Raw genomic sequence first — 208022 nt, forward strand, 5'->3', positions numbered from 1 at the left:
CGTGATATTAGAGGTTTAGCCCTCTCGTCAATATCTCGCTCTTTACGCTAAAGTTCAAATTTTGTTCCAGTTCATTAAGAATGACCCTTGAACCACAAAGGCCGTTTACTTACAATAAATAGCTCTTTTGAAATTGCTAAAAATCCTTTAGCGTAAACAACGAGGCACTGACGAGGGGAAGAACCCCCACATATACGTAATAATTTCTGTTCGTTTTAAGGTTTAGTGTCACTCCTTACTTTCAGTTGAAAAAAAAATAGGGCAAAGTTTATAACTTGCAGCCCTTCCCCGGGGACGCGGGGGGATTAAGTAGTCTTCAAGACTTGGTCATTAGATATTTCGACTATGCTTCGTTACCACAAACTGTTTGATTAGGCCGTAGAAACTTAGAAGGGAGTTCATTCGTTCAGATATTAGAATTTCTTAGTTCCAAAATGTGTACAAAGATCAAAAATATGCTCTCTAGTTGGGTGTAATTTGTGTGGCATCAGAGGTAAATACCCTAAATTACAGAATTAGTCCAATTTTCACAGATACACTTCAACCGAATATGGTAGACATTTTACGAGCAAGAACAGTTCAGTGAATTCAGCGCAAGAACGAGTTTTGTCCAAATTTGTTGCAAAAAAAGCGAAGCTTTGACCTGGTGAAAAGCCCAACCAAGCCCAGACTGTGAAATTGTGATCCAAAGTAACAAAAACACTCTGATTTCTGAATCAGTGCAAAATTAATGGAAGACCTGCAGCAGTGCAAAAACTAGCTAAACTCTAATTTGGGCTTAAGCCCACCACGCCCTCAAACCATCGCAACGTTGTTTTTGCATAAGGCCAGTCAAGCTACAACTTGTTTGATCCAAATTTTACAAGTGTTTTCCATCTGTATAATTGGAAGACTAAAGTAGGCTCACGACCTCTCTTCTTTCACTTTTTGCACCAGTAAGATGTCAGTACTATAACACATTGTTTTAGCCAAAGTTATATAAGTATTTTCTACCTATACTATTGGGGGTACAATGAATACATGGCCACTAGAAACTTACCTCCACTTTTCCCAGTACTGACAGTTTAGAAAAGGAAAGCAGTTTTTTCCTTCCGATCGGTTTGAAGTTTATGAATTAAATAGATCGGGCCAGTGAGACACAAGAAAAATAATTTTCAGAAGTTTACGCTTCTATTTACCTTTGTAAAAATATTTATTAAATCTACTTGAAACTTGGGGCTAGATCCTGGGGGCCAAAGGATAAAGATAACAATTTTTTTAAGTTGGACGCCAATTTTGAACCCAATATGTTCGTATGTAGCCAGATCTCTTTGAAATTAACTGGGCAAATAGCTACAGCCCAAACAATTTATTCATTTATTTTCAAATTGATAATTTTTTCGTTTAGACCCTGGTGTGCTTCGAATTTTCAAATTACGGATATTACGCAAACTAGGAACCTTTGAAGCTTGCTAGAACATTGGTTATTGGGGATAACGTTCCAAAATTTATCGGAGAAATTCCTCTTGAAAATATGTAATAGCTTAAAAAAAATATGTAATACGTAAGTGCTTAAAGAATTTCAAACAAGTTTCATCAGTTTCGATTCTTTTTTTTACCACTTCCCAGAAAACACCAACCAAGCTATCTGTCTTAGGAAATTCCAGGAAAATCGATCATATCCCCAAAAAAATTATCACAAGAAAATCAATTGAAACTTTGAGTATGCCTTTTTCTGTAGACTTTAGCTAAGTCCTAATTCGTATCTAACATACCATAGTCTATTACCCTCTGACACGGCGACTTCGCCCTCTTGCATCTTAGCCCAGATCTCTCCCTCGATGAGCCATGGTGTCTGTCTGATAGAAACGTGTTATAATTCAGGGTATAAAAAGGAAGTTGGCACCTCATCCCCCTACCAAGTGCCAATACGACAATTTCTTGATTGATCCCTTTGCATCAATCATGTTTTTGCCTAGCCACATTTTACTGAACATCAGGCTAAGAACTTAATCATATAACAAAATGATAACATATTATGCATTCAGCTTGACAAATTTTGCAGTTGGCATGCGTAGAATATTTTATTCAAAGAAAATATCCTAAAAATAAAATTTATTTCATGATAAGACATAAGCCTATTTTCATATTAAGGCGTGCCACTCTATACTATTTAAGTACATTAAACATAAAGCCATTGAAAAAAAATGTTTCAAAAATTTGAAATAAAAATTATATCATCTGGAAATGGGACCCAAAAAGGGGCTAAATATTTTTTTAATCGTCTTGGAACTTATATCCCTGATATCTTGAGCCACAAAGGTCTCAAAGGCTGTAAAAAGTTAAAGAAAAACACTCTTTCAGAAATTGAGCCAAAAAAGTCCAATGTTTTTGTTAATAAAGGCAACCTCTTCCCTTGAATTGAACCCTAAAAGAGGGTAACATATTTTTATCGGTTTGAGAATTATACCTGTAAATGTTCAGATCCCAAAGGACAAATTGTGAATGAAAATTAGGTAGGGAGCATGGGCTACTAAAAGCCGATGTTTTCTTTTCAGCCTTAACTTTAGGGATCATTCTTTGGGCTAGAGAAGCTTCAAATTTTGTTCGAAGAGATAAGGGTGCTGGGGACTGACAGAGGGCAAGAATACTTCTTATGTTTTGTCAGACCAAATCTTAAATCCTAGAAACCCTTGACCATAAAAACACTAATGTAAAAAAAAGAATCCGTGTTGAGGTCGATGGTCCTCGTAAAAACGGGCTGAAAAGGCCAAAACCTTTCAGATTGGTCAGAGTGGATCAATTGTTCCTGATTTTTTCAGATTGGCTGGAAACTTATTTTCTTAGGTTCTTGGGCCAATAATACCACACAAGAAAAAATTGAAAATGGTATACTGGTTTGCCCAAAAATAAGGCCCAGGAAAGATTTAAATGCTTTTTTTCCTGAAAAGCTGGAACTTTTCATCCAGAAATTCCAGGACAACCAAGGCCCCTATCAACCAAAAAATTTTAGACCTTTGGCATGTGACGCCCAAAAACAGGTGCAAGAAGAATTCTTTTCTCTGGTTCTTGGGCCAAGAGGATCCCAACAAACAAAAAAAAATTTATTTGAAACATATTGACATATAAAAGAAAAATCCCTTAAAGTTCTAGAAATTTTTGGTTTATCTGTGGAAATAATGTAACAAAAGTATTTCTAGAGTATGTTTTGTTTTCAGTAGTGACAATAAAACAGTCTAGCCTTTAAAATGTTTTTGGGGCGTTAGTCCTACTCTTATTTACGGTTATCTATGTTCATTTCACGATTAATTATAATAGTTATTTTGATTTGGCTTTTATTTAGGTTTTATCTATTTGCCCATGTTAATTTCTGTACGTTTGAAGTTCGACTTATTACACTTATCTGCGCATTTTAGGTTTTAAGATTCTTTTTCACTCTTCTCTAAAAACCTTTTTGAATATCATGTTTTTAATTGATAACTGTAAAGGTCTCTAAGTTCTTGCTAGTGACAGCTAAAATCTGGTGGTAGACCACTAACTCAGTTACTCATTCTATACAACTTTGCTTTCCAATACTAGTAATAGTCTATGTCGTCAGGTTCTCCTAAGGAAGCTTATTATTTGACTCCTTATATATCTGAAAATCAATACTGAACAACCACAAAACCAAAATTGGATGTAGCAGAAAAAAAATATTTATCGGGCTTTCTGCACGCAAATCAAGCATTATTCTTTTCTTATGACTTCTAAATAAGTGATCCGCCCCTACAAAACGTAACAAGAACTATTATAACAATCACACTTTATGATTCCAGATTGTTGATGATCATGATGGAGAAAAGTGGCTTCATTTAACTTCGAAAGAGCAACTGAGAATTTTCGGTAATCAGGTAGTGGCTCTTATAAAGATGACAAAAATGCATGCCTTATATCTATCAGAGCTACCAGAGTTATACTGCCAAGTATATGGGTTTAGTCTCCGTCCTGAGTCGTACGACGTTACCTCCGTTGAAGAAGTTTGTGACCTTATTTCAAATATTGTCAAGGTTAGGATCAATAAGCTTTTAATTTATATTTTTGCGGGGTCAAAAAAATAATCTAACTTAAAATTTGAGTCACGCCCGGACAGCCACACTCTATCTAATTTTATCCCCTGAATATGGTTTTGTGAATTGTATTACTATGATTTGAGGGTTTGATATCGAAGTTGATCAAGTCAATAAACGTGAATTTCGGGGTATAAACTGTAAAATTACGTACCATATTCAATCGATTACTTCAAAGTTTAATCGTATAAGACAAGTAAACAGTTACAAGACCGACTTTTACCAGTAACTTCTTTAGACCGAGGAATTAGTTCTATAACAAAAAATAAAAGGATATTTCATATCTTGAGAAAGACGGTTGCAAACCTCTGGGGAATCAAATAAAATGTCAAAAACAACATCGACCGAACATTTTAGTGTACGGTAAGGATATAGAATGCGGGTAAATGCCATATAAACCTTTAAAGGTTCTTTTTAACTATCCCTCTATTTTTCAGCTTCCTCTTTTAAGGATGGAAGTGTTCTCTTGGATGATATTTTTGTTCTTTTTCTTTTGTGTGTGTCTATTTATTTTCGTTTTATTTTTAGCCGGTCGGATTTGTCTGGCTTTTAGATGACTGAACTTATTTATCATTATTTTCTGTTCTTCTTCCCCCCCCCCTAAGTGTTTATAACAATGATATATTAAAAGCCGCACAGATTAAATATTCATCTGTGTTTTAGTGTCAAATCACTGCTCATGTAGTTTTTAGAATCGTAACAGATCCCCCTCCATCGAATAAAAGACGATTAATACCACAGATTCGTATGTTCTTTCTTTAAATAGAATATTTTGATGTCAAAAACTGAGAATTAAGTAAATAGCTTTTTTCCTCGGCATGAATAAACTCCTTGCCACTCCACATTGAAGCTAATGTAAACGCATACATCTAAATGCAATCCTAGATATTTCCTTTGCTTCTTGATTGTTAAAATACAATCAAACAAGCATTTTTTTAGTTTTCTCTGTTGTTCTGTAATTTCTTTTTTGTCAGAAGCTAAACGACTAATAAGGGTTTCTTTCAGTGGGTCTTGTTAGAAATAATTTTTGTCATTCAAACATACAGCTTAAGATCAAATAAGCGAAATCTTAATATGTGCACTGGTTAGACATGAAAACTTAAATTAAAGTTCTAGAAATGTTTTTTTCTAAAACTGTTAATGACTATTGTTAGAAGCTTTTATTTGTCCTAATTATTAAGGTTGATTTTTGTAAGTTTAATCAGTTCTATAATCCCAGGTTGTTTGTACGCCTGCCGGGAAGGCTCTGACCATGATAGATAAAAGCCATTTAGGAAACATGAAATTGGCAGTCCGAAAAATTTTGAGCAATAAAGATGATAGCAGCATGAGCTTCGATGATTTGGTAGATGAACTAAAGCAAGTGTCAGGTGAAACTGTGTCTCTAAAGACCCTTACTGAAGGGATGGATGGTTTGCTAGAGGTAATAAGTTCGATTGATAGTTTACATAATATTTAAAATAAAAAGAAATTTGGGTAAGTAGCCAAATATGAAAATTTAAAACATATTACCAAGTAGTTTAGCTGTCATTCTCTAATGATCGTTAGAATAAATATGTAATTTAACTGATGAATCTCAATTGTTCTTACTCTGAAAACAAATATAGATCAACTTGATCAAAAAAGACATTATACAGCGTATTGATTCAACTATTCTTCCATTAAATAAATATTAAACAATAATATGTTTCTTTGACATAGGGTTGAAACCCAAGATTCTGGGTTTCAATCCTGAGCCATGTATTCCAAAATTGTAAATGTCTTTCTAAAATAACTCCTAGGTGTTGCGGATCTTTTGACGCTAGATGAATATGCAATGCACAGTGTTTGCCAACTGCCAACTGATTGATGCAAGTTGTTTTTAAGTGCAAAATTTGAGTTTTTGACCTTACAGGATGGGAAGACACCATTATGTCATGTTTGCAGAGACGGGAAAGTTCAGCGTATCAAATCAGACAAAATATTAGATCCATTGTACATCCATTGTATAAGAGGAGCTGCAAGAGTAGCGGGTTAGCGGGTGGCCATAGTCGCTTTCATCTTTATGTACACACCCAGTCAAACAAGATATAGCAGTAGAGCAGTATGCAATCATCAATATTAGATAAAGCCTCACTATTATGGATGTAACTGTAATTAAGGTTCTTTTGCACGATTCGATAATTATTTGGGAGGGAATAAAAGACTGGATCAGTATATCTGGACTGGTTAAGCACATCACAGTTGAAATCAAACAGTTCGTGGTAACGTACTGTAGTAAGGAGCAACCCGGCTCAATTGGTTTAGTAACCAAAACTCTAAAAAATGGAATTTTGATACCAATAGCTACATCAGAAGAATAACATTTTAATGCTGATTCTAAATATATAAGTTTCATCAAGTTTAGTCTTACCCATCAAAAGTTACGAGCCTGAGAAAATTTGCCTTATTTTAGAAAACTGGGGGAAACGCCCCCTAAAAGTTATAGAATCTTAACGAAAATCACACCATCAGATTCTACGTATCAGACAACCCTATTGTAGAAGTTGCATTCTCCTCCCTACAAAAATGTGGAATATTGTATTTTTTGCCAGAAGGCAGATCACGGATGCGTGTTTATTTGTTTGTTAGTTTTTTTTGTTTTTTGTTGGTTTTTTTTTCCAGAGGTGATCGTATCGACCCGGTGGTCCTAGAATGTTACGAGGGGGCTCATTCTAATGGATATGAAAATTTCTAGTGCCCTTTTTAAGTGACCAAAAAAATTGGAGGGCACTTAGGCCCCCTCCCACACTAATTATTTTCCCAAAGTCAACGGATTAAAATTCTGAGATAGCCATTTTATTCAGCGTAGTAAAAAAAACCTTAGAACTATGTCTTTGGGGACCACTTACTCTCCCACAGTCCCCTAGGGAGGGGCTACAAGTTACAAACTTTGACCAATGCTTACATAAAGAAATGGTTATTGGGAAGTGTACAGACGTTTTCAGGGGGATTTTTTGGTTGGGGGCGGGGTTGAGAAGAGGGGGATATGTTGGTGGAACTTTCCATCGAGGAACTTGTCATGGGGGAAGAAAATTTCTATGAAGGGACCGCAGGATTTTCTAGCATTATAAAAAAAAACAATGAAAAAATAAATATGAAAAAGTTTTTTCAACTGGATGTAAGGAGCAGCATTAAAACTTAAAACGAACAGAAATTATTACACATATGAGGGGCTCACCTCTTCCAAATACTTCGCTCTTTACGCTAAAGTATTTTTAGTAGTTTCAACTATTTATTCTACGGCTTTTGTGATTCAGGGGTCATTCTTAATGAATTGAGTGTAAAGAACGAGGTACTGAAGAGGGGGTGACCCCCCTCATAATAATAAAAACATGAGAATACAAAAGTTCGTTACGTAAGCTAATTTATAAGTTACGTATATCTTTTACTAATAATAACATTCGTAAACAATTAAAAGTTCTAGTTGCCTTTTTAAGTAACCAAAAAATAGGAGGGCAACTAGGCTTCCTCTCCCACTTCTTTTTTTCTCAGAATCATTCGATCAAGACTATGAGAAAGCCATTTAGCCAAAACAAAAAAAAATATGCAAATTTCGTTTTAATTATTCCTCTGCGGAAAGCCAAAATCAAAACATGTATTGATTCAAAAACGTTCAGAATTTAAATTTAAAAAAAAAACAAGTTTTTTTAACTGAAAGTAAGGAGCGACATTAAAATTTAAAACGAACAGAAATTACTTCGTATATGAAAGGGGCTGCTTCCTCATCAACCTCCCGTTCTTTACGCTAAAATTTTTACTGTTTTAAAAAGTATAGCTGAGAGAAAGAGTCTGCAATCCAATGCAAGAGTTCTGCAATGAGCATCAGGCCAAGCAATTGATTCAATTTATAAACTTAGACATTTGCTAGACTAATAAAAAAAAGTTAACTTAATGTTAGTTGAGCAACAAGTTGACTGAAATTGCAAAGGGGAATAAAAGTCCAAAGCCTACAAGGGCCTCCCATCTGCCTCGAATGCTATGCAAGTGAACTTGTAATTACAAACTAAGACAGTTGGGCTGACAAAAAATTCATTGGGTCCAACCCGCAGAGCATTTGAGAGTCTGATTCCATCTGTAAAAGTCACTTTTGCAGCCATCGAATTTCCTATGCGTTTCGTATCAGTTACACCGTCGCAGCCCCTAAACATGTCAAGATCAAAGCTCTCCTGTATATTTTCCAGTATACCGTGATATTTTTGCTCTCTTAACTTGACGTGGCACTTCTTTAGACCGCCAGGGATTGCGTCACAAAAATCTTTCGCAGCCGTTTTGTCAATGCAAACTAGCAGCTTATAGCCAGTGGGCTTGAAACTCTGCACAGCTTTGCGCCTGCAAACTTGGTCAATTGCTTGCTTGCGTTTAGCGAAGTCATTCAAGAGAGACGAAAAATTTGAAATAACAACTGTGATAGGATTTTGTTAAGGATGGGGACCATGTTTCGGTAGAGATGGAAAATTCAGATCATAGGATGTAACTTTTGCACATGTAGTCTTTAGTGTAGTTTCCATTAAAGTTAGTTTAGAGCCAAATTTCGAGTAAGCTGCTGCAGAAATTACGGGTGTTTCCATCAGAGCACCAAAAGTGGGAGGTCCACTTGTTCATTTTTGCAAAAATTCAAGCAAATCATTTATATGCCTAAGTGAGGCCAGCTCACCTTTTCACCCCCTTGACGTTTGGTTAAGATAGACTAAAGATCAGAGTTACTTCCTTGCGCTCTTTGTAACATTCTCATAAAAAAACGACATGAATAGCAATAGAATAATTATCAATTCCTGGCCGGAGATTCACTTGTAAAAAGTTTAGCACGGGTGAATAAACATAACTAGCAGACTGGATTATGGAATCTGATTCGTTGAATTTTCTTCCACATTTCGTAAGCAAATCCAAACTCATAATCTCAAATCGGACCAGTAACACGCAAATAATCCTTACCATAGAAGCAAGCGATAATATTATTGTCCGAATTGTATTCACTGCACGGGAGCTAAATGGACCACCATAATAATCGCTGGCTTTATAAATTCCACTGCAGATAGAATCTATGGGAAGTGCATATACTCAATCGCCCATCCCCAGGAGTTTAAGGATTTAAAAATCTAGCCGGTGCTGTGGCACTTGATATCTACTATCGCTCCCTTCTGCACAGTATATCTCCGACGATACAAGAAAAACGGCTTGGCAGACCTAAGTTGAATAATAATGAATTATTCAAAATATAAATAAACGTCCTAAAACTATGTCAGTAGACCACAAAACTTTTAATCTATATCAAAAAGCGAGATCTCTAAAGGATCTCTTAATTAACTCTGGTCACCGAATTAATTCAAGAACATACCGAATTTTAAAATTTAATAAATCCAATCTAGATAGATGTTTTCTTCCTTGAACTCCGAGTCAATACTGTCAACAAGTAAAATGACATCATTTTTATGCAATCCTAAAAAGGGCTTATGCCAGTTTTGCCTCTCACCCGGACTATCTGTTTTGGCTTTTTCTACAATAAGCCGTGACTTGATGCCCGCAACTACTTGATTTTAATCAGAATTGATTTTTACTACTTGATTTTAATGAATTAAATGACCACCCCAGATTTTCCAGGGGACCCAAGCTTCCACCACAAAGAGCCCTTTGCCGCCCATAATATTCCATTATGTCCAACATAATCCATTCTGTCCAATTGATTTGAAATTACTGCAACCCTATTAACCAAAGAACGTAATTACTTGACGACCCTTGGGGTAATTTCGCTTTTTGCTATTAATTATTGTAAACTTTGAAAGTAGGTAAGATACATAATAAAATTCTCGAGTTCTGTCAAATGCCCATTTCTTAGATGATTACGCGACACGAAGTGAGTCGCGGGGGGGGGCAAAATGGAGTTCATGCCCACCCCAAGATTTGGTCCAAATGGCGCCTCTGATTTCACTTATTGATAGATAAGTCTATCATCATCCATTCATCCATAAAGCCAAACCTATGTAAAAGTTCCCCTCCCTGACTCTAGTTTCGTCAGTTTTCAGCTCTACTGAAGAATGCTAAATCTTCTGGCCTCTTATCTCGAATATCCGAAACTGTCTTATAAACAGGTATTACCTATTTCCTACACGCATGAGGGAAAAGTGTTGACATACTTATATATGGAGAAACTAGCGTTTTATTGACGACTCGACCATACAAAGACTAATTACGAACTGAATTTGGAATCAATGAAACAGTACAAGGTATGAAAAACAGATTATAAAGGATAATGTTCTTACTGGCAACGTTAAAAAAAAGTGACCCCCCAAAGTGGTTTAATCTATTCCACTAATGTTGTCACCGGTATTTCGCTGAAGACACCTAGAACAACCAATCTGTTTCCATGTTTAAAAGGTGGACTTCACAGTCGCAATCGGTGGTACTCATCTCCGTTTCTTGGCCCTTCAGCCTTGAAGTGCAATGGCCGTTTGATCATCACAGCTTAAATTTATGAAATTTATTGCAGGTTTCAGTTGAGCAAAATACAGCGCGCTTGGCACCTATTGAGCTATTTCGTCATAACCTTGTCAAACTATTAAAAGATCGTGGTGGTCAAATGTCAATGTCTGGTTTTGACAAAGCTTATTTGAAGATGTTCAATGTACCCTGTCGTCCTGCTGTTTATGGATTTGTGTCTGTTGCTGGCCTTGTTTCATCATTGTCAGAGATAGTATTTGTCAAAGGAAGTGGACAGAAAAAAGCAATTTTTCTCAAGGAAGAAGGTTTGTGACGTAGAACCAAAAAAAATTAAATAACATGATTAATGATTGTAGTGAATTTCTTTCAAGAAAATTGCTACGGCCATCTAGGGTTCCAACTCATAGTTCTGGGTAGCATGGATAGATTTTATCAGTACATTGGTTATTTTAAAGAATCTTAAACCAATATCACAAGAAAGTTTGCTTTGACATAGTAAGTCCACAAAATGGAAAACGCCATGTTTGTTTCAAAATAGACTTGTATTATTCACCAAAACTTTTTGAACTCGATAGAGATTAAATCGGTATCATAAATACCATGCACAATTGGACTTTAATTCTATGATTATAACCCGGAATCTAATATGACAGATTAATTTGACCAACTGAGCCTAAGTACTATGCCTGATTTGTAAATAGTAGCACGTTTTTTAATGAACTCTTAAAAATTATCAAACAGTTCGTGGTAACGAACTGTAGTAAGGAGCGACCCTGCTCAATAGTAACCGAAACTCTAAAAAATGGAATTTTGATATATCAATAGCTATATCAATAGAATCGCATTTTAGTGCTGATTTTAAATATAAGTTTAATCATGTTTAATCTTACCCATCAAAAGTTACGAGCCTGCGAAAATCACACCATCAGATTCAGCGTATCAGAGAACCTTATTGTAGAAGTTTCAAGCTCCTATCTACAAAAATGCGGAATTTCGCATTTTTTGCCAGAAGACACATCACGGATGCGTATCTGTTTTTGTTTTTTTCTTGTTTTTTTGTTTTTTGTTTTTTTCCCAGGGGTGATCTTATCGACTGAGTAGTCCTAGAATGTTGCGAGAGGGCTCATTCTAACGGAAATTAAAAGTTCTAGTGCCCTTTTTAAGTAACCAAAAAAATTGGAGGGCACCTAGGCCCCCTCGCCCGCTCATTTTTTCCCCAAAGTCACCAGATCAAAATTCTGAGATAGCCACTTTATTCACCATAGTCGAAAAACCTAATAACTATGTCTTTAGGGACGACTTACTCCCCCGCAGTAAAGAGCGAGGTATCGACGAGGGTTGAACCCCCTCATATACGCAATAAAAACATACGAATATAGAAGTTCGTTACGTAAGTTAATTAGTAAGTTACGTATATTTTTTACCAATGAAAATGTTTTTAAAAAATTAAAAGTTCTAGTTGCTTTTTTAAGTAATCAAAAACTTGGAGAGCAACTAAGCCTCCTCCTTCGCTTCTTTTTTCTCAAAATCTTCCGATTAATTGCAATTAATTAATATGCAAATTTCGTTTTAATTATTCATGTGCGGAGAGCCAAGATCAAAACATGCATTAACTCAAAAACGTCCAGAAATTAAATAAAAAAACAAGTTTTTGTAACGGTAAGTAAGGAGCGACATTAAAACTTAAAACGAACAGAAATTACTCCGTATATATAAGGGGCTTTTCCTTCTCAACGCCCCGCTCTTTATGCTAAGGTTTCTTACTGTTTTAAAAAGTAGAGTAAGAGAAAGGGTCAAACTTTAGCGCAAAGAGCGAGGCATTTAGGAGGAAAAGCCCCTTTCATATACGGAGTAATTTCTGTTCGTTTTAAGTTTTAATAGCATTCAGAGCCAGTTGTTTTTAGATTGGGTCTCATCATTTTCTTACTATCATCAAAATACAATTTTTTACAATAAAATTTTTCTTTCAATGAAAAATGAAAAGGTTTATTTTTTATTCCTAGATTTGTGGGGCTAGGCACTTTTAAAAATCAGATTAGCTGGTAGTCTTTTACAATGCTTCATCTCGATGTTTTAGATGACTGTTGAATATTTTTGTAAAAGAGCTGATAGACAAATTTTTAGAGATAATACTCCCGGGAAGATCGTTTTAAACCGAAGTGCAAGGTCGAATGAAGCTGATTTTCAAGTACTCTTGTAAGAATATGGTTCTAAACCGAAGTGCAAGGTCGAATGAAGCTGATCTTCAAGTACTCTTGTAATAAGCCGGCATTATACCCTCCGGAAAATTCCCCCCAGAAAAGTCCTCCCAGGTAAATTTACCCCTGTGGAAAATTTCCCCCTGAAAATTCCCTCGGAAAGTCACTCCTTAGAAATTTTCCCAACCCCTCCAACGGAAGATTTCCCCCACTCCCAAAATTAAGCAGCCACAGAGAAAGTACAAAGCCGGTATTTCAAAATATCGATCAGATGTCCTAAGGGGTAACAAAAGGGCCAAATACTAAAAACAGTTTTTGGACAGGGGCTGGTTCACCTCCAAGCACTTTTGACATATAAAAAAGGAATAGAACTCTCAATTTCCGATCTTAGGTACCTCCTCTAAAGTTTCAACGACTTTGAGAGCGAGGTTGGGGATGAGGAAGGGGTCACCCCCTCCTATACGGTATAAATTCTTCTAATTTTTGGGGATTAATGTAATTCTTTGCTTTCGTAATAACAGCGTAGAAAAGAAATATTGCCAGAAATTAAGAGGGGTTAAGTATCAATTTCTGCACCCACCTCCTTTCTTAGAACTAATTATGTATTTGCCTGGAGGTTCTCTGAGAGTTAGGATGTTTTGACATGGAAACACGCCTTTTGAGGCATCAGCCCTCTCCTTAACAAAAATGTAATCAGAAAACCATACTGTAGAGGTCTAAAGCTATCTTCTAAAATTTTTTTTGTATTTGTTTACCAAAGAAAAATCACGAATGTGTGATCACTTTCCTGATATAAAAAACAGACTAGACTTTAAAAGTAGTTCCAATATATAGGGTTGGTTGGTTTTCCAATAGCTTGCAATTTAATAAAAAAGGGACTAGAACTCTCAATTTCTGATCAGTTTTTGACCACACTTCCCCGAAAAACCTTATATTTTAACAACGGGAACCTTGCATATCTCACAGTCCTTGCCCCGGAAGATGGAAGGGGAGTTTTCGAACCTGGAAGTATGGATATTTGACCTTTGGGATATTGTGAACAGAATTATATTATCAACATTTTCATTGAATACGTTTGGCGAAAAACAGCGTGGGTGGTGGCTTGTTGCCCTCCAATCACTTTTGACTCTTAAAAAGGGCACCAGAACTTTTAATTTGCAATCGAATGAGCACCCTTCGAAGTTTCTGTGGACATTCCTTCCATATGAATTGCCTCTGGGAAAAAAAATAAATTAGACGCTTATGACTATTTACCATAGGCAACGCTATAGCATTGCCTTTGACTTAAACAGGTTGATAGAACTTTCAGATCTTCTTATAATGAACATGCAAAATTATCCAGGGGGATATTGGGGTTAGTTTTCCACGTAGGAAGGGGAGGATTTTCCGAGGAGGGATTTTCTTTGGAGGAAATTTTCTGGGGGGAGAGCTTAGATCTGTCCTAAGCGTCTCATCATTAAGATGGTTAGCTCAAGCTGTGTGCCACCATATCTGTCTTGTCGGTTGGACAGTGTGGGGGGGGGACAATACAAAAAAATTCTAAAGACAGAGTTGAATATATGTACTTGAAGAAAACAGCCTTCGACGCTACATCAAACCTTTCACTGATAGGCTTGAAAGAGTCGTGGGGAATGATTAAACCTGCGTTATTTTTATACTTACATGACATATACATTACTGTTCTATGTTAATATATATTCATTATGCATTAAAAAAGAAACACATTGCAGATATTGCAACGATAGTGAGAACTAGAACAATCTGAATATTAATTTAATTTCAATCATTGTTTCATTCATCGAAAAAACTTTATACTCATTCATTGAATATTCATTTATTAATTCATTGAATATGTCGCTATTCATTCATTTAATATTCAATTTATGAATATGTGGAACCAGATTAAATTTTCCTAAAAATGGCAGGCTCTTTTGTTCTTAAGCATTTCCATTTGATTTTACAACTGCTTGGAATATATATTCAGGCAAAACACAGGGGTGTAAAAAAGATGAACAAAAATATCCTCTTGCTCCCATTCGACAAAAGCAATTTTTTTATCTCTAGCCGAACGCAAATCAAAAGAAAAAAAGAATATAAGAATATAGACACAAATAAAATTTGCTGGTTAGTGTTATATATCAACCAACCTATCACTTTATTCATGCTAAAAAATAAATTTACCTTCACAAACACAAAGCTTTTATTTGAGCCAGAAGCATGATGGTGTTGTTTTTTCCCTCCTTGTCAAGCTTAACTTCTCTCTAAACAGTTTTTGATGCTCTTTGGGGCCCACAGTGAGCCATGTTTGGCCTCTGAGTTGGATAATACTAAATTATGCAGTGTATTTCGTAGGTATGGGGCGGAACAAAACTATATGATTTTATTTCTAGCGGAAAATGTATATTCCAAAAATCCAGTCTTAAGTTCTCCCAAAGAGAAACCAGGCTGTAACTCTACTCTTACCACTGGTAATGGCTCCCTTTTCCGGAATTTGAAAGACAAAAATGAAAAGGGCAGGAATGGTAAACATTTGGATGGCTTCTTTCAAAAGTTTCAGAACCACATCCGAGATCCGAATCCCGCTAATAGTTGCAGTGGTAACAAAGAGGTAAGTGCATTAATAGATTCACGAATTGATTGTATTATTATTCTGACTAAAAACCAAGTTAACTAAGGTGAGCAAGTACTCATTCAAAAGTAATCTTACACTTCTGAAAATTAAAAAAATGGAAATCTTTTTATCAAAGGGGGATATGGATTCGACAAGGTTATCTTACTAGCTAGTGTAAGTATGTACGATATTCCTTATTATGTATTCTACTATACCCTATGCCCAATATTTTAAACCTTAGCGACGGGCATTGCCAAATATGACAGTAATGAATAAAATCTAGGAGCTCAAAGCTTCAGTGATTAGATTTGCAAGGTTTCGAAACCCTTTTTTCTAAATTTGAGTTTCGTAGCCCTTATCAGTACAAGATCAAGCCCTTCTCTTTTTCTTTCTTGTTGGAAACTCCCCAATTGACTGGGTTAAAGATTAACTTAAGACCTGAGCAAGGATTCCTTCGAAAGTGACTCATAATTTTACGAGGTACTGTTTAAACGAATTTTTATTGTGGCAAGAGATGGCGCTACTATGGTCCAAACTAATTACTGCAGGAGGAGATTCAGCTAAAAGATAACGTATTTGATTATTTTAATTAACTTGTCACAAAGACCTTATGTGTGAACTTTCATATCTTTGGTTCCTTGACATATATTAATAAAACCTCTCATTTTCATCGAATCTAACTGTATGCTTATTTAGCTTGATTGTGACTGCTTGTTGCACCAAAGTAACAAAAGCGAGTCAGTGTTTATTTTGAAACTAAATATTGGTTTCTATCAATTTATATAAAATAAAGCTTTTCTAACAGAAGTAAAGAGTGAAGACGAAACCTTAAACGAATAAAAATTATTACTTTGTGACGATATTGACGATATGAATATATTTCCCTCACTATGCAGGATTAAGCAAAACTAGATCGTTGCGAAAACACAAAAACCTACGCATACGGAGTGAAAATACTGAAAACCCAAAGTACTTCTGTTTCTGCTGTAGAAAAAATCCTAAATTCCTTTGTGTTTTGAGTAAAGCTATAGTTTTTAATTATTTTTAAAACATAGGATAATATATTAAGTCGAATTATTACACTGGTTTTATAGATGTATGTGGTATAGGCTATTAAACAATAATTAAATTTGTTTTAAGTTTCGGTTTCGGTCTCAACTCCTATCAGAAAACTTGATTCTTTAAATCAATTTTTTATCGTTTTTATTTTTAGATATACATGTATTTAACTTGAATAATAAATTTGGATATCACTATTCGTGATAGCTTAAGAGAAATATGAGTGAACAATATGAAACAAGTTTCTTTATTATGTCTGAACTGCATGTAGGAGAAGAACCCTCTTCCACCGTCCAATAGTTATCTGACAATTTTAGATACCAATTATCTATTGGCTCTTGGAAAAATAAATATTAACTAACAAGAATTATTAGCTAACAGTCCTCAAAACTACTTATTTCGTATTACCTTCGATTTTTTATTCATAAGCCGTGTTTTCCAAATTGTGGTAAAGGTTAAAGGTATATTGAAGATAACATGTTTATTCTTCAAAAACGAAAGAGAAAGAATTACAAAAACTTGGAAAAACAAGAAAACATTTTAGCAGAATTTTACAATAACAAAATATCATTTTTTAGAATTTTTAAACAACAAAAACCTTTAGCAAGATTTTCAAAAAAACAAAATTCGTATAGAATAATTTTTAAACATGAAAAGGTCTTTAGCAGTCTTTCCGAAAAAGTTCTTTTAGCAGAAATTTAAAAACTCAAAAAACATGAAAGTATTTTTAGAACGCCAAATTTGTGTGTTAAAACCACAGCATAGAAACAGGGAACACACGAAGAGAATTCAAGAAACGTGTGATACACAAACCTGCGCAGGCAAAAATGACTTTCTTAGGTCAATTGGTGACAGAGTGACGTCTCATAGCCTTCCTGTCCCTGTACAGCGCCATGTTGGCCCCACTAGTATTGCACAATGCTCTGCCCCCCCCCCCCCCTCTGGTGCCACATAGCACTGTGGCAGACCCCTGCCACCGCCTGACACCGTGACGGTCCTTGGTTCATCAGTGCACTACACCCCTATGGGAAGCTACAATGTCAATCTGGCACCGAATGTGCACAATCGTCAATTTTTGTGCATGAATTTATCTTTTGAAAATTGTTTCGTGTTTTTTGAAAAGTTTTTCAAAATCCTGCTAAAAGAATTTTCTTAATTTGAAAATTTTGCCGAAGGTTTTAATCTGGTTTAAAAATACTTCTCAGCTTGTTTTGTTTATTTAAAAATTCTGCTAAAGTGTTTTCTTGTTTTTACAAGCTTTTGTCACTTTTTCTCTCGTTTGTTTGAAACGTTTAACCTCAACACGCCTTTAAGCTTTACCAGAATAGGGAAAACGCAACTCGTTCAAAAAATTGGCTGGTAGAATGGAAATGGGTATTTTTTTGCTAAAACTGTAAGGTTTAGATTGGCGTAATTATCCCGTCAGAAATATAGACATAGGGGGAAAATATAGACATAAGAGGTTGGCATATTCTAGAAATAGGAGGGAAAAAATGTCTTGTAATATTCTAACACAAACAAGATCTGAGTCTGATAAAGATAAAGTTAGAAAGAATAAAAAAGCGGAGTAAAGGGCTAGAGAAGCCTATAAAGAAACAGACAAAGAAAATAAACGTAGAGACGCAGCAGAAAGAGGAAAAAAGGCTCATATGAATGCTTTTGAAAGAGATCAACTGCAAAATCTCTGGTCTCCGCATGTATGGAGGCCAACTAACCTAAGAAACATTAGAGCTAGATTAAATATTCGTTCTAAGATATTTAGATAAAAATAGCACAATTCAACGGAACTAGTAAGGCAGAAGTAATTGTTTTCAAAGAACTTATAGAGACCAATAAAAAGCAATTACAAATATATGAAGAAATCGTTAATGAAAACGAGAAAGAGCTGTCGGAAATTGTTGAAATGATTCAGAGTCATATTTACTTTTTAAGAAAATATAAGGAGGACAGAAAGATTGTTCTTAAACATCAGCAGATTATTGAATATCTATATAATGAAATGGATCGGGTTCATACCTCTAGTGAATAGGAAAACACTACTTACGAGGCGTTTACAACAGCACACAGAGAAAATTTACAATCCTACGAAAATTTTAAAGAAAAAGGTTGACAAATTTCAGATGGAAAGTATCGGCAAGGTTCTTTTATCAATTAAGAAAAGTTCTGGACCGCGAAAAGAATGCACCTCCAAATTATACAGAATAATTGAGGAAAATGTAGAGAAGGAAAGACAGGCCCGTAGGGAGGCTGATAAAAGAAATATTACCTGGATGTTGTAAAAACAATTGACAGACCAATGAAAACTCGTTGGGGAAATTCGCTAAGTAACGTTTTATTACAAGTTACTTATAAGCCGTTGGATAGCCATAATAATTTGTCAATGAATCAATCGTGAGAAAATAAAAATTACCCGACATTAAATGCTAAGACGGAAAAACATGCAACTTCGTTAACAAGGACGAAGGGCGAACCGGTCATAAAACAAATCTGGAGGCTGAGCCTTCTTGCCTGAAAAACGAAATACGCGATATTCAAGCTTGCAATGCTAATAATCTTGTAAAATGTGATTCCTCGGAGCCTTTTTCAAAAAATTGCCATAATAGAGAGGACGAAATAACCTTTAAAAGAAAAAATTGGGCTATAGCCCATACTAAAGGAAATGTTGACAAGTTTGTGAAATCGCATAAAATAGAAGGAAAATTAAACAGAAAATGGATCGAAATGGTAATTGACTCAGGGATTGAGCAAACTTCTGTGCGAACAGACCTAATTAAAAAGACAGAAATAAACCATAGGGATATGATTAGAACGGTATGAAAATGGAGATAAGCAGCAACACCCGTCTGCTTCGGTTAGAATAGGAATTGCAAGAAGGACGGTACAGTCCAGATAAAAATGATAAAAGTAAATATTCTTGCAGTGGATCTTTTAGTAGGAGGAGACTTTGGTATCAGAAATCTCCTATCCTTAAAAGCAACTTCTTTAAAGGTGGGAAATATAAAAGTGGCTAAGCCCCATAATAATGAAAATAAGACGCGCGAAATTGATTCTTCGGGAAAATTTTCAGAAAGTAGTAAACTTAAAAACACATGTAACGAATGCGAGACACCAATAAGTACATACCAAATACCAAACGGAAACACTCATTATGCGAGAAATAAATGAGAAGAAATTTATTGTACGTGCTTTTCCTTGTAAAGTTTGAGAAATTTTTATGAAAATCACTTAATGAAGAATTATTTATAACTACGACAAAAGAAAAGAAAACAAAAAGGAAGAAAATGAATATTAAAAGCAATTACAATAAAGAGATGCGGTCAAAGATAATGGACACTGGAGTCCAGTTTAAATTTAATGATGATTTAATTTGTGCAATTGAAAAATTTAATGTGTGGATTCAGCCTGCAGTGGCTAAAAATAAAAAATTCAATGAATTACAAAATTACGACAAGACAAAAAGGGGGGACAAAAAGGTCCAAGACCCAACGGGAAAATTACAAAACAGCAGTAAAACGAAAAAGCTTAGGAGGGAGGAGAAGGTCCATGACCCATTAAGAAAAACTACAGATATTCATAAAATAAAGTTGAATGGACTACAACGAGTTGCAGAAAGATTGGGAGATATGAATTTCAGATTGGATTGGAAAAGCTTGGGAAGGAATCTGAGATTAGTCCTATCAACTCTAAGGGAGATTTGGTCTCTTTTGTGGGGGGAGCCCCTTGGGGGAGCCATGAATGATAAACGGTTCACTCAACGGGCAACTGATTGGCCAGTTGTGGCTCTGTTACAGATATTTTGCCTCTCTGATCTGGAGTTCTTGGGGGATACCCTCTCCCACTCATTTCATATTTCACCCAAACATTTGTCCAGTAACCCTATTCACAGTTTTAAGTCTTCATGGGATCGACAATTATTTCCTGCAAACCTTATGCAGTGACGTATCCAAATTTCATTATCAGTTGGTATCAACGTTCACTCTTCATTTGATTATCCCAGGGGAGGGGACCCAGAATGAACTGATTAATGATTCGCTCAAACTTTTAGCTGTTTTCCCTGTACCCCTATCTTTTTCAAAGTCCTTTGTATTTTCGGTTACGGATTATTTTAAATTATGCCAAGGGGCAATTCGCGTTTTAATTGAGATCTGGTGTTGTTTCCATCGATGGAGATTAAGAGGCGAGGTTTTACGCTTCTCTCAAATGTAAATTTGTTGGAGTGAGAAAATTTTTATTTAATCATGCTAAGTACGACTATTGTCTGCTAATCTTGTGAACTCCGATTTTCAAAACCTTATGCGGATGCCCCCATACGAGCTAGACCAAGGTGGTTCGGCAGCAAAGACGTGAGGATGGCGGCAAATTCAGAACCAAGCGGTGGAAGCAGCAGCACAGACGGTGAAGAAAGAAGGCAGATGGATTTTGTAAAGCTGAAGTTCAGTGTATAGTTTTTAAGGGTGGACCAGCGTGGCTCGTGGGTAGTCATTTACCTTAAGGGGGGACATACTGGGGTTTTACCCCTGTTTCTTTTCTTTTTCAGATAAATGACCTGTTTTCGTGTCCTTAATCATGTTGGTTTAGATTTGCCTATAGTATAATATCGAATGATAAGTTAAAGTCTCGTTTTCAGTTTTCTAGTTTTATGGTTACTACTGAGCCGGGTCGCTCCAACAGCTTCGTTATCACGAACTGTTTGGTAATTACTACCAATTTAATAGTATTGCGGTGTACTATGTATGTTTCTGCTTAATATAACAATAAATTACCATTCTCATACTTTATTTACACAAGTGAAATTGTCATCTTCAATATAAATGAAAGCGATTCCATATCTATCAATTCAACTAATGGTAGTACTCTAATAATATTTGTTTGCGAAAAGCCATACATTTCACCTTTGTAAAATTACTTTGTAAGAAAACAAGCACCAAGAGTATTTGACACGATTGACTTGTCTTTTTCCTCTTTTTCTCTCGTGGTTCCCCTAACATAGTTCACCAATTCCTTGTCTCAGTTCCTACTTATCTTTTCTAGGTAATACAAGCAGTCCAATCTTATCCACCTCCAGTAGCCACTTACAACGTCATTCCTCATCGAATGACCCAACAATTTACTCAGCAGCAACAAGTTGCTGCTTATCCTTTATCCGTTCAATTTGGGCTCAATTTTCAGTTAGGAATGCACACTCCTGCAGCATTGCCACACACTTTTATCAACGGCCAGCAGCCAAATATGATTGTTGTAAGTAACTTTACCCCATCTCTTTTGCTTTGTTCAAAACTAGTTAAGCTTAAGTCGTCACCATAATTGAATGATGAAGATATTTAGCTATTAATGGCCAAACAGATATAAAAAGAAATGTTCTTCTAATGAATAAATTTTTGTATGAATTTTTTGGCAGCATTGTACTTCTTGACGGAAAACTGCGATAAGCCAGTGAAGAGATATGTTGCATTGAAAATAAACTAAACTACTATTTTAATGGTATTTTAACATAGCCTATGTAAAAAACTTGGCTACATCTCAGCGCGATCAAGAATACTTTTTTTTACTAATGGATACTTCCTTTTGAGCAATTTTGTGAGTATAACAACAAAGATATCATGGCAGTAAGTTAGCTACACTGACTAATCCCCGAAGCCGCACCGAAAGTCGGCGGCCCGCCGCCGAAAATAACTCAACGGGCCGCCGCCGAAAACATCTCGGCGCGCCGCCGTGAGGTTCGGCGGCGGCGGTCCGCCGATGAATAACTGTCGCCGATTTTTATTTAGTCACATACAGCTTATCCAAGTGAGTACAGCTGTAACTACGGACGTTCTATTGTCTGTGTCATCTGTGGGCGATTTTCAGCGATTTTACGCTGAATTTAGCGATTAGTCACTGCCAAACGTTCAATGTTAGCTCTACATCGCGTGAACAAGCTCATTTTTATACGTGATAATTACAAGGTAGTCAAAGCTTTCAAAGGAATAATTTAAGCTTTTACACTCAGCTACAATGGATCTTTTTTTCTATCTTTGTTATTATTATATACATTCAGCATTAAAGGGTATTTGGTATTTGAACACGGATTCAAAACTCTCAATCTTATGAATAGTCCTTCACTCATATTTTCTAGTCTACCGCTTGCTGAGTTAAGCGTAAATCTCACGATCTAGAAACCTCCGCTAGTTTTTGCAAAGTCATGTCGTAAGGCGAATATTGTAGATCTAAGTAGCCTATGTATAAACACTGCCTAAACACTCGGACATGATATTATATAACTAGGTAACGATGAAAGAAAGATAATTCAGGACTTATAAATGTTTTGAAAAACGCTAAGAATTTCTATAAAGATAGTATTAAAAATTCCAAAGAAAATTAAAAAAGTTACTGAAAAATGCGTTAAAAATTGCGAAAACGCCGAAAAATAGGCGGCGCAACGCCCTTTCGGCACCCCGCCGACATAAATTCTCTACGCCGCCACCGAATTTCGATTCAGTGCGGCTTCGGGGACTAACACTGACACGTTCGAAGGGATTGGAGCAAAAATACCATACACCCTTGTATATGCAATAGTATTAGCGGTATTTAAAAATTTCTTTGAGAAACCTATTCTTGCAAAGAGGATTCTAGATAAGATAAAACAAGGTTTACAAGGTGGTTTTTTTTTTCATTTTCAAATAATGCCAATAAAGTCTCAAACTTTACCGACATTGAATAATCACTGTGAGCCTGTTTTTTTTAATGCCATGATTTTATTTATCTTAAGTTATGCTGGTGCTTGTTTTACTGTGGTGTGCTGTGTGATACTTTGTATTAAACTGTGCTAAATGATTATTATACGGGGGATGCGAGGGGAAAGTGATAAAAAAAATCATAGCTATAAAACAGTAGAAGAATGTACAGAAAATAGCTAATGGGTTCATGCAAAATGCCTGACCCATCTTCAGCCCCATTGAGTTGAAATGGTAAAAAAGTGAATGTAATAAGAATAAAATAAATTCTAATGTCAAAGTCAGACGAAAAGAATGATAGAATTTGCCCCTTATTTATAAAGTATGTTCCCTAAATCGTCTTTAGTTTCCATTGATATCGAGGTCATCTGAGAGCATGTGGGTAGTAAGCGGAAAGTATGTTTGGTTGATGGTTTTTAGTACCAACTATAAAATATCACCGCCGCAGTATTTGAAAAAGACGTAGGTTTAAGTTTTCTTATGACGGAAATGAATAATTCCACGTAATAGGTAATCTTGAAAACCCCACATAATCACAATCCAGTTATCTTGATTATGTCAATGGAAATTATCTTATTTTCAGATACTTTCCCTTTCCAAGGGCATTCGAGACAGTTTTGCGGTAAATGGTTGTGAACACGGCTGCCACTTCTAGTGATTTATCACTATTTTTAGTAGTTTTTATGTTCTACAGACAAAAAAAATCACTAAATTAGCATATAAATAGCTGGATTATTGAAGAAAATCGATAAAACAACCAAAAAATCACAAACATCTAGTAATTTTTTCTCGCTGGATGGCAACCCTGGTTGTGTCAGCGTTAAGATAGGGCTAGCCGCAAATGCATTATATTACTGAAGCTAAAAGAATTACAAGTGTGTGTATCTCTGAATGTTAGGCTATCTTGCCTTTTATCTGTGTTTTCTTTTTATATAACTAAACTCACTCTAACTTTGTTCAATTTCATCAACAGTGCTTTGATGAAACTCTTTTTCACTGATAGTTCTTTATTCTTTTTCATCTTCGAATGACAGCTTGAAACACCGAATGCCGATAAGAATTAAGTGTGTTTTGAATTAGCTAGAGTGTATCTAGAGAAGCTCTCATAGAAGGAAACTTTGCTTTTACTGTTCGTCGCTATAAACCTGAAAAGCTCACGTAAAACTTCTTGCAGGATTAATGAAAAAACAAGTCCAATACAATTCGAATATTAAAAAACATTGGCCCAAGGACAATTCCTTTTCAATATCTTACCGTAAAAAAAAGAAGTGAAGACGGTTATCTACTGCTTCTTGACTTATGCAGCATTTCTGATAGACGTAGACCTTATAGCCCCAGTATGTTGTTCTAAGAAAGAGGCTTTATCTATTTTATTTAAAATTTTTACAGGTTCCAAACTATACACAAATTTACCCCAATTCTGAGCAAGCCGACTTCCAAGTCCATGAAACTAACTCGGAAGCTTGTTCATACCAATTTCCAGCCGCTCTGAACTATAACGTTGTAAGTCAATAGTTTTGAAGATAGTCGTTGTAAGTTAATTTGAAGTTACTAAAGTGTGAAGGATCCATTTAGAAATTAAGAATCTGTTATAAAATTTTGTTATAGTTGATATGTTTTTTTCTTAAATATATGCATGCAACCACAACTCTCAATAGTTTACTCCCAGGCATATGAAGGTAAATGGAGGATAAGGTGATTAAACAAATCTCTCAATATTTCGGAAAAAGCATATGCTTCATTTATAGGGCTTCAAACTCAAAACTTTCGTACAATTTTTTTTACCCTATGGCGGTTAATAAACAAAAATGTATTTTTCTGTTATTATTTTCACAAGAAAAACTACATTTCAATTTTCCTTCTCTCTCTCTCTCTCTCTCTCTCTCTCTCTCTCTCTCTCTCTCTCTCTCTCTCTCTCTCTCTCTCTCTCTCTCTCTCTCTCTCTCTCTCTCTCTCTCTCTCTCTCTCTCTCTCTCTCTCTCTCTCTCTCTCTCTCTCTCTATCTCTCTCTCTCTCTCTCTCTCTCTGGACACAACAAATGATAGCCAACGGAGCATATACAGCAAAGGCTGTATAAGAGCAACACTGCCAGTAGATAGAAGCCACTCCAGAGTCTGTTTCACAAAAGACCAGAAATCAAGCTAGGAGAGATAGTACCAAAAACTATGTTAATTTTACAATCTCTTGGAGATTATGCCTTTAGTAGGCACCGTTGGCTATTTTAACTAATGCATTCACGAGTTCGATTATCTTTAATCAAATAAACAAGTTACATGTATTTATTTACAAAAATTTCGGCAGCTTTTGACCTCATCGATATGAATATCAGAATTTTCTGCTTGTATGATGATGCAACTCTTCAGCAATGACTTCTATTGGCGATGGCTACTTGTCTCATATCGAGTAGCTCTTCGAATATATTCTTATACAAGTAATTTTTGATTAGAGTAGTTGTTGTAATTCCAATTTTAGATGTTTAGTTAGTAGTAACATGGGTCATTCAATGGGTCTGACATATGAACATAATAAAAATTTAGAGATGGAATTAATTTTACTTCCCATATCAATAGATCAGAGGGACCTCTCGCGGAAATCAGTTAAATTTGTATAAGAAATTATTTTCTTTTGGCTTCTTCCTCCTCTACCCATTCCCTTTGCAAAAACCCAAAGGCACCTTCTCCCTTAAAATTAATAACACTTAAATTTACTAATTTATTTAGATAGAGGGCCAAAGGAAAAGCAGGTTGTCACTAAATGGGGCGGGAGGAGGTCTGAAAAATGTATTTCAGGAAACTGCAATTTCTTGGGAGCGTGTAAAAGTTTTCCAGAACAGTTTTCCAATTGAGGAGAAATATGCGTTCCTATATGGGCCTCAGGTGAGTTGGTGCTGTAGTGAGTTGTCGGTACTATTAGCCGTGTTATTTAAACGGGGATTCTTAAGAACAACATTTTACATTAAACGGGTGTTTCTTTTTGTTCAGGAGCAATGATGCCACCCAGCAACATTATGTCCTCTAGACCATGGGGCTGTATAACAGCTTTTGATAACTTTGAATTTATTAGTTTAGATGCCTTTTGATACTGCATCTTCCTACAGAGACCAAATTGAGCCTCGATCGCAAAAACGACAATTTGAAAAATCGTTATGGTTTTTGGACAAACAGCTATTTTCTTGATCTTGATAGTTCTAATCTATTTGTTTTGATTTTAAATTTCTCAGTTAGTACAAACTTCAATTGGGACTTCTTCCAAATATGAAGATAATTTTCATTCCCTTAACCTTCTTTTTCTCTTCGCGTCAAGTTTAAGTTGACCTTTACTAAAAGCTTATCAAAGTGCATTACACAAGATTATTTCATTTTTATCACACCTTTCAAAGATGTTTTGGCTAAAAATTTAACTGTTTTTCATGTATTAAAAACCATTCAAACACAGAAAATACATTTTAAATAGATAATTCATTCTGTAGGTACTCTGACGCAAAAAAGGTACCTGTCCGAAAATAAAAGTTATTTACATGAGAGTACGATCTAAAACTAGTGTACAGAGCCAAAGTTTCTAAAGAGTAGGAATGGTTCATGTATAGGGTAGTTTCTGCGTCTTTAATGATTTGATGTTGCTCCTTATTTTAATTTGAGTTACTATTTTTTTTTTCTGTTATACAATTAGGTTCACAATATTTTGCACGTTAAAGTAAAAAAAAGGACTAAAATCATAGCAATCCAGTGAAAAATTTGACAGCTACTTTTTTACGCAAAGTTAAAAAAAAAGACTAAACTATAGAAATCCAGTAAGAAATGTAACAGTTATTTTGCCAGATCTGACACAAATATAATAGCTAGACGAATTGACGTCATTGCGATGGACTAAATAATTTCTCATAATTTTTGTTTGTTAGTAAAAATAGACTAAATAACAATTATGGCACTGAATCCAATATAGAATCCAAAAACTGCTTTAAGAACTTTTTACCTTGTGCGCGCCAACAGGCAAAAAACGCTACTGAATTTCTATCTTTTCAAAAGCTTTTATCACTAATCTAGTTGTTCCCTAGCAACAGCATTTAGGAGGGCTTGGCTACTTTTTCATGTTTGTTTTCGTTTATTCTCCCATGAAGCTTGTCCCGCTAACAGAAGAATTTCACCTTTTTGGCTTTACAGCAAATTTTTACTATAACAGGACTATTAAGTCGTAATGTTTTCTTTAGGCAGCTTAAGCGTGTATACCTCCGAATGAAAGTTGTTGTTTTTTTTTATAGAAAAGGTAATGCATTCTTAGCTCTAGTTTTGAATTTCTAAACCATGGACACTTAACGGAGACAATTTGCTTACCAAAGAGATAAAGTAGCAAATAAAAAAGACCTTTGAGTAACTCCAAAGTTGAAATATTCTAATATGCCTAGAAAATCTCTAAGACTTAAAAAGCCCCGGAAAACACTTAAAATAAGTGTTTACTCTACCAGGCAAGCCAATTAGGGGGAAGGGGGGTAATAGCCCCCCCCCCTGTTAGACATTGAAAAATACCTTCTTATTTCTGTTTCATAGCTATTTTCTATTTTAGTTACCGTGTATACTATATTAAAACAGCGAGACTGGCTAACTGGTTATTTTTATTTATCACATCTGTGCTTCGTGTTTTCACAGCCATTGTATAGAACCGCACTCCTAAAACTCCAAAAAATGGTATCAGATTAAAACACAATGTACACCATTAGAACAGCCTCCTCTGAAAACCTTATTAAGGAAACTTACAGTCCCTTGGGTTCAACAGCAAAAATTCCATTGGCTTGGAAAACAGGGTAGGTGGCTGCAACTACGATATTCTACACCCAAAGTGCCTTTTTTCTGTTTCTCCTTCTTCGCAGCTAGCGGGGCACTGAAACATCATAGAGAGCTGTTTAATGGCCCATTTTAAAGGAAATTGCCACATATAGTGTCTTTTGTAATTAAGAATAAATAATTTTTGGAAATAACTTCAATCGCTGTTTCAGCAGCTGCAACCTAGTAAATCACAAAAAATCTTTACCCTCCCGCCTGCATTTTCGTGAATCGGAGCCACTTTGCTCTACCGTATTATTGTAAGTTCATACCTTTGGGATTTTTTTATGAAATGTCGTAATTTTGAACTTGAAAACCAAATGTCAACGCTGCAATCATAATATCAAATACATTTTGTCATAAATTTGCACAAAGCTACGAGTATCATATCCTTGACCAAATAATCTTTGTTGCATGCGAGTAATCGTCTATTTGTGAGAACAGAGTTAAACAAAGACGGTGGTCTTAAGCTTGAAAAACATTGTGTCTTTTGAAACCTTTAGCTCACTGCTTCTGAAATTAAAGAAAACTCAATTTCGTTCTAGCTGAAATAGCTTCTGGAAATTCATAAAAGGAAAACAGTTGACCGACTTTATGGGCAACCTTATGCCTGCCATAAGAGCTCCTCATTACAACTAATTTTAATTTAATTTATGCTACAGAGCTACCTATAAATATTATCAAAACTTTCACGAGACTATAAAGAAAATAGAAAAAATCAGGAGACTGAAGTTTTCCCTTAAAACATTATAATGTAAAACTCTATGCCTTTCTTAGAAATTCGTTGAGTTAGGAGCTTGAAACTCTCAGGAATGAAATTACAAGCTATATTACGTTTCAAGAAGGTGCTATTCAATATATAGAAGATTCCATAACTGACACAAAGACGAAATGAACATACTAGGCCACTTTGTTCCTTTTTTATGCCCTTTGTAATTATAGCCTACTAATCAATTCCCTCATAAAGGAACCCTCCCCTCCTGATTATCATACATACAGTTTTGATAATGTATTTATCTGCCATGTCAAGTCATTCAGCATACCTCCTGAAACCAGTTATCTATCCCTTCACTGAGCAATTTATCCCTACATGTGAATGAGTGCATAATTTATGTTATTTGAATTGATTTCAAAAAGTATATAAAAATAATAATGGAATGGAACATGGTAATCTGATTAATAAATCATCCTGCATTATCATAAAGTAAGAATTTTCATTGTTTTAGTGTTTTATTTGGGTTTTTATATTGCTTAGGCTATATCTAGGGCCATTAAGGAGGGATGCATGTTGGGGAAATTCCCCAAACTTTGGGAATAGTGAAAGCTGCAGGGCCTAGTGGGCCTGTTGGTATATTCTTGACTGGTTTCACTACAAGTTTTATTTTCCTAAAAGAGCATTACTTTACCTTCACTCCTGATGTGTCAATATATATCCCTAAATTATATGTACTCCATATTTTCATAAGCTTGATTCTTTTTTCAAATTTGTATAAAGGTAAAAAAGCAGCAGGAAAATTCATGGAGTGTATATAAATTGAGCTATTTATTTGTACATATATTGTGCATTTTAAAATATTTAAAAGTAGTTGTCAGAACATTTTAGTGTTTCCTTCTGAGGGGACCTACCACCATTGGTGCCTGCAGAAAATTTTCCAGGCAGGGTCAGACATCAGAATAGCAGTGGTGAGTCTATGATAGGGGAAATTATTGGAGGATACATCTTTTTATAAACAAATTTCTTTTCAAATACATTTAGAAAAAAATCTCAAACAAAACGAATGACTAATTTTACATACAAAATGAGATAAAACTGAGCAAAATTTTGAATGGCAACTGGCAAAGAGATCAATCAATTTAGTTTTTGAAATATTTTATTACTCTGCACAACTAGATATTTATGTTAATCCTTTATGTCCCAAACCCAGCATATAAGAAAATCAGACTAAAGAAAATTATAAAGATTTATAGGAACTTAAAAACAGCTTCCAAGGGGATATTTTAGGTTCTGATTTTATTCCTGGAAGTTCCATTTACATATCCTATACCAACAGCTTTCCAAGATCTCAAAAACCCCTAAAATTGGGTTTAAAATTCTAGTGACCCATACCCAAGACTCACTTTTCCTGTATAGATGCAACAAAATAATGACACAGTTAAAGATACAACTGTAATTCAAAATAATTTTTTATTCCAAAATAAACTAACAGTGTTGGCAAAAAGTAATACAATTAAACTACATATTTGATGTAGGCTATGCTTATGTGAATTGCTGAAAACTCATCAGCTCAAGGTTCTATTTCTCCCAGAGCTGGTTTAAAGCTTTGATGCTTCTAGGCCCAAGCGTCTTTGCTGCTCCATTTTTGTAGGATTTTTGGGGAAATCCTCAAAACTTCACAAATAGTGAAAGCCACAGGGCCTAGTGGGCCTATTGGTAAATCCTTGAATGGTTTCACTGCAATTTTTATTTTATTTTTAATGTTGTAATAAATACAAAATAAAATATCTGTAATATAATTTGTTTTTGTAGAGCACTAAATATGCAATTTAGGTGTCTTGAACAGTTTTGGAAAGATCTAACAAAATTAAACTAAATTCCCATGATTTTTTTGAATAGAATATCACTAATAAGTTCTTTTGGTTAGGGGGAGGCTATGGAGGGAGGGCCAGAGGTCAGCTCCCATGATTTTTGGAATAAAATATTATCAATAAGTTGTTTTTTTTGGGGGGGGGGGGAGGGGATGGGCCAAGGAGGGAGGGGCAGGGGTTAGCTCTCATGATTTATTGTTGATAATTTTTTGGGATTGGGAGGGAGTTTATTGGTCCATGGAGGACCAGAGGTCAGCTGTTGCCCCCAGGGCTAGTTGCCCTCTGGTCCCTTTTGACTCTTAAAAAGGGAACTAAAACTTTAAATTTCCAATAGGATGTGCCCCAGCGATGTTATACATCATTCCTTCCATAAAAACCTTATGTGCCCCAGGGCATAATTGCAACACTTTCCCCTGGTTTCTGGGTGGCTGTATACACCCCAAATTTTTTATTACATGATCTTTGGTCTATTTTGGACAAAATGAAAATCTAAAAAATTTGACTGAACACATTTGAGGAAAAGATGGTTGGTGGGGGGAGGGAGGCTAGTTGCCATCAGATTACTTCTGACTCTCAAAAAGGAAACTAGAAGTTTAAATTTCTAGTCATTTGAGTCCCCTCCAAAGTTTACCTCTTTTTTAAAATTTTATATGTCTCTAAGCATAATTTATAATCCTTCCCTTGGGCTCTTGGGGGGGGGGGCAGGGTATATTGTCCCTGAATTCTTTGTTATCTGATTGTTGGGCTATTTAAGAATGGCTATCTCAACAATTTGATTGAATGCCTTTGGAAAAAAGAGGGTGTGTGTGTGAGGGGGGAGGGAGGGCAGATGCCCTTTGTTCACTTTTGACTCTTAGAAAGGTAACAACAACTTCCAATTTCCAATCAAATGAGCCACCTCTGAAGTTTATACAACAAACTCTTACATAAAAACCTTATTTGCCCCAGTGCATAACTTACAACACTTGCCCCAGGGTTTTTGGGGAGGGCTGGGTTATCACTGGAGTTTCCATTATATGATTTTTGGTCAATTTTGACCATAATGGCTACATAAAGAATACAATCATATTTGGGAAAAAGAGGGTTGGTGATCCAGGGTGGGGGGGGGGGGGGTAGCTGCCATCAGATCACTTTTGACTCTTAAAAAGGGAACTATAAGTTTCAATTTCTAATCATTTGTGTCCCCTCTGAGGTTTATACGACCACCTCTTCCAGAAAACCTTATATATTCCTGGGGCAAAAGTTTCAACCCTTGGTTCCCCTGCACTCTGTATGTTGACCCCAAAGTTTTTGTTATTTGATCCAACAGAAATCTATCGGTTGCATTTAAGGACAGGAAGATTTCCTTGGGGGGGGGGTAGAAGCCCTCTGTTCATTTTTGAATCTTAAAAAGGTAACCAGAACTTTCAATTTCAAGTCAAATGAGCTACCTCTGAACTTTATACCACTGCCTCTTACATAAAAACCTTATATTCCCCTTTAGCATAACTTAAAACACTTGCCATTGGGCTCTGGGGCGTTGTGTCGACCATGGAGTTTTTCTTATCTGATTTTGAACTATTTTCAATAAAATGACCCTCTCAAAATTTTTATTTTATGGGCTTAGGGAAAAAAGGGCAGGGGCTTGTTGACCTCCAATCTCTTTTGACTCTTAAAAAGTGAGCTAGAACTTTCAATTTCCAATCAAATGTACCACTTCTGAAGATTTTTGAGCAGCTTTACGAGAAGCTATATGAGCAGCTTTTCCATAAAACCTTATATGCCCCCAGAGTATAACTTACAATGCATGCCGTGCTGGGGGTTGAGTCCACCCTGGAGTTTTTGTTGTCTTATACTTGAACTAAAATTAAGTTTTTTATTGGATGTATTTGGGCAAAAAAGGGCATGGAGGCGATTTTCCCTTTGATCATTTTTTACTCCCAAAATGGCACTATAACTTCTGATTTCCAATCAAATAAGCCCTCTCCAAAGTTTATACAACCATCTTTCCATATGAAGCTCCTCTGGAAAGAAAAGAATTGGAGCCTTATGGCCTTGGGGCTGATGAGGGGAGGTTAGTTGCCATCAGATTACTTTTGACTCTTAAAAAGGGAACTGGAAGCTTCAATTTCTAGTCATTTGAGTCCCTTCCAAGGCTTATACGACCAATTCTTCCATAAAAACCTTATATGTGCCCAAGGCATAAGTTACAACCCTCTCTGCGCTCTTGGGGGGGGGGGGGGATATGTTGACCATGAAGTTTTGTTATCTGATCATTTGACTATTTCAAACAAACTGATAATTTAGAAATTTTGACTGGATGCGTTTGGGGGAAAGAGGGTGTGCGTGGGGGGGGGGTAGATGCCCTCTGATCCTATTTGACTCATAGAAAGGTAGCTAGAACTTTGAATTTCCAATCAAATGTGCTACCTCTGAAGTCTATATGACCTTCCCTTACATAAAAGCCTTATATACCCCAAGGCATAACTTTAAACATTTGCCCCCCCCCTGGATTTGGAGGTTCGTGTCGACCCCAGAGTTTTTGTTATCTGATGTTTTAAGTATTTTTAACAAAATGGCTATCTCAGAATTTTTATAGGATTGGTTAGGGAAAAAGAGCGTTGGGGGGGGGGGCTAGTTGCCCTTCAATCTCTTTTGACTCTTTAAAAGTGAACTAGAACTTTCAGTTTTGCAATCAAATGAGCCTTTTCTGAAGTTTATACGAGCATCCCTTCTATAAGAACTATATGTGCCCCCAGGGCATAACTTACAATGCCTGCCCAGCATCCCTTCTATAAGAACCATATATGCCCCCGGGCATAACTTACAATGCCAACCCCCAAGCCCTGAGGGGTTGTGTCGACCCTGGAGCTTTTGTTGTATGATCTTTGAACTATTTTTAACAAAATAACTATCTCAAACTTTTAATGGATGGACTTGGGAAAAAAGGCGGGGGGGGGGGCTAGTTGCCATCTGATCACTTTTAACTCTGAAAAAGGGCACTAGAATTTCCGATTTTCAATTGAATGAGACCGCTCTGAATTATATACGACGACCCATTCCATGTTAAGTGCCTCTGGGAAAAATTGAAGAAATTATAATAAAATACTGGAGCCATGTGGCCTTTACTATAGGCAACGCCATAGTGTTGCCTCTGATTGGAATGATATGGGCTGACTTCCTAAACAGAACATGTTAATAGAATAAGGGTAATATTAGATCTAATATTAGGTTCATCATTTTGTGCTCTTTCTAACCATTATAGTTTCCTTTCTTACAATGCATCCTCCCTCTGACGGTCCCAAATACAACCATAGTTAATATATTTTGTTCTTTTTCTTCCTCATTTGATGCATTGTATGTTTTTCTTAAAAGGTAGTTGCATTCCTATTCCTGGCCCATGAAAAGCATTTAGCACAGCCCAAGTGATTGCATTAGTAATTAATACACTAAATAGAAACATTGTTTTAAAATGTCCTAAAATGAAGATAACAATGCAAGGGAACATGATCATGTGATTAACATGCTACATTTGATATTATAAAGAAAGAATTGCGTGAAGTTCTAGTGTATGACCACTTCTAAAAGAAACATGTTAATGAAATAAAAGTAGTACCATTACTTTCCTTATTTTATGCTCTTTCGAAATATAATGTCACTTTTCTGACAATTCTTCTCCCTTAATGGTCCTAGATATAGCTCTAAATAGTTTTTTTTTCTTTTGTTCTTTTTTATCTTGTTATGCATCATATATCTTTGTTAAATGGGTATCTGGGTTCTTGGGTGGTAAAAAGCTTTTGCTAACTAATTGATTGGTTGGCAGGAGCGGATCCAGGGGGGGGGGGCTTAGCCCCTCAAGATTTTTCTGGTGCCATCATTCGCATTCCCTTCTTTTTTCTTTTTTTACTCCTTTTCTAAGTATACTTGTCAATTTGATCAATTATTTATAGGTGATTTACCCAATTAACAACAAAACGCAAAGCTTTTCTATGAATGTAAAGAGCAAAGTTGAAACTTAAACTGAACGAAAATTATTTTTCTTCAGCCAGTTCAGAATATCTGCAAAACTGGCATAAAAATCTTTGATTGCTGCACAAATTTTTCTTCGAACATGGAACTTTCCCCTATTTCAAGCTTTTCATAAACATGGTAACACAGTTATAGCTATTTGTTTATTCACAATGACATATTGAAAATTAGCCTTTTAGCTTAAAGTTCAAAATGGATAAAAGTAAAAAATTTGGACAGGAGCATAGAATGGCTAAGAGACGAAGACTGATGGCTGAATGTACAAGGGGATCAAAGAATATTTTCTGACATTTTGGCAAAATACCCGGAAATCGAAAAGTAGGTTTTGACTAATAATAAGCCCCCTCCACTCTAAAAAAAACCTTAATTTTGGTTTTGTGATTAATTAAATAGCAAATGGTCCAATAGGGCGTTTGTGTGAATAAATATATCTATCTGTTTACTTTAACTATATGGCTAATTGGGTTGAGATTAGATGAATGAAAGAATTAAAAGCAATTTAGGCCAGGAACAGATACATGAGATTCGAAGGGGGGTGACCCTCCTCCTAAGACACTTCTGGCCCACCTCGAGTCACATTGGCGCCCTTGGTTCAGCAGCCCCCTTATGCAAGATTTTGCTCTTGATCTGTTAGAGATTCAGACATGAAACTGTTCACACGATCAGTTTACGAATCATTTAGTCATAAAATTATAAGATAAACCTCGTTTTCATGAAAAATTAATCATATAATTTAACTTCCCTGCTAGATCTTCATCTTCAGAATGTGTTTTCTTTTTTCCTTTTTTTTGGTAGATTTATGTTATTCTCTTTCTTGTGAGCCTGTCGATTTAAGGTATGGTGTCTGGGCTTCAGTGATGGGGATATGACTAGGCAACTTACAACATTAATTTATGTTAAAGAGTAATTTTTTGAACTGTCCCTGTCTACTCCCCATTCAAAAAATTTTTATTTAGTTTTTTGACTAATGAAATAGCGAATGCCTCAATAGGGGTTTTGTGTGATAAATCTTTCAATCTATTTATTTGAATTAAATAAAAAAAACGAGTTTTTTAAAATGAAAGTAAGGAGCGACATTAAAACTTAAAACGAACAGAAATTACTCCGTATATGAAAGGGGCTTTTCCTCTTCAACACCCTGCTCTTTACGCTAAAGTTTGACTCTTTCTCTTAAAGGGTTTGAACCTTTCATATACGGAGTAATTTCTGTTCGTTTTAAGTTTTAATGTCGCTCCTTACTTTCATTTAAAAAACTTGTTTTTTATTTAATTTCTGGACGTTTTTTAATTAATGCATGCTTTGATCTTGGCTCTCCGCACATAAATAATTAAAACGAAATTTGCATATTAATTTTTTTTTGCTAAATGGCTTTCTCATAGTTTTAATCGGAAGATTTTGGGAAAAAAGGAGCGAGGGAGGAAGCCTAGTTGCCCTCCAATTTTTTGATTGAGAACTTTTAATTCTTTTACAAACATTTTCATTAGTAAAAAATATACGTAATTTACGAATTAACTTACGTAACGAACTTCTATATTCGTATGTTTTTATATGAGGGGGTTCACCCCTCGTCGATACCTCGCGCTTTACACTAAAGCTTAAATTTTGTCCCAATTCCATAAGAATGACCCTTGAATTACAAAGATCGTAGAATAAATAGTTGAAATTATTAAAAATACTTTAGCGTAAAGAGCGAGGTATTACGAGGAGGTAAACCCCTCATATGTGTAATAATTTCCGCTCGTCTTAAGTTTTAATGCTGCTCCTCACTTTCAGTAGAAAAAAACTTTTCATATTTATTTTTTCATTTTTTTTAAATAATGCTAGAAAATCCTGTGCCCGCTTCATTGAAAGTCTCTTCCCCCATGAGAAGTTTTTTCATGAAAAGATCCTCCTACGCAGCCCCCCACCTCAACTCTCCCCCCAAACCAAACAAATCCCCCTGAAAACGTCCATACACTTCCCAGTAACCATTACTACATGTAAACACAGGTCAAAGTTTGTAACTTGCAACCCCTCCCACGGGGACTGCGGGGGAGCAAGTCGTCCCCAAAAACATCGTTCTTAAGTTTTTCGACTATGGTGAATAAAAAGGCTATCTCAGAATTTCGATCTGGTGACTTTGGGGAAAAATGAGTGTGGGAGGGGGCCTAGGTGCCCTCCAATTTTTTTGGTCACTTAAAAAGGGCACTAGAACTTTTAATTTCTGTTAGATTGAGCCCTCTTGCGACATTCTAGGACCACTTGGTCGATACGATTACCCCTGGGGGACAAAAACAACAAAAAAACAAACAAATAAACACGCATCCGTGATTTGTCTTCTGGCAAAAAATGCGAAACTCCACATTTTTGTAGATAGGAGCTTGAAACTTCTACAATAAGATTCTCTGATAAGCTGAATCTGATGGTGTGATTTTCATTAAGATTGTATGATTTTTAGGGGGTGTTTTCCCTTTTTTTTAAATGAGGCAAATTTTCTCAGGCTCGTAACTTTTGATAGGTAAGACTAATCTTGATGAAAGTTATATATTTAAAATCAGCAGTAAAATGAGATTTTTTTGATGTTACTATTGGTATCAAAATTCCATTTTTTAGAGTTTCGGTTATTATTGAGCCTGGTCGCTCCTTACTACAGTTTGTTACCACGAACTGTTTGACTATATAGCTAATTTGGTTGAAAATAGATGAATGAAATAGTTAAAAGCAATTTAGGCCAGGAACAGATCCATGAGGTTGGGGGAGGGGTGACCCTTCCCCCAAGATATTTCTGGCGCCCTTATTCTGTTCTTTTTTAATCTTTTTTAAAATAAACTTTTTAATTTGGTGCCCACCTCGACTCACATTGGCGCCCTTGGTTCAGCAGCCCCCTTACCCAAGATTTTGCTCTTGATCTGTTAGAAATTTGGACATGAAACTGCTCGCACGATCAGTTTACGAATCATTTCGTCATAAAATTATAAGATAAACCTCGTTTTCAGGAAAAATCAATCGTATAATTAAACTTGCTTGCTAGATCTTCATCTTCATATTGTGTTTTCTTTTTTTGGCAGATTTTTTTATTCTCTTTCTTAAGAGCCCATCGATTTGGGGTAAGGTTTACGGGAGTCATTGATAGGGGTATGATAAGGGTGGGTCACGGGAGGGGAGACACATTATAAAGGGGGTTTTGGAAAATGTTTTGGACATTTGAGTTTGCCGAGTGGGATTTGGGAGAACTAATTCACATTCCCTATCTTATTCAGCTGCCTTACTGTAGTAAGATGCAGGGTAGAATACTACCTTCCTAGGACGAAGTCCTAGGGGAATGTCGTCTATGTTATCCGAACATAATGAGGAAGTTAGAAACTACCCAGATTGATAAGGTCGACGTAGGCTGGCTGATTCACAGGTATCAATTATCTCAAGCTCCATCGTCCCTGCAAGACAAATTGGAAGACTATTGAATTTTATTATTGCCCTTGTCTCCCTCCCTTGTCAAGTACCAATATCCAACATTCCCTTTCCCGTCACTTTCTTTTTTTTGGCATTGAAATTGTTCCAAACGCTTTGTTGACGTTTGGTCCATCACTTCCAAGCGTGATGGCAGCTGGTTCTGCTCAATGGCTGACATAATCTTCCTACACAGATCATCACTTGTAGTGTGGCCCATAAAACTTGTGCATAAAAGTCTACTCTGGAATTCGTTTCCATATGAGGGCCAATATCGAACACGCATCTGTAACTCTTTCATACCAGCGTTGCTGGTTGTCTTGTCATATTCTAGTACAAGATATGATTGAATGTCCTTCACAAGCATTTGCTTACAGTAAGAATGCAGTGCATCGGTGATAAGATACATGAGTTTCTTCGCACATAGGGGCATTTCGTCAGAGATCTTACCGGAAAACATCGATGGTCTGAAGAGTTAGCAGACATGGAACTCTGTACTGTCTGAAGTACCCATATTAACTCAGCTTTATAAGCGGCATCACGCTTACAACACATGTTTGTACCAATTAACGGTTTATCCTTGGTTGTTTCATCAACTCGAGATTGTCTATTCAGTTGAAGCTATAGTGGATGTAGTTAAGCAGTAACTGCGGCTTTGTGTTCTGCAGATCGCGCATGTTGGTTTACCCCTGAGCAACCCCAGCTGTGCAACCAAAATCTTTCAAGCAGAGTTTGCAAAAGAACGAGTACTGATCGTTCCCAGTCTTACACCATTCGCCAATCTTTCTACCGCTGCAGTCCGTCTTAGCAAGCCATGAACTATTAAACTTGGTAGGCCCCATACTTAATTAACAAGCATCACCTGCTAAATAGCATCCCAAGATTAAAAGACCATACAAAGAAAAATTATGGATATGTCCAAAACTAGGCCGTATTCGCATCAGCCTTTTAAATAGCGTTCAGGCAGGAAACCCATAAGTCGCAAGAATTCCAGTCTCATTAAGCAGATACTGCCAGCCTGTATACTGATCTTTGCTCATTTCGGACCGGCCCAACATGACAAAAAACAAAACACAGGCCACTAAGTCAACACAACAGCATAGTCCAGACAGAAGCCGCTTACTAAGCCCAATGCAAAACATTAGTTAAGTTCAAACAGCTCAACAGTTGTAATTAATTATCGATCTACACCGAAAGACAGCACAGTCTACAACAGAGTCAAAAGCAAACAGAAAAGCACATCTTGGCTTACTTAAAGAGAAGTGAAAATTGCAAATCATGAGCAATGTTCTAAGTAATCTTCAGTCGAAAATATAGGAATAATAGGATTGCCTTCCTAAGAATATATATATATATATATATATATATATATATATATATATATATATATATATATATATATATATATATATATATATATATATATATATATATATATATATATATATATATATATATATATATATATATATATATATATATATATATATATATATATATATATATATATATATATATATATATTATATATATCCAAAGAGAAGAGAAAGCTCTTCTCTTTGGAGAAAAGAGAAGAGCTATCCGAGAAGGAGAAAGGAGCTTTTGAAGAGGACAACAAGTGGAAGTTACAGGAGGTCCACGACAAAAAAAAAGAAATAGAAGACCTGGAAAGCGAAAAGAAAAACTTAGAGCATCAGAGAAAAGAGAACAGTAGCAGATACTCTACTTCAAGAAGTGACCGATAGAATGAAGAAGGCTGCCGGGTCCAAGAGTTCCATACACATTGCCCTAGCTGTTTCTTTGCTCGAAGGAGCTGTGAAGTCCAGAACAAGTGAAAGAGAGCAGATGGTAGAATCTGCGAGAACGGAGCAGTCTCTTGCAAAGAGAAAAACTGACCTCATATCGAAATTGATGCCCAAGAAGCAGCAAGATTGATTCCAGGTATTTTACCCGTATCAGTCAATCATTGGCACAGTATGTGTATCTGATTAAAAAAAAAAAAAAAAAAAAAAAATGCAGAAACTCGGGAAATGACGAATTTACGTGACCAGGCATCCAACGCCATCTAACACTGATCTCATCCCGAAGACTTCCGAATCCTATATTTGGCCTCGGGAAATCCTATATAAATAGGACAGAGCCTATAATTTGAAACGAACAGACCTGTCAAAACCTTGATATATATATACATATATATGTATAAATATACATATATATATATATATATATATATATATATATATATATATATATATATATATATATATATATATATACATAATATATATATATATATATATATATATATATATATATATATATATATATATATATATATATATATATATATATATATATATATATATATATATATATATTATGTATATATATATATTATGTATATATATATATATATATATATATATATATATATATATATATATATATATATATATATATATATATATATATACATAATATATATATATACATAATATATATATATATATATATATATATATATATATATATATATATATATATATATATATATATATATATATATATATATATATTCATATATGTATATTTATGTGTTTTTTTGCGTGAGCAGGGCCGCCAAAAGGAGGCAGATCCCAAATGGAGTTGGAAGAAATGTAACAGGGAATCCAAATGAAATTACAGCTTCATGGGAGGGGGAAAAGAAAAAACTTTGAGTTGATTGGATGAACAAAGGGTATTTGTGGATGTGTTGGCATCAGGTGGTTTAGTGCTGCAATAAGTTGTTAGTCACAGTAGTAAAGGTTGTAGTGCTAATTAATTTTATCAGATTTATTTGAAGTTTAAGAAGTAGGATGCAAAAATCTGAGCTTTTGTCATTTGGAAACTTATTAAGATCTTTATCTATGAGCTTTAGTTTTGTTTCCATCTTCTTCTCCAAAACTTGTCTAACAGTAAATTATTTTTATAGTCAACCGTGAGCTGATGCCAACAGCACCTTGGAAAGCTGCTTCTACGCTTATAGTTGCTGCAAGGAATTTAGCCCTTAACAGAAGCATAAATGAATCATTTGACTACAAATTGTTGTTGCTCAAAAGAAGTGCAAAAAGTGGATTTATGGCAAAAGCATTTGTATTTCCTGGTGGGATTTGGGATCCACATGACAGTGATTTGAAATATGAAGCTGTGATCGGTTCTGATTATCCGGAATACGAAGCTGATGCACTGCCAGAGTTGTACAAATCTAGAGAAGTTAACAAGTTGATACCAGAGATATATTTTAAAATTACTGCCATCCGTGAAACCTTTGAAGAAACAGGAGTTTTGATCTGCCAAAAGACAGAGAAAGCAATTGATCCATGTTCATTGAAAATTTGGCGCCGTGAAGTTTTTGAAAACGCCAGTAAGTTTCTCAATTTATGCTTGGAGCATAGTATACTGCCTGATGTGAAAAATTTGCATGAATGGTCATGCTGGTTGACACCTGTGGATGTTGGTCCTCGTCGATTTGACACTATGTTTTATATCTGCTGTCTAGAGGAAATTCCATTAGCAACTGTTGATGATTCTGAAATAAGTGAATTTAGGGTAAACAGGTTTCTTGCTTATTTGAAATTTTGCACAGTTAGATTGTAAAACCATTTGGTAGGAACTCCCAAGTCTTCCCTAAAAATTCTCAGGAAACATCTCGGCCATTCTTAAAAGTGATTAGTATAATATTAATAATTGGGATCTTCAGTAGCAATCCACATTAATGTATCAAGAGGAACATTTGGTGCTACTTTCCTGGAAAATTTTGGTATGACGTTAATGACTGTCTTCTAAAAAACATTCAGTCACCTCTTTGTAAGGAGTTTCTTGTGCCACAGTTGGTCATCACATCAAGACAAACGCCTAGAGAGATAGCTCACTTAAATTCTGATAGCTTTCATATTTCATATACTATATCATATACTATATAATAGCTTTCATATACTATATTAATCTCTTGCTATTTTCCATAATTAGATTATAAATGTTGATTTTGTTGTATTATAAGTATCCTATTTAAATTAGTGTTCTTTTGTGCTTGCTCATCAAGGACAGTAATATTTGATAATCTACACTCGCACACGAAGTGGTGCTAGATCCGTTTAGTAGGCCCACCATAGCAATGAAATTTCATGTAATTGCTTAGGATCAGGTTTATATGCTGAAACGATAGTGTGTCTATGACACTCTTCTCAAAATGTATTAGAAAGTGAAATTCTCCTCTATGATATTGGTGCACACTGTTTCATTTCTAGAAAGGGAGTCAAAGCACAAAAAACCGTATTTTTTATCCATTATTCAAAAATTCCAAAAACAGTTCCTCAGACCAATCCCCTCTCTTGTCCTCTATGCAAGTATGTTCTAGTGAACGTTTATCCACTGATTGTATGTGCTGAGGCACACTTATTTCAAAGGACATGAGGGACTATCTATGATCGGAACAAATAACGCTTGGGTACGACTAGCTTAAAGGCTAGCTTGTGTAATTTTAGCTAGAATATGCGAAAAAAACCCTGCTACATTATAATGATATTGAATATCGTCTTCGCAATCTTTCTAATGTATATCTTAGAATAAAAGTAGTTCACGCCGAAGACTTAGTACCCTTTGTTCTTCTCTCCTGTAAAATTTAGAAACGGAGATGCTCCATTTTGTTTTGGGCACAACAATGTATTATCGTCTAAATAGTAGCCTATAGTCTAAGCGGGAAATATTCGATTTCAAACTGCTTGAATTTTAATACCTTAGGCCCCTACAATTAGTGTGTCACTACCAACTACTTTGCATACTAATGACGCATTTATTTCAAAGTGGCTGAGTTCTGAAGAAGCCCTTAAGCTACATATCAAAAACTTAGTACCCTTTATTTGGCTCTCCTGTAAAATTTTGAAATCGTCAGATGACCCGTTTTTTGAGGCACAACAATGTATTATCATCTAAATATTATAATCTCAGGGGGAAATGTTTTATTTTAAACTGCTTGAATTGATAGTACCTTGAGCACCTACAATTAGTATGACACTAATGATTACCTTACATGCTAATAAAACATTTATTTCAAAGTGGCTCAGTCCTGAAGAAGCCCTCAAGCTACATATCTCCCGTGAAATTTGGCTGGCACCTCCCCAAGTCTATGAACTTTCTCGTCTATGTGCATTCAAGTCTTTCGATGGATTGAAGGAATTTGCAGAGAAAAGAGCCAAACTTGGTGTTAATAGATGGATGCCTGTCAGGATGAATGCCACAGACGGCATTATATCTACTTTACCAGGTTAGCTTCATACTTTAATAAAAATCAGTTACACTCATTTTATATTGTGCTATTGAGATATCCAGTATTAAAAGAGAACAGGTATAGGGTAGTAGAACTGCTAAAAGGGGTAGAGTAGAATAAGATCAGTTAAGAAACTAGAAAGAAAACTGTGAGAAGTAGAAGTGAAAAGTCGGCTGGTAGTTGCAGAGATCTATTTACTCTCCATAAACGGTAGGAAAAACATCCAGTGATTGAAGATACAAAAGAGGCTTCACTATGTCGACTAAAGAACTATCTAACTTAATTTGCAATGTTTTATGTCCAAAGTTAAGCCTTGCTATTCAGCTTCATACCCTAGTTTTTTTAAGATGTTCTTATTCAAATCTGGAATGAAAAACTATTCCTGTACTAAGCTTCAAATTGAATATTAATTTTGATTAAACCTGTCTAAAAATTGAGCATGTATTTCAGTAATGGTATCTAAAATAGAGGATGGTGTATTGCTAAACTTGACCACCTAAAGCGGCATTCCCCCCCCCCCCCCGTTTTATGACATTGACTTATTCTTTCCACATATGTCTAATGTAACTCACAAATATGTCTTTGACTTGCCTCGCTTTTGATGTCCATTTGTAACTTGAGATAAATCTTTGTAGATATTAAACTATGTATTCTGTCTATTACAATCTTGTCTGTTTTCTCATCAAAAACTGAAACTAGTTACGTTAGTCTTAAGGCGCTTGTTTGCAATATAGAAACAATTTTTGTCATAATGAACTCCTATATCTAGCAAAATATAGTATTTAATGGTTTCGTACGAATCAAGATTGATTGTTACCAGTATGTTGAATATTTGCTATTCCTCTTTTGTTCTTTCCGTAATAATAACTTAATTATATTTAGCAACAAATATCATTCAAAAATACCAAACATAAATTTTTAAATTAATAAATGATATACCGTTAATTATCGGTCTGTTACACCGCCTTATCGTCCATTTCTCCTAATTAGGTTCATTATCTAGTGTTTGTGTGTCTTTTGATGATTTTTGTGTCTTTGATTATTTTGTGTTTTTTGATGATTTTTGTGCCCTTTGATGATTTCTTTCTTCTTTCTTTTTATTGCCCCGCTTTTGTAAAATAGTGGGTAAAAAACTAATTACTATTATTAGTCAACATCTTATTAAAGATACACCAAGAAAATGATTTATAAAGCATCTCGAAGCTAAAAGTTTAACGACCCCTTGTCTTTTTTCTATTTTTTTTTTGTCTCATATGTCTTTGTGGTCTTCACAATAAAAAATTTTTATGCTAGTATTTCTTAGACCACATTGTCTTTCCATTTGTAATTAAAACAAACTATAAATGTGTTAGTTATGGCAGTGAATAAGTTTTACCTGTTATTGTATTTTCATTTTAGTTATTTTATATTTTATTTCTTGGATAATGAATCCTAATCTTCTCAACATGCATTACAGGGGGGCTAAGAGCTCTTGATTCCCCAATCACTCGAGATTTTCTAGATTTTACTTATACACTTAATATTAAAAAAATAGTCACCGAGATTTGAACACGAAAACTATTGCACATTTGAAAGTAAAGCCCATGTAGCCTACGATGTTTAAGGTAGAATAATACTCTAAGAAATTTCATTATAATTTGAGAAAACCGCTGTGTTCATCTACTGTGTTTTAGTTTTGTTTGTTTCAATTTGAAGTATTGACAACATTCTTTTTTGGAAGAATCTTTAGATTTTCTTCAGAGATCCATTTCAAGATAGATAAACGTTACATGAAACAAAACATTTACTATTACTCCTGCTACTAACAACTTACCACAGCAGCAAGCCGCCTGAGGCCCACACAGCTACGCACGATCCCTCTCCTACTAATCTATCCAAAGCCTCTCTCTTTACACTCCCAGGAAGTTCTCATTTCCCTTAAATCTTTCATTATGACATCCTATGACCTCAACCATGGATGACCTGCTTTCTGTTTAGCCTAGTCGGTTGGCCGAAAAGGACAATCTTCGGCAATCTGTTATCCTTCATCCGCAGAACGTGCCCAAGCCATCTCAACCTTTTTCCCATTATAGCCCTAGAATTCGGAATTGAACCACACTTTTCGTACAGCCTGCTGTTTGAAATACGGAGAGTGAACCGGGTACCCAAAATGATCCGTAAGCAATTTCTATGGAAAACATCTAGCAAACCTTTGTCCTTTTTTTGGGGCGCCCATGCTTCAGAACTATATTTAACCACTGCCATCATTGTAGACTCAAAGAGCCTTGGCTATTTTGCTTTCCATTTGATCAATGTTTTCGTTACCCAATGTTACTTTTTCCTTTTCACTTATTCCTAGTCTTAGCGACTTAGTGTTATTCAACTTATTCTAGCACCCTGAACCCGCAAAACCTCTAAAAGCTCATTCATTTTGATCATACTAGGATGCTTCAATCATCAGCTTAATGCAAATCCAGGGAACCTTTTTTTCCCATTTAATTCCATGTTCTCCCATTGCCCTTCCTGTGCTTTTTAAGGCAAAGTCCATCAAAATGATCCATATAAAGGGGGATAGAACTCAATCCTGCTTAACTCCTGATTCAGTACGAAGCCAGCTGCTAACCTCATTTCCTACTTGTCTGGTATGCCATACAAGAATAAGACCTTTTGTAAAGCTCTTCTACCAACAGAGTTGAACGCTTGCTTATAATCTATAAAACTGAGGACTAAAGGTGTTTTTTTACTCAGGCACTTCTCAATTGTTAATCTGAGAGTAAAATTTTGGTCGACCCATCCTCTTCTTTTCCTAAAACCACACTGTTCTTCTCTTAAAACTTTGTCTACAGCATCTCTCAGTCTAAAAAGCATCATATTACTAAGTAACTTGCCACCTATAGTGACCAGATTAATCCCTCTAGAATTACCACACTCACTCAAATCACCTTTCTTATACAGTGGTCTAATTAGGGTTTTCCTAAAATCGCTAGCTACTTCCCCTTTTCAAAAATCATATTCATAATCCTCATAAACTTATTTATAACCTCAGAGCCACCATATTTAAGACACTCATTTATCACTCTATCAACACCTGAGGCCTTAATTATTTTTTAATATTTGTAGTACTTTCTTCATTTCTTGATAATTCTCTCCTGTGTACATCACAATTTGTCACATGTTAAGGCCACCTTTGATTATCGTCCGTCGATTCAATAATCCCATTATAGAACGTGGCATATCCCCAAGAACTCCATGCTGAGAACTCAAAAACGTCCCACATAACCTGATAACATCAGGTAGAACATCATGAACTATCTGTCTTAAACAATCAGTCGACAAACATAGACCCTCTGTGTTAAGATAAAATACTAAAAATTGCCCCCTCATTTGGTAACCTTATTGAATCTGAAACATACTTACTATTAACTGAAGGGGATAAATTCAGCTGATTTTTATCATATTGACCTATTGAATTATTAGCTTCTGCAAAGAACCTGTTGTATGAAAGAAATAAAAAAGAATTGAAAGAAGTGTATCCTCTTTAGTAGAAACAGGAGAACAATAGCTCGTGCCTCCTCCAAAAAATACCTTTTCTGAGGTCCTTTTACCCTCCTACCCCTGAAACAACACATCTTGACAATTTTAATTTGTTCCCTCAGCTGTGAGACCAAATCGGTTATGCTTAACCAACTACGTCAAAATTTATCACATTTTTAATGGGAAACTGACTGCTACTGACTATGCTATTCTGTAATTAGGTGTAGTTGTCTGCCTTAAAATCTTCAGATTTAAAAAATGAGAAAAAAATGTATAGAATTTGTGGGTATTGAAAACCAGCTAGCTCTGATTGCAAAAGCACTCCAAAAAAAACCGTTGCCTGTTTTGTAGCTTAGCTTGATTGTTTTCAGAAATATCATTTGCTGGGTGTTATAGATACTTATCTATTATATAAAGTAAGTTACTAAAAAATCTTAGTGACTATTTTGCAGCTCGTTAGACGCCTACCCAGGGATAATATATCCTCAGAGGTAGAATTAGGAAATGTATCATTACTTGTAACAGCGGTGAACTATGCCTGTAATATGAACATCTTTTTAACTTTTATAGTTATAACAGTCAATGAAGCTATTGTTACTATTGCCCATGACTTAAAGTATAGAGAGAGAAAAGAAACGTAGAAATTATCGGACTTACCAGAAGAACAAAAAGTGTACATAATTGGAAGAATCGGAAGGACTAATTAGAAATAAAAATACTGCTAAGATGGCTATGTATAATACGACTAGGACCTACATGGGCAGGATATTAAATGGAAAGAACAAAGCCACAAGACTGCATAAGTTCAGATGGTGAATAAGAATTATTGTTCGAACCTTTAAGTTATATAAAGTTAAAGCTACGAAGCGTGCACATTTGTTTCTTGATAAGGCTATTAAAAAAATGTTTTTTCTTAAGAACGAAATTCTAGGAAAACTGTGAGGGAGAAGGGAAAAACCTTTAAAATAAAGAAGCACTACCAAGTGGTTGTTCATTAGGGTCTATGGAAATAATTTAAGTATATAATAATTAACTGCATCACTTTCGTGACTTAGCAAAAGAGCAAACAAAAGGCACCACAAGTTACACCTATTACAAATACCTATTACCTATTACAAATTACACCTATTCAAGACATTAGCAGCCTAACTTTGTTTTGTTTCTTCGACTCCAATTGCATTATATCTTATTTTAGTGGTCAGGTTTCCCCATTTGAGATTCACGCCAAGGTCAATTTACCATAGTCTTGGCAATTAGATTTAGCATTAGCAAGCAAAGCAAGTCGTCGCTTGATTAGTGTCTCTAAAAACAGGACATCAGAACCTTTGAATACTTTTCTGATAATATTTGGGTCCAAGATTTGGGAGAACCACAATAAGAGCTCTTCGTGTATAACCCCGCTTGCTTATTCTCTTTGATTGTATTAAATCACTTTTTAGCACAGGAAAGCCAGGAAAATTGTTATGTCTTAATGAGTTTCATGTGTCTCATTCTGAGCAGCTGAAAGTGGAATAATCTGGTTTCTAATTGATTGGTGGTCCTTATGGTCATTGATGTTACGAGATGGTCAATATCAAAACTAAGTTTCCATAGATGTCTTGCTTTATATAATCCATTTTTCCTTTAGAAACATAATCAACTTTGTACTTTGGAATTCATAGTTTCAAATAGGCCTCTAGCAAAACTAATCTGACTCCAAACAGAATCTACCGTGGTATTTTTGGCTTTTGGTTTAAGAGCCTCCTCACTAACAGCATCAGTTAAAAGTTTTTGCTTTTGCTCAATAGAACTTACCTGGGAGATTAAACATCGTCTGTTCGGGGATGGATTCATATCTAATGCACTGCAAGATGTTATCTGGCCTTAGTTCATGATGTATAAGAGATTTCAACCGGCCCTTAGTGTCCTCCTGTCATAATTCTGACAAAAAGAGGAGGTAAGCTGGCAATTAAATGGCTGGCCAAACACCAGCAACTTTGGGAATGTAGTTAAAATTCGAAGTGACTTACCTAGCATGGCTCCAATTACGCCCAGGACTAGGGATAAAATACGGTCAGGCTTTGAGACCGGGGGAAAAAACAGCTTCTAACTGCCAAGTATCTTAAAAGATATAGCATTTGTCAAATCAATGTTTTTTAAGCGTATATCACTTTTTTTTCACGCCTGTTTTTAAAGTATGGACAACCATCATATTTTTCTCTTATATGTTTTATGCTGTTTTTTTTTATCTTTTAGGAGACTACCTTTATCCTGAAAATCCAGATTTTCTTGGTGAAAAAGAGGTGATAGACTTGGAAAAGTCATTGAAGGAGCTAAAGGAACTTAGTAATTTGAATCGATTTGAATACCAAGATTTTTTTAATGCCTCTTTAATAATTCGGAATATTCAAGACCCTTGTGGTCATCCTACTCCAGTTTCTTTTGACTCTTTGATAAAATCTTCCTTGTGAAGGATGATAGAAAAGGAAACTGGGAATAGGAAAGTAGTAGAAAAGGAAACTGAGGAGAAGAAAAATGAAAATGATAGAAAGGAAAGAATTCTTCCATTGAGTGTAATCTAGTATAATTACATTAAGGGTGAATACCAGTATCTTTGTTTATTTTATTTTACTTTTATTTTAATTTAACATGTTGTCTTTTTTCAAATATATAGTTTTTTTAATGTAATTTAGGTTCAATGAAGCTCTAAGCTTATGAAGACAAGAAAACTTTTGCATCCAGTTATCGTTTTTTGATGAAAAATTGTTGATATGTGCTATTTCTGATAATCGTTATTCTGTATTGCACATGAATCGTTGAAATAAGGAAATTTTACAGAGCAGGTTAGCAGGAGTTACCTGATCTCATCATAGGAACTCAAAACATTGTGCAACATATCGTAAAACTAGATATGTGCATAATTTATGTAGATTCAGTCGTATCTGTTCTTATGCAAAATTTCAAAAATGTACATCTCGTATTTATTCCTTTAAGAAGGTTGGACAGCCAAGAGAGTCAGATACTTGTAAATCCAGTCTTTGCTATGAGGATATTACCACAACTGATTTAAGCATACATTGCCTAAATTTTGCTGAGGACGAGTAAAAGAAATATTTGTTTATATATTTGCCTCTGTATTCACTCAAGCTAAAAATTTTCCATTCTAGTGTTTTGTCATAACTGTTATGAAATTCGAAGGCATCAGGCGAACTTTACTATAAGACTAACTCGCTGTAACCGGAATTTATCAAAATAAAGATCATTATGAAAGTAATTCATCTAAAATGATTATTTTGAATCTGTTCAGCTTATACTAGATATGTTTTAGTGCAGTTTTATTGAAGGTTCACTTTTTTTTTATCACGTATTATAACTGGACTCTTATAGCAGGCTGTCTCATGGCATTATGAGATTTCGTAATTATTTGAGCCTGGTATGACTCGATTTTAAGTAAAGGCTAAGCCTAAGACCTTGTACTACTGGAAATGATATTAAAATTAAATATAGAAAGTTAAGATGATATAGGTTTCCCGCGGGCAGAATTCTACTGTTCTTCCCTAGCCCTCTTCCAAGGTCTATCTTTGTATAATATGTATTCCGTCCACATGGTAAGACGCATGGAGGTTGCTGAAAGTAGTAATATTTGGTTTGTGTATCTTTCTAAGATCTTTCGCTTACACGCATTTGTTGAAAGAGAAGGGTAAGCATTCTTAAAATGGAATAAAACCGAGAATTTGTGTAGATACACCAGATCCCCTTTTCAATGACTGGCTCACTTATTGTCTTCCTTGAATATATTCAAGGACAATTCGATGGAACTGAAACGATGGTATCAAGAAAAAGTATGTTTGGAATAGCTTAGAGGAAGGGTGTCCAACCTTTTGGGTTGGACACAATTGGATAGAATCCTCTACAATTATCTAATTTGTATTTGGAATCTGTACCAAGGAAATATTGAAGGAACGGTTCAGGTGTGGTGATTCGAAAGGGGCTAGATACTACTTTCTGTCTGACTAAACTTTATTGTCCTGCTTCTAAACAGTAACACAACTGATATACCCATTTTTCAGATCTTTTGCTTTCCTGTAAAATGGGTTCAGTTTCAAACCAAACGTTTTATTTATGGCAGGGAACTAACTCCTTTCGTAATTGGTAACACTATACCAAGTTGTTCATGTTAATCCCTCTTTTTTCATCATTTTCAGCGGCTATTAGGACACTAGGTATAGGTCCTAGTAGTTTAAGGCATTAGGATGTTTAGAATAAAATGATACAGGGGTGAGGCAAAAAGAGTGGATCAGATTATTATAACGAATTAAATTAAGCCAGCCATTTAGAATGAACCTAAAGCTGCATCATATATGGATTAAGATGGCATGGTACATATTTGAATTTGGATAGTGAGATTAGTGTTGTAAAGTTACCCTACCAGCCTTGCATGTTTATCTGGCCGTATTCAGCCACTTTCCTCATATCATATACATGCTATTATTCATTTATTTATAAAAGTACCGAATTCATTTATGAAAGAGATTTGTAACACTTTGATTAACTAAGCACTGGATCATGAGAGTGGAATATTCAGTCACTTTCTCAGTCCTTAAGACTGCCTTCAAGAGGATTTGCTTGCAAATCTTATTTTTCTCCTTCAGACTTAAATTCTGATTTACTTGACCGTATCCATCCTGAAGCCTCCTTCCCTAAATAAAAGTCCTGGAAACTGCCCTGAGGATTGTATATTAATTTCTACCTCCACCCTTCCATCTTCTCTAGAACTAATTTCGCATTGATCTGAAGATTTTTCAAAACAACTGCAGAAACCCAAGGACCATTAAACTAGAATAAGAATTTCTTTTAGACACTGTAGTCGGTAACAACTCATTCGGTAGGAATTCATTCAAAAGTAGGGTAAATCTTAAAAAGGGGCACTGGAACTTTCGATTTCTAATTGACTGAGCCCCCTCCAAAGGTCCTCCCTTCCACATGAAGTGCCTCTGGGAAAAAAATGAACAAATATTAATGCAATGAACCCTTATCGGTCTTTACTATAGATAATGCAATATGATTACCCCTGGCTTAAACAGAAGAATAAAAATGTCAGTTATCCTTCTAATGAAAATCTTGGAATTATTCAAGGGTAAAATAGGTTGAACTTTCCGCGGAGGGGGGAATATTCTGAGGGGGGAGGGTAAACACCGGCTCCCTGGGAAAAGAGGGCACGAATTCAATATTTTTCTCTGATGTGAAATTTAAAATAAAATGGGGATATTGATTCTGATTTGGTCCTCCCCATTGTCGAAAATGCAGGTCATGTAGTTCTTTTTGATGAGGGAACTTGAATATTTGAACCTAATGGCTTCCCATGTTATTTTAGGAAAACAATTAAAATAAAAATTTAAATATTTATACATATATATATATATATATATATATATATATATATATATATATATATATATATATATATATATATATATATATATATATATATATATATATGTATGTATATATGTGTGTGTATATATGTATATGTGTATATGTATATATATATATATATATATATATATATATATATATATATATATATATATATGCTCTTCAATAGGTGCTCATTTCTCCCCAAACTATGGTTATATCCAGGACTTTTGTTCAGAGAGAGGGGGTTGCCAAAAAAATGTTACAAAACTCTTAAAAGTGACCTATAAGCATTTTTAGAGGATCGGACTAAAATGTCGGGGAAACGTCAAGCTCGGTATCCTCCCCACCATGGATACGGTCTTGCGCCAAACTAAGATGTAATAATTCCCACCTCCTTCAATTGGTGTCTCAATTGCAGTTTTGAAACCTTGTATTTAAGAGTTAGCAACAGTGAAGCCTATGTGCTCTTGAGAAGGGAACACTTTAACAAAAGATTCGTACCATTCACCTCCCCAACCAACATCATTTCCAAATATAATGGTCTCCGTGAAAATGTGCCCCCTCCCCTAATTGGGCCATATAGCCTGCAACCTTTGTTTATGTACAAAATTACACGAAAAAACAATAATGGTAAAATTATTCTTGCTATATAGTTTACATAAAGTTTCTATTAGCATATTTTCATATTTCCTTTCATTCTTATTCACGCTTTTAAATCATTTTTACAATTTCACTATGATATTGGTTCGGTTAAGGATGAAATGCTTGTTCAGATTTAAAACAACAGATAAACTAAATTCGAATTAATCATCAAGATAAGCTTAGAACCAACTGGAATTTATAGAATTTAAGACTTATTCTTCCGCTCTCCTAAAATACATCAAAAACGTCCCCTTACCCCAAGCCGCTAGCCCCAACACTTCATTAAAAAGGTCGGAGAAAGCATATAGCCTCTGTAGATCATCCTTTTTATGTCCAGTGGAGTAGCAGTGGGCATTTGGCAGGCCGATTTTGAAAGCTTTTGATTGATTCCATTTAGAAAAAGGTATATATTACCACTAGAGATTTAATATTTGGGGCTTTTTTTCCTCCCCATTCAATTCTGTGGTCTTCCATTGCTTTTCCTGTGCTCCCCAATCTATAATTAAAACGTGTAGCTTCCAGGTAATGCCGTTTTGACATGTTGTGACTTTTTTTAAATGATGAAAAACTCAAGAGTCTAAAATGATGAAGTTGGATTTTTCTCAAAGATATAGGTTAAAACTATCAAATATTTGTATAAAACGAAAAGCCTTTGAGAATAACCACTATAATTAGCAGAATGTATCTTTTTTGGATCTTTTTAGATAGTATTGCAGTCGAGTTTTCTCTAAGTATCTTTAAAGTAATATTTGAAGTAATTAATGAGCATAATTTAAAAAACAGTATCCTTTTTTCCATGTTTTTTTCATTTTAGATCTATAATTATTTTATGCTGACAAAAAGATGCGTTGACAAGCGCTGAAAATCTCGGTTGAGGATAATCAATGCAAAATTTTATCCTGCATGAAATTTTGAGCACGCATTCATTACTTCGAAACTGGGTGCATGGCCTATGGAGTCCATTTAAAAAAAAAACTGTAACGAGGAAGTTTGCCCAGTACAATCTATTTAACTCTATATAATTTATATATCTAAATTTGTATATAACCTATATATGGGTGCATAGCCAATGGAGTCCGCTAAAAATAACTATACCGTGGAAGTTTCCTCAGTATAATTTATTTAATCTATATATCTAAGTCCATATATAATCTATATGTGGGTGAATAGCCAATGGAGTCCACTACAAATAACGATTACGAGGAAGTTTGCCCAGTATAATCTATATCACTATATAATCTGTATACCTAAATCTGTATATAACCTATATATGGGTGCGTAGCCAATTGAGTCCACTAAAAATAACTATAACGAGGAAGTTTGCCCAGTACAATTTATATAACTATATTATCTATATGCCTAAATCTGTATATAATCTATATATGGGTGCATAACCAATGGAGTCCACTAAAAATAACAATTGCGAGGAAGTTTGCCCAGTATAATCTATATCACTATATAATCTGTATACCTAAATCTGTATATAACCTATATATGGGTGCGTAGCCAATGGAGTCCACTAAAAATAACTGTAACGAGGAAGTTTGCCCAGTACAATTTATATAACTATATTATCTATATGCCTAAATCTGTATATAATCTATATATGGGTGCATAGCCAATGGAGTCCACTAAAAATAACTATAACGAGGAAGTTTGCCCAGTACAATTTATATAACTATATTATCTTTATACCTAAATCTGTATATAATCTATATATGGGTGCATAGCCAGTGGAGTCCACTAAAAATAACTATACCGTGTAAGTTTCCTCAGTATAATTTATCTGATTTTATATAATCTATATATCTAAATCCATATATAATCTATAATGAGTGCATAGCCAATGAAGTTCACTAAAAACCACTTTAACGTGGAAGTTTCCTCAGTATAATTAATATAATTTTGTGTAATCTATATATCTAAATCCATATATAATCTATGTATGGGTGTAATGGCCAATGGAGTCCATTAAAAATACCTATAACATGGAAGTTTCCCCAGTATAATCTATATAATTTTATATAATCTATGTATCTAAATCCATACATAATCAATATATGGGTGCAGAGCCAATGGAGTCCACTGAAAAATAACTATAATACGGAAGTTTCTCCAATGTAATAGCCAATCTATCTATATGTATATGTGTATATGTATATATGTCACTATGTATATTAACTAGGGGAAGTTTATACAGATGTTATTTGACAGAAGCAAATGTTAAAATGTTCCGTGCGAACAAGTTTTGGGCTTTTCCTTTCGGTTCATCAATGAAAAATTCCATGCGTGCGAATCTGGCATAAAACGAATTAAAAAAAACGCTTACCAGAATTTCAACCAAATTAAAAAAGTCGTCTACGGATTTACAAACGAAATTCGCTGAAATTTAGTGAAATTTCTATAGACAAGTGAAAACACTGCTTTTAAGTTCAAAATTACCGCCAAATTGTATTGTTAGAAGATAGCCTATCAGTTTAGAGTTTCACAGTCAAAAGTGAAATATGCCTGCTTTTCCAAGAGACTATGAATCAGAAAGAAGTAAGACAAATCGAAAGTCAATTTGGTAAAATTCTAGTTAATTGACTTCTTGCTATCTCGGAAAGGGTTTAGGTTAGGAAAAGGAAACTTTCAGGGATGGGTCTACAGGCTAAAGTATGTCCTGGGAAGGTATTTTAAAGTACCCATCTCCACTCCTTCTCCCTCTAGAGGGGCCTAAAATTTGCCTAGCCTACATGACAGGTCTAGCCTATACCTATTAAAATTTTGACAAAACAACATTTTACCTTAATTTTCAGTTACTAGTTGCTTTTTCTCTCCCTTTAGTTCTGAAAATGTGATTCCTGTTATTTTAGTAGAATTTTGAGCCATATCAATGTTTTTTTTTCAAAATTTAGGAAATTAGGAAATGATTGTCCAATTAAATGGGCATCAAGTGCAAGGTTATATTTTACCCCTTTGATTGCCAGTTGTTACTGTCTTCCACTTATGCTACACCTCTCATGCATGTCACTCCACAGTGCCATACTAGAGTCAACCTGTTGAGGTTCTAAGTCAACCTGTCTATTTGCATATCTATCTTTAAAACCTTATAAAATGGGATTGAGCAAAGTTATGAAGCTGAAAACAATTTTGTTGTACTTCAATTAGGCAGAAGATCTATTTTGCAAGGTTTCACTTTTATAACACATATTTTCAAATGTCAGGGCCCTCTAGAGGGAGAAGGAGTGGGGGTAGGTACTTCAAGATACCTCCCCAGGACATACTTTAGCCAGTAGACCCATCCCTGAAAGTTTCATTTTCCTAACCTACCCTTTCTGAGATAGCAAGAAGTCAATTAACTAGAATTTTACCATTAATGTACCTCATTAGACTGGCTCAGGCCCAAAAAGTAGGCTAGGACTGTATTAGGCTAGTTTGCTAAATTCAAAAGCCTGAATTACTGCAGGTCAACTTAGTTCTTGTAATTATGATTATCTTAAATTGCAGCTTGGAGCAATCTAAGGATTTCCTCCTTGTGGGTTCTGCTTCCCAAACATTTCCACTCAACATCACTCCATTCAGCATCCAATCTTGATTTGAAAGTGTCAAGACAAGTTGCAGAGACAGCATATTCTGGCAGTCTATTCCAAATCCTGGTGATTGTTTGAAAAGAACTAATTTCTCTGGCAGAGTCTGCATGGCATCATAGACAGTTTCTTTGAGTGAAATCTGGTAGAAAAGGTGTCAGCAAACAAGAATAAATCAGTGACAATGTTTTTCAAAATAAGTTTGAAGGTGGATATGACATCCCCATGTTTGCACTTATATTTCAGGCTTAGTAGTTTGAGGCAACAAAGACATTCACAATAGAGGACTGTTTGGGCTTTGCTAATCAATTTTGATGCTTGCCTTTGGACTGCTTCTAGGGTGAATTTGTCTTTCTTTTTAAAAAAAGGGATGCAACTGTCATGCCAACTTTAAGTTAGGTCAAACAAGAGCTTTATATAGAATTGTCATGACTCCTGGAGGGCAGCTCCTGATAGTTCTCTTTATTGTTTCTAGGGTCTGGTTAGCTGATGAAATAGCAATAGCAGCATGAGAATCAAATTTAAGTTTCTCATCAACCTAGACACCCAGAATTTTTATCCTTGTTAACAGCCTCAAGCAGTAGGTCATTGAGAGTATACTCAAAATGTAAGTTATTTTTTCCAAAATGAAGGACAAAGCATTTAGATGTGTTGAAGCACACCAGCACACCATTATTGACTAGAAATGAATTGGAATAAATTGGATGTGAATATTCTGACCTGTTCAGTCCTTTCAGCAAGAAATGCCTTAATCCAGCCAACAACTTGGTTGTTTATTTCTACAGCATGTAACTTGACAATCATTCTTCTGTAGCAGACCCTATCAAAGGCTTTGACTAGGTCAAAGAGGGTAACATCAACCAGGAATTCCCTTGTCTATTAGATTTGTAACAAGATTGTAAGACTGTAGTAAATTTGTGTCAGCAGATCTAACCATGTTGAGAATGGTGAAGGATGCCATTCTTTTCAAGATGTTTAATAACAGTGTCATTAACTATTCCTTCAATCACTTTGACAACAGAAGAGGTAATACTGATTGGCCTGTAATTTGCAGCAGAATTTCTTTTTCCCTTTTTGAAAACAGGATTTACATATGCTTTTTCCAATCCATTGGAAGTTGTGCAGCTTTGATTGATTTTTGAAGGTTACAGCTAACGGGGCAGCTAGGATATCTTTAGTATGTTTGAGACACCAAAGATGAAAATTTTCAAGACCCTTAGGTTTGTTAACATTAGTTGAAGCAAGTTTCTTATTCACCATACATTCAGTTACTTTGATATCTGGTATAGCAGTAGTGATAGGGTAAGAAGAGACTGCAGGGCGTGGGACATCCTGACCATCAAGGAATAGTGAGTAAAATTGTTTGTTCAAGACTTCTGCTTTACTTTTAGGTGTATATATCAGATGTCCATTTTCCCACAAATCTAGAACTGAATGTCTGCTGGTTTTTTAATTAATGCATGCCTCCAAAAGAGTTTGGGATTTACCTTGATTTATTGAGCTAGTTTATTTTTATAATTTGATTTTAATTTTTTAATATTATTTGTAACAAGATTTCTGGCTACCTGGTATCTTTTGAAGTTTCAGGAGTTCCTATGTTTATGATATTTTTTCAATGCTTTGGATTTTTTTTGGATGAGATTACAAATAAAAGGAGTTAGATATGGTAGTGTTTTAGGCTGTCTAATTATCCTGATGCTAGTATGCCTCAATTCAGCACCAAGTAATAAAGTTTTGAAGATATTCCAAGAAGTCTCAAGATTGTTATATGTGGCAAAGCTCCAGTTAATACATGCTAAATCTCTATATACAGCTTTGTAATCAATAAGTGAGTGATGTTTATAAGTAGTTTGTTTGCTGTGAATATTAATTGTAGAGAGAATTGTAACATGGTTGCTTTTTCCAAGGGGACAGGGCAGATAATCATTGCTTATCAATATCTCTGGACTAGAAACAATAACTAGGTCAAGAAGGGATGGATTCTGACCACTACAAACTCTTGTAGGCTCAATTCACAGTTTGTATAGATAATTGTTTGATAGACAAGATGCAAAGGGAGAACATGTTTTTGATGACCCATATCCATCAATCCATAAAATTTCTGGCAGGTTAAAGTCACCAGCTATAATTGTCTCAAAAGATTTGATTTTTAAGATATCAGATACCATTTTCAAAAGGGTGTTTTTGCTAATAATCTGGCTTGGGGGACTAGGGCCATCATATGCACATCCAAAGCATATTATATTATTGTCAATAGTTATAGTTAACCACACTGTTTCAATCCAAGGTCTATAATTTAAAAGTTTTTGGGAATACTAACACCCATCTGCAGCTCCCTCCTAACAAAAATAGCCACTTCTCTCCTACAAAATTCTCATTGGTATAAGTATAGTGGTTATCTACTTTGAATTAGCATCATAATAAAATAAAAGTAGCTTAGTAGGCTATGGTAAAATTTTAGTTTAAGGGCTTTTTGCTTACTTGGTAAGTAGCTGGTAATTGGTAGAAATATAGAAATTATGGCTCTCCAGAGGAGAAACGATAGAACAAAACAGGTGCACATGGTAAATGTGTAGCTAGGAACATAATTTAGCCAGGATTAAAATGAATAGCATAGATCACTTTGTGCATTTTTGTGTACTGGAAGAAATTAAATTTTGAGCCCTTACTTCAAGGGCTCAAAACAGCCCATGGTAACCAAAAGTTTATAGATACATTTCTATAAAAACTGACTAGTGAGAAAAATTGCCATTTGCAGCCTAGCTGATTTAGGAATGGTTGTTAGTGTTTTCATTTGTCTTAATAGTAAAATGCTTTTATGAAAACAAATTTACTGAAATTTAAGCTTCAGATTTGATCTTAAGTGGTTTAAAGTAGACACCATTGCAAAATGTCAATTTCTGATAGATTACTGCATACAGGCTGGTCAGGGGCAAACCCAGCAATAAATTTTGGGGGAGATGGATAATTTAGCTGAGGGATAGTTGTACAGATTAAAAAGAATTATGCTAATTACGTTTTTAAAATATAAGGTGTATTCATTATTGAGACAACACTGTAAGCATGCAATTATAAAATAAAATCAAGCCACCTTTTTTGTTGTGGGCTAGTTTATAAGAAACGTCTTTTACATTGACCAGAACATCTCTGTGTATAGATAATAAGGCCAATCCATTAAGCCATTCCTGACCTGAGGTATTCCTGGCATAAGATTTCGCTCTTTTGAGGGAGAGACAAAGAATGCTTGCATGTAGCTGTAGTGATGGGGATCACTGCACCAATCTTAAAAATTCAGTGTAGAGTCAGGAAAACATTCTTAAGCATGTTATGAAATATTTTGGTGTCACATTTCCTGACTGTATCCACATTCTCCTCCACAAAGCTAACTCAGCTTACAGGCTTCCCCTATAGCTGTCTACATCAGGATACCAAAAATTAGTCAGATTATCCAATCTATCCTTTGATTTTTATTTGTTTAGGGAATACAGTGCTGAGGAAATAGGTATTGCTGTGACTGCAGTAGCTTTCTGTGACTAAGGAATTTACGGCTAAGTTTGAGGAGTGACTTGCACAGTGAGCATAGACTGCATGGGGAAAACATTCACAGACTATAGCAGCACAGCCTTGAAACTGGCCACTCATAGATGAAGCTCCATCATAACCTTGCCCCCTAATGTATTTTAAGTTGATTTCCATTTCATCTAAGGTTTGTATCAACCAACTAAGGTCTGCTATCAACCAACAGTTTCTTTTCCAAAAATTCAGTGATTGTTGATTTCCATTTTGACAAGATGGATAGTTCATTAACAAACAGGGGTGTAGTGTTCTATATAAACAGTGAAAAAGTACACAAGTGATTTAAATGAAGTTCAACAATCTTAGTAGCCCAAGGCTATAACAGCATGTAGCTTACTTGGCAGCAGCCTGCCTTTGCTCCCAACTGCTTTTTTATAAAACAAATATTATTGTGTGGAGATCATCACACTTTACCTACTTTCTGTGCATACATTACTGTATATCAATTGGATTAAACCCTATAGTGAATTTGTTTAGTTTTAAAGACAGTTTGGTTTAAAATTTTATTTATAAAAATAATAAAAAATTCAATTTTTGTCCTCATTACAATAAGATTTTACAGCACACATTATCCTTTCATATTAGTCAAGATTTATAAGAATGTATATGTTTTCCAAATTTTGGGTGGGGAGATGTATCCCCATTATCAAGAGTAGAGAATGGATCGATTGTAAAAACGGTAGTGCCCTCAATCTGACAAGAAACTTCTCGAGGAGGGGATGTAATTACATGCTGAAGGTAGGGAGAAGCTGGAATCAACCTCTGAAAAAGGGGGGGGGGCAACGGTGATTTAAGGTCCTTTAGGATACTAAGCATCCTAGCTCTTGATTTTAGGGAACAGGGGGTGGGAGGTGAAGATAAAACAGGCGAGTTTAAAGAATTTACCTGTGTGGTTGAAATTTTCTTAGGGGAGCAGTCAGGACAACACCAGCTCTCACTCCAATTAGCTATATCAATTTTGGTACACTTTTCTGCTCCTGCACGGAATGAGCGATTGCGTCTTCCACATTTCACAGAGTTCGAAAAGACTCTCAGCCTACATTCGGAACCAAAAATTCTTTATCTAACCATCTTTTTTTTAGGGGTTAACGTCCCAAAAGAAAAACTTGGTTCACCAGGTAACAACCAAGATGGACAGATATACCCCCTATCATTCAAGAATACCTAAGTATGATAGAAATATAATAATTCAGAAACAAATTTGGCCTATATATGCATATTAGGGGGGGGGGGAATAAAGTGCAGCGGGTCTGCATGTAAGATGTGTTAGCTACAATAATTTTACATATTATGAAGTACGAATTGTTTTCTGACTTCAAACTGTCCAAATACTATACCCTCCCCTTCCTAATGTGCGAATATATAGACCAAGCTATATGTTTCCCATATATTCTGTCACTTCTCTTTGTCTTTTTTCCCACTAAGCTGAAACAAACTAGCATAATTTTTTATGAACGAATTTTGAAACAAATTATTGAACGAATTATGAACGAATATGAAAAAAATTAGCATAATTTTTTTTTTTTGTGTTTGTGCTGTTGCATTGGTGATTTCTCTTTTCATGATATATATATATATATATATATATATATATATATATATATATATATATATATATATATATATATATATATATATATATATATATATATATATATATATATATATATATATATATATATATATATATAATATATATATATATATATATACATAGCAAGCATATAACAGAAACTGCACTTTTGTTACGTTTGAGATTTTTCATGGGAGGCTTAAGTCTGATAAACCCTCATCATTGGCTATACAACTAACTTTTATCTATGCAATAAGCTGTAGTATTTCCATTAACGCTAACGTGACTGTTGTTATGGTGTTATGGGAGCATTTTCAATTCTGGTTTGAAAATATTTCTTTTTTAGGTCAATTCAAGAAATTCTTTGAGGAATTCTATACTGAAGATAAGAATGGTCAAAAAAGTTTTCCATACTGTGAAGCAATTCGTAAGATTGCACACAGAGAAAAGGTATGATATAGCTTAATTTTTTCAGCTTGAAGAGCTTGGTAAAAGTCAAATTATTTATGTCTGTACAGCATGTGTGTGTGTAGGCTTGTTAACTTTTTACATAAAAACTAAATTACTGTATATTTATACAAAAACTTATCTTACCTCTTCTGTATATTTATTTATAATTTTAGAGGCTTTAGTTTCAAATATGTTGATCCAGAATGTGTCTCCATTTTAAACCCCATTTCTGATTTAGCTGGAATAGCTTACTCCGTGAATTTTCGTTTCAGCTTTGCTTTATAAAAAGGGGGTAATAACAAAATCAAACAGGGTAATATACCTATTACTTGGCAGCTACCATCTCTCTCTGGTATATTATCTCATCTTACTACACCATTCTTTTCACCATTGACAACCAGTAAATTGACATGAGTTATTGGTAGTGTTGCCAGGCATTCAATGGTTGTTTGCAGTGGGTCAAAGAGAACATTTACTTTGGAGCAATTAAAAAAGGTTGATAACATTTTTTATATAGAACCGTAATTTTTGCAAATATTCAATACAGGCATCATTCAACCGCATACCTTCCTTGAATTATAGTAGACTAAGCCCAACAATCTTTTTTTTAAAGATACGTTTTTTTTTCGATGGCAGTAACTAGTACATTACTTATTGTAATAAAAAACAAATAAAAGTTCAAATAGGAATAAGCCCCTAAATAGGGAATTATCCCTATTTGAACGTAGTTTGTTTGTCATAGAAAGCCAATGTGGTCTCTAAAAAAAACCCTACTTAGTATAGTAAAACAACTTAAAAGATTTTTTAATATTATTCTGTGTGTAGAAATTTTAGAAAAATTGTATTTTTTTAGTATAGTTTTACATTTTCTTATTTTATGCTTTGAAACAATTTTCTCAGTTTTTATCATCCTCAATACTATCCGTCCCTACCATTAATCACAGTTGTAACTATAACTTATTAAAATAATGTTTTTGTCAAAATCAACAACTTTTCATAAGGTTTTTGACGGAAGTTTTGAATCACTTCTTTTGTATTTTTTTTTTTAGTTTTCCCAATTTGATATTTAAATCTAGCCAGCACATGTAAACAATAATCTATCCAGATAGAGCAACTACATGATGAAGTTTAAACAAAAATAACACAAATCATAGCACAAAATAAAATTCAAATGGGAACAAAAAAATGACTTGGATTGCTTCTACGGTGACAAATATATAAAAGTTTGATTAAAATCCAAAAATAGAATTTCCCTTGATTTGTGCTGAAAATAGTTATTGAAAATAGTTGAGTATACAAAAAAATTATTGTGAAGTTTAGTGGCCCCTTATAATAATCTGAAAAGCTAGTATCTCATTTTAACGAAGCTAAGACAATTTAAAATGCTCTTCTTTATCGATACATATAGGTGCGACCCTTAGGGGGGAAGAAGGACGAAGATATTTTTTCTACAGGAGGAGGCCAAGCTTAGAAAAAAGCAGCTGTGGGACAATTCTTTTCAGTTTTTCTAATTATGAACCTGAATAGATAAAATACTAAATTGTAAAAGAACGCTGTAGATTTTCTGAACGTGTAGCTGCAAAATATAATGTAACAATTACTAAAGTGGAGTGGTCACCTCTTATGTTGATCTATTTCTTCCATTTTGGGTGATCTTGTGTTTTAATCCTCTTTATTACCATCAGCTGTAAAAGAGCCTTTCAAGATTATGCCGCATACCTTCCAGAAGCCTTTACCAATTGAAAAAGACGAAACAGCTAAAGCACAAGAAAAAAAATCATACAAAAAAAACGAAAGGACATGCATCTGAAGAATGATTGTTGCTGTCGTGGAAAAGTCCTAAATACCCCTAAAATGACAAAATCAAACAGATGAGCTGCTGGTGACCCCACTAAAAGTTTCTAGTAGGATTTTTTAAGAGATCATTAAGCTAAATTTTAATTATATGTTAGAAGCAAATTTTCATTACTTAGTCTCATTATATTAATACCCAAACAGCCTTAATTGAGCCTTGAAATTTTATGATTGTTTGAAGGAGTCAATATGCAGAACCCCACCTATAGGTGTCAAGTTCCAAAGTGAAAGGGGTTTTAGGCATCCTCATTGCCTCTCAATAACCATTTTTCAATTAGGTTTGTTTGACCACTCAACCAGACAAAATGATGAAAGGAAATTTCCAATCACTAAGACAGTTGATGATCACAGCTTTTACCAAAGGCAATCTATAAGTATAAAAATCAGCTTCTGTTGTAGTGGAGGGTCAAGTATCAGGATCAATGAAAAAATTTAACTTAGCTCATGAATATACTTAAAAACATGGAGTTCCAGCCATGTTGTGATGTTGTTGCTCGATAAAAAAAAATAGACTTGGTCCACTTAAATGTTGAACTTTTTATATTGATTTTTCTTAATTGTCTCATTGAAAAGGGAAGACCCTGCTCAACGTTAAAACTCATCTTTGAATTCCCATAGGTCGCTCTGGAAGTGGACCTTGAGGATGTAAAGAAGTATGATGAAGAATTAGAAGAACGCATCATTAACAATACAGTAAGATACGTGGCGCTAGCTTCTGATGTAGTGGAAGAGCTTATCCCATTACTAAGGGAACACGAAGTAGGTTGAAACATTGCTATTTCGTCAACTCAGAAAACAAGAGTTTATTGTTTTACAATTGTAGAGTTTGGACACGCTCCAAAGCACGGTGTAGCTAATGCTAGAATTCTGCATGTCTGAGGAAACCTTTCATTCTATGTCTAAGACTACGTTTCCTTTGGTTTTAGTGTTCATTGGCGATTCTCTCGAGTTCCTTAATTTTGCTTAAATTTACGTTGAATTCTTAATAGGGTTGGTACAAACTTCTTTTTTCTAAATGTAAGCAAAACTAAGAACTAACTGTAAGCAGCATTAAGGAACTCAAGACTTTGAATAAACTCAGTTGATGAACTTTTTAAGCCAGTGGACTGGTAACATTCAGTCATCCAGAAGTTTTTACATTTTTTTCTGTATAAATATAGTTTGTGTTAAATACTTTAGTATTTCTGCTGATGATGAAGACAGATGTCTGAAATATTCAGAACTTTTGTATTTGTTTTTTCACTGTCTAATAAAGGACATATCGCTATTGAAACTCTTGTTCGTCTCGTCAAAGAAAGGATGTCTGTTTTTTTTTTTTCAATAACTACTTGTAAGCTCAGAGGGAAACTGAAAAGTAGAGTAATTAATTATCTACCCTGTTTCTTTTAATGTAGAGTTTTATTTGGAACTTACGCCCAAATCTGCATGAAATGTTGTTGAAAGTTTTATTGTTGAGGCCAGCATTAAAATTTTGAACTCTAGTATTCAAAAAGTTTCTTTCAGTTTTGCTATAGAGTAGAATAGAATATTTTTTTCATGATCTGGAAACAGAGTGAAAAACTTTTTTATACAAAACCCTAGCTAGTGAAGAATCATTTTTTCTTCTTTTTATCAGTGCTTTATTGTAAAACCTCTGAAAACAGCTAAGCTGATGAAGTGGCAACATGGATATTTAGGGTTTTCACAGAAAAATCTATTAGAATTGTACTTTTCTGCATGGGCATTTCAGGTGGTATCTAAAGGGAGTAAGTTCGATGGTGTAAAAAACCTTATCGCCTATTCCTCCTGAGACACTTAGAGTATCAAAAAGGAATCACCTATTAATCTTCGTATTTCTTTTTATGACAACATTTTTCCATTGGAACTGGACTGTGGCGTGGAAGTTTTTCAAATTGGTTCTGGTAGGTATGTCTGAGCTTATTACTGGTCTACTTCTATGACGGGACCGTTGTGGATGTCGTTGCAGTGCTGCATTAGGGACCCTGCAGTCATCCATTCTTAGAACATGGGCGAAGCTTATTTTGTTGAATGAATGTTGAAAAAAACTATCTAAGTGTTATTTTTTCTTTTATAAAAGTCTAGTTTTAAACCCTCAGAATCCGAGGGAATTGGCAGATAGCCAGAATCAGTTCATTTAAAGTATTCAAACTAATTCTAGTAAAAATTTGGTTTTTAGCATCGTCATTTTGAGTGATACTGCCATGAATTAGTTGCCTTTTTTTCTAAAATAGATGCTTTAGGTAAAATTCTTTTGCTGAATATAAAATGTACTTAATTTTCCCTTCATGCCTACTTTTGCACAATAATTTTAAAATTTTTATTTTTGGAAAAATTTCTTCTTTTTCAAATTTTATTCTGATACGTCAAGAGATTTTGCCTCTCGCAACACTTTATGCGTAATTTAGAAGTGTAACTATGTGCTTATACCTTCTATTTTTTTCCCTTAAATTTTTTTGTCCTAACTCTTAAAGTAAAAAAAAGAAACGCTTCGAAAAATTATTCTGCAGGACTACGAGCATTTAATCAATTCAATGAAGGTTTTTGGATTTGTATACAAAACTACATTCAAATATTCGTTGTTTTCTAGACGACTTGTTTTTCTTGTCCCCCCCTTATTATATACCAGGTAAAAGTTACTGAAAATTACAAAAGGTAAACTAAACTAAGACATACATTCATTTGAGTAGTTTTTACACTGAATTTGAAATTAGTATCGGAATTTTTCCATCGCCTTCAGTTTTGTTTGATGTTTTTCCCAAGATACCCAAAGTTCAACTAAAGCTTTTTAAAATTGTTGCCTTAAAAATCATAGGCGCTAACAGGAAATTAGTTGCATTGTTGGATTTAGCACGTAGAAGTGTATTCATTACAATGAACCTTTATACTTATTACATTATTTCCTATCATCAAAATATCCAAATTTCGAGAAAAAACTTCTATAAAAGTCTACAACAACCAAAGCAATGGAAGAATTCTATTAATGTAATGAACTCGAATTTTAACACAAAAACCTACGGCGGAAGAAACGGGAATTTTCTTTGTGCGAAAATCTATGTTGCTCAGTGTATTCTCTGAAATGTACATTGGTGAAGTAGCCTTTCATACACCAACGTACATTGGTGAAGTAGGGAGAAGCAGCCTTTGGCTAAGTCAGGAGTTGCGTTGCTACCTGAGCCGAACTTCCATTATGGGTCTACAGCCAAAATTAGCGTTAGAGAAAGAGATTTCAGGTTCAAAAATCCAGACCCTCCATACCTATCAGACTTGAGAAATTCCGCGAAGACAGTTGTCGTTACCTTTGAACTTTGGAGCCAGACATTGATTCGATTTTGACATATGTTTTCAGCTTTACAAGCAGTGTAGAAGTTGAGATTGTAGCTAGGAAATAGCTCCTAAATCCCTAATTTTGGCTGTAGATCAATTACTGATGGTTTCATCCACGTAGCACAACAGCTTTACAAAATCGTAGAAAGAGAATTTTTACACTTTTTTATGGTTTTCTTTTATGTTTACTTAATATGATTCTTATTGTTATACCAATAGTTATCTTCTGTCAAATGTCTAAGAGAGAAAAAAACTGCTTTCAGTGAGCTGAAAGCTCAAATATATAAAAAATAAACGACAGTAAATTACATAATAAGTAAAATAAAAATAAATTTATTTTACTTATAAATTTTACTTTTATAAATAAAAAGATTTAAAAGTACTTCATCATTTGTTTGGTTAGATTAAAATTTGGCACTTGGGACATGTGTTCCTTAATATAATTTTTTTTTTATCCCTGTATAGCAATACAGGCCTTAATCCAATTTGTTGTTGATTTGTTATTAGTGTCAATTTTTCTTTTTCTGTTGAGTTCTCATAATATTTTCAGCCCACTGTACGGGATGCATTAGACGTCTTTATTGAACATCGATTAAAAGCACAAGCCGTAAATATCTATCGACGAGCTGAGCGACTTAGTCAAAGTGATCCTGCGCAGGCTCAAAACTTTGTCGATTCCCAGCGAGCTCAACAGCAATTTCCTAAAGAGCTTACAAGACGTTTGTAAGTCGTTTTTCCTTTATTCCCTCACCATGTTGTTCTTTTTCTTGTATCCTGTCTCTTTTTCTCTCAATTACGTTTGTATTTATTATACGCCTCCTGATTTTATTTTGTGCCTCTTTGGGGCCGATTATTTTGAAGTTAGGATTTGGGATCAAATGATCCTTCTTTATTTGACTCTTCGAGTTCCCTCTTTCTTCTTAAATTGTTCAGTATTTCTTCGGAAAAAAGGGAAAGAATCAAATCAGCAAAGTACTTCTCATGGGAAATTTTAACCTTGATAAAAGTTACGTGTTTTGAATTATTAGAAAAAGAAAAAAAATTTTTGGTATGTATTTTTATACAGTTCTCAATTATTAAATGATGCTTGCTATGGAACAAGAGTAGCTGCTCTCCTAGAGTGTGCTTCAGAATCACAAGGGCTACTTATCCAGTTTGACACAACTTTCTGATAGGTAAACTGCCATTAACACTTAGTCAGCCACGTTCTAGTTGAAACGATTTGGGTAATAAGAATAGTAATAGCCACCGCTTGCGCTGCCTTGTATGGAATGGGGGAAATATTAAATGATGTCTGTTGTCCTTGTTGTCCTGCATTTTGCAGAATTCGAGTGTAAGTAGTTCAAGCATTTTATCTACGGTGTTTCAACTGACCAACCCTTTTAATCTTTGAAGGGATTATTGAGTGTAACGGTGAAGTTAATTACTACTAATGTGATTGGCAGCTATAACTTTATTTGGAACATATATTCAAGTGTCTGGTAACATAGTTTAATTCCAATTTAACTGACAAACAGTATATGATAAAAATGAAATCTCATGAGCCCCCAAAACATTAAAACGTCCATTATTTAAGACTCTTTAAGTCGAACTGCAGGGATGTAGTAGCCATTGCTTTCGTCCTTTCTCAACGCCATCACTTGCATAAGAAGACCTCAACTTCTTATTGACTTAGAAGTTTCTACTGGATGTTACAACCACAAATGCCACATACCTCAAAAGCAGTTTTATCCAAATCAATGAAGTTTTTATTAACTCTGTTTAATAATTTTCCAATAAATTATTCGTATTTTGGCTCCTTAACTTTTAGCTTGTTATCTGCATCAGAAACACTGGGGATAATCTTGCTAGACGGTCAAATAACTTTAGCACGCTGAGACATTTTGTCGGTGGTTTGGGCCATGATTGTGTTGATGCAATCCCATTTTCAGGTGCAAAGATTGCACATTTCACTTTTGTCACTGTATTTGACTGGGTAACTTTTAGTCCTAAAATTCGAGTTCCTAGGTAAATGTAAAAGCTAAATGTAAAAGCTCTTGTAATTTTGTTCTCCACTTTCTTATCTACTGGATGGACGTTCTTTGTCAGCTGTCCCTGTACCTGCTCATGACTAGATTATAAACCCAATAGTTGCAGCTTGAATCCTCGTTTTTCGTACAATAGAAAATATCAGTGTGCTGAAACCTTTTATATTTTGTCTAAGAATATATCTTTGGAGTATATTATTTTCTCGGCTATTCCCCTCTATTGAAATGTAGTACTAATATCTTCACTATTATAGCTAACATAAGATATACTTGATTGGAGTTATAGTTAGCCACTTCGAATGCTATATTATGATTTAAAAAAATACTGTTCATTTCATTCAATGGAATCACATAGAAAAGGTTTCAATGACATGACACCCGGGTTCTACCATAGACATAACGTCTCCTAGTTGTATTTTCAATCCTAAATGTTGTGTGGTGCTAGTTCTAAAAGAAGCAGTTCAACCTTATTGTGGGGACATTGCTCGAAAGAATTTTTCTCTATTAAAGTGAAGAATCAAAGAATTTTACAATTAATTGATTTTCTTGGCATAACATCTTTCAAGAAGTTACGTTTGAAAAGAAATGCTCCTTGGCGATTTGAACTGGATGAGACAACACTTTTAGATAAGAATATTTATAGGTAGGAGAGATCGTGGAATTTACAAAAGCTAGCATTGACCTCACATCGAACTTGTATGTTATAGGTTCTTAAAAGATTGAAATGTTGTTTATATGGCTGTTCCTACACCTTTTTTGTTTCATGTTGAGAGAACCTGGGATGAGGAGCTTGTACAAAGAATTGAAATTGTTTAATTCTCAATTTTTCAAATGCGTTTGCGGGTGTGCGTGTGTCGTTCTGTGGATTTTCTTTTGCAGGAAGGAATCTCGATTGATCAGGAGTAAGAATTAAGAATGTAGTAGTATTAATATCAAAGTTAATCAAAATTCTTGATGGCCAAATAAAAATTGAGAAGAATTATTTGCATAGGTAGTATGTGATTCTCCCGTGGAAATGATTCAAAAATGAAGCTTTTGATCTAAATTTTCTTTAGTTATGTTTGATTTGGTACAAATAAAAAATAGGTTTAAAAAATTCCTTATTGATGGAACTGGTCGCTGTTGATTGCCAAACAACTCAAAAGTCATTTTTCAGTTTTTGCCGCTCTCGTTTCGAATTTTCATTCTGTAACTTGGTGCCTTTTGAATCATTGCTACCTAGATATCAAGGATGAAGACTTGAAACAGGGTTTGATAGCGAAAAAATAGTGAATGGGCACTAATATCGGGCTCCTGTGAGATATTAGCATCGACAATATTTCACTCCAGAAATTGATACAGGTCCGTAGCAGGAGAGGGGATGCGTCGGACGACATTTTTTGGTAGATAAGATAAGCAAAGGTAAATAATAAGGCAGTGGATTTTACAGTCCGTACCGGCGGTGGTGTTTTCCGTTTTTTGGCTCTTCAGCCGGGATGTGCAATTCTTCGTTTGGGGCCATTGCAATGAGGGCTCATTGAAAACACAAAACAAGAGCATTTTTCGGACATAATGATGGACTATTTCGGAGCAGGAGGGAACTATTTGAACTAGCTTAAGTGATTTGTTTTTAAAATGATATTTAATTTTCAGTGAGGTATACTTCAAGACGGCATTAACGTTGGAGTCACTTTCTGTGAGACAAGTGAAAGCAAATTCCATTGGAAAGCTTGTAACTATTCGTGGTATCGTGATCAGGGCAATCGAGGTTAGGCCACTCGTACGTATCGCCACCTATATTTGTCAACAGTGCAGTGAAGAACATTATCAAAGCGTAAGTAACATCTAGCTTATGTACACATGTTATTGTTCCAGAAAGTTTTTTCTTTTGTCAAACAGTTTAATTTTTTCAAACACATAAACAAGACAAGACAATTGGGGTTTTCAAAATAACATTCAGTCTTGTCTCAAGTCCCTGAAGGAACTGGACCTCCGTTGTCAAAGACCATTGAAGTAATGGGGCGACTGACTCATGGGTGCATAGTTGCGTGACAGGGCATGTGACTTATGGATAAAATCTCAGAGGTTCTCATAAAATCTCAGCGAGTCCGAATAGGTTTGATTTATATATATATTTTACCATGAATGTCTGGAAGCTGGTTAATGTTGACATTCTCCGGTGAATGTCCAAAATTTCTTTTTCTCTGCTTAGATTCAATTAGCTTTGCGAGTCAGCTTTTTCTAAGCTATCACGGTAAAAGTTGGGTTAGGTTAGGTTAAATTTGGTTATAAATATCAGAAATGGGGTAAAAAACCTAAGGTAATCCATCCTATTCTGACCTGACCTGTCATCATCAAACCTTGCATTAAATTTAAAAGGTTGACTGGCGACGCTGACTAAATCCAAGGAGAGAAAAAAAGGTATTCCGGATATTCACCGGTGAATATCGACATTTATGAATTTCGAACGTTATCGGTAACATATATTTAAATCAAATGTCATGGATCATCAGATAGGTAAACTTCTACATAAATAAAAAAAACGTTTTGTGAATATAAGTTTACATCACTGAAAATGAAAATATAAATTTACATATTTGTAAGTTTTTATTCTATTAATTTTTCTAAAATCGTTTGAAAATCTAATTTCCTTGCCTCATCCTTTTCAGTCGACATAATTGCTAAACTATTTAATCTACCCTAATTCATTGTGGATATCATATTTTTATGGCACTTGGTATCTACCAAGTGACATATAGCGATTGCAAATTCTGTCGGTCTGTCTGTCCCGGTTTTGCTCCTTTAGGCACTTCCAGGTAAGCTAGGACGGTGAAATTTGGCAGGCGTATCAGGAACCAGACCAGACTAAATTAAAAATTGTCGTTTCCCCGATTCGACCATCTGGGGAGGGGGTTAGTGGGGGGACATTTAAGTTGGAAAAATTAGAAAAACAGAGGTGTTTTTAACTTGTGGGATCCTAATGTGGGATTTAACCGATCGGATCTTATTGAATTTGATGTTTGGAAGGATATCGTGTCTCAGAGCTCTTTTGTGACATCTTGACCGGATCCGGTGACATTGGGGGGAGCTGAGGGAGGGGACCTAAAATCTTGGAAAACGCTTATAGTGGAGGGATCGGGATGAAACTCGGTGGGAAAAATAAGCGCAAATCCTAGATACGTGATTGACATAACTGGAACGGAACCGCTCTTTTTGGAGGAGTAGGGGGGGGAAGGGTTAATTCTAAAAAATTAGAAAAAATCAGGTATTTTTATCTTACGAAGGAGTGATCGGATCTTAATGAAATTTGATATTTGGAAGGATATCGTGTCTCAAAGCTCTTATATGAAATCCTGACCGGATCCGGTGACATTGGCGGGAGTTGGAGGGGGGAACCTAAAATCTTGGAAAACGCTTAGAGGGGAGGGATCGGGATGAAACTTGGTGGGAAAAATAAGCACAAGTCCTAGATACGTCATTGACATAACCAGACTGGATCCGCTCTCTTTGAAGGAGTTAGAGAGTGGGGTTCTGTGCTTTGGTGAGTTTGGTGCTTTTGGACGTGCTAGGACGATGAAAATTGGTAGGCGTGTCAGGGAGCTGCACAAATTGACTTGATAAAGTCTTCTTCCCCGATTCGACCATCTGAGAGGCTGAAGGGAGAGGAGAAATTAGAAAAATTGAGGTATTTTTAACTTACGAGTGGGCGATTATTTAGAAGGACCTCGTTACTCAGAGCTCTTATTTTAAATCCCGAACGGCATTACGATTTTTTAAAGCAATCTATTGATTCTTAGAATTTTGCTAGAGCTCATATCATATGAGCTCTTGGGTCTTCCGACCTCGTCACTAGTGCCATATGAGCTCTTAGCTCTTGTTTTTTATTAGTTTTAGCCTGAAAAACGATCTCTCTCCTTAAGCAATGCTTACTGGAAGCGCCAAGAATATTCGGAGAGCAATAAACAAGTTTGAAAATGCCGTTGCTTTACATTATCTGATAGAAACTTTGAAATTTTAAACAGATTTTGAAAATATTCTTAAAATTCAAATAATATTTTTCTGTCTTAACTATCTGTTATCGTTAAAAATGATTTGCTTTCAATTTTGATTTTTTTTTCATTTTGATGGTAAAGCGGGGTCCTTTCAAAACAATAATCCTCTGGTAGCACAGTGGGTTGATGTTCTGCCTGGAAATATAGGGCCCGGGGTTCAATCCAGCTGCGGTAAGGTTAAGTGACAAGCTTGCTACCTGTCTGTGTAAAAAAGACCCAACAACTGAAACGTCGATTTGACGACTCATGTGCCATAAATGGCTCTAGATTATTTTTATCAGTATTTTTAATTGCAATTTAACAACGCATCATATGTAAATGGTTACTGTAGTACAGTGATTAGGAGCTTCTTCCACAGATGGAGGATTGGTGTTCGAATTGCTTGGTAGTAACGACTTACCAGCAATTTAAAATATTTCTTTGTAGCATTTTTTTTTGTACAGTTTGTTCAGCAGTTCTTGGCGTTTTTCTTTCTTTTTTCCTTTTACCATGCTTTTCTGGCACCATTGTCTGCGATCATAAGAAAGTTAAGCTACTCTAAGGACAGGTCCCTGATAACCTATGGATCTGCTGTAACTGTTACTTTCGTTAGACCTGAATTTGTAAAAATATGTGCGAATTGTTTTTTTGTTGTTGTTAATCAAACTAGCAACAATAATAAATGGTTTAATGTCAATGTTTACTTTTGCTGGAAACATTTGCTTTTAGTTATTTAACGGCATACAAATTTGATTCATAGTGCTCTTAGTTTAGTATCATTTTTTTATTCTTAGTATTTTTTTACAATTCCAAGTTCGTGTTAACTTAGTGCCCTTTGGAGGAAAGGGATGGAGCTTGATTATTCAAACAACTGAAGCTTTGGCTGAAGAGTCTTGCCTGAAGAGTGCATAGGAAGAAAAATTATAAGAACTGCCGTAAAAGCTTGAAATTTCTTGGAGAAGGGGAGGGGGTATTTTTTTGGAAGAGGGGCTTGGGTTCTATATCCATCTTTTAAATAGTTATCCGTTGGTTGGCTATCTCAGAATTTCAATCACTGGCATTTTGGCATTATTTGGCCAAAGGTGATGTTTTGTGGCATATTGTGGCAATCACCCCTGGGAAAAATAAAAAAGAAAAGAAAATCTATCGTGACACACAAATTATAGCAAATGTTTTTAATAAGGCTGCACAACAAGTCATGCTATCCATGCTTCTCTGTGATTTTTCTTGGTTTTCAAGATGGGGAGCTTTAACCCTTCTGCCAAGGGTTCTCTGCTTATTTTTATTTTTTTACTTTTGGTGGAAACCAGAGAGTGAACTATTCTGCCAAGCACTTAGATCCTTTTCTTGCATTAGGATTATTTTTGGGTCGTATTGATGCTTTGCGGCGCAAAATGGTCGAAACGGTACTCTGCTGTGGCGCGATGTATTTCTTAACATGAGAAAGGTACTAGATATTTGCACCTTAGTTTTTATTCAAATGGTCCCTTTTTGAATATTCTGTGAAATCACTCCTGAAAAAAAAAATTACGAAATAAAACAAGTCAAAAAAGGAGACACGTCGGCGCTACCCATTCAAAAGTGTATTTTCTGTCGCGTTTATGTCTCTTCTTGGAATTTAGTCAAAATTATCTTCTAAATTACAAATTTCTGTTCATTGGTTGCAACTGCTGCTGCAACTACGATCTCTATTTATCTAAATAGTTTGTTTCCTTAAAAAAGGTTTCATATTGAGTGATTAAAATGTTTTTCCAGGGTCACATTTGATATTAATTCCTTGGTTTTAGAGTAGAGCTTTTGAAATTTATAGAGCTGAGTCAATCAAGTGTTTTAATGTCAAATCATGGTAAAATTTAAAAAGCGTACATGTTAGCTTTTCTTTAGAAAGACTTTGGCCAATGATAACTTTTATGATTTATTTAAGGTGACTGGTTCCAGTTTCAATCCACTTACACAATGTAGTGGAGAAGAATGTAAACTGAACAAGAGAGGAGGCCGACTAGCAATGCTAACAAGAGGGTCCAAGTTTATCAAATTTCAAGAAGTCAGAGTGCAAGAACACGTAAGTAAATATTGACGGACAGATGTATAATAGTTTTAAGGGAATATTTTAAACTTTAGGTAATTTTTACTGGTTTATATTAGAAGGCGAGGGAAAAATATCTAACAGAAAATAAAAATGAGAAAAAAAGAGTAAAATCTTTTTAGTTGAAGTAAACATGAAAAGGAAGGAACTGGTTCCATGTTTTTGATGTACCAAACATTTACCATTGTATCAACAGTATTTAGATGCTAAAAAATTGTTCACCAATTGCCAATTTGGATTTAGCGAATTTACAAATCTCATCTGTAAACAGAACTGATGCTTTATCCGCAGTTGCGGTCCGAGTAGACAACAAGAATCTGGGAAATCCTGAGTTTTTTTTCAAATGTTGTTTTAAAAAAATGGTCGGCTTACGTAAGAAATAGTCCAGCAACTGCGGATTTTAGTAAACTTTTTTAACTATTACTATTAACTATTTTTAGTTAATAGTAAGTTAAAAGTAAGTTAATAATTTAGTTAATAGTAGTAGTTTTAGTTAATAGTATAAAATAGTAAACTATTTTTTAGTAAACTGCAGAGTGTCTTAGAACTCAACACTAAATCGAGACCAGTGTAGTTCTGGTTGAGAATGTGGAATACAACCTTACAAGAGCACGTATATTATACTTCCTGCGACTAGCAGTGATTTTAGAATATCGAAATTGAGTGATTTTTTTTTAGCTTCACGTTATTAAACTGAATTTGCAACAGTAATGCCTTACGAAATAAATGACGGAACAAAGGGTATGGAGAAACGGCGTCATACCAGGGGAGTATGACGCCCTGTTTTGGCCTATCTGGCCTATATTGGCCTATCTTGATAAATAGTAAGAACTCGCATCTATCAACATTTAGAGAAAGACGAATCTTAGAAAAAAGACGAGAAAAATTTTCCCTTTTTTTCATATAGTAGTAGAAGATCATCTGGATAAGCCAAATAAGAGACGTACGTAAGCCCAATAAGCAATGTTGATCAAATTTAATCTAAAATACCGGAAACACATGTTTCAAATTTACTAGTTGACAAAATTCCCCCCTGCCTCATCTTGCGACAAAGTTGGACGTAAAGATGCCCCAGTTAATCAATTCTGGAGAAAATTCTCATTTCACAAACGAAGAAGGAAAATTCATGGAAATTTACACTTTTTTAAAGGGAAATAAAAATACTTCACTGTGGGCCACACTGACTTGTCAAGTTTCCAGTAAATTATGTAAAGCGTTTATTCATTGATTCATACAGGAAAATTGCGGCAACGGGCAATTTTCGTGAATTGCATCAGTGAGCAGTTTTGATTTGCGTTATGTACGCATAGAATTGATTCTTCCGTGGTTGTTGCTGTTGTTTTTGAACAAAAATTTAAACACCAATGTCATTTAATATTTCGTAAAATAAATTATCAGAAAATCTTTTCAATTTATCCAATGAACGATGAATATCTTGTTCGCTAAATGGTTTGACAAAGTGACTGAAATCACTTAAGTTTACTAACAAACCACCTCAGCGAGGAAATATTGTTTTAGTTTGAATGCAAAGTAATAATACAACTTGAACGAGTAGACTTTTTAGAAGCTATTTCTTTTTTCATATTAACTAAATCATTCATGAGGCCAAGTGGCTACAAAAACTTGCAGCCTGATAAGCCAATAGTTAATCGTTTTCTTTACACCGGGTTTTCATTAATGGGACCCCCCATAATAGAGAACCCCGTGTTTAATTAGAATTACCGTCGTTAAAATATTTTTTCCAAAAGTGACCATACACTAGCCGTGGGTTCACATAGAAAAAGCTATCGAGATAAGTAATATTTGAAAAATTCTGTCCTCATAAAATTTCTATGTCCTCTAATTTCTTTTTCTCGACGCTCATCTCTTCCATGATTGCTGCTGTTTATTTAAAGAATATAAACGGTAATTGGCTCTCGCTGCTGTGCAGAAAAAACTGATGGAAAAATTTCCTAGCTTCCTAACAAAAAATAGAATTTCGCAAGCCCAGTCAAATTGCTTGTAACAATCAAGGTAGAGGGGAAGTCCTACCTGTCTTACAAATTTAGGATTTCGAATTAGAAATTTAAAGAAGGCCTAAAATCACGGGTAGTTTTGATCGCAGATATTGCAGAGGCTGTCTGAATATCGCCAGGGAAGCTACAGCCGACAGACTGAATTGGTACCGATTATGACAGTTCGTTGTCCGGCTCTTATCAGAAGTAAGTAAGCCCTGCCTGTCCTTGAAGATTGTCTAAAGGCTTCTTTTCCCTTAAATTGTGACTGCTTTTTTTATTGCACTGAAAATCCTCGATGTATTAGGTCTTGTATGCAGTTGGGCTTGATGCTTTCTATCCATCTCCTTCAAGGGAAAGGATGATGACTGCGACTTTCTATTGCTCTAATGCAGAGTTTTACACGTTCATATGCTGGCTTTCTAACAATATTAGCTACTGAAAATTTTAAGTTCTTTGCTGGGGATTTTCTTGTCTATGTTGGAATTTGGACCTCAACTTCTTTTCGAATTTTAACGAGACTAGCGAAGAGCTGTAAACTTGGCAGATAAGCTGTTTGATAAGAGCACGTTTATTGGTAGATTTGTTCTAGAACATTTAGTAACACCAAATGGTAACACAGTAAAATTTTGCTACTATTAGACGCTTTTGTTATTTTAATATTTTATTGTTACTGTTATTTCTATTTAGTTATTTCAGTATAGAACTTTCAGTATAGAACTAGTTAATTAGTTGTGGTAGGCTCTAGATACAACTCAATTAAAAACAAAACCTTCTTTTAGAGTGACCAAGTTCCTGTTGGACATGTACCAAGAACTATGTCTGTTTTTTGCTACGGCGAAAACACTCGTTTAGCAGCTCCTGGAGATCATGTGAGCATCACAGGTATCTTTCTGCCTCAGGCCAAGTCAGGAAGAATGGCGCATGCGGCTGGACTTCTTAGCGATACATTCCTAGAGGCACATGTAAGTAGTTAAAAATATAGATCACGACTAAGTCATAACATGGGCTGACTATGACTATAGAAAATGCTCACCTAAATAGTAGAGCCTCAATGCCCCCTTTTTTGTAAAGATAATATTGGGAAATTATGTTGAGGTATTGAACATTGATCTCTAATACAGGATCAAGGAATTGCTTGCGAATGGTTAAGATTTTGATTTTCAGTTTAAGTAAACGTGCCCTTTTGCCTGCACGTTGCCCATTCGATGTCACATGCATTGAAAGCCCACTTAGAATGTCACCGACAGTGCTTACTTACTATACGAAGAGTTCAGCATTAAAGTGCGACAGTCCAGAAATACAATTTTCGAGATAATTTTTGACGTTTTGACTAATTTTGCAATTCTGGACTTTCTCTTATAATTGTGTAACATCATTAAAGAATTGTTGTACTGATTTGCCATTATACTTGGGAGCAATTTTCCATAAAAGTTGAGAAAAGCAAAGCTTGGTTGTTGCTTCTAAATATTCTGGAAGAAGGCAAATATATATTGCATGGTAAATATTTACACAAGATTTTGGGCGTCGTATCCAACTTAAAGAGTTATCTTAGGAAAGATTCCAGGGATGGGTCCATCGGTGGAAGGCCGTAGACATTATAGAAAAAATATTGCATATTATTGTATGAGTTCTGTAAGTTCACATTTTTCGGACGGGCAGGTCTTCCGATACCAGATATCTGTATTTGATATTACTTTAAGATGTTCGTCATGGTATAGTCAAAATTCTATTTTGGAAATGGGCGAGTTAGCCATTTGGAAGGCTGAGGGGGCATGGATTGACAAAGGTCTTTTGCAGCCTTAATATGGAAATGATTGCGGTCTCTAAGAAGACAAAATATAACTCTTAAGCTTCCAGATAAATAAAAAAAGTAGATGAAAAGACAAGGTTTCTCGTAAAACCTTGTAATATTGCCGTCACCAGTTTTGATAAAATGGGAATGTTCAATAATGCACCCCATTTTGAAAATAAATTATCCAACGTGTTTTGAAATCAAAGAAAATCTCCTTTTTTTCTTTTACTACGGTAAGACCTTCGAAAAGAAGCCTATTTATTGTTGAGTAAAATAACTGATGACCCAAATCTAGAGATTATTTTATTTGGGAAGTCAGCTATTGATAACCGTATTTTGGTCACAGTAATTCAGAAGACTATATTATACAAAATAAAGCATACAGGGGAGCAAAAAAAAAAGATACTGAAAACATTTTTAGGGTTTTCTGCTTTTATTAAAGACCAATCATCGGCACAACGAAGGGTTTTTTAAGACATCCACGGTACGGCAGATGGAATCAAAAGTTAAATTTTTCAAGTATTTTTTGAGCAAGGAGAGACGATTACGGTACATTTTGGCATAAGAAAATATTCTAAACATACTGGGAACCAACTAACAGAATAAAGTTGATCCGTCTAATCAATCAGTTTGAAGGCATGAACTGCGAATCTGATTTTTAAGCAAAAAACTAGATAAAGTCCCCTGAACTACCGAAGCCCATTTGGAGAGTCGTATTTACTTCATTGTTATCTGCGTTCTATTGAATCAGGTTAATTTTTAAGGGACTCATAACGCCATGCCCCTTTTAGACCAATAGGTCGATCTTTCCTGTAAAGTGTATTTCTTTCTTTTATTGGTGGTCGTTGAATACAGCTTCGAGTCTTTTTTTTTTTAGACAAATAGGCGTATGAGTACCTTTTTATCCTAACAGATTTAGGGAACAGATACTATTAGGTGAATAGATGGTATGTTCAACTCTCCTGGGTTTTATTCCAATTCGATTATGTCTACCTCAGCCCCCCCTCTTTCCCCCTCTAACCGATATGTGGATAAGTGGGAGTCATTAGCCCCAATATTCATGAGGAAAAGCTTCAATTCTGTTAGCTCACATGCTACATTGTATGCTTGTATGTAATATATTACGGAAATATTTTTGATTATTCAGTTACACTTAAAGATTTTTTTTTTTCATTTGACCCATATAAAAATGTTTCAATGAAAAGCTCGAAATTGATCCAGTGTGTTCTTGTTGCGGTTTATACTGTGCAAGTATGTTCTTAGTCGCATAGATTATTTTTTATTGTCTATCATAGTCACACGTAGATATGTCATAGAGAAATAGAGAGAAGGAAATAAATCAAAGCTGTCTGAGCATCAAAAATTCTTCAATGCTAATTATTTTCATTTATTTACTTCGTTCTTCTTTAACTTAGCATATCGTGCGACTTAACAAATCAGAATCAGAGGAGATGGGCGATACAGAACTCACTGATGAAGAGTTGGCACAAATCACAGAAGAAGATTTCTATGGAAAATTGGCTTCAAGTATTGCTCCTGAGATTTATGGTCACGAAGATATTAAAAAAGCTCTACTCCTCATGCTTGTTGGTGGTGTTGATCAAAATCCCAATGGAATGAAAATTAGAGGTAAGACTCCTACCTTACCGAATCCCATATAAAATATTAGTCGATTCCGGCTCTTTGGCTTCTCAAAAACAAATATCCGAGATCTTGGTGGACTTGGTGTACTTGAATTGCTAATGACAAGTACACTGAATTATTTACCCTCCGTTATCACACACCTATCAGAAGTCGTTCCTTTGAAGAATGATCATGAAGAAATTATGAAAAACTACTCCTCATGCTTGTTTGTGCTTTGGTATGCTTGTTTGTGCTTTATTGCGTGATATCTAAAACATTAATTTTTCTCCCACTCTTTGGCTCCTCATAACATCCAATTTTATTTTTTTAGGTGTGCTTCTGTAACGTATAACATTGCTAACAGTTTGCTAATAACTGTTTTCGTAGATGCTTGAAAAAAAAAAAAAAACAATGCATGAATGATCTCAGCCTCCGAAATTTGTTGCCAACAGTTTATCTAAGATTTGAAATGGAGCCTTAAAAAAGTAAGCAAAGAATAAAAAAAAAACTTGAAACTGTTCAAAATAAACTTTAAAACTAATAACGAGATTGTAAATCACCAAAGCAGTCCTGCGCTATTTGTTAAACTAAATTAAGTTCAGTTTCATCTTCGAATTTTATAAATTTTACGCTCATAATTTTATGCTATAAACGTTTCTTATTAACGATCAATAATTTCGTTTGGTTGATGATACTCATTTTATTTAAGAATTAACGATGCTTCTTGACTACTATGGCAGTGCATTCCTGCAGCGTGATTCGATCTCTGGGTATGATACTCATGCATTGAGAATACTTCTTGACTACAAAAGTTCTTGCGTCAGAACATATAACCATTACCACATGGTGATTTGAACTTGCATCCTCTAGATCTGTTAAGAGTATCGTAACCACCGTGCTACAGTAACTGTGAAAGCAGTAATGTGTTTTGTTGCTGGGTGATTTTGAAAATGTATTCTAAATTGCTGCAAAAATCCTTGTTCTTTCAGAAATGTTGTAGCGCCAACATTTTTTCTTCATTTATTCATTCTTTCATTTATTGATACTAAGAAAAAATATATATGCACCAAGGTAAGACAGAAAGTATATTCCTAAAAAGTGTTTCTGCCAGGGATTAAGAAAGAGAGTTATGTTATAGCTATATTATTATTAAGTTTCTTTTGATCCTTAAAAAAAACAAAATAAATAAAGATTCAAAATCCGATGGGTTGTGGATGCGGAATAGTTTCAGAATGTTAAATTATTTCTCAATTTTTTGTTTATACTAAGAGTCAAAGAAATGTTGGTTATATTTCCTGGTACAGAATAATAAAGAATTTTTCCCACAGAGTTTTGACATCTTTATAGATTGAATATCACTATGCAAGAGATAACTGTAAAACACTGGCTTCTCTGTCGCTAAACTCCTCACGCATAGCACCTCTAGCAATAATGAAATTGTTCTTGGTAAATTTGGGAAGAATAAGTTTTTGTTAAAAGTTTCTGTCTGTTAGGCGCTAACTCTAAAACTAAAATCATGGAATTGAGATGGGAAACTATCAATTTTTTCAAGGGAAATATTTTTCAACAGGTTAGTTGAAATATTTCAAAGAAGTTGTTCCCCCCCCCCTGACACGTAAAGTTGTGGCAGAAATCGGATTAAATATGAATGAAACCGTAAGAGGAATTGCTTTTTCGTGAAAACGCTGCCTTGCAAACCTAAGTTTAGATTTTCTTGTTCACATTGAATCACTGCCTGCTTTGGGGTTATTTAAGATTATTCTTTGCTAAAAGCAAGGGTATAGGAAACGGATTCTCCAGTGCCTTCTTCATAATTATGAAGGAGCTGTTCCAAGGAGCCATAATATGGTTAAATATTTTTTTTTCTTCGTGGCAGGTTTGTTACTGCTTGTATTTTTTAGAGTTAAATAAAATTGAAAGGGCAGGGGGCTACCTATCCTACTAGAGGACTACCCAGTATGAACTAAAAATTCTTGATTTACTATTTAAATTAATTTTAATCTAGCGAATTTTAATCTCCTTTTCTAGCGATTTATAATGGTGGCCCTGCGACCCGACCATCGAGAAGAATACTTCAAGTAACAACTTAGTACGACTCCTCCTTCTCTTTTTGAAAGCGATGGCTTAATGAGAAAAGCAAATCAAGCCAGAAAAGCGATCTTTCACGTTTGTGAGATTGAGTCTCAGTCACCATAAAGACCTGCATCTGTGTGTAGCATCGTCTTGGACGGTGGTTCTCTTCTACATCGAGCTCCATGGAAGCTAGGGTCAACCTTTAAGGCCATCTTTGCTTCACACGTCCACTATGTACAAGCAAGGTATGCTATTGTTATTGTTGTGTTTGATGGCTATGAATGTGGTCCAGCAATCAAAGATGCTACCCCTTTACGTCGAGCAAGAATGGTTGGTCGCCAGGTCTTTCACCGAAGAGATGACCTTCTGCATGAAAAAGGAGCAGTTTCTTTCGTGCCAAGCAAACAAAGCACGTTTCCTTAAGCTGCTTGGGAATCATTTGGAAGCCATCGGTTTGCAAGTTTTTCACTCGGAAGGAGACGCTGACGTTCTGATTGCAGAAAAAGCAGTCGAAGCTGCTCATGTTACAGACACCATCGTGGTTGCTGATGATGCTGACATTTTGGATCTTCTGATCAGTCGGTCAGACTTGTGTTCCAGGCTTTTATATTTCTCACCTGAAGCTAAGTTTGGTGGTACCAGTTAAGCTTGGAACATTAGTGAGATAAAACAAAAGCTTGGAACAAATGTCAGCCATCTGATGCTGTTCTGTCACGCCTTGCTAGGTTGTGACACAACCTCTCACCTTGATGGAATGGGAAAGGGCAGAGCCGTTCAACTGCTACTAATCGACAAGAGTTTCAGGGACAGCACTGCTATATTTGGTGACAAATTCGCATCGCTTGACGATACTGTGGCAGCGCGGGTCTTGTTGGGACTGTATGGTTACCCTGATATTTCAAACCTTGACACTGCTAGAAAGCTAATCTTCCGCAGAATAAGTGAGCACTGCCACCCCTTTCGTGCATCCACAAGAGCTGCCACCGACTCAGGCAGCAGTGATGTACCGCTCGCTACGAGTCTACTGTCAAGTTTAAGTTTGGCTCGGGAGCCCAGTAGACCCTTTAAGCTTGGGATGGGAACTGCAGGATAACGAAGTTTTTGCGCCAATAAAAACAGATCTCCCTGCCGCTCCGTCTCAGCTGCTGAAAATTATTAAATGCTCTTGTGGTATTGACGGTTGTGATAGTGAAAAGTGTACGTGTAAGAAAAAAGGACTTGAGTGTACTGTAGCCTGCCGTACCTATATGGGAGTTCGTGCAACGATTCTAAGTTTCAAGACGAACTTGGTGAAGAAGAATAAAAGTTCACTGTGATGATGCCAAATTTAGTTCCCACATTTAGATGAAGTGTAATTTTTACACATTTGATTAATAAGATTAAAGCTTTTTCTCAACGCACCAACGCACCTTGTTCTGAAAGGTCTAGGGCACTGAGGTGTTTTATCGCTCCTGATTATTCGTCTTGTACTTTTGAACCTATTTGTGTACATTACCAAATCGACCCTGACAGACGGTAGTAGTAGTTTTCTCAAAATTCACAGTTTGTTTTCTTAAAAAAACGACATATTTTTTGCTAATAAATAGTTTTCTTTTGGTCATGCGACGAAATGAACACCAGACATGAATTCAGAGTCAAAAGTTGACCATAAAAGATGTGTGAAAACACTTAGTTTACGTTTTTTTTCTCAGTTTTTTAGCAAATAAATAATAAAAACGCAAAAAAGAATTCTCCTCGAGCTAGAGGTTAAGATTTTTTTGCATGTTGTTAAGCGTCTTTTTCTTGTTCAGAGGGTCAAGAGACCATTTCTGTATCAATTTTTTCCCTGTCAAAACTTATTTTTCTCCTACTATTTCTCTCTCCCTCTATGTCTATCTCTTCTATATCTCTCGCTCTTATTCACTGCAATACACCTGTTAATGCTGACAAAAATCTTCCAAATACTTTGATTATATAAACTAATCTGGGAGGCACGTCGTAGGAAAAGATAAAGCGATATTTGGATTTAAAAAGCGAAATGAATATGAACATCGGCACCAGTATCTAGGTTACTTTGTCTGGTTCGTTCCAAGTGAAAATTTCTGTCAAAGTGACCGAAGACTTGAAAGCTTAATTATAATATTGCTAAGACAGATAGTCCTTGTGAGAGGCAAATGCGGCGTAGCGTTTTCAGAGTTGTATAAAAAATGATTATTTTCAGTTACCTATTATGTTTTTTTTATAGGTAACATTAACATATGTTTGATGGGAGATCCAGGAGTGGCTAAATCTCAACTTCTTCACTTTATGAACAGGCTTGCACCAAGAAGTAAGTTTTCTCGGTCTTTTTAAATTATCCAGTTCGATCCTTGAATTCTATTTTCTGAAGAATGTCGTTTCAAGTATTAATGACTTCTTTGCAGAAATGTCTCCTCCCTTATCGATGGTACCTCAGAGGTTAATCTTTGTCCACCCAACCAGAAAATTTTTAAGAACCTAGTTAACAAGGTGGAACAAACACTAAACTTTTACACCAAGTTAATAATGACTGATGCTATTTGCAACCCACCATATACTCAGGCGGCAACGGCCTGCTGCTAATTATGTGCTGTTGACTTTATGTAGTATAAATATTGAACAAAGCTTCTTACCGTTCTTACCTCATACAAATAATTTCCTTATGCAAAATTAAGCTTTGAAAGCATGTTTTATGGAAGTCCAGTATTGCAAGATTTTTCATTAGCAAATATATGGAACTTCTTTATTGGTAAGAATAGTATTGAATAAACCCATGATAAATATTTAGTGTTTGTTTTTTACGTGACAATTTTTGCTTAAAATAATTCTAGATAACTTCTTGAATTCGCTGCCTCTCTTAATTTTCATTAGAGATTCCTTTCTGTAAATCGCTTGTTTGTTTTTTTTTACTTCATAATGATGGTGTTTTTATTGGAAGTACAAAACATCAGCAAAAAATCTATTTTTAATAAAAAGACGAGTGTAAATTCTGTGAAGACCGGATTCCTACTTTGTTGTATGCTGAAAATTTATGTTAAACAAATTTTCTTAGTCACTTACACTTTAACCCACATTTTGTCCACCATATTTTTGTTTTATTGGAAAAACATACTGTTATATTTCTTTGTGGAATTTGAAATATTTGTGACATTAAGCGCAATTTGTGTCTTTCAATTTGACTAATAATTTCACAATTTCAAAAAGAGCACCCCCCCCCCTGTAGTATTTATACGGCCTAGCTGAATATGTTAAAAATTAGACCTTCTGAAATTTTGTAGAATTTTTGAAATGATTATTTGCTTCGTCTTTGTTGATTAATAAGTGGATGATGTTGATACAGCAAATATATGAAACACGAGAAAACGAAAAATTATCATTGGACAACTCCATTATCTCAAATAAAGCAAAAATGGGCTGGTAAAACGTTGATTGATTACAGTGGAAGTGACTCAGAAAATCCACTCGATATATTTTTTCGGAATATTATAAAGCTAAATTAAATCAAAAAGGTTCAAAAAAAAGAAGAGTGTTACCAGAAATTTCAGTCTAAAACAATAGTAAATATGGAATAGTTTTGGCCATATCAAGATTGCTTGCAGTCTTTTATAATCATGTTTATTAATATTCAAATCTTATTTATATTAGATCTTATTATATTAGACTAGTTTATATGAAATATGATCAGGTAATATGAATAAAAATGATTTCAAATTAAGTATATATATATATATATATATATATATATATATATATATATATACTAATTCAGTTTTATTATTATAGGTCAGTATTCATCTGGTCGAGGCTCATCTGGTGTTGGTTTAACAGCTGCTGTTCTTAAAGACACTATTACTGGGGAGATGACTTTGGAAGGTGGAGCTTTAGTACTCGCCGACCAAGGTATCTGCTGCATTGATGAATTTGATAAAATGTCAGAAAGCGATCGTACTGCCATCCATGAAGTGATGGAACAGCAAACTATTTCTATTGCAAAGGTAATTTAACCTAGGGCTTAAGTATACCTTATTTTCTGACTGTTGTTCTAAATTTTTGTAATTGGATAGATTGCTTAGGATCTACTCTTATCAGCTCTTGCTCATCGACATGGATCTGTTCCATGGGTCACCGGGACTCGGTTTTCGTGGTTTGGAAGGCTTGTTGAAGTAGTTTGCGCTCAAGCCTCATGCTATAAAGCAGTGGCACAATTAGCATAGTTGCCGCCCGGATCGAATTTAGAAATCGCAATCCTCTATACAAGTTCAACGAACAACCTACGCCCCTCACCCCACGCTTCTGATCCAACTTCGAAATTATGTTTTATTGCTGAAAAGGAGAAAAATAGAATATTATATCAATTGACGAGAATGATAATAACAGTAACACTGGTTCATTGAAAATACGTTCATTGTTCATTGCTGATTTGTTCAGAAATAAATAAAACGACTAAAATTTTCTTTAAATATATGTTCTTTCATTTTGATGGGACGTAGACAATAACATGCGAAAATTACTACTAGGGGGTGACCCCGAGAAATCTTTAAAGTTCATTTTTAAGTCTGTATCCGGTAGATTTGAAGGCCTTAGGAAGGAGAACTTGCTCTTCAGATCTTGCAGCTGTCCAAACTTGCACTTGCTTTATATTAACTCTCTGTCAAAAGATTGGATGATTGCCAATTTGATTTGACGATTCTTCTCAGCTTCATTTATGAAATTGCCAGTTACTCATTACTTAATTGTAGTTTACTTTTTTTCCTGCTTTGGCTCAATTTGTACATCAAGCCTTTCACACAGATTTTGAAGACCTAAGTTCTCACTGGTAATATTTTCTCAATTTCTCTTGAAATTTACTTGTACGGTACTTTCAGAATTGTAGAATCTTGGTACCTCGTTCTTTTGATGCGTCCTTATTTGGATATCCTCCTAGTTTGGACTTGTTGTTTTTAATTCTTAAACAGTCAATGGAAATGCAGTTAAAAAACTTGGGGGATCATTAAGAGGAATGGCTTGCTGGAGACAATTTGTTTTAATAAATCTACAAGAGTTCTAGCATGACTTTTACATTAAATAATATATTTCTGGTTGCCAACTGACATAAGTTAGCTTTTTTCGGTCTTCATATACGCATATATTTAGAGACTCAAGGGGGATGGGACTATGCCCCTCCCCTTCTACCCTTTGCTGGCACCACTGGTTTTGATCTTATTATTAAAAAGAGCGGTTTGGCGATTGTTTGAAAAGTGTTCTTTCTAGTTCTCTGTTGTATTGTTATGAATTCTCATTAAAAAGGACGTGATGACTGGTATTGTTTTTATCTCACAGTGGCTCAAACGTATCACATGTTTCTCAAGTTTTTAGGGGCTTGTTCTGCTTGTTCTAGTTAAGTGCTGCCTCTGGAGGGCCACATCTTCCTTCCCGTTTTAGTTCCACCATTGCAGTAACTCATTGCTTCTATGCTACCTTGACCCTTCCTTTAATGTACAACTTTGTAAAAAATTAACCCAACAAAATCCTGGTTGCCCTCCCCCCTATTTTATAAAAATTTCCTGGTATTGTCCTGAACATTGATGCATTTAATAAAGGGTTGAAAATGTTTAACACAGTACGTCTTTCTTTCTGTAAATTCAATGTTTTCATCACCCTCAGTTTTTCCTAAATAAGTAGGCGTACCACCGACCCTGGGTAAGCTATTCAAAGCATCAGAATCCATATAGCCTGGTAGTAATTTATTGTCATGATTTTTTAATGGCATATTGAGGAAGAATTATGTATAGATATTAATACCTGAGCTTGCTGATGCCAGATTAATCTAAGAGCTGGCTGTGCTAAAATTGTTCCTAATTGTTGTGGGTATTCCCATAAGGATTTTGCTACCGATCTATTCTTTTTTTATGAGACTTTCGCCTATTATTTAATATTTGAAGCATTCTAAATAAACGAGTTGTATTTTCGTTATTGCAAGGATTTATTGTTTTGCCTAGGTAGTATAAAAACCGAAGGATTATTCATAAATTTTCTGCTACTAAAAATTGAGTTCAACGTTAAAAAGAGAGGCTTATTTGTGGTTGGGTGTAGTTCCGTCGTAAAGATTTTCCATTTATTTTCTCCTTCTTCTTCTGTTAGGCGCGAATTAAGCTTTTCTGTCGATACTATTTGGCCCTCTTCGTTTTGTCTCTTTCTATGAGACGTGTTGAAATATTACAGGTGGCTGCTAGTTGTCGGTCTTGAGATGACTTGGTTTTTGATTATACGTCTTACAGTGGCTCTTTTGATTCCAGTAACTGGATAAACTGGTGTATTTTGAGCTCAGTAGTCTTTGGGCAGGTTAGGTCAGCCAGCCTATTAACTGATGATTGAATTTTGTGGTGTTTGAAGCACTTTTAACAGTTTACTTTGAAGAATAGGCCGACGCATATTATTACGTATTCGTTGTGTATCTTTTCATTGTGTTTGAAGAATAGGCCGACGCATTATTACGTATTCGTTGTGTATATTTTTCTTTTCATTGTGTATTCCACTTCTTCTGTCAATATGTGGGTTCTGAGTAAATAGCTGAATCTTTTGATTCGAAACAATTATCTAAGGTTACGTCCTTATCCCACCCCAATCTAATGTGAGGCGTCAAGCTTTCCTTTTCTACTTTATCGGTATGTTTAGTAAAATCATTCTTGTGATTCGGTATCTGTGTTTTTATCCCATTGAAGACAGTTGTACTTAATATATGACGCGGAATTACGTCGTCCATTGAGTTTTGTTTAGTGCTTCTGTTTTGTTTGACTGGAAGCGAAGCTAATGCAAGTTGTTTTGCTTGTTTTTTCAGTTACTGACAAGCTTACCTTTTCTGATAAATAAGACAAAAAATATAAATATTCTAAACTTCCTTTGATAGCGTTTTGTCGGATTATTCGCTCTCAACCACACTTTGCACTCTTGGCTTAATGGTTCGAATCAGAAGATCAGTATCTGCGCCATGCAGACCACTGGTTAAGAAACGAAAAAGTTTGATAGCATACCAAAATTTGCAAACTTGTTTAAAATATTTCTGATTATTGCCACCACGTGAAAAATGTGGCTGCACAATATGGAAATTAAAAAATTGTAATGAAATGAGAATGAAAATTCTCAGAATGAAATGAAAAACAAAAAATATCAGAGAACCATTGAGAATGAAACATTCTCTTTCAGAGAATGGAAACATTTGTAATTAAAGAATTTAATTAAGCATTATGCGGATAATTTAGACCTGTTAAGTTTGATCGCTTAGAATTGGGGCAATGTGACAAATGTTTTTCTTCCCTTTTTTTTGTGTATTTCTATGTTATACTATCTAAAGTCATATGGGCGCTGGCAAAAAGGAGGGGGTAATTTGGCATGGTAATCTTGAATAAACGTGAATGCATCTTCAAATCTTATTCCTGCCTTGATTAGAAGCTGGTGCAGACTATCACACTATTTCATTCTTGGACGATCACTTGGTCATTTACACCCAGTGGCCGTGGGGCTGAAATCTTAGGCGATGCGACACAGTTTTTTTGTCTTTCAGAGTAGATGCACACATGCTCTGCTGGTTGCAGGGAAAATAGAATCTGCTCCGTATGTGTCAGGATGTTGGTGTTGAGAACTTTGCTGATGTATTTTGCTTCTGGGCAAGTGCTGCTATTGAGTTTATACTGCAGTTAAACCCCTAACCCCTGCCAGAGTATAATTTTCTATTACAGCCTAACACATCCTTATTATTTTGTGCAATTCTAATTTTATACTTCTAGGAACTGTCTTTAAATGGCATATTTTCTGTGTTTGATGTCTAAGGTGTTTGGCGTAAATACTGTCTATAATTAACAAACTTATTGATTGATCTATAAATCTTTATAAAGGTAATTAGAATTTTTGTTTGCAAGTATAATCTAGTTGTTCTTGAATTCGTGTTTTTTTAATTCTTTTATTTACTTTTTCTGTGAACTGAGGCAAAGATAAAAGAACCATTTTTGCATAATAGAGACATGTATTTTTGTGAGACATGGTGTATGTGTCTATATTTTTAAAACTAATAAATTTTGTTCATGTTAACCAAGCTCTAACTTCTTTTTAAAAATCAATATAGTTTCAAAAACAAATGAATATATACTTTCAGATAATGTCTTACTAGATTCAAAGAAATAGCATACCCAAAGACCCTGCTAAAGAGCAAATTTTCATAAATTATCACTAATTCTATTCTGAATTTTTGTTTCTGCTGAATAACACCGCAGTGTCTAGGGGGCTAGAAGTATCTAATTGTCATTGAGTCCGCGCAAAAGCGCCAAAGTACTCTCTTTCTCTCATCAATTTTTTATACTACTTTTTTCACTGGTTAACATCTTGATGTTTTTAGGCTGGCATTTTGGCAACGCTTAATGCTCGTACATCAATATTGGCTGCAGCCAATCCTGCTTATGGTCGGTACAACCCAAACAGGTCATTGGAGCATAATATTCAACTTCCAGCCGCCCTTTTGTCACGTTTTGACATTCTTTGGCTTATTGCTGATAGAGTAGACAGAGATAATGATTTGAGGTAAGAAACGCGAGCGTTTTCTTACAGCTATTTTTCTAGTTTAATTTTCAACTTTTTCACTAGTTGTTATTAGCCTATAGGTCACATGGTTATGATAAAATGGTTTATTTTATGCGACCAAATTTTATGCGTCACATTTCCCTGAACTGATCTAGGAGTAATTTAATCTCTTGTACTAGGCGTAAAAGATACATCTAAAGGTAATTTAATATTTTAATAGTGAGGCATCAGTTATTTGAGATATTCTTCGATAAAAAACTATTACCAAAAAAGTACTTAAAATTCATAAAACAGCAAAATCTAAACGCTTTAACGTGCGTTTAATAGGTAACGACGTATGTTAACTGCGTTGAAGAATGCTTGGAGTACTGCAGCGGTAAAATGATGATAATCTTTTTATCGGGAATGTTGGCCCAAAGGCCTATCAACCCTGTTAAGCCGTCGTTTTAAAGTTCAAGTCTACGCTTTGTATACACTTCATTTTGTTTAACGAGAAATTTTTTTTTAACGAAAATTTCCCTGATTTTTTTTTTTTGTTTAATAACCGTGAAGATAAGTAGCCTGAAATGATATTTTTAATATTTATCGATCATTTAGTCTGTCATTTTTTGGATTAAATGGCCTCGTTTTTGATCATTGATCAAAACTACTGATTTCTAAAAAACGACTTTATCAAGTCAAATTGTGCAGCTCCCTGACACGCCTATCAATTTTCATCGTCCTAGCACTCCCAGAAGCACCAAACTCGCCAAATCACTGAATTCCTCCCCCCAACTCCCCCAAAGAGAGCGAATCCAGTACGATTCTGTCAATCACGTATCAAGGACATTTGTTTGTTCTATCCACCTAGCTTCATCCCGATTCCTACACTCCAAGTGTTTTTCCAAGATTTCCCCCTCCAACTCCCCCCAGTGTCAAACGATCTGGTCGGGATTTGAAATAAGAGCTCTGAGACATGAATCCTTTTTAAAAATCAAATTTCATTAAGATCCGATCATCTATTTGCAAGATAAAAATACCCCAATTTTCACGTTTTCCAAGAATTCCGGTTTCCCCCTCCAACTCCCCCCAACGTCACAGGATCTGGTTGGAATTTAAAATAAGAACTTTAAAGCACAAGATCCTTCTAAATATTAAATTTCATTAAGATATGGTCACTCTTTCGTAAGTTACAAATACCTCAATTTTCAAAATTACCCCCCCCCCCCCTCCAATTCCACCAAAGAGAGCAGATCCGGTCCGGATATGTCTGTCACGTATCTTAGACAGGTTTTTATTCTTCCCATCCAGTTTCATCCTGATCTCACCGCTCTAAGTATTTTCTAAGATTTCCGGCCCCCCCCCAATTACGCTTGATCCGGTTGAGATTTAAAATATGAGATCTGAGTTACAAGGTCCTTCTAAATATGAAGTTTAATGAAGATCCGATCACTCCTTCGTAAGTTAAAAATACGTCATTTTTTCTTATTTTTCAGAATTAACCCCCCCCCCAATAGATCGGATCCGTTCCAATTATGTAAATCATGTCTGTAAGACTTCTGCTTATTTTTCCCACCAAGTTTCATCCCGATCCCTCCAATCTAAGCGTTTTCCATGATTTCAGGTTCCCCCACCCCAAACTTCCCCCAATGTCACCTGATCCAGTCAGGATTTAAAATAAGAGCTTTGAGACATGATATCCTTCTAAATATCAAATTTCATTGAGATCCGATAACCTGTTCGTAAGTTAAAAATACCTCATTTTTTCTAATTTTTCAGAATTAACCCCTCCCCCAACTACCCCAAAGAGAGCGGATCCGTTCCGGTTATGTCAATCATGTATCTAGCACTCGTGATTATTTTTTCCACCAAGTTTCATCCTGATCCCTCCACTCTACGTTTTTTTCAAGTTTTAGGTTTCCACCTCCCAACTCCCCCCCCCCCAATGTCACCAGATCTGGTCGGGTTTAAAATAAGAGCTCTGAGCCACGATATCCTTCTAAATATCAAATTTCATTGAGATCCGATCACCTGTTCGTAAGTTAAAAATACCTCATTTTTTCTAATTTTTCAGAAATAACCCCCCCCCCCAACTATCCCAAAGAGAGCGGATCCGTTCCGTTTATGTCAATCATGTATCTAGCACTTGTGTTTATTTTTCCCATCAAGTTTCATCCCGATCCTTCCACTCTAAGTGTTTTCCAAGTTTTAGGTTTCCCCCTCCCAACTCCCCCCCCCCCCATTTCACCAAATCCGGTCAGGATTTAAAATAAGAGCTCTAAGACACGATATCCTTCTAAACATCAAATTTCATTGAGATCCGATCACCCGTTCGTAAGTTAAAAATACCTCATTTTTTCTAATTTTTCAGAATTACCCCCCCCCCCCCCAACTACCCCAAAGAGAGCGGATCCGTTCCGATTATGTCAATCATGTATCTGGGACTTGTGCTTAATTTTCCCATCAAGTTTCATCCCGATCCCTCCACTCTAAGTGTTTTGCAAGATTTTAGGTTTCCCCCCTCCAACTCCCCCCAATGTCATCAGATCCGGTCGGGATTTAAAATAAGAGCTCTGAGACACAATATCATTCCATACATCAAATTTCATTAAGATCCCATCACCCATTCATAAGTAAAAATACTTCATTTTTTCTATTTTTTCCGAATTAACCGGCCCCCCACTCCCCCCCAGATGGTCAAATTGGGAGAACGACTATTTCTAATTTAAGCTGGTCCCGTCCCTGATATGCCTGCCAAATTTCGTCGTCCTAGCTTACCTGGAAGTGCCTAAAGTAGCAAAACCGGGACCGACAGACAGACAGACAGACCGACAGACCGACAGAATTGGTGATTACTATATCGTCAGTTGGTTAATACCAAGTGCCATAAAAAATAAAAAACTAAAAAAAATTAAAAAAACTAAAAAAACAAAAAAAAAACAAAAAAAAACTAAAAATAACTAAAAAACTAAAAAAAAATAAAAAAAAACAAAAAAAATTAAAAAAACTAAAAAAAATTAAAAAAACTAAAAAAAACTAAAAAAAACTAAAAAAAAACTAAAAAAAAAAAAAAAAAAAAAAAAAAGAAAAAAAGAAAAAAGATTAATTAAAAAATAAGGGATTACAAGAATTCAAAAACCTTAAAAAACTAGGCAACTAGGCCCCGTCCCACACCCCTTTTTTCTCAAAATCCTCTGATAAAAATTTTGAGATAGCTGTAGAAAAGCTGTAATGTTTTTTAGGAAAGCATGGAAGTCACGCAAAGTCCAAATGGTATTTTTTCGTTATGATGAGCTTTTACGTTTTGCTTCTTGATTTGAACTCATTTGTTGAAGATATTCCATTTTATAATCTTGTATTTCTAAAAAAATATATTTCCGTTTCTTTTTTGTATTGCATTGACTTCCATAGAGGAAGAGTTTAAACTAAGCCTTTTATTTTTTGAATTCGCAGTTAGCTCTCCTACAAAGCAAATAATTATCCAAAGTTATTACTCCAAACAGATATATCCAGTTTGTCACACATTCTTTTTTGTTTTAGCATTATCTCATAATATTTTGCCTAATATTCTGGTGACATAAGATATTGATCATCTTTAAACCAGACAGAAATTATGTTTAAGTATTTAAAATAAATAGAAAGGGCTTCTTCAACAAAGTAGTTAGCACCGTTGCGATTGTCTCTGTCGATGTTTTCAAGGATCTTGCTTCTGATTTATAAAAAAAAACTAAAAAAAAAATAATTCTAAAAAAACTACTGATTTCTAAAAAAAAAAAAAAAAAAAAAAAAAAAAAAAAAAAAAAAAAAAAAAAAAAAAAAAAAAAAAAAAAAAAAAAAAAAAAACTAAAAAAAAGAAAAAACTAAAAAAGATAAAAAATTAAAAAAAATTAATTAAGAAACAAGGGATTACAAGAATTCAAAAACCTTAAAAAAGGAAACCAAAACTGAAGCTTTAGTAGATATCATTGTTAGAAATTGGAGTTGCCTTAATAATCAAATATCTTTGAAAAAACTGCAATAGAATACAAGGGACAATGAGAATCCATATATAGAAGCCTGCCGCGTGCCGCGTTGGGGCCCGGCGGCGAAGCTGCCGGGACCCAGCTAGTAAACAAATAAATAAAAACACCCACGTTTCCAGCAAAACGGTCTCATTACAAAAATGTACAATTGACACTAGATTGGAAAAAGTAGCTTTTGTTCTCAGTCGAAGTAAATTATTTTGATAATGTTAAAAACTTTTTACTAGAGGTTTGCAGCCCGGAAAACAATGAAAATCGTATTTATGTATGGTTTTAGATGATATGTCTCTTTTATTCATTCTTATCCTTTCAATTACGTATAAGTTTATACTAGACAAGAGCTTCTGCCATGGTTTTGTTGTAAGGCAGCTTGCAAAAAAAATGTGCATAAATCTAGGGTTATGCACAATAAGCCTAGTGCAAAGTTTTGGTAACAAACTAGAAAGAATATTTAATTCTAGATCGGCAGAATGGTTACAAAAATATAATGTTTTTAAGGAGGAATAGGCAGGGCTCCTAGAACGTTTATCGGGCTATAAATAGGGACCTAGTCCTTCAGACACTTGTAAAAAACATGTACAAAGAGGAAAATTAGGTTGTATGTAGCATTTTTAGATTTAGAAAAGCTTTAGATAGGATCTATAGGAGGTTTTTATGCTTAAAATTCATGAAGGTTGGCCTACCAAGGCTTTTCATAAGGATTATACCTGATGTGTATCTCTGAACTAAAACCGACGTACTTTCTAGTTGCACTAGAAATATAGGAACTATTGCGATTGAATTTATATGTGCTAGTTTTTTGAGTTGCACAAACTGAGAAGCAATAATTTTTGTTCATTTTGAATTTCAATGTCTCTCTTTATTTTCGTTAGAAGTTTGTTTTATGTCAATATGCAGAAGAGAGGCATATAACTTATGCTAAATGAATGATTTTGCTTAAAGACGGCTTGCGACTCCAAGAATAAAAACTCCTAGTGCCATAAACAGGGAAGGTTTACCCAGCAGAGCTGCGAAAATTCAAAGCATTTTTAATTTTAATTTATTCTAATAAGGATTTCAATGGAAGGTCTAGATTTGCTTGAATCAACCCTGAAATAATCGAGAGCAAAAAGATTCTTGTATTTTTAAACAATTATCTATTGATTACAGAATAATTATGGCTTGACTAAAATTAATAATTAAAATAATTAACTACAGTTAATTATTTTTTTCCAATACACACTAATATACCTCGCTTTCGACAAAAGGAGGCACTTTTGTCTCTGGACTCAAATAAAGCAAGAGTAAAAACTGATTTAAAAATAAGAAAAAAAAACTTATTATTATATTTAGGGTACGGTTGGGGTGGGGGGTGGGAGAGATAGAATGACTTTTAGTGGATGCATATTCCCAATGCATTGTGTGTAACCGGGTATCGATATTTTAATTTGTCGATTAAGATAAGACAGTACGTCGATTAAGACAGGTTTAGTTACGCTCGCTTCAAGAAATGCGTCTTTTCTTCATCTTTTTTTACTTCGGTAGTTCCGTATTCCGATGCTCTGTCATCCTAGCCGAGTGGTTAGCGCTCCGAAATTGAAACCATGAGGTCGGAGGTTCGAGCCTTGGTTTCGCTTATTATTTGGTTTGGGCCGGGGGTCAATGGTGTGACTGTAAGCTCAGCCGGAGTCGACCCAGCTCTAAATGAATACCTGTAGAAATTTGGGGAGAAACACGGGAAGCGTCGGATGATTTGCCAACAACCACACATTGCACTACCGGCCGAAGTCTTTACCTTACCACGGAATTATGTTAAATATAAAACACAAGTGAATAGCTGCATTAGTTGCCAATAAGAGGGTTATATATCAACAAAATAATTAAGTTATTTGTCAATTCGTTTCATTATTTATTGTCAGTTGTTTCTCTATTGTTTAGAAGTATTTCGTTTAATTTTAACATAGTCTACTCTCGTGGTTTGTTCTTGGAGTAGCAATTGTATATTTTGGCCTGACCTTTTTAAGTGGATATGGTTTATTTTCTTTCTTTTTGAACACTGGGGATGCTTGCTGTATACAAGCGGAATATTCGTGCGATGGCTCTGTGTTTTTTTTTTCCGCTAGCCATAGACCAGTTGTTTTATAGGATTAGAAGTTTACCTAGGATTTAAGACCTAAGAAAGGGTTTAAAAGATTTGGGAATACCCTAGGAGGTGGCCAAAGCAAAGTTTCAAATCGAGTGGAATGACAGAGGAATGTTTGTTAATGCGTCACATTCAGGTGGCTTGATCTACCATATATGATATCATTTATGCGTTATATTTTGTCAAATTTTTATTTATTTTAAGTAGTTGGTTTTGTTACTTACAAACAGCACGTAGATATAGCGATTTTTTGTCAAAATATCTCTTAAACCTCTCTCTCTGATGCTTCAAAGCCCCATTAGTGGCAAAACAATATACATATATATATATATATATATATATATATATATATATATATATATATATATATATATATATATATATATATATATATATATATATATATATATATATATATATATATATATATATATATATATATATATATATATATATATATATATATATATATATATATATATATATATATATATATATATATATATATATATATATATATATATATATATATATATATATATATATATATATATATATATATATATATATATATATATATATATATATATATATATATATATATATATATATATATATATATATATATATATATATATATATATATATATATATATATATATATATATATATATATATATATATATATCACTGTCTCTCATGATATAAAGTGATTTTCCTTGTTGGTTAAAATGGGTAACTGCAATTCTCCTAAATGGGTTCTCTGCTATTGTGATTCCAATGGCGCATCCTTCACCGGTCTGACAACATTTTTATAGGGTTTTAGGCTATTTTTGAAATTTCTGTAAATTTGTTTTCGCCATGTACGTTATCTTTAAGATACGAGTAAATTGAAATTATAGTTACCTTTCCTGGGTCAGGTTTAAATAGTGGTTCTTCCTCATATTTCTTTTTGAAATGTGTTTTCCAATGTTGGTTACTATGGGCTAGGGTTCATTCTTTACTAGGTGGTCCGTGAGGGGCAAGCATGATGTCACAACTGCGTTTAAGATCTTCTAGAAAATTAATTCTCGCTTTTTATTTGCTCTATGCATGGGTCTGGAATGTCAGCAAAATTAACTAGGATAATACTAGTTTGTTCCTTTTCAATCATTCATCTAAATGAACAAAAAACCATGAACAGCTCTATTGTGTCAACATGAGTGTTTTAGCTTTCATATACGCCACTTGACGCACCTGTGTTATGCGATCTTTAACGAGAAATTATCGCTTACTATGACAGAACCCTGGATCAATAAAGGCAGCCCAGAAAAAACTACCCTTTTATACCATGTCTGGTTTTTTAAAAGTAAAAAAAAAAAAAAAAAATTGTAGAAACCGACTAAACCAAGAAAGGGAGATTGGAAAAAATATCTTTAGTTTGAACTTGTGAAGGTTGAAACTTTGAATCGAGTCTACTCTGTTTTTTCTTTTTTAGGCTAGCTCGCCACATTACATATGTTCATCAGCATAACAAAGAGCCACCTTCACGTTTCTTGCCTCTTGACATGAAAATCGTTCGTCGTTACATCGCTCTTGCCAAACGTCGTATGCCATACGTTCCCCGTAGCCTCGGAGAATACATTGTCAGTGCTTATGTTCAAATGCGAAATGATGCGCGGAATTCGAAAGATACAACCTTTACTTCGGCACGCACATTATTAGGCTTATTGCGGCTGTCCACTGCATTGGCTCGACTGCGATTGGGTGATGTAGTTGATAAAATGGACGTTGACGAAGCAATGAGGTTGATCGACATGTCGAAAGCATCGCTACAAGCGCCGACTCATAAGGCTGACAGGGGAAGATTGGCATTGGATGCGATGTATAAGCTAATCCTCGATGCGGCGGCCGGTAAAAGCTCTCTTAGATTGAATGAGGCTAAGGAGCTGTGTGTTAAGAAAGGATTTAAAATGGATGAGTTTGAAAAGTGCCTTAGAGAGTATGAAGAGCTGAATTTATGGATCGTTAGTGATGACAGATCCAAAATTACTTTCGTCAAGTAGAGTACCTTTTTATTTTCTTTTTATATTTTGCGTCATTTTCCTTTTATCAATAAACAACTGGTAATTTAAGTGCTTCTTCAATTTGAATTTGCGAGAAAGAAGTATAGATACACTTGAATCCTGAAAAGCGAGATGATTAATTACTTTCTAGGCTTTGAGACTTTCCAATTTTGAAATTATTTTTCGATTCGCTAGTCCATAGATGTAAAATTTTTATTTAGTCGAGCATGCTAAATGGCGTAGCTCAACTTTGTCTCTTCTAAGATTTGTCTTTGGTGTAGAATCCACAATGCTGAAGAATCAATTTGAGCCATACATTTTCAGGAGAGCCAAGTAACTGAAATTATCCCTACTCTGTTTGGCTGTTAATAATTACAAGTTGAATGACCAGCGATGCGGTTTGTAGAGGGAATTCTTCATGAGTCAACCCCTGGAAAGCCAAAGATATCCGATAATGTTTTCTTTGTCTTTGTGTCTTAATTCATAAATTTATGCATTTCTGAAATCAATTTTTTTCTAAAATTCTTATTGTGGTCTTTAAAGCATCCTGTTTTGCTACTTTTTTTTGAATGAATCTAGATTATAAGCAAAAAAAAAAGATAAAAGGGTTTCTAAGAAAATCTGTTATTGAAATAGGCAACAGGTGCAAAGGCTATCCTAAGAAACAGTCTAGACAAAGCATGGAGAAAAAACTCTTTTTTTTTCTTTTTATCGACAAATATGAAAAAAAAAAGCATGATGAAAAAAAAAGAAATCATGCATTAATAAAAAGGAGAGTGCTTAATTATCTCGAGAACTAAATGAGATTCTAAAAAATGGATAGGACGAACCCGGTGTGTTTGGTTTAAGTAGAAATATCAGCTTTACAAATAGTCATCAAAGGTGTTTCGAATTACTTTATCCGAATCGGTGTTATTGCCCAGTAAATTCAGAAGATAATTTAAAGTTACCAGTAGATAAAGCATTTTTAGAAAGGTGTATTAAATTTTAATCATGATTTTGATTAAATTTTCTGGAAGCTGAGACGGTCAAGTTTCATGAAAAAAAAAAACGGGAAAACAACATAGGGTTAGACTGCAAATCCCGAGGTTCTGAACTAGGGTAAACACTAAAGGTAAAAGTTCCTCGTCATCGTGATTTTATAGAAAATCCTGAAGAAATTTTCAGCTTCACGCCAATGACAATGCTACGAAAACAAGAAAAAAAAAACGTATAAAAAAAGTACACTTTGAATTCATTGAAAAGAAAACAAAAAATAAGCTAAAAGACAACAGCTAATCGATCAGCCTCTATTAGATCTTCAACTAGTTCATCTGGTTTCGTTCCAAGTCTTTTGGATACTTCAAATCTTTCTTGATGTGAGAGATAGAGGAATTTAGTTATTAAATCACCATCCAAAACTCCTCTGGCTGGGCCGCTAACCGACTTATGCCGTGGCTTATAAGTCCTAAAAAGAATAACACAATTATTGTTTTTAGTGTCAATGATACGTCCTTTTCAAAGGAATTTTCACTGAGACGTAGCCTATATTGTGTAATTCATCACTGGAAGAAACTCAAATAATTTTCAATATAACTAGGTTGGTTTAATTTTTTCAAGCTTTTATGCAGTTGTCCTCGTCCAAAAAGTTCATAAGTGAAGGCAGAGGAATTCCAGTTCGATTATAACCCCGACCTCGCTTTAGTTTTATTTTTCCCTGTGGTAGCCACGATAAGAAGACACTAGAATATCACTTTTAGCTGAAAAAAACTTGCTTTTTTTAATCAGTATAAAATGCCATCTCTTTTGCTGTATTAATTATTATCAAAATAGTTTTTTTCCAGAATTTCGGTTGCTATTGGATTAAGCTGCTCCTTACTCACAGTTGGTTAGTACGAAATGTTTGAAACTTGAAAATAATGTCAGTATATTTTACTTTGTCTTGAAGGTCACCATCAATGTCAAATACACATATCGGAACTTGTATTTGGTGCTGCGAGTATAAGAGAAATTCCAGAACGGTTATAACTCCACCCTCTCTTCATTTTAATTTTTCGGGGAGATAGCATATCACTCCCTGTTCTCTATTTTTGACATTATTTATTCCAATGATTTCAAACTTAATACTTTATGGACTTCACTGGGTGAAACCTCAAAAACTAGCAAATTGCTCCCTGTTCTCTATTTTTTACCTTACTTTTATTTATTTACCTTATACTTTGGAAAAAGAAGAAGAAGAAATGGCAAACCAGATTTGAAGATTTGGCGAGGTTAGCAATGTATAGCCAGGCAAAAAGACCATGAATAAAAGGATCGGAATGATTTTTTGATACTCCAATCCTGCTGGAACTTTAATAAGACACCAAATTTCGATGTTACCCCAGTGTTACTGATTTTTAATTCTTATTTATGGCATAGGCACCAAAACACGTGTGCAAGGGACAAGAAAAGATTAAATCTATTAAAGATCTAGAAACATTTTAGTCTTACGTGTTTCAATAATGTTAGTACAGCCGCATTTTCTTGCATTTAAGGCATTAGGGAGCAGGAGATGGATCCTAAATGTGATTATTTAAATTCAATAATCTCATTAATTGTTATAATTTTTAGTTGCTATTATCGAATCTGTGACCGAATATCAGTCGAGAGACTTAGAAAATGCTTCAAAATATTTTAAATTTCAAAACCTTCAAATCTAAAATTTTAAAACATTTCAGTAAAGGATAGTTTTGATAATAGCATAACTATCCATCTATCTATGAAATCAAGTGTTGGTGTTTATCTGTGTACACTGCGAAAAAAAGCTCAAATAATTAAGCTAGAAACGTCAGGTTTTTCAGAAGCATCTTGGAACCAATTAGATGGTTGTTTTAATCTTATATTTAGATTAGTTTTAAACTATAGAAATCCCCGGCAAATTCGCTCGCAAAGCCTTGGCTTTAATAGCGTTATGTAACGGCCGAAGACCCGAGGATAGCGAGGGTCAAAGATAGAGACACCGACCGAATTATACATAAGGCGACAAAAAGCTCGCGAAGCGGTCTTTTAGTCAGAAAAGTGCCGATGAAAATGTAAGTTAAGATAGGAAAAATGCAGATAAGGTAGGAGATGAGATTAGTATCTGGTTTCGTATTGAATCAGGGGCTAAGCAGGGTCGTGTTCTATCTCCGTTTATATGGATCATTTTGATGGACTTAATGTCTTAAGGAGCGCAAAAAAGACAATGGGAGGACAAGGAATCAAATGGGGAAGAGAAAATTTCCAGTACTTAAATTATCCTGATGATTTGAGCATCCTAGATGAAAGTGTGAGCAAAATGAATGAATGAACTTTTAGAGGTTTTGTGAGTTCAGGGTGCTAGAATAGGTTTGAAAAATTAATTTTAAGAAGACAAAGTCGCAAAGGCTAGGAATAAGTGAAGATGAAACGAAGACATTGAGTAACAAAAATATCGATCAAGAGGACGAACAGCTTTACCTACCTTGGTAATATTATTATAAAGACGATGGGAGCAGTGAAGATGTTAAAAGTAGAAAAATGAAAAAAGTTTGGAAGAATGGGAAGATAAGTCTGCGACCCTAGATTAGAATATTGGAAGCTAGAGTGGTCAAATATGGTTCTGAAGCATGTGTGCTCCGAAAACCGGAGAAAGATTTGCTAGATATTTTCCAGTGAAATTATCTACGGATTATTTTGGGTAGCCGGCTGACTGGCCGTATATCAAACAGTAGGTTGTAAGAAAAGTGTGGTTCAGTCCCGCATTCTACGGCTATAATGAGAGAAGGTTGAGATGGCTAGAGAATGTTCTATGGATGAAAGATGACAGATTGCCTAAGATTGTCCTTTCCGAACAAACGTCTAGGGCTAAACGGAAAGCAGGTTGTCCACGGCTAGGGTGTGAGGATGTAAAGAAAGATTTAAGGGAAATGGGAACTTCCTGAGAGGGTGTAAAGAGGGAGGTTTTAAATAGGTTAGGATGAAGGAGGAGCGTGCGTAGTGGTGTTGGTCTCAGATGGCTTGGTGTTGGGTTGCTAGTAGTAGTAGTATAAAACCTGAAAAGCACAAGCTAAATAATGCCAACAAAAGTTGTGTGCAGGTACAACTTTAAAATTCATTTCTTAGTGTGGGGCTTATTTGCACATACAGAAAAGTTGATGTCTTCTTGCTTACTTTTCATGATACTATTTGAGCATAATGTAGTAAGGCTCAAAACTTGTATTGAGAAAGTAAATTAAAATAGAACAAAGAAACTAGCATTTCGAAATTGGGATTTTCAACAATATTTCCGAAAACATCTCTTTTATATAGGATTATTTATGCTTCGTTTTATTGAGGAAATAAGATAGATTCTACATGTGTTCGGCGTTGTTTCATTTCTAAACAGTTTCCTTGAAGCTAGGGAACTTTATTTCTACAAATTGTAGCTGATTACAATAAAAAAAAAATTCAAAAATAAACAAAATTGCTGAGTTTTATTCTTGAATAACTAATCTAGGCTCTAGTTCTTAGAAGACTAGTCATATGTATCAGCGTTGAAAATGATATCTAGCTTGCAAAAAAATAAGTTCTAAGATGTCAAGAAAAACTAACAGAAGATGACAATCTTAGAAGTTATGTGTAGCCTTACGAAAAAGATCAGTCATAAATAATTGTATCCCATCTTATTCGGTTATCATAGCATTATAAAATTAAAATGGAAGAGGTATCAAAATACTTTAGAAAACGCAAAATAGTCAGAATTTTAGATTTCTTGTGCCAATTTTTCTAGAATTAGTCCTCGAAAATCTTGCTGATTTTGTGAAGACAGCAAATAATTGTTTTACTGTTATACTTTGCTTTGTGTTATCATAATGCGATTTTGTCAAAAGCGAAATTTTAAACAAATTGGCACATGATTATTAAAATCTTTTGTCCCCGTATGTTAATTGGCTGAAAACTAGAAAAAAACTTAATACGTAATAATGTTTTAGATATATATGAAACTAGTCTAAATATATTTGTAATTCATAGTAAAATGAAATATTTATAAGTAAATGAATATAGTTTCATCAATCAGCATCGGCGCTCTATATCAATTTAATAACACGGGCTATGTCACATTAATAATTTCGTCTCGGCAAAAATTATTTTATGACACTCCATATGGAGGTCACTTTCATTAAATATTGGGTTCCCAGGTTTTTCTAATTTCTTAAGACGTATATAGATTTGCAAGTTTCAAATTAACCAATTTAAAGAATCAGATTTCAATTTTAATGTCTTTGGTACTTTAAGATGAGCGATTCATACGAATTCAAATTACGATTCATAAGAAATTCAAATTATCGATATAGAAAGAAAAAAAACATCAAACAAGTACGGCTAGCATGAAGGTTCATCGTCAAATTTTGCAGAATAGAGCTTTATAAATTGTGTTTTATAAATAAATACAGAAATTCATAGAAATTAAGTAAAAACATTACAATGTATATCCTTGATTATTCCTAGAAAATGACGATAACCAGTCTTCTAAGAAACACAGGAAAACTGAAGCTCGGCAAGAAGCGATTTCTACTTCAAATCATAACTTGAGCAAAACTCATAAGAAAAAAATTATAAATTCAAAATAAGGTGTTTATTAACAAATATTTTACGCTGTATAATACCGGTCATCGATGTGATTAGATTTTGCACCAGCATTTTACCTTATATTTTATGAATAAACACCAAAATTTTGAGAAATTTAAGAGAAAATACATCTTTTGGATTCTATAATAACAATTATGCAATAAATTCGGTATTATAGTAAAGGAGAAAGTTCACGAAATTTGGGAGGAGGTGACTTCTTTCTGTACCTTAAATTTTGATTGTATACAATTTATGTTACAGAGCAATAATCTTAATGCATAATTGGCAAGTTTCAGAAACACCAAGACAACCTGGTGAGGTTAAACACCGGTTAGCTGAAGGCAATGCGTCTCCGGAATACTTTTACATTACAAGTGCAGTTGGTTTCCAAACATCACAAGAGAGTAACTGATTTATCTCATGGCTGGGGATCGAGATGAAACTTTCAAAAGTCGTTCTTTTTTGGAGGGAGAGTTGGGATAAAGGGGCTTTTTATATAGGGTTTAAGAGAATGGACAAACTATCTTTCATGAAAGGGTGTACACTATGGTTTTTCTTTTCTATGCCTATAGGCATACGCTACCTGTGGCTAGTGTCTAAATAAATCAATGCTATTATAAACTGAATATCAACTGAACAGAATATCAACTGAATAGAAACTGAATATCAGTTTCTATTAGTTTCTGTGCTATTAGAAACTAAATAAACCAATTCTATTAGAAACTGAAAGATACCTGAATGCTCTATGGTTGAGACCACCATGTGGAGGGATCGTTACAGTTAAAATGTTTTGCAACATTTGTAATCTTCGGAAAGTCTTCTCAGCCAATGGGAGTACATACCCAATAGAACCATCCAGAGTTGCTGAAAAATAAGGTATATCGATTCATTTGAAAAGCTCGTCCTAAAGGAAAAACTACATACGACTTACAAAATCCACAACAGAAACGAAAACTTACCAAGCAATGAAGCAAATCCAATAAGAAACATATATGGGATAAAAGAGTAACAACAAACAAAAAGAAACATATTAGCGAATGGAGAGTAGGAGGCAGAGAGAGAAAGAGAGCAACAAAAGAACTAATATATGTACTTTATTGATTCGAAGGTCATGAATATACAGTTACTACAGAACCGGAGCAAATATGGATAAAGATAATGGGTACAAGGGCAAATTCATTCTTTACTATTATACTTTAAAAATAATAATTTATTTCAACTCTCTTTATATGCATGAAATGCACTTGAAGGAGTACAAGAATACATAAATATAAAACAAAATAGAATCAATAAACATCAAAAAACTCACAACAAAAAATAACATCACAGCTACTTAGGCAACACAATTGAGCTATACAGTTTAAGTGGAAAGTCGACAATATTATCTCGACTCTCACGGAACCTCTCTACAAGCTGGTCCATTTTTGAAGAAATATCAAAACACCATCTCTACTCGAAACGTACCCGCTGCGAGTTCAAAGCAGCAACTGCAGAAGATGTTTGCGAAAACGGGAGAAAAGAGATCTAATTTTCTTCCTCTCAGATATTGTGAAAAAACGCCACAAAGGGACCAAGAAGAAGACATGTTGGGCGAAAAATGTTTTAAAGTCTTCGCAAGGTTATTTTGTGAAACTGACATTTAGCTCGAACAAGCAGCCCGTACGATTTCTAAATTAACGCCCAGCAGCATCAAAGGTGTCGAAAAAAAATTAATGCATTGTACTTGGAAATCACCTCTAAACAATCTGTATTTCATTAGCATATACCTTTTTTGTAACAAGAGAATATATATTTTATAAATTGTATCAGCGAATATGGTTTCACAACGAATAAAGAATTATGATTGAATGGGGAATACTTTGTAGTACCTTATTCCTAGAAATTTCCATAGGAAAAAAACTTATTTGAAAACCTGTCTAAATAGAAAATATATTAAATATATAAAATTAACTAGATATACCTCATGGTTTCACTATTTTCAGTAGAATTTGTAGTCTTTTATTAAAAAGACAGAAGCCTGTCTTGCAAGCGCATAGTTTCTTGATTCCTAGCGTTTGAATTTGTTTACTCCCAAATTTTCAAGTATCTTTCGGACAGATTATATAGCGGAGAGGATTGTCTCTTTTCTATAATCAATAATTCAAGTAATTGCATAATTTGATTACGAATTCATGTTTTACTTGTGCTTAAATTTGAAGCCTTTATTTATGTATACAATTTTACCAGTTAATTTTTCTTCTTTTAACCGAAAAAGAAGCGAATCAAAGACAGCTTATTTCTTATAACGGATGACATGAGATCTAAGTGCTGAAGTGCATCCCCCTCCTTTCCCTTAAAAAAAAATGCCCAGATCATACGGATAAATTGCATAATTCTAGATTCCTATTGTTTATGCATGTTCTTATACCGAATTTTATAAGAATCTTTGGGACAGATTACATCGGAGAAGAATACCCTACTTTATAACTATTTTTCAGGTAACTACGCGATTCCATTTGAAACTAGTCTCACTTGTCCTTAAACTCGAAGCTACTAATCATTTAAACAGTTTTTGAGCAATTTTTTCACTCTAAACCGGTTCAGAGGCGAGTCAAATATCCACCGAACTATTTGTATTAACTTGAAATACAGCGAAGTATTTTAAAAAAAAAAAATTATGGGCATTTCTTACCAAATATATATTGCATAATTTTAAATTATTAGCTTCAAAAAGACTATAGGCAGGAGTACATAGATAACTTTTGTATTTACAGTGTATACTCACCTAAATATGTGACATGTTTCTTTTCGGCAAGCGATACGTTACGCTTATCACCAGTTACATCCATAATCCGGGATCGCACCCTAAACATACTTGTAACATGTTGGCCGATGTGAAAATCTCCCTTACGTACCAATTTCTGACCTAGGAAAAAAAGGTAAAATTACTGTGAGAATTAAAGGAGTCCCAAAGGTTTATCTATGTTTGTAAATATAATTATATTCCCCATATATCAGATATGTAACTCAACTGGCTCAGAGTTTTTTAAAAATAGATCGAAAATATTTGCCAAAGACTTCGATAGACTGATGCAGGAGTATTTAGAGTGTCAATAAAATTAGCCAAACCGTGATAACTAATTAGAGATATCTCAAATCTGGTTGCAGCCTATCCTTACCCCATCTTTGACAGTTATAAATTATATTCTTTGTGTTACAAGATTTTTAATGACTAATTCCCTGGAAAACAAGCATTTGTTGGGAGGAATAAGGATATTATTGAGATTTTCATTCTTATCACGTGTCAAAAGCACTTGAGAAACGCTATTGAAGAGGACTGAATCTTTTTCAAATTCCTCGAGTCTAGATATAGAGGCTCAACGAGCCCGATTAACCATTATCAAATACTAATCTCACGCCAAGTTTTTGCCAATTTTGCTGCACCCGCCTAGAATAAAAAGCATGAAAGAAATAGTAGCCTCCCCTGCCTCTTTCTTCGAGGTAAACAGCACTAAATTTATATATATATGCAAACGGCATACCTAAATTAGAATTTTGTTTTGTAAGCAATCAAGACTTGTCGTGATGCATCAAAGGAGGACCAATACGAAATGAGGTTTTCCTCACCTCTCCCCTCCAATATCATTAAGTAAAGAATCGACATGAAGCGAAATTTAATTTTCAAATCTTTGGCAGAAACACTCAAAAGTAGATCAAAGTATTTTTCCGAGCTCAAAATGTCTTGATAAACCAGAGGGATTAGACTAGCAGCAATTATTTATCGGCCAAAGCCTAACCATGGTAATAACATGAAAAAATTCCAGTTTCGCTTCCCAGTTACAGTGCTGCCACTCCTCGGTATTTTATTAAAGTTCTTGGGATTTCAGTCCTGAGTTTGGCATCTTGGTAAAAGTTATTATGTTAAATATAACTCATTTTCAGAATTTCAGATATTTCGTAGGAATTTGTTTAACCGTAAGCACCGCTGACTCATGACAGCCCTACGATACGATTGGCAAAGCGACTGGCGATTGGCAAAACGATTGGCGATACCAGGAACCGAACCCTCTGAGGGTCATATACTAGGCAAATGTTTCTCTCAACAACTATTTTAAGCATACATATTATTATCATTTAATATTTGGAGTTTTTTAAACTTCATTTTTCGCAAATTATTAGGGAACTGTCAAATTGTCAGTGGCAATCCAAGTTAGCTGCATTATCAAATATCAATTTTTAAATACTTTCTTACCTCCATTGCTTTCCCTGGCCTCAGGAAGGTACATGTATACAGCTAAGTTCTTTTCAGCGTCGGTTACAAGAAAACCAAGCTCAGAGCCATCTACAACAAAATCAGCTGCAAAAGTTTCTATTGTCCTTGGGCCCTAGATAAAACCAAGATAAATTCACACACTACACATATACATATGTCAAACGTTGTCTTAACAGTCAGAACATTGCCTTAAATAAGATTATTCATTAATGGATAATTTCTAAACTATTTTTGAAACTAAAAAAAGGGAACAGAGAAATATCTTTTTAAATAATAGGTACATGAACTGAATTTTATAACAATAAAAATTTAAATATTCCGTGCTGGGATTTATATTGTTCTTGGTTAGAGTAGTGTTGACATGAAGTTCTAGATTGATAAAAGTTACAGACCTAAATGACATGCAGACAATATGAATAATCACTTCAGAAATAGCTTGTGTATGCTTCTTTTATTACTATCAGTAGTTCCATATTAAAAAAAAAACGATTATATTCTTTGCAGAAAGTTACGAGACAAAAAGTTATAATTCTTTAAATAAATAGGGTCATTCTTGAAGTTATGCAAAAAAAGTCAGTCCTTAGTCGCTATATTTGGTCTGATACCAAAATTTGCGTAATCGGTGATGATAGGAGAGTGAATACTAACAGAGACATTTATAAAGGATCAAAAAAGAAAAACTGAATCTGCTCATCCATTCTGGAATCTATTATGCCTTTATCTCCTGTTAAGGTCAAAGGTGTTTCAATCTTGTAATCAATATTTCACGCACTTCGCGTGGTCCGAATGTTATGTTGCGTGGTCTCCAATAGGGTTATTTTTGATTGATAATTTCGCTTATTACCAAGAAATGCCTTAAGGGAGATAACAATTATTTATTTGCTACAAAAAATACAGTTTGGATATTGAAAAACGCCCAGACTAATTAACTTTCTGGGACTCCGTGCCCAGTGTCCTCCCAGATTCTGCCACAAAGTTTCAGAGAAGGAGGCAATAATGTAAAAAATAAAAAAAAACTTGACAAAATATGGGTTATCTTCTTATAATAAATGAACATCTTTGCAGAACATCTTTTTAAATCTTGGGTATAGTATTCCACCTTTTTATAAGACTTTCAATAATTTTACAACTATCAGTTGCCTGAAGGGCATGGCCAATCGTGAATGCATGGAGGTGTTAATTCGAAGTTCGAAGATAGCATCATTTTAATTTTTTGTCACTTGAAAAAGTCTCATTCTTTTTGGGCATTATTAAAGTGTCGTCATTTTTCTGTGGAATCGTTCCGTCTACTGAGTCCATTTCTTCCGGCTAAACACCATCCACAGCAACAATCTTCCATGGAGACAGTTTCTTGGATAGAGTATTCTCCAAAGTCATAAGATCGTTCTCTTGATAGGCATAATTCACGCTAGGGAAAAACCGTCCTTGTCAGAAAATCAACCACACAAGAAAGAAGATTGTTACCATGTCAAAGTTTAATATATCAGAAAGTCGATTGCGTAAAGAAATGATGGGACATTTTGTAATGACGCATACAAAAAAAAGACATTATGTCTTTTTTGTAAAGGAAAAAAAAAAAAAATACATTTATTACAACGGCAGGAAAAAGTAATGACACCCTTTCCGATGACAGGGAAAGAATATAACACCTTTTGCAACTTAACTTTAGGAGATGACTAAAACATCAACGACATAAAAATAATAAAACAATATTGTTTTGGCAAATCCTTTAATGCTTTAGGTTATCATTTAAACAGCGGCAAGGAACCTACATCCAATCATATTCAAAGGAACTCCAGTAAAAATTAAAATTTTTGTCGAATAAAAAATTCATAAAATCCTTCAAAGTTATTCCCTGAGCATCCCGATTCTTGTTAAGGGGCCCTGGGCATCCTGAAAACAGTCGAAATATTCGGTGTCAAATTACCTATTCCCTGGGAATTACGTTAAGAAAGAAAATGATAGAGAATTTATCATTAGCTGTTTTCTCCTTCTTCCTTTTAAATGCGGCAATGATGTACTAAAACAGTCGTTAATTCTGCTTTATCACAGGGAGGTGTGCAAAAGCGCCGGATGTCTGTCCCCCTGCCCCCCATTGCACTTCCTGGCTCAAGGATCATGAAACAAAGATCAGCAACACCGGTAAAGATTATAAAATCCATAGCCGTATTCTTTATATCACCGGAAATTTAACCTTATACAGCGAATATTGCGGTAATACATCATTTATGGACAAATGAATTAATTACTCCTTTGTTCCTTTAAACCTTAAACACACACACAAACACGCAAATAACTTAACCATGAGAATTTAACATTCTATTACGCTTTTATATCAAGCCTAAAAAGTTCTTCCTTAACATCTGTATTACTTTACCAGTCAGATTGGTATAATCTTAACTGACGACAACTAAAATCAACTAAACTATATCACCTATGAATTTTAATGACGATAAAATTACAAAATTAAGCTCCTCCTCTTATACCTATATGGTATATACCTTATATACCATAGCTATATGCTATATACCTCCTCTTATACCTTATGCATAGGCAAGCATAAGCTACAAATAAAAAAATACAACTGTCAAATTTTTGAACAAAATATGAAAAAAAAAATTCTGAAAATATATTCAAAAGCTACCAAACTTAGTCAACTTGGTATTAATCTTTATTAATCATTTTATAACTATTATGTTCGTTGCTCAAAAACTCTTTTTATTGAGGGGGATTATGTATTGTTCTTCTAGACAACGAAAAAAGAGGATGTTTTAATTAATGAATTATAGTTAGAAAAAAGGACATATATTAAGAATGATATGCATTTAAATGCTTCTTTACCTCTAAGTTTCTATTTCTTGTTTCTAATTTAAACCATTTACGTGTCTGTTTTCATTTTACCTTTTTTATTATCGAAGTCTCAACAGAAGGAAAAAATGAAACAAACGACACAATTGCAAATAAATAAATCTTACCCGGCTAACAACGCAAAGAGTTCGATATTTCTCTTGATACATAATTAACGTGATTCCTTTGAAGGCATCCCCAACCAACAAGAAATTTTTCACTGTTGTCAGTTGATGAATATAAACATCAGAATCAATGAAGGCTGTCCCAACTAGATCATTGTCTTTTAGCTGCCATACATACAACTAAAAATAAAATTCGCTTTGAAACTTTCTGCTAATTCAAATTTGTTTCAAATAAACAGTTTTCAAGTTCCCCCCCCCCTCACACACCCAAAGAAAAAAATCCTGCTGCTAGATGATTGCCTGATAGGTATCTAACATTTCAATTAATATTCAAGAGTAAAACAAAAACAAAATCTAACCTATTTGGGAGAAATAAATTTTATTAAATTTTATAAACTTCATTAAAAATAAAAATACGGAAGAATATTCTTAAGCAAGCATTACATGGAGAAGCTGCACAATACACTTTATTTATCATATATTCAAAAAATGGAAAAATGAGACATTAAAACTTATCAGTTATTTTTAACTGAAAGTAAGGAGCAACATTAAAACTTAAAACGAACAGAAATTACTACGTGCAACAGGGGGGTTGCCCCCTCATCAGCACCTCGATCTTCGCGCCAAAGTTTTCAGAAAACTTTGTAAGCTTAAAAGCTTATAAAGGATATATATATATATATATATATATATATATATATATATATATATATATATATATATATATATATATATATATATATATATATATATATATATATATCAGCGAGAAAACTCCCCTACAGAGAGCGGATCCAGTCTGGTTACGTCAATCACGTATCTACGACATTTATAAGCGATTTCCAAGATTTCTGGTTTCCCCCTCAAACTCCCCCCAATGTCAACAGATATGGTCGGGATTTGAAATAAGAGGTCAGAGACAAGAGTTCCTTCTGAATATCAAATTTCATTAAGATACGGTCACCCGTTCTTAAGTTAAAAATACCTCAATTTGTCTAATTTTTCCAAATTAACAGCCCCCAGCTCCCCCAAAGACAACGGATCCGTTCCAATTATGCCAATCTGATATCTATAAAGTGTGCATATTCTTCCAATCAAGTTTCATCTCGATCTCTCCACTCTAAGCGTTTTCCAAGATTTACGGTTTCCAAGATTTCTGTTCCCCCTCCCAACCCTCTATGTCCCCTGATATGATTCGGTTTGAAAATGGAGTATCTGAGACATAAGATTCTACTATATATCAAGTTTCACTAAGATCTGATCACCCATTCGTAAGATACCTCGATTTTCAGGTTTTCCAAGAATTCCGGTTTCCCCCTTCAACTCCCCCCAATGTCACCGGATCTGGTCTGGATTTAAAATGAGAGTTCTAAAGCACAATATCCTTCTAAATAACAAATTTCATTAAGATCTGATCACCCGTTTGTAAGTTACAAATACCTCATTTATTCTATTTTTCCGAATTACTCCCCCCGCCAACTCTACCAAAGAGAGCAGATCCGGTCTAGTTATGTCAGTCACGTATCTAGGACTTGTGCTTATTCTTCCCACCAAGTTTCATCTTAAGCGTTTTCCAAGATTTCCGGTCTCCACCCCCCCCCCCCCCAATGACACTGGATCCGATCGGGATTTAAAATAAGATATCTGAGTTACGAGGTACTTTTAAATATGAAATTTCATTAAGATCCGATCACTCCTTCGTAAGTTAAAAATACTTCATTTTTTTAATTTTTTAGAATTAACCCTTCCTCCCCCCGAAATCCCCCAAAGAGAGCGGATCCGTTCCGGTTATGTCAATCACGTATCTCGGACTTGTGCTTATTTTTCCCACCAAGTTTCATCCCGATCCCTCCACTCTAAGCGTTTTCCAAGATTTTAGGTCCCCCCCCCCCAACTCTCCCCAATGTCACCGGATCCAGTTGGGATTTAAAATAAGAGCTCTGAGACACAATATCCTTCCAAATATCAAATTTCATTCAGATCCGATCACCCAATCGCAAGTTGAAAATACCTCATTTTTCTAATTTTTCCGATTTAACCGTCCCCCACTCCCCCCCCCCCAAGATCGAATCGGGGAAACGATAATTTCTAATTTTATCTGGTTCCTGATATGCCTGCCAAATTCCATCGTCCTAGCTTACCTGTAAGTGCCTAAAGTAGCAAAACCGGGACAGATAGACAGGCCGACCGACCGACAGAATTTGCGATCGCTATATGTCATTTGGTAGATACCAAGTACCATAAAAAAAAGAAGAAAAGAAAAGCAAGAATGGGATTTTAGAATGCCAAAGAAAAAACTGGAAACATGGATATTTCGAAGGGACAATCACCTCTCTTGGTGAAAAAAAAGGAAAAAAAAAAAAAACAACCTATAAATATTTCGAAAAATACGTATTTTTTCCTCCAGTATTTCCGACCCCATTCTCCGTCATTTAAAACCCCATTCTCGCTTTTATTTTGTTTTTATATAGTGTTTCTGGTCAGTCCACTAAAATATATCATTCTTTAATAGTTGGAACTGAAGACAAATGATTCTTAAGGAAATGATTCTTAAGAATATTTAATCGCTGTTGTCTAGTTGCAAATGTGTCTTCAGTCAATAGCAGCACAAACGTTTTTGAATAAGGCGTGGTGAGACAGAACAGTAAGCCTAAGGGCGGAATGTAATGCAGACGTTACTAGACCATTTTTTAAGATGTCTAAGCTCAATATTCCTGAAAATATTTCCCTTACAGTACCAAAGACACCAAAATAAACACCCTTTTGTCTTATGGACCTGTCTCACGTCACAGTTGAGCTGTGACGTTTCAGGTCACGTCAAACGTGGACCTGTCTCACATTTCAGGCATTTATAATGCCTGAAAACTGCGAAGTTCTTATAGCAGCACAGTAAGCTGAAGATAAAACATTTAGCGGAATGAATGCCGATATTATAGATTTGTTGAAGGGATAGATTTGTTGAAGGAACCGATGGTCTATCGGTAAAGTAATATCCTAAAGTTTTGTGAGCTTCATGGTTTTCTTCTGTGAGATCTAGACATCCAAATTTAACAAGGGGAATAAAAACAAGATTTATAAGAGTAATTGAGGTTTATAAGTTAATAAGATATAATAACAAATCAATAATTTTTCGAAATATAACAAAGGATACCGTACCACACATAATACCTCCTAAAGTAACATGTCACAATAAAATATATCAAATGTTGAGCACCGGCAATTTACAAAGCGTAACACCAAGGCCATATCCCTGGGGGAGTTAAGGGGTTTGACCCCCCTTCCCTGAAATGCTTGTCCGAATAGTAAAAAACATAAAAAAATGAACGCGAACAAATTTTTGATGAGTTTTTAGATTTTTTTGTAGCCCCCTCCCCCCGAAAAAATCATTTGTAGATTCCCCCCAGCCCACCTTCAAAAAAAACTCCAGGATGCGACCCTGCTAAACAAATATTTTAGCAAAGTCTAAATTTTGATTAAATGGATAAGAATACTACAACAGTGTCATTCATTTTGGATACACAAAAAAAAAATCAACGAAAAGAAAGAAAGACAAAACGAGATACCGAAAAATATTTAAAATACCTTTTGCCCTATGGCAGTAATGAGATTGCCATTAACATGACCGATGCATGTCACAGGTCCTTTCTGTTCCTTTGAGTATATAGTTTTCAGTTTATTCTTGGTTAGCGGCTGACCTGGTTCCGGAACGACTTCTATAATGTCCATGATCATTACCTAAAGTAAACAAAATGAAACATTTTTCTGATAGAAACATTATAAACCACACATGTCATAATGGAAAAATGATAAAGACCACTTACATCCAACACTAAATGCAACATTAGGTTATGATCAATTTATTTTATCATATATAATCAGTTGAACCATTTTTACTTCATTTTTGATATTGAGAAGATAAAAATAGAATAAAATAGAAATTACATAGCGGAATAAAATTATTATAAAACAAGTAAAATACAGACAAATAGAAATATACATAAAATTGAAAATTTACATAAATTATGAATATTTGTAAATTGTACAAATTATCTATGTAAATATTACGTGAATTACAAGAAAGTGTAAAAAGAAAATATGAAATAAAACTATAATAAAATAACAAAATAATAAAATGTATTTCATTTCCAGTTTATTTTATAATATTCGTATTCGTATTCGTTTATTGAAATAGCTATCGTAGAACTCAAAAGTGAACACTAAATTACACTAATTTTACAATCACAAAATGGTCACTAGTTTGGTACACTTACGAAATATGGTGCAACTTTCAATTCACTTGTTAAATGCTTTTACGAAATATGGTACAAAGGAGTTTGCGAATCAGTTCCTACGGCACTTGACTGGTTCTAGTTTGTTGTAATGCCTAGTATGTCTGCTGATGGATGCTGATGGTGGAAGTATGGATCGGTGCTTCTCGCTAGTTAATAGAGATTTCTTAAATTTCATTATTAGCTCATGTCTTCAATCGAATAAGGTGGGCAAATTCAAGAGCTCAAGGGCACTTTCGTAGCTGCTGAAACAGGGTCCAAGTATTATCCTAGTAGCGCGTTTTTGAACATGTTCTAGTTCATATGCCATGTAAGCTGTGTTCTGAGTTTGGGGACCCCAAACAGGACAGCAATACTCGATGATAGGCCTGATGTAGATTGTATACGCCAGCAGGAGCTGACGATCAGAGAAGCCTAACCTGCACATACTTGTTAAACTCTGGATTGAATAGTGACCTTTGTGCACAATATTATCTACATGTAGCTTAAACGAGCAGTCACTTGTAAATGTTACGCCTAGGATTGTTGCAGAGGAAACAATGGGAAACAGAGCATCTGGGGTAGTGATGTCTCGCTTGAATGGATTAAATCGTAAAACTTTTGATTTCTGTTCATTCACTTGTAGACTATTCGACTTACACTGTTTGATGAAGCCTGTGAAGAAAGTCGGGTCAGACTGCTGCTTTGCTACTACATTTTCGACTATATATTTGAGAAGTGCAGACAAGTCATCAAGAAACTTGAAACGCTCTTCAAATTCTGCAAGGATAGGGTTAATGATGGCAAGAAATAAAAGAGCAGCTAATTTCGTTCCTTGGGGACATCCACAGGTTAGTTCTGACCACTCAGAGCAGGTATCTTCTGCAAACAAAGGGTAAACTGATTGCCGTCTCCCCTGTAAAAATTGTCTCACTAATAGCAGTATTTGTTTTTTTAGCTCCCATTTCTCTCAGATTAGTTAATGCGGTCATGTGTTTGATAAGGTCGAATGCTTTTCGGAAGTCCGCCAGAAATAAGTCGACAGTACTATGAGAAGTGTCAAACCATCGGGCGATTAAACCATATATTCGCACTAGATATATTGCCATGCTACTGCCTAGTATGCAACCATATTGATGCGGATCAAACGCAGGAGCAATTTGTTCTAACAAAGAACGGTAGATATAATCCTCAGCTACTTTTGATAAGTTATGAGTTATCGATATTGGTCTCAGTTGGTCACAGGACTGGGATGTCTTGACTTTCGGTATAACACGGATATATGCAGCTTTCCAGATCTTCGGAAATGATTGTTGAGAAACATTGGCTTATCACTAATGCGATAGGCTTGGCTTAGAAAGGTGAGTACTCTTTTAGTAATTTCACGGGGAGTTCACCTGGGTATGAGGCACAGTTGTTACGTAGTCGCCCGATTGCATAGTGGACTGCTATGATGTGGACCTCTATGATTTCATGTACAACTATTTTTAATGATGTCACACATTTGTTCATCACTTACGGTTGGGTGGGTAGTAAAATTATGAGTAAATAATTCGTTGACTTCCATGGCTTTTATCAGACTACCACCTGGGTTATTGATTCATATTTCGCTTTCTTTCTTTTTCCCACTAAGCCGTTTTACTGCGTCATGCGACTTGTGAGAATCTGACCCGAGGAGCAGCGCTATTTTTTCCGTACATATCTTTTTCGGGAAGCTCGGAGGGCTGAGACAACTTTGTTTCTTATCTTGTTTGCATTCATTGTGTCTCCTGCAGCATGGAGTTTACATTGTTCTTTGATCATTTTTTTTTTATATTAGTATCTAACCACGGCTTATCCGTCTCACATATCGTACGTTCTTTAACTGGAGAAAATTCATGGTACATTTGCTGCAGAGTCGAGTATAATGTCTCGACCTTTTCTTCAATATTTGTTATAACATAAATTGGATCGAACTCAAAGTTAGCGATCCATCTGCCAAATCCTTGGATGGAGCTTTCACTGAGGGGTTATAAAATCAGTTTAGCAATTTCCACTTCACTTTTAAAATTGAGAAGATAAAATTAAAATAAATTACATAGTAAAACAAAATATTAAGATATAATTATAAAATAAGTAAAATATAGAAAACAAAATATATTTATGAAAATGAAAGTTTTTATGAATTGTGAATATTTGTAAATTCTATAAACTATCTATGTAAATATTATATGAATTATAAAAATTTATAAAAGCAAAATATGCAACAAAAGTATAATGAAATAACAAAATATTAAAATATACTATTAATAATACAATAAAGCAATCATAAACTAATAAAACATAAAATAAATGAATCAATGACGTGCCGTGGGTCATTTCTTCAACGGCTCTTTTTTCCTTTTTTCTCTTTTTCCTTTCGGTCTCTATCCAAAATAAACCCACATAAAAATAAACAAAAAAGAATGATTTACTAGAACATACAGAGCATGAAAATGAACAAAATTATGAATGAGAATATACAGATCGCCAGCGGGCTCACATTGCAAGCTTAAAGAAGATGATATGGTGCATTTTCTTCAAGTTTTGAAGCCTCTCAGTATTGTAAGCATAAGCCTTTAATACAAAATACAGACCCTAGCAGCATTTGTGAATAAAATACATTAGCGAGTTCGTAGATAAATATGGCAGCAAAATAAATTCGTATTTTAAAGTGTCGTATTTGACTCTTGTTTGATATTTTTCAAAGTTACCAGTTTCAATTCAGTTCATGTTTCAGTTTCTTGCAACTAGTATGAATTTCCTATTCCTTTAGTGTTTATTAGAATACACTCTTGCAATTCCCTTTAATCAAATCTCTAGTCATCTTGCCAAGGGGAATCAACCCCCCCCCCCGAAAAAAAATGATCAGTTTATATATCTCCTTAAATAAAATATCGCACTAGAAAAGAATCAGGAGTTCAGTAAATCAAATAGGTTTTCAACATGCTTTAGTTTCAATACCCGAATACAACTTAGACTTTATATTTGTAGTTAGATTCCTAAACTAAGTTCTAGTTTATGAGCCAGTACTAATTATTAAGTTCCGATTACAATAATCTCAGCATGACGATAAACTTAAAGCGTTTTGAAAACATTTTATTTCCCTTCCAATTCATTGTTAACAAAACCCACTTGGCATTATTGTATTTCCAGATTCCAAGCTTTTCCTAGACATATATCTATATAATATCTATCTATATATCTATATAATATCTATGTAAATATCTTGTATTATAGTAGGTTGTCTTACACTTATGTAGCGGTCTTACGTACTCATAACCGAAAATAAGCACTTGAAACTTCAATTGAGTCGAATAAAAAATTATAAGGATAATCTTGTTCATTTTTAGATGAAGCATTTATGAATTGTCCACATGGAAGTTTTCAATGCCAGATTGGATACAAAATAAAGTTCAATCTTCTTTCTTTTAAGTTTTTGCTAAATTTTGTGGCATGAATGCAATTTGTAATTTGATGTGTAATTTTATCTGTTTATCTTTGACAGCCTATATTTCGAAAGTTTTAGACTCGTTTCATATTAATATATAGACATCCATAGATTCATATCTTACCCTTCCTCTGCTTACAATATCTTCACCATAGGAATAATTTGTACTTATTGCAATATAGTCTTTTCTTCCTGAAGCATGACCCTCATAGGCCAGACTAACAATCTTCAAGCAAGTAATAGTTTCCCAGTCATCCATGGTCATGCTAGCACCAGGGATTGCCTACAAGAAAATAACTTAAAAAGGAACTAAAAGACAATAAGTTACAGTCTGAAGTATAGAGTCCTCTGTCAGTTTAGCTCCTTCCAAGATTCTACGAACATACTTTTTAAATGAAGCTGCCAGAAAAAAAACCCCACAAAAACGTGGAGCGCCCCTTTACTCTGCACATATTTTTTGGGGAACAAAAGGTGTTAGGCGGCTTGACAATGAACCAAGAACCTTTTTGGCTCTGATCGATTTAAAATTGACATTTGTAGGTCCAGATTCAGACTCATTCCTTGAATCATTCTGCCAAGGGTACCCCAATGCACAAGAAAGGAAAAATATTATAGATTCACCCAAAGATGGGAGTAGAAAGGGCTAGCCAACTTTGAACTTCTTGAACCTCAAGTCCCTGAATCCCTGGGACAAAAGGATACGAATGCACAAAAATGGAAAAACATAGCTTTGCCAAAAAATTAGGCCCAAAAACGAGGTTAAAAACTTTTTGCATCGAACGGCTTTTAAACTACATTCCTATTTCCTTGGACCAAGGGGGTATAATATAGAAATGAACATGACTGTCGATGCCATGAGTCTCTTACAAAGGGTCCAAAATGGGCCAAGAAACTTGCTCTTTATCGGCTTGAAACTTCTATGCGTCATTTCCAGGGCTTTAGGGGACCCCAAATTCTCTGAAGTGAGAGGGAAGGTTTAAAAGGAGCCTAAAATAGGACGAATCAGTAGATATATTATTTTTTTTATTGCAAAATTACTGTTTCATATACAAACAAAAGTAAAGATTTTTCACAGTTTATATAGAAACCGTCATGTATAAAAAAAGGGGGGACCCAGGCCCACAAAAGCAACAAACAATTTTCTTCCAATACAATTGAAACTTATTTCGTCCAAATCCTTAGGACATAAGGATCAAAATGCACAGAAAAGTGGCTACCGGAAAAATGAGTCCAAATACTTATTTTCCAACACTTTGAAACTTACATCCGTAACTTCCAGAGCCAAGGATACCCTTATGCGTAAACAGATATTTAAAAAAGGGGGAAGATTTTTAAATCCTAAAAACAGACAAAATATCCTTTTTACGTTCGGCTTAAAATTTAAAGGACCCGTTTTACAAACGACTTAGACATGCATTTATTTAAGAGAACAGAACATAAAAGGTGATCTTAATAACACGGTGAATTGAAATACCTCTATATTTAAGATTATCTAAAGCATTAGGGTCGGGATGGCTTCAGGCAAATTTCTGCAGGTTTTCAATCTGCACGATTGAAAGTCTCCACTCCATCCACTTCAAATCTTTAAGAAAAAGATTTATTAAAAAGTTATTGAACAAATCTAAGGCTTTGACATTTTAATTTCTTACGAAAGATTATGACGATCCAACATTATAGTTTTCACGAAGAAAATCTGAAAAAGAGAATCTCCGGCAGATGAGTATTGAAAATCTTGCTTCAACCAGTAAGACATTCGACTGTCACCGAAATCGGTTATTTGAGTTACATACATTTTCTGAGTGAGAAACAAAATTGAGGTTTTTGTTCAACACATTCGAACAGCTATCAATATACCGGTTAATCCTATTTTTCTATATTTCTTGAGTTAGTTACATAGAAGAATGGAACAAATTTCCTCTCAAAGTCGCAGACCTCTAGAACACAACGACAATATAGTGTATATTTTTTCTTTTTGCTATAAACGCCTTCCTTTCCTTTTTTTTTTTTTACCAATTTATTAACCATTTCTGGGTATAAGCTGGAGAAAAAAAAACTATCTAAGCAGCATTTCCAGAAACCTAAAATTTAAAAATTTGTGTATTTGTTTTTTTATCAGAAAGACCGAAATCCATGATTTGAGTAGTAACTTTACCTACCTCCCATGTCATTGGTGAGAAAAGTTGAACAGCAAACGTTTCCACTGAAGGGAAAGGGAATCTGTCATCTCTCTCTTCGGTGCAAAGTTCCTAAGAAAAAAGAATACAAAAAAAAAAATGAAAGCATAACTTTTATTCAATCTTTTCACATCATTACTATATACACAAACTTTAATTTCATTAATCTTTTGTATCTTTAACTTTACTAAAACATGTTTGATTAGGAAAAGACATTATTTATAATTACTTTTTCATTGCAAAATCATTGTTTCAAATACTAACAAAATTGAGATTTTTCTTCAAGACATTCGCATAGCTTTCAGGATATTCGAAAAAGGAATACATTTACTGTTTCCAAGGAATACATTTCGTTTTATTTTCCTTCGGATAGGGTGACAGAAACACTAAAAAGAATTTGTAGCCACTACTTTTAGCGCTTACCATGCTCAAAACAAATAAAGTTACTGCATACTGTCCTTTAGGCAAGGTAAAATCAAGATATATATTATACAGGTGTCAATTAGCTACGTTCAACTTAACCTTATTTTTATTTATCTGGTAAGTACCAGATGGATGATAGAATATCTATCAGCAAGTTAAATGCATCATTTTTATATAATTCTGAAAAAGGCTTATGTCATATTTGTCTCTCACTCAGACTATCTGTCTTGACTTTTTCTCAATTAGCCATGGCTCTTAACTTTTTATTGACAGTAAATCAACTTAATATTATATTACGAAGGAGACAGAAAAAAGTGAAAAAAAAAATAGTGCGAGAAAGTAACACAAAGGTTGACAGAGGAAGGGATTGAGAGAGGGAGAGAGATAGGGGAAAGGAAGAGAAGGAAGGGGAGTAAGAGAGAGACGATGGGAGAAATAGAGAGAGAGAGGAGGAAAAATAGAGAGTAGAAAGGGATGGAGAAAATGAGGGATGGAAATTGGTATTTCATGGAAATAATCTAAAAAAAACTTGTGCCCTACCTTATCATCACCATTGAAACGGTATATCTTATTTGTCGTTTGTGTTTCACTTGTCGAAACGATGTAAGTTTTTGTCTCCAAGTGGTAGCCAATCATATGAGGGGTGACACGAAGAGGGACTTTCCGTACAGGCCAATCAGCATCGTACACAAGATGAGGCGGCAAGATAGCAATTCGCATCTCTTCCTGAAAATTGGTAATCCCGTTCTCGTTTACACACGTTTGGACAAAACATTGTCGCTTTGATTCTTAATCTTTGGCAATTTTTTTTCTCTCAAATAATCCCTCAGTTTAATTCTTTTGTTGACAACTTTAATTTTTCATTTTCAATGATTTAGCGTAAGCACCAGTCTTAACGAGAAAAAAAATAAGAAAACTTCACTAACTTTTGAACAAAGTTCAATTATGTTCTGTTCAGTTGTTGATCCCATAAATTTTGGGTTGGGATACTTCTGTCATAATTTTTTTTTTTTGCTGCAATCCTTTTAATTTTCAATACGACAAATTAGGTAAGCTGTATTTGTTGACACATATCAAATGATCTTTAAGCATGATTTGACAGACAATAGTACAAGATAGAAAAGCCCATACTAAAACAGTTAGATCTTCTTAGAAAAAAAATTATACTAATAAAAATTATGTGTCTATGACAAAAAAGAACAAGGTTATATAGACAGGTTAAGCTAAATAGGCAAAAATAGGTAAAAATATAGGAAGAAGATTTAATAAAAGCAAAAACGAAAGAATTAGCTGACACTTGTCAAACCAAAGTAAGATTAAATTTACATAGTAAAAAAATCAAACAGAAGTAGAAGCAGAGGATGACGAAGGATTAAAATTTGGAACTTCAGTAAAGAAAAACATGTAATAATGAACACAGAAAGTTACGGCAAAATTAGAGCTAAAAGTTGGAATTTTTTTAAACATGCTAGGACTTCGATTTTCTTTCAATTAAATCGCCTGGGCTTGATTGATAACATTATAAAAGGAGCCTTTGTGTAGCTTACTGGGGATGTGGCTAAAAAATCACAAGTTCTGAGATTTGGTGTACAGATTACTCCAGGAAAAAAGGTTTTCCCTAATAAAGACTAGATTTTTCCTTCTTGAAGTCCAGGTGCTAGAAGGCTAGACAAAAAAAAAACAAAAAAACAAAAAACAAAACAGTTTAACAAAGAGAAGGAGTGTAAAATATGTGCATTAATTGTGTACATATACAATAAAGTAAGCTTACGCTCCCATCCAATCATATATTTGTTGTAACATGAATTCCTTTTTTTGGATTTTTTTTTTCTATTAACGTTCTCTGTTCCTTCTTCCTTCAATTTTGAAAATCAGTTTCTTACCTTAGTCTTGTCATTATCATCATTTATTCAGGTTAATACTGAACCGTCTAGTGATTTATTGATTCCAACCATTATTTAACATTCAAAATTCGTACTTTGTTATAGTCTTTTCTTGCTTTGTAGTATTTGTCCTATTTTTTATTTTTTATTTATTTTGCACGTGAACCATGGCAAGCAAAGAGAACAAACCTTTTTATTAAAATAAAGGAATCCTGAAACACAGTTGACGTTGTTCAATGGGGCAAACGCAATGATGGAGCCATCAACTGGCATGGCATGAAAACGTAACTCTCCACGACTGGTCATAAACATCCAATGGGGATAATTCCCAGATAAGAATACCTAGAAAAAAAAATATTGAATTCAATTTAACTTAAAGTTAATTCCAATATTACTAGTAAAAGTCACAACAGAAAACGAAGAGTAACACGAAACAACTTCGCTTCACTGTTTAAAAGCTCGATCCCGGTTTGATGGGTCTTTATCAATTGTTTATGGGTAGTAGAACTTGGGAAAAAGAATTTCCAAGATAACAAAAGCCTTTACTAAACTTGACACTTTTCATTTTTTATTTAATGACTCACCGATTCTGTCAAAGAACCATATAAAATGAGTAAAAAGTGAAGTCTTAGGAACAAAATATCCCTCTTTTTTCCAATCCGTTCATCTTTGACATTAAACTTCCTGGGATCATTAGCGGTCCGACAAAGAAGGCCTATGATATTGGAGAGATAGACAAGAATCTGAGAGTAACTCCCCCCAAAGCACGTACCTGAGAGTAGATATTTATTTTGTCCCTTTCAAAATAGTCTGTAAGACGGACCCCTCCTTTTCTCAGTCGTGATTGAAAGCCTGGCAAGGGGAATTTCATGACAGATGGAAATCTGTTGATACCCTTACGGTCGTTGAAACTTGCTAAGGAAATTTAATGAACGATCTTACGAGCATCCTCAACGACATTGCAAAAGAAGCCTTGAATATAGACATTAGAGTAAACTCTCCAAGACCTCTGATAATTCTAGTTGGTTTCTTTTAGTCTCCGGCCCTCATTTTTAGTCCTATGCATTCTGGCATTTCCCTGTCCTCATTCAAATTACTTGGCGTCACTATTTCTTCTAATTTTCACTATTAGTCTAATTTCAATAAATTTGGCGTCTTCACTTCCCCTTCTTTAAAGATTTATGCTTCTTTTGTCCGTCCTCACCTCGAATATGCTTGTCCAGTTCAGTGGCCTGGCATTTCCAGGGAAGTCAGATAAAATTGAGTCTATTCAAAAAGCAGCTCAGCGAACAGTTTTCAAAGAAGATAACGCTTCATATTCTTTCCTTCTAACAAAATTTGCGTTAGAAACGCTGAGCACAGGAGAGGCAAGTCGTGTCTCCATTTTTTTAAATGCGAAGGCAAACCCTCACATAGAACACATTTTCCCCAAAAGACAACCCACACCAGATTTCAGCCTCCTCCAGCCGTTTACTTGCCTCTTCCTACTTTGTCTCCCGTTCACTGCTGTACCTCCTAATATGAAAAAAAAATTGTCCGCTACATTACGGAAAAATATAAAAAACATCCTCTAGATTCCCTCTTTTTATTATTTCGTACAGGCACTGCCCATATTTTGTATTTGTTCCCTTGAGATTTTTTCCTTCTTTTTTTTAGGTCTCTCTTACTTTTCTTATATTTATATATTTTATTTGCTCTATTGAGTAGTACCTGTTTTTACTTTTTAACAAGTTTTGAATAATCTCAGTTTAAATAACGACCAAGGAATTCATTTTCATTCTGATAATTTTGATGGAATCTTTTAGTTTTGTTGCTTTTAGTGATTTTTGAATGTCTTGTTTTATTATTTACCCCAAAATTAAAATATCACCTCTTCGGAGCTGATGATAGCAAATTTTTAAATAAATATCTTATTATCGGCCAACCATCAGGGACTACGGAAAGGTTTGACTCATCCATAACAGCACTGAAATAAAATTAGTATTCCTTCTCCGTGAGCTGATAATAATAATCAAACAGTTCGTGGTAACGAACTGTAGTAAGGAGCGAGCCGGCTCAATAGTAAACTCAATAATTTTTTGCCAGAAGACAAATCACGGGTGCGTGTTTATTTGTTTTTTTGTTGTTTTTTTTTCCCCAGGGGTCATCGTATCGACCAAGTGGTCCTAGAGTGTTGCAAGAGGGCTCATTCTAACGGAAATTAAAGGTTCTAGTGCCCTTTTTAAGTAACCAAAAAAATTGGAGGGCACCTAGGCCCCCTCCCACGCTCATTTTTTTCCAAAATTCAATGGATCAAAATTTTGAGATAGCCATATTGTTCCGCATAGTCGAAAACCATAATAACTATGTTTTTGGGGATGACTTACCCCCCACAGTCCCTGGGGGAGGGGCTGCAAGTTACAAACTTTGACCAATGTTTACATACAGTAATGATTACTGGGAAGTGTACCGACGTTATCAGGGGGATTTTTTTGGTTTGGGTGTGGGGTTCAGGGGAGTGGGCTATATGGGAGGATCTTTCCTTGGAGGAATATTTCATGGGGGAAGAGAAATTCAATGAAAAGGGCGCAGGACTTTCTAGCATTACTATAAAAAAAAACAATGACAATATAAACATGAAAAAGTTTTTTTTTCAATTGAAAGTAAGGCGAAGCATTAAAACTTAAAACCAACAGAGATTATTACGCATATGAGGGGTTCTAAAAACACTTTAGCATAAAAAGCGAGGTATTTAGGAGGAGATAAATACTTCGCTCTCTATGCTAAATTTTTTTTAATAATTTCAACTATTTATTCTACGGCCTTTCTGATTCAGGGGTCATTCTTAAAGAATTGGGATAAAACAAGATTTAGTGTGAAGAGCGAGGTATTAACGAGGGGACCAACCCCCTCATATATATAATAAAAAATATAAGAATATAAAAGTTTGTTATGTAAGTTAATTCTTAAGTTACGTATTTTTTTTTACTAATAAAAACGTTCGTTAAAAATTAAAAGATCTAGTTGCCTTTTTAAGTAACCGAAACATTGGAGGGCAACTAGACCTCCTTCCCCACCCCTTATTTCTCAAAATCGTCTGATCAAAACTAAGAGAAAGCCATTTAGCCAAAAAAAGAATTAATATGCAAATTTAATTTTAATAATTTATGTACGGAGAGCCAAAATCAGACATGCATTAATTCAAAAACTTTCAGAAATTAAATAAAAAAAACAAGTTTTTTTTAAATGAAAGTAAGGAGCGACATTAAAACTTAAAACGAACAGAGATTACTCCGTATAGGAAAGGGGCTTTTCCTCCTCCACACCCCGCTCCTTGCGCTAAAGTTTGATTCTTTCTCGCAACTCTACTTTTTAAAACAATAAAAAACTTTAGCGTAAGGAGCGGGGTGTCGAGGAGGAAAAGCCCCTTTCATATACGGAGTAATCTCTGTTCGTTTTAAGTTTTAATGTCGCTCCTTACTTTCATTTAAAAAAACTTGTTTTTTTTTTATTTCATAAAGTAAAATAAAGGGAACATAAATATATGAAAACAAACAAAAGGTATTTCAGCACAGAGCTACCAGATGCCCGGTTGCGTTTGAAGTTGCGCCGGTTTGAATTTCCACTTATAAAAGTGGAAATGCGCCAACAGCCTAATTTTTCTAGTGAAAATACGCCAAATGAACGGTTTTCCATAATTCTATGCAAAACCGCTTCAAAAAGCACCCAAATGGACCAAATCTGAAAAATCTGTTTCAACACTTCAAGCTCAGTTGAACATATTCAAGTTTTGAGCACTGGCCTTTGTTTAATCCAGGTTGCTATGCAGGGTAAGCATTCTCAAGGCACTGTTTCAAACAGTTCGTGGGAACGAACTGTAGTAAGGAGCGACCCGGCTCAATGGTAACCAAAACTCTAAAAAATGGAATTTTGATATCAATAGCTACATCAAAAGAATCGCATTTTAATGCTGATTTTAAATATATAAGTTTCATCAAGTTTAATCTTACCCATCAAAAGTTACGAGCCTGAGAAAATGATTCTGGAAACAACCCCAAAAAGTCATAGAATCTTAACGAAAATCACACCATCACATTCAGCATATCGGAGAATCCTATTGTAGAAGTTTCAAGCTCCTATCTACAAAAATGTGGAGTTTTGTATTTTTTGCCAGAAGGCAGATCACGGATGCGTGTTTATTTGTTTGTTTTTTTGTTGTTGTTTTTTTTCCCAGGGGTGATCTTATCGACCCAGTGGTCCGAAAATCTTGCGAGAGGGCTCATTCTAACGGAAATGAAAAGTTCTAATGCCCTTTTTAAGTGACCAAAAAAATTGGAGGGCACCTAGGCCCCCTCCCACGCTAATTCTTTCCCAAAGTCAATGGATCAAAATTATGAGATAGCCATTTTATTCAGCGTAGTCAAAAAAACCTTATAACTATGTCTTTGGGGACGACTTACTCCCCCAATTTTGTCATGGGGGAAGAGAATCTTCATGAAGGGAGAGCAGGATTTTCTAGCATAACTAAAAAAAAACAATGAAAAAATAAATATGAAAAAGTTTTTTCAACTGAAAGTAAGGAGAAGCATTAAAACTTAAAACGAACAGAACTTATTACGTATATGATCGGCTCACCTCCTCCTAATACCTCGCTCTTTACACTAAAGCATTTTTAGTAATTTCAACTATTTATTCTACGGCTTTTGTGATTCAGGGGTCATTCTTAAGAAATTGGGAAAAGATTTAAGCTTTAGTGCAAAGAGCGAGGTACTGACGAGAGGGTGAATCCCTTCATATACGTAATAAGAACATGAGAATACAGAAGTTCGTTACGTAAGCTAATTTGTAAGTTACGTATATCTTTTACTAATAAATATTCGTGAAAAATTAAAAGTTCTAGTGGTCTTTTTAAGTAACCAAAAAATCAGAGGGCAATTAGGCCTCCTCCCCCACTCCTTTTTTTCTCAAAATCACTCGATCAAAACTACGGGAAACCCAGTTAGCCAAAAAAAAAAAAATATGCAAATTTCGTTTTAATTATTCATCTGCGGAGAGCCAAAATCAAAACATGCATTAATTCAAAAACGTTCAGAAATTAAATAAAAAAACAAGTTTTTTTTAACGGGAAGTAAGGAGCGACATTAAAACTTAAAACGAACACAAATTACTTCGTATATGAAAGGGCTGCTTCCTCCGCTCTTTACGCTAAAGTTTTTTACTGTTTTAAACAGTAGAATTAAGAGAAAGAGTCAAACTTTAGCGTAAAGAGCGGAGGAAGCAGCCCTTCCATATACGAAGTAATTTCCGTTCGTTTTAAGTTTTAATGTCGCTCCTTAATTCCCGTTAAAAAAAACTTGTTTTTTTTATTTAATTGCATAAAAGCAATGAACTATTTGGGCATTTTATTACTTACGTGTAACACAATATTGAGGTGGAGGAGGAGTGTGCATAGTCATGACGACCTCGGGTGGATTTATACTGCGACAAGCTGTTACTAGTAGCAATAGTTACCTATAATGTTTACCAGAACTGAGGCAAAAAGAGTAACTGATTGCAACACAACACGAAAAGGCTATTTTAATCAGCTATTTTAAGCAACGGACACTTCTTCTAAGTCTAAAAAGTCTTCAAAATCAACTTTGTCCATTTTATGAAGAAATAGAAATTTGGGATATGCAAATTGGAGTTACGATGAAAGAACTTGGCTTGATTTTTTAAGTTTTTACCTACTTTTTTTTCAATCAACTTATTTCTATGCATATTGTTGACAAATTACATTCCAGTCAACAATTTCTAAATAAAATACCAATACTTCCTACATTTAAAGCTAACACACTTATGGAGACCTTTTTACCAAATTAGATTACGAAACGTCTTTAATTTAGGAAAAAAGTCTATAAGCTTCATCCAATTACCAATTTAGTGACCACTTCGGTTCCCACATGAAACAAACTATGACATCTCTAGAGGAAAAAATTACTTACTCCACTGTAGCCATTTACGTTAGCAAAATAATGGTACTGCTGGATTGCAAAATCATCCTTTCCGAATTGAATGTCCTGATCTGGTTTCCTCCGGGCTCTAATAAAAAAGAAAAATCTGAAGTCTATGTATCAAACCAGAATCAAAATTATTTACCCCGATCATAGCAAACATACAGTTTATGGTGTATTTATATTTATTTCTATTCTTAAGGCTCTTGTTTTCTGCGTTTTTTAGGCAAATGTAGGAACAGAAAAAAAAGAAAATAAGTTCAAATAGCAGTTTCGGTACCTCTCCATGCACGCATACATACATACTTATAAAGAAGAAGTAGAACAGCATCTAAGCAGTACTTAAACTTATTCCAGAATTAAGTATTAAAATTTTTATTTTTTTCCACTTGGGATCGACTGATTCTATTTAAGCATAATTCTATATTTTCGATTGAGAAATCAAAGAGTAAATCGGCACTTACGTATTTAGGAGCCCGGTTATTGTACTTAAAATTAAAGATTGCCATCGAGTAGTATCTAGAGTTAATCTACAGCTGAATAAAAGGAAGGGTAACTACCTTCCAGGTAGTTATGACGTTGATAGACGTCAGGATAAGAATTTGATAGAAACTTTTATAGAGCGGTTGAATATTAAACTGAAGAGCTTTGAATTTGATAGTATGAAAAATCGATGGAGTAATTATAGGGAAAAAGTTTGCAAAGTAGCAGAAGATGTTTTAAAGAGGAAAGTTGAAATAGCATCTAGGAATAGTATCAAGTACGTTTATAGCAATATAGAATAGAGAATACGTTTTATAAGAAGTTTCTGAACGATAGGTCAAACGAGAGTAAGAAAAAATAAGGGAGGTACAGAAGGTAAAGTGTGAATCGAGGAGATATGAAATAAATTCCCTGGATGAATACGCCGAGGATCTGAAAGATGCAACCAGACAGCTTAATAGTAAAATATTGTAATAGCATGTTCAACAAGAGCTAAGATCTCATATGGCACTTGTGAAGAGAGATCGGATCCGATCTGGTTACGTCAATCAGGCATCTAGAGCTTGTGCTTTTTCTCGAACTCGCCAAAGCACTAGAAATCACCCCAACTCCCCCAAATAGATCGGATCTGGTCCGGTTATATCAATCACGTATCTAGAACTTGTGCTTATTCTTCCCATCAATTATCATCTCGATCTCTCCACTCTAAGCGTTTTCCAAGATTTCCGTTCCCCCCCCTTGAACCTCCAATGCACCTGGATCCAATCCAAATCAAATGGAGCATCTGAGATATAATGTCTTTCTATATATCAAGTTTCATTAAGATTCGATTACCGATTCGTGAGATAAGCAAACCTGAAATTCACGATTTCCCCTCCCTCTAGCCCCCCCCAGATGGTCGAATGAGGGAAACGATTGTTATGCAGGTCCCAGATACGTCTACAAATTTTTATCGTCCTAACAGGTCCAGAAGCATCGAAATCGCCAAAGCACCGGAAATCCGCCCCAACTCCTCCAAAGAGAGCATATCCAATCCGGTTATGCTAATCACATCTCTAGGACTTGTGCTTATTCTTTCCACCAAATTTCATCCCTATCTCTCCACTCTAAGCGTTTTCCAAGATTTCCGGTTTCCCCTTCCAACTCCCCCAATGTCACCGGATCTGGTTGGGATTTAAAATAAGAGCTCTGAGACACGAGGTCCTTCTAAATATCAAATTTCATCAAGATCTGATCACCTGTTCATAAGTTAAAAATACCTCATTTTATCTGATTTTTCCGAATTAACCGCCCTTCCACTCCCCCCAGATAGTCGAATCGGGGAAGCAACTATTTCTAATTTAATCTGGCCTGGTCCCTGATATGCCAGGCAACTTTCATCCGTGCTTATCTGGAAGTGCCTGAATACCAAAACCGGGGCCGAAAAACAGACAGGCCGATGGGCAGAAATTGCGATCTATATATGTTACTTGGTAAATACCAAGTGCCATAAAAACTGAGAAGAAGTAGTCAGTCCAGATTTGCCCCAGTCGAAGACGGAAAAGGGGTCTAAATTAGTGGTAGTGAGAGTGTAAATGACATAGAGACTAAACATTTTTAGAATTCATTAAACCATGATAAAATTGTAAGAAATGATAACTAAAAGAAAGAAATCTGCGACAATTTGCAAGCGGTGGAAGATTAATTTGCAAAGGCGAATTTGAGAAGCGATAAACGGATTGAAAAATAATAAGACCTCATGAGGTTATAGCGTGGTAAACAAGTTTTAGATATATAGTAGCCGCGAAGAGATAAGATACTAAAAATTACGAATACGATTTTTAGAAAAGGGGAGTACCTTTTGATTTTAGGAGACGTTTAATCGACGTTTAAGCAAACCTTTTAATAAAAAAGGTGATAACTTGTAGTGTAATAATTACAGAGGTACTAGGTGGATTTTTACAGGAAGCAAATTACTTAGCATGGAGATACTTATTAGACTACAACATGCCTACGATGAATATTGACGAGAAGAAAAGTGTGGTTTTAGGCTGGGAGGGGGAGGTGTCGTCCAAATTTCTGTTCTTAGATCAATAATTGAAAAGTGTCCGAATCACCAGACCCCTTTGTCATCAGTAAATTCAGCTGATAAAAAAGATACAGTGAAGGTCCCATCCTTGTATGGCATACCTGAAAAGTGCATTGAAATGACTAGTCCAATGTAGGAGTACAATATTGCTGCGATTAAGGTAGAAGGTGAGGTTAGTAGCTGGTTAAAGTGAAATCTGCAGTTAAGCAGTGCCAAGTCCTACCCCTGTTTATAAGGACTATTTTGACGAAACTTTTTCTTGAGGAACATGGCAAAGTCTATGGGAGAGCACGGTATCAAAATGGAATGGCAAAACTCTTCTAGATATAGACTGTGCAGACGATTCGAGTGACCCAGATAAATGTTAGTGAAATGAGTGACATATTTTTAGTGAATTAGTGACATATTTTTAGGTATTGAGAGTCCAGGGTGCTAGAATGGGCTTGAAAAAAAAATTCTAGAGGAGTAAATCGCATAGACTAGAAATAAAGGAGTGTAATGAGGTGATGTCATTTACACAGAAAATCAATCAAGAAGACAGCTTCGTTTACCAGGGTAGCATTATTGAAATAGAAGGTGGATGCAGTAAGGTTGTTAAAAAGTAAAAGAGCCAAGACGCGGGATTTTATAGCAGTTAAAAAGTCTGGAACAACAGGAATATACGTCTTCGAACTAAAATTAGAATAGGGGAATCCACAGTAATGATAGTGGTTAAATATGGCTCTGAAATGTGGGTGCTTTGACCGGTTAAGTAAGAAATATTATATGTTCGCTGATGAATTACCTAAGGTAATTCAAGGTACGTGCAGTTAACTGCACAAAAAATATGGTCTGGTTTCGCTTTCCGGGGCTATAGCAAAAGGAAGGTTAAGATAGCATTCTTTAGTTAAGAAAGATTAAGAAAGGAAGGTTAAGATTAGCAAAGATTGCGATTTTTGACCATCCATCTTGGGCCAAACGAAAAGTAGTTTATCCTTGAAAAGAATGAGAAGAGGATCTCATTCTTTTGAGATCCTCTCAAAAGAGGATCTTTTGATCCTCAAATCAAAAGATCTTTAGAATGAATCTAAAGTAAACTGGAACTTAATGGGAGAGGAGGATAAAGAGTGAAGCTTTGAGGTTGGACGTGTTGGTTTACCAGACTTTGTGATTCAATAAGCTGTTGGTGGCCGTAATAGTAGTAGTTATAAAAAAAAGAACATATTAATGCACTAATTGCCGTGCTTCACGAAATAGACAACCTTTTGTCATTACGTTCTTATATTGGTTCAAGTAAACTGATTATTTTGCACCTTTCCCCCAAAGAGAAGCCATAAAGGTGCCAACCTCGATATACATACTCCAGGGCTTGCTTCTAGTTTGGTCTTGACTTATTCCAGATAAAAAGAAGGCAGCCAAGTTATATTAAATTCAAATACCAATACCGAACATGCATACTGAAAAGAGAATTTAACACTGGAAGGCCTAAAAAGTAAAAGCAGCAAAGGAACTGATGGGGAAATAGACCGGAGCCTTTCTGATTGGCACAGACTACCTCTTTTGTGCAAGAAAGAACAATTTCAAGAAATTCCCTTTCCTTTTCATGCTAAACAACCTCTCGAAGAAAGAGAAATACTAAAATTTTGAAATTACAAAGGCATGCCATTATTTTGAACAAGAAACTTCAGAAGCTTGTTGTTTTGGAAGCTTAAGAACCTTGCAAAAATGTATCAGACAGCCATTTACAGAACTCCAGAAGCCCTTGGATAGAGGATACTTTTATACAAGGATACTTTTCATTTTTGACTTTTATGACAAAGCTAATCTTACATTATGCATTTCAAAGCCAAGACAGATATAAAAAAATAAGTAATTCAATGACATAAACTGAGAAAAGAAAATAGCCGAAACAAAACGAAACCTAATCAATAAATAAAATCAAAAGGGGTACAAAAGACATCGTGCAGTTGCTTCATTTAAGGTTGAAATTAATTCTCTACACGGAAAACAAGTGGGCTATTATAAACTTTAGTATACATATAACTCCAATGGATTAACACTTTGCAAAGTACTTTAAGCGCATTGAATACGATTCTGTAAACATGAAATACTGTTCCGTTTGCATTTTTATGAAACATCAACATTTAAATACCCGAGCAGAGGGGTGATCAAAGAGGGTGACATAAAAAGAGTTATCACAAAATTCTTTATTAGTTCCACCGTATTAATTTAATTTTTTTAATTCAGTAATTTTATTTAAAAATTTAATTTATTTAATCTTGATCTTTATTTAAGAATTTAATCTTCATTAGAAATTTGTCTAATCACCATATTTCTGAGCTTAACATAATTATCAGAGCATTTAAGTGAATGAGTCCAGAGTTTTTTGTTATTTTTTTTCTCACATTACTCTCCGAGTGTCTATATTCTCAAAGTTTATTTTTTATTACCAGCAGTGGCTTTTCGTTTAGGAAGCTAGTGTTCATGTTAACACAAGCTAACTATAACTGTTTCAAGAGATTCGATGAAAAACTATAGATACAAGTAGCTCCGTGTAAGGCGCGAAAGCAATACGTAGGCACATAAACAAACGTTCGATATCAAACAGGAAACAAACAAAATTAAGGGTATTCACTTTTAGATTGGACTTAGGGACCAGCAAAAACTTGTATTTTTAGGAATGAGAATTTTGTATTAAACTCTGAGCTAAGAACCTGAGTAAAAGTCCCAGGTAATCTCTGTTTATCTTCAAGTGAGGCTTTTAAACATTTTCAATTTTAGCTACACTAGAAGTATAAGCAAAAACTTTTCAACCATAGTTTTTTATTGAATCCTTAAAAGAACTTACGCGCTTTTTCTGTCTCTAAGTATCAAACCATGTTCAACTTTTCTAAATTTGATCTTTAGCTGTTCAGACGATAGTCCAAAGGACGTTTGAACGACTTCATAGGCTAGAAGCTCTTCGTCCCCTACTCGGGCAAGTAACATTGGCCGTCTCTGTTTATATCCCAAGGGTGCAACTAGCAATTCATGCGTAACGGGTGCGTCAGAGCTTATGGGCACAGGAAATTCGTCTAAAAAAGAAATCTGTATGAGAATTTAAAAGGCGAGGGGCAAATCATCCAACTCAAAATTACATAGTGATTTCTATTCCCGCTGTTAATCACGCCAATCGAGCATGTAGCATTCTAAATTAGCCTTTAGTTGAGTGTTAAGTGTTGAGGGTTTCACCTTTTCATCCATTCAAGAATAATGGATTACTGGCCAATAGCCCAATTAGCTGGAATCAACCCAATACCGGAAATCAAATTCCTGCTAATATCCTGTTTCAGCGGACTTTGTAGCTAAAAAAGACAGTTCTTATCGGCACTACTATATGCTTTCGACAGTACTGTCAAAACTATGTGTCTTCTACAATCCTATGCTGCGGATTATTTGTTACTATAGGTTTTTTTTTACGACTGATAGGACAATTGAGAGAACATTCACACAATGTACCTCACAAAAAAATATAATCTTATATTTTTCAATAGGGTGAATATTTTAAATGTACCAGTAAAATTAGATTTTCACTGTAATTTACCAAAATTAGTCCAACATGAAATCAATGAGTCTACAAAACATGGATTCGTTTTGTTAATTTGTATTAATAAAGCCTTTTATCGTCCATAGAGGATTGTTTTGCTGAAAACTTGATCTAAGGTTGTTACTTGATGCCAATTATTTGTTACTTTACGTTTTTTTCCGACTAATTAGACAACTGAGAAAAAATTCCCTCAACGTAGCTCAAAAAAAGTTTATTCTTATATTTTTCACCAGGTAAATATATTTCACTTCAGTATGCATTTGAAACAGTGTTTTTACTTACTGACAGATAGAAAAAAAGCTAAATATTGATCAATTTTACAGGAAAGAAAAAAACAAATTCTTAGTAAAGTTGGAACGAACACGTTCGTAGGAAAATAGTTAACAATTCCTTGGAATAAATATATCTTCGAATACCAATTTAGTTTTATTATTTTAAAATCACACTTTTCATCATACTATTTTTCCATTTAGCTTCCTTTCGTTGACCCTGTGGCAGAACATAAGATTGATTAGCAATACGGGGTCCATGGATTGATCCCTTCTGCGGTAAGATAGAGCGACAGGCTGGTTACTTATCCCCTTAAAAAGACCCAACAGCTAAAAACTTAATTCGACGTCCCATGTGCCAGCAATGGCTGTGGAGTATCTTTGTCCTTTTCTATTATGCCTTTTATTCAAAAGTATTGGAAAATGTAAGCCAAACCTAACTCATAAAACATCAATTGTTTATTTTGAAGGAATCCATTTAGTTCACTGCAAAAATATTTGAAACTGGCAAATCATTAAATGATTCGTCAACAGTTTTGTGCGTATTTGAAAGGAATGATCTTAAAAAAAGAAAATATGGAGGAAAATTTATTGCCTTTTCTAAAAATTAAACTAAATCGGCGTTTTCAAATATTTTGGTATGCTGAAGGCTTTGACAGCGGTTAATTTATTTTGATAATAGAAAAAAGAATCATAAACTGTTCAAAATATATTTAGACTTAATTATAGCAGGAGTGACCCTATAGCCTTCAGGGGATTTGAGGTGGCAACACCACTCTTATTAGTAGTAATTTGTATTCGTACAAAATATAATATGAAAATTTATTTTAATTTCTGTTCATTTTATTTCAATCCGCTTATTCATTCGATTCCCGGTTCGTTTTAAGTTTGACTAGACTATTCGTTTCAATTTTTAACTGTTTTGATTCATATTTCTGTTAATTTAAATTCTGTTAATGATTCCTACTAATTTTAAGTTTGATTTATTATATAATATTAGTTTCCCTTATTTTAGCTTTTACTTTCCTTCTCCACTCTTCTTTGAAAAACTTTTTCATTGAAACATGTATTGATTTCTGGTCGTAGAAATATTCGTAAAGTTTTTTGCTTGAAAACTAAAACATTGGATCGCAGCTTAAATTTAAGGCACAATTTAAATATTGAGTGAAATTTCCGATCACAGGTATTTACGAACAAATATTTTTAATAGCCACTGCTAAATCACTCAGCGTGGATGGGGATACGGATTTGCAGTCACACAAATTAAATATCTTTCTATGATTTTATACCCTCCATGTGGCGTAGGACACCCTGGCCCCTATGCTATCAGCAGCTATGAATATAGACGAATCACATTCCATATTTGCATCAAAACAGTCGTTTTACGCTTTTATTTCGTATAACTGTTAATTTCTTTGAATAAATACCAATCATCTTCTCCTTTTTAAACATCATTAAGTTTACCTTACTTATCAAATTTTTTTTTTGAAGGATACTTTTTTTCACATAAAATCTTTGAAGCGTCGTGATAACTAAATTTATTTCGCAGAAAATACATATAATTATTCTAATTATATAGTATAATTAGCAAGTATAATAACCAATCTTTAGCAAAACACGTGTCTATATTATAAAAATAAAAAGGTGAAATTATTCCAGAGATATGAATCAAGAAAGAGCATTCTTGGCTTTGCCGGGGGTAGGGTTAGAGAGACCCCAGACACTTTTTATACCTCTGATCGCAAATATGACCGAACATATCCAATCACAAAAATAAATAAAAGCTACCAAGGAATTGCCTTGAACATATATGTGAAGCTGCTTTTCCAACGAGCAGTAGACTATACCAGGGCAGATAAATTTTAAAAACATTCATCGATTTGCCAGGGATTGACTAATCACCTGAGATTGAGAACTCCTAAGGTAGCTTGCTCGGGGAGAGGCTGAAAAATTGGAACTACAAGGTTTGGTTGGTAGGTTCATACACCCTAAGAGACCCCTAAATATTTTAGACTGTTGACTCTCACAGTCTAGGAGCTAGATGGCTTTAGAGTTTCATACTTCGGGATATTCCTGATTTTCCGAACATGGAAGCAAACTACAACCTAGACCCAAAAAGTCAGCAGTCTATAACTTCCTGGGGGAAGACTTCTTGACGGTACCTATGTGCCTGCTAAATATAAAATGAATAAGTAGGTTCGTATGTAAACTCTTCGATGCTAGGAAGCAGCGCCCACTCCAAAAAATGCATTTCCTCTCTTTCACGGGCCATGGTTAAACGCCCCATCAGTTACAAGCAGATCTGAGCTTATTCATATAGAACCCAGGTGAGTACTTTTCTAAGAATTATCATGTCTCACTGACAAAGAGCTGGGCGAGTCATATTCCCCTGGAGGGGTATTTTTTAAGTTTTTGATCACTCTCTGTGAAATAACTATGTCAAAATTTTCATCTAATGCAGAAGAGGTTATCTTTATCCAATGCATGAGAGGTTAAGGAATGCCTGGGTGGCTCAAACAGGAAAAAAATGGTGATTGTTTACCCTGCAATCCTTTCTGCATTTTAAAGCAAGCCCCATAACTTTCATTTTTATAACTGAATATTGCCACTTCTCAAGTTTCTAAGACAATGTAGGAGACATGTCGCTCTTTACTCAGTCAGCACTACTATGTTGATATAAAGTCGTATTACCATTTTTTTTAGTGTTTGATATATTCAGGAATCCAGGCATGCAAATCAAATAAAATAGAATAATTCATAAATTACTGTACCTATTTCCGAGTAAACATCCTGCAGCAGACGAGGACCAACGGAGAAATTATTCGCTTGAAAAGCGAGCTGGAAATTTGGTAAAGAATAAATCCTAAGAACACCATTCTCTTTTACAACAAATAGCCAGTGAGTTGAAGGCATGTCCTTTATAAGGTCCGTCCATCTAAAAAATATTACGCCATTCTAACTAATATTAAATACAACGTACGAAGTAGCTTCAAAACAAAAAAAGAGACAGAAATGAAAACAGAGGGGCTGAGTAAAATAAATAGAAAGTAAAAACACATTGGGATGCGGAGGGGGAGAAAGAAAGAGAAAGAGAGAGAGAGAGAGGGGAAGGGGTTGATGACACTTTGCTCTCTGCAAAATTGTAGAAAATATAACGGTCGCTGAACTACTGGTGCAGGAAATGTTCCCTTTTTTTATTCCAAAGGAAATTCCATAAAAGATATAAATACTTAGAAAAAAATATGGTTCAATTTTTGAATTTAATATTGAAAATTATGTGGAACTAATTTCTAAAATGATAAAAGAGAAGAATTTGCCCTTTCGATCCAAAACCCTACAATTCAACAAAACACAACTTGAAACATATTTCTCCAGATTGTATATCCTAGGAAGAAGTTATTATTGTACATTGGAATTAAGCCTAGAAATGTTAAATTGGACGTACAAAGAAAGTTTCTATTTAAAAAAAAAGCATTCTACAGTGCTACGGAAGATATTTTTTTATAGTTTATAGGTATTTCTTCATGTTAACTGCTAACTAATTATAATAGCTGACTGAAGCACTAAGCTGTCTGAGACCAAAACACCTATGCATACTCCTCCTCCTTCCCAAACTATTCAAAGCCTTTTCTCTATGACTTGAAAACAAGAAAGACCAACATTTCTAAAGAAAAGAATTTAAATGTTTACCGATAAAAATCATATTGAACTGAGATGATAGAATACTAATTCTTTCTACATTTATGATTTTAAGAAATTGCAAACACATAAAAATTAAATGTCGATAGAACACAAAACAAGCGACGACACTAGAATGGTCGAGATTCCCTGTATATTCACAAAAAAAAATCGACAAATTGTAACTGTAATTATAGCATTGAAAGGCAAATTTGTATAATTGAATTATTTACATACATTCTTTCTATTGGAGAAGCTTGGGATAAAACCAAACAGCATACGAAGTGGATCATTCAACGAAGTTTTACTTAAAATTCAACAAAAAAGTGCATCTTTTACCTATCTCTGAAAGATTTTTTCTTTTCTTTCATAGGATCCTTATCTGTAGTCTGAGGGACGGCACCGCCGTACAAATAAGCTTCTTCATTATCAAATGAGGATGATGCTTGAGAAGAAAATGGATTGGCAGGCTGGACTGAATCTTCTTCCTCCACTACTTTCTTCGTAAATATTCCAGCATTGTCGCGGTAACAGCAAATTGATGAAATAGGAGATTTCTAAAGATAAATAAGCAATTTATAATAGCAAAATAACAAAGCAATGAATAACTAGTTCAGTTCTACACTTTGAAAATAAATCAATGGCCTAGAATACGGCTACCCGTTTCACGTTTGGGCCCAAAAACCCTCTTGGCACCTCTCAAGAAGGTGAAGAACACAGCTGATTCAAAAGTTTATAACACCAGTCAGATCAATTACTCATTTTGAAGAAAACCAAAGAATTACCGACGAAGTTTTTCCAGAACGAAATCAACTCATATCTTTCTGAGAAGCATTCTCTTCTTTTGCCACCGCTTTCAAGGGGAGAAAGTAACACATAGACACAAAGTATCCTCTGATAAACTGCAGAAGGAAACTCCTAAGACTGAGTACTTGAAAAACAGCTTTGCTTAGAGCTGTACATCCATTTGGAACAGACTATCTCTGGTGGTTACCCCATCAAAACTATCCATAAGTTTTTAGAACGACAGTGAAATACCTAAATACAATCCACATTTAAACAAGGTAATGATTAGCTCCTTTCCTTAGCCACTGATTTTGGGTATTGGGTATAAACAAAAGGTAAGGTGTCACTAACTCCAATAGGGCATTTTTTTTAAAATTAACATTGAGGACTGGGAGTGGCTAAAAAGGAAAACATAAAAAAATGATTTAGGGTCAAGTGCTTCATGAGATATTTCATCCCAGTCTTCAGTCAATTGGGCAAGTTTCTTGATAATGAGCACACGGAACTAAAGGATCTTAGAATGAAGTAAGGTTCAAATACACGAAACTATTGAAATGGTAATGTTCAGGCTTGTTGTTTCCATAACGTGACCAAAGCTGTCCATTTAAAAAATGTGTTTCTGGTCAGACTTGGGGCAGAAGGGGGGGGGGGTAAATCTGTTGTTAGCTTCGAATGATTTTTTAAGACCATGTTAATATAATTGGAATATAGATATTTTTTTAATACCGTCTAATCCATCACTGTTTGAAGTAACTGTCTCTACATCACCGGAGTCGTACAGACAATACAGCCTAGGAGTAAGGACTTTTGGGGTCGGAAAAAGGACTAACTAGAAATCAGATTAGGGACATTTTTTATGTGCTTAATTAAGGATAACCACTAATGAACACCATCTCTATTCTATTCAGGCGTACTAAATCTATATATATATAAATAAGTTGTCTGTGTGTGGATCTGTGTGTGGATCAGGTGACGTCATGTTTGTCCGCATATTACGTCTGAATTATTTCACACTAATACAAAAGAAGAAAAAAACTAAAAAAGGTAAAAACTACAAAAAAAACTAAAAAGAAAAAAAAAACTAAAAAAGCTAAAAAACTAAAAAAAAACTAAAAAAAGGTAAAAATCTAATAACTAAAAAAAAACTGAAAAAAATAAAAAAAGGCAAAAACTACAAAAAAAATAAAAACTAATAAAAAAACTAAAAAAGCTAAAAAACTAAAAAAACTAAAAAAAACTAAAAAAAAGGTAAAAAACTAAAAAAAACTAAAAACTAAAAAAGAAAAAAACTAAAAAAAAGGAAAAAACTGAAAAATAAAAGAGAAAAAGAAAACTAAAAAAATATGAATAAATATATATAAAAATAAGTTGTTTGTGGGTTATGTCTGTCTGTCTGTCTGTCGAGTGACGTCGTGTTTGTCCGCATATGACGTCTGAATTATTTCACACTAATACTAAAGAAGAAAAAAAAACTAAAAAAGGTAAAAACTACAAAAAAAACTAAAAAGAAAAAAAACTAAAAAAGCTAAAAAACTAAAAAAAACTAAAAAAAGGTAAAAAACTAAAAACTAAAAAAAAACTGAAAAAACTAAAAAAAGGCAAAAACTAAAAAAAAACTAAAAACTAATAAAAAAACTAAAAAAGCTAAAAAACTAAAAAAACTAAAAAAACTAAAAAAAGGTAAAAAACAAAAAAAAACTAAAAACTAAAAAAGAAAAAACTAAAAAAAAGGAAAAAACTGAAAAATAAGAGAAAAAGAAAACTAAAAAAATATTAATAAATATAAAAAATATAAATATAAATATAATATAAATTAGCAATCAACAAAGCACCGAGACACAAATGACGACCGGGACACAGGGAGTATAAATGACGACCAGGACATAAGTAAAAAAAAAAAAACTAAAAAAACTAAAAAAATGGTAAAAACTACAAAAAAACTAAAAACTAATAAAAAAACTAAAAAATCTAAAAATCTAAATAAACTAAAAAAGAAAAAAAAGAAAAAAGGAAAAAATAAAGGAGAAAAACAAAACTAAAAAACGAATGTATATACAGACCGGGACACCGGGATACAAATGACGACCGGGACACAGGGAATATAAATGACGACCGGGACACAGGGACACAACTACAATGGGGACGCCGGGGGGCACAGGGGGATATAAATGACGACCGGGACACCGGGAAACAAGGAATATAAATGACGCCCGGGACACTCAAAGAGAAATCACAGACTGGAACACCGGGACACAAATGACGACCGGGACACAGGGAATATAAATGACGACCGGGAAACAGGGACCTAACTACAAAGGGGACGCCGGGGTGCACAGGGGGATATATAAATGACGATGGCGACTCAGGGAATGGTCGATTAGCAATCACCATCAACAAAGCTCAAGAGCAATCATTAGAATCATGAGGTATAGATCTGAATACGGATTGTTTTCCCATGGACCATTATATGTTGCATGTTCAAGAGTCGGTAAACCTGACAATCTATTTATATGCACAGACAATGGGACAGCAAAGAATGTTGTATATTCGCAAGTTTTACGTAGTTAAAAACATATATATATATATATATATATATATATATATATATATATATATATATATATATATATATATATATATATATATATATATATATATATATATATATATATATATCTATATTCACAGGTGGGACATAGGGACACAACTACAATGGCGCGTAACTAATATGGCGCGTAACGACTTACGCGCGCGGGGGGGCTTGGGGGGGGCGCGAAGCGCCCCCACCAACTAGGTGTTGGGGTGGCGCGAAGCGCCACCCCAACAGCTAGTCTTAAATATATTTGTATATATTATCCAAAATTACGAATTTCGTCACTCGGCTTATACTTAAAACATATTGTCAGATCTTGTCCACATCTATTAAAGAAATTGGTTTCATGAGATGAATTTAATTCAATTAATTAAACAAATTTTAATTAATTGAATCAAAACTATCTCGAGAGATTTCAAATCCACTCAATTTAAATTGTTAGACTCTCATGCTACCGAATCGCCGTTAACAAACGGCGCAAATAGTTAAATTAAGACGTGTTTTTCCAAGCAAACCGAAGGGTTTATGTTCCAATATAAACTCGATTATATTACTAGGATCGACCTAATTACTAGGAGACAAGAAAAAATTCATTAAACAAAATCCTGTTAACAGCTGCAGTTATGGTATTGGGTTTTCGTGTTAGGAGGGAAGTTGTATTACTGTCATCAGCATCCATTAGAAGTGTATTCGATTTCAATAATCTAGTAGGAGTTAGCAGCTGCTACTTATATTGCGCCTTTAGAGGGTTGAGGTCCCATCAGACGGACAGAGCAACACTAGTTACTCTGCAACTATGACCGATGGATCGCTGTTGTTGCACCATTTCACATGGTCTTGCCACCAGAGATCTGGTTATCCCTTACTAGACAAACTATCGAGTTGCTAACTTCTCATTTCATAACTAAAATATAATCACATTAGCATAACAAACTGATTGATTAATTCTAGTTGAAATCCCCGAATCTCGAACGGGATATTCTTTACTAATCCCCAGACTCCCAACTAAATTCACGGCGATGTTTTTACATAGAACCGCGCTTACACAAGGAATAATTGCTAAAAAAAAAAACAAGAAAAAAACTAAATAAAATTATTGAAACCATAGGAGGACGCTGAAAATGGAGTAGATGCCCCCCGTTCCACCCTACACAGACACCTTACTAGAACTTTTTACTTCTTTTAATTATTACTAAATCCATGAGAATCAAATGAAGTTCCCGAAATGAAGTCACATTAACTTGGCATCATTTGGCCTGGGTAACGGTTTCAATATAGATCGAAGAATAATTAAAGGTGCTGGGGATAATAGCCTCGTTAGGAATAGCTTAAAAACGGCTGGCAGTTATCTAAGGAGTGTAAAAACATAGGATAGGGACTTTAGATGTGGCAGCGGCAGAGTAGTCGTCGATTGCTGCAAGAAGGCTCATTCAAACTGAAATTCAAAGTCCTATTGGGCTATTTAATCGAAATGTAGTCAAGCGACAGCAAAGTGTCGATTTCAATAGTTTTGTTTGGCCATTTGCAAAACGTTAATTCCCAACGGATTCTTAACTAGCCTCTCAATTTCAAAGGCAATACTGGCACACGGTTTCACATCCGTTCCTTAACACTCTTATAAATTCGGTCCAAAAAATGAACCGTTTTGATAAGCCTATTATCCAGTAAACAAACAGGTATTTACAGCATTGCATAGTTGCATATCAGCTACTAGAACGAATATCTATGGTTGCGTTCCGGGTAAGAAGGATATCCGAAGTCTAAAGAGGTAGATTGTGTGCTCAAACTGTAGTACTTTGTCCCTCTGGGTGGGGGTTCAAGTCCTGGCATCGTCGATTATTTTGTTTGGAACAAGAGTCAATGGTGTGACTCTGTAAGCTAGGTCCGAATCAGCCCAGCTCCAAATTGGTAACTGGAGAAAACCTGGGAAGTTAAACAGGAAGGGTGTGTGAAAGCTCAAGCTAGCCCTCAGCCCTACTGCACTTCCAGGCTGAAGGGAAAAGAAATAGCAATCAGCACCCCCAGTAGGGATTCTAATGTCTATTGATGTATCCTTTGCCCTTTTTCTTTTTTCTACCTTTTCTTTAAAAAATGCTTTTTTAGACCCATATTTCTAAGATTTCCACAGCATTTACTTAAGAAGATATAGAGCAGGAGTTTAACCCCCAACACCCCTTCATTTGGAGCCATATATTTGGCAAGAATAACAAATGGATGATGAGAGAGGCGACAGTGTCGCTCTTATATTGGATGATTCTGTTTTATTTTTAAAAGAAGATACTCCTAAAATGAGCCCCTTTCTCGAAGGGTTCTTACACAAAAGTTAAACTTTAGTGTAAAAAGCGGGTGTTTACTGAGGGTACAGCCCCAGAGCAAACGTTACAATGATTTAATAACGAACAAAACCTAAAATATTTATTTTTTAATCAAAGTAAAGAGAAACGTTATATATGTACCGTATGTGAAACAAGACAAGATCCTTTATTGACAAATCACATAATAAATAATTTTCTAACTGGTTGACAGGGAGCAGGACTCGATGTGTCAGGCATTAATAGAGGTAAGTAAATGCCGAAAAAAAAAAAAACAGCAAAGAAAAAAAACATACAAGGTAGGATATAACAGAGGAGGCCACCCCAGTGCGAGGGCACCACAACAAAATTCATACTAATATATTACTCCTCAATCCCAACATCCAGACAAAGAACTAATTTTGAAATGTTTTTTCAAAGAAAATAGGCTCTTGAAACTTTGGGACATTTCTACTAAATTGAGTTTATTTACAATATGAGGAATCTGGTATCTGATTGAGAATCTAGCTCTTTCTAATTTAATTGGGGGGTGGCGATACTTCTTGGAGCAAGGACAGGAGAAATGGAAATTGCAATTATGCTCGAATCATGCAAATGATTTGTTGAAGATTGGATATCATAAAATCACGTTGCTGTATCCAAGTCTTTCAGTTGTTTGAGATTAAGTATATTGAGAAAAATATGTTTGGGTTTCCAACAGATCTTTAAGCCTCACAGGGCGATGAACAAAAGTACCCAGAATTCCAATTGCCTTATTTTGAATTATCTGAAGAGATTGCAGATGGATCATAAATGCGTTAAGATAAGATAAGAGCAATAATTAAGAAATGATTCAATTAGAGAATGGTATAAAATTTTAAAGATGGAAAAAGGAACCACATGCTTCAATCTAAGAAGACAACCTAAGTAATGGGCAAGTTTCAATTTCAAATAATCAAAATGCTTACGGAAAGATAAAAGCTCATCGAAAATAATCCCAAGGTAACAAAATGAATTTACTCTTTTTATCATACTTTAATTTACAGTCTTCTATGGTAATTTTATTTACCGCCCACTGTGACCACCCAAAAATCATGAATTCAGTTTTAGGAAGTTTCAGTTCGGAGCAAGGTAGTTATATGCAAACCATTTACTCAAAGATTTCATTGCTGTCACCTTTTTCTCAACCAAAAAAGATGGGATTTTAGCTGTTACTATCACCGCCGTATCATCTAAAAAATTACGGCTAAGCTATTATCTTGGGATAAACACCTCGGAAGGTCATTTATATAAATCAAAAACAGTAATGGCCCCAATACTGATCCCTCGGGGATTCCAATATCATCAATAACAATATGGCTTGACAAGTGCCAATTTATTTCTACCTGAATTTTTCGACCATGCAGGTAAGATTTTATTAGGTCTAGGCCTTTACCTCTAATACCTGTGTTATTAATTTTCTCCATCAAAATTTCATGGTTTAGCAAATCAAATGCCTTTTTTATATCATGGAAAAGAGTAGACACATGATTATCGTCGTTTAGTGAATCCGTAATCTCTAAAATTAGCACAGCAATAGATTGTTCACTGGAATGACCCGACCTGAATCCAGACTGATTTTTAGTAAATAGATTCCTTTTATCAAGATACGAAACAATCGTTTTTTGAATAATGTTTTCTAGAACATTAGATATTAGGGAAAGAATTGCCTATTTCTGTTCTTTCACAAGCAAGTTCTTTCAGAATATTTGTGGAGAGCCTATATAGACTTAGGGAATTACCACCCTTTAGATTCGTAATTACTTTCTGGAATTTACCGAAAGTAACACGGGCCAGGAACATACTAGAATTTTCTGATGGCGGTAGATATTCTTTATACAAATAAAATGGAGATTTAGGGGATTCCAGTTCAATAATAGTACTAATACGAGAAAAAGAATTACAAAAATAATCCGCAACAACATCCTTCCCCTTCAGTTTAACACCATTTTCATTCATGATCTCTTCAGGATGCAATGTCTTAGTATTGTTTCCAATTTTATCCTTGATTAATTTCCATGTAGTCCGAGGTGAATCAGATTTTTTAAAAGAATTTTCATAATAGATTTGTTCACTTGTTCTAAGAATTTTAACCAGCAATTTTTAATAATTTTTGAATCGCTGTGCATTGTGAACTGACGGGTATTTCATTTTTATCGTATACAGTCGATTTTTTTACTTATCCAAGGTTGTTTGGGTAAGGTTCTTTTCCGGTATGTAGTTTTAAATGGGCAATGAAAGTCCAGTTTATCATTCAGAATTCGGTAAGTTCATTAATATTTACTTGTGAGAAATTTCTCTTCTTCATAGGATTTTCTTTATTGGCTATCTTTTGCGCTTTGAATTAGACATTAAAATACAATGATTAGATATATCTTCCATGACCAAGAATGTAGCCTCACATGGATGAGGTGCAAAAATGTTATCAATCAGAGAAAAAGAAGAATTTGTTATTTGTGTCGGAATAGAACATATTGGGCCCACACCATGAGAAATGTTACATTTTAAATACTGAATGATATGTCGGTCAATTCCTTGCTGACTTGATAAGAAGCATCCCATTAAGTCAATATTGAAATCCCTAAGGATAAAAAATGACACTCGAAGATTTGATATCACACTTAACATAATTCCGAATTTTTCAATAAGGTCTGCCATGCTAGATGAGGGAGGACGATAAATTACAGCAATTGAAAATTTATCATTATTTGGTAAAAAACATTCAACAATACAGCTTTCAAAAATCATCTCAATATTCAAATACAAAAATTCTTCTTTCATCCGTGCTGGGATGTAATTTTTAACTAGTATTGCTAGACCACCATGTTTTTTTTCGAGTTCTGCTTACATGAAAAAATTGGAAATAACTAATATTAATTTTATTTGCCGAATTTTCATCTAAGAATGTGTCACAAACTCCAAAAATATCCCTAACCGATTAAAACAAAGATTTTTCAGTTGCGCCTATCCGTATGTCTTTTCTTAGTTTTCCCCATTTAAGTTGATAGAACAAATTAGCAAACACCAGTCGAGGAGACAATCACATTAATAGCAATCAGTTTATTACGTCACAAAAGGTGTATAATTCACTTATATTTCAACGGGCTCGCATGAAAATGATTCTATTCGGTTGAGAGCATTGAATGAACTGAGGGGGTATCCCATTCGTGAATTCCCTGAATCTTCGTTACGCTAAAGTTTGAATTTTCTCCCTAATTTTTCAAGAACAAATCGAAGAGAAAATCAATTTTATAAAAATTTACATTTCCCTCGATGCCTTAAGAATACACAGAAATTTTTGAGGGCGGACCCATATATACACGCCTATCACAGCTGAAGAAAACAACAGCTCAGGATAACCACAATCAGAAAAAAATAAAAAAGAAGAAGTTACCACAGGATTTTTCTTAATGGACATGTCTAACTTTGGACCTGGTTGTCCACCCAAGACAGCTACTACAAGTGTGTCATCAGACATCCATAAAACCAAATATGGATCTGCAGCGGATGCCATTTTCACAGTTGAACCCAACGATTCAAGACTTAATATATAAACAAGTTCTGAGCCTTCTAAGAGCCGAACGCCTTTACTTGTCACTTGAGCTACATACTGACGCCCACCAAGGTTACAGGCATATATTGTGCTTGAACCCAGATCAAAGCCGCTATCTTCTCGAACATCATTAATTTCTTCACCGGTTTCAAGAACCTAAAAATATTGATATATATCAAAGTCAGATTTTATCTTACCTATATTCATCTGTTTCAAGTAGTCAATATTTTGAAGAACATATTTATCTATTTTATACTAGCTTAAATATAGCATTATTCAGATTATTTGTTAGTTATGGATACATGCAGCCTCTTCCAAAAGTCACTTGTGATGGTTTATCCATCACTTTTTGTTAGTTTATTTGTTTGATACTCTCAGAAAGGGTCATACTGTTTTAGTTTTGTGTCTTGTTTTAAGGTTTAGTTATTTTTTTTTTTATTGATTTCATTCTCCACTTAGGCAGATAAAGCGTAGGTCTTGACCGAAATATTCGCATAATTTTCAGACTTTTCCACTGACTGTTTATTGTCCTCGTTTTCTCCCTTTCTTCGCGATTTTATGTTTTATTTTGATATTCTCTCCCAACGAATCATAGTTCATTAGCGTCTAGTTTAAAAAGAAGTTTATCAATTTTGGCGGAGAGCCAGGACGTGTCCTAATTCGCTTTGTTGTTTTTTTTTCTTTTATTTTTTGTCTGAATATCATTTTATGCTGGGCAAACCGTTAAATGCTGGCCAATACCTCTGTTAAAGATTCTGGACTTTGGCAATTTGGATAACAAAAAATGTGCTAGTTTTGGCCTTATCTTTTGGTTTTCGCCTGCTGTGGCAAATGCTGTCATATTTTGGTGTCCAGTGGCAGGATACGTTCGCTGAATTTATAGTGGTGTTGAAAAGTGGATCTGGCGTAGCGACAAGCATCTGCTATTCCCGCAAGTGATCCCATCCAAAGAGCTCCTGGGGTAATGGATTATGGATTAATCCACAGCTCCAAAGTCTTACTGTTTTAGTATTCTAGCTTTCCATTTTGGCTTTTGAGAAAGCCTGAACTTCCTAATGTATTTTCGTGAAATCCACATATTAAAAAAAAGGAATATCTATATCAGATATTGAGAAAGGGTTGAAATATGTAGTTTAGTTCATTGTTGCATCCGGATTTCGGAGCCCTCCCCTGTTTCTTTTCCTATTACCATTACCTTCTCGACTGCAAAGATTGTACGGCGCAGTGAAATACCAAATTTATATTTTTTTTCTTTTCCACGGTTCGTCGAATTGACCAAGAAGGGAGGGTTTGTTTTAGATCAGTGGTTTCCAAACCTTATTTTACCATGACGGCCTTAAAAATGTTTGATTATATGGTTCTTCCCTTCCATTTTATAAAATAATACAAACACGAAAGTTTTTAGTACTAAAACGTTTATTAAAACAAACTCTTACAAAAAAATAACAATCTCATATTATCGTTCTTTAATGACATGGATGCGCTGGTCTATAATTAGCACAAAGTTTGTCAAATCCCGGTATCAATAATGAGACGACTGCACAAAGCACAACTAGACGAATATAATACTTTGGTTTCATTTCTGTTGATGCAGAAGATCCTGTTTGGTATAAATAAGATTTTGCGAGCAGAATCTATACTTTTAAAGCCTTATTTGACAAATTTCTATATTCAATCTTAATACATATGCAAAATTGAATATGGCATATTCTTAAAATTTTGTTTGGAAGAATAATCACAAGCTAAATCATGCAAGTTTCCTTTATCATTATTTCTTAACTCAAATGCGTCATCTTCTTCATCAATAAATTGATTCTGTGCCCACGCATATTTGTAAAATCATGATCATATAAAAGCATCCAAGTGTTCAACAAATAGATTTTTGTTTGTTATGCTATCTTAAGGTAGACAAAATTTAAAAGTGGAAAAATGTCATTCTTTTTTCCAAATTTGCCTCCCATAACTCCTTTCCTCATGAATGCTTCACTTTATCTTTTTGAATCAATAAATGCATTTGTGGCCCTCATATCAATTTATTCAAAAACTTAATTTTCCTAAAATATCCACCAAACAGGTCAGGTACATAATTAAATTACAATCCCTAAAATATTGGCGTCATCATTTTAAATTTCTTCAATAAAAACTACAATTTCCACCTTTAGTTCACGTATTTATTCTCTGAATCACTTTGGTATGGCACACCCAGCGTTCTTTACAATAGCACAAAAAGGACGTTTAAGTAACTACCATATCGTCACATAGCTTTGTATACAATCTAACTTCTAATAAAAATTTTTTGTGTAGTTTATAGGTTTTATTAATTTTGCAAAAATGTCTAAGCTCTTCACCCATATTTTTTGACACGAAAGCTGCTCTGTTTAGCATACGCTGTGTTCAAAGCAGAGCCGTTCCCACGGGGAGGATACCGGGGCAATTGCCCTGGGTGCTCACTTTTTCCAATTTATAACTTTGATTCGGCCTTTTTTATTTATATTTGAGCGGGAGGGGGGACACTTTAATTAATTTTCCTCCTGGCACAACCAACCCAGGAACGGCTCTGGTCCAAAGAACATTGGGTTTTTTCATTTTAATTACCTAAGATTGACTTCGCACTGTTTGTACAAAGCCAAATGCAATTTCTCCACAATATGCCATTCTCATTAAAAAAAAATTGTCAATTATATTACAAAATTCAATGGATGGGTTTGCAAAAAATATACCTTCAGCAATATTACTCTCTTCAACACATCAAAGATATGCAATTAAATACGCGGTTTTAGTTAGATTAGTTCCTTCTTCTGCTTGTAAGGCGAATTTTGTAGTGCGTTTCTGACAAACTAATTGATCACAAAGATTGTCTCTAATAGTTGCCTAAATGGTCGTTCCTGAACAGAGTATTCAGCAGCATCTATAAAACCTTGCAAGTTTTAACTTGAGATGACGAACCGAGCTTTTGTTCAGTCTGGGCCTCTAAAGCTCACCAATCTCAAAAGGGCTAAGATATTTTGTGTGACAGCTTAGTTTTAATTTTCATTTGATTTATTGCCAACATTGGTTAATATTCGCACCTCCCTTTAGACTACTCCGTGCCTCTCTTAGAAGGTGTGCCTCCCAGTTCGGAAACACTGGTTAAATAGTCGACAAAATTCTGTTAAAAGTTTTCCAGTACTTGTGGTAATAAAGGAAGGCAGGATTTTCGTGGGTTTCGGCAGGTCTGTCAAAGAATTTTTTGGTTAAAAAGAAAATTATTTTTGTGACCTAAATTAGGTGAAAAAGTATACCTGAGAATCCTATCGAGCCTTTGAGACAGGCTAGGTCAAGTTCACCGGGTCAAACTCATACGAGGTTACCAGATACTATAAGCGACAGAGTATCGGTAGTCACAATTATAAGGACTAAAGTAGACCCTCTTCAATCTAGATAGTAAGTTCAGTCAAGTCTCCCAAAGGGTGCAAGTGAAACTAACAGTATAGTGGAGTGTTCCAGTAGACCCAGTAAGGAGGGGGGGGGGGGAATAAAAGAATTTGAAGCTTTTGTCAAGACTTTTTGGGGATGGAAGACAGTAAGGCAAGAACAGAGGAGGCGGAAAGGAAGCAATTGGTAGAAGTACTGCCAGGAATTACATATAGTGTTCAAGTCTTGAGTAACAGGAATCCGAATCCACTGGATGCAGCGCGGGTTGATCATCTTATGACAGCACTGGACGCCCTGATGATAAGCTTGGCGGTAGAACCAACAGCAAATCGGGAGTAGCCTGCGGCAAAATAACCCATAATTGGGCTTAAGCTAATGAAACTGATATAAAGTGACAACAGAAATGCGTTGAGTCCGAATGGAATGGGCCGCAAATGCTTCCAAAGTGGAAGAAAAGAAGAAAAAGAACAAAATATTTTTGAAGGAACCTAGCAATCAACTTCACGGATAGCTCAACCAGACCTCACTTACAGGACAGGTAGATAACCTGGCGTCAACAAAAAGCCATCCATTCTTTCTATTCCATTCCATCCTATTCTTTCTTTCTCTTTTACGGAATATTTTGCCAGAGTACTTTTTGCTGGGGTTACTTATGAAAATCCACAATTAGAGAAAGAACTTTAACCATGGTGAGGCAGTCTAGCCGTGAAGGCGTCAGTCTTTAGTTTGGAGTCTTTAACAGGGTCAAACTAGAGTGGCACCTCCTTGGCGATAGTAATCACATCAATCCTATCTCTTTTCACGTGCATTACGGACTTGGAAAAAGGAAATCAAGAGCCAATGCTTAAGGGGAAGGAGATGAAATGGTTTTTCCATTTTATTATAACACCCACTCGAGTGGTTCATTAGCATCCTGTTTCAAAAATGTCATTTATGTATTTTAGCGGACACTCACGACAAGTGCTATTTCGTTTTGTATAAATCCACTTTTTATGAGGATACCCAAAAACAGTGGACTGACTTCGAACTTGTGTTTAGATTTCCTGCAGCTGAGGCAAAAGTTGCCTCATATTGCTGAGTTAATTAAAACAAAATAAAATGAAAACCAGATGAAGGTAATCAGAATTAGTTCTTAACCAAGAGCTTAAAAAGTTAAACAACGGTAGAAAAATATCTGGCTAATTCTATCTCGAAAAGGCATTTGAAAACTGGTCTTTTCAACATGGGAATCCTTGTAGGAAATGAAAGCCATTTTAACAAGAGCTAAGAGCTAATATGGCACTTGTGACGAGGTTGGAAGAGCCAAGAGCTCATATGGTATGAGCAGTAGCAAAATTCTAAGAATCAATAGATTGCTTTAAAAGTAAAATCAGAGGCTTAATGCCGGTCGGGATTTAAAATAAGAACTCTGAGTCATTAAGATCCGGTCACCCACTCGTAAGTTAAAAATACCTCAATTTTTCTGATGATTCCTCTCCCTTCGACCCCCAAGATGGTCAAATCGGGGAAAACGACTTTATCAAGTCAATTTGTGCAACTCCCTGATACACCTACCAATTTTCATCGTCCAAGCACGTCCAGAAGCACAAAACTCAACAAAGCACTGAGCCCCACCACCAAACTCCACCAAAGAGAGCGGATCCAGTCACGTATCTAGGACTTACGATTATTTTTGCCACCAAGTTTCATCCTGATTCCTCCACTCTAAGCGTTTTCCAAGATTTTAGGTCCCCCCAAACTCCCCCTAATTTCATTGGATCCGGTCAAGATTTAAAATAAAAGTTCTGAGAAAAGATATTCTTCCAAAAATCAAATTTCATTAAGATCCGATCACTCCTTCGTAAGTTAAACATATTTCATTTTTTTCCATTTTTTCAAAATTAACTCTCCCCCCCCCCACTCCCCCGAATAGAGCGGATCCGTTCCGGTTATATCAATCACGTATCTAGGACTTGTACTTATTTTTCCCACCAAGTTTCATCCCGATCTCAACTCTAAGCGTTTTCCGAGATTTCAGGTTCCCTCTCAATTCCCCAAATGTCACCGGATCCAGTTGGGATTCAAATAAGAGCTCTGAGACACGATATTCTTCCAAACCTCAAATTTCATCAAGATCCGATCACTCCTTCGTAAGTTAAAAATACCTCATTTTTTTTAATTTTCAGAATTAACGCCCCAACTCCCCCAAACAGAGCAGATCCGTTCTGGTTATGTCAATCAGGACTTCTGTTTATTTTCCCCACCAAGTTTCATCCCGATCCCTCCATTCTAAGCGTTTTCCAAAATTTTAAGTCCACCTCCAACTCCCCTCAATGTCACCGGATCTGGTTGGGATTTAAAATAAAAGCTCTGAGACAAGATATCCTTCCAAACATCCAATTTCATTAAGATCCCATCACTTGTTCATAAGTTAAAAATACTTCATTTTTTCTATTTTTTGCAAATTAACTGTGAAACGTCAATAAATTGTAATTTAATTTAATGTCATTGTAAATGTAATTTACTTGAAGTGCTAATCACTAATTTGACCACAACAATACAAACGTTTGAAATTCCGAGGATCTTTCCGTAGGTGTGCTCCTTCTGTTTTATTACTCAGGCTAGGTTTGTAGAAGTATGAAGCTAGGATATGTAAAAGAACCAAAATATAACATCCCATAGAAAGTGCATACTTGGGAGCAACATTCCTGAACTGATACCATTCCTGAATGTCTTTTAATTTTATTTTAATACAAGTTTGCAAGGGTATGTAATAAGAAATTTAATGAAATTGAAGAGAATAAAGGGTGTGATGGTGATGACGAATTTTGCATCCACTATATTGAACACGACATGAATCGATCTTCGAAATGGCTTGAAATCAAAGGAGGTGAAGTAGCTCCATATTTCATCAAAAGTTTTATGTTTAGATAGTTACCAAGAGAGAGTTATGTAAGGTTCGGATGGGTATTTTGGATGGTTGTGGGAGCGTAAATATTAGGTGCCTAAAAATTAGAATTTACAAAGATTTTGCATTGAGTGTGGTTGATTGATTATAACAGCGGCTATTAAACACTTTTGGCGACTTAAAATAGGTGTGGTTAGGGTTTATTTTAGTTGCTTAGGGATGCAAGGGGAAAAGATGCAGGACTATGCATTGTATTACAGCCTTTAACTTCTGGGAAGTATGGACGAGTTAAATTATTTTATTTCATTTTATATGTCTGCTCAGAAAAAACAAAAATTCAACAATTTTCTCCCCAAATAAATTCCTTATTTCCTATACGTGTTTCTAGTCAAAAGACTTGACGGAATCTTAAGCTCTTACCTTAAGGGATATATACACCTTGAAAATAAAAATACTAGTGTCCCCGTTCCCCAAATCCATTAAACAAAATGAGTCTTAGGTTCTTTATATACCAACCTGAATACATACATACCAAGACAAATAACTATTGCATATTTTTTCCAACAAATATTGAACGAGTTATAATCAAAACCAGCAACGTATTTTCTTCCTAACTTGTCCCTATTGCTTGCATTATGGATTAAAACGACTTGGCAATCAAACCAGTCAAATAGCTAAAATACCAGGGATAGAGACATAAAGTTCATTTAAATCTGCTTTTTTTTTAATTTCTTGTAAATGCAGCCAATTCATGCTTTCTTTTTGATCCAGCAAATAGTAAATCTCGACTGTAATAAAATAAAAAATAAACAAGACATTTTCCAGGTATTAAACTAAACGTAATATATGAAACATGTATACCCAACAGTACCAGCATTTAAAAAACCTCTGAACCTCTCCTGTCGGACTTGTTTCAACAGCTTTTTCTTCCAAAATATCTTTTGGTTTTAGATTCTAAGAGTGGAAAACAAACTTACCATAGTGTTTTCAGCCCGTGATATAAACAGATGTGAATGGAGTGGATGCCGTCCTGGTTCCAGTGGGCCGGCTCCATAAACCGTCCATATTGCTCTGACTTCAGTTACTTCAAATGTTGTAATAATCTAAAAATTAATGTCGTTTACTAACAAAGGATAACCACAACAGAATGAATAGAAATATAAATGTCTGCTTTTTTCAGAACTCTTTGCAGGAAACGGTTTTGAGCATTAAAACAACTTTTTCGACTTCGTGATTTTAAATGCAATGTAGAATTTGTTTTGATTTATTTGTTGTTGTTTTTTTGCTAGTTGAATTTTTTGCATAGTTTTTTCATTTTATCTATTTTTTTTTTAGCCGGAAAGACTCAATATCTGTAACAACACGAAACCAGACTTGATGCTGAAAGAGAAAGTAAAAAAAGAAGGCGTGTCGAGGAACTACCAGAGAAGCGCGAAACCAGGCCTGCGGCTGATAGATGTAGTAAAAACCGAAGGTATGTCGAGGAGCCACGAGAGCAACGCGAAACCAGACTTGATGCTGACAGAGAAAGTAAAAAAGAAGACGTCTCGAGGAACTACCAGAGCTGACAGAGATAGTAAAAAAAGAAGGCATGTCGCTGCATTATAAAAGCAATGCGTGTATTATCGAGTGGCATTTAAGTACTGCCCTTCTGATGATTATAGCTTGAGTCAAGATATTCAAATCGGGACTATGTCTGAAATTTGTCCTTATTGCAAGGCCTTGAAATTTAATGGTGAAACAATGGGAAAAGTTAAGCTTCCTCAACTGGCTGCACCACCAGAGCCATTGGAAACTTTGCTTACTGGGTATACCTCTAAATCGGAGCATATTTTTTTTATCAAACATCAGGAAATAAAACTCATGTTTCCAAATGACGTCGTTTGGGGCCCAAATCGAAGATCAATGTCATTTTATGCCTACTCTCAAAGTAAAAGCGCAAATTTATCATAGAGCAGGTTCCCTTCTACAATTTTCAGGTAAGCATCACAAGTTTTTACAATTGTACTTCATCAGTGATAGTAATGCTGAATTGAATGCACGTTGCGAAATTTCTCCCGACGTTGAATGGACTATCGTTTCCCAGTTGCAACATTTTTTCCACGAAAATAATAATTTAGTGCGTCAGTTCAAAACAGCAATCGATTTGATGCCTACTGATATGCAATTAACGAAGTGGCAATCGTCATGTTAGGCGATCAGTTCTTACCTCGAGCTATTGTTTTTTCAAGGGTGGAACACTCGGTTGACAAGAATTTCTGAAACTCATCGATGCAACGATGCCCTACAATATCCTATCATTTTTGGGGATGGAGCCGAAGGCTATCATTTTAATATTAAATTGATAAATCCAGCTACTAACAAAGAAATGGATAAGAAATGCAGCGCAATGAACTATTATGCCTACAGACTAATGATTCGTCAGGATGAAGAGAATTATATTTAAAATACTGTCAATTGTTTCGCCAATACACCGTTGATATGAATGCAAAGATTGAATCAGAACGTTTGCTATTCATTCGTCTGAATCAGACCAAACTCCGGTCTGAATACATTCATTTGCGAGATGCAGTTGTAAATGACGGTAATACCACTAACATTGGAAGAGTAACGATTTTACCTTCGTTATAATCCTGGCAGTCCGCGTCATATGCATGAGTATGCTCAAGATGCCAATGCGCATGTTCGTCTCTATGGTCGTCCAGATTTATTTATTACATTTACATGTAATCCATATTGGGACGACAAATATATACATACATATATATATATATATATATATATATATATATATATATATATATATATATATATATATATATATATATATATATATATATATATACATATATTTATTTATAATATATATATATATATATATATATATATATATATATACATATATTTATTTATAATATATATATATATATATATATATATATATATATATATATATATATATATATATATATATAAAAACATATATATATAAAATAAGTTGTTTGTGTGTCTGTCGACTGACGTCATTATAAGGATTGAGCTGTATGTCATTACAGACCGGGACACCGAGACACAAATGACGACCGGGACACATCATATACCAATTCAAAGACGAATGTATTCAAGCCGTAGTAGCTGAGTTGGTAAAGCGTTATGTTCCAGGTCCGAGAGGTTCCAGGTTCGAGCCTTGGCTTTAGCATTAATGCAAAAGAAGAAAAAAAACTAAAAAAGGTAAAAACTACAAAAAAAACTAAAAAGAAAATACTAAAAAACTAAAAAAGCTAAAAAAATAATAAAAAGGTGAAAAACTAAAAACTAAAAAAGAAAAAAAACTAAAAAAAAACTAAAAAAAGGTAAAAACTACAAAAAAAACTAATAAGAAAAAAAAAACAAAAACTAATAAAAAAAACTAAAAAAACGAAAAACTGAAAAAGAAAAAAAACTAAAAAAAGGAAAAAAACTGAAAAATCAAGAAGAAAAAGAAAACTAAAAACCGGGACACAGGTAATATAAATGACGACCGGGACACTCTAAGAGGAATTACAGACTGGGACACTGGGACACAAATAATGACCGGGAGATATAAATGACGACCGGGACACCGGGACACGGGGAATATAAATGATGACTGGGACGCTCAAAGAGAAATTACAGACTGGGACACTAGGACACAAATGACGACCGGGATACTGGGAATATAAATGACGACCGGGACACACGGACTAAACTACAAGGGAGGTGCCGGGGGCACAGGGGGATATATAAATGACGACGGGGACACAGGGAATGTTCGATTAGCAATCACCATCAACAAAGCTCAAGGGCAATCATTAGAATAATCAGGTATAGATTTGAATACGGATTGTTTTTCCCATGGACAATTTTATGTTACATGTTCAAGAGTCGGTAAACCTGACAATCTATTTATATGCACAGACAATGGGACATCAAAGAATGTTGTATATTCGCAAGTTTTACGTAGTTAAAAACATATATATATATATATATATATATATATATATATATATATATATATATATATATATATATATATTTCTATATTCACAGGTGGGACACAGGGACACAACTACAATGGCGCGTAACGACTTACGCGCACGGGGGGGGGGGCGCGAAGCGCCCCCACCAACCAGGTGTTGGTACACTACCAACAGCTAGTATAACAAGAATTAGAGCGTGTCAAAAATTAAAATGAAGAGCAAAGACACATGCGGTTAGAAGATAAACGAAAACGAAATCTAGAATGTGTCAAAAAATGAAAATGAAGAGCAAAGACACACGCGGTTAGAAGATAAATGAAAACGAGAATTAGAGCGTTTCAAAATGAAGAGCAGACAAACACGGTAAGAAGACATCCAACACCAAGCATGTCAAAAATGAAAATGAAGAGCAAAGACATACACGGTTAGAAGACATGCACTACCAAGCATGTGAGCAAGTCAAAAGTGAAAATGAAGAGCAAGGACACACGCGGTTAGCAGATATGCGTAACCCATCATGTGAGCGAGTCAATGAAAATCAACTAGGACAGAGAGAATCAAAACGTGTCAAAATTGAAAACGATAGGAATGATGACTGTGTTTGAGATTTTGACAAGGATCAAGGATAAGGTCATCAATGCCTACCATATTTTTGGAAATTACAAGCCTGGACTAGATAAATCGTCGGAAGAAAAGAAGTTTTTGTCCCACCACCTGAGCAATTAAAAGAAACAAAGGTTCTGCAATATGTCTTTTATAATGACAAAAGATAAGCCGAGGCAAAGGAAGAAGTTTTTTTTCCCACCCCTGAACAAATAAAAGAAACAAAAGTCCGACGATATGTCTTTCATAATGAAAAAAGACAAGCCGAGGCAAGAGTTAAAGGTAAAAAAGCAGAATTTTAAAAGACACTACTTCTACTTTAAGGTCCATTTGGACGTCATGACATCAAGAAAAGGCTCAAATTGTCGACGTTTAGAAGACAAGAGTAAAATTTGGGCAATTGAGGAGGTAACAAGTTAAGAAAATAGTTCCTACTTTTACAAAGTGGAAAAATTTAGGGAAGACTGTTTAGCGTAGATGGTAGAACCTGTTAGCCTGACCAGAAATAGAATTGACCCCAAAGACGAAATATTGAAAGCACTGTCGCTTTTGGATCCTGAAATTGTCGTTGGTGGAGAGCACGACAGCATTGTGTCTGCCTAGTCGGTTTTCCCACTTGCTCAGGGAAACCAAATTTCAACAAGAGAGGGCCCAAAGCGATCTTGACGAACTTAGGAACTCCATTTTGACGAAAAAGAATCTGTTATTCGCGTAACCACTGCAGAAGCAAATCCGTCAGTTTTCTGTTCTGCCTAAAAGAAAAAGTAAGAGTGCCAAGGGGGAAGAAAAGTACAAGGATTTTTGTGATTTTATTATGATTTTATGTGGCCTGTCTATTCTTCGGCAGCTGTTGAAAGACACTTTACGCTACTTGCTAATATCAAAACCAAATTACAGAATGGTCTTCTATTGCAAACAACTAGTCGCTAATCAATGTGAAGCAACTGACTTGGCGTTCTGGAGCATCGCTGGAATCCTGGATTATACATTTTGAAATACGCAAGAAATACTCCAATTGATAAAAAGCTAGGAAAGGAAGAGACAATGCTGAGTATTATGCTGACCATACCTTTCAAGAAGTATTATCGTTAGAAGATCAGCCTTAAGCTCCCACAAGTAATTTTCCAGTGTTTACACTTTTTTTTATGATTTTTGTGCTCGTATTCTTTTTTGTTTTCACTACGTTTTACGTTAACTGGCCAATTTGAAAGAAGATTCCAAAGCGTCTTTTGGTTAATATCCCAAGTGATAAGAAAAATAAGCTTGAGTTTCTGGGATTAAAAGATAGATATTATGAACATATTTTAGACGAAATATGGACATAATTTGGCTAAAAATGACATATTTTTGGATGCTCAGGGGACATATTCATGACCCAAAAAGTTGGTAACCCTGAATATACACCCAGCATTTCTTCTTTTTTATGCTTGTTGTCTCATTATTCAACTATTTGGCAAGTTTAACCCCCCCCCCCACTTAACCCTCTTCTATATTTTTCTAAAGACTCATGGAGAGTTAGGAAATTTGAGCATAAATTTGCCGTTTTGAGGCTTCAGAAAACCTAACAGTTATATTAATTACACCTTCCAGATATCAATAATAAGAATAGATTATCAGAAAAACATAATGCAAGAAAAGTTAATTAAAAAAAAAAGAAAGAAAAGATGAAATAAAAAACGGACTTAATAGTTCTATAACTGTAGTTTCATGGCTTTATAAGTGATTTTTCTTAGTTAGAAAAACATTTAATAAATAAATATACCATAATTTGTTTAAAATATAATACACTATAACATGAAGCCGTCCTGGTTAAGTGGCTGGCACACTGGTTTGAGAATTCTTTTTCCAAGGGGCATGGGTTCGATCCCTGGCATAGCCAGTTATTTGGTTTGGGACAGGGGTCAGTGGCATGACTCTGTAAGCTCAGCAAGAGTCTATCCTTCTTTAAATGGGTACCTGGAGAAATCTGAGGAAGGTAAGCAGGAAGGGTGTGCGAAAGCACAGGATAGCTGGCCCCAGCCCCCCATTGCACCTCCTAGCTGAAGGGCCACGAAACAGAGATCAGCACCGCCGGTTTGGAACTTGCGGGTCTAGTCCCGTCATACTATTATTGTGTAGTCTTTGCGTCAGCAAAATACATTCTATTTTCTATAATACCAGATTCAGTAAAGGTTCTTTTTGCAGTCCCTTTAAATAATCTTTTCAAAGTTAAAATTCAATAAGGTCCCATATATACGAGCACTGAAAATATAGCTACTAAATGCAGCTAAAATTCGACTCCCTTTGCAATAATTTGGATTCTTTCAAATTAACTTCACAGATATATCGAATATCTTTCTTCTATTTGTGATGACTGCCACAAATATGAAAGAAATTAAAGAATACCTGAGGTCGGACTGTTCTCTGAAGAACACATAAAGCACCATTTTTTCCATACCCAGAAGTAGTAACAATCTCCATATCTGGATCTATACTGCATTCAAATTCTTGAGAACGCAGGAATGGCTGACCAACGGCTACATTACCACAAGGTCCGATATTAAGCAGACTATCACATACTTCAAATTGGTAGTGAACGATGGCTTGTGTCGCAGCCACTTCAGAGCCATATAATGCAATATCAATTGGACTTTGATCGACTTCCATCCAGCCTCCTTAAACCAAATACCAGAATTAAAAAACAGTTCTCACTAGACATCTATATTACTTGGTTATTTCATGACTTACAATTATGTGCATTTTATTAAGGTTTTAGGAAGTTGTTAGTTATTCTTAAATGACAAACTTTTTTTTTTGTCTGCGGTGAGACTTTATTCTGTTTCCTCTCATTAAACCTATAGATCAGAGAAATGATCTCGAGTGTATTTGTTTGTAAAAAGAAAGGTTTTCTAAATAAAATTAAATTAAAAACAAATTTTTTCAACTGAGAAGAAAGAGCAAGAATAAAACTTAAAACGAAGATAAATTATTAGGTATATGAGGGGGTTCACCCCCTCGTCAATCCCTCTTCTTTACGGTAAAGTTCGAATTTTGTTCCAATTCTTTGGAACAAATGACAATTTTTGGAACAATTTTTAATGTTGCTCCTTGCTTCCAGTTGAAAAACTTGTTTTCTTTTATTTAATTTCATATCGCTTTTTGAAATAAATGCTGGAAAATCCGACATTCCCTTCATGGAAAGTTCCCTTCCCCCATATAAAATTCCTCCATGGAAAAATCCTCACACGTAACCTTCTCCCCCTGAACCCCCCCCCCCCCCCCCACCAAAAAATCCCCCCTCTGAAAACGTCTGTGTACTTCCATGATGTACTTTTGTACTGTGTACTTTTATGACTTTTACAGGATGGTTGTCCTTTTTTCAAAAACAAGGCAAATATTCCCAGGTTCGTAACTTTTGATGGGAAAGACTAAACTTGACGAAACATATATTTCAAGTCAGTATAAAAATCCAATTCCTTTGATCTATCTATTGGTATCAAAATTTCTTTTTTTAGAGTTTCGGTTACTATTGAGCCAGGTCGCTCCTTACAGTTCGTTACCACGAACTGTTTGATATGTGAGTGAATGAAAATCCTTCCGCAATAGCTTGAATTCTTAACACCTCTGGCTTATATAAAGCTCAGCATTCATATTTTCATTTTGCTTTTCTTTTTTTTACATGGCTTTCAAAAGCCTATCAATTCAAATAAAAGCTTCCAAATAAAATTAAAACTTTGCATTGAAATACAATTTCAGGTTTTCAGCAACAAAAAATTTATTACAGTTGTTTGGGTATATTTATTTTTGGTAAAAAAAAATTAAAGTGGTAATAACGAGTTTGCGGTCTACTGAAGGCGAAAATTTACAAAGAAAATCCAAATTCTAGGTCAAAGTTTTCAACAATTTGCAGAAAGCCAATAATAAATTATGTTTGCATTGTTTTCGCATTAAAAGACAGATAACTTTGACCAAGCCTAGAAAGCAAAAAGCAGAGAAAAACTCGGAAAGACGGTTCTGCGATTGTCTTTACATTGATACCTAAATGTTACTTGACATGGGGTTCCTGCTGAAGCGGGTTAAACGTAATACTGATACTTTCAGCCTCTAGGCAGCCCAGTATCGTACCAAGTTTGAGAAGTCGGCCGGTCGAAATGTCAGCTGATTACAGTACACATCTATTGCCACTCTACCATCAGACAGGACCTTCCTTAGAAATGTTTCCAAGCATATTCAAAGCCAGCGAAGTCACGGCCGTATGAATGGGGGAGGAAGGGAGGGGGGATGACAACCCCCCTCCCGAAATTTTTGTCTGACATAAAAACGTAATAAAATTAATATAAAACAATTTTGTTGGACATTACTCCTAATACTTTTACTATGCACCCTGTTTGCTTCCATGCTTGAGCAAATTATATTCCAACAAATTATTTAGTGCCTGATGGAAAAATATTGCAACTTTTTACTATTAGTGCTAATTATAGGTAATATCCTAATGACTGTACTGTATCCTAATGTCTCCAAGACTAACTCGTTCGTTAACTTAATAGCATTTTAAACTTAAGTTGCCAACTAACCAGCTTTCAATTACTTCCAATTAATTTTTGGATAAACGGACTTAAAGGAACTCTAAAAAATGATTTAACGGATGATGACAATGTTTATTGACACACAATGTACGAAAGAAATACCTTTAAATAAAATGTTTTGTGATTCAGTAAGTATCATAAAACCCAAAGGCTAGTATAAAAATACGCATTCTAAGGTACTCTGATAAAAAAAAGAATCTATGACAATAATTTGATAGCACAGGAGGATATGCGGACTGGGACTGTTAAAAAATGTGTAAAAATATGTGTTATTTCTTACACATTCTTAAACTGCCGACAAGTCAAACAGTTTTATAAGCCAAATTTGTACAACAATTTCTCCCCTATTCTAACACCACGAGTTAAATAGAATGTGTAGGCATGACTTAACCTGCACGAAGGTAACAAGTTTAATTTTGAAACAATAAGGGCACTTTTCGATCATTATTTTCATTCATGCATATATTTCCCATGCATACAATCAAGTATTTCTTTTTTCCTTCTTTTTTGCTAAAAAACTAAAATATGTAAAAATACTGAAATGTTTCACGCTGATTTCCAAAATACAATCGAAATGTTCCCATCAATTCAAGTTTTTGCGTAATTATTTTGAATTATCTTTTATGAAGCAGTTTAGAATTTGGACTTTATTTTGAGAGAAATCTACCACAAACCGATATTCCCTCAATGGTTAGGGGTTAGTGCTTGGGGTTGACCCGGACATTTTTTTTTTCTTTAAAAACAAAATTTCGATAACTAGCAGACATATCTCACCGTTTCAAAAACCCCAATGTGTGTCCAAATATTTTGCATCTACAAGAATTTTTTCCAACTTTTATCTCCACAGCTTTTTCCAGAAACGGTTTAAAAACAAAACACAATCATCCTAAACAACCCCACAGTGCGGGGCTGTTTCGGACATGGCACGGATTGCTTCTGACACTTTGTAATATAGCTATAAAACTTTCAATTATTATTAGACATCTTAATCCAAAAATTTCTTTTTAGTGAATGTTAAGCTTGGAAAAATCAAAGTTGAAGCCAAGAGCTTTCGCAGCTCTCTTTGTACAACCTGTCAAAACTGGGCACAGAAGCTTCAAGACAATATCGTCTTTTGAAACTGAAGCTTGGTCAATGGGATTAGGAAAAGTGAGATTCGTCCCATTTTTATTAGAAACATCACCTCCACGTCATAATCACCAATTTCTGCTACTGGTTCAATATAAAAACGTTTCCAGCAGCTAGGATATTTACATTAAACAGATCATCAGGTTCCGTTTCTTCGGGACGTAGAGATTAATCAGAACTATCATGCATGAATAGATATTCTTTTAATTTATCATCACTATCTTCACCATGGTCAGCAATCCTCCGCAATCTTGCTTTCTCTGGAAGGGTGGCGACAATTTTCTTCGGAGATCTCCTTCTATTTTCTACTATTCGCTCTAGTTCTTCTATTTCCTGTGTTTCTGTAAGTATGCTTGTTTTTCTTCTCTGTTTTACTCCTCTACCCTGGTTAGTTGTAGGTGGCACATGGGGAGCTGGTCTTAGTTGCTCAGGAGATACGGAAAAGACTACAAAAGGCTCTTGAGTTTCGTCAGTACCTCGGTCTGCCTCACGTGGATCTGGCATAGGAAGTTGAGAATGGCTGCCCAGCTCACAATATTATTCATGCTGAACTTCTCGAGGTATGGAACATGGCTGAGCTCTGCTGCCTTATATATAGAAATACGTTGGTCTGGATGGTTTCAACCATCCATTAAAGCGGCTTCCCAACGCTGTTTGAATGGTCTATAGACCGAAACAGCCAAAGCTTGCAAGCGATACGAGCAGTGAGGATGGAAGGTAAGTAACATTATCGCATTTTCTTTGCGGTAGTTAACTACTTAGATGTCCAGGTGACTGTCATGATTGTCTAGTAACAGTAAGTTTTTGGTTTCTTTTTTTAATGTTGACGAACAAAATGTTCGTCTCCAAGAAAATGTCAATCCAACCACTTGGATGAGCTGGTCCCAAAGCACCCGGGCTCATCTTTTATCGTCTATGGTTGAAAATTAACCATTGGAAAGACAAAACCGGAGGCATGTGGTTACCATTCGCAGACACACACAAAAAAAAAAAACAATCATTACATTTTGACCGCGTTCTACTGATTTCGTTTAGGCCAGTTGCTTCTAGCCTTTCTTGGCAAGCACTCTAAGGAGGTGGTAATACAGTTGGGACACCTGTTCCATCGGTGTTCCAAATACATTGCGGAGCAATTTGGTATTCAGCATAGACTGAGGCAAGGTTATCGAAGAACCTCCCTGGTCGTTGAAACCACTTGCTCCAGCTTGACTTGTTGCCCCGGAGGATCTGATAAAAACTCCCTCTTCCACTTGAGGAATGCAGCCGTCCAGTCTATCGAAGCTAGTGCCTTGATTTCCCAGGATGAAAAAGGAAAAGAGCATGAAGAGCATGGAAAGAACATAAAAAAAGGTATCGAGTGGTATGTCCACGTTATTCGTAGGTCAGAAGTGTGGACTGGCTCATATTTACATCAAAAGCAAAGCCGTAGCCTATATCGTTGGGCTAAACACAGATGCATGTATCGAATGCTATAAATGGCCTTTGTGTCTATCTTTGCGCTGGTATCCACTCTCCTGGGTGAATTTAACAAATTAGCGTTGTTTTGGACACTTTCAAAACTTCGTCCGAACCAATCCAACTATGGCGTCCGTATCAACCCTACAAAGACCATTTAAAAAAATGGCTTCTAGAAAAAAAAATAGTTCAGGTAAGTCCAATTTGTGACTAGCTGTAGCTAGCGACATGATAAGTCAAAGCACATGCAAACGTTCAACTATGTACACAAGTAAACAACACAGCTACACAGCCTGGCGCATGTCAGTTGAAATAAAAATAATACCTTATAAAGTGGTTCACAGGGAATATCTTTGAAACACGGGTTAGAAAACTTTTAAAACTTTTGCACAAAGTCGGCCACTCTTCAATACTTGATCTTGATTTTTGGCATAATTTTTCGTGTAAAACTCGATTTTATAATTGGAGTGTCCGAAACAACCCTTGTCCAAAACAACCCTGAGCTCCCCTACTGTTTATTTCTAATTGAAAACACATTTTTCTTTCTTTTTTTTGCTAAATAACTGTTCAAGCAAAAGGAAAAATTCTATCAATATTTTTCGTCAAAACCTTGGAACAAAAAAAAAATATTGCCCAAATAATGGACGGTGAAAAATTTTCAATTTATTCACATTAGAAACAAAATTTACAAAACTCAAGTGTTAAATTACTTGAATAATCAGTTATTTGTTCAAAATACTAGAACATTTTCAAGAAGTTACGCCAAAAGTACTATGAAATTTTCTCAAGTCAAGAGCTGTCCTTTTGTTTGCATCCCAATCTAACTAAAACGTGTTCTTAGATACGCTCTGGAACTGTTGCAGCAAATCTAATAGGAATAAGCATCTAAAAAACACAAAATAGTACCGTCAGAGCCAGTTCTCTGTTTCTTGTTTAAGGGCTGAGTGACAGGGTTGCGTTTTGCCGATGCGGTTTCTTTGTATCTCAAAAGTAAAGAGTTGCCAAGTCTAGATCCCAAGAATATGTGGTTTTCTTCACAAACTGTAACCTATAAATAAAACAAAAACTAACTAAATACAAAATAGTACAATCAAGATTTTAAACTTAACAAGAAAGATTTGGGTGAGCTGCACAGTCTACAAGGGAATAATGCAAAGATAAGACTTCCCTTTCCAAAAGATGCAATTTGTACTTGGCAATATCACTCCGTGACAAAAAAAAAACTATCACGGAGGAAAACAAAGACTATTTAACTTCTCTAGGTGAGATCAGGGTTTAAGATACTTCATTAAGAAGCCGGTGATCCAAGCAGAACTTTCAAGCAGATACAGTATACAGATAGATAATCAATATTAGTCTACCATCATTTTTATTCTTATTTTGTTTTTTTACTGCAATTACTCCTACAGAGACATTGAAACCGAAACAAGAAGAAATACCCGTGTACACGGTGAGTATTCTCCTTCCTCTCAATCCTCCACTCTTCACACTAAAGTCCAACTGGCAATTACTATTGACTGCCATCATTTTAATGTACCAATTACCTTTCAAAATGATTGAGCTAAAAATTGTATTACTTAAATTTAATAAAAAAAAAAAACCCTTTAACCCAGAACCTCTTGTGTTCGAGTATTTGCTCTCGAAGCATTGATTGAAAACTGTAAAGCTTTAGGATAAACATGGGGTTTGTGAGCAATGACAGTCCCCTCATGATTTCTGTTCGTTTTTTTAAGTTTTAATATATTTCTTTACTTTAATTTTTTTTTAGTTAAGGATATTCCAGGCAATTCCGCACCGAAAAACACGATCTCTATATGTTTCATTTTTACTCACTGCAAACTGTTTTGACTTTTATTCTCACATGACATTTTTTTTCAAAATGGAGCCTCGAGACTAAAAATAAACAGAAGGGAGCCTTGTAAACCCCCATTAGTTCCTGTTACGGAAACGACCCTTGTATTTGCACGATTCGCAATTTCCGTCTAAATGAGCCCTCGTCCAAATTTCGTTACCGTCATTTCGATCCGACCAACACCTGTAATCGTAGTCTTAGAGGGACATTATGCAGCACTTCATTATGCAGATTATAACTGCTCTCAATGTTCAATTCAGTGTTAAAATACGTCCTTTCTTTCTTTTAAAGTTTATCAATTAATCCTTTGGCCTAGAATGTACAAATTGCATAATGTGTTTATTTGTATACAAAAATAGAAGGAGACAAGGATTCTAGAGCTGTCTCAGATTAACTTTAATGCAGTCCAAATTCCAACAGTGGAGAGCATTTTTGCCTTTTTTTAATGCATTTCACCAATATACTCTTTCATCTGAAATTATCCAAATCAGTCATTTGCACAAGAAGGGGTTGTTAATCAGAATTATCTCCCGGAAAACCTAAAATGCCCTTGACCTAAATATTTACATAAGATCCTGAGTTCAAGAATTTATTACAGGCCGACCTTTTTTCAAAAATTCATTTGTGTCTGTACTAAATAATCTGACTGTGATAAAAAAAAAGAAGAAAAAAAAAGAAAAAAAAAATCGAATCCTGGACAGGAAGATACGAAATGTCCCATCTTCGCAGTCGGAACCCTAAAAATCATGCTGGGGGTTTTATAAACTTCCGAATTTTATCAAGAGCAGGTCAGGTTTGAGGAATGTTTCCCCCCACCTTTCCTGAAGTCATACAAACAAAGTTATGCGAATAACTTTTGACAGGTACATTTACATTTACATATTTATCACTATAAATAGAAAATTTTTATTCTGCTGCCAAACTTTCGTTTTACAGAGTTTTAGTTTCTATTGGCATAGACAGCTCTTTACTTTCAGTTTTTTATTATGAACTGCTTGATTCACAGGAAAATAACAGTATCTGATAGGACAGGTCTTTTCGGTAGGAAGATCAAGCTTAGTGTTACTAGAGCCGTAGTTAGAAAGCCCTGTAACTTGGAACGTCAATACGTTTCCAATGATAACTAACAAATCACTATGGAAGGAAAATAAGTCCACTTTTATTCTTGTAAAACATGGCAAACCTGATTCTGAAGCACCAGAAAAACTTTGAAAACTTCAGTGGACTTCATTGCAAACCCATTAAAATACATATACCAAAACTGAGCTTCAAGATACGTGTGTTCGTCCAAAATTAAATTTAATTGGCATACATCATCTAAAGCTAAAAAACTAGCGTCTAAAAACCTAACATATTGAAAGTTTAAATTCAGTTTCGTCAAATTTTCATGTCTCGAGAACGATTCCAGAAATACGCATACAAGATTTTTACTATTTATCAATGATATTTGCTAAATTTTTGTCATGAAGACATCTACAAGTAGTGTCACTCAGATCTCAACTAAACTTGGTTGAAAGTAAGAGTAAGCCCCGTAGTTTTCATTTTTTGGATTTTTGAACAGTCCAACATCCCAACCTATGTGCTATTGGGTATGTTATACCTTCATTCTTCTCATCTAGACAGTAAGATGAAATAGTCATGTTGTCAGATATAAATCAAAGTGGGTAGTAAGTGAGAGCTAGTGTCGTATGTGTTATTTTTCGGGGTCAGGAGCTGATTCCATCTCATAGGGAATGGTGCATGGGTAGGGGTTGGATTTTTTAGTCAGGCTGTGGAGCTCGCTCAAGGATGGCTTTCCCAGTGTTTAGTGTCCGTTAGAGATCACGGAAGCCAGATTTCTGGTTTCCTAATTTCTACGATTTACTAAGTTAGATATAGATTAAATTAGGGTACAGACTGTGGAGAAATTCACGAAGACACAATCAGGTTTAGTGCATTTCGTATTTAAGAAATCGAAAAAACAGTACAATTTGAGGTCATAAAATTGGGAAGGAGAGAGGAAGATAAAAATACGGAAGATGACAGGAATCAGAAGTGGCCTCTCCAGCCTCTACTGAGTAAAGCAAATTCTGGATTAGAAAGTTTTTATTCATTTTTGTATTATTATAATGTTAATATTACTTAAGTTTTTGATCCACCTGCTCATCCCTGGTTTCTAAACCGTTTGAAAAGCGAAATAACCAAAGCGGACAAAATATCCGTAAGATAGCCAAGGGCTGGTCAGGTTGTGAAACTAGCATCGGAAGTCCTTGATTTTGGAATAATGTTTCGTTTAAAATTGTAACATAGAATTATTAATAATTCAGGTCGTTTCCGCGTTTAAGTGCTTTTGGGCACGACCAGCATTGACATCCCTGCATTAAGCAGAAGAGAACCATGAGCGTGGAGTATTACCTAAATATTACTTACGCAAGTGGTTAAAACACTACTTGCTGAACGCTCCAGGTTGATTCCACGAACAGATCGCATAGGGTCAGACAGCAAAGTCAATATATACAGATCTCCAGTTTTTAGAGAAATCAGAATACGTTCAGGACTTAAAGAAGCTGTTGCACAACAATCCAGGGATATTTTCAAACCTTCATATGGCTCTGAAAAAAAGTTATAATTAAAAATAAAGTCCTTTATGTACCCGAAGGTAGTCCCGACTTCCAAACACTGGAAAGTGGTTTTTTGTTAAAAAGGAGGATGAGTTCTGCCAAATTTATAACCCATTTTTAAAAAGGAACTATATAATCACTCGGCTTCCTCTTCTTTATCTACTAGTTTTATCGTTACAGGTGTCACTATTAAGTAGTTTACGTCGGCCCAGTTGAGTCATTAGTTGCTAAATCGTGTTTCAATTTTTTGTACAGGTTCAGCCAAACATCTAAGCATTTACTGGCGAGAATCGATTATTTTCCTGACAAAAGTTAAAGAAGATTGTGGATAAGATAAAAAGACACTCAATTACAATTGGCAACGATTAATTATAATTACGAATAAACAAAACAACGGTAACTATGCTCAATTAAAAACACTACTTTACTCATACTGGGAAATTTCGTAATAAAACACCGCAATCGTGAAAGTACAATGTTTTTTAGAAACATCATTACAGATCTCTTTCGCTAATAGCAAATAGAAATTTTTCTTGAAGAAATTTATTTTAGAAACCTGCACAGATACTTCAAACATATAGATTTGACATTTCATCTTCTGGCCTTATACAGATAAATAATATAAGCTGCGATTTTGAAATCCTCCATAGTGCTATGTGGTTAAATATTCAAATTGTTTTGCTTTTCTTTCACATCAAATGTCTAATTGTCATGCTGAATATCCAGGAGGAGCTTTCTTGATATTTAGGCTTTTTTAAATATTCAAACAACATAATTCTTGAATGAAATTTGCACTAGACGATTGTCAAACTAACTCTAGGCAATATCAGAAATACTTGAAAATTAATTTGGGTTATGCTTCATTAACACCACCCATAAGCTTTTAAAATAATAATTTCACATTTTTCAAGAAATCGTCAGAACATTTTTCACTCAGAAAGGTTAATCATTTGTAAAAATGTTTTAAGCTCAATCTTCTATAAATATTTGTAATGCGCAATTTACTCAAGATATGTCTTTTTATGTCAATTTACTCAAGATGAACCAAACTTGATGATGTAGGAAAACAGGGCCCATAGGAATTAGTATGTCTGGAGCTGATTTTAAGAGTAATGAGTCAATGATTTTAAAAGTAATGAGTCAGCATTCATGCACAGAAACTTTAGATGGGAGAAGCCTTTTTTTTTAAGAAAAATTTGCTATGGTTTTCCCATGAAAAAAAAATCAGTTTTTCAAGCTCTTTCAGAGAAAAATGTAAAACAACTACTGAAATGAAAATTTACAAAATTTAGTCTTGAATTTAATTTTTCTGGACATGCTAGTGCTTTCATTCTGTCAATTGGGAATCAATAGTTACTTATCACAGTTATGATGATTGTATTCTTAAAAAAAGCGTTCTTTTCTTTTTTAATGAATTGCAATATAGGAAAGCTTCAGCCTAACCATAGTGTATAAAGTTGAAATGCTATTCCAGTAGGCTAGTTATTTTATGCTCATAGAAGCCAGTGGTAAATTAGGATTCCCAAACAGGCCAATAAAGGGAATATATATATATATATATATATATATATATATATATATATATATATATATATATATATATATATATATATATATATATATATATATATATATGTATATATACATAAACCGAGTCCTCCATTCGTGTTGCTAGATTGTCTCTTTTCCAGTGGAGGTCAACGGCCCGACCTATACCCAAAAACTATATATACCCCAAAAACCTATACCCAAAATTCCTAGGCTTCTAAAATAGGAAAATATCCTTGAAGAAAAAGAATTACTTAAAGGGAAGTTGCTGCTCCTTTCAGCAGCACTGTTCACAGAAACGGCATACGGTGGTACAGACTGATTAGCATAGATGATTGAATTAACCGCCAGTATTATAGCACCACCAATCGGTTTTGGTATCGGTAGGATCCGGAAACAATCAAAAGGAAGGTTTGAAAGGGACCAAATAATTGGATGCACCTTTTCCTGGATATTTAAGCTGATTCCTACCATACAATAGGTATCGTGCCGGACAGCCACACGCCTGAAAAAAAAATAAAATGTTTTAATAAATTGGTCTAATATATTGCTGTGTCTAAAACCAAAGAGGAAAGCTCATGCTTTTCCAGAAATAAGCCACAGTGGTCTAAGAGTCTTCTCGCGGGTTAGCACCTAGTCGTACTTTAGAAGGGTAGTTGTGTCCAGGGGATTTGGAACAAACCATAGCTGGAACAAACCATGTTTCATTAAGCCTAGATCAAAGAGTACCTAATATAATACCTGATCTCCCGTTTACCTAAATGAAGCTAAACTGGTTAGCAGGACGCTGCAAGTTACACAAACTTTTCAGTATCAATACATAAACAGGGCTGTTGAGATGGAAACATGTTAAGAACCATTTTACTTCATAATATGCAGAAAAATTGTAGTTAATCATTCCTAAAAGCGCTTCCATTTTCGCTACCCAACAATCCCTCCCCCTCCCCCACGGTATCTTTTTCTTCCTATATTTTCTATGTGTGTATCCTTAGTATCAAATAGCATATCAAGTTGTTATTCAACTTAAAGCCATACATTTGCGAATCTCGTGCGGGGTTCTAGGGGCGTATGTAGAAGGAGAGTCTGGGGTTGGGACACTCTAGTGTATAATTAGGCATTTTGAAAAGGAAATATGTTAAGAAAACAAATCGTACTTCATAATATGCAGAAAAATTGTAGTTAATTATTCTTAAAAGCCCTTCAGTTTACTGTGCCCAGCCCCTCTCCCCCCCCCACTAATGTGCAAATATAGAGCCCAAATTATATATTTCCCATACATTTTGACATACGTCAATTCTTTATTTCAAGTTAGCACCAGCAAATTGAACAAACGTTGACGGAGCCAAGAAGCAGAAAAAGCATGGTCAATATATAATTACTGGAATAAAGTCTCTTAAATAGGAAAGCAATGATTAACTTGATCATGTAACTTTCACCGTTCCAAGAAATTCTAACTCTGAATTCCCAAATTAAACTTGGGCTTTTAAATTAGTCTTCTTAGGCTCGCTAAATTTATGTTTCTAGGTTGACAGTTGCAAAGACTAACTTTAAGTTAAGACATTTTGCTTACGTAGCTGCAAATCGTCTCAGTTTTCCAATTATTGTATTACCATCATTTATAGTCTAGTGGTATAAGACTTCTGGTCAGATTAATTGGCTTATTAACAAAGAAAATTTTATCCGCTTTTAAATAATCTATATAGATTTTTTAAAGGCCTTATCCACTCACAAACCGAATTGTAAAATCTGAATCCGGATTTTAAATTCGCGCTTCCGCCTATAATCCAGATTTACAAAATTCTTTTCCACTGACAATTATGAACATAAAACACAAAATTCGTATACAAGAAGTCGTCAAACCGCAAACAAATAATTTGTTTGTTTTTTTCACTTGCCTGCTTCCATGGTAAACCCATCCTATTTCCGTGGCTAAATTCTTAGACCTTCTAATAACCAATATTTAGATTTTCCCGATATGACACTAAACAAAATTTTAATCTATGACAAAGAAGGGGAGTGGGGAATTGTAAGTTCATAATCTAGATTGTGAATTCAACAGCTACACTCGAAAAGACTGTAGATTTAGATCATTAATTTACCCATTCGTGAATTGTATCAGTAAACTTTATTGTTTCACAGGTTGCGATTCAATAATTCAGTTTTATAAACTTCTTTCGTCGATCTTGTTTTAAGAAACCAGTTTGTCAGTGGAAAACACCTCAAGTCAGCTTAGGACCCACAGTTTGAACTTAGCTCCAGCGATCCACTGCGGGGTTTCGAATTTAATTACGTTGATGAGATTACGCGTAAGCGTTTCATACTATTCCAAACATGAAGAAGAAAAAGGAATCTCCACTCGCAATTTGATTCCGATGATCACATTATTGAAAAGCGTTTCTACACCTAACAAAAGAAGAAGAAGAAACAGAAATCTCCAGTTGTCACCACTTTCATGTTTCGTGATTATTCTTATCAATAAGCGGCATTAACCTGCAAGTCTCTCTACTCTTTCATGGCCAGACATAAATGTCTGGAGCCAAATTTGTGCTTAGCCACGGAAGTCAAGGTAGAAATGCAGACGATCAACAATTCAGCAACAATTTACTCTTTATATAATGAAAATATGACCGGTGCACACTCTGGTAGCAACAGACTAACAAACCATATGTTTAATTAAAATTAAAAACAAATAATTTAAAGAAAACCTCTCAGATAATATTCTCTTTAATACCTCACAAAAAGTGATTTGGATTTTTCTTTTTGAAAATTGTTTTTCAATTTTTTTTATCTTTTCTAGCTATTTTCTTCCTTTTACACGGCCAATCAAACGTTAGACGTTTGGATAAGCGCCAACTATCTTTTGATATAAGTATTTAATGATAAGAGATACACATAGGAAAAATTACAAGACGAGCATGGATCAAACAGAAGGATTTACAGGGAAAATAGAGCGGATAGATAAAATGGACAGCATGAATTCGATAGAAAAGCATGGATTAAATAGAGAAGTTTTTTTTCCTTTTGAATGATTCAAGCAAAACACTAAGTCTATTACTGAAATTTGCTTTTAAAAAGAGGTAACAGCTGAAACCTTTTTTGTGCTTTAAAATGAAAAAGCAAAAAATTTGGATTTTTATTAAAAATCCATGATTCGCCAAAATTCAAGGGATATCTATTTCACAACCTTTAAACCCTTATGGATAAACACAATCAAAATATTATCCATTTCACTATTGTTTTCAAATAATTATTTTGATTTACAGCAGTAAAGTTTTACTTTTTACCAACTTCCAAATGTAAAAAAAAAATAATGAAGAAAAGAAATAGCTTACCCTGGCCATGTTTTTTGGGGTTCATATAAAACCAATATAGTTGGCTCAAAATAGCCATACAAAAACTGGACATCGATGACATTATCTATCTTCTCACTCATATCAGAAAGAGAAATCACATATGAGTTTTGAACAGGCGATTTTGATGCGTAATTTGACAGCCCTAGAAAGAAAGCATCATTGTACATTGTGTAAGTGCAAGTTAGTAACAACACAAATTATAATGACACGGTATGAAATAGTGTTTCATGTCGGCTTCTGTATATCGTCAAACGGGTATCAAAAGGACGTATCTCCATAATTGTAAATTTTCAGAAGGACATGTAAAATTTACTTTATGTAAAATCAATGCATATCAATCCGTTTTTATTTTATGGTTATTGGAGGGGAAGTAAAATAAAGTTGTGAGGTTTTTTTTTTCTTCTGAAAATACAATTATGGAGATACGTCCTTTGATACCCCACTGATGATACGTTGACGACCCTGTTTAATTTTGGTTTCATACCTATATCTGACACGGTTGATACAGATGATGACATGCATATAGGGTCGGGGGTTGAGACCCTGTCCCTTTCTCTCGTGTGCTTAATAAAATCTCGAATTTCCCAACTTCTTATAATATCCAATATTTTTCATACAATTTACTAGTTGGTGAATCAAACGGTATGTTTGTTTCTCGACTTTTTCTTTATGGTCCTTTACTCCTTTATATCCCCCCCCTCCAAAAAAAGAGTAACCAGTACGTATATTTTAATGCTAACATAAAACAAAATCATGAAACTGCAAAATCCATTAACAACACAAAGTCTGTCCCGTTCATTAAAGTTCAAAGGCTTGGATTGGAGGTAGATGCTTCAGAAAAATCAAGTGCGAGTTTAAGGAGTTGAGGAGTAGTGGCTATATCACTCGTAAGTGAACAAATTATAGGGAAAATTGTAAAGAATAACTTCATTTATTGGAAAAGGGGAGAGATGGATTTTATATACAACTTTTACATGGTTTACGATCTATTGGCAGTAAAAATGTTTTCACTCACTAGCATTTTCGCTTGATTTGGCCCAAAATGCTGTTTTGCGCCAGAATATACGGCGTAATCTCATTCTCAGCATAGAAAAGGCACTGGGCCTTTTAAGCTATGCTTAAATGATACCTATAATAATCCTATACGACCTCTACTTCAGTAATCATGCCTAGGTAAAATAAGAAAAAGAGGGAAATATATCAGAAGCAAATAATAGGTACTACACCAACTAGCAGAAGTTACCGACCCACGTCGCAAGGATGACCAAGGCATAAGAGGCAATTGTTACTTACAATTCCCTCCCTTGTCTTAAATTTGAGCCAGACTTTTTTCTAACGTGTACCAAAATACTAAAGTTGTCAACCCCTTGAAATTTTAAAGTGGTGTATCGCATGAACAAATTTTAGTGCAAAAAAACTAACGTCATATACTTTGATCAGCTCATCAAGGAATACTGATCAGCGTTGAAAATAATCTATATGTCTTGGTTCAAAATTAAATTTTCTTTCCGTGGGCTAACTTTTTAATATTACAACTTAGAAAGTAGCAAATGAAATCTCAAATTTCTTTCACGATGGGGCTAACTAACCGTCGCAAATCTTAAGCACTTTCCGATTTTACTTCGATATCAATTTGAAGCTGGTACCTGGTACTTGCCTGCTAGAACGGAGCTTTCCGGTCGGAAGCAGAAACATGGCTCGAGGGAACCAAAGCTTAGCTGCATAACTTTAGATAATCCCCTCTGACAAAGTGTATAAAACTCCACTTCAACCAACACACTGTAGGCTCTGGCTCAATTACTACCAAAAATATTTTTTGGCCCCAGATAAGCATTTTGCGCAGCTCTTTAAAATCTAATATCATATTCATCAATCTGGCCTGAGGTAAGAACTTTCCACAAAAACCGCTGAGGTTAGATATTTACCACTTTCAAGCAATAAGCTGAAATCAGTGGAAAGGAAAAAAAAGGATGATAAAACCAAAGTGTTGCTGATAGAAGCAAAACGTTGACTTTGTAAAGAACAAACTTAATTGAAAAACTGAAACTTAATCACTTAATTAAAAAACTCAAAGATCTAGTGCCCTTTTTAGTGAAAGAAAGTAATCGTAGGGCAATCACCCCTCAAGCGTGCCTTTTTTTACCCCAAGGCCCCCATAAGGCCCCCAATACATCGAATCAGAATTTCCATTAGCTATTTTTCTCGCATTGGTCGACAGGTCCAATAGATATACCTCCAGGAATGAGATGACCCTCAAAGTCCCAGAGGCAAGGTGTCTAAATTATGCAAAATGTCTACTGTTCAGAGAGCAATGGGTTTATAGTATAAAAAAGAGACATTTTCATCTTGGGGGATCCAATTCGCTTAAAACATTCAGGGATCGTTCGGAGATGCCAATGGATTAGAAAAATGAGGGAAAATAATGATGATTTCCCAGAAATGGGACGCGAAAATGGGCTATTTTTTCCAGACAGTCTAAAGGGGTTCAGAAACTGTTTTGTTCCGTTTGCCTAATGCTTACATCTGCAAATCCTTGGGAAAAAAAGACCCCAACGTACAAACAAAAATTGAAAACAAAGATATTCATTCTCTAGAAAATAGCAAAACAATCATTCATTTTAATTTTGATATCTTAAGACGACTCTTTCTGGTCTAAACTTCTTATTTTGATTCTAATTCACTCGAAAGTACAGAAAGTTGACACCAAAATAAAAGTTCGGAATTTAAATATTTTTTCAAATATATATATATTTTTTTTTTAAGTAAAGCGCTAAAATTAATCTAGCACCTTAGAGCTTTAAGGTGGGATAATTTTTGGTAATTTCAGTTAGTTTTAAAAGTGAATTGACTATTCATTTTATTTTCTGATCGTTTTAGGTATCATTTATTCGTCGATAGTAATATCTATTATTTTTAGTTTCACACGATTATTCATCTTAATATCTGTTCACTTTAGGCTTCATCCACTCTTTCATATTAATTTTTGCTCGTGTTAAAGAAGTGTTTCATGTTATATGAGTTTATTTTTGCTCGTTTTAGGTTTAAATATTGTTGTCTTCTTTTCTTTGTACCTACAAAAAAGACAAACTTTAAACAAACACTATCAAAGTAAATTCATATTTAAATAGTTTGTGGTCTGCAGATGTATTTGAGAGCCAAGACCATAGATAATAACTGATCCCCCTCCCCCCCCCGAAAAAGAATGACCGTCAGCAAAGCTTACACAACTTTCAGTGATATTTATAGTGATTTGAAACCTTCTTTTTTTTCAGGGGTGATCGTATCGACCCAGTTGTCCTAGAATGTTGCGAGAGGGCTCATTCTAACGGAAATTAAAAGTTTTAGTGTCCTTTTTAAGTGACCAAAAAATTGGAGGGTACATAGGCCCCTGGTGACTGGATCAAAATTTTGAGATAGCCATTCTGTTCAGCTTAATCGAAAACTCAATCACTATGTGTTTGGGGACGACATCATCCCCCCAGTCCCCGGGGGAGGGGCTGCAAGTTACAAACTTTGACCATTGTTTACACACAGTAATGGTTATTATGAAGTATACTGACGTTTTCAGAGGGACTTTTTTGCGTTGGGGTGGGGGTGGGTCGGGGGATGGGGTTACATGGGAGGATCTTTCCAAGGAGGAATTCATCATGAGGGAAGAGAATTTCCATGAAGAGGGTGCAGGATTTTCTAGCATTATTAAAAAAAAACAATGAGAAAATAAATAAATAAAAAATTTTCAACTGGAAGTAACTAGCAGCATTAAAACTCGAAATGAACTGAAAATATTACGCATATAAGGGGGTTCGTCTCCTCCACAATACCTTGCTCTTTACGCTAAAGTATTTTTAGTAATTTTAACTATTTATTCTATGGCCTTTGTGATTCAGGGGTCATTCTTAAAGAATTAGGACAAAATTGAAGCTCTAGTGCTGGCACGTACGCAGGGGGGGGGGGTGCCTTCGGCCCCCCTCGAAATTTTGTGGAATCTTTAATTTACCCATGGTTTCTTTAGATTTCTGGCAAAAGTAGGACATTTATTAAGAATCTAGATACATGTGTGAAGCCTTTTTTGGGGGATATTACAGCATGCAATTATCCGGTCAAGTCGCTGCCCAATTATTAACCCATTTTCTGTCTAACTTTTTACCCTCTTTGAAGTAATTTTCAATTGTACTGTTTTTTGTTTTTTTTTGTTTTTTTTGTAAAGAGACATGTTTTTGTCGCTTTGTACTTTCAATTGTATCTTTCAATTGTACTGTTTTTTTCTGCTTTCCACAGCAAAATAAAATTATCCTTGATATTAGGACGTTTATCCCCCCTTTTCAGGATAAAGTACAGCTTTTAATGAACCAATTTTGGAAACTATCATTTTTCATTGAAATCTACGTTTTTGTAATAGAAGAACGACCCCCACAGCACCCATATTGCACTGTTAACCCTAAAATTTCCCTTTCAGTGGGATATAATAGATTAATCACTGGCTGTAAATCGCTATGAACATAATCTGAGCCTAAAACATACTTTTGAGGCTTCAGTCTTCTTCCCCCCCCCATCCGCTACAATACTACAGATTAAAGTTAATCTGTGTTTTCCGATATACGTGCTTTCTGCATTACTAAATAAAAGCATGTGTTACTTTATATTTGTTGTTTCGAAGATTTTGACCCCGACCACCGAAAAAATTTCTGTGTACGTGCCTGCTCCAGTGTAAAGAGCAGGGTATTGATGAGGGGGCGAACCCCTTCAGATACGTAATAAAATACACAGATATAGAAGTTCATTACGTAAGTTAATTCGTAAGTTACGCATATTCCTTACTAACAAAAACGTTCGTAATAAAAAAATAAAAATTCTAGTTGCATTTTTAAGTAACCAGCACTTGGAGGGAAAATAGATATCCTCCCCCACCCCTTTGTTTGGAGGGAAAATAGATATCCTCCCCCACCCCTTTGTTTTATCATAATGTTCAGATCAAAACTATAAGAAAGCTATTTAGCAAAAAAATTAAAGTGCAAATTTCGTTTCAATTACTCATGTGCGGTTAGCCAAAATCAAAACACGCATCAATTCAAAAACGTCCAGAAATTAAATATAAAAAAAACAAGTTTTTTTTAACTTCAAGTAAGGAGCGACATTAAAACTTAAAACGAACAGAAATTGTTCCGTATAATAAAAGGGTTGTCCCCTTCTTAACGCCTCGCTCTTTACGCTAAAGTTTTTTAATGTTTGAAAAAGTAGAGTTGTGACAAAGAGTCAAACTTTAGCGGAAAGAGCGAGGCGTTAAGGAGGGGACAGAAGCATAATATTTGTAGACATGAATTAATAATGAGTCGGAGGTAATAGGGAGATTGTCTGTGCAGGATTTCGACTCTTGTTGATAGAAGAGCATCGTCAGGTGCTGAAAACCCTGTTGTGACCAAGATTGGCCCACGATTGCACAAAGCCTCCATTCAACTAGAGGTCCCAGGGACTTCTTGCTGTCTGATTCTAAGCTAGCTTAAGTGCTTCAGTGTAAACTCGAGAATATATGCTGGTCCCCGTCCTTCGCTGGTATTCAGTACCATTGCTTTTCCTGAGGCCAAAACAATTTCAATGATCTTAAGAATATTAAAATTGGAGCTCGGAATGTTACGACATTAAAAAATAACTGTCGTATCAACATTTTGACGGACGAATTAAGACGATTCGAATAGGACTTATTGGGAGTTTCGGAAACTCATATCCCTGGGGTAGGAAGCATGAAATTAGGTGATATAGAATTTATTTACTCAGGCAGGAAGGAGTTACGGGAGCAAATAGACAGGGTCCCAGGAAAAAATATGGTATTTCTATGAGGAAATTTTAACATCCAGGTCGGTATAAATTCGGACAAATGGTATCCTAGTCTGGGTAAATTTGATGTTGGAGGGGAAAACAGTAATGACTACAGACTGCTACAGTTTTGTAGGTATAACAATCTAGGTATAGCCAATACAGTGTTTGGTCACAAAATGGCCCATAAGTTGACGTGGTAATCAGGTGATGGTAAGACAGTAAACCTCATTGATTATGTTATTGTAAACCAAAGACTAGCAGGATCAATACAAGATGCTAGGGTGTATAGGAGTGCTGTTATATATGTTAAAAGTAAAGATCACCATATATTAGCGTCTAGGGTTATTCTAAAGCTGAAATTTCGGAAGGGTAACTACCTCCCAGGAAGTTATGATGTTGGCAGGCTCCCAGATGAGAATTTGACAGAAACTTTCCAGGAGCAGTTGTATACTGAACAGGGGAGTCTAAAGTTTGACAGTGTAGACTATAGAAGGAATAATTTTAGGAGAACAATTTGTGAAGTTACTGGTGGTGTCTTAGAGAATGAAATTAGGAACGGAGCTAGGAATATTAGTGAAAAGGCTTTATTTTTAATCGAGAGGAAAGGGGGCTTGTACATGAATTATGTGAGTGATAGATCATATGAAAACAAGAGGAATGCAAAGAAAGTAGAGAAGGTATTAAAATATATAAACTAAGAAAGTATGAATCGGAAGTCATTAATAAAATTTACGAGGATCTGGAGGACGCAGCTAGACAGCATAAAAGTAAAATATTGTACTAGCGTGTTAAGGGGGGATATAGGAAAAGAGTAAAAAGAGATGGGCAGAACATTTCAAGAATGGGCTAAGCAGAAATAGAGTTGCACGAACAGATATTGAGGAAAATAAAAAGTTTGTGACGCCTTGGATGCGAAGGAAGATTTGTTTTGTGAGGAAGAATTAGTGGCACTTCTAAAAGGAATAAAATATAATAAGACCCCGGGTGCTGACACTGTGGTAAATGAGTTTCTTGAATATGGTGACTCTGAATTAGAAATAGGTTACTGAAAATTATGAATATGATTTTTGAAAAACTGGAAGTACCTAGCGATTTTAGGAAAACACTAATTAAACCACTGTATAAGAAAGGTGATAAGAGCGAGTGTGGTAATTACTGAGGCATTAGCCTGGTCTCTGTAGCTAGCAAATTACTTAGTATTATCATATTTTTCAGACTGAGAGATGCCATAGACATAGTGATAAGAGAAGAACTGTGCTGTTTTAGAAAGGGTAGAGGATGTATCTACCAAATTTTCACTCTTAGGTTAATAATTGAGAAGTGCCTGAGTTGTCGAACACCTTTCGTCCTCAGTTTTATAGAATACTAGCTGTTGGGGTGGCGCTTCGCGCCACCCCAACACCTAGTTGGTGGGGGCGCTTCGCGCCCCCCCCCCAAGCCCCCCCGCGCGCGTAAGTCGTTACGCGCCATATTAGTTACGCGCCATTGTAGTTGTGTCCCTATGTCCCACCTGTGAATATAGATAGATATATATATATATATATATATATATATATATATATATATATATATATGTTTTTAACTACGTAAAACTTGCGAATATACAACATTCTTTGCTGTCCCATTGTCTGTGCATATAAATAGATTGTCAGGTTTACCGACTCTTGAACATGCAACATATAATGGTCCATGGGAAAACAATCCGTATTCAGATCTATACCTCATGATTCTAATGATTGCCCTTGAGCTTTGTTGATGGTGATTGCTAATCGACCATTCCCTGAGTCGCCATCGTCATTTATATATCCCCCTGTGCACCCCGGCGTCCCCTTTGTAGTTATGTCCCTGTGTCCCGGTCGTCATTTATATTCCCTGTGTCCCGGTCGTCATTTGTGTCCCGGTGTTCCAGTCTGTGATTTCTCTTTGAGTGTCCCGGGCGTCATTTATATTCCTTGTGTCCCGGTGTCCCGGTCGTCATTTATATCCCCCTGTGCCCCCCGGCGTCCCCATTGTAGTTGTGTCCCTGTGTCCCGGTTGTCATTTATATTCCCTGTGTCCCGGTCGTCATTTGTATCCCGGTGTCCCGGTCTGTATATACATTCGTTTTTTAGTTTTGTTTTTCTCCTTTATTTTTTTCCTTTTTTCTTTTTTTTTCTTTTTTAGTTTATTTAGATTTTTAGATTTTTTAGTTTTTTTATTAGTTTTTAGTTTTTTTTTGTAGTTTTTACCATTTTTTTACTTTTTTATATTTATTAATATTTTTTTAGTTTCCTTTTTCTCTTATTTTTCAGTTTTTTCCTTTTTTTTAGTTTTTTCTTTTTTAGTTTTTAGTTTTTTTTTGTTTTTTTAGTTTTTTTAGTTTTTTAGCTTTTTTAGTTTTTTTTATTAGTTTTTAGTTTTTTTTTTAGTTTTTGCCTTTTTTTAGTTTTTTTTAGTTTTTAGTTTTTTACCTTTTTTTAGTTTTTTTTAGTTTTTTAGCTTTTTTAGTTTTTTTTCTTTTTAGTTTTTTTTGTAGTTTTTACCTTTTTTAGTTTTTTTTCTTCTTTTGTATTAGTGTGAAATAATTCAGACGTCATTTGCGGACAAACATGACGTCACCTGATCCATCCACAGATCCACACACAGACAACTTATTTTTATATATATAGATGAGCAAGCGTTCAATTCTAATGATAGAAGAGCTTTGGCGATGGTCTCATCCTTGCATGGTATTGAATAAAAAAAACAAGTTTTTTTAAATGAAAGTAAGGAGCAACATTAAAACTTACAACGAACAGAAATTACTCCGTATATGAAATTGGCTTTTCCTCCTCAACGCCCCGCTCTTTACGCTAAAGTTTGACTCTTTCTCTTAACTTTTTTTTTGAAACAGTAAGAAACTTTAACGTAAATAGCGGGGTGTAGAGGAGGAAAAGCCCCTTTCATATACGGAGTAATTTCTGTTCGTTTTAAGTTTTAATTTTGTTCCTTACTTTTATTTAAAAAACTTATTTTTTATTTTATTTCTGGACGTTTTTGAATTAATTCATGTTTTGATCTTGGCTCTCCGCACATAAATAATTAAAACGAAATTTGCATATTAACTAATTGCAATTATTCGGAAGATTTTGAGAAAAAAGGAACGAGGGAGGAGGCCTAGCTGCCCTCCGAGTTTTTGACTATTTAAAAAAGAAACTAGAACTTTTAATTTTTTACAAACGTTTTCATTGGTAAAAAATATACGTATACGAAATAACTTACGTAACAAACTTATATATTCGTTTGTTTTTATTGCGTATATAAGGGGGTTCAACCTTCGTCGCTCTTTAACACTAAAGCTTAGATTTTGTCCCAATTCCTTAAGAATGACCTCTGAATCACAAAGGCCGAAGAATAAATAGTTCAAATTACTAAAAATACTTTAGCGTAAAGAGTGAGGTATAACGAGGAAGTAAGCCCCTCATTTGCGTAATAATGTTTGTTCGTTTTAAGTTTTAATGCTGCTCCTTACTTTCAGTACAAAAAACTTTTCATATTTATTTTTTCATTGTTTTTTCAAATAATGCTAGAAAATCCTGCGCCCCTTTATTGAAATTTTCTTCCCCCATGAGAAGTTTCTCCATGGAAATATCCTCCTACGTAACCCCTCCCCCCTCAACTCTCCCCTCTAAACCAAAAAAATCCCCCTGAAAACGTATATACACTTCCTAGTAACCATTATTATATGTAAACACAGGTCAAAGTTTGCAGCTTGCAGCCCCTCCCACGGGGACTGCGGGGGAGTAAGTCGTCCCCAAAGACATAGTTATTAGGTTTTTTTACTATGGTGAATAAAATGGCTATCTCAGAATTTTGATGTGCTGACTTTTGGGAAAAAATGAGCATGGGAGGGGGCCTAGATGCCCTCCAATTTTTTTTGTCACTTAAAAAGGGCACTAGAACTTTTAATTTTCGTTTGAATGAGCCCTCTCGTGACATTCTAGGACTACTCAATCGATACGATCACCCCTGGAAAAAAAAACAAACAAACAAATAAACACGCATCCGCGATCTGTCTTCTGGCAAAAAATGGGAAATTCCACATTTTTGTAGATAGGAGCTTGAAACTTCTACAACAAGGTTCTCTGATACGCTGAATCTAATGGTGTGATTTTCGTTAAGATCGTATGACTTTTAGGGGGTTTTCCCCCTATTTTCTAAAATAAGGCAAATATTCTCAGGCTCGTAACTTTTGATGGGTATAACTGATCTTGATGAAACTTGTATATTTAAAATCAGCATTAAAATGCGATTCTTTTGATGTACCTATTGGTATCAAAATTCCATTTTTTAGAGTTTCGGTTACTATTGAGCCGGGTCGCTCCTTACTACAGTTCGTTACCACGAACTGTTTGATACCAGATAAATACACTACAGTAATTAGTGCTATGTACGAGAATAACACTGCTTCGTTTAAGGTAGGAATTGAGGTTAGCAGCTAGTTTATTTTAAAGCAGGAGTTCAGCAGGCTGTGTCCTATCACCCTTTATATGGATCACATTGATGGACTTTGTCTTAAGGAGGACAGGAAAGGCAATAGGAGAACACAGAATCAAATGGGGAGGAAAAACTTTCCTGGACTTAGATTATGCTGACGATTTAAGCATCCCAGATGAAAGTGTGAGCAAAATGAATAAGCTTTTAGAGGTTTTGTGAGTTCAGGGTACTAGAATATATTTAAAAATTAATTTTAAGAAGACTGCGTCGTTAAGGGTAGGAATAACTGAAGATGAAAAGGTTACATTGGGTAGCAAAACATTGATCAGGTGGAGAGCTTCACTTACCTTGGCATTATTATTAGTAAAGACGGTGGAAGCAGTGAAGATGTTAAAAGTAAAAGGCCAAGGCTCGGAGCGTTTTCTCATAGGTGATAACAGTTTGGAAGAATAGGAAGATAGATCTGCAAACCAAGATTAGATATTGGAAGCTACAATGATGACAGCGGTCAAATATGGTTCTGAAGCATGGGCACTTCGAAAAGTGGAGGAAGATTCACTAGAGGTTTTCCTGAGAAATTGCCGACAGATTGTTCTGGGTACCAGGCTGACTGACCGCATTTCAAAGAATAGGCTGCACGAAAAATACAGTTCTATCCCGCTTTATAGGGCTATAATGAGAGAAAGGATGAGATGGCTAGGGCACGTACTGCGGATAAAGGATGACATATTACCAAAGAGTGCTCTTTTTGGCCAACCGTCAAAGGCTAAACGGAAAGCAGGTCGTCCGCGGTTGGGGTGGGAGGATGTCATAAAAAAAATTTAAGCGAAACGGGAAGTTACTGAGAGGGTGTAAAGAGGGAGGCTTTAAATAGATGGGATGGAGGAGGAGCATGCGTAGCTGTGTTGGCCTCAGGCGGCATGATGCTTCTGTGGGTTGTTAGTAGCAGCAGTATAAATCTGAAGGAATGTGCTAAGTTCTGACTAACATATTGCGATACAAAAAAATTCAAGAAATAAATACTTTAAATTCTGCTTACTACGTTTTGTTACATGTGGTTCATTGAGGAGCCGTGCCTATTTTTGTTTAAAGATCTTTTACTACAGTAGCTGGACAGACAGGAGAAGACCACAACCCTGACTACCTTTCCCTTCAAATGCTCCTACTGAAAAAGCACCTGAAAAAGAAAAACCTAGTAAAAAGGCAAAGAATACAGCACTGGATTTTACACTCCTTACTGGTGGTGCTGATCACCATTTCATGGCCCTTCAGCCAGGATGGACAATTGGGGGTTGGGAGCCTTCGATCCTGTGCTTTCGCACACCCTTCCTGTTTACCTTCACCAGATTTATCCAGGCACCAATTTAGAGCTTGAATGACTCTGGCTGAGCTGACAGAGTCACACCATAGACCCCTGTTCCAAATCAAATGAAAACTGACACCAGGACTCGAACTCCTGTTCTCACTGCTATTTATTAAAAAGACATATTAGAAAAACCTTATTTTAACACATATTAAGAAAATACCTTCATTTTCTTCTTTAAAGTCACCAAAATTGAACTTTGAGTCTTTTCGAAATGGTAGTATAGCAAGCATCCTGCCGAAAAACATCATTGCTGCGCATCTTTGCTCTGGATCAACACGAACAAACGGCAAAATTGGGAATTGCGTCCAACCTTTCTATACAAGAGAAAAAGTTCCTAACGTTACTGATGCTTCTATTATAACGAAAAACAAACTCGGTTGTTCAGTAAAACATTTTATAGCTGATAGGTTTTACCTACTTTGAGTCATAAGGACAAACATTTCCCACAAAACATTTTTTTAAAGAAAAGTAAAAAGCTCCATAGAACTAAAATGATCAGAAATTAAGTCAAACAATCTTTCAAGCGTAAAATTGGTCTCAAGACTAGAGCATGACTTCCACTTTACTAAAAGAAAACAGATGAGCATGGATCGTAAGTTTAATATACATTATTGATATTTATTCCTTTATTTTTTTTATGTATTGAAGTCAAAAAAGTGATTTGTATTTTCCGGAGGGGGGGGATAACACCTAGAACCAGTATTTTTATTGGGCTGCAAGAGGGGTCCTCATCAGGGGAGTCAAGAGGCATGGGATATCCTTCAGAGAAAAGGGGTGATGGAACATTTGTCAAAATGAGAGCCCTAAATGCGTTTTCTAGATATGTGAAAACTTGTTTTGGAAAATTATTTTATAATGAATACTGAACGCCCAATAAAAAAGCAAAGGTGGCATTCGCCTGCCCTAAGCCTTCAATAGCACATTTTTCTTCAAGCAGTAGTGAAGAAAAGTAGCTAATTAGTAGAAAAGTAGAAAGAAATTAAGAAAAAGTAGAAAAGTAGCAAGAGAAAAAATCTTCTTTTCTTTTGCCCTTTTATTTCTTAGCACCCAAATTGCCTATTTTACAATATTGAATCTAAATTAGGAAAGGAACAAACTATTATATCTGGCTTTTGGAATAAATTTCAAAAAGTTTATTGTAAATTTGGTATTCTCAACTGGAATATATATAATTGTTTCGGAAGTTATACTTACATAAATTTATATACTGAATTCAAAACAGGAGGCAAGTTTTTTGTAGTTTGACGTTTTTCAGTAGTAAAGTTGTCCTAGTCGGTAACACCAAGGATTTCAAAAAAAATCATTATACACAAATTTTGATGACTGCAGCAAAATGGTAGTACTTTTATATATCCAGCATAAAAAGCTGTTAAGAATTGCCTATGTTTTTATAAGAGTTGAAATTAAAGAATTTCGTGCAAGAATCAACATTTTAAAAAAAATCTAAAAAAGGGATCCAAAGTGGTTACTTTTTTATTTAGATTTATCATCCTTAAGTAAATTAGTAAATGAAAAGGAATTTGCAGCATCTGTACAGCTATTCATGTGGAATAGGTGTAAGTATAATTACTGTAGACTGATCATAATTAAAGTAGTTATTTATGGCTCTAACATCAAGCAAATCACACTTTTACCACACTATTATGGAGAGAAACATACCCAAACATCATAAATTCAAACACCATATCAAAATCCAAGCTTTTTAACCGGAAAGCTCAAGTATGGAGTTTTAGAAGCTTTTGATAAAAGTAAGATCAATCCTACAGCTCCAATACCTCACTCTCTAACCTAATAAAGTTAGGCGTACGGGCCTAATCAGTATTTTAGTTGAACTTACTCAGGGTTTCAATGCCCTTTTACAAAAACTATGGGTAGACAGTAGTCAAAATTATGAGTTACTCTGATTCTTACTATCAGGTAAAATTTTTTTTTTATTGTGAATGTCATTGTTAAGACTTGACAAAATAAGTAACAACAGAAAATAAAAATGGAAAATGTGGTGCCATTTCAAAGATTTGGATAATTTTAATGGTAGAAGAATAACTTGAAAAGCAAAAAAGCTGCACTGGATGAATCTGAAGGAAGGTGCACATTTATCTGTAATTAAGTATTTCTTCGATTATAAATTAGCAAGGGTTAGGTTAGTCTAAAACTTGAGCTAATTAAAAAAAAAATACATGTATTTACAAATCATTGCAGATTGGCTTTAGAAATAGGACAGATAGCACACAATAGGAAGAGGACAAGTCCTATTGCTGTCAATAAGCGTTGGTAGTAAAACTACTTGTCTGTTCCTTCCAAGATGTCCCTCATACCTATTCCACAGCTCCCTGTTGAAAGTTTGAGTGCATTGACAATAGCTACTGATATTATGGCCTTACAGAAGAAACTCCACAAGTTGACACATTCATTGGAGACAAAGGAATTTAGGATTTTCATATTACAAAGCTTCCGCAATAACTCCTCAAATTGTCCCCTAGTGTATCATACTTCTTCCAGATGTATAAGACTATCCATGGTGGCACCAGGTTATAGTAGATTCTAGAGCCCTCTAATACATTAGCTAAGCATATATCAACTGCAGTTTAATCAAAACCATCCTTTAAACAGGTTGGATATAACTGATGGAAGTCAACTCTTAAAAGTTCTTTCAATTATACCAAGCATTTGACTGGCCTAAAGTTGGTTGCTGGTTTTTTTTTTTTTTTTCTTTACTGCTAGTACAATCAATACAATTCTGTTGTCTAAACTTCCTGTAGCCAAATATATATATATATATATATATATATATATATATATATATATATATATATATATATATATATGGGTCTTTTATACTCAGCTCAATGTAAAGCTAAAGTACTAAGAAACGAGTACTGCTTGTATTTCTATTCACATTTCCGTAACTGGCTTTATAAATATTATAGATAGTACTGGATGACATTAGTTTTTTGTTTTTTTTTCCTGGAGACAAACTTTTGTTTCTTTATTTCAGTTTTCTATACTCCTTGTCACAAATCTCACACACACACACACACGCAAAAAAATGGTATAATTATAACTGCACCAATTTTTGGCAACTATAAAATAAACAAAACCCTACTTTTAAATCGTCTTCTTCAAATCGATGCAAGGATACCACTTTGATATTTTCAGTAGCTTTATCATACTCCACAATGCTGAGTTTTGCATCTTTAAATGTTATAAGTAGAATGTCTCTATTATGCCCTGAAAGCCTTGCACTAGCAATTGAAGTGATGTTCCCATTAAATGTGTGCCTTGCAATGTATTCAAATTTTGTTTTTCCAGAATCTAAAAAAAAAATTAATTATGTTCAGGGGCATTCAACTCTAAAGATGGTAGAAAATTCAATCATACGTACACATAGCTGTTTTAAGGGGGCACAGAAGATTAACTGGGGAGGATAAAGCCCAAGTCAGGTGTATACCATTGAAAGCTGTTGCTAATTTATTTTTGCAAGCCACCTGCCTCTACTAAGAAAGACAATAATCGCCAATTTTGGCGATTAAATATCGCCAATTTAATAGCCAATTTTGGGCATATAATGTGGCTTGTGTCAGCTGCAGGTCACGTCATACTTAAAAAAAAACAAATATGAACTCAATTTGTCGTTTGGATTTCTTATTTCTTGTTAAATTTCTCATTTATAATATAGTTTGATAATTCCAGTTAAATTCAAAATATGGTTCATTAATGCAACACTGGAAATTAAACTGTATTGCGTTTTTCTTTCTTTTTCTTAATGACAACTGTGCAAACTGAAAGTAATACTTCTCAAATGAGTTCCAATACATTATTTTTCTACCCTTCACAATGCGGGCATGCTTCATTTTTTTAAGAAACATTTTTTACCCATCAGTAAAAAATATGCTTCACGGATCTACAAAAACTCAATATGCAAAATCAAGCTGCATTACCTTTAATGGTAAAAAAAAATATGTTTTCATGTGTTGGAATTTCTTCACATTGGTTTATTAGGGTTAGGTTGCATTTGTATTCAGCTGTGATGAAACCAAATTTGGGCCATAAAATTACCACTACACAAAATGAATATACAGAAACTGAGCTATGCCAATTAACAGCCCACTGAAGGTGAAGGTTCACCTTTGGGAACCTAAAAAGCAGCCATGTACCTCAGATTACACTTTAAAGGCAAAAGGATACTAGATCCTTCACATCAACCATTAATTCAATCATGAATATTTATAAGATCCATGATGCTCAGCAAAAGCCTGGAAAATACAATATTGGACATTAAATGCTGCGAATATCTATCTTCAGACTATAAGCTTTGCTTCTCTAAATTGGATCTTGAAAATTGCATGACTCTTAATAAATCTTAGTTGATCCCACAATTGAACATGGCTCTAATTGAACATGCCTCTGGCTTGCCTATAAAATTAGCATGACATGAGTAAAACTGCATTCTCTTCAATTTTTTAAGAGAAGAACTGATACAATCCACCTGTTATTAAAAATAAACGACTTGAATTCTGTAGATCCTCTAATATGTTTTTTTTTTTATCACCAAGCCCTTGGCTGGCCAAAGTCTTGTTTTAGTAAATAAATGAATAAAAATAATGCATAAATTTCATAACAATCTTTCCTCTCTGTCATTGTATTTCTAGTAAATCTTTTTTCCCCTTTCCTTTTTGGCTTGCTTTATGGTTTGGGTTACATAAAAAAAACTAGTTTTTTTAACTGAAAGTAAGGAGCAACATTAAAACTTAAAACGAACAGAAATTACTCCGTATATGAAATGGGTTGTCCCCTCTGCAATCCCTCGCTCTTTACGCTAAAGCTTTTAATTGTTTTAAAAAGCAGAATTATGGCAAAGAGTCAAACTTTAGTGTAAAGAGCGAGGGATTGCAGAGGGGACAAACCATTTCATATACAAAGTAATTTCTGTTCGTTCACTATATTGTAAGTTTTGTCCCAATTCTTTAAGAATGACCCCTGAATCAGAAAGGCCATAGAATAAATAGTTGAAATTACTAAAAATACTATAGCATAAAGAGCAAGGTATTTATCTCCTCCTAAACCTCGCTCATTATGCTAAAGTATTTTTAGAACCCCTCATATGCATAATAATCTCTGTTCGTTTTAAGTTTCAATGCTACTCTTTACTTTCAACTGAAGAAACTTTTCCATGTTTATTTTTCCTTTGTTTTTTTATAGTAATTTTAGAAAATCCTGCGCCCTTTTCATTGAATTTCTGTTCCCCCATGACATATTTCTCTAAGGAAAGATCCTCCCACATAGCCCCCTCTCCTCAACCCCACCCCCAAAACCAAAAAAAAAAATCCCCTGAAAACGATTGTAAACTTCCCAATAACCATTATTATATGTAAACACTGGTCAAAGTTTGTAACTTGCAGCCCCTCCCCCAGGGACTGTGGGGGAGTAAGTCATTCCCAAAGACATAGTTATTATGGTTTTTGACTGTACAGAACAAAATGGATATCTCAAAATTTTGATCTGTTGACTTTGGAGAAAAATGAGCGTGGGAGGGGCGTAGGTGCCCTCCAATTTTTTTGGTCACTTAAAAAGGGCACTAGAACTTTTCATTTCCGTTAGAATGAGCCCTCTTGCGAAATTCTAGGACCACTTGGTCGATACGATAGCCCCTGGGGAAAAAAAAAACAAAAAAAAAAAACAAACAAACAAATAAACACGCACCCATGATTTGTCTTCTGGCAAAAAATACGAAATTCCACATTTTTGTAGATAGGAGCTTGAAAATTTAGCTATAGGGTTCTCTGATATGCCGAATGCGATGGTGTGATTTTCGTTAAGATTCTGTGACTTTTAGGAGGTGTTTTCCCCTATTTTCGAAAATAAGGCAAATTTTTTCAGGCTCATAAATTTTGATGACAAAGACCAAATTTGATGAAACTTATATATTTAAAATCAGCATGAAAATCTGATTCTTTTGATGTATATTTTAGCATCAAAATTCCGTTTTTTAGAGTTTCGTTTACTATTGAGCCGGGTTGCTCCTTACTACAGTTCATTACCATGAACTGTTTGATTAAACATTAAAGAAAATGGTGTCCAAAAAGCAAGACTTAATTTTATCTGTCTTAGAAGTTGGCTACGAAATCATGACATCCTGATTTAATAAAATTTCATTTGATTTTATTACTTTTACAACAAAATCCAAAAGTAGCTTAAGCTTTTAGTGTGTTCAATTAATTCAGTAAAATATTATTTTGTTTTATCACTTGGCAAGCAAAATCTTGAGTTGTTTCAGTTGTTGTGTGCAGGTGGGTGGGTCACTGAAGACATCTTCTTAAGGGCAAAATTACATGGCAATAATATCCACACGGTGGCAGTAACTCTTCAAAATTTCTATTATGTACACTTTACAAAAGTCCATATTGTCCTGTGGCAGTAAAGTGGGTTTGAGCTTAGCTTGATAATATGGGATCTAGAGATCAAACCTGGCTGTAGCAAACATTACAGGACCATTGCACGGACAATAGTAGTCAAGAAGCATCGTAAATCCAATTACTTACTTACAACCATACAACCACAACCACTTCTTGAATTTTAGAAGACTCTAAGTTAAGCTAAAGTAACAGACCTATTGGCCAGCTCTCATTTTACCAGGCAATGTTTTATCAGTTTTTTTTACCTACCACACACAGGCTTAGTAGCCAACAATAACATTTCTTCTTTATTCACTATTTTTCTAACCTCTGTTGGCTTTGATATTTTCTGACATATAGGTGAAATGGCAGTGTTTAAGTGGCCAAACAGAATAGGAAGAAAACATGACCGAATTGTTTAATTTGGTAAATTTTTTGTTGTTCATATTATTGAGTTACCATTAAAGTGAACATACCACTCAATGGCCTTTTTAAGTTATTTACAAATATAATAATTGCTTCTACTGCAAATTCAAATTTAAGCACTTTGAGCTCTTGAAAATGACCAAAATATTTCTAGTTTTTTGTGTATAAGAAAAGCTTCAAACATTGGTCTCAAACTAGCTGTTTCATTATGAATCCATATTTTTATATAATCCACAAGCACTGATTTTCCATGAGGAAGTTTGATAAATAAATTTTAAATATTATGCTGTTTTCTTCTTCCTTGATGCCAAATGTTATGCATTTTCAATAAAATATCAAAAATATCAAAACCAATAGAAGAAGGTGTAGATATGCCCCACAAGATTCTAATCCAAAGGTTAGGTTAGCTCAAAAAGGGCTTACATTTGAATTTACAATAGAGGTAATTATTATATTTGTAAGGAGTTCAGAAAAAGGCATCATATGGTATGTTCACTTTATTTTTTTTTATTCAACTTAATCTTGACAAATCAATTGTTTGTAAATTAAATAATTTTAAAAAAGTAGATTTATATTGAAATAGTAAAATCTAAACCAAAGTTTTAACTGATTTTTATATCAAAAATATAGTAAAAAAATTGTAAATTTTTCACTGGTCATATTATTGACTTACCAATAAAGTGAACATACCACTAGATGCCTTTTTACATGTTCTTTATGAACATAATAATTACTTCTATCGCAACTTCAAATTTAAGCACTTTTTAAGCCTTTGACTAAATATTTCTGACCCATCTTTTTCTGGTATTTGGGTATAAAAGGCTAAAAACAAAGGTCTTAAACTTAATGTTGCATAATAAATTCATTTTTTTAATGTTATATAATCCACAAGTCCTAAATTTCCATGATTAAGTTGAATAAATTTTAAAATTGTGTATGCTGTTTTCTTCTTTCTTGATGTGTTTTTGATTAAATATTAAAAATATGAATGCCAATGGAAGAAGGTGTAGATAAATATCCCATGAGGTTATAATCCAAAGCAGTGTTTAAATTTATAATTTATAAACATATCAAATTTATATTAAATTTATTAAATTATATCAAATTTATAAATGGATTTATAATAAAACAGTAAGTTTGAAACCAATATTATAAGCATTTGTTATACCTAAAAACTATAAATATTTTGGTCATTTTCAAGAGCTCAAAAAGGCCTTAAATTTGGGTTTGCAATAGAGGCAATTATTATAGGTTATTTGTAAAGAGCTTTAAAAGGTAAATGTATCACAGTTCATATAATAGACTTATCAACACAGTGAACATACCACTCAATGCCTTTTTTTATGCTCTTTACAAATATAATAATTGCTTCAATCACAAATTCAAATTTAAGCACTTTTTGAGAAAATGACAAATTTTCAATCAAAGTAGGCTATTAATTATTGGTCTTTTTCAGAAAAGTAATACTATTGTTGCTCAGTACTGTTTTTTTAGTCATTTTTGACAAATAATACTAGATTTTCTCAGTGCCAAAATTATTTATAGCCTAGATAGGTTAGATCAAAAAGTGCTTAAATTTGAATTTGCAGTAGGCTAGAAGCAACTATTGTATTCGTAAAGAGCATAAAAAAGGCAATGGGTGCTATGTTCACATTATTGGTGAGTCAATTACATGAACTGTGATACATTTACCCATTAATAAAGGCACTGAGTGGTAGCCTATGTTCACTTTATAGGTAAGTAAATAAGACTTTTGCAGGTATTTGCAGGTAAATTGTATGAACTGTCTAATATTTAAATTTTTTAAGTTTCATAACCATGTTTTCTGTTCTAGTAGGCTATAGGCCTATTACTTTAGGCTGGGTTTGTTACTTAGCTATAGTTTGTGGAAAAATTGACAAAAATTTAATTTATTTGTGGAATTTTGGTCATAATTAGTTCTTTTCTATTCTTAAACTCTTTTCATACAAACAAATAGCCAAAACCACCAGGTAGTATAGGCCTACCTGAATCACTTTGCTTATGTGATCCGCTAAGACTTTGATCACTGAAATCAGGCAAAAGTCTGTATGCCGTAATAAAATTGACTCCAGCAACTATAAGATGTCTTTCGTATCTGCTAAAAAAATTGCAGTAGACAGCATTTTCTATCCCCGTGGGACGCTGAAGTTCTTTGTAGTAAAAAAACATTCCCGCCCTTCTACCCTAACGTGCTCAGATTTTGAAATTTGGCAATAAATCAAAGTTTCCGTCAAAGACCTTTTTTACTTTGAAAAAATTAAGGGTAAAAGGCTTTAAGGTTTCGTAAAAAATGGACAGTAGATGAAAATATCGAGGATAACAAATAGAGATACTCCAAGCCATAGGCAAGAAAGTCTCGTTATAAATATGAAAACATTAGAAAAAAGTGAAAAACAATATGTAAACAAATTATATTTAACTACAAAACCACAAAGAAAACAAGGCTGATTTTCAGCCGGCAGAAAAAAACGAATCGAAAAAAGGAAAGTAAATATTTAGGCAAAGACCTCTGTTGTACCCTTAGTACTGAAAAATCACAAGGAAGCTGACCTTTTCAAGTGAATATTAACAAAGCAGAAGAAATTCTAAATCAAACAAACAAAAAACGAAGCTGAAAGACTTGATTGATTATTCACAAATTATATTAGGCAAATATTATCTTCTTACGGATTAACTTAGCTTGTCCACTGAACTGATTATTATTGATACAGCGTTTTAAATGAATAAGAATAATACTCGGTTATCTATGTGCTGATTTATCGTAAATTGGTTTTAAAGAAATATTTATTTTTAAGGCAAGGTTTCTATTTATGTATTTTTAATTTCAATTGTCTCCCTAAGAGATTATGATGAACTATTTACTACTATTGCAAACAAATCACCGCAGCACCATGCCACGTGAGACCAACACAGATGCGGGCACTCCTCCTTCATTCCAAACGATTCAAAGCTTCCCTTTTTACACCCTTTCAGGAAGTTTGCATTTACCTTAAAGCTTTCTTTTTGACATCCTCCAACCTCAACCTTAGACGGCCTGCTTTCCGTTTAGCCCTAGACGGCTGGCAAAACAGACAATCTTCAGCAAACTGCCATCCTATATCTGCAGATATTATCTTAGCTATATTAATTAGCTTATCAACTTTTCTCTCTTTATAGTCCTAGAGAGCAAAATTGAAATACGTTTTTCGTACAGCCTACTGTTTGAAATACAGTCAGTCACCCGGGTAACAAAAACAACCCTTAGGCATTTTTCTGGAAAAGATCAATATTTCCTTTACAAATGACTTATACTAGAGGCTCATTTTTAAGATTTTGTGCTACCTCAGGATCTCTGACTCTAAAAGTATGATTTAATTTCTTTAAGTTAGAAGGATTGCTCCTTTAAAACTTGAATCGGATAAGGATTTTTGTAGGAAATTCAATGTTAAATATTTAGATCATCTTTTTTCTACTTAATGGTGGTAAAATATGTAAGATCATAAAAATTTTGAGTGACTACAATATATTTTACTCGTTGCTAAGTGCAGTAGAAAAGAAAGACACTGGTTAGGACCTTCAAAGAGTTAATTAAGGTTATTTCCAAAATCTTTACCGTCCAAAACTGGTATAAATACGAGGGGCTTTTCAGCAATGAATGACTTTAAAAATGCATTGTCCACACCATTGTATGTTATATACACAATAACACACAAAAATACACATATGTTTTACGCAGAAAGGCAACATGGCCTAAAAAGTTATTCAATACTAAAGAACTAGAGCAATTACATCTAATGCTTTTCTTAAGGATCAATAAAGACAAATCGTTTTTTGGAAATTGAACACCAGCATGACCTCAGAAAAAAAGCTATATAAAACATAAAGATGATATTGAAAAACAATCTAATTGCTCTAAGTCACTTTTATGCAATTTTTACTACTATTCCATGAACAATATACTTTATTTAGATACACTAATTGTTAGACAGATTTCAACAAAATTTAAGCAGGGTTTGTGTTTACTTAAGATTTACAAACAAGCACACTCAATGCTTAATTTTGTTATATCCTAATTTCTAAAAAGTAAAAGATTCTTACATTTTCTAACAGTTTTCCACCAGTTCACTGAGCATAATCATTTGTGACAATTTACCCTTGGTTAGTTTGGCTTCTCTATAAAATGCTTGAGTGGCTTAGCCTCTAAAAATGCTAGAAGGACAACAAAATTAAAAAAAATATATATACAGATAAATCAGAAAAACATTAACATATTTTTCTAAACTTGGAACTTTTTTAAAGAAAATTTTCAGCAAAACCAATGCACAGGTTCAACATTGTTTTAGGTCATCCCCCCCCCCCAGTAAAAAAATATACATTAAATTTTTTTATATATAATCTGATACAACATACTTTAAAAATTTTTAATGAAATATTTGAAATGAGAGGCGATGTTTCCCGTGAGAATTTTACAACCTATATTAAAACAGTAATTTAAACTTTTCTTAAAAAAGAAAAGCAGGATGTTTGAGAATATATTGTGGGGCACTAAATATTTTTGGAAGATTTTTTGGGAATTATGAAATCAGACTTTATTTTCATGAAAACCTGAGAGTTTTACTATGTATTCAAAGACAATGTAAGTCTTTTTCATAGCAATATTCAAAATTTACCTGTAGTGCTACCAGTAGTGCCCCTATCATTCCAAGTTTTGGCCTTGCAATCAAGCAATTGTACTGTTAGCAGATGTCTTCAGCAATGCTAGTAGCAATCCTCACTTGTAGACATTTGAATGTGTCAGCTATGCTGCTCCCTGTTTTGTGCCACTCTGAGAAGACTAGGGAGGTTGTGGTCGGATAAGGTTTTCTTCCAGCATTTCGGAGAGCCAAGGACCATGGATGTGACCTACGAAGGCAATTTTTGGTAGTTGGTCGTTGGACATGGCCAAGCCACCTGAGTTGTTACCATTCAAAAGAAAAGAATGAACTCACTTTTTATATTCAGCTTTAAGCCAAGTATTCAGTCACAGTCTCAAGTAGTCGAAGACACAAGAACTAGCAGTCTCAAATGTAAGTAGCTACAATTGCATTACAAGCAGTTGTAATCCCAACTAGTCGCAGTCACAGTTGCAAATAGTAGAAATCGCAGTTGTAAATAGTTACAGTTCCAATCAATAGCAGTTGTCGCCGTAATCTCAAATAGTCTTAGTCCATAATTGTTTCAATTGCAGGCTACTTTTGCAGTATTAGCAGAGTTTCTAATAAGTTTCCTTCTTAATTTAAATTCTCAAAGGTGTTTTCTATAGGGTGTTGGCTTGTGAGATGTTTCAAACAGGCTAAATTGGCTACTTAGGTCTACTTTTGCAGTATTAGCAGAGTTTCTAATAAGTTTTCTTATTCATTTAAATTCTCAAAGGTGTTTTCTATAGGGTGTTTGCTTGTGAGATATTTCAAACAGGCTAAATTGGCTACTTAGGTCTACTTTTGTAGTATTAGCAGAGTTTCTAATAAGTTTTCTTCTTCATTTAAATTCTAAAAGGTGTTTTCTATAGGGTCTTGGCTTGTGAGATGTTTCAAACAGGCTAAATTGGCTACTTAGGTCTACTTTTGCAGTATTAGCAGAGTTTCTAATAAGTTTTCTTCTTCATTTAAATCTCCCTAAGGTGTTCTCTATAGGGTGTTGGCTTGTGAGATGTTTTAAACAGGCTAAATTCGCTACTTAGGTCTACTTTTGCAGTAATAGCAGAGTTTCTAATAAGTTTTCTTATTCATTTAAATTCTCAAAGGTGTTTTCTACAGGGTTTTGTCTTGTGAGATGTTTCAAACAGGCTAAATTGGCTACTTAGGTCTACTTTTTGCAGTACCAGCAGAGTTTCTAATACGTTTTCTTATTCCTTTAAATTCGCAAAGGTTTTTTCTATAGGGTGTTTGCTTGTGAGATATTTCAAACAGGCTAAATTGGCTACTTAGGTCTACTTTTGTAGTATTAGCAGAGTTTTTAATAAGTTTTCTTCTTCATTTAAATTCTAAAAGGTGTTTTCTATAGGGTCTTGGCTTGTGAGATGTTTCAAACAGGCTAAAGTGGCTACTTAGGTCTACTTTTGCAGTATTAGCAGAGTTTCTAATAAGTTTTCTTCTTCATTTAAATCTCTCTAAGGTGTTCTGTATAGGGTGTTGGCTTGTGAGATGTTTTAAACAGGCTAAATTGGCTACTTAGGTCTACTTTTGCAGTAATAGCAGAGTTTCTAATAAGTTTTCTTATTCATTTAAATTCTCAAAGGTGTTTTCTATAGGGTTTTGTCTTGTGAGGTGTTTCAAACAGGCTAAATTGGCTACTTAAGTCTACTTTTGCAGTACTAGCAGGGTTTCTAATAAGTTTCCTTCTTAATTTCAATTCTCAAAGGTGTTTTCTTAAGGTGTGGCTTGTGAGGTGTTGCAATCAGGGCAAATGGGCTATTTATTAGTTAATTATTAGTTAACATGCTAGGTTTTGGTAGAGGACAATAGAGCTTTTTTGTGTTTTCTTTATTTTAGGGTATAAATTAAAAGGAAAGTTTTACTTTATTACAATTATTAATTAGTTGCAATAGTTAGTTTAATTATTAGTTTGCATGTTAGGTTTTAGCAGAGGACAACAGAGCTTGTATATGTTATTTTTGTCCTTTACTTTATAGTCTAAACTAAAAAAAGTTGCAATTTACTGCAACTATTTATTAGTTGCATTAGTTAGTTAATTATTAGATAATCATGCTAGGTTTTGGTAGAGGAAAACAGATAGGGGAATGCCCTAAAGATAGGTAGAGTAACTCCATAGGAGGCTTAGACCAAGTAGGACCTTGTCCCAGTAGGGTCCATAATAGAAACTGGGAAACCCTCCCCTGGGGGTCATAATTACAGGTGGAGGAGGAAGAAGGCCCCTCAAATGTACACTCGACAGGGCCCACTGGCGTGTTCACACGTCAGATGAGTTACAAACCTTCTCCCATTAATGGGTTAAATTGCATGGTGAAGCAGAACACCATCGTGGGAGGATCCTCTATAGGAGGACAACTGCGGCAGGGCGTAAGATCCAGATTTATGGACAACGGCCTCTGTAAAGGGCTGCCTCGACCCTTTTGGGGTACCTGCAAGACTGGGAAACTAGCGGTCAATTTTTCCCACTTGAGGAGTGGCGCCCCTCGAGCAAATTATAGCCTAGTAAACGACATAGCACTCGTACGGGATTCTGATTATTGGATATTTTTCTGGGCTTGGTTTGTTTCGATGGGCGTTTTCGGGCTGAAAAACCTCTTCCTAGCTAATTTATATACTATGGGCAGTCTCCCCGTAGTAGCATAATATTTGTAGGCAAGAATATATAAGGAGTCGGAGGTAATAGGCTTGGGACTGTCTGTGCAGGATTTCGACTCTTGTTGATAGAAGAGCATCACCGAGTGCTGAAAACCATGTTGTGAACAAGATGGGCCCAGGATTGCACAAAGCCTCCAAATTACTGGAGGTCCCAGGGACTTCTTGCTGTCCAGTTCTAAGCCGGCTTAAGCGCTTCGGTGTAGACTTGAGAAGATATGTTGGTCCCCATCCTGCACTGGTATCTGGGATCACTGCTTTTCCTGAGGCCAAAATAATTTCAAAGATTTAAAGAACATGAAAATTGGAACTTGGAATGTTACAACGTTAAAAAATGACTATCGCATCTACATTTTGACTGACGAATTCAGACGGTTTGAACTGGATTTATTAGGAGTTTCAGAAACTCATATCCCTGGGGTAGGAAGCATGAAATTAGGTGATATAGAATTTGTTTACTCAGGCAGGAAGGATGGGGTACATAGACAAGGAGTAGGGCTCATGATGAATAAGGAAGCTGCTAAGTCTTGTTTAGGCTGGGAAGGTATTAATAATAGAATACTAATTGTTCATTTTATGACTAAAAAGTTTAGGGTATCAATTATAGTAGTATATGCCCCCATTGAACCAACTGATGGAGATACTAGTGACTCAGATGAATTTCACTTACAGTTACAAGAGCAAATTGACAGGGTACCAGGTGGAAATATGGTGTTTTTGCTAGGAGATTTTAATGCCCAGGTTGGTAGAAATAGGGATAGATGGTATCCTAGCCTAGGTAAATTTGGTGTAGGAAAAGAAAACAGTAATGGCTATAGGCTTTTGCAATTTTGTAGGTATAACAACCTAGTTATAACCAATACGGTGTTTGGTCACAAAACGGCCCATAAGTTGACATGGTATTCACGTGATGGTAAAACAGCAAACCTTATTGATTATGTTATTGTAAACAGAAGACTAGCAGGATCAATACAAGAAACTAGGGTTTATAGAAGTGCCGTTATTGATGTTAAAAGTAAAGATCACCATCTAGTAGTGTCTAAGGTTAATTTAAAGCTGAAATTTCGGAAGGGTAACTCCCTCCTGGAAAGTTATGATGTTGGTAGACTTCAGGATGAAAATTTGAGAAAAAAATTCCAGAACAGTTGAGTACTAAACTTGAGAGTTTAAAATTTGACAATGTGGAAGATGGATGGAATAATTTCAGAAAAACAATTTGTGAAGTTGCTGATGGCATCCTAGGGAAGAGTGGTAAGACTGCAAGTAGGAATATTAGTGAAAAAGCTTTAAGTTTAATAGAGAGTAGAAGGGGTTTGTATAAGAATTATCTGAGTGATAGGTTGTATGAAAACAAAAGGAATGTAAAGAAAGTGGAGAAAGCATTAAAATATGAACTAAGGAGATGTAAAGTGGAGGCGATGGATAAAATTGCTGAGGATCTGGAAGATGCTGCTAGACGGCATAATAGTAAAATATTATACTGGCATGTTAATAAATTGAAAGGGAGTAGCCAATCCGGACTAGTCCCAGTTAAAGATAGAAATAGGGCCACAATTAGTGATAAGGAAAAAGTTAAAGAAAGATGGGTGGAACATTTTGAGAATGTGCTAAACCGATATACAATTGCAGGAAAAGATATAGATGAAAATGAAAAAGTTTGGATACCTTGGATGTGAAGGAAGATTTGTTTAGTGAGGAAGAATTAGCGACAGTACTAAAAGGATTAAAAAATAAGAAGGCCCCAGGTGCTGATAGTATGATTAATGAGTTTCTTAAATATGGTGGCTCTGAGGTTAGGAATAAGCTACTGAAAATTATGAACATGATTTTTGAAAAAGGGGAAGTACCCAATGATTTTAAGAAAACTTTAGTTAAACCACTGTATAAGAAAGGTGACAAGAGTGAGTGTCGTAATTATCGAGGCATTAGTCTGGTCTCTGTAGGTAGCAAATTACTGAGTATCTGATACTTTTTAGATTGAGACATGCTGTAGAAAAAGTCCAAAGGGAAGAACAATGCGGTTTTAGAAAAGGTAGAGGATGTGTCGACCATGTTTTCACTCTTAGGTTAATAATTGAGAAGTCCCTTCGTTGTCAAACCCCATTGGTCCTCAGTTTTATCGATTATGAGCAAGCTTTCGATTCTGTTGATAGAAGAGCGTTAACAAAGGTCTTATCGTTATATGGTATACCAGAAAAATACATTAAAGTGATTTGCGCTATGTACGAGAATAATACTGCTGCGGTTAAGGTAGGTGATAAGGTTAGCAACTGGTTTTGTATTAAATCAGGAGTTAAGCAGGGTTGTGTTCTATCCCCCTTTATATGGATCATTTTGATGGACTTCGTCTTAAGGAGCATAGGAAAGGCAATTGGAGACTATGGAACCAAATGGGGAGGAAGAACGCTCCTGGACTTAGATTATGCTGATGATTTAAGCATATTAGATGAAAATGTGAGCAAAATGAATGAATTTTTAGAGGTTTTACGAGTTCTGGGTGCTAAAATAGGCTTGAAAATTAATGTTAAGAAGACTAAGTCACTAAGGCTAGGAATAAGTGAAGATGAACAGGTGACATTAGGTAACGAAAAGATTGATCAGGTTGGGAGCTTCAGTTAGCTTGGTAGTATCAAACAGCTCGTGGTAACGAACTGTAGTAAAGAGCGACCCGGCTCAATAGTAACCAAAACTCTAAAAAGTGGAATTTTGATACCAATAGCTTCATCAAAAGAATCGCATTTTAATGCTGATTTTAAATATATAAGTTTTATCAAGTTTAGTTCTACCCATCAAAAGTTACGAGCCTGAGAAAATTTTCGTTATTTTAGAAAATAGGGGGAAACACCCCCTATAGAATCTTAACGAAAATCACACCATCAGATTCAGTGGATCAGAGAACCCTACTGTAGAAATTACTCAAATTACTTTCAACAGTGATTACTTCGTATATGAAAGGGGCTTTTTTCTCACCAACGCCCCGCTCTTTACGCTAAAGTTTTTTACTGTTTTAAAAAGAAGAGTTGAAAGAAAGAGTCGAACTTTAGCGTAAAGAGCGGGGCGTTGGTGAGAAAGAAGCCCCTTTCATATACGAAGTATTTTCTGTTCGTTTTAAGTTTTAATATCGCTCCTTACTTTCAGTTAAAAAAACATTGTTTTTTTTAATTTAATTATTAGTAAAGATGGTGTAAGCAGTGAAGATGTTAAAAGTTGAATAGCTAAGGCTCAGGGTTTTTTTTCACAGTTAAAAAAAGTTTGGAAGAATAGAAAGATAAGTCTACAAACCAAGATTAGAATATTGGAAGCTACAGTGATGACAGTGGTCAAATATGGCTCTGACGCATGGGCACTCCGAAAAGCAGATGAAAATTTACTAGATGTTTTCCGGAGAAATTGCCTACGGATTGTTCTGGGTACCCGGCTGACTGACAGTATTTCAAACAGCAGGTTGTACGAAAAGTGTGGTTCAATCCCGCTTTCTGGGGCTATAATGAAAGAAAGGTTGAGATGGCTAGGCCACGTTCTACGGATGAAGGATGACAGGTTACCGAAGATTGTCCTTTTTGGCCAACCGTCTGGGGCTCCACGGAAAGCAGGTCGTCCTTGTCTGGGTTGGGAGGATGTCATAAATAAAGATTTAAAGGAAATGGGAACTTCCTGGGAGGGTGTAAAGAGGGAGGCTTTAAATAGATTAGGTTGAAGGAGGAGCGTGCGTAGCTGAGTTGGCTTCAGGCGGCTTGGTGCTGCAGTGAGTTATTAGTAGTAGTAGTAGTAGTAGTAGTAGTAGTCGTAGTCATCGGTAGTTAGTAATCAGTGCTGCATTCACAAGTAGTTGCAGTCTAAAGTGGTCGCAGTCACTATTCCAAGTAGTTACATTTTCAAAAGGTCACAGTCACTGGTAGTCGCAGCTGTAGTTCCAATTAGTCCCAGTCATAGTCGCAGTTGCGGTTGCAAGTAGTCGCAGTCACAGTCATGAGTAGCTGCAGTCAGAGTTCCAAGTATTGGGCGTCACAGTCCCAAGTCGCCTCAGTCAAAAGCAGTCGAAATAAGAACAGTAGTAGTAGTAGTTGCAATCGTAAGTAGTAGAAGTCGGAAGCAGTTACAGTAAAAAATGTTCACAGTCCTAAGTAGCCACAGTCACATCCGTATGTAGTTAAAATTGCAGTTGGAAGAAGTCACAGTCTCTTTTAGTCGTGGTCACTAGTCATGATAGTTGCAAGTGGTTAGTGTTGCAGTCTTAAATAGTCACAGTCACTAGCAGTCACAAGTAGCCTCATCCTCTAACACAAGTAGTGAAAGATGTAAATAGTTACCATCAAAAATTTTAGGACTTGCAGCCGTAAAAGGTTAAAACTGAACGTAGTAGCATTTACGGGTGGTCGTAGTCAAAAGTAATCACAGTCATTAGTTATCGTAGTTGTGCGTAATGGTAATGACATGCAGTCAATGTTGAAGTCTTAAATAGTAACAGTTGCAGTCACAAATGGTCATAGTCGTAAATAATCACAGTTGCAGTCACCAATAGTCGCAGTTGTAAGCAGAAGAGTCGCGGTGGTAAGCTGTTATAGTCACCAGTAATCAAAGTTTCTAGTAGTCACAATCGTAATCAAAGGTATTTTTAGTCACAGGTAGTCACTGTCCCAATTACCAGCATTACTACTCTTTTCATTTGAACACTGAATTGGTGAGTAAGCTTCTGCGATTTTTTTTTGGGGGGGAGGACAAAAATCTCGTTTTGTCTCAAGGCCTTCTAAATAAATTTCCACTGAATGGAGTTAAGGACCTCTGGATATAAAAAAAACTTGACAGTTGCTTTCGTTCACATTATCCACATTATTTACATTAGTTATTAATTATCAAATAGTACCAAACGGTTAAACAAACAATCCTAATCTAATTTTCAAAATACTTAGCAATAAGATCGTTTTTTCTTATATACAGGGAAAACTTTTTCGGGGAGAATTGTTGGAGGAAAAAGTCTAAAGGAACCCCAGATTTGTATCCTGTACAAGTTCGC

At 34.9% G+C, this 208022-nt stretch overlaps 4 protein-coding genes across 8 annotated transcripts in view; 3 read left to right on the forward strand and 1 right to left on the reverse strand.

The window, feature by feature from the left end:
• LOC136033725 (meiosis regulator and mRNA stability factor 1-like) overlaps positions 1-24770 on the forward strand; it is a 169892-nt gene extending 145122 nt beyond the window's left edge. For 2 of the 3 annotated variants that reach the window (XM_065714616.1, XM_065714618.1), the window contains 6 exons: positions 3795-4025; positions 5305-5508; positions 10591-10846; positions 15130-15347; positions 21441-21647; positions 24512-24770. In XM_065714616.1, the coding sequence (XP_065570688.1) occupies positions 3795-4025; positions 5305-5508; positions 10591-10846; positions 15130-15347; positions 21441-21647; positions 24512-24637 (1242 nt within the window). In that variant the 3' untranslated portion in view covers positions 24638-24770. The remainder of the gene's footprint in view (positions 1-3794; positions 4026-5304; positions 5509-10590; positions 10847-15129; positions 15348-21440; positions 21648-24511) is intronic. The other variant, XM_065714617.1, reaches the window with a different exon arrangement.
• A 3844-nt stretch (positions 24771-28614) lies between these two features.
• Positions 28615-49444, forward strand: LOC136033721 (acyl-coenzyme A diphosphatase NUDT19-like). Of its 3 annotated transcripts, none has more exons than XM_065714609.1 (4): positions 28615-28693; positions 40931-41547; positions 43054-43261; positions 49013-49444. In XM_065714609.1, exons 2-4 carry the CDS (start codon positions 40945-40947, stop codon positions 49225-49227), a joined length of 1026 nt encoding a protein of 341 aa, XP_065570681.1. In that variant the 5' UTR covers positions 28615-28693; positions 40931-40944; the 3' UTR covers positions 49228-49444. The 3 variants fall into 3 exon arrangements, with proteins under 3 accessions (XP_065570681.1, XP_065570682.1, XP_065570684.1); XM_065714610.1 differs by having other exon boundaries at positions 28661-28784; XM_065714612.1 differs by lacking the exon at positions 28615-28693 and adding an exon at positions 28842-29143.
• Positions 49445-55213: 5769 nt separating this feature from the next.
• LOC136033723 (DNA replication licensing factor mcm7-like) lies at positions 55214-99554 on the forward strand. Its single transcript, XM_065714614.1, has 12 exons — positions 55214-55357; positions 61881-61984; positions 64457-64597; positions 67713-67885; positions 70822-71002; positions 75124-75261; positions 78062-78244; positions 80490-80703; positions 84995-85078; positions 86551-86762; positions 91136-91317; positions 98918-99554. The coding sequence occupies exons 1-12, from the start codon at positions 55321-55323 to the stop codon at positions 99483-99485; spliced, it is 2217 nt and encodes a 738-aa protein (XP_065570686.1). The 5' UTR covers positions 55214-55320; the 3' UTR covers positions 99486-99554.
• A 1144-nt stretch (positions 99555-100698) lies between these two features.
• LOC136033722 (cleavage and polyadenylation specificity factor subunit 1-like) lies at positions 100699-197903 on the reverse strand. The gene is made up of 24 exons (XM_065714613.1): positions 197672-197903; positions 191951-192159; positions 189008-189161; positions 177192-177354; positions 174114-174364; positions 172121-172302; positions 168766-168907; positions 163097-163365; positions 157088-157213; positions 149651-149965; positions 140887-141104; positions 139641-139804; positions 135863-136088; positions 130476-130572; positions 124702-124854; positions 123170-123355; positions 122189-122278; positions 120157-120315; positions 115878-116030; positions 112299-112475; positions 109303-109435; positions 107836-107976; positions 105806-105935; positions 100699-100932 (listed from the first exon to the last, which is right to left on the reverse strand). Exons 1-24 carry the CDS (start codon positions 197853-197855, stop codon positions 100746-100748), a joined length of 4209 nt encoding a protein of 1402 aa, XP_065570685.1. The 5' UTR covers positions 197856-197903; the 3' UTR covers positions 100699-100745.
• Positions 197904-208022: the final 10119 nt, after the last annotated feature.

This window comes from Artemia franciscana, chromosome 12 (assembly GCF_032884065.1).
Source record: "Artemia franciscana chromosome 12, ASM3288406v1, whole genome shotgun sequence".
Lineage (NCBI taxonomy): Eukaryota > Metazoa > Arthropoda > Branchiopoda > Anostraca > Artemiidae > Artemia > Artemia franciscana.

Coding starts and splice junctions, on each gene's coding strand:
- LOC136033721 (XM_065714609.1), top strand. CDS start 40,945: ATGCCAACAGCACCTTGGAAAGCTGCTTCTACGCTTATAGTTGCTGCA. Junction 41,548..43,053: donor CTGAAATAAGTGAATTTAGG/GTAAACAGGTTT, acceptor TTTATTTCAAAG/TGGCTCAGTCCTGAAGAAGC. Junction 43,262..49,012: donor CATTATATCTACTTTACCAG/GTTAGCTTCATA, acceptor TTTATCTTTTAG/GAGACTACCTTTATCCTGAA.
- LOC136033723 (XM_065714614.1), top strand. CDS start 55,321: ATGCCTGCTTTTCCAAGAGACTATGAATCAGAAAGAA. Junction 61,985..64,456: donor AGATTGCACACAGAGAAAAG/GTATGATATAGC, acceptor GAATTCCCATAG/GTCGCTCTGGAAGTGGACCT. Junction 85,079..86,550: donor GAACAGGCTTGCACCAAGAA/GTAAGTTTTCTC, acceptor TTATTATTATAG/GTCAGTATTCATCTGGTCGA.
- LOC136033722 (XM_065714613.1), bottom strand. CDS start 197,855: ATGTTTTTTTACTACAAAGAACTTCAGCGTCCCACGGGGATAGAAAAT. Junction 192,160..197,671: donor ACATAAGCAAAGTGATTCAG/GTAGGCCTATAC, acceptor TTTTTTTTTTAG/ATTCTGGAAAAACAAAATTT. Junction 168,908..172,120: donor GTAGTGTTTTAACCACTTGC/GTAAGTAATATT, acceptor TTTTATTTATAG/GTTACAGTTTGTGAAGAAAA.